Here is a 288358-nt window from a genome sequence, read left to right on the forward strand (position 1 = left end):
GACTCGAAGTTAATGGCGGTTAAATGCAAACCGGGTAGGATGTGAAATGACAATGACGCTCCTCCTGTCATGTCACTTGGGGAGGACCGAGGCACACTGGAGGATGCCTCCGTACAATCTAAACTTCTCAAAATGTACAGAAACAAGGCCGTTTATGAGGATATTGCTCGCGAAATGGTAGAGAATGGCTACACGCAGTCCTATCTGCAATGTCCTATGTGCAATGTCAGATTGTTGTTGGTTACCACGGTAACCAAGGCAGATATGTCGACACAGCCTCACACAGGGCGGCTTTGGGTTGAGTTGTTAAAATCAGTCTGAATGCACAGATCAGATCTGGTCACTTGAAAACGGTAGTGCCAAATCGGATTTGAGAAAAATATCGGATTTGAATCGGATTTGACTTGATGTGACAACAGCCTAAAGCCGGCCTTATTTAAACAAATCAGATTCCAATCTGCTTGTGGCACAGATCTGATTCAGGCTGGATTTGGCTGCCAATCTGAACACACAGATCGTATCTGGTCACTTCCAAACAGCAGTGTGAAAGGTCGGGCTAAATGTCATTTGAATCAGATTTGACTGGATGTGACTGCAGTCTAAATAAGGCCTTTAGATTAGAAGAACATTAAAACTAAAAATTCTGCAAACTTTCAAAAGCCTTGATAGCTTAATTGTTCACATCGTGTCATCTACTGCACTGGCTTTCTGTTATATCTCTGCAGCTGCTAGTGCACCATGTATTCTGAATACACATCATCCAATTCTGGTTGCCCATAGCCTGATGATTTTCAACATGCATTGTAGCCATAATAAAACAAGACTTGGGATAGTGCAGTCGCCAGTTGGGAAGCACTCCATGCCTTGTGGCTAGATAAAGGTCATTTAAAGAGATAATCCGCACATTGTAGGGGATTACGCCCCTTATCCCTTTTAGAATTGCTTTCTTGCCGGAACGCTGAAACCACTAAACAACAACAAAAGATTATTCTAGTCAAAGCGCCTTGCAACAGCCTATAGGCTACAGTGTCACACAGGAGGCTTTTCTTTTCGCCACTAAATCCATTTTGACATGTACTAGTGGCCCTTTCAAAAGCCATAATAGCCCTATTTTGTAAGGAGTACAGGTTTGAACATTAGCATTCCAATGCAAGTCTGCCTGGATCCATAAGCTGCAATATAAAGTCACAGACGCAGGTCATCATAAGGAGTTTTGCACTTGATATAGTGTGCACATACACACGCACATGCAGTGATCTTTAAGCTCAAATGGGATCACTCGCTTTCAGTCGATTTGATGAGAACTGATATTTAGGCTAAGTACCCTGGAAATTGCCTTGTGGGAGGAAATCGATAGCATGCTCACACATGGGGTCTGCCCAATGCCTGTGGGCTACAACAACCGCTAATCGTTGAATCATTCCTTAAAGGGGCCTGAGGTATTTCGAGGACAGGGCACTGTACAAAAAAACTGTAGCAGGCTGCAAAGACAGTTTGAGGTATATTTCCCGTCGTGGTGCTATTGATTATTTCAGGCAGTAGATGGCATGCTGGAATGTCAGAGAACTGTCATCAATATGTCCATATACGGACAACATCTTATTTTGATCATAATGCCCAATTACTGAATGTCATGTCTCCAGACTTTCTTCAGTCATCAACACTGATTTACTACGACACTACTGTATGTATGGCACATTAGGAGCACACTCAAACGTTTTATTTTCAAGGACCAGGAGTGTACCGGTACATTTGGTTCCATTTGTACGATGATGACTCCTGGAACTATTTATATACCTATGTATCTTTGTCTTAAGCATTGTGCACTATGTGCAATTTAAAATGTTATTTTTGTAAAACAACTGACATTACAGTCCTTCCTGTTACATCTTGCCTTATTCAACATAAATAAATAAATAATTATACGTACAGTATTTGAACAAAATGAAAACAAAAAGACGATGCCATTTTACAGGTAAATGTCCCTCCTCCTCATTCAAGGAATGAGGCAAATGGGAAAAAGATCATTTTGAAAGAGTTTCAGTTTCAGATTATTTCTGATTTCCGGCTATCAGTATGCAACTCGCACCACTATAGTAAGTGTGGGCTCAACCATCACCCGTGCTCAGGCGCACCTCAACAGGGTTCAAGGCCGGCCGCGCTTCTTCAGGTAAGCCTGCGTGTTTTTCTCGCACCAACACCCAGGCCCAGTTCTCCTGATGCCCCAAAGCTGTCTGCGAACACTTCATCAATAATGAATAAACCGTGTTGGGTTCACTGAGAGGGGAAATTTGACAGGTGTTCCAGGGGATGCACTTAAAGAGAACCATCTTCAGCTGCAGCAACACCGACAAACCTCCACACTGGCAGAGTGAAACCTATGCAGTATAGAGCAACAACAGGTCGGCCTTTTAAGAAAAGGCAGATGCGCCAACACAGTTTTTATCGGGATGCACAGAAACGCTTTCAAGGACAAGTCGTGAGCACTTTTGTGGAGAATGGGGTTAAGGAGGGAGCAGGGTTGAAGGTTATCCACTGCATGTTTTATTGAAGGCTGCTTCAGCAACATTCTAGATAAAGAAAAGGAGTTAAAGAAAGGCATGGACCATGACCTCAATGCGTAATAGATGTGGTTTAGTTTCCCCTGCTCCTCTCATGGCCCACGAGTACACCCATTCATTCTTTTCCTCAATATTTCCCAGGCAGTGAGTGTCTGGAAAATACTGTAGGCCTACATGGCAAAGTAACAAGAAAATAATTATTGTTTCTGTTGAATTAATATTGGCCTTTCAGCCTTTATGTGATAGTACAGTGGAGATTGATAGGAAACTGGGAAAGAGTTGGGGAGTGACATGCAGGAAAAGTCCAGCGGGCTCGGGAACAGGCTGCATCAGAGAGAGCCTACAGTATTATGGTACGTGCCTCAACTCGGCCATCAACGCCATGAGAAAATTAAAGCAATCCAGCAAGCATTGTCCTCAGAACTTATTCAAGATTCAATAATGTCACATACTGGGATAATGATTTGGTTTCGGCTCCTTGACATTGTAGTAACAATATAATTTTAAAAAATCACTCTCGTGTGAAGTGAGAGGTGCTGTTATCATCATACATCAGCCAATCAAATCATCACATCACATTCCGTGCTCAAACACACCTACACACAAAGCTGTGCATAGGAGGCCCTCAAAAATGGCTACATATACACGATAACCGCAGTACACTCTGAGGTGTATGGTGTTACATGGGTGGGTCCTATACTGGACCTATACCTATACTGGTCCTATACTTGGGTCCTGTTGTATTTCACCCATGTGAAATACAACACCGCTGGCTGGTTGCAGTTATAATTCTAGCAAAGATGGTCTATTTATGAAGATGGGCGAACTTCATTGGAGCCACTAGAGGCGCAATGGCCTACAAATCCTACAAATGGTATATATGGGTGACCTAAGTAGTAATGGTTTTCTCCTCCCCGACCTCCCCCCACTCTCCTAGGCTGACAACAAAACACTGACAACGTCATGTGGATGAGCATTGAGAGCATTATATGGCAAATGTCATGATTTCCCAAATCAGCCCCCATTATATTATTATGTATTGGAACACACATTTTATTTCACTTGTAATATGTCCATTCAGTTCATGTTACAATATTCACTTATTGTCATCTTAAATATGGGGCCAGAGCGCGCACACACACGCACACACACCTTGCCCTGCGGGTTCAGTGATTAGCATGTTTCCGTCTCACTCTCTCCACCATCTCACTCTCACTCTCAGCACTCCCCCCCCCCCCCCCTCTATCTTCGTCTCTCTCTCTCTCTCTCTCTCTCTCTCTCTCTCTCATAAAGCTCTATAGTAGACTATAGTCAGACATCACAAACAACAGATAAACCGCAACAACAGCGAGTTCAGCTGACATTGAGGATCTCAACAGAGCTCTGCACACACAGCAGGAAAAGAATGTCTAACAACAATTTCCACATATACACCACTGCACCAGCATGTCCATATTTGAACTTAATCCAGCCGGGCCCCAACTGTATTGTAACTACTGCCGCTTGTTTCTCTTGAGAAATTCAGGCACATTTCAGGTCAAAACCCCCCAATTTCATGTCTAAATTTTGTGTCAAACCCCCAAAACGTGCTGTTATGGTTAGGGTTAGGGGTCGGACTAATGAGGGGTCGGACTAATGAGCGGTCGGACCAGTGCCATGCTACCCAAAAAACCCAAAATGAAAACTGCATTTTGGCACAGTTGTTATTATTAATTACCTGCATGGATTAAAGCGACTGAAAAATTGTGTCCTAATGTGCGATTTGGGGAACAATGTGAAAGGTGCTGTTTCTTTCAGCAACACAATGTAAAATGATTATGTTTTCGTATTATTGATCCCACTGACTGTTCTATTATACTGCCAAAAAGGTGAAGAAATCAGATTTAGGCTTTAACATTTAAGCTTTTATGAAATATCCCAGACCATTAGGATTTCATGGAAGATGCTTCTGCACATATTGATAGATTGACCATTTCCAATACTTTATTAAAATAACTGAAAGTAGCCGATCTACAAGCTCTCAATGTGCTTGTGAGCGTGTAGATCGGCCACTTCCGCTGCGCAACATGCTTCCATAGAAGACATGCTGACTTCTATATGGAATCCAAATTACTGAATTCAGTCATGGCGAGAACTTTAATCCATGAACCTGTGCTTGCTGGTGGTGGTCCTCCTGTCACTTCTCATTGCAGGGTCTTATTTTCCCCCAATCAGACAGTTATATCCTACATATGACAGTCTTTAGTTTCTTCATTCAACTCGTGTTCTAGCAGTGTCGATCGCTGCATATTGTCATATGCTTTCAACATATGACAATTAAGTTTGTTGTGGCACTGGGTCGAAGTACAATACGTTGAATCTATTCGATCCCAATTCCCAGGGTCTTAACACCAAACAAATACGGAACGATCCCATTTTTTTACGGGACGGTTGGCAACCTTATGTGTGTGTGGCATCTTTCACATCTGGCTGTGTCACCTCACCTTATACTGCTGTGTCTGTCTCTGTATGTCTATGCATGAGTAAATCTAGAGGGGTGGATATTTTGGAAATGCAACTAAATGCTGTACCTTGTATAATGTCAAATGTTGGGGTTGTTGATAAGAAAGCAATACCAAACAACTACTGATATATGCGACCAAACAACCTGTAAAACCTTTCCAGCATAGAGCATTTTCAAGCGGGTTGCTACACCAAAGGCGCGCGTGCGTGTGTGTGTGTGTGTGTGTGTGTGTGTGTGTGTGTGTGTGTGTGTGTGTAGTAGTAGTAGGCCTACTACCTCAAAAACAGTGAGCGACTCCCACAGCCACAATAGGGAGCGAGAACAACGATCTGGTACCAAACACTTTAAAAAGAATATGGGTAAATTCTTATACAGCACGGCCTCCCAGGTGTGGAATGCCCTGACCCCCATCCCCCCATCCCGAAGGAGCATTGGTCCGAGGTGCGCTGGGGGTCGGGAGAGGGTTGGGGTTAGGTTTAGGTGTCTGCCCCGGGGGAGGTTAGGGTTAGGGTGAGGGTTTGAGGTAGGTTGTCGATCGGACCAATGGACCGTCGGCATATTGTCACGGACCCGCTATCCACATCCCTAAGTGTTGTACTGTACTGAATTTTACATTGAAACTATTCAATTAATCAATCAATCAATCAATCAATCAATCAATCCCTACTAGTAGTAGTGGTGGTGGTGGTGGTAGTAGTATTAGTAGTAGGCAGACAGGCACTCGGTACCCAGGCTTTTATTTTCGTTCGCTATGGCTCACAAAATGAAAGCCTGGGTGAATGTGAGACATTTCCTGGTCTAGGAATGGGAGTGAACTACAGTACAGAGGGGCTTCACTCTCAATATAGTGACGCCAGTTTCTTCCGCTGTTTTCTGTCAAGGAGGGAAGGGGCAGAGGGGGGCAGGGGAGGGGGGAATTGATTGGTGAACCAATCAATGTGCCATGCGCGCCCGCCCCTCTGGACCAGAAAGCACCCTGGCCGGGCCAGGCTAGGCATCAAGTATCTAGTGTCTAGAATTCATAAAGTAGCCGGCGTGGAGCCTTTTCTGGTCCAGGCCTCGAGGCTGTGGTACCACAGATGGTAGAGACTGCATATCGTCGCTTTTAGGTGGAAACCTTGTATGTCCAAAAACGTCTCTTTTCCTTAAAGGACAACTTTTGTTTTTTTCAACCAAGGTTCATGTTTTAGGTTGTTATTAGATAAACTAAAAGATGAGTGTTAATCTTTTTTTCATTTGCTGCTTTCTTTCGTTTTAGGGATTTTAGCTGTTTTTGACAGGGGGGGCGGGGGCATTCGAGCATGGGGCTAAATATGCATTTTTTAACACAATTTTATGGTGATTTATTTTTTTATGGTTTACTATAGTCCTAATAAACGCCAGGAAATTACATCTGGCCACAGAAGATCACAGGATCTACTGAATGTGAAGGTAGCCTACTGGGGGGAAGGCTTATACTGTGTGTATAGGCTCAATATGTCAGTTTGTCACATTCAATAGATCCCGTGATCTTTTGTGGCCAGATGTAATTTCCTGGCGTTTATTAGGACTATAGTAAACCATAAAAAAATAAATCACCAAAAAATTGTGTTAAAAAATACATATTTAGCCCCATGCTCGAATGCCCCCGCCCCCCTGTCAAAAACTGCTAAAATCCCTAAAACGAAAGAAAGCAGCAAATGAAAGAAAATGAACACTCACCTTTTAGTTTCTCTAATAACAACCTAAAACATGAACCTTGGTTGAAAAAAACTAAAGTTGTCCTTTAAATGGAAAAAAGAACTTCCACTTTTTCCACTTTTAAACATTTTCAAAAACGTCCAACATACAGATCAAGCTTAGCCTACTGCGTGTCACATACGATACGGATATTAGAAATGCAAAACAGTATATCCAAGTATATCCAACACAAGGAGATACGAGGTTTCTGCCCCGACGATATCTTGGATGGAAGGAAGCTCACAGCCACTGATGTGCTGGGCTGTCTGACTCTCTGTGGTGCTCCGTGTGTGAGGGCAGTAGCTCCCATGCCAGGCAGAGATGCTCCCAGTGCTGCCTCTGTGTGAGCCCGTAGGACCTTGGGCCCCCGCATGCCAAACTATTATAGAGCTATTATATCCTTGCTGGAAAAGCTTCAAATATGTTCTAGTCTCCGATGGGCGATTTTGTATCGCAGAAGTGGTATTTTGTGACTTTATGGCATCATTGATTTTTTTTCAACAGCCGTGAATATAAATGCTTCAGTCCAGTAGAATTGTAGAAACAATAAATAAACACATTTTTTTATTATTTATATATATACAAAAATTAAATTACTGACTTCCCGCCCCATCCCAGGTGTACATATACTTCCCATTTCCACTCATTCCTTTGTCATCTCAACATGGCACTGCTCTTACCTCCTACCAAAATCAAATTTGTCTCAGTAGAATGCAAATGGAATGGAATGATTCTGCATACAAAGAAGCCTTTTAGAGGAGCTATTATTTCCCTGGTAAACTGCTTTAGATGCAAGCCCAGACACTCTCAAATGCCAGCCAGCAAGTGAACGTCTATGCATGCATGTGTGCGCACGCAGGCATCTGTGCGTGTGCGGTGCACGTGCGTGTGTGTTTGGAACAGGAGGCAGCAGAGACACTCAGCCATGGCAGAAACTAATGAGACATGCATTGGTAATATGATTACAAAGTCATCCTGGCCATGTCAACAGACAGGGGGACGTCGGTAGAGACATCTGCACAAGTCAAAGTACAGACTTGTATTTCCTACTGTAATTCGTCCATCAGCATTACATTTAAACTGTACATAAGTGTGAATCTTCGTTGTAAGATGCACAGACTGGTATGAAGGGAAGTTGTACTTTCACCAACATGACATTTTAAATAGAGCTCACTGTGTGACAAACTATAAAAGTTAACCTTATACTGTTTATTTACCATTTTAGGCCTTTAGCAGACACAAACATCAGGGTAAATACCGTAGTAGTCACATAAGTAGAGTGTCGTCAATGGTCCATGTGACAAACGTGTCCATGGCACAACTTGACCACGTCCGCAGCAAAGCTTTGATTTAAAAAATAAAAACACTATAACCAGTGTCAAGAACAGTAGTATTTTACGATGCGATAAGCAATTTTGCTGCGGGATCGCCTGGAACCCCTCAGGGACCCCTGAGGGTCCTCAGACCCCATTTGAGAACCACTGGCCTGGGTGTCGTTCCATTAAAACAAATGTCTTCCATGCCAATGAATGACCTGATTTTAACATACCATGATGAGAGCTGGGTTTCCCAAATGCCAATTGACATTAACACTTCAATAAAGACACTGCCTGAGAGGTATCCAAACCTTGTGCAGGTGCAGTGGTGGATACAGAACATGCCTATGACTGCGCCTGGAAGAATCTCCCTGCAGCAGTGCAGTCTGTTTTTTAGATATTATAATGACCGGTGGATTACGTCAATATGACAATTCTTGCCACTGTCTCTGATTGTCTTTGTACAGAGATGGCCATGGAAATAGTAGCAACTAGAAAAAGTGCCCCTCGGGGCACAGGTCTCCAATCTCCACCAGGCCAGGTCAGGTTGTGGCCTCCTGGTGGCGCTATAATAGGCCAACGTGAAAAGGGTGCCATTTGTTCTTACACCATTGATGGCAATTGGATGATTTGAGGCATTTTGTTCCAAAAATGTGTTTTGCAAAAATCCACCTGTTGGTGGCGCTATAACAGGCCAATGTGAAAAGGGTGGGATATATTCCTCAGCCTAGGAAAGTCTGTGAAATATTTCATGTAAATTGCACACGGCGTTCATGATTTGATGATTTGATTTTGTTTCAAAAGGGCCAATCCTGCAAACTTTGAAAGACAATCTTAGCCAATTAGGATGGTATATGAAATATCGGACAGATCCATCTTGAACACATGACTATGGAGATAGTGTGATTTGGACAAAAGTCGGCCTCTTCGTGGTGCTACAACAGGCCATTCTGGAAATTTTGGGGCAGAGGTTCATCATTGGCATCCAGGGAGTGTGTGTGCAAAATTTGGGATCGACCAGGTTAACAGGAGATTAGCCTGAGCTAACGTGTTAGGTTTCTGGTCTAGAGGGGCGGGTCGCGGCTGAGATTTGCGCACGCCCTGATTGGATCTCATCGATCTGTCCGTCACCCCCGGCTCCTCCTCTCCCCCCTAGTGCAGCCCTACGTCACATCATTTGGAGCGACGCCCACCCGGAAGGGTTGACTCCCACTTTTAGACCAGAGCGGCCAATGCGTTCCTCCAGGCTTTCAATTTTTGCACCAAAAAAATGAAAGCCTGGTATCGAGGCTAACAGGAGATTAGCTGTTCACAGACGGATGGACAGACACACGGACGGACACACAGACAGACGGACGGAGTGCAAAACATACTCTCTCCCCATGCCTTCGGCCTGCTGGAGACAATAATACGACTTAATACGTCATTCGAAGTAATTTTGTGGGTTACAAATTGCTCCATCTACGCCTTCCCTCTCAGCTTTCCTATATCTTAATAAAGTGAAATAAAGTACCATGTGTTGAGAAAACCGCGACATGCTTTTTTCAAAACCATTTCACAAAAGTGTGAAGGTCAAACCACTCTCCCTCTTTAAGAAGTGCTATTTTCTTCATCGTGTCTACTGGACTAGTATGCATTTAGTATAATGGTAATATTATTGACCACTAATTTTGTAAGTGCATGGCAAACATTTTGTTTGAGGAAATGAGCCCTGGTAGAGTGCAAAGAGAACATTGCAGCTATAGTGCCTCAAAGAAACCAGGATACCAGGTAAGCATCAAACCTACCCTATACAGTATCTGTCCAAACAACATATTCTGTAGCTAAATTACATTCATACCATCTGTGGTCAACAAAAAACAAAAATCATAACAAACAACACTGAGAGGAGTGCTAGGGGGCCCTACGTTATATATTTATTTATCGTCTTGTCTTTACTGACCGAACTTCTGAAGCAAAATTAATTTCCTTTGTGCACAATAAAGGACATCTAATCTGATGTGATCTGATCTACTAACAATATAGCTCTTGAGGAAGGTTGCTTTGGCACAGTCTGGTCAAATTAAGTGGCCTGAGTTCCACCAAGTGATTACATTTAGACTGTTGCTAAAGGACTAGATAAGAGACATGTAGTAAGTGCTGCGTGGGGGGTGAATAATTCCATCCTTCCTTCCTGAGCCTTGGGCTGTGGCGAAGCATAATCTGTACACAAAACCTGTGACAGCGAACAAAAGAGGTCACTTAAAGATCTACTGTACACAATTTCTCACATTGAAAAATCATGTCTCTAATTATTTTATTTTTTTAGTTTGCCGAAGTTTGATCACCTGCCGTGATGCTCTTTGTAGCACATCGGAATATTGATTACATCAGTCTGATCTGTCACCTGTTTCAGTTTCAGTTCAGTTTATATTGATTACATCAGTCTGATCTTTTCAGTTTCAGTTCAGTTTATATTGATTACATCAGTCTGATCTGTCACCTGTTTCAGTTTCAGTTCAGTTTATATTGATTACATCAGTCTGATCTGATCTGCCACCTGTTTCAGTTTCAGTTCAGTTCAGTTTCAGAGCAGCAATAAAGCACAGACAAGTGTATAGTATGCTATAGTGGTGAAAAGTACGTAATTACGTTTACTCAAGTATGTACCAGTACTTTTACTTGAGTTTAGTATTTCAATGTTTTGATACTTTACTTCGACTCCACTACATCTCCACTAGATATTGTACTTTACTCTACTCTAGGCCTATGGCCTACTATAATTATTCGACAGCTTTAGTTACTATTTACTTGAGTATTTTTATATCATCATCATCATTTCTTTAACTCACGACCATGTTCACATGGACAGATTCATAAATAGACAGTATTATAAACAATACATAATATTCATACAGACGTAGCTAAAGGCATGTGATATTGGTACTTTTACTAAAATAAATCTGAGTACTAGTTTCAACCATTGCTATGCACGTGGCATCCTAAAGGTACTAACTGAGGCTCATGCCCAAATGAGAGTCTATTTGTTCATGTTGCAAGTTGCATCCGCAATAAAGATAATTAGTCTTTAGGTGGGCATTAGGCTCATGTAACACCAATATTTCACAAAGTATAACATTACGTTATGTTAGTGAGGAACAGCACAGGATATCAAACAGTTAAAGGGATTGTGACATAAAAAAAAAGGTTTTGGAATTGTTCTTATTTTTTTTAGGTTTTCTAATCTCAATTGCACCCAAAAAACATGAACTTTTAACATTCAGTAGATTTTCTGTGATCTGGGGTTTTCTGGCTCAAACAGGGCTCTGATTTGCCGGCAGATTGTGATGTAAGATCCTGCAAATCTCATATATGTCAATGGGATTTGCCAGCAGATGTCACTGTTTTCACTGTGTTGCCTGTTTTCATTGTAGCTCAAAAGGCTTCCAAACCCCAAAGAAAACTTCAGACCACAGAAAATCCACTGAATGTTCAAAGTTCAGGTTTATTGGGTGTAATTGAGGTCATAAAACCTAAAATAAAAAATAAAAATAAAAATAAATGAAAATGAATGTCATAAAACCTTTAACAAAGGAAAGAGATCCCCAATGTCAATTTTCAAAATAATTATTTTTCCATGAATTTGTTCCTGCAGTGTGCAACCCATGGTACACCACCATCCATGAATTATTCATGTTATGCCTTCATTAAAAACACCTCCATTTGCATAGCGCAAAGAGCAGTATAGAACGTAGGGCTTTTGATCCTGTTTTAGATGTCATATCATTTAACACAGAGCTGGACAGGCAAAGAAGGCACAGAGTGCAGGACATCAAAAGACTAAAATAAAACTGATAACCATACAATTAAAAAAATCACACCAGTGTGAACCGAGTGGTGCAACTCCCGTCTATTGGTTCTCTGTATCATTCCAATTTGTATCGTCCAATTTCTTCTCTGTATCGTTCCAATTTCTTCTCTGTACTCTGGTGCCCCCTACTGGTATAAATAAGTAACATACTCGTGCTCACATACAAACATACATACAGGTACCTACCTACCTACCTAGGTACACGGACGTTGCTGGATGTAGGAGTGGTTGCACCATTCAAAAATGGAAATGAAAACTCATGAGGAAATTAAAGTAGGTCAGAATGGACTCCTTTGGTGCAATAACCCACTTGAAGAAATGAATGCTGCATGCTAGAAAATGTACAGGTTGTGAATTTGGACACTCATAGGGTTTGGTATTGCTTTCTTATCAACAATCCCAACACTTGACATTATACAATGTACAGCATTTGGTTGCACTTTCAAAATATCCACCCCTCTTATATACCATGAAGTGCAGTCAGACAGCTCTCTCTGCAGTTCAGCCAGAAGGTGTGGCGCGTGCACACACACACACACGCACACACACACGCACACACACACACACAAATTGTATGATCAACTTACAATTGTGTTTCGTCATAGATGATGACATCTCACACACCTGCACTTCAAAGCTAAAACATTTCTCACTCAGACTAGGTGTCTTGCAAAATGGGAAGATGAGGTTAATCCAGTAAGGAAGCTTGGCGACCCTACTCTGCTAACCTACATTAATTGTTCCAGTGAGACTAATGCTCTGTAATTGTAAAACTCTTATGATGCAGGATGCAGGGCTCACTATATATGAGCTAGTTTGCCCATGATACCCATTATTCTTCCCCATGCTGCGCGTCTCTTCCCTGTTTACGCATCTTTACAATCCCAGCTAATCCCTGATGTGCTTTGTGTGACTCGCATTTCATCCCCCGCCTGCCCATTTTGTTGTCATTTTGATACCTCCATTTACAGTAATTGTTGTGGAAAAGCCAAGATAACCTCACAGATCTAAACGACTGCACGGTTCAAAATACATCATCTGTCCATGGATCATTTCCTTACGATGACACACACAGTCTAACCGATCCCGGCACAACACAAAAGGACACCTAATTTGGCCCTTTCGAGTTCACTTGCCACAAATTGAACAACCTAATTGTTTAGTCCTCTCTGCTACGACGTGCAAACATTGCCTCATCACCTCACACCAGGATATCATGTTTGTGATGTTCTTATTTTACATTTGTGTGATAAACAGTCCAAACAGTCCAACTATTTTGAAAATAGCAAATCTCACAAGATCACAATGCCTTTGCGTTTTTGAAAAGTTTTCACTAATATGTTTACGTATGCACATGCACACATACAGTACACACACGTAAACGCATGCATGAACGTGTTAGCCAGGTTCATAAACCAGACTAATATCACACGGACCGCAGGATATTAGTCTGGGGAGGCTCAGCTTGGATTTCATTTCCAGGAGAGCGGGTTGAAACATTTTCTCTTTGACGCAATTGGTCAGAGCTACTGTCAGTCAAAGGTCTCAAGCATTGAAAGTCACTGTACCAAAGCCCGCCCATATTGCATACCGTGTCCCGATTGGCCGCCCCATTTCTCTGGTGTAGGAAATTGAGCCTCTCCAGACCGTAATCCGCCGGCAGGCAATTTATTTTTGCCAACGGCTGATTCGGTCTGGTTTATTAACCAGGCTATGAACGTGTAGTGACTGGGGCAAGTAAGTGTGAAGTGAGTGGAACTTAACCTGACTCTGTCAGATGGGGGCGGTATTGGGTAACCATGTTCCCCAACACAGCAACCATCTGGGATCTCTCAGGGGATTGAGCTAACACCGAACCGCTCCGTGGTTCAAACCAATCAGCGGGATATGTGCGAAACCGGATGTGAAGCTATATAGACACGTCAATATGATTGGTTGTGTTTGCACGCCCACACAGTGATAGACAGACGGTCCCATCCAATCATCTACCAAGTATCTTGAAAAAAAGGAACAGCCCCGTCATCGAATTTGCTTCCGAGATCCCAGATCCCAATAAGCTGTGAAACAAATTTGTGTAGCAAGCTTCTTGGATCTGGCAGCGTCAGGTTAATGTCAAACTGTACTGGTCGTGCGATATGGGAATCAACATCACCTACCCACAGAATCTATTACTTTGAGTTTGATAAAATTCCAGTCAAAATATACGTTTCTTCTAAGTTACAACTCCAATGGTATAGGCCTAATTCGCACCTGCAGAGTCATGTCCTCACCCGAATCTCTCCATCTAAATCACCTCATTTCATTTTCTTCTATTATACTCCATCACGTCTTAACCCATTCTGGGCGGGAACCCCTTTAGGTGTTACATACATTGCGTTATAATTTAGCTATTGAAAAATAGCAGATCTACAAGCTCATAGCGTGCCACAGAGTGGCGCGCTACGAACTTGTAGGTCTGCTATTTTCAGAGTGAGTGTTTTTAACTCAAATCTTTGTTTCTGGGGGAGGTCCCCGGAACAACATATTTTTAGATGGGGGTCGGGTGGCCAAATACATATCATTTTTGGGGTCCTTGACATGAAATATTGAACACCACTGATATGGAAACATTTTTTAAGTCCTAAATGGGTTAATATCTCCCGCTTGACTACATGGAGCCTCATTTTGTCCCCATTGTCTCGGCTGGGGCGAGCAGCGAGACACAACAGGGGTGCCACTTCCTCAATTAATGGTCAATCATCCTGCACCAGGATTCATCACACCGTGCCTGCCTCGTTTTACCGTGCTCCGGCATCCTTCTTTCGTCCATTTTTTTTCCTCATGTGCGGTGAGAAATCTCCTCCGACATGCGTGATTACTAGAAAGCCTCTCACTGTCCTTTCCCATTATACTTACTCAGCTGTGATGGAAGCTCATTCTGCTACATAGAAGGCAGAGGGTGAAATCCACCCGTCTCTATATGCCACTTTGTATATATGTTAGGATTTGGCCAACATCCAAGTTATTTGGAGATGGTAATTTTCAGTCAGGCCTTTTTATTTGCCGCTTTAATCGACGGCGAGCGGACTGGACATTTGTTGTACAGAGAGAGAGTGTCTTGAATCAGAATTATGCATGTGTATTATAAACATTTAATGAGGATGGTGCTGTTATAGAACCACATACCCTCAGTATCCCCAATAGACTAAACCTATAAAGTATATAAAGCACTCTTTTTAGTCAAAATATACCTAATGCAAGACAGCATGGTGTCAAAATGAACAAAAAAAGCAGTGCACACATCGGTCAGTCCCTCTGGTCACCTTAGTTGAGCTTTAATTTTAATTTTACATCCGCTTGGTACAGTATAATAATTAATTTATGGAGATTCCTAGATGGTTGGAGCATGTCCAAGTTTCGGAATGGTGGAAAGACATCGGTTACTACTCTACGAGAGTGCACTCACAGGACAGCAGTTATGCATTCAGTAAAGTCAATGTGTGCACACATCAACTCTACACTGATAGCTTTTGCATAGAGATTACAGTTTGTCCTATATATTTTCTCTCTACTGTCTTCAGTTGAGTGTCATAGGAGAAAGAAAAACGCAACAATCTATTTGCGGTGACATTATTCCCACAAATAGAAGAGCTGCTCAATTAGCTATAATTATGTACAGATACATTTGATTTAGATTTTAGAAAAAGGACAGTACAGTATATATTACTAATAGAAGTGCCAGTTTTTAGTTCTTCAGAATTCTTACGTTTTGCAGAATTTTGTACAAAGTTAATCATAAGGTGTCGATTGTTTAACTCCTATGAAGAACTGAATTGAATAAGCATTAAGTGCCTTGAATAGAACCAGTGTACACACAGTGCCATGCCTCATTATTAAATGTAATGAATTAGCGGCTTCCTTGCATAACCAGACTTTTTAGCTGGAAGTGGTAGGCTTGTATAGGGTGCTGGCATGGCTCCCAGTGTCTTAGAGACGGTAATGAAGATGATGAATGAAGAGGGTAAATCTTATTGTCATTTATTTTATTAAAGGACCATGTGTTTCCCTCTCCCCAGACAGTAGGTAGCCAGTGGTATATATACTGTTTTTGGACAGTGTCCACTACTGATCAGAGTGTAATCAGAAAACAACACAGCGGGTCATAAAACCACAGCGCTGTCACAGGGGGGCATTTGTTTTGTATAGTGTAGCTGTTCTGCAGAGTAGAGGAAAAGTTTCCAGTGCACTCAAAACAATTACGGTTCTTAATCACTAGTCATGCCACTGGGGTGCCATATATAGTGTACATGATTGTAGAGACTATTGTGGAGTTTGAACAGCTGGCTAGGGGCAGGTTGGGTGGCATGGTTACAGTGGCCAACTGTGCAAAATATGAATTTGCCAGAAATCCTGTAATTAATGTGACAAATACGAATGCATGGAACTAATACACAAAAAACAGAGACAGAAGGAAGCCCAAGGCCCATGAGTTTATACTGTACCTGTGGCAGAATGCAGGTAGCGGTTGTATTTATAATGGCCACCCTTGGGCAAACAGGGAGGTCTGCTTGCAAACGGTATGAGCCATGTGTCTGAGGGAATGTACAAATTGTTGAGTTGATGAGCAATGAAGGGGATGTGCTTTGTGAAGTACTCCACTATTTCTTTTGACAGGAAGGTTTATTTCATACTGCAGCTACGATGCCGGCCACAGCACTATACACACAGTACTACACATACTATAAAGAGAAGGTTTATTTCATACTGCAGCTACGATGCTGGCCACAGCACTATACATGCAGTACTACACATACTATAAAGAGCTGATTGTCATATTCTTGTTGTAACAGAACGTAAGCCGCCTTGAACTATGATCTTGGCTTGCTTGACAAGATTTCTCGACTTAAGAAACCTTTCAAGTGTGTGTTTGGAAAGGAATTCATTATAATTAGATTATGAGCTTATCTGTAGTTTGCAAAGGATAGTGCTGGGAAATAAACGTATTCGTGTCGTGATGTCTGGAAAGTTAATTTTACTGGATAAATGTCTTTGAATCAGTAGAATGAGCACAATTTAAAGAAATACTGCTGGCTCCTTCAAAATAAATGTCACATTCAGTTATTTTTGTGTAATGCTATCGTTCATAAAAAAAAACGCTTAAGGGCTTTAGTTCCGACATTATTATTGGTCCGACAGTCATTGGCCCGACAACCTACCTCAAACCCTAACCTAACCATAACCGCAAGCACGGGAACGCATGATGTTCGACCGTTGTTCCCGCATGTCGGACTAATGCTCCGTTGGAATTCCACAAAAATCTAAATATGGCAGAAGGGTGGATCTGAGATTATGAATTACCGTTTCTGTCATGTACAGTAAGCCTTTTCTTTTGACTCTGCATCTATTTGTCTGTGAATTCTCTGGTTGATAAATGAGTAAACAAGGCAAATGTGGTTGGTTAAATAGAGCAGAAATACCCTGCAGTTAAGACCAGATGGCTTTAGGGTGTGCACTTATATCCTGAGACATGTGGTTATGTCAATGTTTTCCGAAACTGTCAGTTGACAGCCTCATAGAATTGCATCGGTATAGTTGGCCATTTCCCTCCCAGCAGGAACAGGAATGCGGGGGCCTTGTTTTCCTTTAAAGGTGACAATGCAGGATCTCTTATTGGCTAGTTGCCTGTGCCATGCCACATTTTAGGCAGAGGGAATTATGGGCTGTGATCAATTGTAGGAGGACACTCTGATACAACAGAGGCAACTATCAGAGAGACTGCAATTTTATCCATGCATTATTCAACAGCGCTGTAAGATGTGCGAATGTCCAAGGTTATTTATACTTGAGAAGCAGTGGCAGGGCAATCACAAGCCATGTCCTACAGGGCCCAAAGGTAATGCCTCAGCATTTGGAAGGAGACCAAACATTTTTAGAACATGCCGTATATTTTATACTCCATGACATTTCCAGTGCCATTAGCCTGAGACATTAACCATGAATAATAGACAAAATGTCTATAGCCTAACAATGAACTTTTATGACCGAAAGAGCAGTAGTATTAGTGAGACTTTTGGAGCAATTTTTTAAGTGCCTTCTCACTATACCCAGCTCGTGCTCGTGTTTATTTTGAGGACAGATAAAGGCAATGTTTTTGTGTTGTCCGAACTCAGATTGTGAGCAATTTTTTGCTGCAGAGTGTCTGCTTGTCTGCAGGGCCTCCCTTACATTCATTATGTTGATTACCTGTGGCAGCCAGCGATGATGACTGCACGCTGTGTCCACAAAGCTAGCAGCATCACAACATTGGCATGGCCCACACACTACAGCCATCACATCAACTCTGATGTTTTTGTGTGTGTATGTCTGCGCGTGCAATTGTGTGTGTCTATGTCCCTGCTAAAGGTGCTCGGTGCTCTCTGGAAAATATAACCAAGATATCTGTCCTATACTCTTTTTTTCTCCATCTTCTTTTTCTTTCCTCAATCCTTTTCTCGTGTTTGTGTTGTGTCTAGGGCGCTGCCAGGGTGAGCTCACAGCTACTCTGTAGCTGTGAGCGTAAACATCTCTCCATCTCCCCATGAAGACAAACAGGGGGGCATTATCAGACTCACGGATAGACCCTGTATCTAGCCTTCAACTATAAATAACCCCCTACCACTACCTCATTGACATGCATGAGGTGGAAATAGCAGCTTTGGAATAGAATTTTGGAATAAAAATTCTGTTTATGGATTGTTATTCAGTCTTGTGTTATATTCAGTTCAGCAGAGTGCACCCGAACGCAGAACATGTACAGACAAAGGAGATAAGATGAGGTTTAACCGTTTCAGTTCATACGACGAGTGAGGCTGTCATAAGGATTCCGGAAAATTAGTGCCTACGACGTCTGTGGACGTCCTAGTGACACGAGGCGAGATAAGAATATTCAGAAATTTTCCTATTTATTTTTTTGGCATTTCGCTTTTCGCTTTCCGTACGCTAACGCTCTGTGCAACTATTAGCTTGTCATTGACTCCCATGTTAGCGCGGCGGAAAGAATGACTCGTATCTCCTAATCCAGGGCACTCTCCGTGGTGATGAATGGATCGATATGCTGGCGCTTCATTTCTGCTACTCATCCGTCTCTCCCGCAAAATATGAACGCTTTTTGGAGCGTAAAAAAATTTATTAAGATGATTGGGGATGTGAGGTCACTTTGTAAAGTCAACTTTTTTAGGAAAGTGTTTCCGGTTCATGGCTTTCAGAGTAAAAGCGATCAGACAACTCTGGCACCCCGGAGCTTCTATTTTGATGCACTTCCGGCACTAAATGTGTTGAAGGTGGAGTTTATCACGTGGGAGCTGATTGAAGGCAGGTGTGCAGGAACCAGGTTGAGTGTATGGCACAGAAGGGTGAAATCAGCCCTCAACTGCTTCTGCTAGAAATATAGGGAAGGGGCAGGGCTTCCTTTTTACATAAGTTGGGCATTGTTATATTCTAATACAGCCTGAAAACCGATTCTGGCAGTCAGCTCGGTAGCATGGCTGGCTTTATATTAGACTCTCAATCCACACTCACGTCAGTGCGAGTATGGCTGGACAGAACATAGACATAGAAAGATAGACACCTGATCCGGCTCTCAGGCATGTGTATCGTATGGTGGCTGCCATTTTCGTTTCTGGCAACTGCCATATTGAGCTCCAATATGGCGTAGGCACAGCGCGCTGCCAGTGCCACTCAAAGTGACTATACTGGCCAATCACTTCCTCCTCAGTGACATCACTTCCAAGTCCCAGAAAAGACACGCTGTGATCTGGCGTCGACCTTTCTGTATCTACAGAAACCCTTGTGTGCCACCCTCCTTTTCTTTTCACTTATTCATCTGTGTATATACAATATAGATTCCCTATCTTTTAGCAATATTGTTCTTGAGAAGCAGTTGGTTTAAAATAAATAATTAAAATAATACATTAAGGAGATAAATAGGTAATTTAGCTCTACGCTGCTATTTTACATTACATTTGTGGCTTTCATGTGTGAATTGGCCTCCGTATTTTCTTCTTTTGGTGGATTTCTTCTTTCACCGTAGGAATACAAGGGAAAATTGTCCTTGGGTGAACTATTGCTTTAAAGGGCCATTCACCTCTTTTGCAACCAGATCTTATTTTTAATGATGTTTGGGAGACAAGAAACACTTTCCCTAGATATTTTCGTATTTCAAAGTGTCCATGGGCTCCATGATGTCATGGACACTGGGCTCACTTACTTCCTGGACTACATGTTGTCTCAGTAAGACAGCCCTCCCCCTATCCACAAGGACTAGCAGTACACCAAAGCATTATGTGAATTGTAGTCCAGGAAGGAAGTGAGCCTAGTGTCCATGACATCATGGAGCCCATGGAGACCTTGAAATACTGAAATATCTAAAAACACAAATTACCCTAACCCCAGGAAAGTGTTTCTTGTCTCCCAAACATCATTAAAATAAGATCTGGTTGCAAAAGTGGCCCTTTAAGTTTTGAACGAAAAACACCCTTAAAATGAGAGGCCTGTTTACCATGTGACGAGAGAGAAAAGCTCATTGGAAAAAATACTGTATGGAAATTATCATGTTTTCCCCATTCAGAATTGTGCCTTGGATTTGATTTGTGAAGCCACTCTGTGCTTATAAATGTGTTGGCTGTCTAGTTTGTGTAGTTTGCGTGCGGTTTGCACTTTGGAGTCAGAGAGATAGGCCTAGTTGATTGGCAAGAAGGAGGAGAGCCTGACAAGACAGTAACAAGGCAACCTGCAGGGCCTAATGAATATAGCCATGTGTGCACACGAGTGCCAACACAAACTCTAAATTTATAACTGGGTGAGGATCTTTGAATGTGATACCGATCTATATGTATATTTCTCTCTCTCTCTCATATAAGTGTGTGCGTGTGTGTGTGTGTGTGTGTGTGTGTGCGCGCGCACATGCGCGCGCGCGCGCACGCGTGTGTGTGTGTGTGTGTGTGTGAGAGAGAGAGAGTGTGTTATACTGCAGTGCAAGAGGAACCCTACATAAAGATCCTAACAGAAGGAAAAAATAAACCTGGGCGCAAATAAAGAGGAAAACACTCGCCAAAGTGAGGAACTTGAACTTCATGGAATGGCATCTTTTCAGCGCTTTATCGCATACTTTTCTGATATCTAAAAAAAAAGGTAAGCGGGAGGTTGCACAGTCAACTTACCGCTTTTATCATTTAGAATGAATGAATGAAGGATTAGTTTAGTAGCCTTTTTCTTCCTTCCTTCTTTTACATCTTACAAAAAATTTGACCATGAAACAGGTTGCCATGGAAACTGAGAATATCAGTGTGTGACTGAAGGACTGTCTTGCAGGCACAATGGCCCAAACAGCATTCCAGAATGCCATCTTATCACCCTTCTTGCTTGTTAAAAGTTTCTGGCTTCTTCACTGTCTGATCTCTGTTCTTCTCTCTCACTTCCAATCAACATGCTTGACATTTATTCTTTTTGCCATTTTTAATAGGCTAGCAGAAATGTGCATATCTATGTAATCTCCTCCGGGTCATGCCGGTACATTGCATGCATATTGGTAAGTGGTAAACAACCAAGCACAGTTACAGTGCAGATTGATTCTAAATCCGGTGTATAATTTGCTCTGCAGGCGAAATGAAGTTGTATAGACTTATTTTTGGTCACACACTCCCACACACGCATGCACACTTAAGCAGCAATACTGATACCTGATATATTTCATACTTAGCTGCACCACAATTTAATACACTGTGGGGTGACCTTTGGTTAATTAGCTTTGGCTATTACCAGCTTGTTGCTTGTATGCACGCACGATCGCACACACACACGGTCGCACACGCACACACACACACACACACACACACACACACACACACACACACACACACACACACACACACACACACACACACACACACACACACACACACACACACACACACCCAGTCTTCTCATCTGATATTTTTCTTTTTACAATATTTTCCATTATTTTAAGCTAGTTTACATCTGATTGAGCATGTTGAATCAGTGGACTGAGGAGTACACTGGGAGAATACCAAAACGCTCGTCCCAAAACACAATTGCCCCGGGCGCAAATCCACGACCTCGGAACAGTCTCTGCCATGGTATTCCTAAACGGAACCTCAGTAAACTGTGCCTAAATCTAAACCATTATCCTTCCAACCTTATCCTCAGTACAACAAATACAAGAATACAAGAACCGCCCCAGCGTGCGGTCGGCGTGAAAAATATGGGGGCGAGCATGTTTTTGGGTGAGCCTTCCGGATACCGACTGGGGTCACTTTGCTTTACCTTTGCATATCCGGTCTCTAGTAAATGAATACAGAAACGGTCTGTGTGTATGCATGTCGTATACTATACGTGTATAGTAGGTGGGATGTCGGCTGTTTAGACTGCTCTTTGGAATGGAATGGAAAATGTGTTTGTCACATGGGTACTGCATGCAGAAAGCCTGGCGACACAAGGTAAGCTGAGGAGAGAGCTGTTTTTTTAAACTCTGAGCACGAGCAGTGAGCAGCAGGCACAGGCACATTAGTGTGGTATAGGGGGTGCGATCTAGGTGCCTGCTGCAGGTGACAGGACTGGATACAGCGCATTGGGTAATTACGTCAGGTGCTGCTAAGACTTAATCCTTGTGCTCTCTGATGTAGTCATGCTGGGTCCAGTGCCAGATCGCTGTCATGCGTTTTAAACTTTGTTAGGGTCACACAGTGTTGATTGTTTTTTTTTCATGTGTTTGAAATCCTGTTAATGTCACTCGGTGGAGTGTTTGTTTTCTGGCTGTTTGCCATGGATTACTTAGCCTGAAAACAGGACGAATCTGCCAGAGCTAAAAAAAACTAAAACATCCCTGGGCAGTGCATATACAGTATATTAGTCTAAAGAACTAAAGAAGGCTAGCATGGGCCCCAAACTCCTAAGATCTTTCTACAGAGGTACAGCCGAGCGCGTCAGTGGATGTGACCTCCCTCCCAAAGCCCTATACAACGATCACTGCGTCAGCAAAGCCAGAGGAATCATCAAAGATCCAAGCCACCCCAACCATATGGACTGTTTGCATGATTCTGCATGGAACATGAATATGCAGACTCTGGGCCACTGGCAGCATGCAGGCTGCTAAAACCCTTCTTCCGTATATTATTATTATTAATATTAAATATTACATTATAAAAATAAATCTCTTAGGCACGGGACTGGACAGGCAGTGGAAAATCACCCCCCCACATCATCAACCCCTGGCAACAATAGACCCCACTCCCCTCCCCTCCCCCAGCCATCTCCCAGGGTCCCGAACAATGGATCTGCAGTTCACACCTCAGTGTTGGAATGTGATGGTAAGGATCTACAGACGTTGGATGTCCACTCGTCTCCCGCATCAACACACGCAAAGCTGCACGCCCTGATGGCATACCAGGACGAGTCTTCAAAGCATGTGCCACTCAACTAGCTGGTGTTTTCAAGGACATCTTCAAGCAATCACTCCGGGAGTGTAAAGTCCCAGCATGCTTCAAAACAGCGACCATTGTTCCGGTCCCAAAAAAGGGCAAAGTAACCGGATTAAATGACTTGAGGCCTGTAGCACCCATAGTGAGCAAATGCTTTGAGCAACTCGTCAGAGAGATGATCAACAACACATTGCCTCACACACTCGACCCTCTACAGTTTTCTTATCGCCAAAACAGATGGATACCACCCTCTCTCACCTGAGAGAGAAAAGTCATATGTGAGAATGCTATTCATAGCTCAGCATTTAATACCATAATTCCCCCCATAATAGACACCAAGCTAAAGAGTCTGGGTCTGAACACAAACCTCTGCAGCTGGATACTCAACTTCCTGACAGACAGATGTCAGGTGGTACACAACGACTTCTGCCCCTCAGACCCTCAGCAGAGGAGCCCCCCAGGGATGTGTTCTGAGCCCCCTTCTCTACTCCCTGTACACCCATGACTGCGTGGCTCTGTTCAGCTCCAACAAAGTGATCAAGTTTGCAGACGACACCATAGTCATAGGCTTAATCACAGACGATGATGAATCAGCCTACAGGAGAGAAGTGGAGAACCTGGCACAATGGTGCCAGGAGAACAACCTGGCTCTCAACGTTGACAAAACAAAAGAGCTAATCTTCGACTACAGGAGACCTCCCAGAGACCACTCTCCCATCCAGATTCGGGGTGCTGCAGTGGAAAGGGTCAGAGAGTTCTAATTCCTGGGGGTGCACATCACTGAGGATCTCACCTCGGCAGTACAGACAGAGTGGGTGGTGAAGAAAGCACAACAACGCCTCTACTTCCTGAGAAGACTCAAGAAAGCTGGCATGGGCCCCAAGGTCCTAAAAGCTTTCTACAGAGGCACCACAGAGAGCATCCTGACTGGCTGCTTCACGGCCTGATATGGCAGCTTCACCGACCTCAACCGCAAAGCAATGCAGAGGGTTGTGCGGACAGCCGAACGCATCAGCGGATGTGATCTCCCCCCAATCGAAGCCCTGTATGACGCACGTTGTGTCAGCAAAGCTCATGGAATTATGAAGGACCCAAGCCATCCCAACTGCAGGCTGTTTGAGATGCTGCCGCATTGAAAACGTTTTCGCAGTCTCAAAGCCACTGGAAACAGACTGCAAAAAAGCTTCATCCCCCGAACAATCAGACACATAAACAAACTGATAAGAACCAAAGCGAAACCGGGCAAAGGAAAACGCTAGCCCCCTCTTGCACTATCATGATCTGCATTTGCACCCTTCCAAACTAAATTAGCTGTATATATGGAACATAGCCTCAATTGCACCTTCTCAAACTAAATTGTATTGTATTATGGAACATAACCTACTGTGAAGCTGTCCACAAAAAATTACCTAACTTTGCTACTATACAGGGAAAACATGTACATATGTTACTATTATTTTTACACTTTGATTGCTCTTTCTTGCACTCTTTATTCTTGTTTGCTGTGCTTGCTGTGGTTTCGTTGTTTTTTAATGTTATGCTATCTATGCTGCTGCATTGTCTGTAAGGAAGCCAAAACAAAAATAAGTTACTTATGTACCTGTACACAAGATGTAACTTGGTACCACAGCACCTCAAAGGCCCTTAAAACAAGGCTCCAGACCTCCCAAAACAAACTGGTCAGGCTCCTACTTGGCCTCACCCCCCGAACCCACCTCACCCCTGCCCACTTTGACAGGCTGGGATGGCTTAGGGTCGACGACAGAGTACAGCATCTTGCAATGGGTCTGGTCCACAAGATTCGATACACCACCAAGATACCCTGTCTAAATACTTCCTTAATGTAAACGAAGTCCACACCCACAACACCAGAGGGAGTGCAACAAACCATGTACAACCCAGATTCGGCACAAACAAGGGACTAAATTATTTTCGCTCCTATGCCACCAAAATGTGGAACGCCCTACCAACAGTCATTAAGACATGTGAATCCCAGATTTGGATTTTGCGAAGTTTTTCTTAAATGGGTTAGTTTACTGTACTCATCTCCAATGTCTTCGGTTCATACTAATAACAACTACTCTGAGTACTTCCCCCAGAGGGACAAGACAAGGGTGTCCTCTCTCTCCCCTACACACTCGCTATTGAACCGCTTGCCATGACATTGCGGCAGAGCCCGCACTTGAGTGGTATAATTAGAGGTGGTGCCGAGCACAAGGTCTCATTATATGCTGATGATCTGCTTTTATATATCTCTGATCCAGCCACTTCTCTACCTTATGCCCTCTCTATTCTCGAGTCTTTTGGTGAAATCTCAGGTTATAAATTAAACTTTGATAAGAGCGAGCTCTTCCCGATAAATGACGCTGCCCGTGACTACCCATTAGAAACATTGCCTTTCAAAGTCTCCCGCCACGGTTTTTCTTATCTTGGGGTAATCGTTAAAGATAAATTTGAAAAACTTTTTAAACACAATTTCTCTCCACTTTTAACTCGTACCAAACAAGATCTTGAGCGCTGGTCTCTTCTGCCATTAACACTTGCAGGCCGTATTAATTCAGTTAAAATGAACATTCTTCCTAAATTTCTGTATCTCTTTCAATGTATACCAACCTTTATTACCAAATCATTTTTCAAAAAATTGGATACTATTATTTCGGGGTTTATTTGGAACAAAAAGATGGCGAGGCAGCGCAAGACCATCTTAGAGAAACCAAAACAACTTGGTGGAATGGCACTACCTAATTTTTTGTTCTACTACTGGGCTGCTAATTTTCAAGTTATATTGTATTGGCTGCATGACTACAACCTACAATCATCCCCTGCATGGTGGCTCATGGAATCCACTTCCTGTGCCCCGGCTTCTCTGACTGCCTTAGTATGTGCTCCCTCAATTGCGCCATTATCTAAATTCTCTTCCAATGTTTTAGTTAAGTCGACTCTTAAGATCTGGACTCAGTTTAGACGCCATTTTGATATTCAACTATTCCCATTACTAACCCCTCTGTGTGCAAATCCATTATTTCCTTCTTCCTTACAAGATCGGGCATTTAAAATGTGGTATGATCATGGCATTAATTAAGTCAGTCAAAGATTTGTTTGATGGTGGCACGTTCGTTTCGTTTGACCAGATTGTTCAAAAGTATAAGCTACCCAGAACCCACTTTTTCCGTTACTTGCAAGTCTGTGATTTTGTTCGCCAAAAATTTACTAGTTTCCCGACTATTCCACCTAATTCACCTATAGACATAATTATAGCGTCAGCTCCTCTTAGTCTTAAGGGAAAGATATCGTCACTCTATACCTCATTATTTGACCTTCATTTACCCTCAACCACTGCCTATAAGAATATTTGGGCCCAGGACCTGGAGGAAGACATTTCTGATGAAACCTGGGAGGCCATTGGGTCGTGTTCATTCTTCATCAATATGTGCTAAACATGGGGTGTTGCAATGTAAATTTCTCCACCGGGTGTACTGGACCAAGGTTCGGTTAGCCAGGATTTATGATAGTGTTGATCCAACGTGCGATAGATGCCACCAGGCTCCAGCTAATCTTCTTCATATGTTTTGGACCTGTCCAGCCTTACAGTCTTTTTGGTCAGCTATATTTGATACTATTTCAGATGTGTTACAGTTTCCCATAGAGCCATCCCCTATTATTTCCCTATTTGGCGTCCTTCCTGATACTATCCCCCTGCCTAAATATCAATCTGACCTTGTCGCTTTTGTGACGCTTCTGGCAAGACGTCTTATTCTCATGCATTGGAAAAAAACATACCCCCCTTCACATTCCCGTTGGATCTCTGACATACTGTATTTTTTAAAATTGGAAAAAATTAAATTTACATTGCATGACTCAATCTCCAAATTCAGTAAAATATGGCAGCCTTTTCTGTCTCATGTTGACCGCCTTACACTTGTGCCCCCGATTGAACCTGATTGAACCTGATTAACTGTCGCCTGACTGGCCAACCTGTCTTGTCTGGATGATGTTTGTGACCGTGATCTGCATGCTTTGTATATTGACTAAATTGTGCCTTTTCTATCTCATGTTGACCGCCTTACACTTGTGCCCCCGATTGAACCTGAATAACTGTCGCCTGACTGGCCAACCTGTCTTGTCTGGATAATGTTTGTGACCGTGATCTGCTATGTATATTGACTATATTGGAGTTTATTTTTTATTTTTTATATATATATTTTATATATTGTTTTTATTGTTTTGTTGTGTTTTGAATGTTCTTTGGTTGTCTTGATTTGGAGTTTGTGTTTTGTTATTGTGTGTGTTTTAGTTTTTAGTTTATTTGTCACTCTGTTTTTATTTCTCAATTTACTTCTATATTTGTAAAAAACAAAAAATGAATAAACAGAACATTAAAAAAAAGACATGTGAATCCCTTGACTCCTTCAAAACCGCTCTCAAAGGGCACCTACGGATGGCTGCAATTCAAACTGGCCTCTGTAAAATCTGAATACCCCCCCACCGCCCCCCCCCCCCTTTCCCCTCACTGTATATGTATCTTTTCCCTTTTTTGCTTCCTATATGATGAATTCCTGTTCTGTTCTTTAACTACATAGAAGTGTCTATTTGTATGTGTTTTGATTAATTGAACAATGTGGACCCTGTTGTAAACAAGTGTAATGCTTAATTGGGTCGTCCACTCACAGTTAACAGTCTTTGTATTGAGTTTGTGCTTGAAATGTACTGTAATGCTACAAACTGTTAATAAATATTTCAATCAATCAATCAATCAATAACAATAAAGTACAACCTTGAACCGGCTGACGGACTGTGATTGGCTCATTTGGCTGAGAAACAACCTTCCCTAGGATATTTCACACCAAAAGTCAAAAAAAAAAAAAAAGCCAGCTGGATTTTAAAGCTACTTGCTCATGGAGCCGAGGACAAGTTGGTCACAGTTTGTTAACTCAGAGCACATGTCTCCACCAGGGTCAGGTAGGTTATATTGTGGCCTCTTGGTGGCACTATAATAGGCCAATGTGAAATGTGTGCCTTTTGGATGCTGCGTTCATGACTTGAGGCAGTTTGTTAAAACAATATCTTAGCCAATCAGGATGGAATAATTATGATAAATTGGACAGATGTGTCTTGATCAAATGACTATAGAGATACTATGTACTGATTTGCGTGATGATTACACTAAATCTGTAGGAGCGATATAAAACATCGGCCTCCTGGTGGTGCTATAAATGAAACATTCAGGGCAGAGGTTATGCTCTGGCATCCAGGGAGTGTACGTGTGTCCACAGTTTTGCTGCTATTGGGCCAACGGTGCCGGAGATTAGTTGCTCTGACTTGCTCAGTGCTCACTGACAGACGGACACACACAGGGGCAGACGGACAGGGTGCGAAACATGGTCTCTGCCAAGCCTTCTGCCTGGCGGAGACAATAAGCCTCTCTGACCTACTTCACACTGTCTCTTGGCACCCTCCCAAAGTTTAAGCAGAGGTTTATCTTCATCTAAATGTATTTATTTGTCTCAATATGAGCCGCTATCACTGAGCACCACTTGGAGCATTTAAGATTGACACATAAATCTAAGATCTCTGTTCAGGGCCAACCTTGAGGGGGGGGGGGGATTATATATATATATATATATATATATATATATATATATTTATAGAGAGAGAGAGAGAGAGAGAGAGCAAACTATATGTGTGTGTATATATATATATATATATATATATATATATATATATATAGCCTATAATGTTAAAAATATTTCTAATACATAGCTAAAATGAGGAGAAAAATGTAAATTTTGTGGTGATCCCTATGCTGCTCACGTGCAGATCGGTTCAGATAGTCTGCAGGTGCAACCCATAGCCAAGCTTGACAGCATGGTAAATGGCATGTAACAGCAGAGATCGAGACAAATTTTGATAGCATGAGTCAGGAGCGATTTGAAAAGGCGAACCTGCTTGTGAACCTGCTTTTTCTGATGGAGAATCTGAGGACAATGACAGCCCTGACCTGTTCTCAGAGCTCTGGGTACTGCCGTGCAAGTCATGATCCCCGCAGAAACACAGCATCCTTCAATTTCTGAAGTCAAAAGTCTGGGTGGGCTTGATCATTCCCAAACACGGAAATTGCTGTAAGATTTGACTGACCCGTGATGATGGCTTCAGGAAAACCCACTCAACTCAATGAATGACTTTTACAATATTTTGATTCAACTGATTCAAAGAAGTGTGCCTATTCGACAGCATGTTCAGAATGCAGGCATACACTCCATACAGTATGCCAACCAGAGTATGCAGGTCAAATGGAGCAATATAGTTTCTGCCTCCTTTGGCGTTACTACGTTAGTAATGCAGTATGACTGATGGGTGGCTACTTTGACCAGCCATTTTTATTGTGTAGAGTACATGAATTAAGCTGAACAACTAACATTCTGTAAAAGTGGATGATTCGTTACACCCTAATTCACTATCTCATATATGCAGACGATTTTGGTATTTCTTTCTGCTATATTTCAGGTTAAAACTGCTGCTGAATACATGAATTAATTACATGGTCAAATAATACAATTTAAAGAGTGTCACGTGCTGTCATGAGCAGTCACAAACACACATGCACCGGAAAAACTAAATCAAGTCTAAGAATAAATACAATCTCTGGTTTAATAAAATTCTAGCTGATATAGTCAAGCAAGATATAAACAGTGCATATAGGCCCCCTGACCAAGAAGTTTAGAAGTGAAGTAGACTGGCACCCCCTCCTATGTCCAGCTTTGAGGGTTTGTGTAAACACAAACATTGTCCTAACTAACACAAACATTGAATGCCATTGACAATGAATGGCCAGTTTTGAGTGTCTGTCCAAACACAAACGTTAAATACCATTGACAATGAATGGCCAGTTTTGGGTGTTTACGTGTAAACACAAACATTGCGTAAACACAAACATTGAAGACGAAGGTGAGGACGCAAATTGTGATTGGCCGGAATGAGATGACACATTGATGATGTATGATGATAAGAGTGCCCCTCACTTCACATTGGTGTGATTTTTAGAAAGCTGAGGAACAGGCATACTACATCACAATCATAACATCCAAATCCAATTAGTATTACCTGGCACACCATTTTTGAAGACTGTTATCATTACAAAACAAGGACGTCTCTGGCACGATTCATACTCCTATTTTAGAGCTGAATAAAAGTCGGTTCGGCTCTGTAGAGCCTACAATGTGACGTCATTTGAGGTTCGAGGGGGCGGGTACCGTCCTAAAGTCGGCTACTGAACATTTCTGACGAGCCGAAATCATTTCGGCACTACAGCGTGGAAACAGCGGTAACATAGGAGTAACATCTGGAACCCTGAATCCCTCTACAGTTAGTGTCAGTTACACACTGGAAATATCCCCATTATTGACTAAACCGAGTTTTTAACCACCTCCCACCTATAACTCAAGGGAGAGGTGATGTGCTACATTGATTCCTGCTCCTCTCTCCATTTTCCAGCTTTGAACTTGATGCTTTATAGATCTGTTGGGTGCTTTATATGCATTTGACCCAAAACAAACCTGCCACTTCCGATGGACTCGATACATTCTTATTAAAAACTGGAACTTTTAATTTATCTGGGAAATATTACAGAATACAAGCACTGGTCACATCTACTTGGGCATACATATCCCACAATGCAATGCAAGCAAAGCAGATGGCAAACAATGACAAAAAGAGGTTTCGTCATTATCTGCCTTAGGGGCATGCAACCCAACCCTATAGGCAGATTTTATTGTTTTGTACTATACAGTAATGTTATTTTAGACACTCTTTCAGCCTATGAGTCTGTAAAATATAATTGTCATCCGCCTGGAGATACAGGCAACAATTACTGTTGTGCTTGACATGTGCTTTTTATGCGAATCACAAGATATTTGTTGTCTTACCTACTGTAGATATGTATGTAGGCCTGGTGTCCTCATGATGTGTTCATAAAAAAATAGTATCCTAACAGTTTACTCTGCTGATCAAAACATTGATATGAGGGTGGTCCGGGCACATAAGTAGCCCGACATGTCTTCCCCAGCAAACATTGATATGAGACAGAATTTTTAGGCTGTTCTGCTTCTGTAGTGTTACTGTGATCAACATAACAATTCTTTGGGTTTGGCTATAGTATAACAGCAGGGCCCTGCGTGGGTTTATCGCCCCCCAGGCCCCGCCCACCTCTTGAGACGGCGCAGTCTCTGTTGCTTAAAGTATTAACCTAAATTTACCCCATTTCCTGAGGAGCCTTTTTTTGCTTCACTTTGAAGCAAAAAAAACAAAACCAAGTTCTGCTTGGATAATGCAGACTGTGTATGGAATAATACTGAGCAAAGCAAGAGAGATGATCAAAGTGTTTTGACTCTTTGGTCAACAGGGTCTGACAATCAAGGTGAGAGCCACACTTAAATACAGGCTGTGTGTGGTATTCCAATTTAATTTAAAACATTAATTTCACACCTCATCACAATATGTTGAAAAATTGGCTGATGGGCAAGTTAGAATAGTATTGTATTTATCTATGTATTATCTAGTTATTGTTTTTGTTTACTGATCTATGGCGGTGTTGTTGTAATGTCATTATTATTGTGATTTTAGTCAACATATGTTCTTCCTACCATATGCTGTATCTATTTATTTGGATCACAATGGAATTAAGTCTTTGACTTTTTGTGCAATCCTGATAATTCTGTACTGCTCTTTTGTGAATTGTATCTTGAATATATCAAATGCAATCAAATCAAATCAGAGGATGTTGTATCTACAGCTGACGTCGGGAAAAATAAAATAAAAATAAATGAATGAATTCAAGTCTCCATGGGGTGAGCAATCGATAGAAAAAAGTTATATTGTGGGTGAACTATCCCTTTAAAGTCCTCTCCTCTGCCTCAGCCAGCAGACTCTTCACCATGAACCCCCCTATCAAATATACACCATCTACACCCAAACCCTGGTTGTTCTGGTGTGTTCTTTATGTTGTTTTCACTCAGAGCCGGGATCGTAACGCTTTGAGAAAACTAATCAAAATATTCTCTTTAATGTTCTTTGTTAGTCATAAAACCTGCATGAGAATACCGGAGGAATATTCTTTTTTGTTCTGTTCCGTCCCGAGTGCCTTGACTCTGTGCTTTGAGTCTGTGACTTTGCCTATTTGATTTTCTGAGCAGCAAGGTCAGAACGGCTGCCAGAGACTGCAGTCTCCTGTTCACATGCGTTTGTATTTCCGTCAGGTCTTTAAGAGTGGACGACAAACGACATGAAAGGATCGACGAGCCGCAGCCTCAAGCTGTGAGAGAGCTATGATTTATCCCTGTTATTAACCTGTGCCGGTTCCCTATGCACTTATTCAAATCCATGATTGAATTCATCTCTTTCCCTGTGTCATTTTTTCATCAGCACACTGTTTGCATTTTCTCTGCTCCTCTGCTCTGATCTATATGCCAGGATGAAGATTTGATTGTTTACACAATGGTGGCATTTAGATGGCAACCAGTAGTGTGGGAAGGGAATTGAAGCAAATCTCACAGAGCCGGCATATGCATTAGATCAAAAGAAGTACAGTATGGAATCTGCAATCTGTATTCCAGGATATACTCCTGTATATACCGCATATGCAAGTGATTCTACCTCATGTAGAGAACCGTATCCAAGCAAATCTTTAAACCACATGCTCATAAAAAAATTAATGTACTGTACAGTATATGCCATGATGTACAGCACTGTAATGTAAATTTGTTTCCTGATGAATTCAAGGTTTCTGATCACTATTTTCAATTTTGCATTAGAAAGCTAAACAGCATTGCATGACACTGGGTTAAGATTTATAGTAGCTTTCACAGGTTGGTGTACTCTATATCTCCACCTGTCTCCCACCCCCACAAATATACATATATATATGCTGTGATAAGTCTATGGACTTTTAATGTTTGTCTACCCCAAAAATCAGCAATTTAGGCATTTAGCAGATACTCTTAATGCAGTGCGACATGTTAAAGGCGCCCCTCACTTCACACAAGTATGATTTTTATTTATTATTATTTGCAATATTTCACTCCAGACAACACTGCCTTTTGGGAAGAATCATAAATCCAGCCACAAAACCAATGGTGTTGATATAAATAGTTGTTTTATGTTGTTGCAGAACTAACAACTCCATCTTTCATCCACCTCCTGGCAGTTGAGGCGTGTTTTCAGAGACCTATAACAGCCAGAGAAATCCATCGTGGCCATGACCTGAAATCCAAAGTAGCCACTGCAGCGCCACCCAAAAAGAAAAAGCAACTCTCGTTGGCTTTTATTCCTCAATAATTGTGTTTTCTATTTTCTACGGATTTTGCCAGCCTTAATCCTGTGGTTATCACCAAGTTTAGAAGAAAATGTCTTCACCTAAGAATAATTGTCATTTTCAACTATACAGAGAAATTTGTTTCACCTCTAATTAGTTGGCAGCCCAATGAGTCCATTGGGTACAAGTGCAGGGGTTAAATTGTCCAATTAGGGTGCTTGCATGCTGCATATTTATGAAAAACAAAGTAGAAAACAAAGTTGCCTACAAAGCAAAAATGTCCTTGACATAGTTTTATTTATAAATGATGGCATGCCGATGATGCCGCATGTCTCATAGAAGCGTTCAAAGAGGGGGTTTTAAGTTAGCTGGACGCAGATAAGTTAAATGCACACAAAAAATGTGGGAGTTTGGGGGTCTAGAAATGATGCTTCTTTTACTTGAATTTCTCATCAGTTGCAGAGCATTTGGGTAATTGCATTGCATGCTGTTTAATATGAGTGCCTAAGGACACAGCTGGACACCTCTGATGGAATTCCCCAAGTGAAGATTCACAGCAGGTGGATCTTCACAATGATATTCAGTTCACAGCAGTGGTTTCCTCGATACCCTCACACGCATACCAAAGTAGGAGACAAATCTACCAGCATAGGGCACTATGCCGGTGAGCTAATAAAGTATTGAATCCTCATGCTTCATTTGGTGTTTTCTCATTCACTGGGACCGAATTTAGATCTCAACAAACAGCAATCTATGCCAACAAACAGAATGCAAAATCAACACAAGCAAAGGATGATAAAAAAAAGGCTTACGTAGTTTAAGTTAAGACACAGTAGTTTGGGTTTCCAATGGTTTGGGTTTAATGTCAAATCACTCATTTGACACAATATCATTAAAAAGTTAACTTTTCGTAAATATTCTATATCTACGTGAATTGGCAATGACGTGAGGCTGTCCTGATTATTGTTTTACAGTTACACTATTAATGAAAAACATCTTCACATTTCCGAGATGAAGCTTTTTCATCTCAACAAGTCTTTCTTCTCATTTGCTTGAATACGGTATTATGTATGGAGTGCTTTGGCAGGCATGGAGTGATTGCTGGAGGGGGCTAATTGACTTGCGGCAGCTAATTAATTCAAAGGTTGCAAGGTTGTGATAACAGTGTAATGAGAGGAGGGAGTGTCAACACCAGTTGATATTACCCTTGCTAAATATAGATGAGATAATGTTCGACACTTTTCCTATGGGGGACTCGGGATCCAGATGCAGAAACAGATGGTGATGACACTGAGGTGCAGATAAACATTGTGTTGCCAAAGCATAGACAACAGAGGTCTTCATAGCCATAGAGCAGGTTACAGCATCATGTTAGAGGCAGACAACTACACCAGTTGTACAGTACACATTAATTTGTGTGGTGGCCTGTTTTTCAACTTCGGCTAGAAACTTAGAATAATAGCCCATCTGTCTCTTGATCCCATTCGTATCTATAAGAACAGATTTTGTGCTATACTTTCATGAGTCCAGATGGCCAAAGATGAGTTTTTAAAACACAAGTAAAGCTTTGAAGAGGTTTATTTACCTTTGTGAATAATGCCTTAAAGATTAAGCTTAACCTGAGTTTTTTAGTCTGAAAGTTGAAAAGAGATTGTGTTCTATCAAGATCTTCCCTTCAGGTGTATTGTGCACGCATGCACAATACACACACACACACACACACACACACACACACACACACACACACACACACACACACACACACACACACACACACACACACACACACACACACACACACACACACACACACACACACACACACACACACAAACACTCTTATGGACTACACCCACGCATGGTAATCCTGCTTGTCAAAACCCCTGCCGGCCCGAGTCACTGCACCCACAATCAATGTCAAGACAGCCATTTCTTTCCGAAAGGCCACTGGGCTTTACCGTAATAGCCCTCCTCCAATGAAATCTGTCTGCTCAAGCATTAGAAATGTTCAGTCACATGCACAGCCCAGTGGGTATGTGAGCAGCATGAAGAAAGTGTGGTAAAAAGGAAGGCTCCTTCAATTCTAGTTGGGAACTGAGTGTGATTTGTGTACTTCAGATTTAATTTATGAGAACATTCAGAGCAATGACTTGATGTTTGATACAGAAAATTATAGGCTTTGGGATATGAAACAAACGCAGTCTAAAAGGCTTCTAAAGAGAACTATACAAAAGTCAAGTGGATGGCAGAGTTTACTTCACATAGACTATAAAAGAGAAATTACCCTAAACATAGAGTATTAAAAGGATAGAGACTAAACTGGTGCGAAGCTCCGCCCCCTCCGCTATTCATGTCAGTGGAAGTTGCTCAGTGGCGTTTTGAAGCACCCGGAAGGCTGCCGGAAGTACCGTCTATTTCCGCATTTTTTCGCTGATTCAGCATTTGGGCACCAAATTTTGGTGCCCAAATGCGGAAGTGCAGCTGGGCTTTAACATTGAGCGCTCGGTTGCACGGGGTTTCCTCGTCAAGAATCCACGGGTCCGCCTGCAGTCCTTCCTCTTACCACTAGGGCCCAGCGCTTCAACATTGGAGTGCCTAGCTGGCCCCTTGACCCTAAACCTATACCTCACAGGAGGCCACGCCCACGGGTTAGTTTTAACCAGAGCCTTAGATATAGACAGAGTTACGCAAACTGGGGCCAGTCCAATGGTAGCCTGGGGTCCACCTATGCTTTCTATAGCATATAGGCACTAGCAGCTGCCGGCAGGATCCACCGGGAGAATAGACGCAGCTGCGCGACATGAGACTAATTAATTAGAGCGACAGAGAGAGAGGAGTGCTTGTGTGCGTCAATATAGCAAAGGTGTAGACGATCAGAAATCAGCAGAGAGTGATCGACATTTGCGCTACTCTATGCCGTATTGAAGTGGACTCGGACCCAGACTTTTTTTTTTCTCCCTGGAAATAAAAACGTCTGGATTTCCGAGGCTAGTCCAATGGTGGCTCTCCTACGTAGACTTTTATTGAGAATTGGGTCTCACGACTGGGACAAGTCCTGGACCGGAAGTAGGCATAGAAATGCATTGGACTCACCAGCAGCCCAGCTTTAATGATCTTAATCCCTTTATTTTAGATTGTTTTGTAGTAATAGTACAACATAAACATTAAAGAGACTTTAGTTGTTACTGTACAATGCTTTAAAACAGTTGTCATGTTGCACACATGCTTAAAACCGCCCTCGCTGAAAACAATGTATTTCCAACTCCAGCTTGGCTCAATTCAGGCTGCATGAACAGCGCTCAAGCGCTCGGTTTCTGCCCCCTCTATATCGTAACTCTTCTATTAGATGGCTCTGCATGGTTTTGACCTGCCATGGATTAGTTATAACCTGCACATGTGGCCGAAAGTGGTATTGCACTATGGGCCATATGGCACTATGCATGGCACTATTGGCCATACGTGAACGCGCTATATGCTCCATATGTGAATGTGCTCTATGCTATGAACGGCCCAGCACGTTCACGTATGGCCCATAACCAATCCCAGAATCCACTCTGTTCCAACCCGGAAGAACGCCTCATGCGCTAGGGTGAGCAACTCAATACAAGTGGATTTGAGGAGAAATCCGGTGACGTCTCTATATGCTTATCACTCTGGAAATACGAGCGCTGTCCATGGTGATCACCATCCATCCAAAGTTCGGATGTCATTTGTGATTTTGTCTCGCATCACTCCCGACATGTAAACATTTATGGCGAACATTTCTGTCACACCGTTTACAGATGAAGGGTTTTTCTCCACCTAAGTGACTGAAACTTTTGTCACATTGTTTACAGATGAAAGGTATTTATACAGTGTGGATACGCTGGTGGGACTTCAGTTGACATAATTGACTGAAGCTCTTGTCACACTGTTTACAGAGGAAAGGTTCTTCTCCAGTGTGTAGACGCTGGTGTCTCTCAAAGGAACCTAAGTGACTGAAACTCTTGTCACACTGTTTACAGATGAAAGGTTTTTCCACATTTTGTGCAGGTGACTCTGCAGCGAGAAAAACATTCATGTGGTTTTCAAAGAGGGTTGGGATCCATGTGTCCCCAGCAAAATGAGGAACAGTTTAAATACGTGCAAGCTTGTGGTTTGGTTATTTTTAAAAGTTTGGACAGATCTTGACCAAAATATCCTTGTAGCTTACAGTACCTGTATTTATTGATGACATGTATTGAAGTGTTACATTCCAGCCAGGACTGTATGTGTTATTCTCTGGGTCTGGTTTGTTGGAGCCAGTTTGGGTTTCAAAAATAATGAAAATAGCCGATCTACAAGCTGCACAATGCATCACAACACGACAATCTACAATTGACTATGTTCATTTTTTCATGAGGTTCTTTTTCATGATGTACCATTATATATTTTCATTCAAGTGACAGATGAGAATTTATTTTTATACTATACCCAAGCTATAGGATATAAGAAACATTAGCTTCTCCAGATAGATAAACTACCTATGGCATTTTCACTCATGACGGCCATCAAGATGGTAAGGGGCTGGCCTTACAGAACACACCAGTCCTTTAGAGGCACCGGCCATGGTAAAGACACTAATACGTAGCCTATACATAGCCTATAGCCTACACCTCAGGACACATCCGAGGACCGGAGGGAGTGAGAAGTCGGTTTGAACAACACATTTCCCCAAATACCGACACATCCGCAAATCCGAATACCCTGGTGTCATCAATATAGTGTCACATTGCTATTGACGTCATAGACTGGCCTTGATGCCATATTTGGGGGATGCCTGACACAGAACCAAAGTATGGGCATGAAACGGACAGACAGATGGATACAGAAATCTCCATATATGGGCATAAAAGGCACACAAGACAGCCGAGTATGACGGATACTGACAACGGGTAGGCCTACAACGGGTAGGCCTACAACGGGTATTGCATTACAGAGTGGGGCATGCATTTCCTTTTTTTCTATTTGGTGTATTTTGTGACCCATGCCTAATGTTGCGGAGTTAACTGTGAGTGGTGTAGAAGCATCAGCTGAGTGTTAATGTTGCTGAGTTATGATTGGCATAGGTTCATACAGACTATATAAAGGAAAATCACACTCGTGTCCATAGACTTGGCTGCCACATGACATCACAGGGGACACACACAAAGCCAGGCGTTGATATGAAATTATGAATGTGTAAATGGATTACGGGTCACACATTGTGGGGTCTTTCCACAGTGTGGTTCCATTTTGTGGTCTTTCTCCAGTGTGGATACGCTGGTGGGACTTCAAGTGAGCTAACTGACTGAAACTCTTGTCACATTGTTTACACTGGTATGGTCTTTCTCCAGTATGGATACGCTGGTGTATCTTCAGACTACCCATCACACGGAAACTCTTGTCACATTGTTTACAGTGGTATGGTCTTTCACCAGTGTGGAGACGTTGATGTTCTCTCAGACTACCCATCACACGGAAACTCTTTTCACACTGTTTACAGCAGAAAGGTTATTCTCCAGTGTGGACACGCTGGTGTCTCATCAAGGAACCTAACACACTGAAACTCTTGTCACACTCTTTACAGTGGTATGGTCTTTCTCCAGTGTGGTGACGTTGATGTGTATCCAAGGACCCCAACTGACTGAAACTCTTGTCACACTGTTTACAGATGAAAGGTTTTTCTCCAGTGTGGATACGCTGGTGTGTCTTCAAGTGACATAACTGACTGAATCTCTTGTCACATTGTTTAGAGCAGTATGGTGTTTCTCCAGTGTGTATATGCTGATGTCGCCTTAGACCGCACGAATTACTGAAATATTTGTCACACTGTTTACAGCAATAAGGTTTTTCTCCCGTATGGATACGCTGGTGTAGCTTCAGATTAGCCATCTGACTGAAACTCTTGTCACACTCTTTACAGTAATATGGCCTTTCTCCAGTGTGGATACGCTGGTGTCTCTTCAAGGAACCTAACTCACTGAAACTCTTGTCACACTGTTTACAGATAAAAGGTTTTTCTCCAGTGTGGATCCGCTGGTGGGCCATCAAGTGACATACATAACTGAAACTCTTGTCACATTGTTTACAGTGGTATGGTCTTTCTCCAGTGTGTATTCGCTGATGTCGACTTAGAGAATTGAAATGACTGAAACCCTTGTCGCACAGTTTACAGCGGTAAGGTTTTTCTCCAGTGTGGATACGCTGGTGTAACTTCAGCTGATCTAAGCGTCCGAAGCTCTTGCAACACAGTTTACAGAGGAAGGGTTTTTCTCCAGCGTGGATACGCTGGTGTCTCACCAAGGAACCTAAGTGACTGAAACTCTTGTCACACGGTTTACAGATGAAAGGTTTTTCTCCTGTGTGGATACGCTGGTGGGACTTCAAGTTACATAACTTACTGAAGATCTTGTCACATGGTTTACAGATGTGGATTTTGGTCACAGAGCTAGAGGGGATTTGTCCATTCATCAATTGATGTCCATCCATCATTTGACTGTAGATGTCACAGTGTTTGCTCTTCACGTTTTCATGGTGGAGGACCTGAGATATGAAGGCTTATGACCACTAAAGAACAGCAGACAAGAGCTGAAAGAGTTGGCCTTATATGATCTGTTCTTTCTCGGTTCTCTCTTCTCTGCCTCACTCTCTGTCTCTGACCTCTACGTTTTCCTAGCTCTCTCTGGATATGCGTCCCTAACCGTCGCTCTTTGCCGCAGTAACAGTAGATGAATTCATCTTTACTCTTCATATGCTGAGCATAGGTATGATCTAATATCACACACAAGACAAACCATTGCCATAGCAACCACAATTTGTGCAGGTGACACTGCAGCACACCTGAAGGGCTGAAGAGAAAGATTCATAATCTGTAAGGTTTTCAAAAATTGTTTAAACACTTGCGAGCTTGTGGTTTGGTTATTTTTTAAAGTTTGGACAGATCTTGACCAAAATATCCGTGCCCAAATACATATCAATTTGGGGGTCCTTGACAAGAAAATGTATTATAAATCAATAGATTATTGATATGTAACCTGATGAGAGAGGCCTGGCGCGATCAGTGAAGACTGCACTGTTGGACAGACCAGGATGAAATGACTAAGGGTGCAGTCGAAATGTTTCAGTTTCTGAGCTTGTAGATTGACCATGTAACATTTTTCATGAGGTTCTTTTTCATGATGTACTATTAAGTGACTTATGAGAACATTTTAAATGTTTAAGAAACATTGCCCGCTCCACATAGATAAACTGCCTATGGAGTCATGACGGCCGACAAGATGGTAATGGGGCTGGCCTATACAGAAGTGCAATGTACACCAGTTCTTTAGAGGTATCGGCCAACGGTAGAGAAGTCCGTTTGAACAACACATTTCCCAAAAATAAACAAATCCGAAAATGTCATCAATGTCATATTGCTACTGATTTCAAGGGAAAAGGCTCGCTCAACTCAGGCAGTCTTTTAAAGGTTCAGGCGTGTGCTGGGTGCTCTTTCTATATTGCTGTTGATGTCATAGACTGGCCTGAATGACATATTTGGGCATGCCTGACACAGAACCACATATATGGGCTTAAAAGGGACAGGCACAGACATGCACAGACAGATACAGATTTCTCCATAATATAAGGGTGGTGAAGCCTCGTTTAAAAATCAATATTCATAGTTACACATAATTCTCATGTTCAGTCATGTCCTGTTCTGCTATACTCAGAGTTGGCCTGGGGAAGCGTCACCTCAGAGATTCACATGAGGCACCCCGTTGTCTCAAAGTTCCTTTGAGGCTCATATAAGGTGTATAACATAATGTATAACATATCTTTTGTATATGTGTGAAGACAGTCTAGATTCGCTACACCACCAAGATACCCATGTACCTACCATGTGTCTAAAAAATACTTCCTAATGTCAACGAAGTTCACACCCACAACACCAGAGGGAGCTCAACAAACCATGTGCAACCCAGATTTGGCACAAACAATGGACTAAATAAATTTCGCTCATACTGTATGCCACCAAAATATGGAAGGGGCGGGTCATGGAAGGGGCGGGTCATGGAAGGGGCGGGTCATGGAAGGGGCGGGTCGTGAAGGGGCGGGTCATGAAGGGGCGGGTCATGAAGGGGCGGGTCATGGAAGGGGCGGGTCATGAAGGGGCGGGTCGTGGAAGGGGTGGGTCATGGAAGGGGCGGGTCATGAAGGGGCGGGTCGTGGAAGGGGCGGGTCATTAAGGGGCGGGTCATGGAAGGGGCGGGTCATGGAAGGGGTGGGTCATGAAGGGGCGGGTCATGAAGGGGCGGGTCATGGAAGGGGCGGGTCATGAAGGGGCGGGTCGTGGAAGGGGTGGGTCATGAAGGGGCGGGTCATGAAGGGGCGGGTCATGGAAGGGGCGGGTCGTGGCTGAGACTTGCGCTGGAGAATATTGGTTCACCGATCTGAGTTGCAAAACGATAAATCCATATATGGGCATAAAAGGCACACAGACAACCAAGTATGACGGGTACTCTGACAATGGGTAGGCCATTACCGGGTGGGGCATGCATTTCCTTGTTTTGGGGCGCTAGCCCCTCCTATGCCCAGCTTTGTGTGTCTATGTACCCCATAGTGATGATTTGATTGGCTGAACAATGTGTTTACCCCATAACGATGATTTGATTGGCTGAGCACGAAATGTGATGTATGATGATGTATGATGATAAGAGCGCCCTTCACTTCACACAAGTGTGATTTTTTTTGCTGAGGTGTACATGTGGCAGGATGAGATGTATACTGTGATCGGTGATTTGTAGCCTTAGGGACAGAGATGCAGATATACAGTACAGTACAGTGATACAAACAAACCATGTTCTAGACAGCTGGGCCCTTTGGCGCCATGCCGTGAAAAGAGAAATGCTTAATTGTTCTTTCAATTTCTGTACGCCCCCCCCCCCCCTTAGTCAGCCAAAACAGAAATCAATGTCTTTTAACAGAGATATTTGGATCCATTTGGCTGACCGTGCATTGAGGCTGTCTAATTGGCATGTCGATGCCTGTTACCAAGAAAAAACACTTTATTTCCTTTTTAACAGAAGCTAGTCTGCATGAATGTTGATACACCCTAACTGTTTAAAAGAATTAAGGTATAGGCTACAGTATGTTCCTGAAACATGACTTCATGAGTCAAGAAAATTGAAAACCTCGACTCAATTATGTTTTCCTGAGCTTGAACATATTTTCCAATTATGTCTTGTCCCCTTTAGCTGACGAAAATGTTTTGCAAGCAATAAAGTTTTGACATTTTGAAATGTGAGGACCCAGATAATTAAATGCCTATACGGTGGAGGATTACTTTCTCGTGTCCTGAACCTGCATGCTCAGTTCAACCCAGACACAACGATCGTAATTCCTACCTTCTTTTTTTGGCTGCCCAAATGTCACATCAGACGAGGGATTAGCTTTTTGGTCTGGTCCTATCAGAGTGCAAAGCTGTATGCTGCACAGCACGGGTGTATGGCTATTGACATCACTTTAACCCAAGGGGCTGACCACTAAATGTCATTCGCCAACTATCTTGGCCCTTTCAAAATGAACCTCAAATATGACAGCTGCAGCCAAACCTTGGCAAGCATGCCAACAACAGCAATATTGTGTGCGTGCGTGCGTGCGTGCGTCCTTTTTTGCCATTGTTGTTCACGTCCATCTGTAATGATTTTACAAAATCTATAATAAGCATTATGTTGTATGCTATGTACAGTAGGGGAAATAGTATATAGAAATATAGAAATTCAGTAAGCCAATCTTTTCCATCTGGAGTTGGTGTCGGAAAGCAACACTCCCCCGATGGCTCTCCCATAGCGGCCACATAAATAGCTGCTGAGAGTGCTGATTGATAATTACTCTTATCTCCCAGTGTCTCCTGTTACCAGGAAACAAACGAGGGAAGAAGGAAGCAGGAGCTGGCAGCCAGAGGTCAACGCGAGGCCTTCTACATTTCATCCGGCACGCCGCTGAAAGATGGAGGTGCCAGCGAGTGACAGTCTCCGACCCCTAGGTGAGATCTGAGAGGGATGATAAAGGCAAGTGACGGAGGGAAAATTGGCAGATAATTACAAGGGCTAGAGGGGCACATTCTCTCTCCCCTCTCTGTCTCTTTCCCTCTGTCACATGCCCAAACACGTGTTGTATGTACGTACTCACACAAACACACACATACATGCGCCTGCCTTTTCTGCACCCCACAGGTAAGTATTTGGCTCATGGTTATTTCACTTCTAAGCTACTAGGACTAGGTCCTATACACTAAGGCATTGGTTCTCAAACTTTTTCATGTCAAGGACCCCTAAAATGACATGTATTTTCCAGCGGACCCCCACCTGATAAAAGTTTGGGCCAATTAAGGACTCCCAGAAGAGAATATTTGTATTTAAAATGCAGCTCAGGGCCTGGGCCATGGCTCAGTGGTCCAGGCACCTTGGCTGGTAATTCAGTCTGGCAGTGTGCTGCGGGTTCAACTCCCGATCCCGACGGCCTTTAATGCATGTCTTCCCCCCATCTCTCTCCCCATTTCCTGTCAGCCTACTATCTGTCCCTCCATAAAAAATATTAAATAAAGGCGAAAGCCACCAAAAAAAAACATTTAAAAAATAGCCAGTGGTTAAAATGATCATGACGCTATAGAGCATCGCAGTCCCGCCCCCTAACATGACGATGCCAGGCCCAGGAAATAATTCCCAATGCATTTTCCCCATAGACATTTCAAAAAGTATTTATTTAAAGACCTTTTAAGTGTCGTACCAACTCGAAGTTGGCTTTGAAGTATTAAAAACAAAAACAAAATTGTAACCTGCCGTTTTTTTCTTCTTTCTAATTATTTGTTCGGCCCAAAACATTGTGTTTATTGTCATGATTTGTCACAACTCGAGTTGGCTTTGTTCGCAGCGTAAACGTCTTTAAATAAATGTATACTTTTTGAAAAGTCTATGAGAAAAATTTACGGGGAATTATTTTCCGGGTGTCTCGAGGAGGCAGGACTGCGACGCTCTATATTAACTCATTTTTCTGGGGACCCCCTGGTACCTCCAGAAGGACCCCTGGGGGTCCCCAGACGCCATTTTGAGAACCACTGCAGTAAGGCGTTTTATTTAAATTTTTTATGACTCGATGTTTATTACCTTTTAAAATTCTACACAGAAAAATAGGAGATGAATGCAGACATCTCCTACAGTAAATGACATGCCATCCTATTCTGGGCAATGGGCAGCATGTGAACATTCAGTGAACAATTAGTGAAAATAGTAGATTGTGCAACACGTTGTGAGCTTGTAGATCAGCCATTGTTAGCAAAGAGACTGTGGAGGGGGGGGAGGGGGCCACGCATGGACCCATGAAAGACGCCAGTCAACAAAATGTAGGCATATACATTTCTTATTTGAACATTCTTTGAAAATAGGGCTTATAAAGTGGTACTGAATGCATCAGCCTCATTCACAGTGTCGCCGCCTAGGTGCTTTAATGGCATTGTGTGGTTCTGTCCCTCCTGTGTGCCACCATCAGCCACCTCTTGCAGCCATTAATCATGTCGCGCGTTTCTCATTGGACAAACACCAGGGAGCACAGTGGGGATCAGAGGACTGAACTGTACATGAACTGGAAACGCGCGCACGCACACGCACGCACGCGCACGCACACGCACACGCACACACACACACACACACACACACACACACACACACACACACACACACACACACACACACACACAGCTGAGCCAAAGCATGTCATCATATGAGCATGAGCATCAGAGTAAGCAGCTACATTTGGAGGGGGGGGGGTTGCAGGCTCACTGCTGACTATACGTATGTTTGCCTTTTGGTAACGTCGGCTTTTTAGCTTGAACATCTATTGTTTTCGGCGAGCGAAAATGCCATGATGCCATGATGTAAAAATGTGGCCTTTTATATTCCTTGTGTACTTTTCTCCATTATGGTGACTACTAGTCTTATGTGATAGAGGCGAGGTACAGTAGGCGTAAATAAATATGTATAGGTATCTGGTGCTGCTCCAAAAGTGGCTGGGAAAGAGCACACAATGCCAGAAGACTGTTATAGTTAAAGTTAAATTATAGGCCTACTAGAATTTCGCGGCTGCTCATCCCAGAGTTACTTTGCCGCGCACTATGGGAAGAAGGAAATTGCGGGAGTTGACTCCACATGTAGTAACGGATTGGTTATTAGTTATTATTATGTGTCCTTATTAGTGTAGTGTAGTCAACACGTTATGGCTCATACACACTGCCTGGTATTTGCTCCGATTATGCTGTCGGGGAGCATTTTTGGCGCTGGCCGACAAAACCCCTGATCTGACGTTACTGGTACTGTAATGTGACTTTATGGGTCCCAGTCATAGACTGTAAAAAATATGGACAAAGCGTTCCTCGGGTCTAACATAGACGTAAAATGAAGCCTCTTATTCCTGCACTGTAAGTCGCCATCTTTCTAGATCCGTTTGGGCCCAGCTGGCCATTGGCTGGCTCCGTTTGGGCCCAGCTGGCCATTGGCTGCCCAGACAACGAGGCGGGACTTCCCCCCTTCTTCTCCGTTGGTTTTTATTTTGACTCGAGTGGGTGGGGACTCCCGATCATAGACTGTAACGGTAGCCACGCCCCTCAGAACATACGCGACTTTATGGTCATTTATTTTATAAATGGGACCATAATTTTCCAAAAAGAATATTATGACATTAGAAATGAGACATTAAACTAGTGACTGGAAGCAGAAAGTATTCATGACCATGTTTATTAAGGTAATACAGTCTAGGTGAAGTTGGGCCCAAATACTTCTATGGGGCGCTATGGGTTTTTTTGGGTCCAGTGACAGCGCCACAACAGGCCATTATATGAACTTTCAGGAGTTTCAGGCTTCACAAAATATCTGTCTGACTGCCCCCCTGGTCCCAGTCAAGATGCGTTGTCATGTCTTCTCAAGGCGTTGTGTCTCCTGTCGCCTTACAACAAAATGTTTCAGCCTTTTATGTAGTTTCTTGCAGTATTTTTGCAGAGGAATATTATGCTATACTTGTAAAACTGAGCAATTTGGTTTTATTGTCGAGCAAAGGGAAACTTGGGTCTTGGGTAATATTCAACCCATTTTCAGTAATACAACCCTGCCTGCTTGACTATTGGTATGGGATAGGTCCACCTGCGATCCAACACAACAAGACAGCGATTTGACACAGATCCGTCCCCTGATCAATAGCCTTGCTCAGAGGGAATTCAGATGAGCCAGCATTTTGCTCCAACAATACAGTTCTCCTTTGCTGGGAGAATACACCGAAGACCTGTGAGGGCAGGGCAGGTCCTAATTGTCTAAACGCCACACACCACATTCCTCATTTGATTCCACATTGACATCCAGCATATTGGATTCTATGGTGGAGCAATCAGGCTAGAACTGCAGCATTGTGGCGCTCCTGAGACGACCGAGAGCCTGCATTGGACAATTAACATTTATTGATACATGACTGCTGTAAGCCTGTTTGCCCAGTGAATTAAACCAGCTCATTACAGGCTTAATGGCGGGTAGGAGACATAAATAATAGATGCCAGTCCACTCACTGGCACTTTAGCATGCATCATGAGACCCCATCTTCCCCCGCACCCCCCCCCACCCACGCTCCCCCCCCCCCCACCCCATTCTGCACGATCAATTTGGCCCCCACAAAATCAAGACATCCTCCCTTGAAACCAAAACTGACATCACTGCTTCGATTCAATCAAGTGGTCTCCTGTGGGCTTAGTTGGAGATTTTAAAGATGGTTGTTGGTGGACATGGTTTGTGTTAGACCCTGAAGACAACATGTGCATTATACTTTAACACATGCATACTTCAGATTGTCATTTTTCTCAAAGTGTTTATTGACCAAAATAAAATATATCTATGTGCACATGCTCACATAACCTACGCACGCACACACGCACATGCATACAGCCACACACACACAATACACGCAGTTGGAATACAAATCAATGTTTTGGTTGTAACTCAAATAAAGCAGGCAATGCCGTTTATTGTACAAGTAGTTTTGGTTGTAGGATTGGTTGACACAAAAAGAAAGAGCAAGAAAAAGACCTCGCTGTCAACACAGAAAAATGATTATGTCCTTGTGCTCTTTCTTGCCCTCATGTCCCTATCCCCGTCCCCTGCAACTCCTTCGCCTTTTCACTGAAATCAAATAAAAAAAAACTGATAAAGTTCACCGGAGTGTTGCAGTGACGCATCGTGACAAACAGAGGATGTTTTTCTGTGCTTCTTATCGTGTGCTCCCTTTATTGTCCTTCCAATTGTTCTCTTACTTGAAAGCATAAGTTTCACGTGCATAATTCCCATCCTCTCTTCCCTGTACAGTTTCTAGAACCTCACATGGAATACCTGCTTTCATCTCCTGCACCAGCTTGAAATATTTTCTCAAAAGTGTCCGATGCTGAAGCTTGAAATTAGGCTACTACAGTGTAGTCAACATCTGGGCAAAGAGGATTTATTTTATTCATCATACAGCTGTAAAACAGCTCTCCACACACTTAAATCTATGCAGTATTTCACGTTATAGTTTGAGCCTTCTGCCTATCACACAAACAGAATTTTGGCGTTATTGTACAGCTGAATGTTCCCCCTTTTGGATTTTTGAATTCAGAATATGGTGTTGGCCGATCGGCAAAGCTATATTTTCATAACAGCCCATCGATCTTGGCCACAGAACTTAAAGATGGAGTGCCATGATTTTTTTCCACCCTAAAACATGATCATCAGGTCTTATTGTTATATTAGGAGGAAGAAGTTTTCCAAAAAAAGTGTACAGTATTTGTTAAAATATCGTTTTTATGTGGGCACCCCCACCAGTTCATTAAGTATGCCTGGTTTGCCTGGTGGGTGGTGATGGGTGGTGATCCACCTGAACTTAAGCCGCACCCACAGCTGTAGTTGTATGATAAAGGGGGAGGGGTTAGGGGAGGGGCTGATAATGTGATGTCACTATATCACTGTTTTTTTCATTGGCACGTTTGACTGTCAAGGGTTCAGCCTCCAGGAAGAAACCCTAAATACAAAGGGAATACATCATTGCACATAAAAACGACACCAGGGTGTCTAATGAAGTACTGTCACCTCATAGACACATGGGGAAAAATTGTTTAATTATTATTTTTTAAGATGAAAATGAAATGACAATTATGCTTGTTGGAAGGGTGTATGGCTTGGCTTGATTCACAACTTAAAAGTATACAATTGTTTTAAGAAGAAAGAAACAACCTGTGACTGCCCAGCATAGTGGCCCATGATTCAACATGATATAGGCTGTGTAGAGAAAAGCATGAGCGTAACTTGTTAAAATATGAAACATGATGATGACTCAGTTGTGTGTGTGTGTGTGTGTGTGTGTGTGTGTGTGTGTGTGTTAGACTAGAGAGAGAGAGAGCGGCGCCTCTCCTCATCTGAAGAATTACCAACACTCGGTTCTGTCAGACAAATATCACTACTTACGGTTGATGTGGTCTCATTATTACTCTATAAGGGCCTGGCTGTTGGAAGCATGCTCCATTCATCATACTCATTTAACGAGGTAGAAGGCTATGTTTTATTTTGTCATTTCCTTTCCATTTTGTACTTTTAGGTGACTTGTGAACTAATGTCAAAATATTTGAGAACACGGTGCATAAAACAAGATGGGAATTGCATGTGATTCTGACACATGAACTGGACTAATGTCAATGAATAGCAGAGAGTCCAAGTTAGTTTGTGTCCACACAGTTTGTACATTTGACTCATTGGAGGATGGCTGTGTTTGAGTTTAGTTAAAGGAGCATAATTGGCCCCCCCAAATGCTTATAATGAGATGGAACCATTTCTGTCTACTCTCTACTGTGGACAGTTATAACATAGTCATTAGTGGGCTAATTTCAAACAAGATTTAAATTTAAAATGTATTATTGCAAGAACAATTATATTTCATCATGCTAACTTTCCAGGAAGAGAAAGCATGTCCATTAGCTAGGAAATGCACACAAATTATGTCAATGTTAGGCACGATTCCAAACTGTCCACAGTAGACGGAAACTTTTCCATCTCATATTGAGCATGAAAGGTTTGAAACGGCTGTGGTACTTTTAATATGAAATGGGTTAAATCAGTACGGACATAGTGTTTGTTCCCCTGGATACACAGGACAACTACCACCAGGGACAGGGAGTGACATTTCATGAACAAGATGGCAAAGATGGCTCATAAGTATTGCAGTCTGTGGGAGAAGTGCTTCTCGCTGTCCTCATTATGTCACTTCTGACATTAGCAAGCTCTTTTGCCATTTGATTTGCTCTAGTCTGTGTGTGTGTGTGTGTGTGTGTGTGTGTGTGTGTGTGTGTGTGTGTGTGTGTGTGTGTGTGTGTGTGTGTGTGTGTGTGTGTGTGTGTGTGTGTGTGTGTGTGTGCGCGCGCGTGCGTGTGTGTGGTGGTGGTGGTCACCCATGAGGGCATATCAGTATCAAAGCTAAACATCAAAAACTCTGACATATCAAGAGGCTCTTTCCTAGCCTGCCAAGCAGCACTGGGACTACATTGAAGTACGGTATATGTGGAACTGTTTTGAACTATGTTGAATCATATTCTTTCACATACTGTACACTAAATGATGGGCTGAGGTTAAAACGTATGCCGTCATTGTTGGGTGCTCTTTATTCAGTGAGACACGCAGTCTGAATACACAAAGATCACAAAGATGTCTTGCCCACAGAGGTTTGCATGATGCAAAGCATTAATGTTTTACCATAATGTGACAACCAATACCAAAAACCACACAAACAACTATATTTTCTTATCCACCTGTCAAAACTGATACCCCTTAATTTAATTTCTTCAACGTCGTCACCACATCTGAACTCCGCTATACATTATCAACACAAATATATCATTACCATAACAGAGTTGTCATTCTTTCCACCCGTCAGCTCATTGGTATACACTACTGTACCATCCGTCAGCTTCTAAGAAGGGCTCACATAAAACCAGAAATGCTGCATCGCAGTTGTATGCCTCCACCAATCAGTTTACAGTTTACATCCATGTCTGTCCAGACTCATCTATCTATAAATTCCAGGGATCTGTATAAGGAATGGAAGGTTATTCAGGATAAACCCTCCCACTGCAGCATGCTCATGACATGCCAATAAGCATTCCATCATCGTGCTCTTGTCACCGGAGCGATGGGTAAATATAAAGCACAATTTATATTGGTTTGACAATGGTGGTTTTGAAGTCATACAGGTTTACAGAGGTTGAAATGCACTCGCACAAGTTAGAGAATGATAGATGACTGGCGTCCAAGTACTCAGTTAACAGGTACTGCACTAAATACCATGACGTCCTGTTGATGACAAGAAAGAATGTGAGCACAACTCAGTCACAATTCATTCATCATTTACGGATGCACGGTTAAGAAGAGCTCAATATCAACAGAAGAATGCATGAGGTACTTTTTAACACACAGGCACACGACAAATGTGTTCTCGCATCAGTGAAATAAGCTATTCTATTCTAGAATTGATTAGATAGTGATTAATAGACCTGAAGAATATACATTTCATAATGTAGGTGTAGGAGCTCGCTTACTCACAACCCGCCAACAACGTTTTTTAAGTGTTTTTGATGACCAATGACCAGTGTATGTCAGTCTACATCTATCCATCCACTGGACAGAGTACAGTACAGTATGAGTAGTACTGTACAGAGTACAGCAGAGTACAGTACAGAGCACTGTACAGAGTACCGTACAGTAGTGCAGTATGTACAGCACAGTATGAGTAGTACAGTACAGTACGAGTATTACAAAGTACAGTACAGTGCAGGACAGCACAGTATGAGTAGTACAGTACGAGTAGTACAGTACGAGTAGTACAGTAGTTATGATCTACTTTAAGTTACGATCTTTAACTTTAATTATTTGTGATTTTACTTTACGGTGAATTTTGGTGTGGGAAGATTTCACAAAATGGTGTGAGCACCAAAAGTAAAATGTCTATCACCGTGTCTGTTGATTATGCTTTCTCTAGTGAGTTTAGTATAGTATAGCCTACAGTAGAGGTTTCATATTTTTATTTACAAGCCGTTTTTGGCCACGGGCCATGGGAGAAAGGACCAAAAGCTTTCATCTAACTGAACAGAATGAATACGATATCTATCAATCTACTCTATCCATTTCTGCCCATTATAATTGCTCGTGGCTCTGGTTTCACCTGAACATGCTTGCGTCACCTCAATTTTGTTGATGCTAACATCCTCAATTATGTCTGTCAGGAAGGCAAACGTGAATTATGATGACATTTCATTTGGATCATGTGTGATGGCTTTTAAGTGCGTAACTGCACAGTCGGGAAATGACAGCCAAGTTGATTTGCTGTGCTGTAACAAAAACAGGCAATTTCCAAGAGAAATATTGGTCAGCCTTTTCTGAATGCCGAAACAAAATGTGTCCACGCGTTTCCAATTGGAAACTAATGTTCCCTTGGATTTTCTTTACATTTGAGACACCAGTAAATGACACCAAAACAGTCGATGGTAGCAGATGGTGACTTACTCTCAGCAGGTTATATGAAATAGTTTCAAACGAAAGAGGACGCACGCACGCACGCACAAGCGTAGGGTCCAATATACATGCATGCAAAAATATACCCACAGCACTCTCTGTGCCTCTCTGGGGAACATCTCACCTCACCACCACAACCTTCTCTAATGTTTCATTCATTCAGCCTTTGATGGTGTGTGTGTGTGTGTGTGTGTGTGTGTGTGTGTGTGTGTGTGTGTGTGTGTGTGTGTGTGTGTGTGTGTGTGTGTGTGTGTGTGTGCACGTGCGTGCGTGCGTGCGTGCATGCGTGCGTGTCCATCCACATTTCTTTCAGTGCAGGGTTTATGTCTTTCCATGGATAAACCATGCCATTTCAAGTACCCAGGTGCAGCCTCTTCAGAACAGAAAAAACACAACAGAGCCCTCCAATTACTGTGCCCCACCACCATCACAATCATATGCACCAAATTACCCTGCTTTTCATCGGCACCCTGAGAGTGAAAACAACAACATCAGGCTCTTTCTCCCCCTTGCTTCTGTTTATTCTCCGGCCACAAGAACAGAGTTGAAATGGACAAGCGAAACAATCTCTCCTCTTCTCTCGCCCCTGAAATCCTACTTTGTCCAAACCGCTGTCTGATGGGCGCTGTCAGAGAATTCGACACATGCACAATGAAAACATGTTATCGACACAATTGCCTATTCTTTTCAGTGTTTCTGTGAATGTCGGTTGGAAATCACAATCCCTCACCTGTTCATTATTATTATTGTTATTATTATCTGTACTTAATTTTAACGCATGTCAAATGTATATATGGTCTGAGGGCAGAGTCTATTGGCAGTTCAAGCTCGATCATTATGATTGGGGCTTGAACTGGGGCTTAAAGAGAGTATCTCAGCCCCAAGCTAGGATTATAGCTATTAGTTGAGTGAACCTCTCGAACTGAATGGGGTCAAACGCTGAGGTTATTGGAGTAAACACCAAATGAATGTCAACTGATAATTGTCCTTTTCTTCCAAGACTCGCACAACTCTGACTTTCTGCTCTACGTCCTCCACTATCCAGGTTATATGGCAGGTGCAAAATAAAGCTTCTGTGCATTACTTTATCTCACAGGATAACTATGATCCTCTTAATCATAGACAGCATCTCGCACGCACGCACGCACGCACGCACGCACACACACACACACACACACACACACACACACACACACACACACACACACACACACACACTTTTTCCCCGTCACGTACAGACTTCTCAACCAGCCTTTTCCATCTCAGTCTGGCAACCTAATCACACCCTCTACTTCAAGACATTCTTCTGCTCCATTGAGTATGGAGCATTCACGCCCCTGTCCCTCTCTACCCGAGTGGAATCATCAGTGGTGACAAACATCATTATAATGTTCTTCAATGACTGCTCCACCTTTAACTGTGCATGTAGCCTGCGGGTGTGTGCGTGCGGTTTGTGTGTGCGTCTGTGTGTGCGTGTGCGTGCGTGCTTGCGTGCGTGCGTGCATATACCCATATACAGCATCTTTCTGAGTGAGATCTATGACCCATGTTCACTGCCTGTCTAGGCAAGCGGTTCAGAAACCCTGCCAATGCCTGATGTCAGAGTTCCATGCGTTAACAGGAACACCTTTGGGGAATGAAATGATCACAGAGTATTCTCATTCAAGATGCAGCAATATGGTGTCTATCTTCCAAAATGAATATAATGAACAGTCAAATTGAATCAGTACTTATTTACTTTTGGCATGCTATGACAAGCTTTATGGCTATACGGTCATTTAAGCAAGGGATAATGTATGACGCGGTGGTTAGTTAGTTACTACGAGAGTGTGGTCAAGACTAGCCAACACCTCCTGGATCGCTGCAGACAGTGTTGTTAGCTAAACTTGTCCGCTGTGTTGACTGTCATTGCCTTTGATTCCTTGGCATTGAGCTCAAGCTCAATGCTTATCTTCCTGCACTCCATTTCTACTGCCAGTAGTAGTCCCCTTCCTTTCTCTACTGTATCTGAGATTAGGGCGATGTCATCTGCATAGTCGAGGTCAGTGACCATGATAGAGTGTATATGCGCCTCGTCTTCCTCGGGACCAGTACCCAGTGCCTCCTCCCTGCCATTGATTGCGAGTCTCAGTGCATTGGTCCATGATCGCTACAATGAACAGGAAGGGGGCCAGATTGTCACCCTGTAGGACGCTTGCTAGGATCTCAAATTCTTTGGTGTCACCGTCGCAGGTTTGGACCTTGGCTCGAGTCTGGCTGTATAGCTTGCCTCTATGACGCGGTGGTAGTTGTTGAGAAATAATGACCGACAGGATGTTTAAACATCGAGACGAAGTCAAGGTGTCATCCTGAAGGGCATTATTTCTAAACAACTACCGCCGCATCAAACATTATCCCGCTTATTACACGGCAACTTTCTTAATAAATAAATTGACCCAAAAGTAACAACAAGACGAGGTATTTCCTTGCTTCCGGTAATGAAAGTATTCCATAAGTGTCGCACTGGCCGTCACTGCCAAGCTGCATCACAGTTGCTGAAGCTGGTCTTGTTTTCCACAGTCGGAAAACAAGGAAGTGAATCAATTTTCAGTTACTGCATCGTCTGTTTCTCACTTGTTTTCAAACACATTCTTGAGAGCAAGGTTTAGCTGTAAATGACACTGTATGTTGGTTTACATGGCTGTCATATTGGATACAGAGTAAAATCCAAGCAGCGCAGCCAGGTGCTCTGAGGCTTTGAATAGACAGCTATCTGTTACAGAGCGGAGCGGTCATTATCAAGAAATAACACACCGCTGAATTCAGCGATTGACCAAACAGAATCAAGCATTCAACCAAGCCGTGTAATTAGCATAATAACGCATATTTTGTATTTTTGAGTGGTGCAACAACTCCAAGGAACAGCAATGTCCGTATTCACCTATGCCTGTGTTCACCTATGTGTGTCTGTGTTGGTTAATGAGCACCAGTATATGACTATGAGTACCAGTAGGGGCGCTGTTGTGCCAGAAACAGAGAGAGGGATAGTGCTGCACTGTTGCCTGCTAATGAGAGAGAGAGAGAGAGAGAGAGAGAGACAGAGAGAGAGAGAGAGAGGTGTGTGTGTGGGGGGGTTCACAGGTGTGATTTTCTATTAAGCAACGGAGAAATGGGTTGCATTTTAACGGGTAGACAACAGAACTATACCAGAGACGCGCTGCATTGGCTTTGATAAAAATGACTGCAAAAATAAATAGTGATGAATGGAGAAACGGCTGCTACAGTATCAGTGTGCCTCGTGTGGCATTTTGCCATTGATTCCATAGAGCTTGTTTGAAAGCCTGATTTATTGTTTGATGGAAAACAATGTTCAGTTAACAAAATATAGATCAATACCACAAGTGAACAACTCTTGGGAGAACTATTTTTGAATGTAACATTATGTCCAGGGAATGCTCAGTGGGCACTATACTCTCTGCACTACTCTCACATAATGTGGCACCATTGCCAGTGATAAAGACAGCCAGACACAGTGTTTAGCAAGTTCATCTCATTCTGATTTATTACTGTACGTGTCGTGTACAGGGGAAGAAGAACAACCATCAGCATCCCATTTTCCACAAATTTGTTTCAAAAAGAAAGAAAGAAAGAGGTAAATCTTTCAAATTGCAACTTTTGGCAAAAAGCAAATATCCTCATCTGTCATACACAGAGGGGAAGAAAGTGACAGATGGTGTCTATTTTACTTTGCACCAACTACAAAACAATCACAAAGTACCTTTATTTATTTATTATTTGTCGACCATTGGCCTATTTTTCTCTACGGAATTACAATGCGTTCATAATTTAGGCACCCTAATGTGCATGAAATATGAATCTGTGTCCTATTAAAAATAATGTCGCATAGTCTTTTGGGGCTAAAGTGTTTATATTGACAAAGCTGTGCTTGGAGAAATGTCTCCCGCAGACCGCGACTATTTCATGTACCACTGCTTTGGGTCCTCTGTGAATTTGTCATGAGACCGAGTTCCTCCTACGCACGGGTCACGCTTATCCTTGGGCAGACTTTGTTCTTGTTATGCTAAATCTAAGATGTTAATTTTTTTTAAACCAATATGAATAAACTATTTGAAGAAACTACTGCACTTGTTGTCTCACCCCTGTAATCTGTTACACATTTTATCAATTTAAGCCCTACAGTACATGATTCGTCACGCGATGAATAACAAATATCTTGTTTTATGTTTTGGTCATCTACAAAGCACAAGCTCTTTGTTAGTAAGTCTGACGTGGGCTTTTGGAAGCGTGACATGGCTCTGGTTAGCGAAGCATGTGGTGGCTTTGACCTTTGCATGCTAACCTTGGCACGTTCGTGCCCAGCCCGACTGTGAGGCAGGCTGTCTGTCTCTCACTGGGCCATTCCCTCTAAGTGACAAGGCCTAGGAGTGCTGCCAGCAATGTTGCATATTGTTTGAGCAAGCACAAGAGAAACCAACGGACAATGCCATGATGATTAATTGATCATGAAAGTATTAAGAGTTTACGTGGTTAAATATCTGAAAATACACATTAAACGTGAATCCATGAAAACATTATGTGAAAACAAACAAACTAAAAAACATAAATTTACACAACACATTGCTGATAGTGCTGCACAACAAGATGAAGGTACGAAATCTATGAAAACAGTTTGATCTGCAAACACACATTTATACAATGTGTAGGGGGTCCCTGCTTCTCTGAGCTATAGGTGCTTGGCCTTAAAAAACCCTGTTCTATATAGAGGCATAAGCTCTTTATGTTAATGATGTCACGGCTCCAAGAGAGTGAGCGGCACGATCGTGCCATTTAATACTGTATATGAAGATCCCATTTGAGGAAGAACAGATGTGGTATCAGAGATGGAGGACTTGCAGTATAATATTATCTCTATGCTCCGGCAGTCATCTGAAGCAGGGGTGGGCAACTTTGATGACAGAGAGGGCCACTAGATTTCCACACTCACTTCAGGGGACCACATTCCATTGGTGTCGGGCAGAAACCTCTTATCTCCATAATGATATTTAAACTTTTTTCAGTTCCAATGTATGATCTAAAAGTTTAGATGTGAAACACAACATCCGCCATTTCATTAAAAAGGGCCTGTTCTCTTACAAAGTGATTTATAGCATAAATTATAGAATCTCTCTATATTTCTCTATATTTAACAAATACTTTCCCCCAGAAAGGATAGTGTTTTCTTTAGTGATTTATAGCATAAATTATAGAATCACTTTTTTTTACAGAACATATAGACATGCATGTTAAATATTTGACTGAATGGATTCTCTCTATATTTAACAAATACTTTCCCCCAGAAAGGATAGTGTTTTCTTTATTATTTATACGTTACATTGCATTTTATGTTATAATTTACAACATGGACCATATGGTATTTTTGTCTTTTTTTTAGAGGTTCACAACTTTTACAACTCCAATTCTTTTAATATACAGCTCAATATATTGGGGGGAAAAGATGGGATATTTACTCCTCACCCATTAAAACTTGTCCGTGACACAAAATGGGTCCCGACCCTATATGTTTGGCGACAGGTGGATAGCCAGGTGTCTGTGTTGGACGCCAAGCTTTCAAGTGTTGCTGAAATGTCAAATCTTTGTAGGGGAATGCTCAAAGGATTGCAGATCTCCAGGCATCTATCTTCTTGGTCATAGAGAGAACAGGTTGCCATGTTGACTTTGTGAATCAAATGCTAGGCTATATACTGTATTGATGATCAATCACAGTTGGAGTTATTTGAGTCCTACAAAACACAATACACGAATGTTTGTATTTGCGTATTATTTCCCCTCGACAATAGGGAATACAGCTAAACTCTGGAAATAATTTAAGTGGATTTGCTGCTATGAATTTTTTCCATATACAGTACCCCACAGCGGTGTTACGCTCAAAAACATATGCTGATTAGTAAGGTGAAAACTTCCCCACAGAAAACTGGGACAAACTAAGTCGCATGCAAAGCAGAAAGGTGAACTGACTCCTGAAATTGAATGTGTCTCCGGGTGTGCATGCTTGTGTGTGAGTGCATTTATAGTGTGTAGGTGCGTGTGTGTCTAGTGATAGGAGGCAATACACCTGTAAGCTTGCGCTCACTGGAGCGAAGCCTATTAGAACAAGCACAAGTCATATCCCTCAGACTGTGGACACTCTCACGCCTACACATACACAATGGACTTATACATGTCCACGCACGCACGCACACACACACACGCACATGCACACACACACACACACACACACACACACACACACACACACACACACACGAAAAACAATGATTATCTTTGCGCATAAGTCGCTGCACAGTGTAGGCATGAATTACCATCTTGAGCATATAGCCACGGTAGCCAGCTATGTCTTGCAAACGTATTGCTCTCTGTCTTATACTAAGGTCACCTTCAACAAAACAGTAGAAAACATACTGCACCAGGTATGGTGTTACAAATTATACTGTCTACAACAGCAATGTTTTTCTAGGAGCAAACTTTACTTCCAATCCTCTGTAAATGCTTAGTCATCAATTGACAGCGAAGAGCCCTGTAACTGTCAAGATAACTTATTATTCTTATGCTAAGGTCACTGGCAACAACATGCCCAGCAGGAAGTATACTATATACTATAGTATATACTATAAGTATATATAGGTGTCATTCTAAATGACTGATTTTATGCAAGTGTGATGCCTCTCCAGCCTCAGTTTATTTCTAGTCCTTTCCGAATGCTTAGTCATCCACTGACAGCAAAGATCCCCTGCAACTGTCCAGCATTTAGTATCTCAGGATTATTATTTTTTGCGTTGTCCAATATTTGGTGCAGATTAAGTATCGATTTCTATATATTTCAGAACACAGTGAAAAATGTTCCTTTGAGGTGGATTATAGTGGGCAATTGCTGGGGGCCACTCATCATTTTCCTGATACTTATAGTTTGACATGAGAACTGAGACAATAGCATACTTTGCACACTTTGCACTTTGCTTTTTCAGTTATTATATATTGAGCAAGCTCCTCCCAAGTGACTTGCCCTCAGCAATGATGAAACTCCACTCTAAACGTACTCTCCAATGCATACTAGTCCTTAAAGCAATCAAGGATGAGGAGAAAATAGACAATTTCCAAGAGAGTACCTGAGTATTTGCTGATTTCACGACGCTTATCCAAATAGCCTTGCTCCTTATCAAATTGGATTGGTTTATTTGAATGGGAGTGAAGTCCCTTTTGGTTATTGCAGGTTTAATATTGATTTAATCTGAAATTGTTAAATATTGGAGAGATGGGCTGCAGCTTGTTGGAACTTGAATTTCGACAAAACAAACTATAATTATATACTGTGTGTGTATATCATTTATATACATATGCACACGCGCGCACACGCACACACACACACACACACACACACACACACACACACACACACACACACACACACACACACACACACACACACACACACACACACACACACACACACACACACACACACACACACACACACACACACACACTCTGCATACCATATATATATATATACAGTATGTATCTAACATATACAGTACACTATATACTGTATACATATACTCGTTCTTTGTTTCTGTGTATTGACAAAACGTACAGTTTTGTAGAGGGCTGAAGAAAATTACCATGACAGGCTTTTCAAGCCATTTGTACCCATTTGGTCTCACTGTATTACGAATAAGGCGTCTTTAGCTCCTGTGTTTGCTGCAACAGCACAACTTTGAAGATACCGGTAAACAAAAGTGTAAGAATACATTTTAAGCTATTACCACAAGTGACAGCCACTGAAAATTAATTCAAATAATGGTTAAAAGTTTAAAAATAAAATGTATCCCCCAGGGGATAAGTCTGGTAATGTAACATTTGTTTGGAATTCATGTTTGAGTAAATAAAATGCTGTTTCTCATTTTACAAGGTGCTGATAACTGGCAAATTAATAAACCACAGCTGCACTCTCTAAAGTCAGTAATATGACGGGTCTATGATTAAAATAGATGTTGCATATAATTAATTCTCTTGGGTGAGTGATGTTACCGATTGTGATAAATGTGAATTGGTTTCAAGTGTATAATAGAGGCTTGTTTTTGCCTATTTGTCTGCATCTTCAATAGAAAGGACTGTCTCTGTGCAGGGAGTTAATTTGGGTATACGGTCCAACCTTCTCTGTCAATTGAAATAAATAAAGCCCGCCTGGGGCGAATGTCAGTCAGTTACACAGCTCTTACACCTGGTGTTTTGAAGAACACCACAAAAAAGGTTACTTATTTGACATTAGAATTATTAATATTGCACACAAATCATGATGAAGTGCACTTCCCAGCTTTTCATCTCAGTGCTAGTTAGTAAACGCAAGCCCACAAGTGCACTCCCAGGGTGGGTGCTTTTGCTTTAATGTTGTTGTTTTAAGATTCACCTAACCCCAGATACAGTACAAGCAGCCTTTGAGCCTCTGCGGATGCTGGCGTGAGCCAGGAAATCAATGCACTCAAACCGGGATGAGAGCAGCTTGGTCTTGGATAACTCAGGGATGTCTTCATGTGCATTATTCATTAGACAGGAGAGACAGTGTCGCTATTGCTGCCGCTGTCGAGGTGTACTGGAGACAAGGAATATGAAAGCCTAACCTTATCTGTCCCCTAAATCTCAGAGCAGTAGTAATGCAATTCCTAGACTTTAGCCCGCTCATGCTCTCTCTCTTTCTTCATGTATCAGGGCTGGGCAGTTAAAATACAACACCTGAAGAATGTGGATTGTCCACGGCGAGAGAGAAGAGTTTAATAAATGGTGCATTTATATACAGTATAGCACGTTTATCCAAAGCACTGTACATGGATTGTGCATTACTTTCACAGACACACATTCATACACCGAAGGTGGAGGAAACCATGAAAGGCACCAACCTGCACATCCGGAGCAATTAGGGGATCAGTGTCTTGCTCAAGCACACTTAAACACTAACTCTGGGATCGAACTGGGAACCTCGCTTAGTGCCGAATCAACCCCTCCGAGGGCCCTGGTGATGCACCAAATCACGTGCGCGATTCACGTGCGCTTAACACAATCAAGAACAACACTTTTTACAAGAAACTGTTGGACAACTGTGTTGCGTTACATTGACCTATTGACCTATGAATACGGTTTCGACGGAAGCAACAGCTGTACCTTTTTGAAATAGTCTCACACACGGCCCTGCAAGCTGTGGGCCCTGGCGCATAAGCTCCAGTAAGTTCTATTGTTAATCCGGGCCTGACCTCGTAGTTGCCATCCGGCCGCTCTACCGGCCACTCTACCCCGGAGCCACTGCTGTGTTGTATGGCTTGAGGAGTTAACTGCTAGAGTTCGGGCCGGCTGTCACCGAGCTCCATTATGGAGCTGGGCGTATATCTACAATGCGAACGCCATTCATGGTTATGGTTAATTCATCCCGATTTTAATGTAGGATGAAAATTTTTAAAATAGCTGGCTGATTTCCAAGTTGACACAAGTGAGAAGACTTTTGCGATTTTTGGTATCTAAAAAGAAGTAGGGGTTCAGGGCTTCAGGTCTATTTTTGCAAATTGCATTCAACCACCTCTGAGCAGCTATACACTGTGGAAGAAGGTTACCATGACATGATGGTCTTCTTTCAACACATCACTTTTAATTATGGGTCGCGTAAATGTCCATCTTTATCAATTATAATATCATGACACCTTCAGTTGGAAACCGAACTGAACTTTTAAAGCTTGGTTTGTAAGCCGAGATGAGAGGGAAACATAATTAGAAGTACAGCATAACTGTTGCCAATTAAATACTGGTCATCATGACAGGAAGAGTGTTGAAGAGTGTTGTGACATTTCATTTTCAAATTACCTAAGCCCATTACAGTACGTGCAGAATAAATATACATAGCAATCACCCTGCAGCACAAAGGTGTTCTCACTGTGTGGTGATTCACGGCATGTGTACATAAGATGAGACCAAAAAAAAGTCTCTCACTATACAACATGTTCACAGCTGCATTGCATAATAAAGAATTCTGATTCTGATGAATGATGTTGTTATAGTTAGATGATTAACTAGTTTATTCATTCAGTCATTTTGTTTACAAAAACTACTGTACATAGAAATCAATAAAAGTTGATTGCTGGAATGAATCACTTTGGATCAGGTTATATTCTGAAATTATTTTAGCAATATGATTGCCAGGGCGAAAAACGTCCACAGTGGGTCAAATGCCACCAAATTTTATGATTTTGTCTTCTAATTTGTGTCGTTAATTCAAAGTCTGTGAATATAATTGCAATATGATGCTAATGGAGATAGCAAAGGTCTTGAGTGATTCGAAGTCAGTGACTTTGTGACATTTGGAATGGCAATAATTGATTAATCCTGAAAGACCCTGGGTTGTAACCTCCTTTTAAGGGACCGCTACCTCTATTTCATGGTTCAAGAACTCTGCTTTTTTTTTAAAGAGAGAAGACAGATTGGCTCAAGGTTAAATGCTTCGGCAAGATGGGTCATTAGTGTGCAGCAAGTGAACGCTAGTCTGGCAAAACGGTGAATCTCTCCAGATTCTTTCTGAGATATTTCCCACACAGACAATTGGGCCTGTGGGGGCCGGTATCAAAAGCTTCATGTTGCAGTGCTTTACAGTAGCACAATTAATTACAGGCGACAAAGGTACGCTCCTCTGAGCGAAGATCCCCTCCAGGGTGGCTTGCCTACAAAACGCTATGTCAGTCGTGGGTTTCAGTCATCAGGACACAAAGAAGCTGCGGGGGGGAAAGAGTTTGTGCAACTGTTTGCGTCTGTGGCAGAAGTGAAAGTGGTTTTGGAGTTGTGCTCTAGAGAGGCCTCTCAACATGCAATTCAAATTTGGCTATGATTTGATATTCATGATATATGGTTTTCCTGTCAAAGGCGTTCTGTTCACACTATAATGTTGTCATCATTTTATAAATCAATACAGTAGCAGGTGGAGTAGAGCAAAATTGATCTACCATTTGGAATGATTGGCTAAAAGAAAGCATGCGCACGCGCGCGCGCACACACACACACACGCACGCGGACGGACACACACACACACACACGCACAGATTCATGATCACAATGGGGGATTATAGGTTTTATATAATTGTTAAATTATACTTACTAGCCCTTACCCGTTGTGAGATATTTGCCTAGGGTTAATAAATTCATTATTAATAATGAATGTGTCAAATCGAAAAAAGGGCTTCGTTAAGACCTCCATATTCATATGCCTGTGTGAAAAGTGGGAGTGATTGGTGCAGGCAATGAGGAGATAATGCGGTGTTTCTGACAGACAGACAGAGATTGTTAGAATTATATGATTATAGTACGATTACAAAAATGCATGGGACGACTAAACCAGGGCTGACAGTGCTATAGCCCTGGATAGATGTCTGTCTGGTCGGGGGAAGGTATTAGTGCCCAATATGTGCCCTAACCATGAAAACGTGTGATGTTGAAGTTGTAAAGCCACCAGTGAGCAGGTTTAACGCTAAACCGAGAAATGACTGAAAAAGAATTGCCTAAATGCTACAGCTGTAGTGTGAAAGAGTTCAGTGGCTAACTCTAAAATTGTATAACTGTACTGAGTAAGCACAAAAGTGTGTTAACAAGGGTTATAGCTACAGCAGCACAGGCCATGTGTGAAATTACTTAATTGATCAATAAAAGATGAAGTATACTGTACAGTACACGTACCTACATTTTGTCCATGAAGAGCTGGACCCTCTTATCTGATCTCATACAGGCCCAGTAACGATCATCCTCCCGGAAGAGCCCCATGGCAAAACTATACCATTGCTGTATCATGTCTCCTCCACAATCAGTGGGTGGATATCAGACTTCTTGGCAGATAGAAGGTAGTTTCTATGGTTTACAGGTTTAGACCTGTCATATTTGTCAGACCCTCTTGCTGTGAGCACATTTGCACCACAGGGATCGCTCCCCCCCCCCACCCCCATTCTACTGAAATAACTGTGCCTCTACTTCGACGACTGCCTCTCGTTACACCAACAGTACATTATACTGGGCCTGTTCAACAACAATGTCCATGTATAGGAGAGAGGTGGACAGCCTCTTATCAGCTTCATACCAGCATGTGCCACAAGTGAACATACTCAGAGTCCCCATAACTGGGGAGAGCTGGACTGACATCCAAACAAACTCCCCTGGTTCAACTGTGGAGCTCGGCTGGCTTGTTGAAGTTTCAAATGGTCACCTAGGGGATGTTGTGCTGCTGACTTTTAAATTGACTCATATCAGATCAGCTCAGCTGACCAGCTACTTAAAGCAATGCCAAAAAAACATACCTTTGAATAATGATCAACATGTAGAATTATGCGACAGGGGAATATGGTGGAGCTTTAGGTGTCTGTCCTCTGCAGGGAGTCAGCTACACAGTGAGCTAGAGTTCTGGGTTTAAAACACCAAACTATTTGAGTGCCAACCCAATGCAATTATAGTCTAATCCACAGAGGGGTGCCCTGTGCGTGGCCATTACTGAGGTGCAGAGCCATAGAGTAAGACAGAGTTACACAAACTCCATTCACTTCATGGGGCCAGTCCAATGGTGGCTCTCCTACATAGACTTCTATTGGGAATGGGGACAACAAATAGGGACAAGTCCTGGACCGGAAGTAGGCAGAAATGCATTGGACCCAGGCAACAGCCCAGCTTTAATGATCTTAAATCCCTTTATTTTAGATTGTTTTGTAGTAATCGTACAACATAAACATTACAGAGACTTTAGTTGTTACTGTACAACACTTTAAAACAGTTGGCATGACAGACAGACTGGAGAGACAACACAGAGGCTGTCTACAAAAAGGGACAGAGCAGACTGTACCTCCTGAGGAGGCTCAAGTCCTTTGGGGTGTGTAGCAGACTACTGGTGATGTTCTACCAGTCTGTTGTGGCCAGCGTTCTTTTCTACGCAGTGGTATGCTGGGGAGGGGGCATCAAGGCCGGTGAGCTCAATAGGCTCAATAAAATTATAAAGAAGGCCAGCTCTGTTGTTGGCCTCCGAATGGAGAGCCTGCAGTCAGTCGCGGAGAGGAGGATCGGGGTTAAACTGGACTCCATGCGGGCAAATCCCTCCCACCCCTTCAATGAGGTGCTGCGGGATAGGACGAGCACCTTCAGCCGTAGGCTCACACTCCCCCTGATGCGCACGGAACGCTACAGACTCTCCTTCATGCCAACTGCCATCAGACTCTTTAATGCAAAGGCATAAGAACTGCCCCCCCCAAAATGACATATGGTCCTTGGTTGTCTGGTCTTGTGTGATATGTCTTTGTGTCTGCTCTGTGTTGCTCTGTCTGTCCAGTAGTTTTTTAGCTTTTTAGTTTTCTATGCACTTTATGCTGTTGTAACACTTCAATTTCCCCTCGGGGATTAATAAAGTATATCTCATCTCTCATCTCTCATGTTATACACATGCCTAAAATTGCTCTTATTTGCACCGCCCTCGTTGAAAACAATGTCCCAGTTCAGGCTGCATGAACAGCGCTCGAGTGCTCGGTTTCTGCCCCCTCAATATCGTCTTCTATTAGATGGCTCTGCTGAGGTGTAACATTAACTGATTATATACACCTGGCCTACAGGGCACTAATCCATGGAGCAGTGCCCTGTAGGCCAGGTGTAGCTAATCAGTTAATGGTACACCTCAGTAATGGCCGACCGTGCCCAAGCAGGACACCCCTCCGTGGATTCCTCTATAATCTATAATATGAACGAGGCCAAGGGAGTGGCGCTGGCCATGGTGCTGAACCCTAGCCTCACTGTGGCTGCCTGCCCTATAAAATAAGGACACACACACACACACACACACACACACACACAGTTGTGACGGGCAGTATGATGGAAAAACACAGATGACACAAATTACCATACATATTTTAGCAGATTTATACATATTATTCCCATAAATATGTAGTTCCCTTTGCCCTTCGTGAGCATAATTATACCACAGCAGATTGAATTGAGGGATGGGGAAAACTACTCATATTTTGGTTGTTTTTTACATTTTTGATATGTTGCCGATTGTGGCATCATCTTATATTTCAGGACATGCTTTATATGTATGCTTAAAAGTGACATCCTCAGAACAACAACACAATGATTAATGTGGGCCGTCAGAACACAGCATTTGTCTCTGTGGAAAGTTGAGGGAAATGAGTAACCTGTGTGAGATAAGTCAAAGAACGTGACAGAAACCATCATGACAAATGTGTCACGAGGACAGAAACATTCCATCCAGCCTTGAACAATAAATTAGTCATGCAATATTCAGATGTGTTTTCAATGCTGTAATACATTACCAAGTGTCACATGCGCGCACACACACACACACACACACACACACACACACACACACACACACACACACACACACACACACACACACACACACACACACACACACACACACACACACACACACACACACACACACACACACACACACACACACACAATGACAGCAATGACGAGATGTTAAATGTTTAGATCTGTCTTAATGTTATTATGTAGGTATGTCGTGTATAATAACACCCCAATTTGCCTACCGAACATACTCACTCACAGACAACACTGAAGAGGTTTGGTACGGTATACCTGACTGGCTCCATCACTGCTTGGTATAGGAAGGAACTTACACTGACCTCAACCGTAAAGCAATACCGACACGGCATCACGAGATGAGAGCTTCCCTCTATCCAGGACATAGATATACGGTACTATACTAACCCCCCACATACGCACACTGCCTGTCTGGGTTCAGAGGCAGCCTGGGTTCTAAATGATGCAAGAGACACTGGCACTGACAGATGTTTTTAACTTAGAACCTTGCACACTCACAGCATCTCCAACCACTAGGACCAACACTTTTAATACTGCTATTTATTATCATTACTTTCTTATGTACTAGTTGTTGTAAATGTGTGTTATTTGTATTGCGCCTACAATGTATGAGAAACCTAAATTAAATAATGTATAAAAATAAACAGAACCTTGGGGGAAAAAACTAAACAAAATAATCAAGGCTGTTGTGATCACCCAGTGCCAGACAATGTAAACCGCCATTGCTTTGATGTCTTATTATAGGCTGCTGCTTAGAATAATAGTAGAATAATTTAATAATGAAACAATAAACTATGAATTTGTTTTATCAACTCAAGTGATCGCCTCAACAGCCCACTCTGATCACCTTGTAGATCAAAAGGAGGCGGTTGCTCACCCAAGCTCTAAGCCATAATGATGACGAGATAATAGCCTACAAGCTTGAGTGTTTGAACTTCACACTTGGGCATACAGTGAGATCCCATGGAACCACCATGATGATGATCCTTCCCTTCACAAAATCACTAGCCCACAGGGGAAGTCCCTGGTGGGTATAGTAGTCGCATTCCCCTCAGAGGTAGGCTCATTATCTCCGCCAGGCTGGAAGGCCGGGAGGCAGAGAGCTTGTGTGTGTGTGTGTGTGTGTGTGTGTGTGTGTGCGTGCGTGCGTTCGTGCGAGTGAGTGAGTGAGTGAGTGAGTGAGTGAGTGAGTGCGTCCGTGCGTGCAAGTGTGAGAATATGGAGAAAGTTTGGGAAGGAAATAGTGTTTTTACAACATATGTCAAAACTATTTCCTTTGCAGCTTCCACAGGGCTCCAATGGCTATACAATCCCAAAGGCTTTCACATCTCTGGCTATAACGGGTTTAACTATACATTTTATCAGTGATACGATATGTATCACGATACATGGTTGACAATACGATACTGTACATGGACGATATTGGTTCATTATTGTGATACAATAAGATACAATGATTTTAAATCGATAGTAACTATTTAGCAAAGAAATTAAATCTGTGTGAAGCATGTGGATAATGCATGTAGACATGTACTGTACTTTACACACATGGACAAACCCGTACCTTGCAAACCCGTACATGCAAATACACACATTTATCAATAGACCAAGTATAGTGATATTGAATGGAAATAAATTTCTAAATACAACGCACAAGTATAATCGATTAATTGCACTGCAAAATTATTCGATGGCGATTATCTGCATTGCAAAACGATATGATACAAAGTATACAGTATGTTGCTGTTTTCATTTCGATATACTTCGATTCTTGAAATTAAAATGCAGTTGATGCAGTCGATGGAGTTACATCGTTACACCCCAGCCTATCCCCCCCCCCCCCCCCATGTTGATGATGTCTTGTAGCCTATTATTATTGTTTGTCTCTATGAATTACACAGGACCTCAATAGAAACAAGCGCTTAATTTGTGTTATCCTTTTAGCATCATTGTAAATTCGTCTCTGTATCCTACTATTTGCAAACTGTTCTAAAGTATTCTATCAATCTATCAATCAATCAATCAAAACATTTTAACTTGCGCGAATACTGACATTGACAGTATTGACAATATAGTTTATAAACTAACACCAGATTTGGAAGCTATACTGTTCTAGTCTGTGAAGTTTTACAGACCCATTTCACAACATCAGTCTCACCAGCAACAGCTGACTATAGTGCTGTTTCATGGTTTGATTTAGGCTACTTTTAATGCTGTTAAAATGCGCTGCCTTGCATAAAAAAAGACAGGACAGGCTACGATCGAGGACCAGCATCAGGAAGATATTATATAAACTACTTGAACTATTAACTATATGTAGGCTACAGCCAGGAACACATGGTGTGTCGACCTATCGGTCTGTGTATAGGCTAGCCTCAGTAGCCTGGGGTTGAACAGTTGCATAGAGAATTCAGTCACTCTGCGAACCCGCAGCGTGGGGAAAACAGCCACTTTAATTTTGTCCCAAGTGCCACTGCCGCCTTGCGCGCCAGCCAGATTCATTCTCTCCTCGATCGTATAGTATCTACTTGGACGCCCAGCCTCAGCCTGGATGAAGACGTTTGGTCGGGCCGACAGCGACCACTTAACGCGTTTATAAAATTATACGAAATTTGCTATGAAAATCAGAAAAGCCAAAGACAGGTTAATAAGCCACCGCGGATTTGGAGTGGTTTGTCGAAGTCTCGCTGCATATGTGGTGCGAACAGCGCTGCTTTTGCCCTAAATTGATTTGTCGAGGAGGCGAGTAGAGTAGACGAGTCAACCCGCATGCTTGCAAGCGCTCTGGAGAAGTGGGCAACTGCAGGGCAAAACGAAAGAGTAGCGTTTTTAGACTAACAAAGAAGGTTAAGTTATCAGTAAAGATGATGTAGTTTGCTATATTCTTCGACTTCTAGACTTCTTAGGAGACAGTCAACTATTGTAGCTAGATAGACTCGTTGGATGCTGGTGTGACTGACGAGTGAGAGATGCGCGGAGTAACATGGACATCCGAGAAGGGATAAACACAAACATCATTTTTTACAGAGGATACACTGAGGTAAGTTAAGTACAACGTACATTTTAGGCTACTGTAGAAGATGATAATTCTGTTACCCCTTTGTTATAATTCCCCCATAATGTTATTCTTATTTGCCTGATTCACCAGGCTTATCATTGGGTTGAAATATTTGGGTCGTATTATGGACACTCTGTCGTGACTGTTTCGATGTTTTGCCCCTCCACTGTTTTGGTTAAAAGAATTATAAAAATAAATAAATAAATACCTATATATATATATATATTACAGAGAGAGAGATCGAGAGATGCGCTGCACACATGCTATACTGAAGGCAAAGTGTCCAGCTGCTCTGAATGCATGAACATAGCTCTACTGCTGCCTTTGACAGTGCCTTGCATTTAAAGCCATGTGTCTTGTTTCCCATTGGGCTATATGGATTTTTTTATGAATAAATAAAAACAGAGGCTGTACTGTATGCTCGATGTTTCCATTTCCCAACCGATATGTAAAATAGGTATACACAACTCTACAGGTCCCCATTTTAATAGCCTGCACTTTGTCCTCCTAATTACCCAGGGCATTATTTCACTTGATTGTGGTTCTGATTGTCTGTGTGTGTGTGTGTGTGTGTGTGTGTGTGTGTGTGTGTGTGTGTGTGTGTGTGTGTGTGTGTGTGTGTGTGCGTGCGTGCGTGCGTGCGTGCGTGTGCGTGTGTGTGTGTGTGTGTGTGTGAAATCAAGTGCCAGAGTATACTTGTACCCTGCAAAAGCTACATAGATTGGAAATGTTTCAATATTCTTCCAATTTAATGTAGGCCTATACCCTCCCAGGATGTTACGAACCTCCTGTTGATACTCTTTTCACAAGACACATCTCAGCACTACCTTTTGAGTTAAGCCAAATTATGTTCGCAAATTGGTGCCTGTAACTGTAGACATAAAGGGAATCGTTTCTACCCAAAGCAGAGATGGAATTCCCGTTGCTGATTCCTGTGGAATGCAGTCACTCTGTGTAGCCAAATTGTAATGCTACTACTACTACTCTTCCCCTCTGGGAAGTATATGCTTATGGCTAAGCACGCCTCTGATGATGTCACAGTTGATCCAGACCACATCAGACAGAGAAGAACACGCATGAACTTCATTCCACCTCATTGGGCAATGGCACGTCACGTGTCGTGCACACTGGTGCCCTGCATGGGTCTGGGAAAGTCACAACATGGTATGTAGTTATATAGATGCATGAATATGCAACTTGACAAAGCATTATATCAAACAATTTGACTTTGTCACAAGACAAATAGCGAACGTATCCAATCTTTAAGCTCCTGTATGAGTTCTCTCTCTTGATTGGATAAAGTTGGTACCCAGACCTGAAAATGCATTAAAGATCTGGAGAGACAGGGGAGACAGCTGTTGTAGAGCTATTTAGGACTTATTAAAACAAGTATAATCACTTACTGCACCTTTAAGCATGAGCACACAGGAACACAATGGAAACAAGTCCACAGGACATTTTTGTGTTATCTTTAGCCTTTAGTATTCAATAAATCAAGCAAACAAACATTTTAAGATAACCTACCAGCCAAATCGATGTTTCCTAATTCACTTATATTCCAAAGTAATGAGATGAGTGTGTTGAACAATAATGATTGCCACCTACAGATTCCAAGCGCTTAATTGGTATACTGTATATTGTGGGGAAGGAGTGACTCATACACTGCTGAGTAGAACTTTTCAAATAGTTCATCTGAATCTTTAAGATGCACCTGTCAATCACTCACTGCTGCCATTAGCCCCATGTGACCTGCTTTTCATCTCCATCAGCATACTCTCTCTGGTTGGCTTAGTTAAAATAGAAACATCACTGATCAGTCAGAAAACAAGAAACAGACTAGCAACGTCTGTACTGGTTCCAGGCATGACTTTATCGACAGAATTCTAATTACACCAGTCAAAGTTTCTGACATGCGGTATCTTTATCATAAGCCTAGTATACAGTATGTAGGCAGCGAGTGAGGAAGCTTTCAGCGTATTCAGATGACTTACTCCTGTCACAGGGGACCCGAGGACGAGTGCATTCAGAAAGTGCCCCTGGTGGGGTCTGGAAAAATGAAGAAGCTGGCGTGTGTTATGTCATGCCTGTGGCTTGTGTGCTTAGATCAAAACACCATTAGTCTCTTTGTCTTGTGGCACTATATTTGAGGCAGCTTTATGGCAAGGGAATATTGTTGGCGCATCCTCCTCTCTCCCCGAGTTGTGTCATTGTGAGAAAAGTAAAAAATAAAATACACACTACTGTCCCACATTCAAAATGAGGATATCTTTCAGCATCACCGTGGTGGTTTGTGAATGTCATTTCTCGAAGAGCAAGATTTCTCAGAATTCTCAACCCTAATCTTGATATCTCCCGCATTTGCAGTCATTACAACCAGCAACACTGGAGTATTTAGGTAAAACATATTTATTACATTATCTTAATGAGTATTTTTTCAGGAATTTATAAAATTATTATTTCATAATGACAGTCAAAATAAACATTTCATGGTCACACAAATGGACTAAAAGACACCAATCCAATACCTACATGAGATCATCATACAATCATCAGCCTGCTTTACCATCAAATAGCAAAGTATTAGTCATCTCTGCATTTACATTAAGGTGAAGGACTGGGTCTTTAAATGAGACTGTATAATTATATCATCTAATTAGGACCATGCTGTCAATTTTGCTCCCACCGTTGCAGAGAGCTGCTTCGTAAATGTTTCATTCCTATGTGAGTTGAATCGACGTACACAGGATTCGAGGGAAATGTCACATTCCGTACCACCAATAGTCTCAACTCAAGGCAAGCCCCACCAGAAAATGAATTTTAATGACTCGATGCACTTAGAGGAGGAAGATGAGCTATACATGCAGGAAAACACCATGATTGAGTTGGTGTCTGCAGATCAAGTGAAGTTAAGGCTTGGGCGATTAAAGATGCAGCATGATTTTTTTTCCTCCTGAGTGGGAGTTTGGTCTCATTCATGATTCAGAGCTGGGGTGGGGGTGGAGTTGGAGGTGGGGATGCTCACACATTTTTGTGTGAATTTCATCCCCGCAACAGAAAGGACATGGCATACTCTTTCATTAATAGTTTTTTTTGTGGCCTGAAAAATTGATGGTGCCAGAGAGATTGGATGGAACGGAGAGGGTCAAATCAACTGCCATCGCCTGTCGGCTTCTGTGTCGGACTCAGCTGCTATCTATGGTTTATCTATTCCAGCTGGTGCGCTGTCAGAAGGGAGAAGGCAGAGGAGGTGTCTCTTAACAACACTGTACCTTGGATTTTTTTTTACCATTACTCCACCTGCCATAACATTGTATGCAAGGATGCCTAATAATTTCCCTCAAACGCTGCATCAGTGCTTAATCTAAGCTCCCTATTATAGGCATATCAAAATAGGCAAACCGCAAATATAGGTATACATTCACTGAGAATACAAGCTCAACAACTTATATAGATCAGCTTTTCTCTGCAAAGAGATTTGGGGCTCCAATTTCGTCTAATCTTTCTAAATACACTGTTTTGGGATTTAGCAGTGGGGAAGGGGTGTTCCCCCACTAAAGTTGGTATTTTGGTTACCTGTTTAAATCCCTAAAACACCTCCGTTACCCGTTATTATGCATAGGTGTGGTTCCCTCGTGCCGTTCTTTTTTTTCCTCCACCCCGCACAGAGCCAAGAACACTCGTCTTTTCATTGAATCACAGCTCACTCAAATCTCGCTAATGTTTTAAATTGTAAACTAGGAAATTAGGGCTTTCATTTGGTGGTGCGTGTAGGCCGTCTCTACGGAACGGTATGAAACAAAAAGGAAAGTTCGGATTTAGACAGATTAAACCCCATTTGCTGCTATGGGGTGATGAACTGAATGAGCAAATGGATTCACGCACACGGCACGCCTGGCACAAATAACTTATTTGACTATACAATTATATAAACACAATGGACACAAGGAAGTGGCAGGCACTCACTTCTGCTGATTATTGGAAAATTACAAAGAGATGCATAGGAGAATAAGGAGAGTAATAAGCCTGCCCTGCACTACGCGGACATCTCCATTGAGGCGCGGTGCGCGCGCCACTCTTTACCAAACTAATTTGGCATACGGTTTACGGGTGCTTTTAATGCATCGCTTTCCCAAATTGACCAAAATAGCAATTTAGGGGAAAGCGTGCCAGCACGCCCATGACCACACGTCTAGGCGACAAAAGATAGCGGGTGATGCTGGACGAAAATACCATTAAGGGACAGAGAAAGCTCCTATATTCGTAATTTTCGGGCAGCGGCTGAATTGCGGGCCGCGTTGCGGGTAAAGGCGGCGACGAAATTGGAGCCCTTGGTGTACAGGGCGGAAAAGGAGAGGATCCCTTCGAGTCTCTTCAAGTTGATATTCATTCTGTACAAAACACATCCTACACATTAATGGAATGCAATGATTCTTGGAAAATCTAACAGTATAGTATGAATATCGGTAGTATTCTTTACAAAAAGGTTGGCAGTAATGTGAGTTGTAGTCTGTGTGTGGACTAAACATGCCAGACAGTCTGGACCTGTAATGCATGTGCCTACTGTATCTTTTCAATTAATCCAGGATAGGAGTCTGCCTGCTTATTCTAATTTACAGTTCACCACAGTAGGGCCAGTGTGTCATATAGTGCATGGGCTGGGCACTATTCAATTTATAGCTATCACTTAGCTCCCATATATAGCCATCATATTGCAGACTCGATTAACATAAATACATCTTCATCACAGGAGAAATACTACACGTAAATTTGGGCATGGTTAAACTGTTGTTTTCATCAGCAGGCAATACGTTGGAAAACATTCCACATGGTTCATAGAATGACAGGAGACAACTCAGTGACACAGCTGAGCATTAGAGCTCGAGTCTATGGCTTGACAATGTAAGGAACTATAGAATCTTACAGGCGCGCTTGAGTCTTTGCTTCTCCGTGAATATAATTTGTCCGAGTGAGACACAAAAACAAAGTGTACATTTTTAACGAAGGCAGACAACTGTAGTCGCAGTTTGGCCGTAGTCTGAAAATCTGGCCGTAGTCTGAAAATTCACCTCTTCAGACTCCATCTTAACCTGTAGCACTTTCCGTAGAACTTGCACTAGTCCCGACAACCTTACAGGCGTATGCAAAAGCTAATCTTCTGTAATTTAGATAGCATTTTATATAGACATAGCACTCTAGTGTATACTCATAGTTTCATTGTACAGATATTCTACTGTTAGTCTGTGTTAGACAGATGTTAGGTTCTTAGCTTGCTTATGATCCTTGATGACCTTGATGTATTCTTGCTTACTGTAAATCGCTAAAGTGCTAAATGCCTAAATTGTAAATAGTTTCCGTGTTGTTCCATGGTGTTGTTTTTGAGGGGCGCTAGCTCCTCCTATATACAGGTTTAATGTTTGTGTTTAGTTCAATGTTTGTTTTAAAAACGCCATTGACAATGAAGAGAAATTAATGTTTATTTAGTCACCAACACAAACATTAAATCCCATTAACAATACATTGAATTTAATGTTTGTTTTGACACCGATGTAATCATCATTACATCACCTACCGTAACCATAGATAAGAGCGCCCCTCACTTCACACGGGTGTGATTTATTTCCTCTGTAAATAAGAGATACAGACAGACAGTCGGTAACAATGGAAGTTGAAGATCCATGCCCCACCCAGCTATGCAATACCCGTGTCAGAGTACCTGTTCCACCCATCTGTCCGTGTCCCTTTTATGCCCATATAGATTTCTGTATCTGTCTCTCTGTGTTCCTTTATTCCTATGGAGTTCTGTGTCAGGCATGCCCAAATATGGAGTGTTGTGATGTCAGAACAGGCCAGCTCCATATATTATGGAGCATGGGCAGTGGCCCTGTCCTGCAGAGCCCAGGCAGAGGCCTTTTGTGGCGGATCTGGACGACTCTGAGCGACTCTGACACCAGGCTCTGCACTCCCAGCAGGGGTGTGGATTGTGGAACGCGTGTGTTGAATTTGAAGTCGGTGGGTTAGGGTCATAGCAAGCGTTAATGTTTAACAACTTTAAAGGGTTCAGTTTTGATGGCTTGTACAAACAGTGAGGACCCAATGTCAGCCAACGAGGACGCGCATCAGGCACAGAACACTCTGTTTGATGCAGGACATAAGGCACCTTCCCCGGGTAATAGGAATAAGCCCATTAGAGTACATTAGCTTGCTCTAAGCCACCAGTAACAGCTTTTTCATGTCCACAGGTAGCCAGATCAAAAGGACCATCAACAAATACTGAGGGACACAGTTACTGCTGCGCTGTACAGGGGAGTAGGGAGTAGGCACTAACAGACAGATGTTTGCTGTCATCAGGAGAAAGAAAAGGGAAAAAAAGGATGGCATTTTCATTAGTATTCAAGTCCTATGTAAGGATTTGACATACCTGACAAGGATAATTCATTCACCACAGGTGGCGAGTACTAGATAATATATGAAGATCTTTTAGATTGTTTCATTGTTAACTTTCTTTGGAAACTGTAGATACGTTTGGAGAGATTGAGGAAGGAAAATAACCAATCAGTATCAAGTATTTCACCCTGTTTCTGAGAGAGGAAAGAGGACAGACCTTGAAAGGTAAAAATTCCGAAAGTCTCTCCTGCTATATTATTAACTTAACTCACTTGCAGCAAACAAATAAGTGAGTTCGTTTAGCCTGAAAATAATTCATAGGTCTTGTCGTCGGCTCGTCGCCACTTAGGTCACAAGGGTAATTCATTTGTAATGTGGAGACGGTCGGGCTGTACCATGGACACGCCACAACTCTCAGAGCCATCATCGGAGCACTCAAGCTTCTTTGGATCAAAAGGCTGTCTCTTTTATCCTCCTCGCTAACCCCAGATGTCAGATGTCTCATGTCTCTGGGCTTGCTCAGTAATAGAGATCAAGATATCCTTGTTATAGGTCTACTGACACTTGCATTTTAAAACGGGGGGAGCAACTGAACAATTCCCACCTCCTGGTCATCTTCGTTTTATACACTGTCATCATGGCCATGGGTAAATGCTAATTACCCGCACCAGGCCGGAACGGCTGTAGACAGGGATTACGTTTTCGCACCTGTCTGTCCGTGTGTCTGTCCATTCGTCACCAGCTAATCTCCGGCACTGTTGGACTTATCAGCATGACACATTGCAAGGAAGAACCTCTGCCCCATTTTTTAAATGCCGCTATTAAAGGGCACAACAGGGCACTTCACGTTTTGGCCTGTAACTCTTGAACCATAGATCGCACAATCCCCCCTAAAAAATGAGGGCCATTTCTGTCCAACAGGCCATTTTCTTCAAATATTTTGTTCATCCATCTCTGTGGTGACGTAATCAAATCTGTCAGCCTTTTCAGATTCTATTCTGATTGGCTTTCAAAGTTTGTGGAAGGGGTCCGTTTTTCACAAATGAAAATGTCACAAATCATGATGACAATGTGTAAAATGTGAAGCCTGCTTCACAATTTTTTGAGTGGTGCTGCCACTCCAATGCAAAGCAATGTGTGTGTCTTTCTGTTTAGGGTACCAACAGGTGACAAAGTGGCGCTGTTGAGCTTCACACCGTGCACAGGTGCATGACGGGAAGCTGAGTTTTTAACAACCATTACGTGGCGCGCACACACACGCGCACACACGCGCACATGCACACGTACACGTACACGCACATGCACACACCACCAGGGAGGAGGGCTTGTACAGTACAGTACAGTACAGTACAGTACAGTACAGTACAGTACAGTACAGTACAGTACAGTACAGTACAGTACAGTACAGTACAGTACAGTACAGTACAGTACAGTACAGTACAGTACAGTACCACTCAGTTCAGGCGGATCTGTTCTTTTTATACTACTCCAACAAATGTTGTCCAAAACACACAGATCGATACATATTATCTCTTAAGCCATGTGATAAAGATGTATCAGTGAGATTTGGCAGATTCCCCGAGGCTGGTGGGGGTCTGCACTCAGAGGAGCGTACCTTTCTAGTTGTCTCCACCAGCCGAAGGCATGGGGAGAGTATGTTTTGCACTCCGTCCGTCCGTCCGTGTGTCCGTGTGTCCGTCCGTCCGTCACCAGCTAATCTCAGCCACCGTTAACCCGGTCGATGCCAAATTTTGCACACACACTCCCTGGATGCCAACCATGAACCTCTGCCCCAAACTTTCCAGAACGGCCTGTTATAGCGCCACCAGGAGGCCGCTTTGTGCAAAACAAGTTTTTTCACAGTACACCTACAGATTTTGTCCAAACATCACGCAAATTAGTACACAGTCTCTCTAGAGCCATTCAACGAAACGGGTCTTTCAGATTTCTCAGACTCCATCCTGATTGGTTAAGATTGGCTTCCAAAGTTCACAGGAGTGCTCAGTTTCAAACAAAATGCTGCAAATCATGAACACATCGCGTGATTTCCCTGAAATTGTGCACGCACATTCCCACTAGGCCGAGGACGAAATGCCACATGAACAATTTCAACTCAGCCTCAAGGTGGCGCTATAACTGGCCCAAAAGTTGTTTTTACCTCTAACTGCACGGATCTGTGGATAACCTGGTGGAGACCTGTGCCCAGAAGGGCACTTTTTCTAGTTTTGTATGTTCTTGTGCAACAAATGCTGAAACACTTCCTGGAAACAGTTTTGTGGCTCTGCCAGTGGTACTGTGCTAAATAATATTGAATATTGGAATATGTATTGGCGATGCCTGTATTGTATGGTACAGTGTTTGATTGTTTTTTGTTTGTTTGTTTATGATAAAATGTCTGAATTTGTATTGCACTGAGCCATGCATACAAATCCCTCTGCAATGTAGAGGGAGAAATAAGTGAAAGGAGAGCAGAGAAGACATGCAAAATGACAGTAAAACTACATCTAGCCTCTATTAAATGTATTATAAGGTTTTGGGGGCTTCTTCATCTTTTATTTATTTATTTGGATAGTAGTAGTGGAGAGTGACAAGAAACAGGGAGAGAGGGAGTGACACGCAGCAAAGGTCACCAGGCTCGGGAATCGAACCTGTGACACACCGGACCAGAGCCTCAACCGCTAGGCCATCAGTGCCCCTTGGGGGCTTTACCCTGTAGAGACAGGTATTTTGTATCGGCAATCATATCGTGACTCCTGTGAAACGATGTACGTATCCTATCGTGAGTTACCTGCCGATACATAGCCCTATATATGTACCAGAGTTGCAGTACTGCAAATGTATTCATTAAGTTAAAAAGGTAAAGTTATTTCGTTGTTGAATTTCGGCTCCCCTTTTCCCTGTGTCAGAGGCATAATCGTGTGTAATTTATTCTGCGCTTTTCTCACAATTATTGTCACGAAGGAGGAGCACTCCAAAAATATCGGTGAGAGGAACATGAGAAAGGATTCAAAGTCTTTTTGTTTTGTTATTAAAAGCCAACATTTGCTCATGACATTAACATTAATAACGGCAAGATGATTTAGAACTAAGTTGACACTCTGTGTGTGTGTGTGTGTGTGTGTGTGTGTGTGTGTGTGTGTGTGTGTGTGTGTGTGTGTGTGTGTGTATGTGTGTGTGTGTGTGTGTGTGTGTGTGTGTGTGTGTGTGTGTGTGTGTGTGTGTGTGTGTGTGTGTGTGTGTGTGGTTGCAAGATGGCGGCAGGAGTGAACGCTGGTTCACCAGCCAAAATGCACTAATTCCACACTAAAGCACACCCGTCGTAACTACCGTCGTCAATGTAGGGAAGAAAGGTTATTATTATTATGGATATAACCAGATTGCTGCTCGCGATGTGCCTCATTGCGGTGATAAAGTCGGCCTTTAAAGCCGCTTTACCAACCGGTAGAATATATCAACAAAGGTGGAGGGTGTTCGACCCCACGCCAACAGCGGGGAGTCCAAGCACCTGGACAACATTTTCAGACTATGTCCGTCCACTCACACCAGAGGAGTGGATCCTCTTTCAAAACGAGGAAAGAAACTTCAGAAAAACTCTGGATGCAAAGCGACTCGAGGAGCGGCGAAACTTTGCCTTCTCAGGTGGAACGCTTACGCCTGTCAAATGGATTAAACTCATCAGCATTCTTAATGGATTGTACTACAAGAACGGGACTTTCACCACTCGCCATAAGAACGGAAGACCATTTGGACTACCGCTACTTAAGTACACACTGCGAGTATTAAAAAAGTTTCCGCTCTTCAGTCCGACCCTCCCACAAGAACTGTCTCGGGAGCCCCTGGGGGAATGGATCGAAGCGCAACTGGGCTACGTGAGAGACGTCATCCAGCCAGCGCTCGGGAGAACCAGCGAACACCAAAGGAGACCGAGAGAGGTGGGCAGAGATAAATTGGCTTACCTATGGCAACATAGGAGAACGAAAGCAACAGAAATCATATTGAATAACAGCACATATCCAAACCCCCCGCCCTCTGTTAATACTGTGGACCTTGTGCAGAATTACTACTCAGCCAAATGCAAACGAACTAATCACGCCCCTTTAGGTGACGCACCATGGCTACAAACGCTTGCACTCGACCCCCCGCAATATAACCCAGAGACCCGTAACTTTACAGCCAGTGAGGTGGAAGATGTGATCAATAGCCTGCCAAACAACAAGGCGAGTGGCGCTGACGGGGTCACATATGAAAACCTAAAAGCCACTAACTCATCTCAAACTCTGGTAAATATATTCAACACTTGCCTGCTGAATAGAAAAGTGCCGGACTCATGGGCAGGTGCATTAATACACAGAATCCCTAAAAAAGACAATATTCCTGACGACCCTTCTACGTGGAGGGACATTTCACTTTTACCGACAATATATAAAGTATTCATGAAATGCATATTGGCCCGTATTCTGCCCTGGCTCACAGACACTGGCATTCTGTCATCTGAACAAAAGGCGTATATTGCCCGTCAAGGAATGAATGAGCATGTTTTTTGTCTGAAGACAGGCATCGACAACTTTAAACATGACTCTGCAAAGTTCTATTCTGTTTTCTTAGATTTCCGTGATGCATTCGGCACATTGCCTCATAATGTTATGATTTATGCTCTCAGTGAAATCCAGCTGCCACAACTGTACATAGATATAGTGACGAATGTCTATGAAAAATCCTACATTCAGGTTATATGTGGGAATACTCTGACTGATCCAATCAAGCTTGGTATAGGTATTAAAACAGGGTGTCCCTGGAGTGCGGTGAATTTTATCCTTGCAATTAACCACTGGCTCAAATGGATGCGCCAGTGCGCACCTGAAGGAATAAGATCACCAAACCCAGTCCAGGGGTACGCCGATGATGTGCAAATTGCGTCACATCAAGAGAACGTAATTCTAGCTATGCTCTCCCGTACTGAGGAGTTTCTGCTGTGGTCAAGGTTGGAGGCTAAACAAACCAAATGTGCTGCGTTCTATGAAAGGCGCAGCGGTGGTAATCGGTGGTATAAATCTAAAACCGACAAGCCCCCATCCTTTTCACTAATGCAAAAACCCATCAGAGTGTATTCAAGACATGAAACTTATCAATACCTGGGGCATAAATTTAATGTTGCAGGCGACTGGGAAGAGCAAGTCAGAGAACTGTATGATGACTACTCTGTCAGACTGGACTTGATCGACTCCTCCCCCCTCCCTATCCGAATGAAATTGCAGGCGATCAGAGAATTGGCACTCGCCAAAATTCAACATCTATTCTCGAACATCCATTTGCCACAGAACACCCTTACAGAACTGAATAACAAGGCAGTGCGCTTGGTGAGGGGCTGGTTCTGTCTCAATACTCACTCCACCCGTGCCATACTGTTTCAACCCATCAGAGACGGTGGCCTGGGTGTACCGAATATTGAATGGGTTTACACCGCCACCAGAACCAGTCACCTTATAAATATGCTCAACAGCGACGACCCCACGGTCAGGGAAATGGCTCGTGAGTCACTCATTCAACACATGCAGCGACGTAAAGTACCACCCGCGCTGGAGAATGAGACGCAGTTCCTTGGATTCAAGACTAAGGCGAATGGTAAATTGGACATTAAAGCCGCTGGATTCGGTGTGCGGTCCGACTGGATGGATCTTAATGATCTATGCCAGCGATCAGGATTACAGTTAAAGTGGGTGGCGCCTGATACAACAACTGCTGCGCTGAACAACAGCATCATCATAGATCCGCGTGTCCGTGCATGTGCGACCTACGAGCAGGACGGTGCACACCATGAACTGTCAATCAAATCCGCGACCGCAAGAGCCACCATTCTAGGAATGAAGCGATCAGAAAGTGCACAACACTGGACCAGTCTGAGGCTGCAGGGAAAACTGGCTCTCCTCCCCTTTGCAAACCACTCATTATCACACTCTATACTGTCAAATAACACCATAGGTGAGGACATTCTCATTTTCACTATTAAAGCCCGTTTACAGGTGTTGCCGACCAAGTTTAACTTGGCAACCTGGTACCCATCAGCACATGACCCACACTGCATCCTACATCCAGTACCACATGACAAAGAAACAGTCGCACACATATTAAATGGTTGCAGCCACTATAAAGGACTGTACATTGCCAGACATGACCGTCTGTTGGACCTGGTCTCAGACAAGATCAGAGGAGTACAGGACAGGACAACAAGAATGTATAAACACAGCACTGTAAAAATAGACTGGTTTGATCACAATGACACGCATGCCAATTCACTACAAAATATTCCAAATACCCCAGATATTGTGTTCATCAATGAAATTAGAAAAACTGTTACTATATTTGAAATAGGCTGCCCATTTGATTTGTATATGGACACTTGCTTTACATCCAAACTTATGAAATATCAGCTTCTGGTGGAACGTATTATGGCCTTGGGATATAACTGTCAACTTATTGTCCTTGTATTTGGAAGTCTGGGCCATGTTCATAAACTTGTGCTCAGGGGTCTGCAATTGGGTGGATTGTTAAAAACAAATGCAAAAAAGCTGGCTAAATACTGTTCTGTCTCAGCTACTATGGGCAGTCTGTCTGTCTGGAGAAAAAAAAACATCCTGTCTAGTAGTGTCAAGTAATAGTATGTAAACAATGTGCTATATATATTTTTTTTTCTCTCTTCTTTTCCCTCTGTGTGTTAAGCATGTGCAGCAGCTATATCTGGTTGGACCATATAATGTATAATATAAATCTGATCATTGTTTGGGTCTATTGTATTACGCCTCTTGTGCAGATCCAAATAAAATAATTCAAATGTGTGTGTGTGTGTGTGTGTGTGTGTGTGTGTGTGTGTGTGTGTGTGTGTGTGTGTGCGCGCGCGCGCGTGCGTGCGTGCGTGATGTTTTGAGTAGTGGTTGAGTAGTGGTTCAGAGATAAGAGGCGTGTTGAGAACTAAGAAACTGTGAAAATACAACCCATGTGTTGTGGATGCCTTTTTGCCCTTGTGTCATGAAGGTACTAATTCTTTCATATTCTCATTTATCCAAGCGTGCCGATTGTGTCCAGTCAAAGGAACGGCTGACTAAAAACAAGACTAATTTAATTCCTTATTTTCGTCTGTCCACACTCCGAATCAAATTGCATGCCAGTCTGCCGAACCAATCTATGATGTAGAAACTTTGATCTGTTGATTTGCCAGAAAAGATTGTATCGACATATTAGGTAGGGTGATATAGTATGCAAAAATAAATGTGTCTCATAATTCTCATTATCATATCACAACTTTATTCGAGACTTCAATGGAGTCTAAGCATGGATGAATTACGCTTTAGTCCTTGAGAAAAATCAATAGGCTAAGTCTCCCCTGGGGAACTAAAATGGTTTTCGCACAGCATACAGTACAGTCAGCTCTTTATGTCAGAAATGCAAAATCCTACCAGCTCTGAAGAATTTAAGGTGCCAGGACAGAGCTTTATTACATGCTAGGGTAGAGGCTGACAACCAGCCTGCCTTTTGTTTTGTCTCAGCATGTTTCAGTACAATCCCTTTATGTTTCACTTGCAGCCATGATCCCTATTATGCAATGTTAAGCACACTTAAGCAAACTCTTTCTTACAAGTCTTTAGTAAGAGCTTTGCTAGGACAAATCAGTGTCTATGTTTGCACAAGGGGCCAAGGTTTAGTGCTCCCTCTCTACTGTATGTTCATTCATATCAAATATCTGGTTTTAAACAGTACCTGTAGAGGAGATCTTGAAAAAACAAGAAGGTGGCCGCACACGCCAATAGCCAGAGTGCCAATATTTTATTAGGACAGCAGGTAAGACAAAAATGAATCCAACGTTTCGGCGGTTAAGCCTTCATCAGGGAAAACAGTACCTGCACATAGATAAACCATTGTTGCTAGCACAGACACTGTGTACTAGTTAAAAGCTTGCCTAGTACTGTACATGTACATGTTTCTTCAAAGAGTAATGTACTGTTGGGGTGCAACAGGTAATCAAACTAATCAATTTACTTCATTATACAAATAAATATTCAAATGTAATAAAATATTGATTTAAAAAAAATGATTTTCAAAAAACACATCGTTGTGCGGTGCCTTGAGCTATTTTTATGCTACATTGTTGTACCACAAAGTACTGTATAAAATAGGGTTTAAGTGGTTTAATCTCAGACTATCGATTCAGTCGATTATAGAATCTTTGCACATTGATTCATTGATAGTTATTATTGCTATGTGTATTGGAGCTAACTAATGTTAGTTCAGTGTTTCCTGCATGGTTCTGGGCATAATGAATTAATTATATTAATTAATTAAGATTAATTTGTATTATTGCTCTTGTATTGCTACTTTATTATTGCATTATTATATTCAGCTATTAGTTTAGTATTAGTATATATTAGTATTTCTAGCCTGGCGCGGCCAGACTTCACCCGCCCCTATTGCATATGCATATGCCCCGAGGAGCAGCCCAGCGCAGTGGTATATTAACATTGCAACGCAAGGCTAGTAGTATATTTCCGTCCTACACAAACATTAAATTCTCATTGATAATGAATGGAGAATTTTAGGTCATAGTGTCTGAGCAAATCGGCTTAGTGCCTCTTTATGTCCTACACAAACATTACATTTCCATTGACAATGAATGGAGAATAGTGAGTAAATAGGCATTGCGCCTATTTTACGTTATGATGATGTACACTTCACACAGGTGTGATTTTTTTAGTTGTAGGTAGGGCCGGGACTAATTGCGATTAATTTAGATTACCGGTAATTAACTACAGAAAAATGAATCGCGATTAACTACAGATAAGTTAATCGCACCTTTTTTTTCACCGCGGAACGTTTCTCACTGGGCGCTTTTCTATAGTACTGAAAACTGGAAATAATAAAAAGTCACCCCATTTTGTGTTGCCTAGAACTGGAGGTCTGACAAAAAACAGTAACAATATGAAGTAAGTACAGCTTTGTGAGATGTACTGAGATGTACTTGTTACTGTTACTATTTTTTTTCAGACATCCAGTTCTAGGCAACACAGAATGGGGTGACTTTTTATTATTATTTCCACAACAGGTATATTAATGACAGTAAAATGTTGAAAATGAGTGGTATCCTGTAGTCACTATTCATTGATTCACTGGGATACCAAAAAACATTAAAAAAAAAGGTTTCTCGCTGTTCTCGGGTTGAATATTGATATGCGATTAAAATGCAATTAATCTAGATTAATTAATCGCAAAGCCTCTGATTAATTAGATTAATTTTTTTAATCGAGTCCCAGCTCTAGTTGTAGGATATGCTTCAAATTATAGAGCTGTCATACCATTACAATTGTTTGTTTTGTAATGTTACTACCACTGTAATGTTATAGTGTCGAAGTCCCACCCCCCCGGAAAATAAATCCCCGTTCATTTTCCTCATAGACTTTTCAGAAAGTATTTATTTAAAGACGTTTATGCCGCGGACAAAGCCAACTCTTGTCGTGACAAATCATGACAATAAACACAATGTTTTGGGCCAAACAAAGAATTAGAAAGTAGAAAAAACTACTTGAGTTGGCTTCGTACGGAGCTTAAAAGTTCTTTACATAAATACTTTTTGAAATGTCTATGGGAAAAATGCATTGGGATTCATTTCCTGGGCCTGGTGTCGTCATGAAAGGGGGCGGGACTGCGATGCTCTATTGTTTGTTGAGCAGAGCAACAGAGTTAGGTCTGAACTGAATACAGTTTTATTTTGCTATGAATTGATATTTACATCCACATGCATGCAGCTCCACTTCTCAGAGTATGTGTCTGCAGCAGCCTGTGTGTGCGTGCATGCGCGCGCATCTAACAGACTGCTTGCAAGTTTGCAACATGGCTCTTAAAAAGGAAACTCATACTGTCTCTAACAATGCTGCTGCTCACCCCTTCTCCCTCTCCCCCTCCTTTCTAATTGCACTTTGAGCACAGAGCACTTTATGAGCATGATACAATAAAAGAAAAAATATTTTCTTAAGTCTCAGTCTAAGGAGTTTTACTTCTATTTTCTATACGGTGAGCGAGTCTTTTTCTGTCAAAGTTTCCCTTATGTTTTTGAGACCACCGTAGTCAAGTTTGGGAAAAAAGGACGAAGAAAGGCGCGACAGTTTTCTCAGTGCTTCACCCTCTCCCCCTCCCCCACCTGTACCGCTGATGGCCCAAAGACGCTCTCTCCAGTTTTGGAATGCGGTCATTGATTGGTGATCGTTAACGTCTATTGAGACAAAGGTCAGATTCTCACCTAATACTTCGGTAGACTCAAATCCGTATGGGCGGGGAATTGGGATTCTTGCATATTTAATTGGCTGGGGTTTGCCTTCACACTGTCATTCGCAGCAATTGGAAACGCAGCAGGGGGGACCTTTATCAATGTGTTCCATTCATAAACTATAGCCTACACAGTGAAATCTATGGTGATAAAATTACACTCATAACGTGCATGTGTCGTGCCGTCTGGGACCCCCCCCCCCTCTCTCTCTCTCTCTCTACGCACGCAGCCGCCACACACTGTTCTTTTGGGCATGCAGCACAGCGCTGCGTGAACGCACTGATATAACTCCCCAGTCCCACACAGTGACAGCACTCCATGTTTACGGCACGCACAGACAGACAGACAGACAGACAGACAGACAGACAGAATATTATGTAGGCTATAATACACTGCAGTGTTTTTATGTGTTTTCTTAAGCAATTGATTAATGTACACGTCCTCATTTCGATCAGGGCTTCAGTCTCCTTATTCGACCACGTCTATCCACAGTAACGGGACATCTTTGCGCTGCGTAAAATATGCCTTCTCCGTCTCCAACTGTGTTCAGCTCCTCACCCGCCACATTATGTTTGCTTCATTTCCTTTATTTACTGCGGATTGCATTCACACCTGCACCAAATCGTAGTCAAGTGCGATTCGAAGCGAAGCGAAACCCACGTTTTTGGGCGGAGTAAAATGCGGTTATTTGCTTTGCATTAGGATTCGAATGAGCCTTCACACCTGCCAAACGAAGCGCACTTTCTGACAATGCGCAGCAGGATTCGTTTTAATCGCAGCAAAGCTCTCTGGTATGAATGTGACCTAAGCATACACTCAACTCACGATACGTATCACGATATGAGGTTCATGATACGATTTTTCACTTTATTTTAAACACAAATTTATTTTCCAGACAAATGACTAGGCCACTTATTTAAGTGTACAAAAAGCTTTCTTTGATGGCATCTTAGAATAGATGTAGACCTATTTGACAGTGCAGAAACATAATTGCCTTCCTTGATGTATTAATGAGCATCAATAACGACCATCACCTGGGTAGTGGGTACAGACACACACAGCTCCCCTCTGCAGGCCTCTACTACTGAAAGTGACTGCATGGAGCCTGTCTCGTTTCTCTCCAAAAGCACTTGAATATGATGGAATATGATTAAAGCTCACATTTCATATCCCCCCCCCACAAAAAAACAGGGAACAAGCTAGGGAACGCATTTTGTTACGATGATGTAATGTAATGTATGACCCGAATGGAAACAAGACCGCAATGTCTTTCTTCGGTGCTGTCCTTTTAGACCAATGCTGTGCTTGACTGTACCCTGTACTGTTTGCATCTTATTGTCTAATAAAATGATCAATCAATCAATTTTTTTCGCCAAAGCACATAGAAAGCCTCCGTCTTTAGCAACGGCCGCTGGCAGTGAGTGGGTGGATTATTGATGTATTTACTCTGGTCGTAAATGAGTTAATGGTTAATGATGGTTATCTAATTGTGCTGAGCAGGGAGAAACATGGAGCAGAGCCTGAACGCCAAGATAAAACATATCCACACTTGTATTCACATTCTATAATAAAAATTGGTTCTTCTATTCGTGAGTTATCTGACTGAACTTAAACGTACCGTTTTGATTGGCGCTGTGGGCCTTGGAAAAAACATGACAGGTGTTATACGTCATTGGCAGAAGGCAGTGTTTATGTTTATTCTTATGTTTATTAAAGGATCCCCATTATAGACACATGGAAGAGCCTCTAGTCTACCTGGGGTCCTGAACAAAGCAAATACAATACAGATGTACAACTAAAAATAAAAACCAACAATAAAACAAAATAACAAAATAATACAAAAAACTAATTTACATTATAAACTCTAAACTCTAAAGTCCAGACAAATTAAACAAATACAAAAATCACAGTTATGTACTTGTTGGCAAGGTATCTCTTGATATATTTTTTTAAGTAATCTTGTTATGTATTGTGTTTTTGGGCAGCACATTCCAGAGTATTATTGACCTATATATACAGTGAGTAGTGAATGAGTTAAGAGCAGGGAGATAGAAATACAATAACAACCCCCCATGGGAAACAGAACTAAGAGCCCACAGCGCATAACAACCAACCAGGACCAGTAGCGCATACGCAGAAGGAATGCAGAAAGAACACACTTAGGTGAGCTTAAATAACCCGCCCAATTGGTCAGTGACGTATGGGACTTGCAGAACACTATACAGTACACCCATATGGTAATGGACAAACATGTTAACCTCTCGAGTGTGTGCTGCCTGAACTAACTCAGGCTACGTGCTGTATCATTAGTTGTAGGGCTATGCTCCTTTAATGCATTACGGCCGGTTGTGGTTATACGATAAATCATCCCTCGTGTTCATATTTTGAACGAGAGACATGTTGGAAGTCAGAAATGAAGAGCTTAGTATATCCATCTGGTCAAAACCACGGAGAGCTCCCTAGATTAGGAGATACAAGGCATTCTTTCTGAGCCGGGGGGGGGGGGGGGGGGGGGGGCAGCGTTTGCCTGCGTGCACGGACGCACGCACACAAATAAGTGGTTTCCAGATATATACATCTACAGTACATACAGTACATTATATACGTATATATATATATATATATATATATATATATATACACATTTTTACGAGTTCACAATGTGTTGCAAAGCGCTTGTAGACGGGCTATTTTCACAGAATGATTTCCTCCAGAATAATGGTGCCTGCGTGCACGGACGCACGCACAGACGCACGCACGCACGCATGCACGCACACAAATAAGTGGTTTCCAGATATATACATCTACAGTACATACAGTACATTATATACGTATATATATATATATATATATATAGTATACACACACATTTTTACGAGTTCACAATGTGTTGCAAAGCGCTTGTAGACTAGACGGGCTATTTTCACAGAATGATTTCCTCCAGAATAATGGTGGGAATGTGGTTAAAAATCTAAATTACTTGTGGCTTTCAAGACAGGACATATTCTCATCATCCCCTGGACATTGCTTTTAGGGGGGTCAAAAGGTCAACAGTATGAATGATAGGCCTATACCCCAGTAGGGGTGTCAGGCGTAAGTAAGTAAGTAATGGATGATAGGTGCACCGTGTAAATGTAGCAAAAGGCCATGTGTAGACTGGGCCCTAGAAGTGGGTTGCCTAGGAAACGTGGACAATTACTATCCTTGTGAGTAACCTTTGTATTTAATTATTTGCGCAAGCAGAGCGCGCAATTAAAAATTTCGCCCGGTCTCTTCCGCCGTGACAGCTGTCCCCCCCATTCGATGGGACCAAACGACCACAAATGACCATATTTCTTACGTCATCATTTAGAGCTAGTCAAACGTATACTATATACATAATCAGTAAAAATAAAATAGCAAATTGTGCCTGATCTGCTGGGAACAGAGTACGTAGTGTGTATATGTATGACTAGCTCTTAATGATGACGTAGGAAATATGGTCATTTGTGGTCGTTTGGTCCCAGCAAACCAGGCACAGATTTGCTGTTTTCTTGCATAAACATCAAATGGCGGGACAGCTGTCACGGTTTTTGGCACAAAGTAACCACAGTATACCGCTAATCAACTTACAACTACACACTCTATATAGTATATGTATATGTATACGTATGTCTTACGTCATCATTTACAGCTAGTCATACGTATACTATATACATAATCAGTAAGAAATAAAATAGCAAATTGTGCCTGATCTGCTGGGACCAGAGTACGTGTTGTGTATATGTATGACTAGCTCTCAATGATGACGTAAGAAATATGGTCATTTGTGTAATCTGGTCCCAGCAAACCAGGCACAGATTTGCTGTTTTCTTGCATAAACATCAAATGGCGGGACGGCTGTCACGGTTTTTGGTGCAAAGTAACCACAGTATACCGCTAATCAACTTACAACTACATACTCTATATAGTATATATATATGTATACGTATATGTATACGTATGTCTTACGTCATCATTGAGAGCTAGTCATACGTATACTATATACATGTTCAGTAAAAATAAAATAGCAAATTGTGCCTGATCTGCTGGGACCAGAGTACGTGGTGTGTATATGTATGACTAGCTCTTAATGATGACGTAAGAAATATGGTCATTTGTGTAGTCTGGTCCCAGCAAACCAGGCACAGATTTGCTGTTTTCTTGCATAAACATCAAATGGCGGGACGGCTGTAACGGTTTTTGGCGCAAAGTAACCACAGTATACCGCTAATCAACTTACAACTACATACTCTATATAGTATATGTATATGTATACGTATGTCTTACGTCATCATTTAGAGCTAGTCATACGTATACTATATACATAATCAGTAAAAAATAAAATAGCAAATTGTGCCTAATCTGCTGGGACCAGAGTACGTGTTGTGTATATGTATGACTAGCTCTCAATGATGACGTAAGAAATATGGTCATTTGTGTAATCTGGTCCCAGCAAACCAGGCACAGATTTGCTGTTTTCTTGCATAAACATCAAATGGCGGGACGGCTGTCACGGTTTTTGGTGCAAAGTAACCACAGTATACCGCTAATCAATTTACAACTACATACTCTATATAGTATATGTATATGTATACGTATATGTATACGTATGTACATATACACACCACGTACTCTGGTCCCAGCAGATCAGGCACAAGTTGCTATTTTATTTTTACTGATTATGTATATAGTATACGTATGACTAGCTCTCAATGATGACGTAAGAAATATGGTCATTTGTGTAATCTGGTCCCAGCAAACCAGGCACAGATTAGCTGTTTTCTTGCATAAACATCAAATGGCGGAACGGCTGTCACGGTTTTTGGCGCAAAGTAACCACAGTATACCGCTAATCAACTTACAACTACATACTCTATATAGTATATATATATGTATACGTATGTCTTACGCTAGTCATATGTATACTACATACATAATCAGTAAAAAATAAAATAGCAAATTGTGCCTGATCTGCTGGGACCAGAGTACGTGGTGTGTATATGTATGACTAGCTCTCAATAATGACATAAGAAATATGGTCATTTGTGTAATCTGTCACGGTTTTTGGCGCAAAGTAACAACAGTATACCACTAATCAACTTACAACTACATACTCCATATAGTATATCAGACAGATCAGGCACAATTTGCTATTGTATAACTGCTCTCAATGATTACCTAAGTAATACAACATTATGTTTCTGGGGTGTATAAAAGTAACGAAAGTGTCAAAAGGTTAACCATAAATGTTAACGTTAGTGTAGTGTGCAAACAATTAAATACAAATCCAACTACAGATTACGGAAGTATTTTAGATCATGTATATTTTAACAAATGTGAAAGTATTATTACAGAAATTGAAGTTAGAGACACATATTACTCTGATCATGATTTAGTATTAATATCACTATAGTCCAACATGAAATACATTTAAAACAATTGACAATTTACAATAAGTAATACAATAATTATACTGTATAATATATTTTAATTCAGTTTATATACTTTTTTTTTCATCACATATCACACACACACACCTTAGACTATATGCACACACATTTATCTATACACATTTACAGACACCCACCCACCCACATATACTTACATTCACACACACACACCACAAGTTCTCAGACTTATACCTATTTACAAAAGTGTTGATAATTGTTTGACTATTTGGAATGTAAGGTCTGAGATGCAGAATTTCACCAGTGACTTGGGGAAGCTAAAAGACTAGAACATAATGTGCAGAAATGTGATACAGGCCAGTCCAGATGGTATGAGTCAAATCCTGCCCTATATGGCTAGAGTATTACAGGACCGAACAAGCACGCGCATACACGCACGCCACCCATCCCAGTGTTTATAGAATGCGCACTTACACACACACTGAGACAAGCACATATACGGACTCCTGGAGGGCCGTAATTGGTCAAGAAACTTCTTGAGAGTTTAGAAATGACATCATTGCATTAGGTGCACCTTCTTCATTGGCTACAGACCCAAAATATGGTATGGGCTCGTGCGTGCGAATAGACTCACTGTATTATGGTGATATATAACGTTTTGAAACAAAGAGAAAAGGCAATAGTAGTATTCCTTCTGTTCGGTACTCAACCTGTGTTTATCCTGTCCCCACTTTCCCCTCCCCCTCCTTTTTGAACATCATGTGAACCTTTTTATACTCAAGTAATAAATATATTCAATGTTACAACTTTACAACCCCTGCTCCGACTGACTCATTTGACTGGCAGCCTGTGACCTCCTGCGACGACTTTACTACAGTATCAACTAAATACAAATATATTGGACATAAAAAAAGACAATAACATTTTAATACTAATATAGACTGAAGTAATTAAAGCGGGGCATGTTTGCATGTTTGGAATTGTAACAGCTGAAATCAATAATATATCAGTATTCTGATATAAAGGTGGGGGCCGCATGTGGACCCCGGTCCGCCAGTTGCCCATGTATGGACTAGAGTAGACCATGAGACCAATAACCACTGGTTCTGAATGCCTAATGGCATATATTTCTTCCCCTCTGCATGTCTCTCTCTTTCTTTATTTCTATTACACTGACTTACTCTATTTTTCTTTTCCTTTGACAGAAGAACAGAGAAAGTGTCAGAAAGGACAAAGCCAAGATTCTGCACTCCTGTGATTGGATGTGAGCTTGTATTGACCTGAGACCATTAAAATGGAGTTGCTATGGAAACTTATACCGCTACTATCATTGGTGGAATGCCTGGCAGGTAAGCTTCCTGACATTCACATTCTTTGGTCCGCCATTAAAATATTTAATTGAATTTATTGTATTAAATGGAACATCACCTTTTGAACGGGCGCCAAGTGTAAGAAAGAGGGATTTGCTTCTAGGGCTGAGGATTTACAGTTTCTAAATCTCTAAATCTCCAAAACTTGTGTATAAATGGTATAAAGAATGCTCATGCTATATTCATTCTATTGGCAACTAAAGGCACCTAACCATCAGTCCTTCAAAAGATGAATAGGAACTATTCCCATTCATTACACTTTTTTAGTCATTGAATCATGTTTGGGAAGAATAAGTGAGGCTCTCACTCTTAAAGACAGCCGATATCTTATCGTAACGTACTATATGAATGTGAAAAGCGTTCAGTTTAAAGTGCACCTCAATTGTTACCCTAATTGAAGTTCCATCCGTAGCACGGAAATCTTGTCATTGATCTTGCTTTATATTAAATGCAGGACCTAATTTTCTCCCCTTACAAAATGTTCAGGGTCAAACGCTCCTAACAATGTCAGTATATGAAGCTGGGAACAAGATGAATACAGGACTTCATCATCACACGAGTAAGGCATCCAGAGGAATCAGTAATCTTTCAGAGCCACCCCTTCTCTCAGCTGGGGATCTAAAATAATTGTGCGTGCGTGCGTTCGTGTGTAGATGTTTTTTTTGTTCATGCAGTGTCTCCATTTAAGAGCGAGACCGCACGTGACGCCGGTGCCTAAATTTGCCTACACGGCAATTAGCACCACTTATCACTAGATCCAGTACGCATCGGTGGTTGTCTAATGAGCCTTTCCTCAGGGAACTGTGATTCACTTTGGGATTAGTAATTTCAAGATTAAGTGTAGATCACATTTTATGCCCTATTATACAGTAGGCATCATTTTAAATACACACACACGTCTGCCACATCAGTGGCAATCTTAGGCACAGATGCCACTGCCTGAAGGACCCCATCCAAGGACGCGATCTGTGTGAATAATGTACTACTGTTGCTTGCCAAAAATAGCCAATCTACTGTACACAACAACATCGGCAACAACATCAAATTAAAAATCTGCCTTTATTCCCCCGAGCCCTGCTTCGCAAACAGCTCTAGTTGTAATTAAGAGGTATGGGTACAACATTTAAAGTTACTCACTCAAAGCACATCAGTTCTTGACAAGGGGAGCAGGGGGCGAGACATTAAGATGAAGTGTATTGTGTTGCACAGCCCTTGCCTCACTTGCGGGGCTCACCCTCACAGTTGGGAGCTCAAGCTAACCAAGCATTAATATTCAGGACGGAGCATATTACATATGCTCAGTTTCGAAGACAAGCATGGTGCAATAGCATAACGATAGACTTCCAAAGCCCCTCCGCGTTCCGAGAAAGACACGATAAGCATTTCAGTATGCAGGCGCATATGTGCCATAGCGGGTGGAGGGAAGCACAGCGTGAGGATGGGAGATAGATAGGTAATGTTATGTAGGTTATTTATCCCGACTCCGAGATTTTACTTGTGTGTGTGTGACTGTGTGTGTGTGTGTGTGTGGGTGCGGGCGGGTGTGTGTGTTTGTTTTTACTTTGCATGGAGTTGTGTGGGAGTGTGGACGGGCCAAGGGGAGGCATTCCCATTGTGAGTTCATCTGAAGTTAACCAGAGCTCCCCTAGCTCTCCCTCAGGGCTCGAAATGCCCAAGGCAAGGGTGTGTGCGTGCGTGCGTGCGTGCGTGTGTGCGTGTGTGTGCACATGCGTGTGTGTGTGTGTATGTGTGTGTGTGTATGTGTGTGTGTGTGTGTGGTATATGGTGGGGTAGTTACAGACAGACAGACAGACAGACAGACAGACAGACAGACAGACAGACAGACGAGATTAAAATAAATGCAGGTTATCACCACACAATTATGAAGTTGGCAAATGATGGAAGTAGGAAGCTTCATCCAGAAAGTACATCTACACAGCTTACAAATGTGATTACAGAATTAGTATTGGACGTACTGTAGTGTAAAAAAAAAAAAAAAAAAAAAAGCACCTGCTATATTACATTCTCAGATGTGCACCGGCGTGTTCACTTTAGATACAGTAGTGTTGCCATAATGCAGTCCTGTTTTGTTATTCAATCTAACAAACACTCTTGGATTGTTATCACTATTGATTAATGGATGCATTGAATGCTGGTGGTAGTAGATCTGTTCAGTACTGGAAAATCCTGAGTGTTAATTTAAGTTTTGAGTCAAAGAATGGAGCTGTAAGTGTCCACATAACACTCTGTATTTCAGTGTTCAGTTGTGTTCTTAGTGTGGGATACCTGTACTGAGTAATGTGTATTGTGTATGTAATGTGTATTGTATGACTGCATGGCCCATCATACAATACTGCTCCTAAATCATATGTTGTTTACAGACTCCACAATGAAATCGTACATGTTTAGCCAACTACCCTATTAAAATAGCAGATCCACAAATCTTGCGATGCCGATGGAAAATTAAGGGCATATCTCTGGACTGCGCAGTATATCTTTTGCTAACTACCATATAGCTGCTGAGTGAATTCTGGGGCACATTGCCTGCATAGTACAGTATGTACTGATTTAACTCATTGATTCATCAAAAAGTGGCAGAGACTTTATGGCTCCTATTGCAAGGTTCTTCACTGTATCTTTGAAGTTTACTGTATATGTGAAGATGTACTGCAGAGTATTCTCCGGTGAAGGTTGCTCCTATAATTTATGTTGTATTTGCTCCATCCAGCAATGAAAATAGCGTATATGCAAAAGTCTGAATTTACATACAGTATACAGAGAGATAACCTAGAAATGCTTCCTGTATGCAACATTGTCAAATGGATAGTTGCGTTATTTCGTTTTGGTATGTCGTATGTTTGTTAACCTCTAATATGTGAACATTCTACTAAATACGTATATGATAATACTAATTATTATGCCATTTTAGGATTTCTTCTCACGAAGCAAAATATATAAAAATAACACATCCATATCACACTAATCAGCTACTTACACATACAGTGCAAATACTGTAGGCAGTGATAAAGACGTTAAGCTTGCCATCAGTAAACATACAGCAATACGTACTGTTATTTTGGCCTACTGTTGACTTTGTCTCATACTGCATTGTTAGTATTTACCAAGCAAAAGGATCCATATAATCACACTCTGCCCACTGTCAACCAGCCATATCGAATCCCCAAATGGTCAAATCATGCATTCTGGAAGTTAGTATGTTTGGATTACATTACTTCACTGTTGGAAACCATGATGAATGTTCCCATTACTATAGACGACGGCAGCTGGTAAGTGACAAATAACCTACTGAGCAATGTTGGAGAGGAAAAGGTGGGGATATTACTCCAATTAGATGACAAATGGCATTCTCAACAGCAATATGTTCTTGGGTTTATGTAGCCATTCAATAGAGGGAACAGCTAGAGAACAACCGCACAGAAAAAAATCTTTAATTTACTATTCCTTCACATGGAGTTGCGTTCAATCAATGCTCTTTGCCCAGTGAACATGATATTGAATGTGGGGAACACAGGGAATGGAACAGCTAGTGCTTGATATGTATACTAGTTTTGATTAAGTGTAAAAAAAATTGGATGTACAGTATGTAGTCAAATCCTCAGTGTTAATCTAACTCTGGCAGTGAACAAATAGAACAATATAACCCTATAACCCTTACAACTCCTGCAAATAATACCTTTATGGAAACCATTAAAGTTGGCCTCCTTTGTGCTGCTATTTATTATTCATATTTTTCCTTTCAATTACTTTGGTCCCAAACAACATACTGTAACACGAAATCTACCATGGCTGGATTTATATGGAATTTATTATGCACCTGCATTCTCCCTGGAGGATGGTCCCTAAGGATTTTACTGACGCCCATGAACTATTCTCTGGGTCAAAATAGGCCAAAATGTCCACCGCACATTGTTTTACTCTCAAACAAGGTGTCTTGTAAAATACTTGCTGAGAATTTGCTGTGCATCTTCATACTCCCTGGAGGATAAACCCTACTGCAGTTTGGTGACTATGGCATTTCCGCAAGTGTCACCCTTAGGCTATTCGATTGTGATTTAAAAATAATTAATGGTACTGGTATTTTGCTTTTAAAGGAGAATTCCAGGCTAACCGTTTTCTTAGCATAATCTGATGTTATTATATCCTAGAACTAGTGGTACAGGCAGTGTTGTCCATGAACACGTTCAATGAACGATCGTTCACAAACTCGTTCATATTTTGGGTGAACATGAGCTGAACATAGTGTATTTGAGTATTTCTGTGTGATGAACGGCATTGTGAACAAGTTCATTCTGGGCGTGTGTGAAAGACACTCTCTCATAGTTAATTCACTTCGTTCAACAGTGTGTCAGTTTTCCATAGAGCCTTCCAGGCGAAAACCCAGTTAAAATACACCCTAAACAGACCTTTATGTGTAGCGGAAAAAACACCAATTTGGCAATAAAGCATTATAAACCCAAATCCAAATGAACTGGAGGGCACAGCATAAAGCATTCTACTCGCGACGTGCTGATCCACCGTCCACGCATACAGGCAGACAGAAAACATGTCCCGACCGAAACACTAAGGTAAACTTGTTGTGTTTGATTAAACATAATATGCCACTGAAAAATAGCTATTTTGCGTCCAAGTGGTGCTGTGTGCAGGTTACATATCACCTCGGCCGACAGCCCGACACATCTCCCACAGTGAAGACCTGTGCCCCTCGGGGCCTCCACCAGGCCAGGTCAGGTTGTGGCCTCCTGGTGGCACTATAATAAGCCCATGTGAAAAGGATACCATTTCTTCTTACACCTTTGATGAATTGGATGATTTGAGATGAAAATTGCAAAATTTGACATTGACCGGGTTAACGGTGCCGGAGATTAGCTGTACACAGACGGACGGACGGACGCACGCACGCACGCACGTACACGGACATACAAAACATACTCTCTCCCATGCCTTCGGCCTGGTGGAGACAATGATACCTGCGTTTTGTTTCGAACGCAGGCGTATTTACGTGAGCGTGGTCCCTTAAAATTGTCGCACGCATGCTCGTTTTGTGCACACGCCCGCGACTGACTAGACCTGGATTCTGTGGAGATTTATTTTAATGCTTGCGTTGTCGTGCCACTAATGAGCAGACCTGGAGCAGACTTGTCGTTGATCCAGGCGACAACATCTGCGTTAATCGGTCTGTCTGAAAGTACATTTATTCTTCGTCGTACGACGTGTTGCGTGCTGAAAATAGTTGATCTACAAGCTAACAACGCGTCGCGTCCGTGACACGTTGTGAGCTTGTAGATCACCTATTTTTAGCACCTGTAAATATGCAGGTTTTGCCTTCAATAAAAACATATCAGCTTTCATGAGTTGGGGCTTCATTTTCACATATAAAGACAGAAGAAGTGGAAAGGGTTAAGGACTCATAATAATGTAATGGTCATCCCAATGTGATTTTTTTAAAGGTCTGGACTTTATTCCCAATAGAGCGTTGCAGTCCCGCCCCCTCGACTTTTCAGAAAGTATTTATTTAAAGATGTTTACGCCGCGGACAAAGCCAACTCTTGTCGTGACAAATCATGACAATAAACACAATGTTTTGGGCCAAACAAAGAATTAGAAAGTAGTTATGTTGCATTTATATAGAGACTTTATCGAAGGCGCTTTACATAGATTGTGCATTACATTCACCCATTCACACATACATTCATACACCGATTGCGGCGGAAGCCATGCAAGGGAGCATTTTGGAGTTCAGTGTCTTGCCCAAGGACACCTCGACAGGTGTCCTTGGGCAAGTGAACTATGAACTGAACTAGTTCATGTAGAAAGTGAACTTTCCCAACACTGGGTACAGGTGAACTTCCCGAAGTCTTTCATGAACTGTGTGTGTATGTATGTAATGTATAACGCTGTCTTTTGGTGCCCAAGAAATAAATTATCCTCTGAGACAATAAAGGCAAATTGAATTGAATTGAATTTCAAAACGAGATTTCATCCAAAGTCCCATTTGGGACACAACACTGTGGAGAGTATTTAGTCATTATGATGAAAGACAGATATATACAAAAGCAATCAAAATAAGCGATTTACTGCAAAACCCCAACCTGCACGCTTAGAGCTGCGGTGGACTTGGAGTTATACAATTTTTCACCTGTACCACTCGTTCTAGGATATAATAACATTAGATGTATAAGTATAAGAATTCTGAATTCTCCTTGAAGCTTTTGCTGTTCCTTACAATAGTTAATCTTTTAGTGAATATACAGTATATACCTCCTTCAATTTTGGCATTATAATATCAGTCTTACAGTAAAATTTTGATGAGTGTCTGGCTCTAAGGATGACTGTCTCGGTCGTAACAAACTATTTTTTGTCCACTTGGGTACAGTTAGCTGGTTTTTAGGCACTTAGTTTAATTTCATTACATTGCAACTGTTTTTTACAATCCATTAGGACGGGCTATTGAGTATAGTATGAGAATCTCACAGCGCTGAGATTTCTTATTGTTTTTCTTTCAAGACATGTTTAATACGGCATTTTAACAGTTCACTTGCTTAATTTCATCACTTGACTGTTGAAGGCCCTTTAAATATTTCCCTATCGATATTTGAAGCATTTAGACCAACCATGATCAAACCACGGTTCCACGATTCAGCTGCAACCCTCCTTGAAGCCCCTGAATGAGAGACCTTTAAGGTGCACCTTATCAGCCTGGACAGAAGGAAAAGATGCTTTAAAAAGCAAGATTGGCTTTTTTTATTTGATGCATAAAACCCTGAGCTGGAGCGAATGGATTTGGGACCTCACAAACGACCGATACCTCCCCCACAGCTGGCTCCCCATGTGCCTGTTTATACATGCTGAGGTAAGCTGGAGGAATTCATTTGCTGTCAGCTAGTATTGAATTTGAGATTAGTTTTTATTTCAGCTTCCAAAACAGGCTCCTTTTGCTTTCCACTCTGCGCTGCGATGCTGAGTCTTGTGTTGTCTGAGAAGCCTTCGAAGCCAGCCACACACATACATGTATCACTATTTGGCAGCAGGTGACAGATATAAGTGGAGGTGGTCTCTCTTTTTTCCACTTTTTCTTAAAAGAAAAAATTAAAATAAAGGCACTCTTATAATGACCTCCATCTCTGTCTGGTGGCATTGTGCAGTCAACTTCCCGTTAGCATTCTGAAGCAGTACCACCTCTCTCTGATAGAGAGATTTTCCACTCAGTGTGCAGGCTACCGGTCTGTTCCTACAGTACATGGGATGCTCCGGTTTGAGGCTGTGTGGGGTTTTGGCCACGGCAGCAGAAACACCACTCTGAATCCAACATGACTTCTGACTCCTCGCTCATATCTAATTTGAGACACCAGCTTACTCCTTTTAAGTGTCTGGAATTAGATATGAGCGAGGAGTCAGAAGTCATGTTGGATTCAGAGACCTTTAAAGTCCGGAGTGCTGGCCTAGCGGTCCGGGCACCTATAGGCTCCAATGCAGCCTGACAGCGCGTTGCGGGTCCGAGTCCCGATCCCGATTGCTTTTGCTGCATGTCACGAGTCTGCATATCTCTCTCCCCGTTTCCTGTCTACCTAAAAAGGCATAAAAAAGCCAAATTTAATTTAATAAGACCCATTCTATTGACATTCAGTTGTAATGTTAATTTTGTTTATTATGTTTGCTCAGAAGCATTTCCAACTCATAGAAGTTAAGCCTCAACTGTGCTGGTTAAATCAAATTAAATAATTCCAACAAAACAATACCGTTCCTCAAAATCCTCTCAAAGGCCTGGTGCATTTAAAACGGAATAATGCTGGAACCCTGTGTTGCACGTTGAATACCAGAGAGTAGGCCTGTAAATTATTCCACCTCTTCCCTGCAACATGCTACAGAGTACATGCGTTCCCGTTTGGGCAACGGAGGAGTTTCACAGAGTTTGCATCAGTTTGAACTGATCCCTCAGGCACAGCCCCCAGAGCTCTCAATCCCTTCTCATTATTCTAACACTTATTCACCGTAATAACAACAGTTGCCATGGTGTTGCCAAAAGATCAGGTTGGTTCGTGTGCTAGGGCCAAATATCAGTTAGGTTGATTAATTCCCCATTAAATGAGTATTGAGTTAACTTTGCACTCCACAAGGCACTTTGAAATTCATTAAAAGCATAATAGCGCATGCGCGCGCGCACGCACACCCACACACACCCCCTGGACAGTGTCCATTGGGTGAATGTTTACTTTTGCAGTATGGATAAGGGTAGGATTTGACTTAATTTAAGATTAGAGTGATCGCCCTGAGATTGGGAGGTCAGGGTTCAACCTATAGAGTTGAAAAGAACAAGAGTGGTAACCGGAAAGCCCCGCCCATTCACTTCTATGGAATTGCACGCCCAGTGAGTATACTCCCTTTTCTCCCCCTACTTCCGTGCTTGGGACGATGACGTCACATGGCTACTCCATGTCAGTCGAAAGACTCGAATTGGTCGAAGCTCATTGATGTATTTGGGCCCTGGCTGCACTTCCAGAGAGCGCCACCAGGCCGCTCGAGCTTTACATCTACCTCTCTCTGTTCTGGGGGGGTTCAATCTCCTTGCCGGGTTACACAAAAAACTATAAACATGGGACCCCAATGTCTCCCTGCTTGGCACAAGTCCTCCGACATACTAGCGTCATGTCCAGGGGGTGTACTTATTACAATATTACACGAGAGGGGGTGGTTTAACTTCTGCGTTGCTTTCGGAACTCGCCCTGCGGGTTCGTTCCTGCAGCATCGCAGGCGTGCATTAATGACGTTAAACCACGCCCTCTTGTGTAATATTGCAATTATACAACAGTTACCATTAAAACTAAGAAAATCGCTGATTCTTTTTTTTTTAATGACAGATGTAGTCTCTACGACCACAAATATCCCAATAAACTAGCTAGCCTAGCCACCGAGTTTGCTGCGCTCTAGAAGAACAGAGCAGCTGAATTATTTGTTTTGATTAGGTGTGGAGTGGTGCTCGTTTGAACCACGGCTAAAAGGCTGTTTCAACCAATCAGATTGCTTCCTTGAAACAACCTGTTTATAACCTGTTGTATAATTGTACATCATGTCCAGGGGGTGTACTTGTACATCATGTCCAGGGGGCGTACTTGTACATCATGTCCAGGGGGTGTACTTGTACATCATGTCCAGGGGGTGTACTTGTACATCATGTCCAGGGGGTGTACTTGTACATCATGTCCAGGGGGTGTACTTGTACATAATCGCACCCCAGCCTCACGCTATATAAACAGGAGGATAGGCTCCTGCCCTAGGTGTCACATAGCTCAGGCTACTTATATTGTGGTATAATTAGGTTTACACTAGTTATTTAATGTTCTATGTGTGGTAGTTAGGGTTCACATGGACGTCTAAAATAAATCAGTACCATGACATTTTGTATTAAAACGGTAGACTTCTCAAACAGTTTGGGAAAATTACACAAGGCTTATTCTGACAAAAAGAAAGACACTTTTCTTACCAGTGTAGTTATTAGAATTAATCCGAATTAAAGAGCTAATTCATAACTCAAGGGCCAGATTTGCAGTTGAGGCTGCCAAATGAATGAGCCATTTCAAAATATATTTGAATGTAGTTATGACTAATGCACACGTACTAAATGCACACGTATTGATTAGCGTCATTAATCACTGCACTCCAGGCTCACACTCATCTGTAGCGCAACATCAATTCATCACACATCATACCAGAGGCTTTACATGCTTGTAATGTTGGTGCACAGTGTGTGTGTCTGTGTGTTTGAGTAGCGACTACCCTACGAAAAGTGTCTTCTTCTGGTAATCATTCAACACTCACACACTGCTTCGAGGGACATGCTTCATCTAACAAAGACTACTATAATTAGGCAGCCTCTCATTTGTGTGTAACTCTCTGTGAGGTTTATCCTTGAGGAGAAGGGAACAATCAGTGAACAAGGTCCCTCGTCAAACAGCTCCACCCTTCTCCCCAAGTTATTTCTGAGTCCTGAGGATAAACCTGCACTCTGAGAGAAAACTTGAATAGCATATCTCTCCTCCATACAAATGAGCTACCACACTCCCTGCATCTCTGCCATTACAGGAGTGAAAAGGCATCCATTCCAGGAAGCTGAATGAATTCCCTGTTGGCTACCAAAATATGTTATTCCAAAGAAATGTTGACCACCCTGTGGGTCACTAGTTTATTTGCTCAAATATTGCAACATGAATCTGCTATTTTATCTTTATAATTAACTGGAAAGGGAGTGTGACAGAAGATGTGCTGCTGCTCTCAATAATTAGTCTGAATTTTGTTTGAAAGTGCTTGTTTTAAGAGAGACAATCTATCAACAATTTGAATACCATAAAGTAAATATTTCGGTTCATTGTTGTAAATGATGCATTTATCATTAAAATACATTTCAGCATTGCAAATATGTGATGCAATACTTCATGTACATGAAGTGGGGGGGGGGGGGGCAAAACAAATTACAATGAGCATTTTAGATTAGTGTTAATGTTTTAGTAATGTGTAAGCTTTGATTTCCCAACAACTCAGGGACTTTATTGAGAAACGAATTAATTGTATAAGGAGCACAGTACTATGTTTGCTTCAGACTGATTTCAGAAAGGAAATATGCGAGAGAGAGAGAGAGAGAGAGAGAGATTGAATTATTTTCCCTTTTTTTGTTGTCCAACACCGAAAGGGCACCATTTTGACAACTGAAATGAGCTGGGGACCCATTACTGTTGATATTTTTTGCCATTTTTAAGACTTTTTATTGGACGACATCCCATGGGAATGCTGTGATTAAAGACAGGCTACAGATGAAAATGTGCAGAAAAAGATGATGGTGCTACTGCTGCTGTGCCTGTTGACAATTTTATACTTTCAGACAGTTTATATTAAAGTCTTATATAGGTTACCATCTGATTATGCACTACTTCAGGGATCTAAAAACTCTTATGAATAATACTCCTGCGCTATGTTACCATGCCCTATGGGTCCAAGCCAAACTGAGACTTTAGACTGCTTCACACTGCTTTTTGTGCGAGCCATGCTCCCTTTTCTTCTCTGCATCCTCCACACAGCTTTCAAGTTACCTAGCAGGCGGTGAATCATTTATTTTTGTTTCCAGCCAAATGGAAACAAACATGTAGAAAACCTCACAAAGCCATATGCTTTCCTGGTTGTAGGAGTTGCGTCCTTACCAGGACATCAAAGCTAACGTGTTGGTGTTTCTCCCCTCAGGAAGCGGAGTCTTACTGAAGCCCGTATTCACCAAACAGCCTGGCAGCGTGGTGTTTCCCCTCCACCCCAGCGAGAGCCACAGGGAGGTGGTTTTCAGCTGCGAGGCCCAGGGACACCCACCACCTTTCTACAGGTACTGTAATCCCTGCTAGCGTCGTTTCTATTCATGTATTTATTTATTGTTTTGGTATCTTTGAACCCTAAGGTAATATAACCCACAGCTGTATAGTATAACATTTAGTATTATAGAAAGCAAGTGAGCCTTGATTTATTGCCATGGGAGAACTGGGGTGGGGGGGCCTTATTGCTCACTGCCCGCAGCACTTAGCTCCACTGTCAGGCGCAGTTAACTTGAGAATGATGAGTTAATTCTCCTCAATTGCCGTCCACTGGATATACGTCGGCATGGCGGACATTGATCTTCTGTTGGGTTCAGTGTGAGAGCTCTCTGTCACCAGTGTCACTGACCAGTTGAAAGATCCAAAGAAACTCAACAACCACAACACACACAAGAATCAGAGATCGAGTGACAAAACAGTAGTTCTTTTTTGGGACCAGTGCCAAACTCAGTAAGCCACAGGGATTTATGTCATAATAGTCGGTGACAATGCCATTGCACGCAAGGATGAGGTCACCTTTTTGGGTTGCATTTTGGATAGCAAACCTTCCCTTCGAAAACATTACATCAAAAGTGATTGTGAAAGTCAACCAAAGAACAAAGATATTTGGGCAGGATCTCCTCATTTGTCAACAAGGTTGCACTGAGGGCATACACCAGCCTCACTTTGCAAAGATGGAGTTTCTCAAGGTGGAAGACTGGCAATGGGCCTGGTCTTTAAGATACTCAGAGGAACAGTGTCCATGTACCTATAACTACTTCTCTAGAGTGAGCGATGCCCATGGGCACAACACTAGAGGGAGCTCCTGTGACCTAGTTTCCCCCACAGCTATTAAAGGTCGATTCACTATCCTCACTGGGATAGGGAATCGAGACAAGCCTAACAAACTACCCTAAAAACACATCTGTCCTCAAATTACATCCCTTAGTTACCAGCTTGCTCACAGAGAGCCAAACAACACCCTCCCTCAGCGAGGTCCACGGAAGGAGCCCCGTGGGAGTGGTATCCTCTGCCCCCAACCCCTTTTTTCTGGAAATATATATTTTGCTGCTATTGGTGTTGTACTGATTTGTTGTACTGAGCCGCCGAGACTTTTTTGTGTTATCCTTTGTTGACCTTTTAGCATAGCTTTTTTGACTGACTTTTGACCTACAAACTTGATAATAAAGCAATCAATCAATCAATCAATCAATCAATACCATGCCATAAACAAGAAGCTTTCTTCTCTATCGCTGATCCAAGTCCAGTACAATAAACCTACATCTAGTGCTTCTGTTAAAGGCTGCACAGACATATCGCCGTACACAGGGCATATCGTTTAGGGCTTATTGGCTTTTGATAAGCAAATCACTTGATGGATTGAGCTGAACTCAGGCATTTCCTGTTAGTTGATGTCCTTGTTTCGCGTTCAGGACCTCAATGTGAGTGGTCCCCTGGCGATCGCTTTGGAACCAAAGTGATGTAGTTCTGCTGCTTAAGTGTTGACGAATGAAAACAAATGACAAACGATGATTTGCTTTAAAGCACATCGGGCGTCTAATCTATTAATTCACAATCTATCAAATGGGGCCACATAGCTGTACTACTGTCAGTGTAATTAAATGCAAATTGCAAAGCCAAGCATTTAATGTGCAATAGGTTGAAACGATCCCTCATAACATCAGCATGTTCGAGTGTTAATGTAGCTTGAAGATCCTTGGTGTTATGCCTAATGGGCACAAATTGAAATGAATGTACAAGATCTCATCACTTGGATCGGCCAGAATATACTTATTAAGCAATCAGTCGCTATTTCACAGGCTATATATGCCCCCAACCACACACACGCACGCACACACACAAAGACTTTAAAAATGAGAGGCTATTTATGAGTATGAATCTGCAAGTCTCCTGAATTCAACTTCTGAGAGTGTACCCAGCTCCATATATAATAACATTTGGTTTTAATTAGCTCTTTAATTACAGCAAGTGCCGCCAACTGTGGCACTTACAGTACACACCATGCTACAAATGGTTTTCAGATTGATCGCAAGCTGTTACAATATCATATTTCCATGCATTGCTTATTAGTTCCTATAATATTGCTTATTAGACATCATCATGCTGCCAAAGCCAAACCAAATGTGCCACCTACTAAGGTCACCTGAACCAGTACTGGAAACAGGCTTGGAAAAGGTTTTGTGGTTATTTTGCAGCAGGGACAGACAGCAAGTGGCTCTTCTTCATTGCTGAGAGAGTGTCAGCTCTATTTCAGGTGAGCCAAGGGCAAATTAATTTATCTAAGACTAGACTACCCAATGGCTGGCACCACAGAGATCACCACAGAGAGCCCCCCCCCCTTCCCCCACTCCCGGTGTTGACACTGTGGCCCCCTTGATTTGTCTCATCTGGAATGCCTGGACCTGATCCAGCTGCAACAGCAAATCTCTAAATCAATCTAATCAGCCAATCTGCCGTTGAACACCGCTCCGCTGCATACTGTATGCACCCACCCAAAACATGTTTCCTTCCCTCCCTCTCTCATTTTCTCTCCCTCCAAATCTTCACCACTGATACTGTACTGTAGGAGGACAGAAATGGAAACCTCAAGCTTATAGTACTTTATCTCAAGCTGTTGTGAAAGTCCAATCAGTGCACAGGGGCTAATGTGTATTCATTCAACCAAATTGTACCTTTACCCTTGGTGCATGGAAAACTTCTCCTGTGCCTCCTCTCACAAACGTGTAATTTTTTTGTTTTTATACTAGTCTCTGTTCAGGGTTTCTTTCCCCTTTGGTGATGAATAATGAGCCATTGGCACAATATCTTTGCCTATGCAGACATTTTCAAGGACGTATTGAAGTGATGACACGTACTGTATCTGAATTGAGAACGTTTTTGAACTCAAGGATTTCATGGTTCACAGAACAATGTAACTCAAGCGAGCAATGTTACAAAACAAACAAACAATCCTTTACGGTTGCGCTAGCTAGTATCAAGTCACTAGGTTCTGCCTGGATGCCTTAAAGAAGAGAGTAGAGTACACCGCCCGAAAAGGCAGACAGACACATTGTAGTGTTGTTGTAGTCATCCCTGATTGCTAGCACTTAAGTCCTTCTGGTCTCGCTCCGGATCCCATGTTCTCAAAAGCATGACCTTTAATCAAAACCACTGTTATTCCTTGTCCTATGTGTAGCTATCTTGTTTGAGCAGACTGAGTGCCTGGTCCTTCTGTCTGATAATCACCATGATTGCGGGGAGGCTTATGATTCTTGTTGCAAGGGCCTCCCGCCACGCGGGATTTCGATTGAGCACGGCATGGATGGCTTCCTGCGAGGTGCTGCAAAATCGACTTTGTTGAAAGCAACGGAGAGGACAGGGGATGAAAGATTTTATAAACACATAAGCACACATTCGTGCACAGTAATATTCACTTATTTTGTCTCAACTTGAAATAAGAAATGAATGAAACATCATTGCAAGTGAACAATGCCTTGTTGATTATCTCCCTCTTAAATTATATTTGCTGTTTTGCTAGTACAAAGCACACAAGGATTTCTATTGGAGTTTGATGTTGATGAAAGCCTGTGACTATGCAGTCTGGCAGTACTCAGCAAAACCCAGAGTGTCAAATGAACTCGATGCATGCTCATATGCAGGTTTTTTCCCAAACAAAAACCTTTTTACCTTGAAACATCTTATGCAGGCAACATCTTTTCAGACTGGCTGACTTCTTATGAAACCCCTCCTACACACTGGTTCAGCTGTGTCGTGTTCTTGCTTTCACAGGTGGAAGCTGAACGATTCTTTCATCGTGCCCAAACCAGGGTCACGCTATTCTCTCGCCGGGGGCAACCTACACATCAGCCATCTGAACAAAGAGGAAGATGCCGGTATCTATCAGTGCCTGGCGTCCAATTCCTTTGGCACCATTGTCAGCAGAGAGGCCAGTCTGCACATTGCCCGTAAGTTCAGTTATTTAATATGAAGCTCACTTGAGAAGACATTTCTTCATGAAACATTATTTTGTAAACCTTGTTTTGTATATTATGTAAGGAAGCAAATGTGTCCTATTTTTATTTTCCTTACCTTAACTTTTTGCTTTCCTTTCAGCATTGGTCTTTAGTTTATGTCCAAGGGGAATTTCCCTAGAAAATTTGATTCAATGAAAGTAAATTAACCGAGAAGGATTCTTTGGAAGTAGTTTGTTTTGACAGGGCTGATCTTCTGTAACGAAAAAGATTGAGGCAACGCAACGTTAAGTAACTGTTACAGTTAGCCGATACTGTTCGATCCTTTAATGAGAAAACAGTAATTAACAGGCCATGCATATGTCACACCATGGATTTCATCCTTTTAAGCCATATCGAAGCTGCCAGTGTTGTTTACTCTGTGCGGTGATGCTGGAGCACTATCTCGCTGCATTCCTTATGATGAACACTGTGTGATTGCATGGGGGTGGGCCTTGACAGAGGCTGTGCAGCTGATGCTTTACAGCCTTCATCCATCACATTTTATAAGACCCAAGTCTAAGGCATCCTCTGAAGCCAAGGTGAACTTGAGGCCTCCACTGTTGATGGGCAGCCCATCTCGAATGACAGTGCTGATATCTGTGAACAGATGGCGCCTCCAGATTGAATTCTGACGTCTGTTTCTCTGCCGTGGCGGACCCAGAGATGATCCTTGGCGGGGTGAGTGCCAGGGGTATTCATCTGGCCACTATTTGGTGCTTCTGTGTCAAGAAGCGACAGTAAATCTTTGGCACATGGTACAAATCTCTGTCGGGAGCTGCCGGCAAGCACTGGATCATATTCACATTTGCTATCAATTTTCACGGCCCGACTTGAACTGTACGTCATTGTGATTGGTCTCATCTATTGCCCAGGCCTGACCCAGGACCTACGGCTTTTGTCAACGGATGAGGACAAGCATTGGTGCCGATGTGTCATCCATCTTATTTATTGCTCTTGGTTTAACTTAATTAAGCGTGTTGCGTGATTGAGCGGGTCTTGGGTCAGGGGAATAATTCACAGTGGGGTTGTCTGTTATGAGAGTCTGTATCATGTCATTTGTAACAGACTGTGTGACCACTGTTGCTCAATATGGCTTCTCAGGTTTAGCACCCTCCGAGGGTTGTAATAACGGCCAAAGACAAGATACTGTACAGGCTATTAATGAAGAAGAGATCACAAGATTTCAAATTATGTGATCTTATCGAGTCAATGCGTAAGGATGTTGGCATAGCAGAAAATGACTACAGCACAGTTCAATGTCAATTCTGACAATTTCCATCTTCCTTTGAAAAAAACATCCATACTCAGTCTCTCTCAGTCTGTGTAACAAAGACCAAGGTGGTATACTGATGCTTATTAATGACAAGAACCCTAGCATCCCTATACTGTCATAGTGAAAATAGGCAAACATTCGCAGACAATAGCAGATCTACAAGCGCTCAACACGTTGCGAACTTGCGACCCGTTGAGCTTGTAGATCTGTTACATTCAATGAAGAGTTTTGGTATGGAGAGGGAAGAAAGCAGGTAGGCAAGTACAGAACCATGGGGGACCGCAGTCAACAAAAATATAATGTATAAGGTTTTTGACTTCCCAGTCAAAAACTCAAAACTGATGCTCATGACAGTGTGATGCTGCATACACAATTTCCCCACATTTCTTCATCCAAAACAATGCAGCCTGGTTGTTGAACAACTGATACCATGGCCATAAGCCTCTAAAGACACCCTGTCGACAATACAGATGACTCAAATGTTTCAATGGTCCCACTTGCCCGTTGCGCGCGCCGGACAAAATAATCTAGTCGTTATAGGGCCAGATTGAGTTGCCTAATCTCTAAGGATTTCTTTTATTATTTTTTATCTAAAGGCTTACCCATTGCAGGATATACCTGCAAGAAGTGCATTACAGGCTATATTGGTAGATTTTTATGCATATTATGAAAAATGTGCATGTCCCAACACAAATGCTGCGTTGTGTTTGGAGCCACAAGGGGAGCACGGTGTTCAATGAAGGGTGAAATAACTGTATTTATGAACGTAACACAGGATGCTTAGGATTCCTCCTTTCCAGTTCACTGCTGTAATTGAGCATAATTAGCATTTTCTTTTTTTCTTATAGACTCCTGTCCTAACGTAACTGCCTTATTGGAGCAATTACTTTGCAAATATAGCCTATAGTTTTTTTTTTTTTTTTTTATCTCATGGCTCGTTTGCCACAGGTGAACTGTCAACCTGGCATCTCTATCTTGGGCATGTCATTATAGCTGAAACTTCAAAAAAATTAAATGATTAAAAAAAAAGTTAATCTACAAGATCACTTTGTAATTCGCTATTTGTGAAATAGAGCGTAAAGCAAAGTGACACTCTAGGTTTGGGTTGTGTAATATAGCTTTGCTATACCGTAACTCCAAATATTGGCAAGATATCTTTAATGGTTGCTCAACTTTCTTTTTTTATACATTTTGTTATACAACAATTAAAAAGAATAAAGCCAACTTCCTGTTGATTGTTCTATTGGAATAATATAAATAAACACAATGTTTTCTTTTTTTTTTCTTAGTAAATAAACTAGAGAAGTGTACGTGTTCCTACTAGGAGAGAAGGTCTCTGCCAGGCCAGGTTGCTTACCCAGGGCCCTAAAGTTTATAGCTTGGAATGGAATCTGAAAAATCTGATCAAACCCCAATTGCAATGCCTTTGCTTTGTCTCAGGTGAAAGGGGGAAAGCAGAGCCAATTAGCCTTTCTCATTGGCTCTGCGATGCTTAAGTACCCAACCTAGATTTCACAATCTGGCAAAAGGAAACTGGCAGACGCTCTCTGAACGCAGCACTTTTACTGTACACCGAGAATCATAATTGTCAGGAGGCACAACATCAACAGCGCTCTGTGAGCATTAGCCTCCCTTTGTTGTTTATCATGCCTCAAATGCCATGTGTCACTCACTCTTACGCGCTTAATGCACAATGCCTCTCATGTATAGGAATAGGGGAGAAGAGCGGAGGAGTCAAGACACGAGATAACAACACAAGAGAAGAGTATACTATATAGGACTGGTGAGAATGAGAGAAACAGAGAAATGCAAATAAGACATAATGGCTTTTATGGCTCCATATTTCGGCATGGTTTAACCACCACTGACTTACAGTACATCTAACTATAAATAACAGAAGCCCCTGCACGTGTGCGTGCATTTGAGTTAGTACCTGTCCTTCGCGTACCAAAATAAAATCACACCCGTGTGAACTGAGCGGTTCAGGCTGCTCAACAACACTGCTGGCTGGCTGCAGTTATATTTATACTGCTCAGTGTGAATGGCCCTTTAAGTCCTATTCATAGTCTGGATTTTCGGTGGTGAGGTGACCACCGCTCCGGTGGTGAGCTGACCACCGGAGCTGAAATAACGTTGAGCGCTGGTGAGTAAAAACAGAGAGAAGGGCTGGAGCGGTGGCGGTGGTTTGCTCTTCACCGCGGCTCGTGACGTCATGTTGTAGTTCGATGATCACCCCACCACCGTAAATCCAGACTATGTATGAGCCTTTAGGCTGCTCAACAGTGCCACTTTAGGTCACCCAGCGGTGTATAGACATACAAACATACACACGCGGCCAGTCATTAGAGCCGTTAGGCACCTCTCAAAAACCGGACAGATCCATCTTGATCACATGACTATAGATAATGTGTACAGATTTGCACGATGTTTGGACAGAATTTGTAGAAGCAATAAGGTATTGTAGCTGTTCGTACTCTAAACAAACTAAAAAATCACTTACTCTACCTTTAAAGTAATATAGTATACTTTACTATACTTTTGTAATTAGTTACCCCCAACACTAGTAATACATCATAGACATCATAGAGTACACAGGCTGGTCAGGCTGTTATAAACTTATTTTATCACATAATTCTATCAAAACGACATGAACAACCTGTCAACCACACAGCTGCAAATATTGAGTCTCCAAAAACCTCAAATGATGTTAGCTCAAGTAAGATTATACAGCTTACAGGCACTGATCTGGTAGTTTTCAAGAGAGAATGAGATAGAACACGAAAATGTTAAATGTAACCACATTGGAGCCAAGTCACAAGATTCGCTTTACCTGTGAAGTGTCAAGGCTGTGAAATATAATTTGCACCCATTTTTTTCATTATTCTGACCAAAACGCTCATTAACTAAACAAGATCTAATTATGCTAAACAACACTCAATTTTGGAACTTCAAAGAAGAGCCCCGAAGTGATAGAAAATTACAAAAAAAAAGTGTATTGTCTCATGGTTAGCTAATTCTGGGACAAGTGGCAGTGCCACCACGTCAAAATATTCCTCTTGCTAACACTGCAACAGAATGGCTCCAATTTTCCTTCTCTATAATCTCCTCTCATTCATTGCAATGGGTCACACACTGGGGGTAGCAAGCCCAAAAATGCAAATTCACATCCAATTTCATGGATCTGAAAGCACACAGAATAGGCTGAACCCTGCCATGGAGAGGCACATGGACGTGCAGGACCGTGATAGGCTTGATAAGGGGATCCATGGGGTAGTAGAACAGCTTGCCTTGTCAGGCATTGCTGACTTTTAGTGCGTCTAGCTCGCTTACGCCCCACCATACACTAAAGGAATATTGATCAGGGGAGATTCAGCCTCCAATGCGAGTTGAGCAAGTCTAAAATCTTCTACTGTGTTCATGTTAAGGCCTTTGGTACGCTAAGCCTGAACTGTGGTTATTATTCATGTTCCCATTACCCCCTGCACACTGGAGACCAAATGCAGTGCAAGGGAAACCTGCCTTGTTTTACTTGAGAGATCCTGTATGCAAAACTGTGGGTTCGTCCAATTATATTTATGCATATCAAAGTGGAAGACTGCCAGCAAAATGGCAAAGTCACTAATAAACCGTGTTGCCCCAGGGCGAGGTCGATGCATTACCAGTCACACACTTGTTCATGTTTGAGAATTAACCACAATAAAAAAATATACACCAGGAATCCTAATTGAACCTGCATTCCAAATAAATCATTAGTACTGTATGACTTTGCTTGTTATAATTGTACCAAATACACTTATTTTATCATATAATTCTATCAAAATGACATGGATAATGATGATGCAACCACACAGCTGCAAACATTTAGTCAAAGCTGAAATGATCGTTTGACCTTTCCTCAAAGACCACAAATAATTTTAACTCAAGATTATAGCCTATAGCGTACAGGCGCTGATAGTTTACAAGAGAGAATGACATGAAACATGAAAATGTTAAATGTAGCCAAATACCATTAATTAACTGCCAGGTATTAATTCATTAATTATTCCGGGAATTCCACTTTCTTTCAGTGAATACCCTTATTTTGAAGGCCCACGGGTCCCGAGGCGTGAACCAGAAGGAAACAAACGCTATATATAGTAACGAAAGATTGTCTTTTCTTTCACCCGGAAAATACATTTTGTAACCGGTTCTTTAGTTATGGGCCGTTGAATAAAGTTGTTTTGACCATGAAACACAATCTGGGAAAATAATCAGAGATAAATTGTAAATCTATTTACATTGAGGTGGATCATGGAGACAGTTTTCACTTCCAGTTCATTTCAGGTTTTATCCGTCGCCTAGCAACCTATAACCATTCATACATTGGCGAAGAGCACAACCTATCATAAGCCACTGAAAAGACCATTGGACGTCTTTGGTATAAGCATTGGATTTGATAGGACGCTTATATAGACGTAAACATAAACAAAATCAGCCTTAGGGTTTCATTCCCCTTTAAGCTGACAATTAAGACCATCAGAAAGCATTTCTATTAGGAAAAACAGTTTCCAGGCCTTGGAACAATCAAGGCCAATTATTTTAAATAGAGTTAAACTAATCGCCTAGAAGACCCTAGATAAGATATTCCCTGTATTTTCCATTTAAACAGCCTCCTGAAGCAGAACTAATCACATAGATATTAGACAAACAGAAATGAGAAGAACTGATGCTCAGTCAGAGGAAAGTAACTTTTTCTTCCAAACACACTCGCATGAGCACACAAATATGCCCAGACATAGGCATCACACACGTATGCATGCAGACATACGCACTCATTCCTAAATAAAACATTAAGGGTCCACCAAGTTTTGTGCAAATCTAATTGATGGGAGATGTCTGTTTCTTTGCAATAGGTTATGCCTGTAATCATGATGTTGGGAGGAGAAATACGGATGAATTCAAAAGCATTGAGTGGCCCCGTCTGTGTCTTACAGAAATTGCATTGAAGCCTGTATGATGAATGATGAATGTGTTCATAAAGTGTACGCCAAATTCGGAAGCGAAGTAAGCCTAAATCTGACCTCTTAGGCGAACAGAAAACCTTTCCTTATTCACTCTAATTTCCCTGTTTTAACACTGAAGCAAATAACTTGAACACTCATCTTTTAAATTGAGACATTAAATTGAGCGCATTAAATAACCATCCTTGAATTAAAGGACAAAGATGTGTTCTTATTTCCAGTATTTGGGTCCTAGATGTTGTATGTGGATTTATCCATGTGCAGTATACCTTGATTCCTGGATTCCATGCAAAGACTGGAATAAATACATTATTTCAGTGAAAATGGTACATCTATAATGCATCTTTGCTGAATAGAATAATTATTCACTTTCATGATACAGTCCAGGAAAATATAATAACAACAACAATAAGCATAGGATCTATTATAATGTCTTACATAACCTCTGGTAAAGTATTAGAAAAAGCTCATCTGGGGCCCCAAGTGTCTATTGAAATTGGATTAAAAAGAATTGTCACCCTCAACAGGGTTCTCTCTCTCTAATGGAGGCTATTTCTCCAGAGGAACAGTACACAATAAAACCCTGAGTGTTCATTCAACTCTGAGAGCGTACAAATGGAACCAAATGGTATGGGTATCCGTTCCCACTCCTGCAGAGAAAGATATTACCTGATAGTTTCCTGTGGATTAATCAACGTTTTAACAGAGGCCCCGGCAGCGTCCACACAAAACCTGTTAGTCAGATCTGGGAAGATGTTAATGATCTAGCTAATGAATGTTGTCGCTGTCTGACAAAAACCTTTTTATCTTCTCATTTCATCATTGTATGATTCTTTTCTTTCTTTCATAAATGAATGCCCTATTTCATACTTCACCTTATGACAGTGTAATGCACAATTGAGTAAACTAGAGGTTCAGGCCTATAATTGGCATGCCCATATGGGTAATACAAAATTAAAAAAAGATCAGTTGGATCACCAGTTCTGGACAACAGGATATGCACATTACCATATATGGGCATAGCGGTCAAATCTGTGGCCCTGGACAATCAGGTCTTCATACATGCCCAATATATGGGTGTATGGGGCTTGTATATGGTTATGTCTGAGTCATAGTGACATGTCTACTGTATATATGAGCGTATCAAGCGTGTTTATGGTTACTATGTCTGATGTCAGAGGTCAGCCAATTTTAATATAGCCTATTAGAGTGGTGCTGGTTGGGCACTGGCCTAGTTGGAACGATGCAAGTTATGTCTGTGTCCCTTTTATGCCAATATATGGAGTTCTTTGTCAGGCATGCCCAAATATGGAGCCTATGCAGATGTCAGAACATAATTGTGATGTCAGAACAGGCCAGCTCCATATATGGAGATCTCAGAAATTTCTCCACATTAAACTCGGAAATTTAAAGTCAGAAATGTGTGCGATTAATGTCAGAAAATTGCCCCGCCTCCACCAGCGTTTTATTTTTTCTCTCACCAAGATGGCAGTAATAAGCCTTCGTAGGGACACCAGGGAGAATGTGGTCTGTCTGTGAGCTGTATAAATATTTAATCAATGAAAAGTATTAACAAGAGCTTATGACTAATAACTCAATTGGATCTGCTGGAACACAGGTTATTTCCCCTCCCCCCATTTCCTGAAAAGTAACCAACCGTTTTGGGCATAAAAGGTTTCAGCTTGACAGCAACGAAATGATATGTGAAAACACACGGGGGCTCTCCAAAGAATCATTTGGGAACAAAAAAGCTTTCAATTACATTGTGTGTAATTATGTATGGTCCTGCCGGACACAATCTTACATTATCCCAGCAAAGGCAGCAAGTAAGACGTATTTATCAAGCCGACACACACATCTCACCCAATTTGTACGCAGAGGATGTCAGTTTTGAAGCACCTTCTCCCTCCTCCCAATAGTCGAATTCGGTTGATTATGCTATTGTCTGACAGCCGCATATTCAGCCGCAGCCTCTCAGACAGCTCTGAGAGACACAGCAGGTGGGGGGCATAGTATTCAAGGAATGTTGCCTTGTTGTATTTTCTTTCTCCCAGCAGGTTGTCAACGAGTAATCGGCCTCCATACAAATGATGTTTCAATCTCAGAGTCATTTAATTGTTGCCGGGCCGTGTGCAATGGATGAAACACAGAAAAGTGATAACAATACATAGCTCCAATTAAATTCACTCATGTGTGACTTATACTTCAGGAATTACTTTCTGCTCGCAGCCAGAGGTGCTCAGGATTTTACAGCATCACTACATTCATATATATGCATGCATCACGTCCATTTCTTGAACTCACTACGTGATTCTATTCTTCCCCTCTGATGTGAATTGACCAAGTAAGACGGAGACAATATGAACTTTTCATAAATAATTTTAGCTCTGCTGTTAGACAAGTAGACAACATGACCGGCATGCTTATGACTCAGTGGAGCGTGAATTGACTGATTTTACTTTATTGCTTTTGTATTGCGGTAAACAGACCTGGATAACTTCAAGACACAGAGAAGGAGTCCAGTGAGGGTCCGTGAGGGTCAAGGAGTGGTCCTACTGTGTGGCCCACCGCCCCACTCTGGAGGTAAGAGCGTCTCTTATGAGCTTCTCTATTCATTTGCTTCTTGTCAAGCATGTAGGAACACAGAAGTACAATACATAAATAATCAGAAATAACACGCTGATGAAGAGTGGGAACAGCTAGTGCTCTACCAAATTGAAACGTCGACACAGCACGCAATCATGCCTTTTCATTCTTCGCCTGCTCCGTATTTAGCTTCAACAAACAAGACACAACCTCAGCTAGCCCCCGTCCCCAGTCCTCCGCAGAACTCCTATACAGCCACTTGTTTTTGTTTGTTAAGGTCAGTGGAGTGAGTCATTTTACATTGGGACGCCCGGGCCTGTCAGTCTGATTTCCAATCGGGGTACAAAGAGAGGCTTTGGCATGCAGACTGGAGAGCCTGGGGCCCTGCCAAGCTGAGTAATGGAGCCCCTCTCTGAAGGTGTATTGTTTGCTTTCACATCATCCCTCTGCATGCATGACATTATCGATGGAAGTTAGTGTCCGCTGCCATTAACTTCCTGCACAGGGGGTACGTCTGGAGATGGCTTTTTCACTCATCCATGCAGCAGTGCTGAATGTTGATTTTTAAATCTACTGTGGAAAGGGAACGAGTTTAAGTGAATGCACATATGAAATGGATTCACGTCAAATTGTTATTTTTTGCTTGGATGCCTGGAAAGTAGGGGGTGATTAGTTTGCTATATTGAGTGATCAGACGTTGTAAACTGGAATAGACAATTTAGGCATTTAGCAGACGCTCTTAATCTAGAGCGATTTACAGTAAGCCAGGAAAATACGATGTAATGCATCAAATGTATAGGTGCCAATAAACAGTGACTAACCTGTGTGGGCTAAATTTTAAATTGCCTGTTCATGTCTATTAATGAGAGGAAGGGAACATTGGGAGAGTTATATTTTGATTGCACATTGACCTTATAATAATAAGTAACCTTTATAACCTTATAAAATGTAATGTAAAGGGTATTCATATTCATAGTGCTGCACTACATGAGTTTACTAGGAGACATCTCACCTCATGCAGAAAAAGAAAAGTAGCTGGAATAATGGTCCTCATGCTTAGCGTTGGCAGTTTAGTTTGGTATCATCCATCCCAGTGCAATGTCCAAATGCCAACACATACTCCAGCCAGTTAAAAATAAATGGCAGCAGTGTCACAATATGGAAGGAATGTCATGGCAGCAGTGAGCCCATCGTGCCCCCAAGTTCTGTCCAGATTCCTTCCTATTTCTGGATGCACTGCTGACTGCTCGGTTCTGGAACAGACCTGGGTGGTGTGTATCATTTTTAGTTGGCTGGTGGTAGGATTGCTTCCCTGGCTGAAGCAAGGGCACTTGACAAAGAGCAAGCCACCCTCCCTGGAGAGCAACTCTAGTTGTGCTACCCAGCACTGGAATATATGGGCACAGAAATGAGTCAGTATTGATTGGCTTCTCCTAGGATGGATTACATGTGCCACTCCCCCATGGGCATCTTGCATCACTTCTCTCAAACGGACAATATGCAGCATGTTTGCCAGCCAGCCAGTCAGACAAGAATCCTGACTACAAGACTAGTACACATCATATTATATGTTGTAACTTACAACATTTCCTGAAAACATTTTGTGGTTCATATTACACCTTTGTGTAGTTTCCTTCTCCCTCTCACTCTCTCTCTGACAGACGCACACACGTCACATGGACGGACGCACACTCACTGGAGTTAACGTCCATAACACACACACACACACACACACACACACCTAGGTGTAGGCATGGTGAGGTTAAGGTTAGGATTAGGCATATTGCAAAAGCATAAGGAAGAAGTTGAACACAAGGAAAAACAAGGAACAACTCTATCACAGTGACTACCTCTGGGTTACTTTAGTAACCTCAGTTTATCAAGCGAATCGAGCGAGAGAATCGCCTAAGGGTGGCGCCATTTCCATGGTGCCAACACAGAATAAATCCATATACTCACGAAACAATATTGATTGGTCGTGCAAACTGTCTGTCACGGCTGCAGCTGCCTTTAAAGCAGCGCACCAGCGGGAAAGACGTCATTCCTATCAAACAGTCCTTTTTCTGTGCTCTTTCTAAGCAAGAAGGGTAGTAAGGGGCTAAGGGCGATTCTCTCGCTCGATTCGCTTGATAAACTGAGGTTACTAAAGTAACCCAGAGTTTATCTAAGCTCATCTCGCTCAAGAATCGCCTAAGGGTGTACATAAACCCCCCGTATCACTACCACTAGTTGAAAAGGAGGCCCGCCCCGGGATCCCTCCCCCAGCAGTTCCCTGCCCGTGGGGAGAAGGAAGGCAAGGAGGCTATCTGGACCACAGGCCCAGTAGACAAGAACCTATCTAAGGAGCCAGCCAGTGAAAACTGTCTAAGCACTCAGACGCGGGCTGATGGTTCCCCATCTTATATGCCCTAGGATCTATCTCCTGAAGTGCGCATGTGTGACCGTTGTTCCCAACTGTCCCATCACCTAGCGGCAGCTCCCAGAACGGCGTGAGCAATTCCAAAAGATGCCACGTCCAAGTTATAGTACGTGGCGAAAGTCGAAGGGGACGACCAACTCGCCGCCGTACACACATCCTGAAGTGAGGCTTCCTTCGCAAGAGCCCAGGATGCAGACATGCCTCAAGTAGAGTGAGCCCGCAAACCCTCCAGGGGTTGTGTACCACTTTCGGCATAGGTCAACTGTATGGCTTCCACAACCCATTGTGAAAATCTCACCTTGGTTATGGGATTCCCTCTTCTCTGAGGGTCCCATGCGACAAACAACTGATTGCCCTTCCTAAAGGCAGCAGTCCTGTCTACATACAGTTTCAGTGCCCTGACCGGACAGAGACTGTTCAGACTGTGCCTCTCATCTTCCGCCGATGCGAAAGGAGGCGGGTGGAAAGCTGCCAAGTCTACCGGAGTACATCCGGAAGGAAAGTTCTTGGGCAGGAACGACAGGTTCGGCCTGAGCGAAACCCTGGTATCGTTCCCACTAAATCTCATGCAGCTTGGACTCACCGAGAGCGCATGCATGTCACTAGACCGCTTCGCTGTAGTCAAGGCGACCAGCAGGGCAGTCTTAAGTGAGAGAAACTTCAAACCCACTGTGTTCAGTGGTTCGAAGGGGGCTCTCGACAGAGCGTGCAGCACCAAGGTCAGATCCCAGGAGGGAACTAAGGATATAGATACCGGCCGAGCACGCTTGACACCCCTCATGAACTGTCGAATCAATAAGTTCTCACTTATTGGTCTGTTATCCATACACACATGGTAGGCCGATATGGCCGCCAGGTTGAGTTTCACTGAGGAGTTCCCCAAGTGTCTATCCAACAATTCTTGCAAGAAGGTTAGGATAAGAACCACCCGAGGCCTGAAAAGGAACGGCCCGTTCCGGCCTCGCCGCACACCAGCGCATAAACACGTTCCAAGCCGTGTTGTACCGCTGTCTAGTCGAAGGGGCCCTGGCTCCCAAGATCGTCTCAATGACTCTAGGGGGCAAGCCTGTGGCTATTAGAGTCGACCCCTCACCGGCCACACCCAGAGGTCTAAGTCCTGTGGGCGCGGATGGAATATCTCGTGACCCGCCTGGGTAAGCAGTTCCCTCCACAGAGGGAGCTGCCAAGGCTGGTCGTAGAGGAGGGGAAATATGTCCTGTCTCCAGGATCCTCGGGCTGGAGCCACTAGTAGCACGTTCGAGCCCTGAACCCTCACCCTGGCTAAGGTGAAGGGAATCAGCTCTAGTGGAGGGAAGGCATAGAGTAGGCCCCGAGGCCACCGATGTGCCATCGCGTCCAGTCCCAATGTTGGTGAGCCTGTCAGGGAGAAAAAGAGTGGACACTTCTTGTTCTCGTCTGTAGCGAACAGGTCTGCCACCGGTGTCCCGAACCTGTCCCAGATCTGTTCCACTACACCCGGGTGTAGGGACCAGTTGCCGTAACGGAGGGGACCTCTGGATAACAGGTCTGCACCCGCGTTCAGTAGTCCCGGGACGTGGCAGGCTGTCAGTGACAGAAGACGTCTGTCGCACCAAGTCAAAAGCCTGTATGCCAACGTGTGCAGGCGTAAGGACCTCAGTCCACCCTGCCTGTTGATGTAGCATATCGTTGTCGTGTTGTCGGTACGGACGAGGACATGACAACCCCGTATGAGCGGCTCGAACGCTTGCAGCGCGAGGAAGACCGCTAGGAGTTCCAGATAATTGATGTGGGCGGACCTCAAGGTTCCATCCCATATCCCTCTGGCCGACCTGCCTTCGTGGGTGGCCCCCCACCCACTCAGGCTCGCGTCCGTAGTGACGACCTTCCTGGCCAACGGTAGACCAAGGGGGACTCCCTCCGTCAGGATCCGTCTGTCCGACCACCATCTCAGGGCGAGCGTGCATTCCCCCGGGAATTGTCACTCGCCGCGAGAGGAATCTGGTGGGCACCCGTAGAGACCTCAACCAGCGCTGAAATGGTCTCATGTGGAGTCTGCCCAACCGCACCAGAGAGATGGCCGATGCCATCAGTCCCGCCATACGTAGGCAGATCCTGAGTGGCAGTCTGTGTCCTCTCTGGAACAGGGCCACGCACTTCAGGAAGGCGTCGATCCTCTCCGGGCTCAACCGAGCCGTGAAGGAGACTGAATCCAGTGCTATGCCTATGAAGTTGATCGACTGGGCGGGCAGCCGGGCACCATAACACTCTTCTCGTGATTTATGGTGAACCCTAGGGAGGACATATGGGACACCACCCGAGTGGTGTTCCACAGTGCCTCCTGTGGCGAGCCCGCGCTCAGAAGCCAGTCGTCGATGTAGCTTGCTACACGTAGACCTCGTCGCCGCAGAGGGGCCAGAGCCGTCTCGGTGCATTTGACGAACACCCTGGGGCTCAGGGACATCCCGAAGGGGAGAACCGTGTACTCGTACACCTTCCCCTTGAAACCGAACCTCAGGAACTTCCTGTGAGGTGGGTAGATAGGGATGTGAAAGTAGGCGTCTTTCAGGTCTATAGATGTGAACCAGTCGTTCAGGCGTATAGAGCGCACAAGAGACTTGGCTGTCAGCATCTTGAAGCGGAAGGACTTGAGGTACCGATTGAGAGCTCGTAGGTCCATGATTGGACGCAGCCCCCCCCCCTTCTTCTTGACCAGGAAGTAGCGTGAGTGAGACCCGCTGCGACTCTGGCTCAGGGGTACCTCTCTGACAGCCTTCTTCTCCAGCAGAGAGTTGATCTCCTGCTGGAGAACCTGACCCGCCTCGCCGCGTGCATCGGAGTAGAGGACTTCTCCGAATGCAGGGGGTCTCATAGCGAACTGGAGCCTGTAACCTCTCGCTATGGTGCGGAGAACCCAGTTCCCACTGTGTCAGGCGATGCGCAAGGGGGTTCTCCATCGCCAGGGGAGGGCTGGCGCCCCCTGGTGGACCAGAGAAAATTTCGGCATGACCCATCCTGCCAGTGGCGTTTAGGCCCGCCACAAGGCCAAGGTCCCGCCCCACTGTGTCGGAGAGCCCGGGGGCTACTCCTGGCAGTGGGTTCATGTCCCCCCGATGTTGATGTCGTTGTTTTAGTTTTAATGGCGTGAAGGCCTTCATTACAGGAAATAAAACAGGTACAACACTGGAAACAACAACATGTCGATGATCGGCCGCACCCGTGGTGACGCTCCGCATCGTGAGCCCCCGCCTCTTCCTGGGCGGCCTGAGTGTGAGAAGAACACTCAAATCCAGGCTCGGGGGGGGAGGGGAGACGTCTGCTCTGTGGCTCCCCACAGCCTCTGCCCTGGCCTCGTCTGGGGCCATGGGGCGGGCGGCCATGGCCACGCCCAGCCGGGCGTCTGTCACGGTTGGGGGTGTCGGCCGAGGCACCGGACGGTGCCAGCTGGCCTCCTGCCCTCTCCTGGCGGGGCTTGGAGCCAGAGCGGCCACCCCTACCACCGCTGGTGTGTTGGGGTTGGCGTGCGGAGGGAGCTCTTGGAGGAGCTCGCTGTCCGTCGTCCACCTTGAAAAGCAGCCTATCTAGAATGCTAAGCATGCTAGGGTGGCATCGGCCATCCAACGAGGTTGCTACTCCCGACCTCGAAAAAGTTAGCTAAACAGCTAAACAACCCTAGCTTCACAATGTACATACCTGTAATGTTGATGGAAGCAGTCGGTAGTCGAGGGTCGCTGGGGAACCACGTCGAGTGAGACTCGTGCCTTTGGCCGCTGCGTGAAGTAGTAGTAGCGGTAGTTGTCGGTGGAGGCCTTCCTGGCAGGGGAGGAGCCCAGGAAGGACTCGTCATGGTGTCTCTGAGACGCGTCAAGGTTGAGGGGTCTGGAAAGAGAGGACGAGGTGGTGGGCCTAGGCCTCAATGTTTGGGGCTGGTCGGGACAGCCGGGCTCGGAGGTGTCGACCAGGGACCTGTCTTGGTGACTCTTGACGCGTGAGATGCGTCAGCTTTTCTCCCCGTCTGCGAAGCAGAAGCAGCAGGGGTCTCGAGAGCCTGGCGAGCATGCTCTAGACCCAGGCAAACCATGCAGCGAGAGTGAGTGACTGTCCTCAGGGGACAGCAGGTTGCTGCAGTTGCATGAGAAATTCCCGGTGGCGTTCCTCCTCGGGAACCCGGGAGGGCTGTTGTCACCCCTGCTGAAGGTCCACCTGGGTCTGGTTGTGCTGTGTAGCGTCACCGCCAGTAGCCATGTTGCCTAGTGTAGTTTTCCAACTGTCCACTGAGGTGTAATAAGGCTAGAAAACTAACCAGGGTCTTCCGACACAGGGAAGAGTCTTGTAGGCACAGTTGTAAGCACACTGTAAGCACAGTTGTAGCTTAAAGAAGGAATCAGCAGTTCAAGACATTGTAGAAGCACTTCTCTTTTAAGTTATAATATAAAAATTATAAAAGAAGAAAAGTGGTGGTGGAGTAGAAGAGTAGGACTCGTGGTGCTCCACTGAAAATCAGCTGTCTAAACAGAGAGGACGACGTTGTGAAACTGTGGTGGCCAGAGAAGCTGTTTAGTTGTGTGAAAGAAAAGGCGCCGGACTACGGGAAGGCCGCAAAGCCTGGGGCTCGCGTAGCGCGGCCGTCGGGCTGGTGCTGTTTAGGTCTGACGACACAGAGCGATGCGGCGGTTCGTTGGGTAGTGCGGGTTGCATAGAGCAGGCCCGTGGCCTTCGATAGCAAAAACAACCGTGCCAAAAAGAAGCTAGAGAAGCTGTAGTTAACGCCTGACGGCTGGAAACTAGCTAGTGTCTAGCGGAGCTAAAAGGCTATAGCTGCGTTAGCGGGAGCTAGCTAACCTAGGAAGGCTAGTGAAGCTGCGGCTGGATAGCAAGCTAGCGTCGTAACCCGGCTACGGTGGTTGCTTGTTGTTGGTGACGCTAAAATCAACGCCTAGCGGCCGAGGATTAGCTAGAAACACCGGTAGCAAGCGAAACAGCGTTGCAGCTTGCTGCTTATGCGGGTTGTCTGTTGCCAGGGTTCTGTTGCAGTTGCGACTGAAACATAGGGTCTGGTCTGGTTGTGCTGTGTAGCGTCACCGCCAGTAGCCATGTTGCCTAGTTTAGTTTTCCAACTGTCCACTGAGGTGTAATAAAGGATAGAAAACTAACCAGGGTCTTCCGACACAAGGAAGAGTCTTGTAGGTCAAGCGCAGTGTAGACGCAGCTAGAAATATATATATACATATATAATATATATATATATATATAATAAACATATTTAATACATGTTAAATATATATCCAATATATTTTAAAAATAGCTACAGGACCACAAACAAACCATAGCTTGCAGCAGCTGGTATTCCCAGGCGGTCTCCCATCCAGGTACTAACCAGGCCGGACCCTGCTTAGCTTCCGAGATCAAACAGTAGCTAGAGGCAACAGGAGTAGCAACAGGAGTAGCCGCTAGAGGAGGCTAGAGGTAGCTAGAAGGGCTGCTAAAAGCAGCTAGCTAGTAGCTAGGGTCTTCCGACACGGAGCAACGTGCGCTACCAATCTAGCCGTGGGCCGTGAGGCCGTATGGAAGCCTGTGATCGCGTGGAGCGGGGGCTTCCGAGCCGACGGGGTCTTGCGACACAACGTAGTGAGAAAGAGCGTGGTTCAGCGTGGGCTGAGGGAGTCTGTAAAACTGCGTGGCAGCTAGTAGGGTCCCTAACAGTTTCCGAAGGCTTTAGCAGCAGAGAAAACCAGGGAAAACAGAGCTAACAAGCTGGGGTTGCAAAACGGAGGCTTAACAACTCACCGTAGCAGAGCAGCGCAGGTTGACTCCCGCAGATCGCTTCTTTCCGACGAGCGGCTGTCTCGTCCATTGTCGGCTGGCTCTTGTCCAAGGGCCAGGCAAGGCTTCGCGGCTAACGTGAGGTCTTCCGACGCTGGTTAGGCTAAGCCAGAGCTAAGCTAGCATAGTAGCTAAAGCTAAGCTAGCGTTTGTCAACGCTAATAGAGCTATGTTCAAGAGGCCTCTCGGCACTGCTAGAAAAAGCCCTAGAAACATACCTTGTTTCTTTTTCTGTGTTCGTGAGTGTAAGACCACCGGGTTTCCACCGCGAATTCCAGGGTACAAGTGAGGGCACTCGTCCAAGTCGAATAAATATTCTCAACGGAGTTATAGCAGTGGTAGTCTTAGAAATACATCTGTATCAGCGCAGAAAAAGGCAGGAATGACGTCTTTCCGGCTGGTGCGCTGCTTTAAAGGCTCCGGGCGGGGCCCGCAGCTGCAGCCGTGACAGACAGTTTGCACGACCAATCAATATTGTTTCGTGAGTATATGGATTTATTCTGTGTTGGCACCATGGAAATGGCGCCACCCTTAGGCGATTCTTGAGCGAGATGAGCTTAGATAAACAGTCAGCGGTCAAACACAATCACCTGTCAGAATGAGGGTGCAGAAAGGAATAACGCTTGCAAAAGGCCCCCCACTTCTTCTGTAGTGATGCTTTTTTTGCCTCATACTGTATGTAGCAGTTAATCAGTATTCACTGTAACTTTGAAACTGTTTTGGTCCAAAACAAATCCATAATTGTGCGGGATTTCCTCAGTCAAGGTAACCGCAGCAAAAGGTGGCCAGTCTTGAAAAGTAAATGTGCACGATGTGCAGCTTCCCAGCATGCCTACTGAGATTCAACAGCAAGTGTCCTTACACAATTATACAGTAAGCAGCGGTCCAATTCAAGCACCGTCTATAATAACTTTCTTCTGGCCTTGCATGCCAACATTAAGCACGTAATATAAGTACGTTAAGCACTTAAGCATTTAAGTCATCAAACTCTGCCCCTGGCTTCCCTTTCTCATTCATGAATTGTCCAATTTCCGCACGTGGCCTAATTGAAAGAAAGGTTTTCTCCAGTACTCCAATGTGATGGAGTAGGCCTCGGTTGGCCTTGGATTGCCAATGGTCCAGTGCCTTGGCTCTAATACAATTAACCATTGTGATTACAACACTGGCATTATCTATTTTCAAGCATAACGCCACGGCACCAGCTCTGCAAACTCCTCAATGACAATCAAAGATGAATCAAAATCAGTCATGTCAGTAACAGATAAGGCAATAATATGACTTAATTTTGTTTTTTTTGTTGTAATTATCCCCTGCAAGGTCCCAATGCAGTTTTAAGTGCATTGCTTGCGTGCAAGGGTGAGATGATGAAAATGGGGCTCTCGCACTACAGTAGGTGCTTATTAAGACACAGCAGGTGTTCACTTGCCGCCTCAATTGTTTTTGATGTACGGCAGTTTTCCCGGTATGGTAGTGTCATGGAGAGAGAGTGGAGAGGTAGGGTGTGTGTGTGTGTGTGTGTGTGTGTGTGTGTGCGTGCGTGCGTGCGTGTGTCTTTTCCCCCCAAATCCTTCGGGCTGGATTGGACCTCTCTTTTGTTTGGGAAATGTGTTCTATTTATAAAGTATCATGCAACCTACAGTATAAAATATCACACCCGTGTGAAGAGTGGGGCCCTAATATATTAAAGTCTAACTCATGTTGATTAGGTGATGTAATGATGATGCACAAACGGTGCAAACACAAACATTAAACGCCATTAACAATAAACAATATGACGTAAATGACACATGACGTAATTCTTTTTCCCTTCATTGTCAATGCGTTTACAAAACAAACACTAAAGACAAACATTAAACCTGTGTATAGGAGGGGCTAGCGCCCCTCAAATATGTTGATATATTTTTTTATTTATGATGGCTTATTTGAGTTAATAAAACTGCAAATGAGTCTTTTTTTTGTTAACAGCATGAAATAATTGTATTCTATTACTATTATAAATAAGGTTATAATGCTCTTTCCCAGAATACGTAACTGAATAATTCTTCAATCACCAACATTACGAGCAAATAATGGAAGCAAAAGTACAGTAAGAGCGGTTAGAGTGGACAATAGTCCTATGATACAAAACCATGTAAGTGAAAAGCACTGTGACCAGAAATAAGAAAGTAATACCAATACCTTTTCTCCAGGAAAATTACATTTAATCACTATGTCTCTGCTTTGTGTCTCCAGTATCATTTCAGATACTCAGCCTATCTTCTCTTTCCCCAAACCCAAATAATAGCCCAAGTCATGGGTGGAACTTCAAAATCAGAAAACATTGCCATGTGCAGGAAAACAGTAACAAAAGTAAGAAGAACATTGGCAAGAAATAGAGAGTGGTGTGCATGTGTGAGAGAGCTAGACAGAGGCAGACGCAGACACAGAAACACAGCTTGGTATTGAGCTCAGCGATTTGTATGGTACTACGACTAGGCCTACAAAGCCAGGAGAACCAGGAGATGATCAATCATATGATAGCATCAGATAGGGCAGATCAAAACTTTCCTCTTGCGTCAAAGTGTGTTACACCAGAGCTATAAATGTCTATTTTGCTTCTGCTCCTAAAAAATGTGTCATCACGAAGCCTTTGAGAGTCACCTCACGTAATCATGTGAGTCAGATATACATAGCACATCGCTGTCTTCCTCCCACTCGTGACATGTTTCTCTTACAATTGCACCATTGTCTTTTGTTCTTGCATGGGAGATGAGACATATATATTTTTTAATATATTGGCAGATCTCTATTGTCGTTGTCTTCTGTCATGAATAATACCCATAATAGGGAAAATAACGTTTGCATTCTTTCAAATTTAGAGAATTAAGCATCTCTCTCTTTATAAACTTTCAGGACATTTCCTTGATGTTTGATGTTGCACTTTTAAGAGCTAAAGCTGTTTTTTTTGTGACTGAAAATGTATTTCTCAACCATTTTTGCGGTGTACAATCAAATGGATTGAATTATTGGGTGATTATTATTATTATGTGATATCTCACACTCAATGTATGTCTGTCTTCAGAGAGATGCAAAAAAAGATCAATTCAAGAATTCATGTTCATCTCTACTTTGTAGATTGCAGGCCATTTTATTTTGAGTCTCAGATCCCATTGTCATAATAGATCTCAGTGTGACAGTGATCATTTGGGACAGTGCTATTGGAACTGGAACTTAAAGAATTACAGTGCACCAAGCACTCATCTGTCAGATCAATTCTGAAACAAAAGAAGAGAAGTACCTTAGATTTTAGCTGGGAGCTGCTTGCGATTTAGCTTTCATCACGTAATGAAAGGGAAAACACTGACTGGCTAAACCTGTGTTTAGATTGCAGATTGCAAATTATACTATCCTAAAAGGAATACATGGGAAATAATCAAATCTTAAACGTTTCTTCATCAGTTTTAGTTTTCATTTAGTTTTAGTCACATGTTAGTCACCTGGAATGTTGTCGACTAAATATCATAAGATTTTAGTCAACTAAATCTACAGTTGATTTAGTCGACTAAAACATATTTTGGCGGGCCTTGATGCTGAAAATAGCAACACGTTGCGATGCGCTTTACACTCTGGATGTCTTGTCCACTGGTCCCTTCCTAACATTTTAGTCTAGTTTTTATTTGTTGACGAAATTGTCAATATATTTAGTCTTAGTTTTAGTCATCATAGCATAGTTTTTATTTAGTTTCTATTTAGTTTTCATCAAACGTGGTATTTAGAATTAGACAGAAAGGAAGCCTGAATACGTGGAAGTAAAACAATGTGGCTGAAATAAATGCTTTAGCCTTGAAATACTTTAGTGCAACAAGCCAACAAATACTACAAAAATATAAATAAATCCTGTGAAACGATGTTAAAAGGCTAACAAATATGATTTCGCAATGTCTTGGCAATGTCCAACTTAAAATACACTGTTTGACTGCTGTCCTTCATTTAAACAGAAAGTTTTCTTTCATGCCATTTTCCTCCTATCAAAGCTATTACTACAGATGCAACCAGAGCCTATTTGTGTCGACCTCTAATGTACGGAATTGCTTTTATTTACCCAAACAGCCCATTCATCTCCATGTATTACAATGGATCATTGCTGTTCTCCGGAGACTCGATCTGCACAGGGCCTGTAATGATCCATTCTCTGGTCAGGTTTTCAGCAGCTGTCATCGTAGATTATGCCTATTGATGGGGATGCTGAGACGGCTCATATGTGCTAACGATGAATCATATCCCATTTTCTGGAACCTTTGGTCTGACCATGTCTGCCATGGTAATGATGCATCTCATTCCACTTTCAGTCACACATTCTCACACGTTTGCAATAGACACTACAACAAACGCCAGCTACTGCTCAGACATTGTGCACGCACCCACACACCCACCCCCACACCCACACCCACACACACACACACACACACACACACACACACACACACACACACACACCAAATGTTTGTCTATTTTTGACAGAAGAGGGATGCTATAGTCTTTCATGTGTTACATCATATCGTTCAGGATATTACTGAACACTGAGTTGATACACCATGCTGGCCTGTTATACCATGCTGGCCTTTTCTTATACATCCACTGCACTTCATGGAACAGTGTGAAAATAACAATCTGAGGTACACCAAGGAGCCAGCACAAGAGAAATGTCAGTAAAATCTTAAAATCAATTCCAAAACCTGTATAGCTAGTAGCCTCAGTGTGTGAAACAGGTAATATCATCCACTGATCCCGGTTTACAATAAAAAAAAACAGGATTCTGAGCGATGAGTTGCTGTGCTACGGCTTGTTGGGAAATAAGAACAGGGCATTAAAGGACAACACAATACTGATGTGATCTTAGAAATAAGTAGAAGAAGTGCACCTCGGGGCACAGCCTCCACCAGGATTGATATTTGGATCAAATCTGAAGGACTAATATAAAAAAGTGTTGCACATAAATGGGCCTCTTGGTGGCGCTCGAAGAGGCAGAAATTGCAGAATTGAAAAATGCAGGCCAGACGTTTTTCCTTGGGCTGTAGGGAGTGTGCAAACCAAGTTTTACACAGATCGGTGCAGTTACATGTAAAGACCCGATTCAGCCTAGTGGGACAGTTTCACCGCAATCGGACACTGCATTTTGTACAAAACGGGCCACTCTTGAAAACTTTGGAAGGCAATCTGGATGGAATATGAGAAATTAAACAAACCCGTCGTGATCACATGACTATAGTGTAATGTGTAAAGATTTGTGAAATTTGGATTAAAGCTGGTGGAGTAATATAAAATAATACGTTTTACATACGGTATGTCAGCCTCCTGGTGGCGCTATAAAGAGCAGATGTGAAAAATTCCAGGCAAAGGTTTTTCCTTTGTCTCTAGGGAGTGTGCATACAAGGTTTTACACAGATCAGTGCAGTTATAGGTCAAACACAAATGGGCCAGTTATAGCGCCACCATGAGGCTGAGTTGAACATTTTCAAGTTGAATTTCTTCCTCAGCCTAGTGGGAATGTGCGTGCAAACTTTCATGGAAATCACACAATGTGTTCATGGTTTGCGGCATTTTGTTGGAAACAGAGCAGTCCTGCGAATTTTAGAAGCCAATCTTAGCCAAGCAGGATGGAGTCTGAATATTCTGAAACACCTGTTTCATGTAATACATTGACACGAAGGTAGACAGGAACACCCACAAACGTCATATCTGGTTTTAGCCCGGGGTAAAGAAAATGGTCTTCCCCATAGATCCTTTGGATCACTTTCAGAGCGATTTGTTGGATGATAGAAATATTGACAGCCAAGAAAAATCCATCAGGACATCTGGAACACTCGCCAGGAAAGTTGACTTCTTATTACGTATACAAGACGATTTAGCCATGGTTCACATGGCGCTCGTCTGTCATGGCGGAACTTCAACCTGTTTTATGCACTTTTCCCATTTAGAACGTTAACGTCTACATACATGTTCAGATTTCAAATATAAAGTGCTCGCCCCAGAGCCACGGATGTTAAAACCCTCCTCGGGTGGGTAAAAGTACCCGTATCTTCCCCATTGTTCAATAAAAAGCCCTGGGGTGAGCACTTTATATTTGTAATCTGAATATTTGAACATCTGAACATTTGACTGTAAATGGAGAATGTCCAGGCCAGGGCTACCATGAGCTCATAGCGCTTTGCGATGCGTTGTGAATTTGTAGATGTTTTGTTTATGCTGGGGACCTGGGGTTCAAGTGGTTTATAGTCAGAGTATCCTTCTCTTTATACTTTATTGCATGCGTCAAGTTGCACAATCATAACCACCACTGAAATCGGACATGCCTCTCAATCTCCCTCTCCCTCCATGTTACAAAACATTGTGTTACCACGGCGCAGTGTTTACTCGCCTGGTAGAGACACTCTATAGATATGATCAATTAAACTTAACGTAATATCAAAAACCAACAGCCAATAAGTCATCAATAATGTTTATAGAACACATTGTAGTGAATTTGGCACGGCGCCATCGTTTGGCGGTCGAAACGAATGGTGTCGGTAGCCTACTTGGAAATCATTGATCATTAAGTCATCATTGATGACTTAATGGCTTTTTAAAATGTATATTATGATATGTTTCAGTGATCATATCATCATCAAGTGTCTCTTACCATGCGAATATAGCAGGCCATTGTGTTGTCTTGGATCATGTCCATGCAGTCAAGGAAAACATTCCAATCTTGTTTCATTTTCTAAAGTAGCGTTCCTTGTCGAGTGGCAACAAGGATCTATGCCTGTGATCTGGCAAGCCATGACGCCTACTTTTAAATTAGTAGTATTTAAAGCATCTGCGTTTGAAAATCCAAAACGCCACTGTTTATTCCGGTTGGGAGAACTCTGAACTCTCCCCCGGCTCCACCCCCCAGCTACAGTATATTGACGCCCCTGATGACAAAAGTCTGTGTGAATGTATGGCTAGAGAGACTGTACCAAGTTGCGTGAAGTTTGGACAAAATCTGTAGGTGTACTGTCAAAAAATGTATTTTGCAACTAGCGGCATCCTGGCGCTATAACAGGCCAATGTGAAAAATTTGGGGCAGAGGTTCAGCTCTGGCATCCAGGGAGTGTGTGTGCAGAGTGTGGCTGTGATCAAGGCAACGGTGCCGGAGATTAGCTGTCCACAGACTGATAGACATGAACGGACGGACGGAGTGCAAAACATACTCTCTTCCCATGCCTTCGGCCTTGTGGAGACAAGAAATACATAACTTTTAATTAATTTAATAATTCATAACTTTTATATTTTAAAGTAATTTTACCTGGGAACTGCAGCATCACTCCCAATCTTCCGCCGTAGTCTGAAAACCCACCTTTTCAGACTCCATCATGGCCCATAGCACTTACCCTACTCCCTTAGATAGTATTTCTGTAGACTTAGATAGCATTTGATACAGACTTATAGCATGTTATGTAGATAGCACTATAATTGCATTGTATATAGTCATAGCACGCCATAGTACATATGTATAACATAGTAGTATATATATATAGTTTCATAATATAGATATTCCACTGTTACTTTCTTAGCTTACGCATGTTTCATGATAAATGCTTTTTTGAGATGTATTCCCATGCTTTTTGTTCTTGCTTAATGTAAGTCGCTCTGGATTAAGAGCGTCTGCTAAATGCCTAAATTGTAAATTGTAATGAGAATAACCGCGGACACAGACAGAGAACACACAAATGCTCTTCTAGACGGCTCACCCCCTAGGTGCCATGCTGTAAAAATGCAATTAAAGACATGTTCTCTGACTCTTTCTGTCTTTCCACACAGAATCCCAAAAAACAAATACTCCACAACATTACATATTACTACTAGTGCAGTGCCTGTTCAAATATGTGCCTGTTCAGAACGAGCCAATAGCTTGGCCTCTGATATTGCTGCTTGCAGCGTTCTTGAGAATTGCTCACTCGATCGACTTCACACTCAACACTGCGCTCCCTTGGGTCCTCAGCAAATATACAGACCAAGTCGATCGGATGAGCAGTTCTCGAGATATGTGATGGATAGATAGACGACATATGCTGTACATACAGAAATTCCTTGAATTTATAGATATAAAACAACGACATGAAGTGTTTATGAATTAAAACATACGCGTATAGCTGGATTTTGATTTAAGCTAACTTACAGATTCAGCATAGCTGTTACCAGGCTGCAGTAAGCAGAATGCTCAAGAATGACAGAAAAACGATCTTGAACAGCCTGTGCCCTGTACAGTAATGTATGCATTAGACCGCTGTGAGAAGGCTGTGAATATGGTGCTCAGACAAATTGTGACACACTCCACTATACTATGATGGTGTTTTTCCGCCCTTGTAAAGGTGAAAACAATACCTGACTTACATTTGAATCGAGACTCACCTTGTGGGAATAGTGAGAAACATGGCATAATAAAATATGATAAGAAACGTGCATGGATTAAGAATAAACTGTGATGCAGCGTATGACATCACTCAGTCAACTACACAACACAACACAAGCACTACCTTACATAACATTACGCCTCGTCACCCCCTCTAAAGATGTCAATATCTAATACATAATGCAAGAGGCCATTATTTCATTTTAACAACGTCTCGCAGCCCTCAAGAAGGCAGCAGCAGGAAGTAGTTTGCTGTGGGGTAAAAATCGCTAACTTTCTAGAAGGATTCTTCATTATCAAGTATACAGAAGTTACAAAATAAAGCAGGATAATGAAACAAAATGAAATTGTGCAGACAAGAAGAAACGCAAGAGATAAGGTAAATGCATAAAAATACAAGTGAAAAAATTAACTGCTAGTAACAATTTTGGCTTACGAACAATGTAATAAAAATAAAAATATTAAAGCTAAAATAACGACAGCTGTGTGTGTGTGCTCGCAGATGACCGCAATGAGGTTGCAGATAACGGTATGATTTTTTCTTTTTTTAAAGTCCATGAGGGAATCACAATGGTTTTCTTCCAGAGTGCTGTGCTGAATGTGCATTAGGTGCCTGTGTGTCATTCCTCACTCTGAGTGGGTCTCTATGACTATGTTCAGAACAGAATCTAATGCACATGACCTCTTTTGACTAATGGAAGCAGGCCTTTTAGATTTACTCAAGGCTGAAATCACTTGTTCTCTCTCCCTGAAGCAAATGCGGCCCAGACAGAGGCCGCACCGCTGGTAACTGCACACGTAGCTCGGAGGCCTATTCTCATTATTTTTGTAGAATGAACTTATATAACGCCACGCACTCTGTGTTGTTGTTTCTCCGTGCCACACGTGTGTGTCGTGTCATCGTCAGCCTTACAGGTGTTGTTTGATGTGATGAAGAAAAGGACTGTTCTAGTTTCACTTTCAACACGGAGTTGATCTGCTGCTTGTAGTGAAGGCCCGCTGTGATTGGCCATGGCCCCACCATGAACACATTTCTCTGTGTCCACAAAAATGTGTGCTCTACTGCCACAGAGGAATGTGGGCTGTACTGCCACAGAGGAATGTGGGCTCTACTGCCACAGAGGCATGTGGGCTCTACTGCCACAGAGGAATGTGGGCTCTACTGCCACAGAGGAATGTGGGCTCTACTGCCAGTGCCACAGATGAATGTGTGCTCTACTGCCACAGAGGAATGTGGGCTCTACTGCCACAGAGGAATGTGGGCTCTACTGCCACAGAGGAATGTGGGCTCTACTGCCACAGAGGAATGTGTGCTCTACTGCCACAGAGGAATGTGTGCTCTACTGCCACAGAAGAATGTGCACTCTACTGCCACAGAGGAATGTGGGCGTGGAATTCTCTCAATTAACTATGAACACAGATACAAGGTAAGCCTGGTTAATGGCAATTATCTACAAAGAAAGAAACTGCATCAACGTTGCAGCCAGATTATCCACTTTTCTCTGACACATACAGTGGTTCCCAAACATGCAGAATGCAAACTGGTGTACCGTGTGACAATTAAGTCCAGGTGTTAAGTCCACTCCTTGAGATTTTGACTTACCCAATGGTGTACACAAAACGTTTGAAGACCACTGCATTACCCAAATGTATGAACTCACTTTTGGCTCAGTGTGTCCTTGGCCTGTTTGTCATGTTCTGTTTTTCCACCCTGCTCTCAAATCATTAGTGGGAAAATTGACGCTGCCTGTTCATTATGATGGCTAAGTGGAACCACAATGAAAACCTGCCAGTCACTGTCATTCCTGATTGCTTTATTCCATTACACCACTTCTGCAGAATGCTCTCGAGTCAAATCAACCAATCAAAGACCAGGCTAGGCCTTCCACTTCCTATTTCCCGCTTCCTGTTTTCGCACCATGAAACATTAACTAGTCAATTAGTAACCTCTTAGCTACTGTTGTTCCTGTGTGTCATGCCCCCTGCACCTTTGGAAGATATTGTTTCAAAAACAGACGTTAAATATTCATGGAGCTCATCAGGAAGAGATTCGGGATGTATTATTTATGGGACATGAAGATAATGCAGATGGTGTTTCTTCTTCCTCTCTCTGCATGGGATGGATGGAGGCAAGAACTTTAGGTTGATACCAAGTCAGACGCCAGGATGGTTTATAGCTCCTAGCAGGGGTACTAATATATACATAGCTATACTAAGTATAGCTATGCATTTTGATTCACATGCACTCCTCTGAGCCAGCCTATGAGTCATTAATACAGTCATCAACATATCTGTCAGTCTGTCAGTAGACATATGGAATCAACAGTGAGCCAGCAGTCGTTTTTGCAAGATTCAATGAATATTAATAGGGATGGCAGGATGTGAGTGCCTGATTGTGTAGGCTACATTAACATTTTTAAAACCACGTGGCTAATCAAAACCCACTCAAAACACTTACCCATGGACTTGGAAACAATGAGTAGCCTATCCAAAACAGTTTTTCAACATGCTCTTTCCCACTGTGATACTCAACCTCACTATCTGTGTCAAGATATAGATCCTCCTGGTCAAATGTCTCAAACTACAAGTGACAGTTTCTCAGTCAAATTTGTACTTGAGTTAAAGTACTGAGGAGGCCAACTTGGTTTTAACTGTTACACGGACGACACCCAGCTCTACATCTCCTCCAAACACTCTTCCACCTTCCCACCCTCCTCCCGCTGTACCTGTTTACAGGAAATTAAATCCTGGTTCACATCAAATTTCCTCAAACGTAACAGTGACAAAACCAAGGCAGTCCTCATTGGTTCCAAATCCACACACCAAGCAACCCAGTTTCACTCTCACCAAGACAACTCCTCGGTTTCCCCCTCCCCTCAGGTTAATAGTCTGGGTGTCGTCCTCGACAGTACCCTATCATTCCACACCCACATCAACAACACCATCCGGTCCACCTACTTCCACCTCAGAAATATCAACCGCCTCCGCCCCTCACTCACCCCCCATAGTGTCGCAATCCTGGTTCACTCTCTCGTCACCTCCCGCAATGGACTACTGTAATTCCATTATTTTTGGTCTCCCCCACAAACTCCAACTGGTCCAGAACGCTGCTGCCCGTATCATCACCAGAACCCCTGTCATCAGTCACTTAACCCCTGTTTTACACCAACTCCACTGGCTCCCAATTAAATACCATATCGACTACAAGATCCTCCTCCATACATTCAAGGCCATCCACAACCTCGCCCCCCTATATCTGTCTGACCTTGTCCACGTCAACATTCACATCCGGTCTCTTAGGTCTGCCTCCTCCATCACTCTGAAAGTCCTCCCAGCCCGTCTGTCCACCATGGGGTCAAGAGCCTTCAGACGCTCTGCCCCTCACCTCTGGAACTCCCTCTCCCCTGATATTAGAAACATGGACTCTATCACCATATTCCAAACTCACCTCAAAACCGACCTGTTTAGGCAGGCATATAGCTGACCACTGATGTCTTCTGCTGCAAGCTGTACCTTAGTTATGATTTTTGTTTTGTATTAACTGTTTTTAACCTGTTGTACGGCGACCTTAAGTGCCCTGAAAGGCACCTTATAAATAAAATGTATTATTATTATTATTATTATTAGTTAAAGTACTTGCCTGCCGGCCCAGGCCGTAGCGTAACGGTCTGGGCACCGGACTGGTAATCCAGTCGCAGTGTGCCGCGGGTTCGACTCCCGGACCCGACACGGCCTTTACTGCATGTCATCCCCCCATCTCTCTCCCGTTTCCTGTCAGCCTACTGTCTGTCCCTTCAAAAAAAAAAATCAATAAAAGGCGTAAGCCGCAAAAAAATATCTTAAAAAAAAAAAAAGGTACTTGCCTGCCAATGCCAATCATCGGTGGAAAGTTACCATGCTTAAATTGAAGCCATTGCATTATTAAAACTCTTGTGTTTTATTACCCGATATGTCACTGATAGGCAGGTTTCTGAACTGTCCCCAGCCCTCCACACAGAGTATACAGAACGGTGCATACTGTATAACAGTAATTAAAGAAAGTTAAGTACAGATACTCAAAAATGTGTACAGTACTAGAAATGTAGGCCTACTTTGTTACTGTGCACCGCTGGCAATACTGTAGGTCAGAGCCCACACATATGTTTTTGCCTCCAAAGACCAGGTTGTGAAGAACACTGACTCAGTAGACGAGTGTATGGCTCCACGTCTCAATTATTCCCCATACTGTAGTGCAGAGTCATCGCTTAGACAACTTCTTACCCACGGCTAAGATTGCTTTTGGGACGGGGATGCAATACGGTCCAGAGCAATCTATCCTGTGTCAATGTGTCAAAACATCATCATTCCTTTTTATAATGCTGCAGATAGTTAGGCCAAATCCTCAGACTGCACTCCATTTGGCTGATGCAGTACTAGGAGTCTGTTTCCAGAAACTTGTTTTTGTGGATGATGAATAGTGTAGACTAGTTGGTACTGTACCCTACTGAATAGTGTGATGCTGTGAATACATTTGGCATTACACTAGTTTTTCATGCTTCATCTGCAGTTTAGGGTTGATTTAAAGCCCTCCGCTACTGTGTGACAACCACAAACAGAGATGAACAGCACAATGTTGGTCCATATTTTTTATGTTCAACTGCCTCTCTGCATATCCTTAATAAATTCCAATAATAACCCCCCGGGGAAAGAAGAAGAAGAAAAAAACAATACCCAAAAACCTCCAAGGTTTCTGGGGTGAGACTGAACGCATCAAGCTTCATGACACCGTCATAAAATCCTCTGAGATTCACAGCCAGCTTTATCACTCCAATATAGTAAAGCTGCAGGACTTCAAGCATCTTAATGACATTAATTTCAGCCCAGCAAGCTACCAGGATAATTTACTCTTAATTCATCAAGCATTTTTTCTTTTTTATATCGTTAGTGGTACATTGATTGGGGGGGGGGGGGGTCATAAACATAATGTAGGGACATGATGTAGGTACGATGTGATTCAAGGTATATGATGTGATTCTCTGTGAGAGGGATGCCATCGACTATATGGGTCCTCCGACTTGGACCATCCACGAGATACACGAGATTTGATTACAAATATAAAAAAATATTATTGGTCCCTTTTTCACTTCCATTAGCTTCCGTTGCTAGCCTCCACAGGCCAGAAACAGCCTACATGATAATCCACAGTACACGTGCACACGCACAGGGTTATTAGTGTTTTTTCTGATCAAAATGGGACAAAGTACCATGTTTGGAACCTTATAAAACAATAATCTGTGCTTGCGTACCGAGTTGGTACACAGCCTAGAGTGAGGCTAGAGTGGACTGCAGATATGGAGGGCTATCACTTCCGGGTCGGGCGGATGTGGCCCTTCTTTGCTTACGTCGTGCATTTCACTAGCCTCACGAGCCCGTCTATGGTAATGGCATGGAATCGGTTAATCTATCTATTTGTGCATTTTGTTCGCAGAACTCACCTTCACGTGGATCTTCAACACATACCCATCATTTGTGATTCAGGACACCCGTCGCTTCGTGTCTCAGAAGACCGGAAACCTGTACATCGCCATGGTGGAGCCGTCCGACGTGGGAAACTACACCTGTGTGGTCACCAACACCGTCACCAAGACCAGCGTTCAAGGGCCCCCGACTCCTCTGGTCCTGCGGATTGACGGTACGATTGTGAATACTCCCAATACTCCCCCCCACAGTGGTGGACTGTAATCCACGTAACTCGACACACACGTTCCACACCTCACAGGGAGTGCAGTGCCCGATGTCGGACACATGGTCCACATAATAAACTGGGTGGACCATGCATTTCCAACTTGCATCGTTCCATGTCTATATATCTATAAATGCACCAAGTCTCTGTACGTACGTGTGTACGTCTGTAATCCACGTAACTCGAGAACGGTTTGCCGCACCGACTTCAAAATCGACTACACCAAATCAAAAGGCTCCATGCACGTGTGCTTCGCATGCGCGTAACACAATCAATAATGGCAATGTTTGCGTTTGCGTGCCCAGCGTGTGCGTTCAGCGTACCACCAGCACTATTGGCGCTGCTCCCATAGAGTTATAAAGACCTATTCATTGTCCAGTTTTTGGTGAAGAGGTGACCACCAAAATGGTGCTTAGTAAAAACAGAGAGATGTGTTGTGTGAGCGGTAACCACCGCGGCGTGACATCATGTTGTAGTTTTTGGTGGTCACCTCTTCACCGGAAACTATGAATAGGCCTTCAGGCTTCTCCCGACGCTGTATCTGCTATTTTAGAGTCTCCTCCCACCGAGTGGTGGACAACCAAAAACACTAGCTGAGGTTCCTGTGTTGCGTTACATTGAAATCTGTGACCTACAGTATGAATACGGTTTTGACAGAAGCAACAGCTGTACTTTTAAATAGTCTCTCGCACGGTCCCTGGAGCTCCACTAAATTTGTTAATTCGGGCCTGCAAACATAAACAACAAAAAATAACATGATATAGATGCAAAGGGACAAAATTAATATGAATCCAAATCTAATCTCTAATTTTATGCATAAATTGACAAGTAAAGGAAATAAATTGCAGATTGCTGATGCAGAAAATGAATCTAAATCTATTGGTGCATGTGTATGCGAGTAATACAACTAGGATCCCTCTCTTTAACCATAAATGACATGATCTAAATGTGTGTTTGTCTTTGGTGTCCAGTGACGGGAAAATCAAAGCTGGCACATTCAAATGTCAGGATTTGAGCGGAAAGATAGCTGATCAAACAACATTTGCATTAGTGATGCGTTTGATCCTGTAAGCCGATACATGATTGTATCTGATGATTCAGAGTATTTTGGTAGACTTTGTGATAACAAATATGTTTGATTGATTGATTTAAGTATTTATTAACAGTTTGCAGTACATTTCAAGTACAACTCAATACAAAAACTGTTAACTGTGAGTGGACGACACTATAAAGCATTACACTTGTTTACAATATGGCCCACCATTTTCAATTCATCAAAACATTTAGAGACGTACGAATATACACTTCTACAGTATATAGCCAGGTACATGAGTATCTTGGTGGTGTATCTAATCGTGTGGACCAGACCCATTGCAAGATGCTGCACTCTGTCGTCAACCCTAACCCATTCCAGCCTGTCAAAGTGGGCAGGGGTGAGGTGGGTTCGGGAGTGAGGCCAAGTAGTAGCCTGACCAGTTTGTTTACGCTTAAAATCCAATGATTTTCGCAATTAAGAACTTGAATTGTGTCAATCATTATTAATTGTGAAATGACACGACTAATTACAAGCCTAAAGTAACTTAATTTAATTGCCAGGTGTGATGGGTGAATATGAGCCCAAGATTGAAGTGCAGCTCCCTGATGTTGTTCCTGTTGCGAAGGGCTCCACGGTCAAGCTGGAATGTTTTGCACTTGGAAAGTAAGTCCCTCCATGTATTATTACCCCTGCACTCTTAACCACATTGATCTAAAGTAAGTCCCTCCATGTATTATTACCCCTGCACTCTTAACCACATTGATCTAAAGTAAGTCCCTCCATGTATTATTACCCCTGCACTCTTAACCACATTGATCTAAAGTAAGTCCCTCCATGTATTATTACCCCTGCACTCTTAACCACATTGATCTAAAGTAAGTCCCTCCATGTATTATTACCCCTGCACTCTTAACCACATTCATCTAAAGTAAGTCCCTCCATGTATTATTACCCCTGCACTCTTAACCACATTGATCTAAAGTAAGTCCCTCCATGTATTATTACCCCTGCACTCTTAACCACATCCATCTAAAGTAAGTCCCTCCATGTATTATTACCCCTGCACTCTTAACCACATTCATCTAAAGTAAGTCCCTCCATGTATTATTACCCCTGCACTCTTAACCACATTGATCTAAAGTAAGTCCCTCCATGTATTATTACCCCTGCACTCTTAACCACATCCATCTAAAGTAAGTCCCTCCATGTATTATTACCCCTGCACTCTTAACCACATCCATCTAAAGTAAGTCCCTCCATGTATTATTACCCCTGCACTCTTAACCACATTGATCTAAAGTAAGTCCCTCCATGTATTATTACCCCTGCACTCTTAACCACATTGATCTAAAGTAAGTCCCTCCATGTATTATTACCCCTGCACTCTTAACCACATTGATCTAAAGTAAGTCCCTCCATGTATTATTACCCCTGCACTCTTAACCACATTGATCTAAAGTAAGTCCCTCCATGTATTATTACCCCTGCACTCTTAACCACATCCATCTAAAGTAAGTCCCTCCATGTATTATTACCCCTGTACTCTTAACCACATTCATCTAAAGTAAGTCCCTCCATGTATTATTACCCTGCACTCTTAACCACATTCATCTAAAGTAAGTCCCTCCATGTATTATTACCCTGCACTCTTAACCACATTCATCTAAAGTAAGTCCCTCCATGTATTATTACCCCTGCACTCTTAACCACATTCATCTCAGTGACCCTTTTTGGTCAAAATCTGTCAACAATTTTCAAAATGTTTCCTTTTTTATTTTATTTTGTATTTATTTTCATTTTTTCACAATCACACAATAAAAAAAAACCTATGTTTCTATGTCAGTGTTTCTCAAGGTTTTCCAAAAACTATATGTAATTGGCTGCCGACATCCTATTATAAAAATATGTTGTTCCAGGGACCCCCCAAGAAGCAAAGATTTTAGTTAAAAATATTCGCAGAATATATATTCAAATATTTGTGCCACATTTTCACGATTTTTAAAAAATAGCGGAAAAATTGCAGCTCATAGCGCGGCACTATGTGCCGCGCTATGAGCTTGTAGATCTGCTATTTTCCAATAGCTATAAAGTATAACATAATGCTTAAAACACCAGGAACTAATGAATGCTTTTCATTGAAACAAAAATAAATAAGAATTGACTGGCCAAAATCCCTGACCATCAAACTGGTAGAGACATTTTTATTCATATTGTACCGTGCAGTGAATGTGCATTATGTTAACTTATTATTCATATTGTACCGTGCAGTGAATATGCATTATGTTATTATTCATATTGTACCGTGCAGTGAATGTGCATTATGTTTGCATTTCTTCAGCCCTGTGCCAAGCATCAGCTGGAGGAGAGCAGACGGAGCTACGTTTGGCAGGAAGGTGGACATGAACAAAGCCAGTGGAGTCCTAGAGATCCCATACTTTCAACAAGAGGATGCAGGGCTGTATGAATGTGTGGCTGAAAACTCTAGAGGAAGGAATTCCGTGAAAGGAAAGCTGTCTTTCTACGGTGGGTGGGAGGAGACTTTCAATGTGTTTGTTCTCCTGTGTAGAGCACATCACATCATCGGCTGTATCTAGGGAGGAAAGGACCTGCCAGTCTTCTTGTTATCGTTCAGAAGGAAAACCACATCCTCCGCCCACTGCACTCATTTATTTCAGGAAATGAACCAAAAGACCTCACCGCTACCAGGCAGGCACACAGTGATAACTTCACCTTACTTGGACTAGTTGGGGGGCCCCAAATGTCCCCCCCCCCCCCCCCCCCCCCCCGACAGAAGTTATATTTGTTGTCATGCATTCTGTGGCTTTTATTTGGACCATATATAACAGCATCATACAGTGGAATGAGGTAGTGAATTAGGCCATTACCAATAGTTCATTCTTGACAAGCTCTTTATTGGGCCAGGGGCTAACCTGGGGCTGTACAATGTGAAGATTTATGCCCCCCTTCAGGGAGAGGTGATTTTTTTTACCCCCACCAAGACTGGACTTATGGCCCATTTACTGAAAAAGCTTTTAATGGCCACCCGATGAAGGATTTTTACGGTTTCTCTGCCCCATTATTTGAATGTTTATGCATTGATGATGGCAGTCTATTGGGCCCTGTAGGGATGTGCCTGATTGAAATAGTCAAATCCACATTTTTCTTTCCTCCCAGGGAGATTCTTTGATATGATAATAAAGCCATTTCTTCCCAGTACCTGTGGGTAGGATGAAACGCTGAAGATACCAGTAGGTAGGCTGATGATTAAACATGCTCCATTTTAACGAGAAGCGCCCGTCCACAGGGAAATACGGCACGCACAGTAATGGGACTTCATCACCTACAGGCCCCAAAACAAAACAAACGTGTGACATTTCTGGACAATTATGCCTTATTAACTTTTCTTAAACTGCAACAAGCAATAACTATCACTGTCTTGTCACCCATGTGGCATGGCCTCAGTGCCTTCTCTTCCCCGTTGTCATGGGGAGTCGTGTCTGTCCTTGTACGCCTTAAGTCTCGTCTTTTCTCGAAGCCCAGCAGGCTGGCTGGACGCCAGGTGATAAAAATCTGTAATCTAATTTTAAACTCCCATAGACGAGAGGTTGTGGGACATCCATCATCTCCATAGAGGAATAGGGGAATCGATTTAGGGATCCAGTGTTCGCAACATATAACCAATGCTGGCACAAGAACAATAAGGTGGGCCTTCTCTTTCAATTTCCCACTTAATTGCCCTTTCCCTAGTTCCAAAGTGATTTATGAAATTTGATCGTGGCGCAGCAGTGCTTGAATGCATTTGAATAGGCCCACAGAAGACCGGATTGACTTGGAAAAAGTAGCCACTTGTGTCTCCATAATCTTATCTTCGGCAGTCTCATTCTTAATATCTTTGGCTGGGTGTCATATTGTATCCGTTTTTCTGTGGTAATGTATTTTCAATTCAGTATTGTTTACTCACTTCCTAGTACATTAATCTAACCATTTGTCAGCTTAAAGGGAATACAGAGAATTATACACAGATTTGTTTTATAGGGGATGGAGAACTTGTCTTTCTCTTGAAAGGCTTTTAATTGAACTAGAGCACGGCTACAGTAGGTCTCCGTCAGGGCGGAATAGCTGCTCACAGACACAATGACGGACACACTGAGAGACGGACAGGTTGGAAACATCTCTCAGGTTGAAAACACGGACAGGTTGAAAAACGAAAATTAACATTTTATGTACTGTGTGGTGCATATACAGTATACACACATACTGTATACACACGTGCATATATATATATATATATATATATATATATTATATCCCCGTCGGGAAGAAACCACCTAACTCCGAATGTTCATTTTTCAGGAAATTAAGAAAACCTTATATTTTTAAATCAAAGCAATACTGTCTCATCAAAATTGGTGTTGTGACTTTATATATCGTCAATTACTTGCATGAGAGGGGGAGAGGTGATGGAGTTATTTGCTTTAGCAGACAGTTTGAGGGTCCAATGAAGTTAAGAGGTTTTGTCCAAAGCATTTTTACTACTTTCCAGTGTTTCAATATTTTCAAAACAACACATAATGGGTGTTCAATAATAGGCTACTGATTTATGCAACAAAATAATAAAACTCAAAAATGGAGTTACGTGGTTTCCTCCCGTCAGCAACAATAGAGAGACGGAGAGCCTTCAGGAAGAGACAACAAAAATAATATAATTTCATAATGGTAATAACATTTTCTACATTTTGGGATTCATGGTTCATTGTATCCAACCTAAACATGAAAGAATCCCTGTAAAGCCTAGCTATGGCTATAACATATTTTCTAATCACAGGCAAAGCCAGACCCTCTGAACCACCCAGGTCTCCTTGACCCTGGGCAGGGCGGACGGTAGTTATATTGTGTCTCCAAAAGGCCATAAATCTCAGGCCCTTGTCGCCAGAGATAAGGCGCTAGTCATTTATGTGACGCCAGGACCACCATCATAAATACACAGGAATTTTCTCTTTGGGTTTTTTGGACTTTTTTTGAAAGACAAAAGGCCAGAACGTCCCTGCTATAAAATGTGCATCAAGAAATACTACCATTTGACACTAAATCGCCACCGGATGTATTTTATGCTCAAGTAAAACATTTTCCCATAAAATGTCTGTGTCAATATGAATTTATCTGATCCAATAACCTATCCGTCAGATATTAATTTAACTATAAATGGTTTCAAGAGATGGCTTATTGAATCAAGCTCATTTTAAGCTTTACGGGCATTTGTGTGTATATTCTTTTATGCAGAGGTCAGGTTTCTGTTGGAAGCAGACTGAGGAATGTTCTTCGTTAATGAACCAATGGCCTGCTTGGGTGGATCATTGATTTATTTGCAATAACTGCAACCTATTGATAATTCTTACCACTGGCCCAAACATCGGTATAATACTGAGTTGTTGATTAATGGATATAGTCATTCTGCTCCTTAATGTGTGGTCGAATCGTTTGGTCCTTTCCCAAGAGGATTTGCTTAGAAAATCACATTTTCTTCATCTTTTCTTTCTTCTTTTCTTCCCTTCTTTATCTCCATCTGCCTAAAGTAACAAGCAATGGTAACTAGTTGGCTGGCAATACATTTTTCTTATTTTTCGCCTAGATAACAGCAGGTGGTTTTATATAGGGCGGCTTACGAGGTACAAAGTCAGAGTATGTGCCAAGAACATGTATCAAACAACAAAGCCTCCCTAGAAAGTAGAAAGCTAAGAGAACATGGATATGCTACAAAGTAACTAGGGTAACAAGTAAGCAAAGTATTGCATACAGCGCTGATGCAGTATAAGGATGCATGATACTTGCAAGGAGCAGGTTATTTTAATCTTCATTTAACAAAATGGTTTGCTTATGGGGAGCAATCGTGCCTGGGAGACGACGCTCCCCATAAGCGAACCATTTTGCTCATTCGATTAAAGAACTGTAGTTATAGTAACGTTTACTTTACTGTAATGGCTGTCACAATAACTGTGTTTATAATGGTACCACTTTAAGTGACTGCAGCCTTTTACCCCACAGCTCCCCCACACCTGATTGAGAAGCCTCAGGATGCCCAGAAGCCCATTGACGACACCTTAGTGTGGGAGTGCAAGGCCAGTGCCAAGCCCAAGTCTTCTTACCGCTGGCTGAAGAATGGAGAGCCCCTGGACCCCATGGAGGTGAGATAAATAATAAGAACTAGACAATGTTCGGAATTCTGTCATTATAAGTGAGTGGGAGTGTAGTGTAGGCTACCGATTTGCGTGGTGTTTGGACAAAATGTGTAGGAGGGAAAAAAAGGTTTCAGCCAAGGTGAAATGGGTATCGCATTTCTTCCTCTGCATTTCACGGCAATTGGACACTGCCTTCATTATTTGAGGCATTTTGTTCAAAGCGAACCACTCCTGCAAAATTGAGTTGCCAATCTTAGCCAATCAGGGTGGAATATGAAAAATCTGTCACATCCATCTTAATCACATGACTATAGAGATAATGTGTAGCCTATACCGTTTAGCATGATGTTTGGACAAAATCTGTAGGAGTAATATAAATAATTCAGCCTGCTGGTGGTGCTATAATAGGGAAATTTGAAAAGGGTGGCAGTTCTTCCTCGGCCTACTGGGAATATGTGTGCAAACTGCAGATTCACAGCAATTGGATGCTGCGCTCATGATTTGAGGCATTTTGTTCAAAGCGAACCACTCCTGCAAACTTGAGATGTCAATCTTAGCCACCAGGATGGATTATGAAAAATCTGACATATATCTTGTCTTGATCACATGACTATAGAGATACTGCTGTGTGTATTGAGTGATGAAATCTGTAGACTAATATAAAAATATATATATTTGCAAAAATTGTCCTCCTGGTGGACAACGGTGCCAGAGATTAGCTGTTCACAGACAGATGGACAAGGGGCAAAACATTATAGTCTCGGTCACACCTTCGGCCTGGTTGAGACAATAATAATCAAAATATTGACTCCTGTAGAGCCCTGTAGTAGGATGATGAATACTGACTACAGATGACATGCTTCCATATAAAATAAAATAGAATATAAGTGAATAAAATGGGGAAAGAAAACTGTTGAAGTGCATGTGATGCTGCTGGCTCACTTACAGTATATAATACACAATAGCTTAGTTTTATTGCTTTTTGCTATTTTACAACAGCTCTGATATAGGCTCACCTATCTAGACCTTGCCTCAACAAAAATGCAATATGCACAGTGCAGGTTAATGTGAAACACTAACCTGGTATGATACAGTACAATATTAATGTCAGTACATGATACAGTACAATATTAATGTTAAGTCAGTGTAGGTAAGACTCAAAAGAAAAAGAAGAAAAAACACACAAACATTTCCATGATGAGTGGATACTACAGCTGAACGGCTGGCTGCGTCGTTATTGTTATAGGGGGATTTAAAAGGATTGAACGAAGAGCGTCTATAGCCTGATCTGATGAAGGCATGTCATGCTCAATCATGGATTGTTAGGCCTCTTCCGTTCCAATATAAAGAGCCCTGAGCTGGCTTTAGGCGATGTACTGTATGTCTGGTCCTAGAGAGTAAGGATTAAATCCAAGATACAGTAGACGAGTAGAGCTTAAAGAACGACTTCACCCATTTTCAACCTATCCTCGTATAATTGGTCCTCACTATTGCTCAAGAAGTACAAAAACTGTACTCTGTCCGTCTCAGGAGGGCTGTGGACACTTCAGAAACCCGCCTACCAGTGACATCAACATTAGCCAGGTTTTCTTTTTCTCAGGCATTTTTTATTAACGTAGTATACATAACTAGTATAGCCGAGTATGACCTATTGTCCCCTGCAGCTGCTGCTGATTGGGGTCAGGTAAAGGCTCATACATAGTCTGGATTTTCAGTGGTTAGGTGACCACCGAACTACAACATGACGTCACAAGCCGCGGTGAAGAGCAAACCACCGCCACCGCTCCAGCCCTTCTCTCTGTTTTTACTCACCACCGCTCAACGTTATTTCAGCTCCGGTGGTCAGCTCACCACCGGAGCGGTGGTCACCTCACCACCGAAAATCCAGACTATGAATAGGCCTTAACACACACACACACACACACACACACACACACACACACACACGCACGCACGTACGCACGCATACACACAGAAAGAGGGATCATTACAACCCTCGCGCTAAAGTCAACAACTGTGCTTGACTCCTGGTTTTTTATACATTTTAGATTTCTTTTTAAATGTTCACCTAAAATGACATTCCAGAAATAGGAATGCCGGGTTTAATGTGGTTAAAATGTAGTCTATCTGAATAGGAAATTGTGTAAAGCCCACAGATTATACAACACATCTTGATATGAGTTTAATGAGATGCCCAACTTAATTCTCATAATGCCCCAAACCTCTCATAATGCTGTCAGTCTCAAAATGCTGTCCAATTGGCCTGACTGTGATCTATGTGAGCAGATGGTATCTTGAAAACCAAGAGGTTGTTCCCAGTCATCATACTGTATTGACACGCAGAAAACATATTACATAGCTGGAGTCTATACATTTGGCTACATGGCTACTTGAGTGGTCATCCAAAAAATCCTAAAAACCATCTGCGGTGGGCTTACGAAGTGGCTTGGATTCAATGTACAAACATGCTGATTTCCTGAACTTTTACTTGAGATGTAGTGTTTGAGATTTCTATTGCCCAGAGACGCCGTTGTTCTGCCACTGTTAAAACGGCAGGATGCCAATTTTGACCACAGGCAAGTGTAGCCAATTCAAAGTCCTATTTTCTTGCCAGAAGTATCTGAATTAGAACCACTAATTCTCGAAGAAAAATAAATCCAACAAACCGTGTGGTTAACACTCGCATGAAAATGTGACAGAAGCTTTGCTGTGCTTAAATTCATATTTAGAAAATGTTTCAGATGTCAAAAAAATTCTGAGATGATGGAATGATGATGGAGGATGATGGTCATGGAAGGGGAACCTTCTGAAAGCTTCATGGGCAAAGATAATAAACTATTATAAATCTAAAAACAATAGGTCAAAATGACCTCTCAGTCAGACCAAAATTGGCATCCTGACAGTGCGTTTTAACAGTGGGATGACAACGGCGACTCTGGGCGATAGAAATCTCCTAGTGGGCGTTCCTACTCTCCCATGTCCTCGTATGGAGGGTAAACAAAGCAACACATGCATTTGATTGGCTATTGCCGGACAATGTTGTCCAAAGATAAAATATTTTCATGTTTTCTGGCTCCGTTTCTCCTATCGCCGAAAGTTGCCAGGTAGACAAATAACGCACTTCCTTAAAATACGCCAGGCTGTCGCCCGCTGTTAAAAGGGTCTGTCTGTCTGTCTGTCTGTCTGTCTGTCTGTCTGTCTGTGTGTGTGTGTCTGTGTGTAGGACTGGGAGTTGTTTTGCAAAAGAGCCAAAGCTATGACATTTTCTGGCAGCGATCATACAGGGGTTGTATTGGCAATCTAGCGCTCGATCTATCCTATCTGCAGCTCTCAAATTTACCATTAAGTCTCTTCTCTCTGGGGGGGACGGTGGAAACACGTCTTATCATCCAAAATACATTTCACATCCATTCAATTTGCCTTGTTGTTGTGTTGTTATTCCACCGCTGGAGCGAGTGTGCTCTTAGCCCGAAGGAAATGGCTCTAGTGAATCATAGTCACTGATAGTGTCAGTGTTGGGATTGGGTAATGAGCCCTAAACTGGGCTTATGTTGCTGTTGTTGGTGTTGGACATGCCTTTAAACGGGGCAGGTTGTGTTGGTTTCCCCTAACTTGGATTGAGTGCTGAGATAATCCGCAATAATCTGGGGCACCGTGATTAAGAATGGGAACGAAACGCAGACCCGAGCACAGAAGATAAACAAAAATGTGTCTCTCAAATGTGTGTTAATTGATTGACACAAAACAACTGTTGATACACTAATACTGGCTATATTCGCAACATTGTCGTGAACATTTTGGTCAATTTCTCAGTTCTGAAGGATCGATTGACCACATTCACACCACGACCAATTTGCTATTATGTCATACTCCAGAGGGATGTAAAAGCCCACCGACATCAGAGTGAATAATGGTCAATAGCCGTTACATCCTCAAAATGCCACTCATTCGTGACCACATGGAACCTTTATCCCTCCACCTGTGCATCGGCACCAATGGCTTGTAAATACCATTTTAAAAGGGATCCTTTGGTGGTGTGCCAAGGTAACATATTCTCTCTATATGTGGCTATATTAATGAGGCGGGGTGTTACCATTTTCAAAATGCCACCATCAACAGCGGCAACAGTAAATCAATTTCCAAACCCAAAGGTCAGCAGTGTAGCGAGAGAAGAGGGAAGAGAGTGAGGCCAAGGGTGCCATTTGTTATTCCTCATTAGAATGGATCAGTCCTCCTCCCTCTAGTTGCCTTTCTCCCTTTCTCTCTCTTTTATTCTCTTCCTCGTTTTGGGCCCCCTCCAAGGGAATTAAATGGCGTCGAGTAGGGCTGTCACTATAAAATGTCACCCTGGCGAAACAAGGACCCACTTGCACTTGTATTTTTCCATGCAGTCCAGTGCCAAGACCGCCTTGTGTCACACACACACACACACACGCGCTTGTTTCCCCCTTTTATTTTACAGGCGACCTTCTCCTCAGCCCCATGCTTGTGTGGTTTCAGGGACCAGCACAGCCACATACTGTCTGTCAGGAGTTGGATGGTCACATAACCGGCATGCAACGGAAGCTGTAAAGCTAGGTGTCAATACTGTAGATGTTTCATGGCAATCGGATGCCTCGTTCATGATGTTCAATCAGAATGAATCTGAAAAATGTGACCGATACAGTATATCTTGATCACGTTACCACACAGAGATAATATATACCGATTTGTGTGAGTTTTGGACAAAATCTGTAGGAGTAGTAGTAACAAAAAGTGTGTTTTGTAGAGAACTGGATCAATATATGGAATGTCAGAACAGGTCAGCTCCATATAAGGAGATCTAAGGGTTTGAGGTCAGGTGTAGTTCCTGGCCGGCTCCCTAGGTGATGATCCAGTCTTATATGTATCCAGGGTTAGATGAGGTCAGTGTCGTGATCTTCATGTATGGAGATAGCCATAATATTATGGTGGTGTCACGAGGTGTGACCATATATGGAGGAGTGATGTCACAAGGCATGATCAAATATGGAGGTGTGATGTCACGAGGGCCGAGGCGTGACCATAATTATATGGAGGCGTGGGGTGACTGATGGACGGACGGACGGACGGACGGACAGACGGGAGATGCAGGTTTTCATAGTAAATGCGACCTACAGTCGCAACAATTATAGTCACAAAATCGAAGAGCCTGAAGTGTTTATCCTTTCTCGACTTCAAATAATAATGCTGATGTCCTATGCGAGGCGAGCACAATTAATGAGCACCATAAAGCAGACGTATGCCGCCATTCGTCTCTGCTGCTGAAGAGATTATCACAGAGCTCCCACTGGGTCTCTCTGAGGCTAGCCGGCCACTGGGCACAGTGGAGCGTAGTGTGGGCACTAGCACTGCACTGCTCTCACATCACATCTCTTTTAACGTTTTCATCCCTCAGGGCCGTTGCACCGCGTAACCTAAGAAACGACCATCTATCATCTATTCAGTCGCTCTAATCCTCTCCCCCTCTCTCTCTCTTTCTCTCTCTACATTTCTTCTGTCCTTTTCTCAATTTCTGCCCGTCTCACCGATTCCTCTCTTCGTACAAAGACCTTCACTCATGCTGTCCTAGCCAAAACCCCGGGGACTTGCTCTTATTGAGCAAGTGTTTATTTTGACAGCAATCTTTTATTTTATTTTTAGTCATCATAGTCTCTTGAATAGTTTGTCACATTTTAGTCACCTGGAATGTTTTAGTGTTATGCTAGTTTTAGTAAATATCATAAGATTTTAGTCGACTAAATGTACAGTTGATTTAGTCGACTAAAATGTATTTTGCCGGGCCTTGCTGCCGTAATGCATGATTTTACACTTGCTGAAAATAGCCAATCTGCAGGCTCACTAATCCCTTCCTAATATTTTAGTCTAGTCTTTATTTGTTGACGAAATTGTCAATATATTTAGTCTTAGCTTTAGTCATCATAGCTTAGTTTTCATTTAGTTTCCATTTAGTTTTCGTCAGTGAAAAAAAGTTAGTCGACAAACATTATTTGTCATAGTATTAGTCGACGAAATCAACACTGCTTTGTGTGCCAGTTGCAAGATGCTGTATGCGCACCAGCGTCCCCCTGACCCCCCCTGACCCCGTCCCCTCAGTGCCCTGGCTTTAGCGGCGGGTCAGCCGCTGGCCTGTCACATGACTGGCACTAAGAAAGGACCCCGTTTGGAGTGCCTGGACAGGGTCAATCAGTGATGTTAAGGGACAGTCGTCTTTTCAAGAGGCAGTGCTGTAATGCTTTCAGACAACAGACAGGCTGGCGGCAGCACCCTCTGGACTACACTCTTGTCAATGACGTTAAAAGGACCAGCTGCACTGAATGGGGAAGGATCAAGGGCAAGGACAATGAGCACTGCAGTCCCACACTTTACAACTATAAAAAGGGTGCAGAAAGCAGTGCCAATCCACATGAATGCCAAATCCTGCAAAATATAAAGATATAAAGAGACGAGACGTGCATTCTTTTCTCTTTTGAAACATTCCACATCTGAAATGTTTTGTCCATGGAGACTATTGGGAGTTACATCTAGTCACTACAGGCCTATTAAGACTCAGAAAATGTGGAGTGTTTCAATTATCAACAGCCACCCACATGCGCACACACACACTCACACCATGTACTGTACACACACAAAAGCTTGAATTAGATTACGCTCTTTATCAGAACCAGCACAGTTGACATATTTCTACTTAAAATGTCCACATGTAGCCCTAATTACCCATCTCAGAGGTATTTTCAGCACAGCAATCTCAATACAGTATCAACTATTTGCCATTCGTACAAGGTGATAATTGGGACGTCTGTAACCCTACTATAATGGAAAAACATCAAAATGCTATCAGCATCTTATAAGATTTGAATCCAGTGGTCAGAGTTTCAGAAGGTTAGAGCGGGGGGGGGGGGGGGGGGGGTGTCCACGAAGAAAGCAATGCTTGATGCAGAGTTTGAATGAATAATAATTATGTCCAGGAGGAATTTTGCCTACAGATGTGAGGGAACATCATTTAATTGCCAATGTTTTTAAATATTTTATTTCAAAATAAAAATCCCTCTGTCTCATACTCTCTCTCACCAGTGATTACCCTCCCCTGTGCCAATGGTGGCACCCATGCCTATGGTTGCCTACCCCCGGGTTAGAGGACACACACGCACACACAATATACTATATCAATTGTTGTCAGTGACCCAGATTTTGGGTCACTGACCAGGGTTGTATTGGGGGCATACTGTGACATACTAACAACATGTCCAGGGGGTGTACTTATTACAATAAAGCAGCTTCACACTAGAGAAATGCCCTATGGGTCACATGGCTCAGCAAGGCTTACTTACGGTTTGGTTTCATAAAAGTACATTGCAATTTACAACTCAAGGCATTTAGCAGATACTCCTTATCCAGAGCAGAATAGTGGGAAGAGTGTATAGAGTAGTGGGAATAATATGCCCTGATATTTTTGGCCCTGGCCTTTCAAAGGGTGCTAGGTTCATTACATCCTTGGCTGATGAAGCAGAATGAAAAATGACTCTTAACAATGGAAACTGCATGGGTACCGATATGCAGCACGACAGCACGGTACCGGTCGAAAGAACAATATGGGGTCCAATAACGGCAGGGCTTCATGTTGGATCTCATACATCTTGTGGACAGTCTGTGACGTTAATTACCTATATGAGTGGTTTTCAACCAGTGGTCCGGGGTTCCAGGTGGTACCCGGCTAAATGATGGAGAGTTGGTAACCAAATGGACCCATACATGTTTAACCCTTATTATCTTTAACTCTTGAGTGTAAAATGAATACAAATGGACCCTTACGGGTTGATTTGGTTTCGCGCTCTCAAGAGTTAAACTATTGTTAAACAAGAAGTCTACACAATTAGAAAATGTAGAAGAATTGTCATTTTGATCGTTTGCCTGTCATCTCCTACAGTACCTAGAGCATGGAATTGTCAACAAAATATTCCCAATAAATAATCACACCTGTGTGAAGTGAGGGGCGCTCTTATCATCTTACGACATGATGTAAAACAAACATTAAATTATCTTTATTGTCAATGGCGTCTTTAAAACAAACATTGAACTAGAAACAAACCTAAAATAAACCTGTATATAGGAGGCGCTAGCGCCGCTCAAAAATTACCTACAGTATATGACGCTTACTATGGCATGTTTGAGCACGTTTTCTGACTGCCATCATAAAATGTTAATTTATTTTGTTCCTCGCTCCCTGCGCTCCCCCTGTGGTTCGTCCGTTTGGCTGTCGGCGTGACTGTCGGCGTGACGTCCATGCGGCCTTTGGCATCTCGCCACTATACGCTCTGCCGTGTTTCGCCTGTTTAATTGTGGCTGTCCGTCGGAAGCCTCGTGTCCCTTACTGCCCGTGCACGGTCGTGGTTCATCCGGTTGACTGTCAGCATCCATGCACAGACTCTGGTGTTTCTCTAAGCAGTGGTGGAAAGTACTTAAATACTGTACCATTTTGAGTTATTTTTTTGTTACTTTATTTGAGTATGTCCAATTCCCAATACTTGAGTACTCTTGTACTTGATTGTTATTACAAAACATACATTAACCACTTCAGCCCAATTATATACATTTTGGGCATTTGAAAATAGCCGATATACAAGCTCACAATGCGTCGCATCGTGACACAGTGTGTAGGCCTACTTGTAGATGGGCTATTTTCAAATGAACTGTATATACATTCGAAAACTTGAAATGGGACATTCTGCATGAAGTACTTTTACTTTTGGTACATGTACGTTAATTACATTTTGATACCAATAATTTTGTACTTTTACTCAAGTAGCAGACTTTTAACAGAGTACTTATACATTGCAGCATTGATACTTTTACTTAAGCAAAAATGTGAGTACTTTTTCCACCACTCAAAGCCATATAGCTGAATGGCTAGGGAGGCCGTCAGGGAATCAGAAGGTTCCTGGTTCTGCCCCCTCGCTGGCCCCGCTGTGTCTTAGTGTTCCTGACCACTTAACCCCTAACTGCTCCCCTGGCGCTGTAATAATAGCACCCATACTGCGCTTAACTGTTAGGATGGGTTAAATGCAGAGGACGCATTTTATGTACTGTATCTGCAAATGTACTACCACTTTCCCTTACCTTTCACTCACTGACTGACTAGTGGTTAGACTGTTGCTGGACAAGCTGTCCTGCTTTTCTGCTTGTCATCTATAATATACGGACTAGATTAAGCTGTTTGTGGGCAGGCATGCATGCAGAGATTCCATGCATTTTCAGACCAATAAAGTTGACGTCTGTCTCTATGTACTGTTTTTGTACACACCCCAGGTCTGATTGTGCTGAACTTTGAAATATTTACACATTTGCTTTGTTGCAGTGCTTAATTTTTAAAGGTTTTTTTAATGGCTTTTCTGCCTTTATTGATAGTATCAAGTGAAGATCGACAGGAAAGAGGGAGAGAGAGAGGGGGAGAGACATGCAGCAAGTTCGTCATGAACGGAACTGGAACATGCAACACGCTGTCAGGCCAAAGCTTACAGTATATGTGGCATGCGCCACATATTGCTTAAATTGTATAGGGCAATACAGTATACCAGACAGTGATACAACTGACAGGATGCTCCTGGGTGCCTCAGTAGAAGACGGATTTTGAGACGCGTTGCTGTGCCTTCTTCACCACGTGGCCGGTGTGCTCATTCCAGGAGAGAGTAGTCCATGATCAGATCTTGGTCTCATCAACGCTGAGAGGCTATTCTCTTGGTTACGATTGTTGTCAGGTTTTCAACGCATTTCCTCATCCTCTAGGCTGTCTCATCGTTGTGTCATCATGACTACCATCATTTTGGAGCCGTTTGTGGTCACGTCATGAGCGTGGAGGGAATAGAGGAGGGGGCTCAGTGTTGAGGGTCAGTGGGGCAAAGGTGTTGGAGCCCATGCTCACTACCGGCCAGTTGATCCAATGGTCATGCGCTGGAAGTGTTTTGGTTGGTGTTTTGGCTCGGTTGAAATCCCCAAACATGATGAAAGCAGCTACTGGGTGTTTATTCTCTGCATTGCCAATAGCCTTCATGTGTAGCTCTTTGTTAGTCTGCTCGGTGTGTTTGCCTGAGGCAGAATATAAACAGTGAACAATGGTTGTGAACTCCCTTGGGAGCCGGAATAGCCTATACAGTATAGTGAGATAACAGAAAGACTGGAGGGAATGCACATTTGTTTGATCACACCATGATTGTATTGATTATAACGCAAGCCACACACACATGACGTTGCAGTCCTTAGATTCCTGGTGAAAGACAACCCTTTCTCTCTGTTGTTGTCCAACAAATTCAAGGTTGGCTGGTATAGGATACTATAGGGAGGGAGGGAGTGGTGGTCAATTTGATCTCCAACTTAATTGCACCAGTAACAATGGCTCTCCTCCCCCTTCAAGTTGTCTGTGGTTCATGCGAGTAGCGGATCCCAATCCAAATTCTGCAGGTTAGTGTTAAAGAAAGTAGGTGGGGAATGGCTTATTGTCGGTATCAACCGGTAACACTCAGGAGTCTGTCCCCGTTACAATGCGCTATAGACCCCTGGGAGATGGGTTGCTGAGGTGGAGCGCCACACCTACCATCAGCTCCCAGTACTTCCCGCACCAAAGCCGTGCTACTTATACGCTGGGTTGGCGGTGCTGTGATCGAATCCATGCACTTATGGTCCAACTAACTATACTGTAGGTGTACAAAATACACAAGAAGAATCATAAAATAAGTAAAAAGCCATAATGACAGCGAGGTTATCAAAATGAGACATGCACCTTGTTGTGGTGTCATCTCGTTTTGGTGTGATAGTAAGAATATTATACAATGCACATTGTATACCTCACATTGTAACCTTAAACCTTGCGTCACTGATTTATATACAACTGAATGTTATAATACCAAACTATTTCTACAATATCTGATTATACCTTGCATCGCCGGTCAATCGTGTGTAACAATATAAAATGTGTTTTAGTTTCGGTGCCTACACCTAGTGTGGTGCGACACTCGCTAATTAAGATCCTACACACGAGAGAGAGAGAGAGAGAGAGAGAGAGAGAGAGAGAGAGAGAGAGAGAGAGAGAGAGAGTGGGGGGGGGGGACGACCAGGTGATTTATTGTTATTGCCCATCTTATTGAATTAAAATGTAATTTAATTAAATAGTACGGTAATTAATTATGGGTTAAAACTGCAATGCATGAATTTTGCGACAGCGTTGCTGTCCGTGGTGCTGAAGGGCACATAGCCGTCTACCAGATCAAATGGTGCGTTCACCCATGCAGAAATGCATCACAGCATATTTGCGTCAGCGTCACACGTCATAGCTGCTTCCATTGGATTCCATTGACAATGAATGGTAGCGTGCATGTAGACAGGGTGCTGTTTTTCCTTTATTTGTTGACGATGTGTTATCAGTGTTATCAGATTGACTAGATCTATACACTGCTATTTATACTATGATTATAGTGTTTACTGTGTCAAAATAATGCATAGTGCTCCAAATGGCAAAGGCTGCCACTGTGTAGATAGATAGATAGATAGATAGATAGATAGATAGATAGATAGATAGATAGATAGATAGATAGATAGATAGATAGATAGATAGATAGATAGATAGATAGATAGATAGATAGATAGATAGATAGATATGTCCAAAACAAAAGGAGTAAGTAATTGTGTACATGTAGTGAGCAATGAAGGTGCTGTTTTCAGTAGTGGGTATGATTGATGCGAGTTGAGCATTTGGTATATACTGTATGCAGAAGGGTATTTGGTGGATGGAAATGAGATAGCATTTGTTGTTAGATACACGGTTGATTACATGTCAATGTAATAGAGAACCGTATAAGTACATTTGGCAGCAATCTGTAGCACGTAGCAGCATAGAAGCGTCGGTAAAAAGAGAAATGTTTGTAGCAACATATATACTAATATAAGAAAGGTGTACAGTAAGTAGTAAAATTAAATGGCTTACATTATGACAGTGAAGTAGTCAGCAGCAGTAGGCCTAATTAGAAGCAATTCTATGTTGCATCAGGGGGACAATCTATTCAAAGGCAATGATATGTTCAAGAATTAACGTAAGTTGTGCTCACGCATTGTCATTAAAATGCATTGAGCAGACGTCCCGCTGTGGCCACGTTTGGTGAGAACAGTCGCACACAATAAAGTGCCTGTGCAAACGCTTGGTGGGTGCGAAGCGAGACACGCGCACACACAACCTGCTTTATTACTGCCTGGCAGAACAGAGACATGGGGGAGGAGTAGTCACTTTGCAAGGCTCTTTCATAAACACACACACACACACACACACACACACACACACACACACACACACACACACACACACACACACACACACACACACACACACACGTGTGCATGGTTGAAGTCCAAGCTGGAGTAATCAAATAAGCAGTGCAATTTCCAAATTAAATAATTTGCTGCTGCTGCTGCTTGAACCTAGTGTTGTTTGATGTGATAATGATGAAGTGGTCCCATGCCTTTAATACAGTCCGTTTGGACAAAAGACCTTTGTGCAGTCTGTTGCTGTCTGTATCTGTACTGTACCTTACTTACACTGGATATTATATCTTCATAACATATAGTATTTGTGTGTTTTTTCCAGGACAGAGTTCAAGTAAATAATGGGGTGCTGACCATCAGTAGCCTAAAGCTGGCTGACATTGGTATGTACCAGTGTGTGGCAGAGAACAAGCATGGGCGAGTCTTCACCAACACTGAGCTCAGAGTCATAGGTAAGACTGGCACTCATTTTTCCAAATAACTGAAACAGTTCTTAAATAATAACAATATTATAACTAACTCATACAAAACGGTGCTGTTCTAGCAGTGCTACAGGCTTGTCCTAGGCTTTGTCATTTATCATTCCAGCGTGACATTGAACATTGACGTACGCCACGCCTAAAATTCACATCAGGTTGGGATCTGCCTGGGTGACAGCAGACTTGGGGGTCAGATCAACATGTGGAATTAATTCTGTACTGGCCATATATGTGTACAGGGTTTGATGTTGTCAGATCAACATATGGACTGTCAGAACAGGAAGGACGGGTGGCGAGGGATCAACATATGGAATGTCAGAACACGTTAGCTCCATATATGGAGATCTAAGGGTTTGAGATCAGATCTAGAGTTGCTGGCCGGCTCCATATATGTAGATCTAATCCAGTCTTCTCCATGTATGGTTATCCAGGGTTAGATGAGATCAGTGTCGTGATCTTCATATATGGAGATGGCCATATATGGTGACGTGACATGTCACAAGGCATGATGACACAAGGTGTGACCATATATGGAGGCGTGATGTCACGAGGCGTGACCATATATGTGACCGACTCTGACAGAAAGGCCCTCATCTCGACCAGAGTAATTTTTCAGTTTTTTACAGATTATTAAAGTACAGAATGTAAGCTTTCATGTATCATTCAATGAAATTGTACAAGCTTCAGTTAAGTCTCCCAACATGGGTACTGTAACCTACAGGAGGCCAATGTCTTTCTGGAGTTATGTGCAATCTGCTCGTCTCGTCCTCGTTTAAGGATAAACCCGACACAACACTCTTAATGTCAACTCTGCCGACCGGGAGACCGCAACGGGAGATATAGGTTACCAGCACACCAGTTTACTCATATAATACTCAGTCACTCCATAAACGTTCATATAATTGACAGCCATCATGCACTGGCTATCTATAATCTATCTGTCATAAACCTTGTGTCACGGACAACAGTAACAGTGACAGAGGAGCTTGCAAAACAGCAGCATGTGCGTGTGGCTGTGCCAGGGCTGTGCGCATCCAAATGTATTCAATAATGACGATGTAATGAAACAGGTAGATGGGAAACAGACAACGTGTAGGCCTACAGCTAATATATATATCTTTATTTATTTAATATACAACACACAGTTGTACTTGCAAGTTGTGTGTGCGTGTGTGTGTGCGTGTGCGCGCGCGTGTGTGTGACTGTGTGGGGAGCGGGGGGAGCATGACAGGCAGCGAGGCGAGAGGTGTTTGGAATTTTTTTCTTATTGGCTTCCCATACAAACTTGGTCGTATTCCAGTTATGCAAGGCATTTCAAGAAATATTAAAGGGCGTGTTATTTAAATGGTCGGTTTCAGCCATGACATTTATCAAAGCTCCGACCAAAAATACGCAAGGATCAGCTGTTTACGATCACTTCATAAATGCTGTGCCGACGTGAGCGTACGCCAAAACCCACACTCGAATTTAAGGCAGACTTTACACTCCATTGATAAATGAGGGCCTAAGTGCTTGTTATCATGTGGGATACATGCTGCTGTTTTTACCAGGTTGCGCTGAGCGCAAGTCTGCAATGAGTCTGCAATGCCTTCCCATACAAGCATAAGAGTTGTCACCCAGGGGCGTAAGTAGCGTGACGCAGACAACGCAATTGCGTTGGGGCCCAGAGGCATTTGGGGCCCACGGCCGCCCACCCGTGCCGTCGGTAAAATAAAATTATAAATACATGGTGGCTGCTGCTAACACACACGTGCCCGCCCTCTATCAGCTCTGGTGGAGTGTAGGGTAGGCTAATAACGTGGTTGTTCAAAAGACTAAAGGTCATTACACACTGGCGAATTAGCGACGCGATGCGAATAAGCGATCTGAAAATGCGAAATATTGCATGTTGCAGTTCGCCTGCGAATCTCTGCAAAATACGACACCAGAGCGAACAAATAAAAGCGAAAACGGTCGCATTTTCGCACATTTGCCTCTGATGTGGAAGCTTGCATGGACTTCAATTGTTTTTTTTTAAATGCGAATTATTCGCACGAATATATCGCGTCGCCAATTCGCCGGTGTGTAATGACCTTAAGACTAAACCAAAATCTGCTGAAAAATTAACACTGCTATGAGTATATGTACAGTTATGACAAAGCTACCCCCAACAGACAGTGGTGTAACTGTACCACAATCCAGGAGTGGTGTTAGTAGGCCTATCCCTAGGCTTTTGATTGTTTAATGGAATATTTTATCAACATGTTTTTTAATAAAAACAGTAGAAACTAAAAATGAAGGGTTACCAATTATTCTTGGTTTGATTTTTTGTAGCCAGGAGGATATCCCAGTCTGTCATCAATTTAAAACACCCTCTTATAAACTGCATGTTTTCATTACGCCAACAAAAACAACATCAATAGGTTCAGGGAATTGACAAGTAAGATATTTTTTCTCCGTCAATGATCGTAGTAAGAGTTTATTTCTCTGGTGGCCAGCTCGGGATGTTATACCTCAGGCTAGGGGTTTAAATGGCAATATCTGTTGTGCTGTTGGAATTAGAAAAAGATGTGGCACTTCACACTCTGTGTCAAGAAATAATTGTCAGGTGTGTGCGTGTGTTGTGTGTGCATGAGTGTGTGTCTGTGGCTATGGCTGTGCATAGAAAATGTGCATCTGCAGGTGCTCTGTGCTGTCACTAGCACCAGGGCGCCTCGTTGGCTTTGAAGAGTATTCTGCTGAGTCAATTCGCATACAAAGCAGCTCCAGACGACGGTGCCTCAGTAATTAAGGCCTAAAGAAATGGCAACAAAGCCTCTCTTTTGTTTTACATCTACACAATGAAATCCTCAGTGTTAATTTAACTTATACGGGTCCATTTGCTACCAAATGTACAGTTAAAAACGGATAAATGAACACGGAGGACTCTACAGTGGGTTTTTTTTTCCTTTCTTTTTTTTGCTGTGGAAAGCCCATCAAGGAAAATGGCAAGGAATTGGAAGAGTAACTCTTTGAATTAATGTTTTTAAAGGAAGATTGCTCTGTGTCTGCTGTCTCCAGCCATATGAATGTGCAATGCGTGTGTGTGTGTGTGTGTGTGTGTGTGTGTGTGTGTGTGTGTGTGTGTGTGTGTGTGTGTGTGTGTGTGTGTGTGTGTGTGTGGACAAGGATATAATGACCTGACCTTCCTAATGGACAGTGAACTGCATGTCTTTCGATTCTACTTTACTCCTGTGTGTGTCCTCTCTCTCTCTCTGTGTGTGTCCTCTCTGTGTGTGTGTGTGTGTGTGTGTGTGTGTGTGCGTCTCTCTCTCTCTCTGAGGAAATTGAGATTTCTCTGTGCCCTCCCCCCCTGAATATAACACTGAATGCTTTGTGTCCATCTCCTCTGCCTCTCTATTAGCCATTGCTCCAGATTTCTCCCAAAATCTGCTGAAGGCCCAAACTCTGGCCCGTCAGGGTGGCGATGTGCTGATCGAATGCAGGCCCAAGATGTCTCCTCGGGGCATGATTTCCTGGAGGAAGGGGAAGGAAGCCCTGAGAGAAAACCACAGGTATATGGTTTTACTTGCTCTGCAGGAAGCAGTGTGGAGCCATGGAGTGCAGTTGATTGTCACAGATTCCTGGCTCCATGGTTTTTGAAGTCTGACTTTTTTTTGTTTTACTGTGAGCTTGATGTACTACTGCTGTGCTTTCGTTCCATATCAAAGAGTTTTATGCCAAAGTTTTCCCTCAGACTGAAGCTCTGGAAACCGCAAAGAATGTTCTAGTAACTAACCGAGAGTTAATTTGATATTTCTGTTATATACAGTAGTGTAATGGTCAAGACAATTTTGTGGGCACCTACAGGCTCCTGTAGGTGCGTTGCAGGTTCGAGTGTCGTTCCTTTGGTGCGTGTCTCTCTCAGTCTCTTGAAGCTGACAATGCGTAGCCGTAGATCGGCTATTTTCAGCATAGGAGTCCTTCAAACGAGAACGAATGAATATAGAAATGACGTGGGGGAACGCAGGAAAGGGGACTTCCACCATGGGTATAACTGTGAACTGTGAACGCTTTATTTGCAGTTTGATATTTGACCAGCTTTTACCACTGTAAAAAACGGTTTAGGTCGAGTGCTTTATTTGCTTTATCTGCTATTTCAGCAGTTTGATATATTCCAGCATTCCACACTTGATATTCATAGTGACCCACTGTGAAGAACAGAACCACAGCACGACACAATACAATTTGAATTGCATAATGCATTCGACACTCCACCACTCTTGCCCAGCCATGTACATTTCTCCCCCCGCTGCTAAGCTGTACCCTCCCTCTCTCTTGGCTGCATGCGGAGCTGCTTTTCTCCACTGTTTACTTAAGGTAATTGGCCGTTCCTGGTCCAAGGCACATGGATCGATGCGCTGATCCATCCGTTCATTAGCAGGGTGTAAGGCCCAGAGGGTTGCTACAGCACTCTATACAGGCTAGGATCCAGATATGGAAGACACTGGTGAATACCTCCGTAAAGCAAATAATCAATTCCTGGCTCCATGATTAGCATATCCTCCCCGTACCTCTTCTGCCTTAGTGGTGGCATGCAGTGCCACTAGGGAACCTAGACGAACATCGTGTTTCATTACAAACCAGGTTAATTGTGGAATAATTCATTACTCTTTGTAACAGACTGAACAAGGCAAAGGGACAGGTCAGGCTGAACAAGAAAGGAGGAGGTGTAAAACGTTTTAATGAAGCAGGGAAAATGCATTCTCCTGTGCAGGGGTGACGCTGGTCAAGACAGCAGTGGGTTGTCATAGTTAAATGGTACAGTAAAAGGCCTGGACTACTGTTCTTACTGTAGATGTGCTTTTAAGATATTCAGGGGGAAAAAAATGGAAGCAATGTGTGATAAGAGATGACTCGCACGCATCAAGACACACACACACGCGCGCGCGCGCACGCGCACACACACGCACACGCACACGCACGCACACGCACACGCACACACACACACACACACAGCAAGTGATGCCAATTTTAGTCACAGGCAAGTGCAGCCATTTCAAGGTCCTATTTTCTTGCCAGAAGCATCTGAACACGCAATCAACTCAACTTCAGTTTATTTTCACACTCACATCACACGTTTAGCCTACAGATAAGTGGGTGAAATTATATTTTGTGCAAGCAAGCCACAGATTGCAGTTACATTTTAAACAAAATCTTTTTTGTTTTTTTGGAAATGTTTTTTTTTTTATGTTTAAAAATAATAATAATGAAAAACAAAATGTTGGAAACAAAATATAAAGGGACACACAAAAATTACTCCGTGACCCACAATTGGGTCCCGACCCACTGTTAGGGAGAGCGTGCCTTAGTCTGTCCGTTGGGCCTTGGATGCTGCTGCATTGGCTGCCTGATGGTAGCAGCGTGAACAGATTGTGGCTGGGGTGGAAAGTGTCTTTGATGATGACGACGTGCTGGGCCATCCACACCACCTCTGTAGTGCACTGCGGTCATTATAGGGCGGTGCTGTTCGCATACCAGGCAGGCAGCTTATCAGTTTCCATTTCCATTTCCGTGGGTCGCAAGTGAATATCCCCATATTTTTTGGTTTCATAATATTGCCATTATTATTATGTAACAAATCGAAGGATTTGTGCGTGCGTGCGCTTTTAACTCCAATGCGGCCCCAATTAGATGACTGTTCAGTGTGAATGACCCCAATGATCTGCAGGGGTCAATATGTCAAAAACCACTGCTCTAGAACTCTAGGTGCTGATGTAGAACGCTAAACCTCTTCAGCCACCTGAAGCTGGACAGGCATCGTCAGGCTCTTTTCTCCACGTGCACGGTGCGCACGCTTGGCCCATGTGAGGTCCGACCTTGGAGATGTGTGTACTGTATGTTCGCAGAGGAACTTGGAAGTCGCTGCACGTCCTCTCCACACTGTGACACCATTGATGGAGATGGGCAGAGCCACTGAATTACGACAGAGGTGCGACATCTCCGTTCACTTCATGGGGCCAGTCTAATGGTGGCCCCTGGCAGCTATGGGGAGCATGGAGTGTGACAAAGCCCTGGACCGGAAGTTGACGGAATGCACTGGAATATTTGGGAGTTGAGTAGACAAGGCATGAACAAACATAATTGTCTGATGACCGTGACCAATGCAGAATCGATGCAGACAAATGAAAGATACCTTGTTAACAGTTGCCATGTTGCATACATGTTGCGTACAAACCTAATGCCGATTGCTCGATGAAAACAATGTATTCAAAACCACTTGTCACACGTCCTCCAGCTCTGCTTGACTAGCGCTCGAGCATTCAGTTTCTGCCCCCTCAATGACGCAACTCTCTCATCTAAACGGCGCTGGAGATGGGGAGTGCGTGCGGTCTGCTCCGCATCCTGTGTAGTTGACGATCAGCTCCTGGGTCTTCTTGACATTCAGGGCAAGGTTGGGCAAGGTTGTTCTAATGATGCCACACTGTTTCAGTGCTCTGACCTTGTCCCTGCAGGCTGTCTTCTTCTTCTTCTGGGTGATGATTGGACCCATCACTATCTGTCATGCGCTCAGCACACTTGACTTGATGACGTCCTAACTGTGCATTAACCACAAAGTCATGGTTGTGTTGGGGAGTGGAGGAAAGGGCTTGGCATGCAGTCATTGCAGTGCAGGAAAAAAGTACTCACATTTGTTTGCTTGAGTAAAAGTATCAATACTGCAAAGTAGAATTCAAATGTATTGGCATAAAAAAGTTCTTGAAGTACCAAAAGTACCAAAAGTACCAAAAGTAAAAGAAAATAGCCAATCTACAATGCGTTGCGATGTCCATTCTGAGGACATGGCCAATCCAGATCCACCTACGTTTATCGATTATACTGTGCATGTTGGGTGATGTTGAGGAGGATATTGTTTCAAATGTCTTGGGCCAGAATATACCGTACGCAGGATTATGTGCAGGCATGATGTATGGAAAGTGGATAATTTATGGATGTCGTTTTCTGTGGTTTTCCAGCATTCTGCACCGTATAGCAGTGTTAATCATACGCAGCTTTGGTTTTGGTGCTGTATTGATTTGATTTCCAGATTTGCTAAAGTCTTATGAAGGTTGTGTATGCTTTGTTGATCTTTGAATGTCATCACTAGAATTGTGAATTGCATCACTAGATCTAAGATATGCAAATCGCCATGGGTCCAGCATGGCAGGTAAAATGGAACAAATTACGTTCCAACTGTTAATTGAGGTGTAGGCGACAGGACTCTGGCGAGGTCGCTCATATGTCATAAACCACCCACTGTTCAGGTTAAATGTTTTCTGGATGTGGATGTTCAACAGACTCTTTGTCCAGCCACTCATTCAAGTTGTCCCTGACATACTGTAACTAACAGACTTGTAGTGTTCACGTGTGTCACTCTAACAATCTGGAAGTCACAAGATAGCACAAGACAGCAGCACACAGAGACACGTGCAATACATGCCACCCTGGGGGAGTTGAAAAACAATCTTTAAGCCCACGGGAACAATACCCTGGGAGAGGAAGAGGTTGAAATGATCAGCAGCTCAGAACACTCCCACCAGCTGGTCTGGACATGCTCTGGGGACACGGCCAGCGATGCCATCATCAGGGCCTGCAGACTTATGGTCGTTCACATGCTTGAAGCCTCTGTGCACGTCAGTCACTGAGATATTTACTGGGCTGGCCTCCTCGGGCGGGGCCATCTCCGGCTGGTTGTGTCTGTTTACATCGAGCCGAGCAAAAGGGGTCGTCATCTAACAAGCGAGGGAGGTAGAGGGGCTTTCTACACGGTTGGTTCTCCCTCTGAAGTCTGTTATTGTATTTAACCCCCAGCCACATACTGTGCACACCTTTCTTGCGGTTCTCTGGATATCAATACATCCATCTGCCATAATCCCAGAGCCGTAGGCAATATTGCGCACGAAGTGCTGCAACAAAAGTCACCGTTAATCCATGGTTTCTTTGGGATATATTAGAACTGACTTCATTCATCACAATGAAACCTATGTTCTTCCTGATAAATCCTGTGACTATGTAGGCTACTTGTTGACATAATTCTCAGAGAAGCATGCCATAACAGTTATTTGACCACAATGTCAGGCATCAAGTTAAAACCTAGAACTGCCGCTGAACAAAATAACATCAATACCAATCTATAAAGCATGACAGTGGTAGTATTAATATACCGGTAGGTTCCGATTGCTCTACTGCTTCATAATCTGGTCATCTTGCTGCCTAGGGCAGATCCATGAATTCTTCACTCCAACAGAGAATACTTGAGATAAATGTAGGGGCATTTGTCAAAACCCTGAAGCATACCTTGACCTTTCAATGTGACAATGCCCTAAACCTAAACCTTAACAAGAGAATCCACAAAGGATTGGCTGAAAAAGAAAGGAATGTAGAAGCTTATAGAATTTCCTGCGAGTAAAACCCTAGACCCTATAGGTTGAAGGAGTTCTGTACTGAAGAGTGAAAAAAAATCCCAAGCAGTTGATATAAGAGATTGAAGAACTTCTCTGAGGCCTTATAGGTGCGCTTTCATTTTCCATAATGTGTGGATACTGTATTTCTCTTAATTCCGGTTACACACACACACACACACACACACACACACACACACACACACAACTTGCTGTATATTTGCACAGAGACGAGGCGATACCACATGTCTGCTTTCGCTTCCACAGGACTGTGAAACAAACTGGAGAAAACAGTGCAGTGTGGTTATGCACCAGTGGTGGAGTCATTCAGATACAGTATGATCCATATCAGCTCTAATTGTAGCCAGAACTGTGCATATGCTACACAGAAATGTACCTGATGCAACAGTTTCCACCATTCTGTTGGATAACATCTTTATTTGTGCAGGCGAAAATCTAAGCAGGAGGCAAGGCACACCTGCTGGTACATGCAGTGAGTTAGCGGGGTTCCAAATTTCTCATTTGATCTGGGATTAATTGTTCAACGTGCTCAGCAGCTTTTGCAGTGCCTTGCCTCACGGATATCCATCTTCACCACAGTGGGGGAGCAGGAAACTTAGACGACCCCCCCACTCCCACCACCGCACACGCACGCATGCACACCTCCCTCCACCTATACATTAGAGAAGCTAAATAATAGTGGGGCTAGCAAAACTCATTCTTGATACAGCACTAAGGCTGTGACATCATGGTTAACAGGAGGGGATACATTCTGTGGTCCCAGCACAGAGAGTATTTGTTGCAAATGCAGTAAATAGAGTAAATGTGAGATCTCGGTAGCAAATATAGGCAATCCCAAACCAACTTCACATGCTAAAATCATATAAATAAATAAAGTCTGGGAGTCGATCTCCAACCAAACAGCCATACAGTAATGTGCATCATCAATGGTACACGTGGGAGAGAGAGAGAGAGAGAGAAAAAGAAACCTTGTTCGAGATTTGATTTAACAGCCCTGCCCCGAAGAGGCTGAGCTGAATATAAGATGTTGGGGGTTTAGCATTATTGCAGCATCTCTCACAAACCAATTCCCCTGTTCCTGGCTCTTTAGCATTACTTTTCCTCCACATGGAGATGGGCGATGCTGCTACCCACTGCTATTACAGGAGTGGCACAGCACTAATCCATCCCACTGGTTCTACTGAAATACCCATAATTCCTTCTAATCTTCCTGGGATAATGTTTTCGAGGATCTGCAGGAGAGGAGAACAAATCAACTAAGTACAAGGCGGGATCTGATTAGTTAATCAAATCATGTGGTGGTCCTAGTTACAGTGCAACAGTTCATATCCCAGGCAACAGGATAGCCTTATAACAGGATTGCTGTGCACTTAAACTGGGAGTGGCAAGGTTAACAATAATATGCTTACAATAATTTAATTTTTGGCACGGACCGCTGCCAGCTCCTAACAGATATAGGATGTGGCACAATATTGGCAATTACGTTGAAATAGGAAGTGGCACAATATTGGCAATTACACTGAGATATAGTGACCAAGTTCAGTGTTATACTCAAGTCCTTTGATACCAGGAGAAGACCAAGACTTTTGGTGGTTAAATACAAAACAAAGAGCGCCTAACAAAATTGTGTCCAGACTAAAAGGAGATCAGGACATATTTGTCTCAAGACCAGACCAAACTACAACCCTGACTGTTTATTTATTTATGCATACGTCATACATGTATCACCTCGCAACTAAAATCAGTCAAATGTGTTATACAACCGGTTCATTCAGAGAATATGCAATGCCAAACATGATCAGATGGATGAGCAATAAGACTGCATGCTTCAATCTGTATTCTTTTGAATATTGCAGTGCTTGTGTGAATATTTCCAAGTCTTTCTATTTTGCCTTTATTGCACAATCTATCCTCTTCATTTTACGGCCACTTAGTTCTTTGTTGTACCATGGAGAGACCAACCATGGTGTGAGATTACAGCCTGTAGCTCACTTTAACACCAGCCAATAAGGTCGGTATAAGGAAGTGCTTGTTTACTTTATCTCACTGCAAGGGTTTTATGTACCCCACAAATTTCTACCAACACCTTAATTGCCACAGCACACCCCCAGAGAGAGAGAGAGAGAGAGAGAGAGAGAGAGAGAGAGAGAGAGAGAGAGATACAAGGCATTTCTAAAGAACAATCCCTCTATCTCCCTTCATCTCCCACCATTCCCTTCTACCTTTGATAAGGAGGAAGCCAGGCACTGTTGGCCGCATGGTTTAATGCCAAGTCTAATCCATGTGACATCTCATATCCATAACTCTTTATTATGGTCCATTACAAAAGGAAGCCCCTTGGCTCGGTTAGGAGAATATACTTCCTGCTCCCCTGGGGATGGCCGCTGTAGCAAAGGGCTAATGTATTTTAATTATTTCTGCCTTGTAGGCTTTAGCAGACCATTCTGTTCATCTTGGAAGGTCTAGGCTGCCTCCTAGGGATCTTTTTAGAGGAGGGGTGTTGTAAGATCTTTCTGAAAAGCGTGTTACTGTGTGTCTGAAACATTGGCTCAACCCCATCACACCCTCCTGAGCAGTTTAGATTAGAAGATGAGAGGGGAGCTTAGAGTCAGGATTTGCTGGTATATGCATTTTCAGTGGACTAATTAATTTCGAAGGATGTTAAGTAGAGTCAGGAAATTCTGATAAAAATACAGTTGATGGGCAATATCAGAGAATGATAATCGAGACAGTGCATTCTTTCCCTGGGAGGAAAAAAAACACTTGTGTGAAGTACTGTACGTTGTTATTTACCGTCCTAAACAACCATTAAAGTCCATAGACTTGGATTGTGACCAGTAATTTGAATTAGGCTCCAAACAGTCATCACCGAACAGTTGCAGCAACTGTTCTCTACAAGATGCACACTCCGGGCTGTCCAGTGGACCTCAAAGCACTACTACCCCAAGCTCACGCCTCAGGTCGATTCACCCGGAGGGTATTACCAAGCCACGCCCTGGAAACCCCCAAGTCAAACACCAAATGCCTTAATAGCAGCTTTCTCCACTCTGCTATAGAGCGTCGCAGTCCCTCCCCCTTTCAGAACAACGAGTGGCCCAGGAAATGGTTCTCCATTCATTTTCACCATAGGCGATTCCTAAATTATTTATTTAAAGACGGTTACGCCGCGGACAAAGCCAACTCGGATCGTGACAAATCATGACAATGAACACAATGTTTTGGGCCGATCAAATAATTTATAAGAAGAAAAACAACAAAAAAAGTGTTGTAACCTGCCGTTTTTTTTCTACTTTCTAATTATTTGTTTGGCCCAAAACATTGTGTTCATTGTCATGATTTGTCACGATCCGAGTTGGCTTTGTCCGCGGCGTAACAGTCTTTAAATAAATAATTTAGGAATCGCCTATGGTGAAAATGAATGGAGAACCATTTCCTGGGCCACTCGTTGTTCTGAAAGGGGGAGGGACTGCGACGCTATAAGGACATGGAACAGCCTTCACCCTGCGGTTGTTGGAGATATTACATCTAGCAGTGTTCACGCCTTCAAGAAAAGGCTGAACAAACACCTCCTCAGTATGTGACTGTAATCCCACAAAGGACTGTCATTCATCCAACATTCAGTTTACACATATGCCTGACTGAGTAGCTGCAGATCATTGATAGGCTCTTTGAATGTGTTTTTCTCATAGCCTGCATCTGCCTGCTTAATTAAAAAAAAAACCCAAAACATCAAAAGTCCATAGACTTGTTTGCCTCATGTATGACGTAATTTCAGAAAGCCATGCATTGGAGGGGCTAGCGCCCCACAAAAACCTGCTTTGCTTTTACCTCTGCTATTATTCAACATTTAGAGTCCAGAATTTGAAAGTCTATCATTTCCTTTCTTGTGGCAACCGTTAGTTCTTCGAGATGAAAGGAATCACAAGACATGTTCCCATGGCAACCATCATGAATACTGTATATAAATCTTCTTGTTTACACATGTGAATGCCAATGATTCTACGCCATTAGTATGCCTTTCTATCAATTATCTCACGCCATCATTTGGTAAGGCACCATCTGTATTCATGAATAAGAAATGTTAGCAGTTATTGTTTGGCATAGGCCAAATTAATTAGCAGCACAGCAAATGTCCTAGTTAAGGGCTTGAAGGGTGGTTGATAGCTGTTTTAGGCAGTCACCTGAGTCAAATTAATTCTGTCTGTCTCTGTAGACTTTTTCCAGAATATGTCACATGTATCATCAAGATATATCCTCATCCCATATGGTCATCAACTGAGTTCTAGTTTTATTTCTCCACTTTCATTGCATTTCGATAACTAAGGGGCCTAACTAATCTGCACACAGAGCACGTTTTTCGGATTTTTAGCTCCGTTTCTCCATCGGTTTTCCAAAAAAACGCGTCCAGTGTGCAACCACCTTAAGTATAGAATTATAACATCAATTCACCATTGATTTGATCAAATCAAACAGATAATAGAAATTCTGTACCAAGCGTGATCTTTAATGCTCCTTATATTATTCACCACATGAGACTACAAAGATTAAGGCAGATTGGAAATGGAAAATGTTTTCTGATGATAAGAAAGAAAATACATGAATACATGAGTGAATGGATCATATGAATCATAATTATAGTTGCATGGCCTTTAGAGATGCTTGATGTTTTATCTATTAGACAACATCTTTGAGCATTGCGTGTGCTCCATCAAACCTAACATTAAACAAATTGCTTCAAACAACCTTCTGCAACAAGATCCCAGATTTGTAACGTTACTGTACATCTCATCTCAGAATATTTATATTGTTAACTAATTAACTAAATAATTAATTAATGAATTAACTCATTCGGTGACAAGGTCGCCTTTGGACACCTATTTTAATATCAATTGATTACGGTGATCAACTGTGTCCTATATGCGTTCATAATACTCCGGTAGTGGTTCGTTGAAAGAAAACGGGAAAAAGAAATCCTGCTGGCTTATGCAGTTTTTAGAACGCAAATATCTCGGATTCTTCTTTTTAGACCAAAAACAAGCTTTATTTGCGGCTCATTTCTCTAAACGATATGATCCTAGCTTACAAAAAGTATGTCTTGGGTGGATTAAATGACATTCGTGGCCGTGGGACATGTCACAAACTCGCCAAACTCTAGAGTGTCTGTGAGGTCTTGAAGTTCATTATCTATACCTGTGAAGCTCTCAGAAGGTTCCCCTTTGATGACTTTTCCTAAATATTCGATTCAAATCATCTATTTTTTTCATCTGAAACATTTTCTAAATATGATTTTAGGCATACTACCTATATACTATACCATCCCTGCCGTTGTTATGAGCATCGTGGCTGTCACAGACATGCGCAGAAAAAGTTCAGTCAGAAAACCTCAGTGCAGTTGCTGCCGGCCCGTTAATTGGGCCGCCTCAGCATCACGTTCACATGATTCACTTCATCCAATCACACACTCATTCCATCTTTATACCGGCTATTTAAACTGGAAGTTTGCACAGCTCAATCTCCTTGCTTGTTTGCTGCTGCACACTGATGCTGCTGCACACTGACACTGCTGCACACCGACACTGTTGTGCTGCTGTCTGCCTAAACCTTTGCTGCTCACCCTCCTCCACCCCAGCTACCACCTGTCGTTTTGGATCTGCTGTTTAGGTACGGGGGATTCGGAGTCCCTATGGTTGGGACTGATGCGCTTGATCTTAGTACCTAAAAAGCAGATCCAATTAATCGCCAAACCATAATAAATATATTGCTCATTTTATATTCAAATATATATTCCATCCATTCTTGAGTTGTCCTGACTGAACCTACTTTGGAATATTCCCCATCTATCTACTTTACATGTAGGCCTACATTAACAGTGTGCATAATGTTAGGGGGGGGGGTTTCCAAAGTTCTTTATTGTTATTCCTATTCTGGTCATTCCTAAATCTTATTATCTGTTGGAAGTGGCCATGTCTCAGCCTACTGCCAGTGGCTTTGTGGCTGAGAAGCAATTTGACAACAAGCAGACTCTGAGAGAGGATCCGTGGTTGGGATACCCAGAATCTTTGATAAGCCTGTTGTTGACATAATGTCTATACAGTACATCCTGGATGGATGGAAACTCACTTCCTCTTGATTGATTGAATACTATATTAGACAGTAATGCATCATAAATTGAATTAAAGCTGCAAGCAGCGATGGCCGGGGGCCTTGCATCCCTGTCCAAGTTAGGGGCAAATATTGACCAATCAGAGGAGAGAGCAGAGATAATTAATTCTAACGAGGGACGAGGGTTTTCAACCGAGTTCAGTGAGGCGACTCATGACTCTGTATGACAAACCGTTTTAGAAAAATCACACTTGTGTGAAGTGAGGGGCGCCTATGTTTGCTTTTGTACAGTATGTTACACGGGGGGGGGGGCTGCTTAACTCTTTGACTAGCAACGTTGTCGCTTCCTTACCCGGCAAGCCGGAAGCTAAATTGTCTAAAGCTAATGTGGCGATCGTAACATTAAAAGTCATCATATTTAATTATTGTAACCGCAAGGTAGCGACGATTTTTTAATGAGCTCCTAACAGCGATGTTCTGTTCTATGACCTCAATCTGACCCTCAATTTCCGAGAAAAATGTGGCCAAAGATCGCGCTTATAGCGGAAGTGGACGGCAGGGAAACATTTCATTGACAGACCAAAAAATGAAAACATAACACAGGGTCTAACTCCTTTAGCGCCATCTAGTGTTAGCATGTGCACACCTAAGGAATGCCGCCCGTCCGCTCTCACTCTACGGAACTTGTTTCCCTTCCGGGTTATTCAGGAAGGTGGGGGCCTTTGTTAGGAGCACATCACCACTCGCATTAGCTCATAGCCCTTAGCATTACAACCAGTTACATTTGCTCAGCGATGCGGTACAAACTCACAAATGATTTACAATCGTCAGCGCTTTGAAAATCCTGTTATAATGGAGGCTCAACGGAGCTGGATTTAAAAATCCCATAGCCTGTGGGGCTCTTCATACTAACCGGAGGAATGATAAATGGTAAACAGTCGGCGCTTTCATATATGGAGTATACGGTTGTCTACGAACATACGCATAGATAGCAACAGTAGTATACCATTAGCCTCTGCGTAAATTACAGAGAAAAAGCTAACGGCGTGGTCCAAATGTGGAGGGGCAGCCTGCGCACATCAGTGTAGTCAAGCATGCACGGCAAGTGGTTTTGTTGTGAGTGAGGTCAGATCAGAGCTCTGCTCAGTATTATATCTGTCTTTTTTTTCTGTCCGGGGGGGGGGGGGGGGGGGGGGGTGCTCCAGTCGCCCCAGCACCCTTACTTCCCTCAGCCATGTCTCCACTGTGGTGCTGTCTGCGAAAATGGGGGTGTGCCTTCTGTATTATATAGGACGGTCTTCTTAAATTGTAGTCCACGATCAGCTCTTTGGTCTCGTCGATGCTGAGAGACAGGACATTCCCGTGACACCATTGTGTGCGGTTCCTCATCTCTCAGTCGTCTCATCTGGCAACTTGGCAACTATGTAGGAGCTGTGCATGGGTGGTTTGGTCCAACGTACCAACAGTCCTACAGTCATGAGTCCAACACCCTATACCCAAAACCCAACCCTAAACCTAACCTCACAGGAAGCCACGGGTTAGTTTTAACCTGCCAAGGGTTAGTTGTAACCTGCCACGCATGTCGGGAGCCACGGGTGAGTTTTAACCTTCCACTGGTTAGTTTTAACCTGCCGCGCATGTCGGGAACCACGGGTGAGTTTTAATCCGGCCATAGGGTAGTTTTAACCTGCCGCGCATGTCGCGGCCATGGGGTAGTTGTAACTGTTAGCATGTCTAACAAACGCACCCCCACTGTGCAAGTGTGCATGACCACGCAGTCGTGGGTGTACAGAGGGTAGGAGATTTACTCAGAATGCAGGGGGGGGGGGAAGAGGTGTTGGATCCCATCCTCACTAGTGCCGCAAAGCCAGAATCCAAGTGGGTACGCAAACATAGTGTCACTCCCTGTGAGAATGTGCGTGAGACAAGCCCAATCTCCCCTGTGTATCACTACTAGGCCTCTCAGATTTCCTGCACCTCCTGCTTGCCTCTCATTGAAAATGAATTACTAGACGTGTCAGTCCCTTTCTGTGTAAGAAATCCCTTAATTGAAGCAACAATCTGTTGTTTAATCACTGTCTGATCAGCCTTTTAAGCTTGATGTTGATGTTGAAAGTACGTTGTGAAAAAGTGGTGGCAGATGCTTTACTTGAAGGACCACTTCACCACTTTTCAACCGATCTTCACATAATTGGTCCTCACTAATGTGATAAAATGCCACAATTTTTTCCTACTCTGTCTGTGTCTCATAGGAGGGCTGTGGGCAGTTCAGAAACCCGTCCACCAGTGATTTGTTTTTAAATATATTTAGATTTTTACGATGCCTTCCATTTTTGCATTGCAACTTTTCAGGAATAGAAAGCTTGACATTTCTAATAACTTGGATTCAACATTGATGATGTCACTGATGGACGCATTTCTGAACTGCCCAGCCCTCCTATGAGACACAGACCGAGTAGGAAAAAAATAGTGCCATTTTATCATGATCATTAGTGAGGACCAATTACAGACAGGTTGAAAAGTATTGAAGTGGTCCTTTAAGTTTAAGGAAAGGCGACCAGTAATAAAATAGGCATGGTCTGTAAGCTGTACTGAATTAGGCTAGATCACAATTATTTAATTCAATATGACAACAATTATCATACCACCTTTAAGCACATCAGCTGGTTCTAATGAAACTCAATTGTCAAATGTAATCATTGATTAATTAAAGAACAGATATGTAACAGGGGGAGGCAATACAATTTCAATTTAGTATGGCATAATTTATGATTATTTCCCGTCAGTGTGTTGGGCACCATCAGTGTGTTGGTCGAGCACCATATGGTGCCCAGGTCTCGTGACATGTGACATCATCAGGGATGGAGATGTGTAGACCCTGATGTCAGTAAATGCGACCTGCTGTCGCAGTTAAGCCCATATATGGAGATCCCTAATGTCATCAATATTGGCCGCAGCAACTCTACATCTGACCTCACACCCTTAGATCTGGATATAATTATGTCAGAACCTGTCTCTAGACGGGCCTGCCCCAATGTTTAGTGCAGCCGTGCCCGGCAGCCAGCAAAACCTAGTTCTCAACAGGCCCGAAAATTAAGGCCCGGCCCTACCTGGGCCCTCATCAAACCCTGTAGACTCAAGAGAATGTCCCTGCTACCACCCTTAGATCTCCATATGGAGCTGAACGGTTCTGACATTCCATATGTTGATCTGACCTCATCAAACCCTGTACACTCAAGACATGCTCCTTATATAGCCAGTACAGAATTCATTCCATGTTGATCTGACCCCCCATGATAAAGCGCCATCAAATGATATTGTGGTAGCCTACTGTGCCCAAAATACTTTTAACTAGACCTGTTTGGATGTTGAATAAAGAATAAAAATCACACCCGTGTGAACCAAGTGGTGCAACTCCCCTCTCTCTCCACCCCCCCTCCTCTCTCTCTCTCTCATTAGCAGGCAACAGTCTGTCAGCACTGTCTCTCTCTCTCTGTTTCTGCATGGCACAACAGCGCCCCTACTGGTACTCTGGTATTATATGATGCTCATAATCACATAGGTGAACACAATCATGATCACATAGGTGAACACGGACATTGCTGGTTGTAGGAGTGGTTGCACCACTCAAAAATGGCAAATGAAATGAAGTGTACATTTTGTAGTGAGCATAGACTTTACAGTGTAACACATTGCACTGTAAATACCACGCACAGCACAATACATCAATCAGGTTGTTTTGGCAATGCAAGAAATTAGCATCTTGGCAATGTTGACATTACTAGAATTACTAGAAAGTGCGGGAGTTGACTCCACATGTAGTAACGGATGGGTTATTAGTTATTATTATGTGTCCTTATTAGTGTAGTGTAGTGTAGTCAACACGTTATGGCTCATACACACTGCCCGGTATTTGCTCCGATTATGCTGTCGGGGAGCATTTTTGGCGCTGACCGACAAAACGGCTGATCTGACGTTAAGCGGTGCCTAAAAGGTAGATCAGGATCTACCAGTATAGATCACAAAGGCTTTGCAGGTATAGACCACATGACATGGCCCTAAAAATATATATAATTTTAATATAAAAAACGATTTTTGCATCTGCCGCTTGAGATGACCTGAGATGACTTGATTGATTGACATCAAAAAGGGCCTGTCAGCTCAAACACACAATGCAATACTTGTTGTTGCGTACAATCATCAGTAGCAAAGTCAAATACCAAAAATAAAAACCAATGGGATGATAGTTTTATTTGGTGGGTATATCATATGAGCTGGTCGTTTTGAAAGTAGCTCTGAAGTAAAGAAAAGTGTGGGCAGCCCTGGTATAGATGATTATATATATATATTCATTCCGTGGGTAAATCCCTGTAGGCTACCCACATATTGGTTACCTATTACCTATATTAGCCCAATATTGGCGTTACGCATTTCACTTGAATAATGTTGTGTGTGCGCGTGCGGAGAAAGACAGTTATTTAATGAAACTCAAGATTATAACGTCCTGTCTCGCTGCCTCCGTGTATAGGCTGCATGGCTATTCCTGTGTGTGTGTGTGTGTGTGTGTGTGTGTGTGTGTGTGTGTGTGTGTGTGTGTGTGTGTGCGTGTGTGCGTGTGTGTGCGTGTGTGTGTGCGCAATGAAAAGTACTCGGCAGGCGAAATGGCAAATTCGAACGGTGTAATTGTAATAGTTTGGCACAAACCAAGTACTGTGGAAGAACAATGTTGATGTAACTAAGAGATTCGCTGAGTAAGCGATATTTTATATACAGAGATTTAGAAGGAATAAGCAAAATCGTGAGGCGAGAATTCCTCCGCGAGTTTTTCTCCTGCGGACAGGACTGTCAGGGAGACTCGGAGATCAGAGCAGCACAGGGGAGTGGCTTAAAAGACGGGGTAGTAGTTGCCAGGTTGGCGAATTGTAAGCGAGTCGTAGTGTGTGTTGAATGGCATTTGTGGGCTTGTGAATGAATTTTCTCACATGTAATTTGTGCTCACTTGCATAGACCTGGCGAATTTAGCGTGGTGAAAGGGCAACAGTGTTCCGGGGGTGTGGGTGCTTGGGGCGATAATGTTTGTAGTAAACAAATGCATTGCCGCCGTGAGTGTGGACGGGAGGCATCTTTGGTGGCACTGCAATGACCAGTGTTTGGCGGGTGGTGTCGAGTGTTGGCGTTGGGCACGATAGGAGGAGATAGGTCCCGAACACTGCGAAGGTAAGTGTGTGACGTCACTGCCGTGTGAGTGTGTGTGGGTGTAGTGTGTAAGATGGTGTTGTGGGTGTTGCAATAACGACGTAGCTGTTGTGGCTTTGGGTTTCTTGCCATGTGTTGGGTACAAGTTCTCACTTGTTAATATAGATATAGATGGTACATACAGTATACTGCCACACAGCCAGGGTGGTGGAATTAATTTCAGTACAGAATTACTCTGACATTGAAAACAATGCATTGAGATAATTGTAACCACTTAGTGCACATCACGTATTTGCCATGTCCGGGGTTCAAATAAACTGAAGACCCCTGTCACATTATCCCTGCTCTTTGCCATAGCTGGTTCCCGTCATTTGACACATTAAGATAATGGTTTAAAAACAGAAAATTGTGAGCTCTACGCAGGGGCCGTAATCAAAATGAATTGCCAAAGCCTGTTGTGCATGCATGCCTGCATGGTCTCCCTATGCAGTACTTAAGCAATAATGACACTGTTAAGTCATAATGCATGAACATAATGCACTATAAATACAACAGTTTCAATATTGCCACATATTTATGAGTTATTTCATTACGGTAAAGTAGTCATACTGTACTTGTTACATTTCTACAGCTCTCAGCATAATTTATAGGGATCTTATTCGAGGAATGAGATGTCAAAAACAACATCATATATTACTGCTTGCACTGAAGTGATCAAATTAAAATGATTAGTCTGTAGTCCATGCAGCCTAGCCTAGGAGACAGTCAACTCATAAGGCTAAATAATAAATAAACCATGTTCTTATTCCATTCTATCCTTCAATAGTTTCCATATTTCAACTCTAAAATTGGGAACCCTATGAGGGAGTGCATAAGTCTCTTAAGAATACATTTTAGCAATAGCATCATCAAGTTCCGATCAAGGAAAAAAGAAGTTAAAACAGAAAAGTTAAATTAACGTTTACAGCAAAACATTAACATTGGACAGGCTTATAGTGAATTGGAAGAGGGAGAATATCTTCCTACAGCCACATTATATTCTACATCTGGATCCTCAAAGTATGGATACAGTGTTTGGTCAGGACCCAAAACTAGGATGTGAGATGGGTCACAGACAAAGAATAATTTCAGGGCTCAAAGGACAGCCGTCAGTCGGTCGGTCCATTCACCACTTTGACCCCAAACAATACTGTAGTACTAGATTGACTACTGGCAGGATTGAAATTGGCATTCTCTTTGTGGACCCCAGGCGATGGCTTCTACTGATCTAGTGCTACCGTTATGCCATATGTTTGACATGCTCATGCTTTTTGAACAGAAAAAACTTTTTGAGCTATAAGCTGCTGTGCATACTTTTTCTGCTCCAGCGACAAATGGATGTGTAATTGTGTATAACTTTTTCTTTTACATTTTCAACTTGCACACAAATTTTCTCAAAATCTAATTAAATGGGCAGATTACCATGAGGCTCAGTGAATGCATCTGCATTCATGCCACCTGTCCTAGAAGATGGCCCCTACTGATTTGGTGACCCAATGGCAAATTTTCCTAGTGCCACCCACAGGCCAACATTTCAAATTGCGTACATACACGATATCTCAAGTCAAAATATAAGCATCAGTTTACCATACAATTACACTTAATGCGGTCAGCAACTTTTTAGGGCTTTTTAGGGGATTTTAGGGCCTAGCTAGGCTGCTTGCAGGGTTTATACTCATTGTATAGTTTAATTTATTGGTGCCTTGGCTAATGGTTAGGGTGAAACCATTTAGGAAGCACCAGTGGTAAATGGGCTGTGGTACAGTTTCTTGTGTCAGTGTGCTTTTATTAATATAAAATATTCCCCCAACTTTGTGTGTAAAGGTGTGCATTCATTCCTATTGCTATGCATCATTTAAACATGAGATGCCCAAAAAGTGCTGAACAAAGGGATCGGGAGAACACTCTCCCCTCTGTAGAGTGATCTTGCAGTATAGCGCTATCAAGTGAAGTGCTGAGAAATCAAAATACAACTCTTCACACCAACGCTCTACTCAAGTCTCATTGAAGCACAGGGAGCCAATTCACTGAGATAAACTTTGCGCTAAACTTTTAAATGCTTTAGCACATTTTTTTGTTATATGGGTGTCGATCCATTGGTAGCTGGCCTTTATATGGTGGTTACCCGGTTGTAATTTCCTTTAATTGTAATTCTTATGTGCACTGTCAGCTAACTTAATATGGTGATACATTCCTACTCTCTTTTTTAACTCCAGAGTTTCAGTCTTGGATAATGGAAGTCTACGGATTTCCAATGTTAGTAAAATGGATGCAGGCCTCTACACATGCGTGGCCAGAAACCAATTTGGAGTGGCGAGCAGTGCCGGCAGCCTGTTGGTTAAAGGTGAGCAGTTCTTCTGAATCCAATTTAGGCACGGTTGCTTTCTTTAGTATGTAGAAACTGCTTTTGATTCTGTATTATGGTTATTTATTAAGGATTTTCGTGTTAATCTGATGGATTAGTGATACCAGTGTAGGTTTAGCTATTCATTCTGCCTTTTATTATGAACACATAAATAACTGCTGCATTTTAAGTCAGACATAGAGCAGTGCATGTACTGCTACAGTATAAATGCTACTTTTCATTTACATTACATAGATACTACACACAATTAGTTGATTTGCCTTAATGCCACAGACGAAAAACAGTCTAAGTCCACACTATTGATCCATAATGTATAAATGATAGATAAGGGTTCAGGACAACGAGGCCTTTTCGTGGAGGGGTCAGAATGAAATTTGGACTTAGACTGTTTTTCGTCTGTGGTACTCTGTATGTATAACTGTTAAACCCCAGTTCCCGGTGCCAGCATACGCGTTCACTTTAAAAAACACACCCCCACACACCCCCCCACACACACACACACACACACACACACACACACACACACCCCACACACACACACACACACACACACACACACACACACACACACACACACACACACACACACACACACACACACACACACACACACACACACGTTACATAGCCTACACTCGCTACACATTAGAACAAGCACACACTGTTTACCTTTCGTCAGAAGCTTTTACGTGGCGGCAGCGTCGCGGTACAAAGGCACAAATTAAATCCGAAATGTGGATGGCAGAAAATCCACCAAGGACAGCGATCCTGGAGTCGGACTTATGGAGGTTTGAAAATCCTCCTTTCAACTGGTTTACACTATGATTATATTTGAACCGGACCAATGTTAAAAGCTTCCGTAGGTCTCAACCATTATATAGACGTATACGTTGGGGTACGTATATACGGACCTGGGATATGACGCCACCTAGCGTCGACGTCCGTATACGTACCTGGGAAAAAAGGTTAAGAGTAGCCATGGCTTCAGACTCATTGCATTTCTATGAGTTAATGTTTAATTCATACTTTTTGCCCATGTGGCTAAAAGTCATCCTCAGTTTGTTTAAAAAAATGCTTCTGCAAGGTAATGAATTTCCAGGACCTTTCTAAAGAGCAGAGTCAACAACAGTGCTCTATTAACAGAATGCCTTGCTAATTCCATCTCACAAATTTTGAATTGCAAATTGGTTCGTATACTGTAGAAACCCATCTCCACTTTTTTCCCAAGGCTCTTTGGCATGCAACAAGAGCCTTAGCTATACAGTACATGTGTACATTTATAGCCAGTATTGGTCAACGATATTCAGGAAATTTCTCCAGTACCAAATCCAAGGTTCAAATACTGTATTTAGCAGTCTCCATTTCATCCCAGGGATGAAATACCAAGCATAACAGAAATACAAATGTAATCAATTTATTGAACAGTAGAAACCCAGAATTCTCATACATTGTCAACAATTATTATTCTTAAAAAAAGTCAGCAGCAACATAATCTGACTTTACAAAAAGTGAGTTACCCGTATCATAATTAATGATGAAAATAAAGACATAAATATACGAAACATTTGCCGCCACTCCAAGACAAGAAAACACGTATTGTATTATACCAAAAATGTTACCTCCCCATATTTACGCATAGGCTACTGCATGTTATCACGCCACAAAGGAAAACACCATAGGGACCAAATTTGCTGTCAATCTTAACAATAAATTAGTGCAACAACTGTGAGATGAGATGGGCAAAGCTTTAGCAAAAGCCCATCTCTTGTTTCACAGCATTGTGCCAAGCTTTCCTGTGGCTCACCTGAAATGTGCCACTTCAACCACGTCAGTTCCCCTGAAAGGGGAAGCAGATATACAAGCCAGCTTGTTTTGACAGAGCCGAATATAGACCTTTACTCCCCCTGACATGCTGCGTTGGCTTGCCTGTCCATTAGATGCTTATGACATGCATGCATAATTCACAATGGGCCCGCCGTATGGCCCTCTCAGCCCATTCTATACTCCCTGCACCGTGCTGCTGCTAAATGAGACACCCAGTGGAGACGGACCAAAGATTATGTTGATGTTCTTTGTCTGGCCACACACGGAAGCAAATTATAGACTCTGCTCTGACCTGTGGAAATGGTAGATCCCTCCTCTTATTTTCTTTTTTTTGCTCCTCGCTTGCTCATTCTTATCTCTCTCCCTCTCTCTCGCTCTCTCTCCACCCCATGGGTCTTCGGTGACGCATCCAACCGTGCTTCAATTGATGAAAATTGCAATGCAATTTAAATAACTGGCGGAAATGAAATTAATATATCCTGAGATCTGTCATTATGTTGTGCTTATACAGTAGCATTCGGCACCAGACACTTTCACAAAAGCATGTTCATGACAGTGGCGCTTTTTTTTAAGAAGTTGAAATAACAAGGAAACTATGTGTGGAACCATGGGCAGCCTGCGGAGGAACCTATATAATGCCTTCCTGGCCTGCTGTGTGCATTATGGCTGCCCTCATCATAACCCTGTCCTGTGTATGACCATGTGTTCCTAGAGCCGACGGTGATCACCAGTCCAGCGGGGCACCTCGATGTCACAGTGGGCGAGAGCATCGTCCTGCCCTGCCAGGTGTCTCATGACCCCACGCTGGAGCTCAAGTTCACCTGGTTTTTCAACGAGCAGCTCATCCACTTCGGAGCTCACGGAGGCTATTTTGAGAAAGTCGGCGGAGTAAGTGCTTTCATGCAATCTCTGTAGTCGCTTTTTCTATGGTTATTCTCTCAGAGGGAATGAGAGGGGGATATATGTAACACAGCTCATGGATCATGATGACATGGTCTGCGCCTACGTACAGTTGTAGTGCATCAATGCTTTAATATGATTTAAACGTCTCATCTAGTGCTTTTTCTTTTTAGCCATTAGTTGACCATTTATTTTGGCTAAAGTGTGTTGGCTGTTTAGACTATAGTAAAGCATGTAAGCCTTATAAATGGATGGCCCTACCAGACCAGGTCCATCTTTTAAAGAGTTCCAGATGAGCTATTTAAATGGTGATTAACACATGTGGCTTCCGTATCTTCCAGGAAGTACAGTATTGAATTATTGTTCATTATGAATAATATCAAATTCGTTTTTTTTGTTGTCTATTGACAAAAGCACCAGCCAAGGGATCCAAGATTCAATGCTCAGTCATGCGCTGGATTTGATCATCATAGCCAAATATATTTCTCTTTTAATTATGAAAAGCAATTATAAGGTCCTGGCTTCTCATCACCTCAGCTTGATTCTGCTTTCACTCAGGATCACGAGCAGCAGCAAGTGCTTCATAATTGTGTTTACCGCCACAGTTCAGTTGAGCACTTGACTTGTGCGCCATACACTTGACATGATGTTGACATGTTGTGGTTGGGAAGCTAGTTACTCATGACTCGTGATCAGAAAAACAGTTTAAATTGACTTTCATTATCTGTTTGGCAGAGGCTAAGACAGAGATAAAGAGCACCGTAATTATTTTGTTTGTGAGCAGTGACATTTTTCCTTTTCGTTTTTTGCCTCTCTCGTAGAGCAAATTTAGAGGAAGCTTTTCAGTGTACACCAATGAGCAGATACTGTAGTTAATTGTTACATGTCATTGCTAAATAAATTTAAATACGGTGGCACAGCACAGCCACAAGTCAAGTACTGCCCACACTCATATCAATTCTACACACTTGGGAATTTTAGTAATAAAACCTACTGTTATGCTTGCAATATTGCTAGCCCTTAATCTGCATGAGGGGTGGGTGGGCTTCACTCAGTCGAAAATCTTTGATGTATCAAAATAACACAGGCTTTAACAGCACCTGGAGAAGATAAGAAGTGACTATGATACCATCTGGGTGGCCACGATGCTTAATATAGACAAGTATGTTCCTTTGGAGTATAAGAAACTAGCATTACACACGCAATATAGGAAAAACTGAAACCGCACCATTAATGTAAAGCTGCTGCGAATTACAGTAAGTCCCAGTTTGCTGGGGCAGAGGTAGTATAAAGTATATAAAGTATAAAGAGTTTTTCAGATCCGTCTTGCTAAATGAATCGCTCCCACTCTTACTTCCAACTTTGTTACAGTGAAATAAAAATGGCTGTGTTGGAGCCCCTTTATGAGAGTCACACAAGTTTACATCTGGCTTCCTGAAGGACACAAAATAAAATAAAATTAAACTGGCGAAGACGGATACCACTCTACCTGTTCAACTACAAGTCCTTCACCCCACAATTGATTAACTCTCTTAAACTGTCAATTTAGAATAAAAAGAAACAAAATACAGATGTAAAAATGTGTAATTAATTTTCTATTTGTTGCCATTGTGTTGAGGTTCTCATATTAAATGTCATCGTAGTTTTGTGCAGCTGTACAATCTAAAGGGGCCAAACCGTTATTTAAAAACTGATTTAAAAACTGTTTCGCCAAACAACAACATGAACAGCTCCTGCCCTCTGGGAATCTCTCTCCATGGAGATTGGACAGACGTCAAAATATTGGACTCTTTCATGTCCGCCCCGAAGATACACTTTCACACTAACTATTTGCTTTGGCAAATAGTTTGTTTATTTTTGTCAATTTAAAGCGATTTTTTTTTTTGAGCAAAAGCTTAAATGTCAGTTCATTGATAATCATAACCTTGCATTTCGTCACTGTCGGGTGGAAACCTTGTATGTCCAATGGATCCACTGTAGTTATTATTTAGTTATTTAGTCACAAGCTCTTGTAAATCCCTTTAATTGGTTACATATTTAAAAAAAATCCACACTAACTTTTTTCAAAAATAGCAAGCAAAAATCACAGATCTGGCCAACTAACAATGTGTGTCACATTGTGAGCTTGTAGATCGGCTAGTTTTGCTACTTTCGAGTGACGCTATACAGTAGGATAAAGTAGGGCATTCATTTACTGAGGGGAAAAAATTGAGATAAAATGGTTTTTGCCTGATAGTAACGTTATGCAGATACGGTACTGTACTTGCAGTGTTTTAGCCATCCACCCAGGCAGGCACCCATCACTTATCCACCTAAAGTTCCTTATTGATAAGACACTTTGAGGGTCGACCCCTCCTCCCTCTGCTGGTCCCCCGCGCTGAGTGGTTGGAGAATAAAAACAGCTAGGTTTGCTGAGGTGACAACCTCACCACTTATCATTCACCGCTGCTCAATGACGTCATGTTGTAGTAATCCACCCACCGGGGAGGGTGGGTGGATAGCTAAAATTGGAGCATCGAGGGGCCTTTAGCTCTGAAAGGAAGTGCTTTAATGATTTATGGCACTCGTCAGCTTTGGCCTCATCAGATACAGTAGTAGTACAGTTTGTGAAATTTAACATTAAAGAGACTGCCGACTGAGTCACTGAGTGATGGAACTACAGCAATTACCTGAAAGAACCTGAACTAACTTTAACCACATTTATATCTGGTATTGAGGAACACACAGAAAATAACTCCAACAATAAGACGTCTTTATCCTGTGTGGATGGAAATCACTAATGTCAATCATTACAATATTCTGGATGTTATCCCGTTATGTCCGTCCACACCTGGTTTTGCAACCATATCCGTATATTAAGTTGCAGCTCATTGTGAGGTTTTGATATATTATATTTTCTTAGTCCATATGTGTGTATACATGTGTGTATATATATGCTTGTGGCATTTAAAGTTGTCAAAACATAGTGCATCTACCAGGTGCTTCAGACAATATAGGCAAAGAAACACATCTGCATCATATGCCTGATGAAAACATCTGCATCATATGCCTGATGAAAACATCTGCATCATATGCCTGATGAAAACATCTGCATCATTAGCTGATGGTCCAGGTGATTTGATTAATCCCTCTTATACCTTGCAGCGTCTTGATTTAGAATTAGAACACACACGCGCGCACACAGTAAAATCTGTCTCAAATTGCTATAGGGTGACAAAAAAAAAATCAGCATTGGAATAAAAAACAGCATAAGACCCAACTATGGAAAGAAAAGTAGTTAGAAAAAGGCTGACATGATGGAAACAATTAGGGACAATTGGGTCCCACGTTGGAAAATAAATCATCCTTTCTCAGTCCATTGTTTTTAAATGATACAATGCTCAAGGGGATATTTGCAACAACATTGTCAATGTAGCACCTTCCTGTCAATCAGTCAAGTCAAAAAGTCAGCCAGGCAGTCCTGTCAAGCATTCCTCACATTTTATCGCATGGATGCATTGCCGCAGAGACTTTCACAGTGGTCTACACTACAGTATGCACAAACCTACTCTGTGCCTGTGCTGAACAGATAATGAAAACAGTATGTGAAAGGAAATGTTATTCTATATATCCAAGTGCCACACTCCTTATACTGCAAGTATGAGGATTTGTAAAACTTTTTCAGGTTGGTTTAAGAAACCAATCTTGCCAGGAAATCATTCCATCCACCATTAAGACATTTTAAGGCTGTCATACAATTCTGAAGATAATCTCTCAAAAATCTCCCTGGCGTTACATCACAGTCATTATTGAATCTTACAGCCTGTTTCACAGTAGCCAACTATTCTAGATGAGACATAAAATGTAACACCAGCTGTAGTCCAAGGATAATCAAAATGGGATGAGATGGAATAAAAGGATCTGGCTGAAAGGAGCCTTTAAATTCTACACAAAGAAAGTCCTCATAATTCACCAGGAACACCTGAACCTGCACCTGCACTTGTCGAGTCCTTGGGTTCTCGTCATAACCTTTTCTTTTATTATTTAAAGCAGACAAATGCCAAAAGAAATCACGATGGCATTGTGATCATACTTTGCTGTGTTTTCATTTCATTTTTGCAATTATTGAATAGCAAGGTTGTGATTGTGACAGGTTGTATATTTGAACCACCAGTCCACCACACTATCCACCCTTATGTGGACTACTTTTCCTTTGTGGATCTACCATGTGGATTGTTGCCTCAGTTGCCGTTGTCTTGCTATGTTTTGCACCTTATGTCTAACCTCACGTCTGCCACTATGTGCACAACGTACTGATTCGTTGCCACTCTTTTACAACTTAATATTTATATTTATACTTTTATTATGTCTAACCTAATGTATACCTGCTGCTTATTTATGCTACGTGCATACAGTATAATTAGATTTTCCTTTCCACCCGTAAACCTGTGATGTGACAATACAACCGATTGGAATTCTTCTGATTCTGTGTTGACAGCGCTCAGCGGGTGACATCATGATCCGCAACATTCAGCTACGGCATGCTGGGAAGTATACATGCGCCGTTCAGACCAAGGTGGACAGTGTCTCCATCGCTACTGATGTGGTGGTCAGAGGTAGGTCAACTCTACTACTGATGAACTAACTACTGATGTGGTGGTCAGAGGTAGGTCAACTCTACTACTGATGAACTAACTACTGATGTGGTGGTCAGAGGTAGGTCAACTCTACTACTGATGAACTAACTACTGATGTGGTGGTCACAGGTAGGTCAACTCTACTACTGATGAACTAACTACTGATGTGGTGGTCAGAGGTAGGTCAACTCTACTACTGATGAACTAACTACTGATGTGGTGGTCAGAGGTAGGTCAACTCTACTACTGATGAACTAACTACTGATGTGGTGGTCAGAGGTAGGTCAACTCTACTACTGATGAACTAACTACTGATGTGGTGGTCAGAGGTAGGTCAACTCTACTACTGATGAACTAACTACTGATGTGGTGGTCACAGGTAGGTCAACTCTACTACTGATGAACTAACTACTGATGTGGTGGTCACAGGTAGGTCAACTCTACTACTGATGAACTAACTACTGATGTGGTGGTCAGAGGTAGGTCAACTCTACTACTGATGAACTAACTACTGATGTGGTGGTCAGAGGTAGGTCAACTCTACTACTGATGAACTAACTGCTGATGTGGTGGTCAGAGGTAGGTCAACTCTACTACTGATGAACTAACTACTGATGTGGTGGTCAGAGGTAGGTCAACTCTACTACTGATGAACTTACTACTGATGTGGTGGTCAAAGGTAGGTCAACTCTACTACTGATGAACTAACTGCTGATGTGGTGGTCAGAGGTAGGTCAACTCTACTACTGATGAACTAACTACTGATGTGGTGGTCAGAGGTAGGTCAACTCTACTACTGATGAACTAACTGCTGATGTGGTGGTCAGAGGTAGGTCATCTCTACTACTGATGTGGTGGTCAGAGGTAGGTCAACTCGGCTAACTAAAGTAAACACCTTACAGATCTAGTGTGTACATTAAGAGATGACATTGTCACACACACACACACACACACACACACACACACACACACACACACATTTACATCCTTGAGATATAGCCTAGCTAATCATTCTATTACAGCAGCTGTAAGCATGAGCAAATTATACTCCCATTATGCGTCTCTTTATTACTCATCCGTGCATTTATATGTTGTGCATGCACCGTAGCTGACACTTTGATCACATTTTAACAATTACAACAATGCGGACAAGAGCAGTCACAGCAATATTGGTAATGTCAATTTAAAGTGTAAAACAACTTTCTTATGTCCATGTAGGTCCCCCGGGCCCCCCTGTGGAGTTTCAGGTGACGGAGATGACAGAGTCTACTGCCGCTCTGTCCTGGGGACCTGGTCTGGACAACCACAGCCCCGTCCTCAGTCACACTATCCAGGCCAGAACGCCATTCTCCCTGGGCTGGCAAGCCGTCACTACAGGTAAGAACAGCCTTGAATGGCGTTCATCTACTGGACTACTGCAGTAGCCGAACCAGCTCAGTGGCCTTGTGGTTAGAGTGGTGTCCGCCCTGGGACTGGGAGCTCGGGGTTTGGTATGACCCCGGCCGGGTCATACCAAAGACTAAAAAGCACTCAGCATAAAGGGTTGGATTGGGGGTAAGTCCCTGCGACATACTATAGCGTCATGTCCAGGGGGTGTACTTGTACATCATGTCCAGGGAGTGTACCCGTACATCAAGCTGCCTCACGCTACAGAAACGGGAGATAGGCTCCTGCTTCATGGCTCGACAAGGCTTATTTACTTACTCACTGCAGTAGCCATTGTGAGAATTTGCCATTGTGCACAGAGTACACACGCACGTGTATTCTACATCTATCTTGCAATACAACAGCAGAACAATATATTCTTGAAATCAAATTTGTGTATTGCAATTGTCTTCTAAATTATTGTGTAACTTTCAGCGTCAGAATAGTGAGGAAAAAGTTAATCCTGTCTATGCGGCAAAAACACATTAGCTCTTGAGGCATGTAGTGGAAAAATGGGACTTCTTCAGTTGTTACAGGGGATGCCTGGGTGAGATGCCGCCGATGAAATAATATCCTAGCATATTTTTCATAACATAACATGAATTAGGTGAAAGAACACATCGCCTACTCGGTTGAATTACAGTGGCAGAGCCATGCACACGGTAAAATCCTCAGTGTTCATTTATCCAGTTGCAACACTTGAGATTGTCCAAATTTGATTCTGCTTGTACACTCTTGAGTTAAATGAATACACAGAGGATACTGTGCACTCTTTTGATGAGGTTATTTGTGTGTGGTGTGTGTGTCTCAGTGCCAGAGATGCTGTGGGGGAAGCAGCTGTCAGCCAGCGTCATTGACCTTAGTCCCTGGGTGGAGTACGAGTTCAGAGTCCTGGCCACCAACGCCATAGGGACAGGAGAGCCCAGCAAACCGTCCAAGAAAGCCAGAACCAAAGAAATGCGTACGTGTACAATTCTGCTTACACTTTTAGCCACTTAAGCCCTATTTTCCACGTATATAAACCGATATACGGCCTCTCACAACACGTCCAAAAACGAATACAAAATGCACATACTGTACTGGTACAATTTTCAACTTTGTATAACTTTTTATTTGAGAATGGGACGATATTGAGGCCGATTCTGATGATTTTGGTGATCACCATATCATCGTGATCGATATATTCATCAAAATCATACTCATAATTGGAATGAGATATGATTTGATATGATTATTGCGTTTGTGATATTGATGAAGTAAAAACCATACCTCCCAAAACGATGCTTGATCTCTCAGCTCCAAGGGCGACTCCTGCCAGAGTGAATGGAGGTGGTGGAGGTCGATCTGAACTGGTCATCACTTGGGAGGTAAACTTTTCTTTCTGTGGAATAACAAAATAATGCATTTTATTTATAATGCACTTTATATTTGGACAAATGTCAAAGTGATACGATAAACATTTGCATAAAAACTAGCTCTGTTCCATAGCGTTAGTTCTCCTTAACGCGATTTGGCCACTCTTTCTATTAAATGGAATTGGAATGACATTTTTCTATTGACAAGATCTGCAGATGGAAGCACAGCAGTAACAATTATTATTTTCCGTCCTGTGCAATATTTCATTTTCTGTCCAAAGTGTATTTTAGAAGGTGGGGGTTGAGAGTCTCATTGAGTGGTGCAACCACTCCAAGGAACAGCAATGTCCGTGTTGTTAACCTATGTGACTATGTTTGTGACTATGAGTACCCGTAGGGGCAAAAGTGGCGCTGTTGTGCCAGAAACACAGAGAGAGAGAGATAGTGCTGCACTGTTGCCTGCTAATGAGAGAGAGAGAGAGGTCGCATAGTGTTACGGAGAACTCCTAACACTACGGAGCAGAGCTACATAAAATTCACTACACCACTGTAAGAAATGTAATTGCAATTTGCAAATATCCACACACACAGCTGGGAGCTGAACTGGGAAGAATAGTGTGTTATGTCCTCCCGGTAAGGCTCCTCACTGCCAGGTGAGAAGAAGTGAACTGTTGGCGACACGTGAATCGGAGGAGACACATGCTTGCCTACACCCTCCCTAATTAACCAAATATGGGGCTGCAGTGAATCAGGCAGTAGAGCGGCCGTCTTGAAATCTCCAAAGGTTTCAGGTTAGATTCCCGGCTCCTCCTGACAAAGTGTCGAAATGTCCTTGAGCAAGCCACAGCAAAACCCCTGAGCAGGCCATCGGTGTGTGAATGGGTGAATGTGAAATACATTGTAATGTAAAGTGCTTTGGAGAAAAGCGCTATATAAATAGTCCATTTATTTACCATTTACCAACCCGTAGCGGTCAGCAGCGACAAGGGACTACAGTGGGAATTGGCATAATGACTACATTTGGATAGAAAAAAAAGGAGAAAAAAAAAAAACGTTTACACTAGACGTCCTGAGTCATTGCTCTGAGTCATTTCACACCTTCCTACAGCCGGTTCCCGAGGAACAACAGAGTGGCCCTGGCTTTGGATATGTGGTGGCGTTCCGCCCGCATGGAGCCCAGGGCTGGATGCAGGCCGCCGTCACATCCCCGGAGGCATCCAGATATGTCTTCAAGAACGAGAGTATTCCTCCCTTCTCTCCGTACCAGGTCAAAGTAGGGGTGTACAACAACAAGGGAGAAGGTCCCTTTGGGCCCGTGACAACCATCTACTCAGCTGAGGAAGGTACAGTATATCAGTATGCTTCAGTCATAGTTTCTATTTTGCATAAGAAAATCTTCAAGGATTTTGCTGTGTGATGCTACTTCAATATTAGGTTAGTTGTGAATGAGGCATTAAAATGCGTCATGATTGTATTATAACTTAGCACATATAAGCATATTATAGCCTGCACAGTTTCATCACAAATGCACCATGAAGGCCTTATAAGGACGCACTTCTACAGCATGCAGAGGGTTGGATGTTCCACTAGTTAAACTAAACTACAGTGTGATGTACTGTAGGCCAGTGATTCCCAAATTGGGGTCCGGGGACCCCCAGTGGTCCTTGAGAAAGTTCCAGGGGGTCCCCAGCTGAATGATAGATTAGGACCAAACGGTTCCATTTGGTTCCATTTGTACACACTCAGAGTTAAATTAAGTTTGATTTTGCAATATACATTGGGGTCCCAGAGATAGGAATGCCATTAAAGGGGGGTCCGTAGATGCATGTCAAACTGCGGGTTTGCAATTAAACAGGTTGAGAATCTCTGCTAGAGCCGTAAACATCTTCTCTTATGGGGGGTCCCTGGCATATCTTTTCAAATGGGGGTCCACGGGCTAATTAGTTTCATTTTGGGGGTCCTTGACATGAAACTATTTGAGAACCACTGAACTGATGTAGGCAATATGAAATATTGCACGATAAAAAAGAACCTCAAAGTGAGGTTGAAATGTTGTACTGTACAATTAAATCATTTTGGGAGCAATTGCACAGATATAATAATCTCTTCTAGCTCGATATTCTAATTTGGTTCAAGTGTGAAACATTATGCAATTCTTCTAAACACATTTGCAGTGCAGTAAAATATCAAACACATTTTAAATTAGCAATCGCCTATTTAAGTTTGCCACTAGCTAAAACGATTGAAATGGTAAACGTGTGTCTATTGTAATTGTCCTAACTTAGTCATATATAAACATTATAAATTAATAAATATATATATATAAAAGCCAGATACAGTTCGTAGTGTATGAGTTTAACAGCATTCAGGCACATGCAGGTTTTACTCAGAGCCTTTAGCCATTAACAAAAGAACAAAAGAGCTTCAAGATATGATTAATTTACAATGTGATTTGCTGGTGTTGATGGCTAGTTATGTCTTGTGAAAATAAAGTATAAATTGTCTTAAAGTACAGTATTAAAGACATTTTATGATGCATGTGAAGCTTGCACACTTATAACGCAGCCATGAAACCTTGCCTTATGCACAGCTGTCGTTTTTCAAGTGTTTGATTCCTTGTTGTATTCCTTGTATGTGTGAATGCACGTGGGCCAACAAACAGATTCAGAGGAGTGTGAAACAAATGCTCTGCCAATATCCACACCTTCAGAATTAACTCAATACTGAAACCATTAGGCCAACAAGCTGTGAAACCAACATAATTACACTGTACTCCGTTTCTACATCCCTATCCCTGTTCTCCTCCTCCATGCTTCTCAGAGCCCAGCAGAGCTCCAGTACGACTGAAGGCGAAGAGTGTGTCAGCTTCCGAGGTGGAGGTCACCTGGAAGCCCCTCACCTGGAGCAACAACCGCAGACGTATCCTGGGATATGAGGTCAGGACAGCATATGCCCACACACATGCCAACAGTTGTATTCACGCTACATGCAGCGTTAACTGATGCAGGTCTAACAGTCGAAACGTTTCATCTCTAATAAAGTGTATAATACGAGTTTGAGAACAGTGTGCGGGAGTTCTCTCTTTTTCGGCCTATCGATATTTCCTCCTACACACCCGTCTATGCAGAACTGAAGGTGTGCATGAGCCTTTACAGTCAAGAAAGGCAACATACTGTAGAAATGGACACAGCTAACATTTCTGCGATATTTAGACTTTCCTCACTGCAATACCAGTTGACCTTTTGAGACATTGTCTTTGTCTTGTATACGAGTATACATGGGAGCCACTAATCAATGCGAGCACTTTCAAGCCCCCACAGGACTCCCAATGCACAAGTCTAGAGTTGGTGTGTTATGTGATAACAGTATGCTTCCAGTAATATTTACCGATGCAGCCAACCAGCCATTTCAGAATTACCATTTTATACTTGCCTCCAGGAGGCAAGCATATCTCTCCCTTTTTAACTGCCAAAAGTAAAAAAAATTGTACTATTCGGTCGTGACTCACTGGAGCTGCAATGCACTAATGTAACGCTGCTGTATTACATTAAAGAAATAATTTAAAGTAGATATAGAGGCAGCATAAATGTTTAAAGAGTGGACATGTACAATGGCTGTCATTGTGCGTGTGCCAAGGAAGGATAACCTGTATTTTCGGTGCTGTATTACAGCTGCGGTACTCGAACGAAAGAGATAAGCAGGACACAGCCAGTGTGATCAGAACGGTGGGGAACAGGACGGCGGTGCTCGTCAGGGACCTGGAGGGCAGCACTACCTACTACGTCTCTCTGCGAGCCTATAACAGTGCCGGGGTGGGCCCACAGAGTGCCATCGTCAATGTCACAACCAAGAAACCACGTAAGCAAGGGTCACCATCACCAACGTACACAGACAAATGTGTCTGTGGCAAAGACTTGGGGCTCCATCTTGCGCCACCCTTATCCCTTATCCCTAAACATATTTTCCCTTTTTTTACTATTTTGAAAAACATTTTAAAATAGTTCAACTAGCCGATCTACATCGAGACATTGTGAGCTTGCAGATCGGCTATTTGAACTATTTTAAAATGTTTGTTTAAATAGTAAAGAATTGCAAATTAGTTTAGGGATAAGGGTTAAGGGCCCTTGGTCTTGTCCATGGACAATTTTAGATTTTCTGTTTTACACACCATTTCAATGGTCTAATTTATCATAACACCCACTTACTGAATGTAGAGTCTCCAGGTTTTCTCCAGAATAAGTATGGCAATTATGTATTATGCCACTGTGGCACATTAGGTGTCCACTAGTACTAGAGGTTCTCAAATGTTTTATTTGCAAAGACCCCCTTTAACTCTGTTCAAATGCTGTTGTTCCATTTGAACACAGTTCCAGATCTGTTAGTCATTCAGGGCTATCAATTTGTGTTTCTGGTAATATTATTGTACACTCATTTTGTATGTCCGTGGCAAAAATGGAATGTTGACAAAAATGTCCACCACAAGCCAACATGGTGATGGCCTCTGCACGTAAGGAAGGACTGCTGCTTAGACATTGTGATCACGAAGCAACACGCACACACTAGCCGTCTCCCTTATTTTGTACTTATTGAATAATAGAATAGCTAGTCATGTCTTTGGATATAGTGGTTGCTGATGTTTATGAGAGGTGTCACAGGAGATGTCTCTTCCCGGTGAGCTATATGATTTTGCAGCACCACATAAATGTGTGCATGTTTTGCTTTTATACCATGATACCCCTTCCTTCATGAAAGAAAGAGACAGGGAAACGCACCATTAGTTCACCTGCAATTTGTTGCCACTTTTCAACACTCTAGTCACATTCTATGACATGAATATGATAGACTATATTGCCACTTTGCAGCCACTTTGCAGCCAATGAGGGCACCATTACATGTACTACATTTCTTTATTATGACACCAAGGTAACTTTAGCTGTAAAAACAAATATGGACTATTAACAGGAATTGTTCCCCATCTCGTCCTCTCCAGTACCCAGCACAAGTGCTAGGAACCAAGCTCTTACACCCACTCATTCAGTAACTTCAGACTGTTGCTGCCAGCTCCCTACCGTGGGGATGATAAGCTGATAATGAGAAAGCTCCTTCACGCCGAGTCAGTTCTGGATGTTACTCCATATTGATCGTTGGTTGTTTTTCTGACTCGGCTCTATCCCCCCCTTTCCCCCCCTGCAGCTCCCAGCCAGGCCCCAGTCAAGATCATGTGGAACACATCCAATTCCAAGGTTATCCTGAAATGGGACCAAGTTCATGCCCTGGAGAATGAATCCGAGGTCACGGGATATAAGGTACAGTAAAGGAAGGGAGTTTTGCACAGCTTTAGGGGATTGCCTGCTGCGTGTGCTCCATTGAAGATATGGCTGCAGCTCTGTGACGAGTGAATGGGACTATGGATTAGACCGTAATGGGGAATGACCCATAGGAGCCTCACAGCCATGGCAGCCTGTCAAGTGATCCAATGCCTTGACTGGGTCAAAACCTAGTAGGCTGTATGGTTAGACTGCTGGAGAGTTTTAACATGAAATGACATTGAACAAACAGTTGGCTAACTGGTAGCCCTCACCAACTTACTAGCAGTTGCCGGTAGTGTACGTGACTCGCCGGTCGGAGACAATGGAGGACGTCCTTGTGTTGTCATCATTTCATCATTTTTGGGACCACGGTCGAGATCATGGATTTCACAATGCCACGCCAGACTTCCCGGTCCTTCATTGCCATCCCCAGTTCCTGCTTACTGATGCATGTGTCCCTAGCGATGACATCAGGGAACGACAGTTTCCTTCCTCTGGTCTGCTTTGAGGCAGGATTCCAAAGAAGGGAAGATATAACCTCATTGTCAGCTCTGTAACAGTGGCCGGCATTTTTGTTTTGTAATGATGCAGGGTTTTTTGCTCTCAAAAACAAGTGTTGTATGATCTCTGCAAGCAAAGAAAACCACCAATGAGAAATATGCACAGCAGTATAGCCAAAGGAAATAATCTCAGCAACAGTCAATGACTAATTATCACATGGATAAAAATAAATTAAAACTTACTCCTGTTATCACACAGAGGCAAATAAACTAAATTATTACCATCTTCAAGCTATTAAAATACCCCTCACTGGGGCAATGTGCTTGTAGGAAATGCTCAAGGCAATCAAACAATCACCTTGTTCTCTATACAGCGCTACAGCACATTCCCAAATCAACCCATATTTACCAACACAGACACACAAACTTAGTAACACAAATTGAAATTGTTGCACAGGTTACTCACATTGTTATTCACGCTGTGCACAACACTTGAAATTACTCTGTTGGGTTGCAGGCCCTTTCGACCACAAAGGCACCAACTCATGCAACAGTGCCAATGAGCCGTTAGGCTGGCCAAGTTAGCTGCTGGAAATGAGTACAAACAAAAGGTGTGTTTAACTGTTTATTCACAAAGATGGCAGAAAATGGTGCCAAAAAGACAGGCACTACAAAACAACTGACATAATGAGTGCTGTCCACTGGCAGCCTTTTATACTCAGCTGGAGGCAATGAGTCTGGACTCCACCATGTCAAGGGGTAGGCCTATATACACAACAAACATACAAACACACAACACCTTTAACTCAAATTATATTGAACATCTCCATGAACTACACAGATATGGTATTCCTTCTTTAATGATTCATTTTTCACACTAGTAAACAATAAGCAACATACAACATAAACAATGAATGACAAAAGCACATCACGGTACATCAAAACCCCCCTCTGCCATTCTAATATGGTCCAGCCCAATCACACTGGAAGAGAGAGAGAGAGAGAGAGAGAGAGAGAGAGAGACAGAGTGCAGGCACACTGTAGCGTCACAAAGATGCCAAAAGCCGTTTCTGGGAATCTGGCCGACGTGGAATTCTGCCGTGTTGGTGGAGCTTAATTTCCATCCACCAGCTGTCTAAAAACCAGGAAGAGATGCCTGCCACGAGCGGCTTTTTGACGCTCAAGTGTGCTTACACCCAGAGAGAGACTTGTAATTAAGCTTTAGCACAGCTTAAAGCAGGGGTTCTCAAAGTTTTTGGCTGGGGACCCCCGAAAATGCTTTGGCCATGTCTCGCAAACCCCTCCCCGCCCCCCTCCCCACCACCAATACAAATTGACTGATACAATATAACTTAATAATAGAGAAAATACGATCATAAATAAATACTGAAACCAGATATAACAAGTAAGACGCGCAAACGCGGGAAGCGAACGCAGCTCGTGTGTGTGTGGTTGTGTGTGTGTGTGTGTGTGTGTGTGTGCTACAGCTGCGCCCTGTGTGTGTGTGTGTGTGTGTGTGTGTGTGCTACAGCTGCGCCCTCTGGTGGCGGGCGGGTGGTGTAACAGCGTGACACACACACACACACACACACACACACACACAGACATTCAGCCCTTGCTGTCATAGTAAGTGGCTCACTGCGTTCGCAATCATTAAGGAAAGTTTATGCATGCACTGTGTACTATGACTAAGCACTTTGGATAATAACATCATATCCTGTGTTTGTAAAACTGTAAACTCTAAATTTCCATTTTCCAGTTCCAGTTTTCTTTCTTTTTTTTATAATTTGGGGACCCCCCAAAATAATTTGGCGACCCCCAGGTTCAGAACCCCTGGCTTAAAGGTCCACTTCACCACTTTTCAACCTACCTTCATATAATCGGTCCTCCTCACTAATGTTCATGATAAAATGCCACCATTTTTATCTACTCAGTCTGTGTCTTGATTAATTGACTACAGAGGGTATGTGCGTGACATCATCATTAAACCCGGAATGTATGCAGGAGGGCCTACTGAGTGACAAAAAGTACTTTCTGGCCTTGACAGCCCATACATACAAACAAAATATCTGATCTGATTGCATTAAACAACGTTAAACAATGTTAAACTCACTTTGCCACTTGATTTGCCATTCACTTTATGCATGCGCATACCCTTTATTCACAGTTTGTAGAATGGGTACAGTTCAACGAAAGTACAGGTTTATACAAAATCTGCTACAAGGATAAAACCAGAAAAAGCACTAAGACTTGTTTACATCAGGGTCCTCCATTTCAATTCATTAGAACATTTAAAGACGTACAAATATACACTTCTGGGCAAAAAAATAAATCATGGGTTGGGTTTTGGCTGCATTATCTTTGTATTGTAAATGACAGTGGAAGCAAGGGTTGATACCTTCACATGTTAACAATTGCATGTATAGAGTGCATCAATGTGGCTCTTGGCCTATACACACCAGACTACTACTAGTGTAATCTGGTGATGTCTCATGTATCATAATTGATGCAACAGTTCCCCTTTAGGTGTTTTACGTCACAAATTAGTGAGTCATGTATCATTAGTCATGTACTGTATGTAATTGGAAATTACATACATGATTGAACACAGATGAAGCATTGGCAATACCCCATACCTTTGATCTACAACATGATGAAACCACATCCAGTAATTCAAGTTACTACAAAAACTGACTACAGTACATACACAATGTAATCCTCAACTAACATTTTTGACTACTGGAGCAGTTATTTTCGCATTCTTCCAGTTGACTGTTTTTTTATCTGGGACTGAGTGACGTTCAGCAATCCCAGTAAATACAATTGCCGTCCCTTTCTAAGCAGATTATGCTAGATTGGACAAGACAGTGGATCAACAAAGTTGAATCACAAGACAGCCAAAAAGAAAAAAATTGGATTGATGCTAAATTGAATTGACATTTTTCTCCTCTGTCCTTCACCCTGTCCTCGGGAGATTTAACGCAATCATGTTAAAGCTGAGATTCAGCTTTGTCCGTTACAGAAAGCAGTACAGTACACGCAAGCCTCATCATGCATCACAGCCTTGTCTGAAGGTGACAGGACTTAGAGCTTTTCATGACGCATCAACAGGATCGCACTAGTTCTGCCCACATCACACAGACAGAGGCGTTATAGCAGTCACAGTGTTTACTATGTGCTAGCTGAATTTATATATTTTTTTAAACAAGTGGAGCTGAGTATTATTAACCAGTGTTGCGGACTCTATTTCTTTCTCCCTGTATTACCGTTTGTCCAGCACCTTGGCTAGAGTGGATGTGCATGTATTATCACCTCTGAGATGTTTTACTCTGCCCCCAACTGGACTTTGTTTAGAGGATGGAGGATCATCTGAAATGACAAGTATTTGACTATTTGGTTAGAGTATATGTGGTTAGAGTTATAAGATCTGGCACTGTTGGCGCCCGCTGGCCTAGTGGTCCAGGCGCATGCTACATATAAGCTCTGGCCTAACAGCGCGCCGCATGTTCGAGTCCCGTTCATGACGACCTTTGCTGCATGTCTCCCCCATCTCTCTCTCCCTCTTTCCTGTCATTCTTCACTTGTATCTATCAATAAAAGCAGAAAAGCCTAAAACAAATCCAAAACAAGATCTGGCACTGTCAAAACATCTCGAGGGCACGGAAATTACATCCAACCACATACCGTACACACTGTACGTGTACCATTTTCCTTTTTTTAACAGTGTATGATGATTTATTTTTTGCATAGTGTATATTTGTCTTTAAATGTTTTGATGAATTGAAAATGAAGGACACTTTTTACTGTATGTAAACAATCTTAGTGCTTTTTCTGGTTTTATCCTCTTTAAGATTTTGTACTGACCTGTACCTTCCTTGAACTGTACCCATTCTGCAAACTGAAATCAATCAATCAATCAATCGATCAATCAATCAATCAATCAATCAATCAATCAATCAATCAGCATATTGTTTGCTGTGTCTTCCTCCCACTGCACGCTATTGCTATGTTCTCATAGTCTCTCTCTCTCTCTCTCTCTCTCTCTCTCTCTCTCTCTCTCTCTCTCTCTCTCTCTCTCTCTCTCTCTCTCTCTCATATACTGTAGGTGATGTACAGGCAAGACAAACACAGCCGTCCCAGCGTGGTGGAGACCAACACCACCTCCCTGGAGTTGTCTCTGCCAGTCAACCAGGACTTTGTAATCCAGATCAAGCCCTTCAGTGAGGGAGGGGAGGGCAGCAACAGTCGCCAAATCACCATCCCTAGAGGTGCAGGTGCGTACTGGGTAGCACACCACGGATCATCGAAAGAAATAGTAATCTTGGGAGCTTAAATTGTTGTGAAACCCTGCATGCACACTTCACCACACTGGTTTGGTCATTTTAGTGTCAAGAATAAGAAGCATTCAATTGTCAAGACAGCACAGTTGCTCTTTGTATTCCTATACAGCCTGAAAACGGTGCTCATTACAGAATACTCTCACTCTGAATGACTTCCAGTTTTCACATATTTTTGTCCCCTTCTTGCACTAATAATAATGGTCTGTTTCTTGAAGGTTTTCTACTAGTCCACTATTCTATTTCTTGGCTTAACACATTTTTGTCGACCTTGGTCAATTCATTGTCTATCAATGATTCAATATCATTTTACATAATTGTAAAAAATTATGTTCTTTAAAAACGAAACAAAATGAAAACAAACAAAACAGTGCAGGGTGTGTATTGCAGTAGCTTCAAGTTGAAATCCATTCAGGGTGAAAGTAGATTGCAGTAAGACAGTGCCACCTACTGATACAGCTGTGTATCGCCAGATACCATTGTGAGCTTATTGTCCGAGCAATTTTTGACCCCCGATATGCATGGCCCCAAATAGGCCGGGCGCCGTCCTAATACTGTATCATTAACACAGACCGTTTTGTATGATCAACCTATTTTCACAAATTACAATCTTTAAAATGTACTTTAACCCATTTTGGGCGGGAACCCCTTTTGGTGTTAGCATTATGTTATGCTTTAGCTATTGAAAAATAGCAGATCTACAAGCTCATAGCGCGGCACCGAGCGCAGCACTACGAGCTTGTAGATCTGCTATTTTTGAAAAACGACTGACATAGAAACATAGCTTTTTTAGAAAACTGTCATTTTCAAACAGACATTTTTAGAATCTGATCTTAGGTCAAAATGGGGTGTACACTATTAGGTTATTATTTACCACAAAAAGAGGCTCGACCAATTGGCCCCAATGGCCTAACATACTGGGTACATATCTGGCCTAACATACTGGGTACACATCTGGCCTAACATACTGGGTACACATCTGGCCTAACATACTGGGTACACATCTGGCCTAACATACTGGGTACATATCTGGGTACATACTGGGTACACATCTGGGTACTGTACATACTGGGTACACATCTGGGTACATACTGGGTACACATCTGGGTACATACTGGGTACACATCTGGCTCAGAATCGTCTTCTCTGTTCTCCAACATACACCAGTGGTGGAAAGTAACTACCAAGTACATTTAAGTACGTTTAGGGGAGAGCCGCCAAAGGATGTAACATTTTGCACGTTTCATTTTTTTACTCAGAGATCCGTTTATCTACACATGTAATATTTTCAGGCAACGGACCTACACATGTCTGCTACCATAAACCACTTCAAGTTATTTTTTTTATAAAACAGGTCGGGAGTTATTAAACCGAACGTGGACGCTGTTCCAGTGTTACAATTGCTGCTCATGTCGGATTAATTGTAACGGCATGCATGATAAATGTAACAACGCTAAAAAACATCATTAAACATATCGTTTTCAGCTTAAAGCAATTATATTTCATTGAAGCAACTCCTTAGCATTGTTTTCATACCATGGATGTGATAAGAAAATGTATCAAAAATAAGGGAAATATTAAATAGTATCGGGTGTACCAGTTTGGGCTTCTTTTTTTTTTTTGGTCAGTTCAGTGGGGAAATACATTGATTAAACAAACGTTTGATTGATTGAGATGTACAATGTTATACAACCCTACAATAATTTTAGAATACACTACACAATACAATACAAATTTAGAACATATACTATTGGCCAATATGTCAACTGTGTAAATATGACCTATAATGGTATTGAATGGAGCCGGCGTGTGTTACAATTGATAGATGTCCCTTAAATGTCCCGTATCAAAATTTTAATTTTTTATACATTTTTGGTACTTTAATTTTCGATACCAATACATTTGTACTTTTGAATAGTGGACTTTCACTTGTAACAAGTAGCCTACTTCTACATTACCGTATTGATACTTTTAAAGTAAAAAAAAAAATCCACCATTGACATTCACACAGGGAATAGAAACTCTAATGAGTTGCTCTTCGATGTCTCAATGTCCATTCCAGGTGCCGTCGCCATAGCCGCAGCTGCAGGCCCGCCGGTCTCATCCCTGGTCCACCTTTTGCCCCTCATCCTCACAGCCAGGACTATACTATGACCGCCGCCTCTGGGGGCCAGTCAGTGCTAGAGCTGCACACCAAGAGGGAAAGACAAACTGTCCCACAAAGACAAGACCACCTGCTCCCTTCCTCTCTCTCCATCTCGCTCTCTCCCTCCTCTTCTGCCTACAAAAGCCTCTTTGTGTAGGAGATCTTTTCTTTTTCCCTTTATTTATAAAAAGGAAATATTGAAAAGAACCGCCTCTTTCAGAGGCTGCTTTTATGGAGCTGAAAAGACGTCGTGACTTGACTACAGTCTCTTTGAAACAGCTCCCCCCCATACCACTACCACTCTCTTAGTACCAATGGATTTTCTTGCAAGGTTTTTTTCCCCTCCCTTTGAGGCAAAGCGATGTTGTGACACAACAGGAGGTGTATGTTTCCTATCCTATGGGAGGATGTGTGAATTCTGTCAGATGGATATGTAACTATAATGACAATTCTTGGATGACTATCAACAGTGATGCTAACTGAGGAATAACGTTACATGGACTATAAACAGAGGACATACAGTACATAACTCATACAAGTTAGATCACATTTCGATCTGAACTTCATTCCAGACATCATTCCTTATTCTTCTTGGACATTGGGAGGCTCATACTGCACTGGGTTACTGTAAGAAACCAGAGCTACCCTGACATGGGCCTCATCGCTGTATGACTATAACATATTTTGGGACCTTCATACATTTACCTGGAATTCATCTCTTACTTTTATGAGACACCCACAGCTCATATTAGAACTTCAACAATGTGGGGAAATGTGACTGGAGTCTGGAACCAAATGACTTTATTTTTCTTCGTTATTATAATTTTTGTTTTTACAAATGGTTCTGCCTCACCTGTTGGGACATTATAAGAAACTCACATCTAATGGCTTCCATCGAGAACAAAGAGTTGTGTTGATTGATTGATGTCTTTAATATCTAATGATGTCTGACAAGCCAATTGGAAGTCATGGTGGGTGACTGGTGCCACCTTACAGTATTAGTGTACACTGTATGTATGGAATCCTCAGGTCCCAAATGAGCCTTAAGTCTTTGATTCTTTTCCATGTTATAATTTAATTAGCTTTTGTCTTTGAACATGTATTAAATATGAATCATTCTATAATTTAAGAATATATGGCCATGTGTTTGGATACATTTAGGGTTGGGGTTATTCATATTGGGCCTTTTGGGCTCAGCAATGCCTTTTTCCTGTCCATCTCCCATGATCAGCATTGTATAATGGTACAGATGATGGATAGATTTTTGAGGTGGCGTTTTACTGTCAACTGCTGTTTGGCATGAGAATGGTCAATGTATCTACGTTGCTTAGGATGTCTGAATGGATCAACCTGCTTTTAATAAACATAATGCCATTTTTCACATCTCCTCCTTTGACGTGGACATACGGCTGAGGCTTAATGCACATACCATAGCATAGCGATCAGCTAACCATTTCCTTGTTTCCTTTTCTTTGTGAGCATTTTTGCTGGGATGTTCACCTGATTTTATGTGAATATCTGCACAAGTTTAATCGGTAAATAGGTTGAACGTTCAAACCTGGTATAATTGAAATTGTTTGTTTTCCCGCCAAAAGTTGATTTGTCACCATAATGGCATTTCTTTGGTTTGTCGATGAATGTTGCTTGAAAATACCATCATGCACATAGTTAGCCAATCCATTAAGACCTGGAACGCATCTGTGTCGCTTTAGCGTTTAACCACTTTAACCATTATTTTATACTTTGTATTATAGGTAAGCTTGTAGATCTGCTATTTTTGAAAAATCGTGGAAATGTGTAACCTTTGAATATACAGTATATTCTTTCACAGGGAACGTTTTTTAACTCTTATCTTTGCTTCAGGGGGGTCCCTGGAACAACACATTTTCAGATGGCGGTCTGTGGCCAATTACATATCATTTTGGGGGTCCTTGACATGAAAAGATTTGAGCACCACTGATAGGTTTTTCAGAAAACTGTCATGATTTAGAAGACATTTGTAGAATCTGGTCTCAGGTCTTAATTAATCAATGGGGTAATTCAAGCTAAAGGTCAAGCTTCAAATAACTAATACAACAAATGATTCTGACCTTCAAGCTACTGACGGTACCGTTCCAGAAGTCCCTTTGTCTTCTACTGTAACTTATGTTCTAAATTGGCATTGGTGGGAGACCAGTGACAATCAAGTCTTATGCTGCACCGTACGCACCTGAAAATGTATTCTACATTTTATCAGTCAACATTGATCAAATATATTCCAGAAGCGTTCTGGTCCTGTCGTCCTGACTTCCTGTTACTCAGAGATCACCTTAGACCCTTTTACAGTTGCCATGTCGATCATGGGTAAAGATCTGCTCGATCTTACTCAAACACGGATTGGCAATTCCGTACATACACACCTAGAAAACCCCCAAATCCGTAAAAATACAGCAGAAGCGGGTAATAATGTTAATGGTTTCATTTCCCACAACTAACATTACCTTCAGCCAGAGGTGTGGGATTGCATGCTAATGTTTTTTAAATTAAGTATCTTGGCTGGAGTGAAAAGTCCCCATTAATATGCAAAACGAAAACCTTCACACTAGGCTTTGAAATCATTACAAACAAAATATTCAGTGTGAACTCACTTGAGTAAGAAATTAATAATAAAACTAATACCATCAGATATAAAACAAAACAGGCTTTGTTTGGGGATTCAGCCATTACAGGTTATCTATTTTACAAGGTACAACTATTCACTAATCACTATACAGGGAGACAGGTGCACTGCCAAGGCAAAATGTTAGGCTTCTTGTTTCCCCTTTTTTTTAAAGGAAGGAATTACAAGGCATCTTGAACCATCTAGGAATTTGTTCCTAATCCCTAACCCTAACCATGGTAGCAGTGATTTCACTTTAGAAGATTGTTACATATTTTAACACAGTATGCACACAGTAGGCTATGCCACTCTTTTCTTACATTTAAGAAACGGTTAGTAGGGCCCGGGGATAGCAAAGAGGATCCCCCTCTCACCTCATGTATTTTCACTTATTTATTCATGTAGAAGGAAGTACACTGTACAGCAAAGACACAGCACCAAGCAATGGGAGCATCGCACAGCTAAAGAGGAAGAGACTGCAGAGGAGAAAGCAGGTCTCTGTACAGACAAGAGCGGGCTAGGGGGTTCAGCTAGGTTCATGGGGGTCAGGCAGTGGTCATCCAATCAGGATTTGGCACCGAAAATCTCTGCCCCACAGCCAAGTGTCTATGATGTAATATCACAGTCTGGTTGATTAGTTGTCAGGCTTCTTCTGGCTAGATTTGCCCTTTAAATGTTGATCCAAGGTTAATTTTAGAATTCACCATTTATTTTCCCTCCTCGGTGACAGATGGTAATGGAAGGAATTGGACTTACACAGTTATGCATGTTGCTGAACACACTGGCTCTCTTCTCTTGGGTATCTGGCACCCCCTAGTGTACAACAGTACCTTTGCCACTAGTCTGAAATTACATTATTCACAAGAATGCACCATACCATACAGCACCATTTTTGCACTCCGCAGTTTGCTTGGCTACTGACCGGTTTCTGGTTGACACCCCAATATCTTTTGAGTTAGTCACATTTGAAAGGATTTTAAAAAGAACATATGGCTGTCCACACTCCACAGATAAGACAACATACACACACATCTGCACTTTGACTTTAAAAGGTTTGGTTAAGTGACTGAAAGCCAATGTTTTCATAAACCAGACAGCAGTTTCTTTAAACAGACATTTTTCTCCATAAATTAGCTGAAAATTAGAAATGTTGAAGCTTTTTTAGCCAGGGTGGCAGATATTTGGCAAGTAATGTAATGCTAGGATCCTTGAATTAAAGGGTAACTTTACCATGTCATACTTATGCCAATAACTTAATAACCCATCAGTCATGAAAAGTATGTTCTTAATATAAAGTTGTTGGAAGGTTGATACAAAAAAACTGTACAATGTGACTGCTACTTACATTGGCACATTACAAAGTCTATGGCATCCTTCTAACATTCATGTACTGTACCAAAACACACCAGTCTGAAGATAATGACATATCCTGCTCCCAGATATTACTTGTAAAAATGTTGGTTGGGGGAGAATTATTTAATGGGCTGTAATTCATAATGTGCCAGACATGTTTAATTCATAGTGTGAAAGGTTTGATATCAGAACAAAGATTAATGAAAACAGGCACATAAGAGTCTAACCAATGTTATTTTATACTGTATGTGTGTATATATATATATATATATATATATATATATATATATATATATATATAATATATATATAATATATATATATATAATTAGTATTATTAATATTATACACACTGGAACATCAACAGTAACATGAGTACGATAAAGGATGTAATTGTCCTATTTTGACATTTGGATTAACAAAACGGAATCTGTTGTGTGCCCACTTTCTGTGATGAATACGCTGCATTAATGATTTCAGTTTCCTGTTTGGGAGGCTTAATTTCCTGATTCCTTATTATGAGTTTTCTCATTCTCCATATTTTGTACCTTCTTCCCTTTTTTGTCATTTCTTTTTTCATGTTTTCACTGGACGTTATCAGTCTACCATATTCATCCAAGAAGTTCCGATATCATTTCTTGTTCCACCATTGTTATGAGTTAATATTAATATCACTCAAATCTAATAATGCAAGACATTATCATGCAAACATTATGTCAGATAGTAGTTTATGTGATGCAGAAGCGCATTTGGCAACTTGAACAAGGGGCGTGAGCCTACTCTATGTGTTTGCTACACAAAGTTCCCATACTGCATTCACCTGAATCTGAAAAGCATAACTTAATAATACTAAGGGATAAGGGAGGAAACCTGGACTCATTCTGGAACAGCAACACGCACATACTGTAGAACTACATGATTAAAGTTTATGAAGAACACAGCATGTGCCTGTATTGCCCTTTAACCACACACCATTTGTAGAAATTCCTCAAAGTGACATTCCCCACTCGCATCACATTAGATTTTCAAAACCATCAAGGGAGGTGAAAGGGAAGTTTGGTCATAAATGGTAGACCTGGCGTTGAACTGTTGTTCAGGCTCCCCTCACTATAACATAACGTATAGTAATATCCCCAGGTAGTACTGTAATGGGTTAAACATGAAGCAAATGTATGGAGTTTGCTGGCTGCATAAGTATGAAAACTAAGGGTAGGTTTTGTTGTTCTACCATCACTAAAACCCTGCTTCACCGCATGCATTTCAACAGTACTGGAGCTAAAGTCTAACGGATACTAGTGTCTTTACAAAGAAAGGTCTTTATATGTTATCGAGCACAGACGGCTGCTGTGGTGTGAGGCGTTTGAGTTCTACGGTCGGGGCTGGCGGGGTGAGTGAGGTCGACGTTACTCACAGCAGGACATGCTAGAGCAGTTGAAGTTGCAGTTGAAGTAGTTTGGCCAATCGATTTTGTCTGACTGTTTGATCTTCCAGTTGGTATTGTCAACGCGGGACGGGTGCAAGCCGTAGCCTCCGAGTGTTTTACATTGACACAAGAGCACAGATAATTAAAAAACAAACAAAAAACAAACAAAAAAAGGTTCCCAACCATCTCCTCTCCAAGATAATTACACTGAGACAAGTGGGTTTAAATAACGCCACACTGTATAGGTGTGGGGGAGTATTTAGTAGGCTTATCCCTTAAGCTGCTCCCGACATTAGGGATTCTTCTCGATCCACATTGTCAGCTAATCAAGGATCACGAAAGGTTGTTCAGGGTAATCCCTTCAGCTGCGGCATGTCCATCATGCTGATCAGCATCCTGTCATCTCTCATCACCGGAGCGACAGGGACATATAAATAAAGCACAATTTATGTTGGTTTGACAATGGTGGTTTTGAAGGCGTCCAGTTAAAGAGGTTGAGAGAAGACGAGGATTTTGGGGTGTGTGTGCGTGCGTGCGTGTGTGTGGGCATGTGTGTGTGTGTGTGTGTGTGTGTCCAGTCTCCATCACTTGGGCAGTTATCTGTTGATGGGCAATGTGTGGCAATCTCAGATCGGGCACTGAGACATGTTCCTAAAGGGGGCAATCTCACTCTTGACAGTAGAAAATCAGGACTGCAGAAAAAAAGGAAAAGAGAGAGAGAGAGAACATCAACCTTAATAATTATTTAGAAATTCAGTCAAGCTTTAACAGTGGTTCTCAAACCTTTTGTTGATGTCAAGGACCCCCAAAAAATTATTACAAATTATTAAATTTCTTTCAAGACTTTTTGAAAATAGATCTACAAGCTAAGCTCACAATACATTGCATCACGCACACTGTGAGCTTGTATGGCTATTTTCAAATAGTCAATATTATATTTAAAGTGGTTAAACCGATTTTGTCACTGTATTAACACATTTTACCTGGAGACCCTCTGGAACCCTCTCAATGACCCCTGGGGGTCCCCCCGGAACCCACTTTGAGAACCACAGGGCTGCAACAGAGCCAGCTATTGTTGTTTGAAGTTGAGCCAGCTCCTGTACCTCAGTTGTTCCATGTGGGTCCTCAGTGGATGATTCCGTTTCCCTGACAACCACAGCCTTGGTGACCAGCATGTCTGGATGCTGTTGCTTGGCTTCCTGTATTGCAATAGCCAGGGCCTGCAACGGAGTGAAATAGTTATTATTTGTTATGGTAGGAGTCAATGTACATTTTCTGTTGAATGTGGTGATTTTTCTACAACTACAAATGACATTTGCCTCTCTCTTGTGTTTCTGGAGAACATTTCTATTTCTATGTGTATATCTTCATCCAATTAGTCTTGCGTAGCTAGACGATCGGAGATCTATGCCTATCGATGCATCTTGTGACGTCTACATTCAATATAGTTGCTAAAACAGTGTGTAAACAATTTGGAGATTTAAACATCACTCCCAGCGTGCAGTAAGCGGTGCCTTTGATCAGTTTACTCCATTGAGTTATAGTACAGTATATGAAGTAGAATTACAATGTTAAATGTCTGTTTGTTCATTTCAATAGCGCGACTTGAAGCAAATCACACCTACTGTAGGTGTGGCAAATACTGCTAATTAAAGATCAACATGGCAGGTTATAGCATAGACAGAGAGATCAACATGGCAGGTTATAGCATAGACAGAGAGATCAACATGGCAGGTTATAGCATAGACAGAGAGATCAACATGGCAGGTTATAGCATAGACATAGATGGGTAGACGCCTCCTTGGGTTCTGGGGCGTCTATATCTCAGGTGCCATTTCAGGGAAGGCAAGCGTCTGCGTGCGTCACAGAAGGGTCAAGGGGACCTTTTGGTATAGGCCAATCAGAGGAAGGCTTTAAATCCAAACTCCTGGTATCGAATCCTGCTGCCACCACCATCTTTCCAATAACCGCAGATTATTTTTATTTTTTTACCGTGTCGGAGGCACGCCGTCTCAAGCGAACTTGAGCCACGAGAGGCACCGGCGAGCGACCAAAAGGGAGCGAGTCGCCATGCCGAACGTTGCGAAGTTTGCTCTAGCGACTTGAGTTATGTACCGATAGGCACTGTCGTAAAATATGTTTATGGGGAGTGACAGCAGACACGCAGAGTCGAGCCTGCAACACACTGTCAAGCTTAAGGATAAGCAGCCTATAGGTGCCCGGACTGCTAGGCCAGCCCGGGCCATAAATCATGTTTTGGGGTGAGCGTTTGCCCCAACTGTCACTCAAAGTGGCTCAAAGTGCACTTAACTACTGGCCGATCACAGCGTGTCTCTTCCGGGACTTCAGAAACCAACCCATTAGTAGAATCACGCATCTCTCTGTGTGCCGTGTATGTGTGTCTTTTTAAGTGCTGCTGGTCCTGTTTGTGTAGTAATCAGTTGCTATAACCAGTGTCTGTGCTAGACAGACAGACAGACAGGTATATGATCACACCAATGACATTTTACTCTGCAACATTCTACATCGGTTTGATCTCACCACAGATCCGTCATCTGAATCTGAACTAGCCTTTACAGAATGAAACAATTGATGGATATCATCTTGCAGCTGTCTTCATACTGTAGCAATCCCTCCTCCATCTAAACCCACCTGTTCCTGGTCCACGTCATCATCTCCTGTGATTATGATCCTCTTCTCAATCCTGGTTTCTGAATACCCCCCTTTCACCGTCTGCAACACACAACAGCATTTAGACTTAAAGGGATATTTCACCGCTGGAAGAAACTGCAGTCACTCAACGTTAATAGTATTTGTAGTACCCAGTTACCGTGTGTGGCCACGAGGAGGCACTGCAGAAGTCTTTCATTAAAAGCGTAACTTTACCTCTTCATAATAGTTTTCATTATTAAAATATTTATATAACCTAAGGAAAGTGAAACAAGCTTACAACACGTACATAGCATTGCGATGCATTGTGAGCTTGTAGATCGGCCAGTTTCACTACATAATTATGTGTGACACCCTTGTACAATGAAATGGGGAATAAATGCATGATATGCAGTTTTTAATGAGGGGTTCCTACCTTTGTGACCTGAGTGGTTGCCGAGGTGACGTTTTCAGCGAGGAGAATAGGCGACCTGGTCGACTCTCTTCCCAGACTACCCATATGAATCTGAGCAGTTAAGACAAGTACATTAGATACAACACACATGCACGCACACTTCAAAATCAACAACACTTGTATGCTAGTTATACTAGTACACTATATGGAGAAACACCACAGGAATACAAGTTGTATTGTTTTAATGATGCAGGCAAATTAAATACCGGTATTTATTTGACAAAAGATCTTTAGAGACTGATTCCTATTCTAATTGTTGCAACATTCAGTCGATCACTTTTGACTTCCAATGGGAATATTTTCGATAGCAGTGAAAATTACTTCTACAGATTTTTCACAATATAATACCCTGTTTTCCTGTTCCCTTGAAATGTTGCTATCTATCTACATTGAGGGGCGACTGTGGCTCAAGAGGTAGAGCAGGTCGTCCAATGATCCATGGGTCGGCGGTTCGAATCCCGGCTCCTCCTGTCTACATGTCGAAGTGTCCTTGGGCAAGACACTGAACCCCAAATTGCTCCCGATGTGCTGGTTGGTACCTTGCATGGCTTCCGCCGCAATCGGTGTATGAATGTGTGTGTGAATGGGTGAATGTAATGCACAATCTATGTAAAGCGCCTTGGATAAAAGCGCTATATAAATGCACCATTTACCATTTACCATTTAGGGGTGTCCCGTCAGCCATTCAGGTCTTTGGATAAGAGTCTTATATTTTAACATTGCGGGAGAACATCTCTCGAGAACTAAAGAGAGTTAGTAACAGCTATCCCGGGTCATTTTAAAATCGGAAAGGTCAAGCAGTTTTTACTCACGGGAGAGACACTCTCTCTTGTAGAATAAGGAACTTCTCCTAAGCCAACGATTCCATGATCCTGAAACATACAGATTGTCATCAAGTGCCTTGTCCTATACAGTATAGTGGTTATTCCAATCCGTATCAATTTACTTTGTATTAAAATATAAATGTATAAAGAAATTATAATTATAAAGTTAAATATTTCATATTAACATTTTTGTACTACCTACCCTTTGTCCACCGCATGTTATCCAACATCATGATCAATAGTGTGATTTTTTATCTTGATCATAAACACGATTGCGTTTTTCCATTACCTGATTTGTGAACTCCACGATAGTAGTGGTGACCTCTGAGCCATTGGGCTGCGTCTCGGTCCTCACGTCAGTCTTCCTCACCACTGGAACGGCCATGACATCGCCATCGGTCCTCCTCGCGGTGGGCGGGGCCATGACATCGCCATCGGTCCTCCTCGCGGTGGGCGGGGCCATGACATCACCATCGGTCCTCCTCGCGGTGGGCGGGGCCATGACATCGCCATCGGTCCTCCTCGCGGTGGGCGGGGCCATGACATCGCCATCGGTCCTCCTCGCGGTGGGCGGGGCCATGACATCACCATCGGTCCTCCTCGCGGTGGGCGGGGCCATAACATCGTCATCGGTCCTCCTCGCGGTGGGCGGGGCCATGACATCACTGGCCTCTCTGCTCAGCGCTGTGTAGGAGGTGACACTGACACGACTGTGTGTGTCTCTGTGTGACTGCTGATCTCTGTCCACCGACGACGACACGGGCACTGACCTCTTTGGTTTTTTCGGCACAACAGGCTTGAGGGAAGGAAGCAGAGCGAGCCGAGCCATGTTTTAATGATTGCACCGAGGACTTTTGAAAAGCACTGCCCTTTGAAATCAGCCGTCCAATTATTCACCTTCAACATCTAAGGGAAAATCTGAAATTACCGGTAGACAGAACATTGACCATTGATACATGTCACGTCAGTCATAACTTCGCGCGTGACATCATCGTACCCAGAAGTTAAGCGGGAACGCCTATTGAGTGGCCTTGACAGCCCATACATCCGGGAAGAAATGTTGAATCTGACGTTAAACTAACCCAACGATGCAGGTGTATGGAAAGCTTTAAATATCCTCTTTCTACGTATGTGCAAATTCCATGCAAGTGATTATTTTTCAAGTGTCAGTTTGGAAGCAGTCTTCTTCACGCAACATCCTGCTGCCTCCTGCATTACGTGACATTTAGAAACAGGTGATACACAGGACTGTTGTGTGATTTCCAACAAGCGTTTCCAAACTCCAATGCTCAATGTTTTTCCACTCAGTCTAGATGAGGGGGGCGTAATGCATGCGCATACTCTCTATTGACCATATGCAGACCGTGTCCATCTTGCCAGCAAGGTGGTAACTAGGTGCAATTTCCCAATTTCCAAAGTTAAACAACGTCAAACTCACTCACCAACATTGCAGCTGAACGAAAAGCTTGAATTATCCTGTTTCTATGTGCAAAGTGTTTGTTTCATAAAACAGACTACTTCCTGTCAAGAAATTCCTTGCAGGTGATTATTTTTCTAAGTGTCAGAGTTTGGAAGCACTCGGTATCAGTAAAGCAACATCCTGCTGCCTTCTGCAGGTGGTACGCAGGGCCGTTAGTGATATCCACTGAGCACTTCCAAACTCAAACACTTTGCAGATAGAAAGAGGATAATTCAAGCTTTTCGTACACCTACAATGTTGGTTAGTTGAAGTTGTTTAATACAATCAGATAGGACTTTTCGGTTTGGATGAATGAATGTCAATGGGAAATTGCACCTAGTTACCACCTTGCTGGCAAGATGGACGGCGCGGCCTGCCTGCATATAGTCAATAGCCTAAAGAAAGAAAAGAAGACAATGTCGGTGTACCTGACCATCGTGCCGTTTGGCCTCTGGCCTTTGGCCCTCATCTGCCTGGACGAGCTTGGCTGGAGGGCTGCTACTTGCTCCTCTGGCGAGAGGTGCTGACACTAGGGGAGGTGGCAGCTCGGGGGCGACCTGCTGCTGCTGGAGCAGGTCAATGCTGAAGCGAAGACCCCCGTCTGGTGACAAATCCCTCCCGCCGAGCTCCGTCATGCCCTTGGAGAACTCCTCCATGCCCGTGTGGAGGTCCATGAGGACGGTGAAGTCCACCTCGGCCTCCAGGCTGGACGTGGAGCTGACCGTGATGCTGGAGCACTTGCGCTCGATGCCCAGGTGGGTCTCCTTCAGGTACAGCATGTCGTGGTCCTGGTCGTCCTCCGAAACAGACCCCAGGCGTCTCTCCCATGGCTCCCTCTGCACGACAGATATTAGGAGAAGGTTGTGCAATGAATGAGTCTTTTCTCACAATGTGCTGCTTTAAACTAAATAAATGCTTTGGGACGTTTATTATGGGACTAATTTGGTCATTGCATGCAGAGTCAGGACGATGACAAAAATGTAAAAATGTGGCTGCAATGGTGTGCTTCTCCCCACAAACCAGTTATGCAGTTGCCTCAAAACCTTTTTCAATCAAACCCAGGTCAATTCCTGTGTTTTTTAATACATTTTGAAATACTGAAAATAACCAATCTACTGTACAAGCTCAAGCTCACACTGTGTAAATCGTCTATTTCCACTATTTTAAATGTATTTAAAAAAAATGCCAAAAAAGATTATGCATAAGGCATATGGCGCTGCGGCCCAGAGTTAGCAAGGGCCTAAATAATTTGGTTACATACACTCTCAGAGTTATATGAACACTCAGGATTTTACAATAGCTAGCTTTGAAGTTTGTTGTCTTATTTCTACTAATAAGTAGAAAAAAGAAATAAGCAGAGATGAGAGCTGACTCACTGAGGCTTCGCTGAGAAACTCCTCGTGAATGGCAGGTGTAGAGGGTGTCTCCTATAGACAGCATAGAGAGAAAATAACAGTCTGCAATAAATCCATAATCAACCCGAGAGCCATTTTTGGCTTACTTTGCAGTGGTGTGATAGGCTATAAACTTTTTAGGAGTTCAAGAACAACAGAATGAAATGGTCATCTCCGTCACTGTATTGACAAATACATTATGGTATGCTGTTTGCAGCACAACACAAGGTTGAAGAGTGCATTCATTTTATATTGCGTGAAAGCTCATTCATCTGTGTGTGTGTGTGTGTGTGTGTGTGTGTGTGTGTGTGTGTGTGTGTGTGTGTGTGTGTGTGTGTGTGTGTGTGTGTGTGTGTGTGTGTGTGTGTGTGTGTACGTGTGTACATAAAGCTTTTAAGCTAATTGCATTTGCTAATGCGTACAGTACCTAACTTTACTGCATTGCCATTAATTTAAAAAAATGAAAATACCTGACAGGTCTGACAACTGCTGCGCTTATGCCAAACTTGAGATATGACCCGCCCACTTCCCCCCAGAGATTCTAAAAGCTTCAGGCTATTTTAAGTAGCATGCACATCGGATGTATTCTCAAGCTTGAATTGACATCATTAAAATGGCTGGAAGTGCAATGGTGATGCCATGCACAGTTGAGGTTAGGTTCTAAAATATCCCAGGATTCAGATCATATAATTACAGATAGGGCACAGAGATACGTATGTAGCCATTGTAAAAGTCTCACTTTTTTGGCAGCATTGTTGCTGGAAAAATCAAGTTCTGCTCTTTGTAGGTACTGAAACTAATTGGTTTTGAATTGTTAGACATTCAAATAATGCTTTAAAAATATATACAAATGAAGTGTTACTGTTTAGTATACAAAAAGGTGTTCTGTGGTGTGGGACTGAGGGATAGATGAACACAACGAAGAGGGACTTTTACAGTGGCAGCTGCTGTATGTGGATGCCGAAGCCCTGAAGCTTTTTGGCATCTCTGCAGCCCAACGGTTCCACCTAATGGGTTTTCCATTGATCACTACTGCTACAGAGGTGCCAAGTCTGAACATCTGATAGAAATAAATGTCCATCTCAGCCATTTAGGGGGGGAAAAAAAGAACATTTACATTTAAGGAAAAAGCTTCAGACAAAGATGGTCGGAAGGTCTTGCGCTCCTTGCAACAGCAACCACCTTTAGTCGGGGAGGGAAAAGGGTGATGTTGGAAGGAGAGACCACCGGGGTGTTAACGTGACAAGTTAAGGCGGGGCTATACGAGGGCCAACAACTGTTTAAGCAATGAAGGCTTTGCTTAAAAGGCCTGTAGGGTTCTAGGATGGCCAAGCAGATGTTAAGCTTTGCGGAGGGAAACCAGAGAGAGTTTAATAAGCTCCTGGGGCCATGGACGTGAATTAAGTCGGGCAATGATGCGATGCGAGGGCCCGTGAGCGTTTTTACCCTCTCATACATAGCCACATGGTGTTCTGAAGTATGTGTACATTTTGTAAATGGTTAAAACAAGGTTTGAACAATATCGCCTGAAGCTGCATGCAATGTTTTAGTTTCCGATGATGGGCAAGCACGGGTAGCGGGACAGATGGTTTACCGCTTGCTTCCTCTTGGTTGCTTCTTGGCTGGAGTTCCTGTAGTGGATGTGGCTGGTGTCTATGTTGCTGTGCCTGTTGCGAATGCCAGTCTCTCTGGACCACTGGGTTTTCAGAGGGAGTGTTCGTGGGGGAGTTGTGTGGCTGCCCGAAAACATGGTGCTACAGAGGAGGCTGTCTCTAAAGTCTGGGTAGTTTTGAAGATGTTCTTCGTGTATGAGCATGCCTCCCCCTGCCCACTGACTCAGTCCTGTGATATCCCTCACGTCCATCAGGTCCAGCTGAGCTAGCAAGTCAATATTCTGCAATTGAAGAGGTTGGAACTGCTGCTGAAGTGACACTGCTGTGCCAGCTGTGTCCTGTTTGGTACCTGGTGTGTCTTGCCTCACACTGTACGTGGTAGACTGCACGGCAGTCGTTTCAGAAGGTCCCTCTATTGATTTCATCATTTGTGTATCACCAACTTTGTTGGTTTGAGTTTGAGTCCGAGAGTTGTCAGCATCTTTGTTCCCCTTATTCAAAGACTTTTTTGATCTCCGTGGCTTGAGAGGAACTATTCTGGGCACCTCAGAGTGCGAGTCTTTTGCTCTCTCAGGATTTGGGCCTTTTGTGTCGGATTGCTTGCTGTCAGTTTCAAGCGTGCCGCCGCCGACACCGCCGCCGCCCTTTGGTATAGAATCCGCTGCTACCGGAACATCAAAGTGCTTTATTCTGTCTTGAAAGTCGCACTGATACTGAGGCTGCCGCAACTCTGTGTTTTTCCCTTCAGTTCTTTGTTCGCTGCATATGTTTCCTGGAATGGCATAGCCATTCTCTTGAACCCCATTCTTTGTGTGAAGGCTGTCATGCACATGGCCATTAGTTGCTACAGCTACATTTTCCAGGCAGCTTATATCCTTCAGTCTCGTGGCAGTCAGATCAGTTTCATAGTTTGGGGACACCGATCCACCTGTTCTGGATCTCATAGATTCCCATGGTGCTAAATTGGCATTCACATCTGTTACTTTTCCATTCACACCATCCACAGACTCCTTATGATTCCAAGGGCTGACCACAAACATGTCTCTACTAACGGTAGAGTGCTGAGGGTAAGGAGAAGTCTTATTTCTTTCCACCTTAGAGAAAACATCCATGGCTCCTTCATAAACATCTTGTTTGTCAATCAATTTGGCATCATCAGTGGCCTATGTTGACATAGAGTAAACAGTTGCATTAGCCTAGCCTCAAACATTACGCTGCTCCTGCTACTACTACTACTATTACTACTATAATACCACACAAATCATTCATTCACAAGGTAACTCAAAAAGACAGTCTATAACCAATATCTGAAGGACAAATTGGCATGCAAACTTGCCAAAACCTTAGATTTAGGGAATGTGTAAATAAAATAAAGTGACCGAGATCCAATCCAATATAACAATTACACAACATTTTGGTATGTAAATAGGAAAAGAATAGGGTAATACGGTATTCACTATCAGCACTGAAGCACACCTAGACATAAATACTTTGCCAAACATTCAACAAACGTTACAAACATGACTGTGGTTAGCTTCCTAGAGATGTACTGTATATGTTACATGGTTTCTATGTCTCAAACTCTTACCGATTTCTTCTCGGGGGTGCCTCCAGGAGGGGTGGTGGAAGAAAGCCGTTTCTCCCTCTGGGCCAGTTTGCTGTTGGGCTGCCTTAGAGCCCTCTTCAGCTCATTGATGCTGGCCTGGTGCTTTTGCAGGACGTCGTCTGGCTTGTCCAAGAACTGCTACTCATGTGGAGTGAGCAGAGCACAAATGTGGACACAGATAGATGCATAGAGTCAGTCTATATAAATGCAGACCATAGATGCATTGGGTTAGAACAGCCACTTTCGGTGGCATTGCACAGGTCATATCCAGAATTAAACAACACTGGGATTAAACTTGAAAAAAAGGAACGTGTCTTTGTGGGTGAGTTTTTAAGAGGTCGTTTCATCTTTAAATGCCATGTAAAATTACATTCTGGTATGGTGTGGTGGTGCATGTTACAAAACAAAATGTCCAATCCTGTTTCTGTAGAACGAGACAAATAACTGCACTTCACGCTGCACAGATGGAGGACTGGATGATGACCAGCTCCAGATAGAAACCTCATTATGCTCCACTGAACATGTGAGCACTTTCAACTTTCCCTTCTGCTCTTGGCCTGAGATGTCTCTAATGAAAAGCAATCCAGAGGACCTCTCCAGCTGACTAAAGCCCATTGGCTATATAAGACAACGTTCCCTTCAACTGATGCTATCATTGAAGATTAAAGATCCCGCAGTGATCATCACAGTGACAAAATGTTAATGGAGTCTTAATATTTCCCCCTAAGAGCTTTGATGTCCCTACACGCTGTTTTACTAAAGTGCTGTACAGCAGCCTGGCATTGTGATAAATTAGCTTTACACACTGCCGTGGTGTACGTGTCACAGCAGTCTGCTAATCTTTGCTGTTATGAAGACAGAACTTGATGCAATATTCTCATTTGCATTTGGCATTGTTTGCCGAGACAGAAGCCATCCCATTGATTCCAGAGATTTAAATATTCAGATAGAATGGCAGAGGGTGCATGCATGCACACTACAGTCCCAGCTTTGCTTCAAAGTGAATAATGTTCACAGTGTTCAAGTTGGAATAAGAAGACAACCTGAATGATTGAACGAGCTGTGGCAAGCAATCACTCTAACGGCCGTTTCTATTCATTCTAACAATACATCAGGGTCACAATGATAGATAGGACAACGGGACATGGCGGCACACACTGGTGGTGAGGGTCACATAAAGTACAGCACACGGCAGAGAGAGAGAGCAGGGACGAGTAGTACCTCCTGTTTGGGCCGAGGGGTGGCTACTAGATCCTGGTCCAACAGATGGGGGAGGAGACCAAGGCAGGGTGGTTAAGATGAGGCGGGACGGGGAGGGTGGGGGTGGGGGGGGTGATGTGTAGTAAGCAAAGCAGGAAGTTGAGGATTGCAGTTAGGATTGGGGGGGGGGGGGTGTGCAGAGACAAAGAGGCAAAAGTGCTGCAGGTGAGTGGAGAAGGCAGGCAATCGGATGGACAGACAAAGAGACCAAACGGTTTACTGCATTGGAAACTTCATCTACGGTCCCTATACATATTGTAGTCGCGCTAGATTTTCCAGTAATGCTGAGACATTAATGGCTGGCTGGACGTACACGTTTGCTGGAGAAGATAATGACAGTCTCGTGCTTCTACAGTACATCCAAACCTTCCATGTGGAGCGATTACAAAGCCGTGAGTGATCAACCCTCTCAGTGACCTCAACAAAACACCCTCTGTAGTTCAATGCTTGAACTACACTGTAGTGTGGTAATAGTACACTGATAACAGCAATATACTGTACTGTACACTAGTAGTACGGTAGTAGTACATTGATGAACAATATCTTTGTAGAATTTATAATATAATAATCAACTGATTTTAAGGTGTCTCATCTAGTGTGCTATAATATTCATCAGCGTGAAAACAGAAGATTTCACTATTAATCAGCGTTTAAGCACAACGCACCTGCTTATCTCACTAATAACAGTTAATCCCCCTGATTACAACGTACGTACAAACGGCATTGCTGTAATACATACATAGTACAAGCTATTAAACAAGTGCTGACATTTCATTTCACACATATTCTACTCTTCCTGTTGTTCAGAGCTGAATGCCAGAATATAACCTTGAGAGAATGATTTCACGTTAGCTCCCGAAATACCACGACGATCAGAAAAGACTATTGTGTGTTTCATCGTTTATCCAACTACAGTAAGACAGTGGTTTTCAACAAGTGGTCCTTGATGGGGTTCCAGGTGGTCCCCAGCTAAATAATGGAGAGTTGGAAACCAAATGGACCCTTATAGATTTTTTACTCTTCAGAGTGTAAAATTTATTGGATTTGGTTTGGATTTTGATTTTACGCTCTCAAGAGTTAAATTATTGTTAAACTTAATTTGTTTTCTAGAATTGTTATTTTGAGAAACATTTGCCCGTTATCTCTCCTATGGTACCACCCCGATAAAGCTTGGAATTCTCTAGATTTGGGTCCAAGAGGCTAAATCTCATCAAATGGTGGACCGTGGCTCAAATGCCTAATAATGAATGGGCCTTAATATGAAAAGGGTTGAAAACCACTGAACTAAGATGAGATCCATTAAAAATGCTGGTGTGCTGTTCATCAAATAGAAATTCCCATAGCCCTGCATACAATTGAATCTAACAAAACATGGCATACAAGATGGCGGTTAACATTCCCTGAAGAGGCAAACTAATCAACCATAAAACAGCGACAGGCCATGCTGAACAAATACAGTGTACCGTGCATGACCGACAGAGAGACACACACAGACACACAGACACACACAGACACACACACACACACACACACACACACACACACACACACACACACACACACACACACACACACACACACACTCTAGCGTCCATAACTAAAATACCTCTGGCTTTGAGTCAACAGGTGAGCCTGCCTCCTCCCCCTGCAACACAGGAGGAGGTTGGTGAGGGAGATGGTGAAAAAGGCAAGAGGGAGAGAGAGCGAGAGAGAGCGAGAGGAAAAGGAGAGAAGCAGAATTAGCCAGGCTTGTTAACGTCACAGCGGGGATAAGGAGAGAAGGACCGTTAGAGGAGAGAACTACACTTGTTAAAAAATAAGAGGAAAAAAAGCAAGTCAGGAGGAAAGAGGTCATGTTAGATTTGAGTAGCAGATTAAAGGAACGGCGAGGAAAGGAGAGGGAGCCTTGAATTCCATACAGAGCCGTCTTACAGAGAGAGGGAGGAGACGGCGACTGGGGGAGGACAGAAATCAGGCCGAGGAATGAGGAAGAGATAGTGGGGGGGATAGGGATTAGGTTCAAACATTAAAAATAAAGGACTGGAGAGAGGGATGTGGACTTGTGTTAGTTGTAGCAGTTTGTGAGGGACTAGCGCAATTGTTGGTTGCAGAATTGTTTACATTCACCTTAAGACTGCTCAGTATTGTGTTTTACAGTTGTAGGTTTGCAAGCTCAATAACTGCTCACTGATTGGCTCGGCTAGACACATGGTGTTATCTTGACTGACTTCATGTACAGTAGGCATTGCATGGACACATCACTATACACCTTTGAGGGCTCTTTCAGCCATGACAAATTAAGGAGATGGGAAAAGAGAAAGTGAGTACTTGTTGTGTGTTGACCTGGCTAATATCCTATAACCACCCGTCTTGTACCTTAATCTCCATGGTCCTGGTGGGAGTTGGGATGGTGTCCTGGTCTTGATCCAGATCGTGACCGTAGTGACGATCCAGCTCCTGGTCTTCGTACTGGTCCTGGTCTTGGTCCTGGTCCTGAAAGTTGTACTGGTCGTGGTCCAGGTCCAAGCTGCCCTCTTGGTCCAGGTCTTCCCTGGACATGAACTGGGTGCGCGAGCTGGAGCTTCGCTGGGACAGTTGGTCTGTGCTGTCTCCTAAAGCCGAGGCTGCGGGAGGAGAACAGAGCAGTGCACCAGTCAACCGTCAGAGTTCTAATGTCTACTCCTGCTGGCATACATCCTTGAACTGATTCTGAAGCAAGCAAGAACGTTGAGAGAGAGAGAGAGAGAGAGACAGACAGACAGACAGAGAGAGAGAGAGAGAGAGAGAATAATGGGAGGCACAACTCATCCTCACAAAACAAAAGTATTGTGGAAGTTGAGGAATGAGACGAGCAGACGGAGAATGTGAGTCTCTGAACTTTACTTCCAACAAACAACAACCATACACAGGTACATCACTTCCCTATATCACTTCCTACATCCTCCCGTTACCACCCAGTGCAATGGTGCTCAATCTGAGGTGAGGTCCCCATTCAGTGTCCACCACACAGGCCCCCCCTGAACCTTCAGAAATGACATGCAGTGCAAAACATCATTGTACAACGCCCCAAACACAGTGTCTCTAGTGTCTTTCAGGAGGTCTGACCATGCGGCCATACCGGCTGTATTTCGCCGTCCCAGGGAATGTGGAAAGGGCAGGGGTAGTGGCATGGGCAGGCGGTCGTCCACGCCGCCGACGACGGCGGAACAGCAGGCGTAGCCACGGATGGGGGGGGGGGGGGGGGGTGGCGGGACAGGGGCAGACTTTGGTGGACGACCCCGGCGTGGGGGCTGCGCCAGCTCCACATGAGCAGGTTTAAGACGATCCACTGAAATCTGCTCTTTATTGCCCCCCATGTCTACCACAAAGTACTTGGCCCCCGCCTCGAGGACTTGGAAGGGCCCGTCATAAGGAGCCTGCACTGGAGAACGGTGGGCATCGTGACGGATGAACACATACCGGGCCACCATCAGGTCCTTTGGGATGTAGGAGCGAGAGGGAGCGGAGAGCGGGAAGCGGAGGGAAGGCAGTGATGTGCGGGAACAGGGGCAAAAGCTCTTGCAGCGTCCCGACCGGCAGAATGATGAGCTGCAGCGGACCAAGGGGCAAAAGGCTCAGCGAGGAACTCTCCAGGGACCCTCAGCGGCTGATGAGGACTGCAGGTCTTCTTTGGGGGCCGAACGCAGGCCCAACATGACCCATGGCAACCGGTCGATCCAGTTGCTGTCTTTGAGCGTGGCCCGGAGAGAAGCCTTCATGGAACGGTGAAACCGCTCACACATCCCGTTGGCTGAGGTGGGGCCCTAGTCATACAAATGTTTGAGAACCACTGCTGTAACAAACGGACTCTCCACTTCCATTACGACCACTGTGCACCTGTACACGGTTCGGCACGCCAAACCGTGTCACCCAGCCAGAGATGAACGCCCGGGCAACCTCTGCAGATGTGCTAGCCTTCAGGAGAACCGCCTCCGGCCACCTGGTGGTCCTGTCCACCATGGTGAGAAGATATGTGAACCCTTGGGACGGGGGAAGTGGGCCCACCAGGTCCACGTTGACGTGGTCAAACCGCCTCTCTGGAATGAGAAACGGCTCCAGGGGGGCCTTAGTGTGACGGTGTACCTTGGATCACTGGCATGCCACACAGGATGCTGCCCACCCCTTTAGACACCCCTTACAGATTATACAGAAAACTCATCCAATGACCAGAAAAACTAAAATAAGGTGCACAGTGGTCGTAATGGAAGTGGAGAGTCCGTTTGTTACAGCAGTGGTTCTCAAACATTTGTATGACTAGGGCCCCATGTATTTAGCGGTGGGATAAGATTAATAAAAATGTGTTTCAGATGTTATCTCCGCATTTAATGTCTGTAATCAGCCGTTATCAACACCATTCAATGCATTTCCACAGTATGGACATTTCCACATACTGACGTTGTTGCCAGCCATTGTCTGACCATTGTCAGCCATCTAATCTAACCCTGACTCTAACCCTAACCTCAGTCTTAACCAGCCACGTAATTCCCTTTTCTTCTTCTTTTTTTTTTAATACAAAAAAGAAAAGGAAAAAACAAAAACAAAAAAAGGCTGCATTTTTATTACAGGGTACATTCATTGAAATCCTCATCCATTATCGCTATAGGCTGAAAGAAGAGATCCCACTTTTCCCCACTTTTTATAGAACTTATCATCTTGTAGTCTTGTAGTAAAGTATGAATGTTAGTTTTTCCATAACATACAGTTCCTCAGTAATGTCCATCCAATGTTCTTTCGTTGGTGGGTCCTGTTGGTACCAGTGTCGTGTGATCGTGCCAGTATTTCTGAATTTTAGTCCATTTTAGTCCATACAGTATATGAGCGTGGCCCGCCTCCTTGTGGCCATATTGTCTCCAGCATGGCTGTTCTGTTTTCAATAGAGCGTTGCAGTCCCACCCCATTTCAGAACGACGAGTGGCCCAGAAAATGAATCCCAATGCATTTTGCCCATAGGCTTTTCTTAAAGTATTTATTTAAAGACGGTTACGCCGCGGACAAAGCCAACTCGAATCGTGAGAATTCATGACAATGAACACAATGGGCCGATTCTTTTTCTTTTTCTTAAAAAAAAATATATATATTTTTTTTTTCATCTATATTTTGAAGATTCCTCTAATCTGGTGTACAGGTGATGACATGCACATTACATGCATAATAGAATTACAAATTATTTCTTTCTTTATAATGGGAGAATTGGCACTCAGAGCCTAAACTGGTGACTACCAGGTGGCGCTGAAGGAGTTTTAAAGGTCTTAATTGTGACGCATAATAGTAATCCCTCAGATTAGGAAGGGATAGTCCCCCTCTTTCTTTAGGGAGTTGTAAAGTTTGGAATCTGATTCTCGGTTTTTTTCTCCATTCCAGATAAATCTAGATATCATTTTGTCCCATTCACAACTGTTTGACAGGCACCTCCACTGGTAGAGACTGAAAGAAATATAATATCGGTACAACATTCATCTTGACTGCTTCTATTCTAGAACTTAAGTCCAAGGGTGACAGAGACCATCTCTCTATATCTTGCTTCATAGAGTTTAGACAGGTCCTTAGTCAACCGTATTCCCAGATATTTAATTAAACCTCATATCAGTCTTAATGCCATCTGTCATTTGCCCTCACCCAGACGGATGCATGCACGTCTTACTGGTGATTATAGGTTGATGACATTCTAAGCGGGTGCAAATGGGTCAGACCCATAGAGTATATATCTATAGAGAAGACACCCGAGTTCTCCTCCCATCCACTTGCATTGAGTTGCTCAAAAGTGCATGAGGCGGATTCACTCCTCCTTCCTGGTAGGAACAGAGTGCATTCTGGGACGGATTGCAATGGTGAGTGGCCCCAAACACATGAACGCGCTGCCGTTGAATGCGCACGAGCGTCGTCCGTCGTGAACGTGTACAATGATAGTCAACGGACAGCGCGTTCATGTGTTTGGGGCCAGGCTGCAATACCTTCATTCGGCCACTATGTCCATTTCGCCTCAAGATTTCCTCTGGGTGCCTTCTCTATAAATATATATACTCTAAGGTCAGACCAGTGTTTGGGAAACGGTGCGGCTCGGAGTTCTCAGTGCACTCACCTCCATCCACACTGCGGGGCAGCAGGTACCTCTTGCTGACAGAGCGTTCAAACTGCGGGGCAGGCCTGTCGATCAGGGCACTGGCCTGTCGGGTCTGGGCCTGGGTCCGCCCGCTGTAGCGGAACTTGGAGCCAATAACCAGGAAGCCCTTGGGAGGTGGTTCTGGGGAAACCAACCTATAGGGGATCATTCAGTTTGAGGTAAAATACAATAAAAGAACAGAGGTCAAATGTATATATTCGATAACTTCTACACTCCACTAACTGATACACACGGCGTCAGCCCACAATTATTTGTGGCCTACAATAACTGATGAGGAATTTCAATTGGGGGGAGATTATTGATTCATTCCCATGGGACCGTTGCTTCATTGACAAATCTACTGTACCAAACAAGGTTTGCTGTGCAATGGAGCTGGATCATGCAGTGTGCAAAACAAATCACCCTATGCATGTGTGTGCTTGTGTTTCTTTTTGTCAACATGTGTAGTGTGAATGCATTTAAAAAAAACACACAACATTGGAGGATCTGCTAATTCACAATCAAAACCAAAATGAAACCTTCTCTTTTCATATTCAGTCGAACACAGCACAAGTGTGTAGAGGTGTGCATTGTCACTGCCCTCACAATTCAATTTGATTACGATTCACTCGGAAACAATTTGATTTGATTCAATTCTACCATGCATTGCAATGCATGATCACACTTTTCTATATTACTGCACAACAACATGGCACATTTTTCATCAGTATTATTTATTTAGAATTATATACAGTATATATATATATATATATATATATATATATATATATATATATATATAGTACACTGCATATACACACTGCATTGCTGAATTGATTATTTTTTTATACCACTACAAGTATGTGCGTGCATGCGTGTGTGCACGTGTGTACGACTGTGCATGCCATGTCCTACCTGAAGAAGGTGTGATGTTCAATGCAGACCTTCCACAGGCGCTTAGAGGCCCGGTGGTTGGGGAGCTTGAAGCCTATGGTGCTCTCAAACTGTTCATACTAGCAAGGGGGTGTGTGGGGGGGGATGGTGGAGAGGAGTGCAGGTGATGAAGAGGGAGAAGAAGTGGGTGACGAAAAAAACAGGCGAGTGAGAGGAGGTAGTGCGGACGGAGGTGGGGAGGGGGGTTTGTTGGGGGGGACCAGTGGGGTGAATCGTGTTTACTCTCAGATGACGGGAAAAATCAATTTACAGTATATTCTCGTGTTCCCCGCGGCCGTTTTATTGCTATGTCAGGTACATTTTAATTCCTGAATGACCCTAAAAACGAACAATTCATGCTCAGGATTTCACTGTTCTGAATGGATTACAGAAGGTTTCTCTAATCAATACGTTATTATCAAAGTGGTAAGTCTAGCAGTTTTCAAAGAGAAATAATTCATCATAAGTTACAAGTTAAAACTTTTGCCTCGTATGAAAATACAATTTCTTCGAAACACTACTGCTGGGCTGTTTAAAACTTACCACTGGCCTATGAAGACAAATACATCTTTGGTGGTCTCATGGCGGACACTCTAACCACAAGGCCACGAGTTGGCCTTGCAGTGGTGGATAGTAAGTACATTTACTTGAATACTGTACTAAATCTTTTGTTTAGTTGTTTGCAAGCACATTACTTTCACTCTGATGTTACAAACAAACTACTAGAAATAAATGCCTATAGGAGAGGGCATAGTGCCGCGTTCGGTAGGATTTTGGCCATCTTTCTGCCTACATGTACAGGTACCTTTCAAAACCTCTATCAGGGGGGACTGGTGTTGATTTTGATGATGCTATGTAGGCCTATCAATACATATTTATAGCAAACAACAAAAGGCAACCAACCAACCAACCAACACAACATGAGGGTTCCAGTTCCACTGCTCCAGTGAATGTTGTATACTGTGCAGATAGGCTGAGATAGCTCATAGCATTGGTGGTGGTGGCAATACTCATTTGAGTCTGGATTTATAAACAAAGTAAGACCAAAACCAGAATTAATATTTGATTATCAAACACACACACGTGCAAAGTCTCTTTCAATATCTGTCTGTCTCTCTCTCGCTCAAAAGTAGCTATAGCTACACACACTGTCTCACACACACACACACGAACGCAGACCAAGACCAAAACCAGAATTAATATTTGATTATCAAACACACACGAGCAAAGTCTCTTTCAGTATCTGTCTGTCTCTCTCTCACTCAAAATAGCTAGGCTAAGGCTACACACGCTGTCTCACACACACACACACACACACACACGAACGCACGTGTGTCTGTCTATATCTCTCTCTCTCTCTCTTTCTCTCGCTCGCTCGCTCGCTCACACACACACACACACACACACACACACACACACACACACACACATAATCTGCTCAACAATTTACTGTTCTTTGTGCTGGATTGGAGCAGTTGAAGGAAATAAGGAGGAATATATCCATTTGAAAGGCGATATGGGCGCCGCCATGACACTAGTCAGACAGTAAACAAACTTGCGCATCACCACGTGTAGTACACCCACACACACACACACACACACACACACACACACTCCTCCTCCCCCCCCTTCTCTCCCGCAAGGCAAGCATGACAGATCTTCTCATTCTCCCCCGATCGAGACTACATGAAAAATAACGGAAGAGTAACGGAATAACACACCATGTAGTAACGGTAACAAGTTACTGAATTTAAAAAAATAACGCGTTACAGCAACCGTTACTGCCGAACGTAACGGCGTTACTGTAACACGTTATTTACGTTACGTTACGTCCCAACACTGCTTGTCACTGACAAGCAGTGTTGGGACGTAACGTAACTAGCTTAGTTGTCAGTGACGCTGGTATGCACACTGTCACTGCAGTACACCATCTTTCATCTCTCTACTATCTTTGTGTCACAACTCTTCTACTCTATGGCTCTGGATCGACGGAAATATTATTATTATTCGCAAATATGTTCGGGTGTTCTTATCTGATCCCCTCACGTCAAAACAGTACTCAATGTTTACATCTTACTTGACGAGAAGACATGTGGACATATATTACGGAACCAGGGAGAGGGGGAAAAACACCACGAGAGTGACGAGTGATCAGTCAAACGTGTTCTCTCCGCAGTAAATAAATAATCTGTCTGTATGCGATCTGACCATTATTATTTTGCTCATGCTCATTTGAAGACAGGTAGAGAGCAGAGCATACATGTGTTTGGGAATGTTGCTGAAGGTTATGTTATTTTCTCAGCTGACACCCAAATCAAAGAAACCATACAGCGTGTATTTAATTATTTGATATCGCCGACAGTAAACATACTGCAAGGCTAGCCCCTCTCGGAACCCTCCATAAAGCTTTTCTGAAATTTGGATGTCACTTTATGTAGGGTCCCTGGGCGTATCTATATTTTCGTATGGGAATGTTGGAACGCGGACATAAATATGCTCGGTAACATCGTATCTGCGGCGTTTGACGGCCTTTTTTTGTTTGAGTTATTCTGAATTTGTGAACTATAAGTACCTATACATACCGCTGCGAATATCTCCTGTGGCGCGGAAGCCGTTAAGTATTTTTGTTTGACCGATTTGGTCGCTTTGATTCTTCTTGTTCATTTACCGTTTATTGTACCGCCTCCCGGTGTGCGGTTGGCTTGTGACGGCTACGTTCCTGCCTCTGATCTGCTCTGTCATAGCTATAGCGTCACTAGCTAGCCAGATAGGCGGTACAATGAGGTGTCAATAAACAAGGAAGGAAGAGAAGAATCAAAGCGGTCAAACAAAGATTTATTTTTTCTTTCTTTTTTAAATTAAAAATACTTAACGGCTTCCGCGCCACAGGAGATATTCGCAGCGGTATGTATAGGTACTTATACTTCACACATTCAGAAGCCCTCACACGAAAAAAAGTCCTCAAACAGCGCAGACAGGCCGTATTCACGGTGTTTATGTTTTATTTATGTCCGCGTACCAGGTGGCATGGTAGAGCTGGAATAGGACCCCATGCTATCTGGGTCGTCAAAAATGTCAGAAACTTCAGTAGCATTGGGTTCTGCTTGTAGGGCTACTGCAAGGCTACAATGGAAGCATAACCAGCACCAGCACCTGTAGAAATCCCAGTGGGACTACAAATGCTATTTTCTCGTCTATCTGAATAAATATGGCTATGTGATGAAATAAAAAGGATCACTCAGCATTTGTAATTTCCCTTGTTACAGTATCAAACCTTGGGCACAACTGCACAAGTCGGCTCGGTTGGATAATAAAGGCAATGACGGATGCCCGGGTGATATATACTATATATATATATACTATATATATAATCACTGCAGGAATAGAAACCCAAAATGAGCATAATGAATACAAAACTGAATACAAAAGTTTACACAAAGGGAGACAGCATATTTTCTCTAGAAGCACAAAACACACTAAAATTTAAGAATAGTACAGCATCTCCAAAAGCCATATAAATCATACTTGGTAAGACACGCTTGTATATTCTCTTATCTGTTAATATTCCGACTCGGCTTGTCTTACTCTTACCGTTTACATTTAAAGTAGACCAAGATGAAGCTCAGACGTATTACTTTCATCTAACCATGAAATGAATTGTCATTGCTGCTTGGAACGGGTCATGACAGCCAATCATCTAATTTCAGCTAATGTGTATTCATGAAATCACGGAAACGTGAAGTTGGCTCTTATTAATAATGTCATGCTTTATTCCACCTCTCTCTGCTTTGTTGGGAAGGCTGTCGTGAGTAGTGTAGTAGTGCCACTGTGCTTACAAGAGATCTGTGCGGTAAAGTGCTGCAGTACTAATTCCAGCACGACAACATTGAGAACAGTAGCTTATACCTCTCCCGGTCGGATCTTGATGTAAAAGTTGCTCCTCTTGTAGGAGATCTTCAGGATCTTTGGCCAGGCAAATCGGTTGATCCTCAGCCGGTCTCGATAGACGAGTAGCCCATTGGCACTCACCCCCAGCATGATGTCAATTCCCTCTGAATCCTGACAAGGAAGACACAGAAAGACACAAAGACTAAAGGCGCTCTAGAGTGCCAAGCAGATGAGGGAGATTTTACTCCCCCGTCTTTCATTTCCCCCTTAAACCGGGAGGTGAAATCTTCCTTTACTACATCGCCGTCGTAAAACTGATCTCTCTTTAGAAGCGTTAATAATATTCTATATGAGATGCATAATGAAGTCAGAAATTAGGAGGGTTCAAGCGGATAAACAGAGTGACGGAGGGAATAATTGCAATGCACAATAACGTTAATTCCATTTCTACGCACCTTGGCATGATGCAGGTCCACGCCATACATGGAGAGCTTCTTGGCATTTTCTAGAAAGTTCACCTCTGCCTCCGCTGGAGTCATGCCCCTATATGGCACAAATGTCAGACATTAGAATAGTCCCAACTCCTTTGGGGTGTTTTTTTGTCACATTATATGTATACATAGAATATATGCACATACCGTACCTGTACCGGGGGGGGGGGGGGGGGAGGGGGGGTACTACATGTCAGTGGGGAGTGTTGGCTGATGGAGGAATATCAACATCCTAATACATCCTACTAATGGGGGGTCAACATCTTAAAACCAAAATGTTGAATTGTGGGTTTGAGCTCACATGCCCTTTTGATGTAAATCAAAAGGGGAGGGGGGGGGGGGTAACTAAGTAGGTGAAATTCATCCTCTGCTTTTTACCCATCCTATAACAATGGGTGAGCAGCCATTCTGGCACTCGGGGAGCAATTCGCAGTTAAGAGTCTGTCTTGACACACATTGACACATTGCTGGCCTGGAGTCGTACCAGGACAATCAGGGGCTCTGGCTCACCAGGCGGCGCTTACTAACCACTCAGCTATGGCCACTCACTCAATCACCTCTCTACCGTATTCATGAGGAAATAATTCTACAGTATCTTGCCAATAGGATCCTGACATTCAGTTCACAGCCTCACTACCCAGGACCATGAGGATCGACCTCTTTGTCTGGCCCCAAAGACATTAAATTCAATTCAATTAAACGCCTCATTATTTTGAATCACATCAACAATCCTTCCAGTTAGCTCTGCACTGCTGACCTGTAGTTGTGGTGCAGTTCCATCACCCTCTCCTCCAGCTCACGGGTCTGGTTGGGAGCAAAGCGGAAGTCGCAGACGTAGTCGGGGCCGTGTTCCTCGGCCTCGTAGTCTCCCAGCTCCGCTTGGACCGTGTAAGAGCCCAGGAGAGCGTGGGTGACGAAGGAGCAGGGCAGGCGGCCTGACAGCATGTCGTCCCTCAGCTGGAGGCACAAGTAGTATCTGGGAAAGGATTGGAGGCAGGGGTCATCAACATACACAGACTAAATGTGTCCATGGCAAAGCCTTGCTCCTGTCCGTGGCAAATTTGAGATTTTCTGCTTTACACACCATTATAAGGTTTTTATTTTGGTCATAAGACCCAATTACTGAATGCCAAGACTATACTGTACTGTATGACACTGATTTACTACGACACTATGGCAATAATGGCACATTATGAGTCCAACTAGTACAAGTGGTTCTCAAATGTTTTATTTGTAAGGACCCCCTAAACTCTGAGAGGGTACAAATGGAACTAAATGGACCCATAAGATCATATATGTCAAACTCAAGGCCCGGGGGCCAAATCAGGCCCGTGAATGAATAATCTTTGGCCCGCGGGATGATATTTAATTTGTCACGTATCGAGGGCAAGCATGTGTCTTCTCTTCACTATTGATCAGCAGTGAAAGTATATCACTTGTGGTCAACTTTCAGCTACCCCTCTCCACAAAAATGCCCTGTGTGTTGAATCACAGTCCGGCCCTCGACTTGTACCAATTTCTTTATTTTGGCACACTGTGTATTTGAGTTTGACATCCCTGCATAAGATAGATACTTTATTGATCCCCGAGGGGAAATTCAGATGATCCCACAGCTCATACAGGCATACATAGTAGGACTTTGACTTTTGCTTTGATACATGGCCCAAATACAGCACTTCCACTTGGGTCTTAAAAAAAAGAAAGCAGATCTACAAGCTCGTAAAGTGCTGTGAGCTTTTATATCTGCTACTTTTGAATAGACAACCAATGTAATTCTTAGAACTGCTTGCAATGGTGAGGGTAAATAAATACACTATTGTCAAAGCAGAATTACGTAAGTTGGCCTCGTATCGTATGTGAGAAATTGGAATCCAACTGATGAGTGTAAAGTTCAAGTTAACGTTAAAAAGGAGGAGCATTCCCGATAGGTGAACAACAGTATGTTTTAGTTTTTATCTGTTTATTGATAAGCATACTCATTCATACAGTTGTACAGAACTGTGAGGAGAGTGAACATAAACATTTTCTTTTCATACATTAACTCTCCCCACTCAGTGTTCCATTTCAATTATTTTTTCACAGTAAATCATGTGCCATTTCCCCCCCCCATTTTTCAACAGTATGTGGTTGATTAAAGGTTTACCTAGTGATGTCTTCGATGAGTATAGAGGGGTCTGGGGGATAGAACTTGACAGAAAATCCAAAGCTCCAGGAACCAACTGTGGAAAAATAACAAAAACTTTAATGGTGGTAATGCTTTGATGTGCCTTTGTTTATGGGACAGTTTATGAACGGCTGCGTGCACATGTGTGTGCCTTAAAGAGACAAAGAGAGAGACAGACAGACAGAAAGAGAGAGAGAGAAATCTTGCATACAGTATTTGTATGCAAAAATGTGTTTATTTGTATACGCTACAGTATATTGGTGTGTGCATATGGCAGCTATACACGCACTTACCTCGAATTTGCTTCTTAATCTCCTTGGAAGGATCCAACCAATTCTGATAAGAAGAAGAGAAAATCCCGCTTGAGAAAATATTCCGCATAAAAACCATCCCTTAGACTCTTTCTCAAGCACCCCTGTCTAACCACACACAAAGTCAAATGTATTCACTGCAAAAATGAAATTCTAAGTAAATTCCTCTGCTAATTGACCCATTTGTAACTCAAAGGCATTACAGAGAATTTTACAGTGACTGAAGATGATTCTATGAATGAGGATATAGATGTCAGTTGTCAGCAGATGGTCTGATGCCACAGAGGCCCTCTGAGGGGCACTGTCATGGTGCTCTGTACAATCCCTCTGAGGGGCACTGTCATGGTGCTCTGAGGCCCTCTGAGGGGCACTGTCATGGTGCTCTAAGGCCCTCTGAGGGGCACTGTCATGGTGCTCTGAGGCCCTCTGAGGGGCACTGTCATGGTGCTCTGAGGCCCTCTGAGGGGCACTGTCATGGTGCTCTGAGGCCCTCTGAGGGGCACTGTCATGGTGCTCTGTACAATCCCTCTGAGGGGCACTGTCATGGTGCTCTGAGGCCCTCTGAGGGGCACTGTCATGGTGCTCTGAGGCCCTCTGAGGGGCACTGTCATGGTGCTCTGTACAATCCCTCTGAGGGGCACTGTCATGGTGCTCTGAGGCCCTCTGAGGGGCACTGTCATGGGGCTCTGAGGCCCTCTGAGGGGCACTGTCATGGTGCTCTGAGGCCCTCTGAGGGGCACTGTCATGGTGCTCTGAGGCCCTCTGAGGGGCACTGTCATGGTGCTCTGAGGCCCTCTGAGGGGCACTGTCATGGTGCTCTGAGGCCCTCTGAGGGGCACTGTCATGGTGCTCTGAGGCCCTCTGAGGGGCACTGTCATGGTGCTCTGAGGCCCTCTGAGGGGCACTGTCATGGTGCTCTGAGGCCCTCTGAGGGGCACTGTCATGGTGCTCTGAGGCCCTCTGAGGGGCACTGTCATGGTGCTCTGTACAATCCGCAATGCATGCCACTTTGAAAAGGACATCTAATGCTTGCCTGCTTCTAATCACGCTGAAGGGGTAAAGGTCAACTCATGTTGTTACCCTGGGTCACACCACACAAGACTGTGAAAAGGTCAGTGATTTACTACTACTACTACTATTAGAGATTTTTTCTTTTTATAGTCAAACTGAATAAATCAGTATGATAACAGTTTGACCTTGGAGTTCACAAGTTTTGCACCTACATATCGTTGTAGAAACCTTTAACCTCCATATTCTAACTACTTGATCATACTACAGCGTCACACAAAAGCATCAAGAGAAGCGGATCTGCAAGCTCTAAACGTGGCACGAACCAACTGGGTTTTAATAATATGTGTGACATCCGTCTGTCTGTGTGTGTGTGTGTGTGTGTGTGTGTGTGTGTGTGTGTGTGTGTGTGTGTGTGTGTGTGTGTGTGTGTGACCTTGGTGTTGTCCGTGTCGTGGAAAGACAGGCCAAAGTAATCCCTCTCCAGCAGGTTCAGATGGCCGCACACCATGTCCAGAAGAGTTTGGCCCTTGGCAAATTTCTGTTTGCGCGCGCACACACACACAAACACACACACACACACACACACGATTACAATAGGCAGGTACACATGCACAGACACTTAATGTATGTGAATCTAGACAGTGTCAGTGAACAGAAAAGACAAAATATTGTACCAGTACCTTATGAGGAACATTGCATACGCATCTACTCCACAGTCATTGATTTCTCACTAAATATGGAATTGGGTGTTTGTTTGGTGATTAACTGATATGTCGACTCGTTATGTATGTTTCTCCTAATTAAAATTCCTGATCGTTTCCATTATGAAAGGGAGCGGATGGGATCTAAAGAGGGAGAAAGATACCAGCAACATTAGAGCCCAGACCTGTTAGGATGAAAACCCTTTAGGGCTCAATGACTCTCCACTCCTGTTGAGTGGGAGGAACCATGGCTAGATTATGCCCATATAAGGGGAGGAATCGCATGCTCCATAAGGCCACACCTATTTCCTATCTGGACCTGCAGGGCAGAAAACCAGGGCTCTGTGGGTTCCACATGCGGCCTTGGCAAATGTCTCTCTCTCTCTCTCTCTCTCTCTCTCTCTCTCTCTCTCTCTTCTCTCTCTCTCTCTCTCTCTCTCTCTTCTCTCTCTCTCTCTCTCTCTCTTCTCTCTTCCCCCCCCCCCCCCCCCCCCCTGGGGAAACCGGCTCCTATGGCGACAAAGCAACCAAGCAGCTGTTACCATGGAAACAGAAGTAATAGGTCCCTTCTGTCTTTGCATGCCCTCTCCGTCTCCCTCTCTTCTGCTCATTCTTACATCTCTCCCCCTTGCTGACTCTGTCGCTCTCTTTATCGCCCCCTCTCTCTGATGACAACCAACGAGGCCACATTATCTTTGTTCCTCCTCTGTAATAGAAATCCAGCAGTTTAATTGCCACAGATTTTAAACATTCATGAAAGGGTAATTAATTAACCATTAAAGCACAACCCATGCCCTAATCAAATAGATAGCAGTCTAGACACCACTGTCTTGTCTTGATGTTTCTCTGGGTGGGAGCACAATGCTGATTAATAAGCAGAGACAGCTGAGTATAGGGTCGTCAAGAACATATATTCGATTTTCTAACAAAATTGCGACTCACCGTTCAGGTGGTCCCCCAAGCGTGCCGAGCGAATCAGGGGCTGTCGATGTGAGTCTGCCATCACTCCAATTGGCCCCAATCACATTTCTAGCCCCTTGTTCTACGAGCATGATTTTATTAGCAGCCATTTGCCGTAAGCCTACTGTAGAAATCCATTTTGCTGATTGCCCCTCAGCCATGCAAACCAGATGGAGAGACACAGCACTTGTGTGGACAGGTTAAAAGACAGACCAAGGAGGAAACAGATCTATCAACCAGAGCTACTTTAAGTAATGTAAGAGAGAGTGAGTACGGTATAGCAGCATGGAATCCAGCAGTTGGAACATGAACAGGAGAGACACCAATGTAATGCAGCAGTGGTTCCCAAACCTTTTAACTCGTGACCCAAACTAGTGACAATAGCAGATCTACAAGCTCACAAGCTTGTAGATCAAGTTCACAAGCTTGTGAGCTTGTAGATCAGCTATTTTCACTACTTCTTCATTATTATTATTTATGTAATTTACATTACATTTACTGTATTTACTGTACGGCACAACGTGTTAACTGAAACTTGACTACTTATCTTTATATTTTTTTATTGGTCAGGTATAATCTAAGGTGAGGATTGAAATAAGCATGGTGAACAATTATTTAGCTCAAAAAAGTATTAGTCTAATGAACCCGGAAATGAACCGTGAAACATGTGGCTGACTGAAACCAGGCTAAGACAATCGTGTGGACACAAATTATCCTCAGGATTATAGAAGAATATCAAACTATAACTAGATAAAGTGCCCATCGGCACAGGTCTCCACCAGGGCAGGTTGTGGCCTCCTGGTGGCGCTATAATAGGTCAATGTGAAAAGGATGCCATTTCTTCTTGCCTTGGATGGCAATTGGATGATTTGAGGCTTTTTGTTCAAAACGGGCCAATCCTGCAAACGTTGAAAGCCAATGTTAGCCAATTGGGATGGAAAATGATATATCGGACAGATCCGTCTTGAACACATGACTATAGAGATAGTGTGTAAGCCAATCAGTGTAGAATCTGAGAAATCCAACAGACTCGTCTTGATCACATGACTACAGAGATCATGTGGACCGATTTGCATGAGATTTGGATGAAATCTGTGTTTTACAGAAATCGGCCTCATGGTGGCGCTATAACCGGCAGATGTGGAGGGATGCAGGGACAATGGTTTTCCATGGACTCTAGGGAGTGCGCATACATATCGTCAACCATGTATCGTGATACGTATCGCAACATTACAACATTTATATTTTAATTTATTTATTAATCAAGTAAGTTTTTTAAGTAAGTTTTTTTTTTTTTGCAATGCCATTGGTCATGATGTTTCTATATAAAGAGGGAGAAATTCAGACAACTTCAAAATCTCTGGACAATTTTTTACAATTTTAACCCTGAAAAAAGTAAGTAAAATGCCTGTAATATATATTTTTGTGATCATTAGAATGTCTAGAACATGTACATTTATTATTGTGAAAGATATCCCCCAAATGTAAATGAAATTATTATTATTATTTTAATAATTATTATAAATGTGCATAACATTTGCTTTTTTTACTTAAAAAAAAAAAACATAATTTCCTCTGCAAAGTCCTAGTAGTACAAAGTAGTAGTAAGGTTGACATCTCTTTTTTGCAAGTAGAAATATATCCGGGTCTTAAAGGGTTAAAATGTATCGTTACACCCTATACATTAAAGGCATTTATGAAATAAATAATAGCTATGCGCTCTCTCTATTTCAGACATTGCTTTCTTTTCAAAGATAATTACGTAATTAATTATGGATAAAAAACAATCAATATTCATAGTCTCTTAAAGCAAAGAGTCTTTGCTTTAACTTGATAGAGTGGATCTCTCTCTTAGGCTAGGGCATTGAATGAATAAGCTTCATGAGTGGTATTATCAATTTAACAACGTAATGTGTAATGTGTGTGTGTGTGTGTGTGTGTGTGTGTGTGTGTGTGTGTGTGTGTGTGTGTGTGTGTGTGTGTGTGTGTGTGTGTGTGTGTGTGTGTGTGTGTGTGTGTGTGTGTGTGTGTGCGTGCGACCCGTGTGTGCGTGCGTGTATATAATATATGCGTATGTGTGCAGTGTGCACGTAGTGTCCGTGATTGACCGTGTGCATGCATATGCGTGGTGAATGACAGAGCGTATGGACACGTAACCTCAGGGTGAAGCAACGAGGTGAGCACGTGTGGGAGTTGTTCCATTAACGCCCATGCTGGAGGTTAAGGATTGGGCCATGTAAATGCACTGTGCTCAGTCAATATCCAGAGCACTGTGTGTGAGCCACAGATCAATGTGGGAGAGGCTTCCCTCTGTTTAGATCATCACCGCTGGCCCAGTATACATTGTTCATCGAACATCAGTACTGTAATCACAATAATAGACGCTGGCTGGATTTCACCGTATTCATCAACCTGCCTATTTTCCACAGGACCATAATATGCTGAATGCACACATGGTATACACAAATACATATACACACGCACACACAAACCCTCTGCACCGCTGCTACTCCACTCTCTGCTAACGGTATACCTTCCTCTTCTCCATCTTTCTCCCATTCCCTCCCCCCACTCACTCCATCTCTCTCTCTCTTCCTTCTGCTCTTTCCCTCTCTCATTCTATTTTCTCCCTGGACGCACATAAGAGCAGCCATACGTCAACCATATGGATTTCCCATCAAAGGCCAATACCTCTGAAGTCACTGCCTAGGTTGAAGGAGTTAGTATTCGCGCAGTGTGTGTGTGTGTGTGTGTGTGTCTGTGTCTGTGTGTGTGTGTGTGCCAGCCAGCAACAACAAATAAGATTGAGGGTTAGGTTAGAGGTGGTAGGTGATTGTAAACGTTGGCTGTGGGGGCGGGGGGCATTTCACGTATGCGTGGGGTTGCCTGGGTGACAGTCAGACCATAAAGAGCATGCGGCTGACATGAATACGGCCCAGGCAGCCAACAACAAGAGCATTCACATCAGACATCACACTCCATCATCAGCGGCATACAGTGGCGGTTACAGCGCTGACATAACGCCATGATCCACTACTGTGCCCGGAAGACCCGCCCAGCATCACCGTGGTGGAACGGTGGTCCGGCTCAACATCCGCCCCGGAAATAACATCTGACCGAGAGGTTCGCGCCAATGGTCTGCAAACTGTTTGAGAAGGTGGTTGCTGTAAAAATCCTCAAAAAGGCGGGGTGCACACATTGCGCTGTGCTGTGCTGAGTCAAGGACTCTGTGGGAAGGATCTATAATAACACATGCTTCTGAAAATGGTTGCTCTCTTGTGAGATGTGAATTACAACAAGCATCAAGATTTGATGACAGTGCAAAAGACAAAAGAAACACCTTTCTGCTTTCCACCACAAATCAATTCCATCACCATTTGCACATATCACTAATGAAGAAGAACACTTCCCATATAACCTTTCAGAAAGGGAACATTGTGCAGAATCTGACACTAATTGAATGCTTGCTAGACGATAATTGGCTCTTGAATTGACTGTCTGTAAGATACAGACAATGTCATGTCAGACATAGGTCCATTAGTGTAGCATGGTTTAATTGGTGGACCGCCGGTGAGGCACTTTCCTCTCATGTTCTTGTCCAACGAATAAATGTGAGAATTAAATAACATACTGTACTGTACTGCAGTGGTTCCCAAACCATTCAGCCCGTGACCAAAAACAGAAATTAGATATTCCCATTCCGATATACCTGTATACCCAAACTAGTGAAAATAGCAGATCAGTCATTTTCACTACTTCTTAAATATTGGTTCTAATTTATGGAACTTCTTAGATTTTCATGACATTACTGTAGAAAACAAATCATTGGTTTTGCTTTTTTGGGACTGTTTTTTGAAGATGTTTTGAAACAATAATAATTAAAAACTAAATGTAGGAAACAAAAACTAAGGGCACCCATAACAATGTGTCTGCGACCCACAAATGGGTTCCGACCCAGTGTCTGGGGAAACGGTGCTGTACTGTACTCCGCTGCTGTGTGGGAAACACTGCTGTACTTTACTCCACTGCTGTGTGGGAAACAGTGCTATACTGTACCTCCACTCCGGTGTCATAGTCAGAGCCGTCCAGCAGAGTGACTTTGACAGGGACAGTCTTGGGCCGCTTGGAGCTTTTCTGTGGGGACTTGGAGGCCTTACTGGGAGTCTTCTCCGAGCTATCATCCATGTCTCCTCCATTGTCCTCTGGCACCTGCAAGACGATAATACTAAACATAAGGCTAAAGGCTAAAGTACAAGTACAAAAGCATTGGCATCAAAATGTACTTGAAGTACCAAAAGTAAATGTAGTCATTGTGCAGAACATCTCAGAAGAAAGTATAAAAAAATATTTTGAAAATATCTACAAGCTCACAGATCTGCTATTTTCAAATAGCCGAAATATATATTGTGCTGAAGTGGTTAGTGTGTTTTGTAATACCAGAATATACAAATTAACTAGTAACTATAGTCTACAAATAATTGTAGTGGAGTAAAAGTACAATATTTGCCTCTGAGATGTAGTGGAGTAGAAGTAAAAGTATTGAAAATTGTAAATACTCAAGTAAAGTATAAATAAGTACAGTACTTAGTTACTTCACAGTTCACACCACTGCCTGCAAGACAATAATACTAAATATAAGGCTAAAGGCTTTGTTTAGACGGCAGGCAAATTTGTTTCTCAAATGTGATCTTCAGGTAATCAGATGGCATTTGTGTAATCAGGCATCGCTGACAATAGCAGATCTGCAACCACGTTGTGAGCTTGTAGATCGGACACTCTGCAGAATGACACTGTATGCACGGCAAAGTATATACTGTACATCAGGCCTACAGTAAGTGTCCAGACTGCACGCAGTCTGATTCCAATCTGGATAGGCAAAAAATCCTAATTTGGGATGCAAGCCTGAACATAGCCTAAGGCAGCAGCTACCCCCGTCTCTCCTCTGTCTTCAATGGAAATTGATTTTTCTTTATTTTTTATATCGAGCCTCAAGTGACATGCGTAATTGTGTCGGGCCATGAATTGAAAGCCAAAATGATGTCTCTAATCATCTCATAGCGCCTATCAAAGGCACACTGTGTGTGTGTGTGTGTGTGTGTGTGTGTGTGTGTGTGTGTGTGTGTGTGTGTGTGTGTGTGTGTGTGTGTGTGTGTGTGTGTGTGTGTTTGTGCGCGTGCGTGCGTGCGTGCGCGTGCAAGTGAGTGAGATGTTAAGTTACTGGCATGGCCGGTGAGGTTTGCAGTCTTGCATATCAAACAGCGAAGCGGAAGGAAGACACCGTCCCCCCCTCGAGTGATTGAGGGAGGCGGTGCAAAATGATCTACAGCTGCTGCCGGTTCGACATCGCTCCCACCTGATTGGTCTTCCTGGCGTCACCCTCCATCGCGCTCTTCATTTCCCCAGCCGGAGCCTCCGCCTCCGTTGTCATAGAGATGGCTTGTGATCCTGCAACCGTACACAAACACACACAGTCAGACGCAGTGTTGATTTTGACCGCACATTTTTGTCTCCACCAGGCCGAAGGCATGGGGAGAGAGTATGTTTTGCACTCCGTCCGTCCGTCCGTCCGTCCGTCCGTGTGTGTGTGTGTCCGTCCGTGACCAGCTAATCTCGGCCACCGTTAACCCGCTCGATGCCAAATTTTGCACACACACTCCCTGGATGCCAACGATGAACCTCTGCCCCAAACATTCCAGAACGGCCTGTTATAGCGCCACCAGGAGGCCGCTTTGTGCAAAACAGTTTTTTGCACAGCACACCTACAGATTTTGTCCAAACATCACGCAAATTGGTACACAGTCTCTCTAGAGCCATTCAACCAAACCTGTCTTTCAGATTTCTCACACTCCATCCTGATTGGTTAAGATTGGCTTCCAAAGTTCACAGGAGTGCTCAGTTTCAAACAAAATGCTGCAAATCATGAACACATCGCGTGATTTCCGTGAAATTGTGCACCCACATTCCCACTAGGCCGAGGACAAAATGCCACATGAACAATTTCAACTCAGCCTCAAGGTGGCGCTATAACTGGCCGAAAAGTGTTTTTACCTCTAACTGCACGGATCTGTGGATAACCTGGTGGAGACCTGTGCCCAGAAGGGCACTTTTTCTAGTCTATTTTTGTTTTGGCCATAGTCTTTTGAAAATGTTCATTTAGTTTAGTCATCCAAGTAAATTTTAGTCATCTGAAATATGTTAGTGTTCGTCTAGTTTTAGTCGACTAAATGTCATACGATTTTAGTCGACTTTAGTCGACTCTACAGTTGATTTTGTCGACTAAAATGTGTTTTGGCAGGCCTTGATGGCACCTTACTCTTAATGCCTGAATTTACACTTGAAAATACTCTGAAATAGCAGATCTACAGGCTCACAACGCGTCTCAGCGCAATGCGTTGTGATCTTGTAGATTTCAGAGTGCAACCAAACATAAAATGTTCTCTTGTCCACTAGTCCCTCCCTAACATTTTACTCTAGTTTTTATTTGTTGACAAACATTTTTGTCATAGTTTTAGTCGATGAATTCAACACTAGTCAGTCGCCATCGAAACATTCTCGAAATTCTGAACGCCACATCCTGTCCACCTTTTCTACCGACAGGCATGACGTGGTGCTTTCAGTTCGTTTATAGCTTCATTTACAGCAGTGATTCTCAAACTTTTTTAATTCCAACGAACCCCAGTTTGATATGCCACAGGAACCCCCATTTGATACACATTTTCATCTTTGTGACCCCAATCTACACTGTAAAATCACCTACCACCTCTAACCTAACCCTCTGTGTTAATTCAATTCTGAGAGTTACAGTCCTGCAAGGGTCCTTTTGGACCCCTGGTGGACACTGAGTGAAACAGTGATTTACGCTATGGGGCTGGGCTATATATTATATTTTATATTTGGCCGGGGTATTGTGCATATGGGACAAAGATAGTGCGAGGAGAGAGAGAGAGAGCGCGAGAGAGAGAGAGAGAGAATAAGCGAGGGAGAGACAGCCAGTCAGTTCTGGCTCACAGCCTCCCACAGGAGTACTCTGCATGAAGAGCGTTGGCTTCAGGAGCCTCTCTCACACTAGCAGAGGAGATAGCATGAATTACATCAGCCAGCGAGCCCTGCAGCAAAACACAACACAGCAGACACAGAGACACAGAGACAGAGAGAGAAAGAAAGAAAGACAGATGGGGAGGTTTTTTTGGGGAAAAGAGAGGGCATAGGGAAACGTGACAATATTCTGACCGGAGGAAGAGAGACACATGGTTAGAGAGACAGAGGTCAGTGTGGGAAGTGACACGAGGATTGGGAGGAGAGGAGTCACGCAGGGGAGAGTGAGACAAAGGGCGATAGATACCACGCCTAGCTAAGACGAGCAAGCAAAGCGATGGAGACAGATGAGGCTTGTCGTTTGAAGGTGACCACAGCTCAGATAAGAGCCTGAGCTAACATTGTGGACTCTTGCGCAATGCGTTCTTCCACTGGCGATAAACCGTAAAATATATCAGATATTCCGATTAGGCTGTACAGTCAAGAAAAAATGAACTCTGTTTGTCCAAGATTTAAAAGAAACAGCAGCTTCTACTAATGCTGTATTTCTCAAGATAAATCTGAGAACTCGTTCTCGCAGTCCACAGGTGTATCAATCAAGTCTTAAATTATTCCTTTGAGCTTTGAGCTAGCAAATTGCTGTAAATGGAATTATCAAATGTGTCTATCGTGGCCAGTAACTGATGCCACACATTCAACAAGACTATTATAAATACAAACCGTGAACAAACCACAAAGCAGAATGGCCTGTGGTCCACAACCTGTTCAACCTGGCCTAATTCTAACATCTGTAGATTTGTATTTAGCGCACACACACACTACACTCCCAATTCTGCAACAATACACTGTAGTAACTGCCTCACAGCAAGTATATCAGGTTCCCACATTCATATAGTGGCACCTTTCAGAGTGTTCTCAACTATCTCTGGAGGAATCTGTGATGTGCTAAGTGCTATCATCACCATTTCCTCTCAGGACACAAACCATTCAGCCAGAAGCATTCTCTGAAAATGGTTTCCTCTGTGTGAGATGGTTTTGTGTTTAAGCAAGGCTAAATGGAATTCCGACTATATTCAATCTTTTTTCCAGCCTATAGTCTGTATGACTGCACTATACAGCAGTATATATCTGCCTTTTTCCAGTTCATTAAACTGCCATCATAATAGTTAGCTGTTGAATGGAAACTTAAAAGCCTCTAATACTACATAAACATCACAAAATAAGGTATGCCGCTAATGAGAAGAAAGGGATAAAAGAAAAAGAGAAACACTTTCACAGAAAGCCTTCATTAGGGAAGAGTGGAGCATTGCATTAATTTGGCCTAATAAATGGCAGGCTGTGCATTTATAAATAAGCGATGTGGATATTGTGGTATTAGACACCAAAGAAGAAGCCCTCATGATTCGCATGTTCTCCTCAGCCAGCTGTCTTTCATTGCACATCAGCTCAGGAGGCTGGGACATTTAACTTCTTAGCTTTTAAGATGAGTGAACCTTACACTGTATAACCAGTTTGATCAAAGAGTAGTAAACAGATGTCTCACACACACACACACACACACACACACACACACACACACACACACACACACACACACACACACACACACACTACTAATTAGTGTGGTTGCCAGACTATGATAATTGCCTGACTTAATTTTTTTATTTATTCCGTATCAACTTTTTAAGGTGTGATGTGGGTCAATACTGCATCATCATACTGTACTAGTTTACAATTCCTCTACAGCAGAACTGTGATCTTCACTGAAAGTGACTAATTGTCAACCAAAAATTGTGACATTTGTCACATGCATTCCACCAGGCATCATTCATTTTGTAATCACACATACAATAGAGACTTTACCACACCAGACTGAGCACTGTGCCTAAAATTCAACTTTTTGCCTAATTTAACTCATGTTTTATGCAATGACAAAATGTCAAACTCTGACAAGCGAAGCAGACCATTTACATGAACGCATACACAGACGGTTAAAAAAAAAGAAGCTTTACTGTCAAACATACTCAAAATGTGTGTTCTACCCGTGTAGGATGTATGAATACTGATAAGGCTGCCTATTTTGGTGCATAAATACCTCCTTAATGGCATCTTCAACCCAGTCCTCCAAGGAACCCTCGTAGAGCCGCAGGAGCTCAAGTGATTTAGTATAGTGACAATCAAAGTTAATGTGCTCTCTGTTCAAGAACACAGGAGAGACCAAATAATTTTTTTAAATCTTCTAATCAACCCCAATCCCTACTCATCCTGCTGATAAATAGCAAGCGTGTGTTAATTGCTCTATAATGTGGCATAATTCCCAAAGAAAGCCTACTTGCTTTAGGGACATCTTTCAATTTGAAAAATATTGAAATTGGTTTTTTTCCCCCGTATATATCTTTCTTCCTTGCAGACACACACATACCATCCTAAGAATATGCATGTATTCAAAGAGTTAAGATGAGGAAGAATGACCTTTGGTGTAGCCCAACCACTTACCTTACCACAGCTCTTTTCTCACTCAGTTTGTTTCCTTGCTCAAAGTCACCTCTTTCCATGGCAGGATTTCACTCTACTGTGAACGCAAAAATAGAAAATCTCTGCTATTTTGTGTATTGTTGTGTATGTTATGTAAAACTGTATTCCTTTTTCGATTAAATCTATTAAAGTTTGATTAGCTGTTGCACCTCTCCCTCCAGGCCAACCTCTCACCTGTGAATGTCAAGCCCGAGCAGCTGTCATGATTACTATAGGTGCTTTAATGTTTTCATGTTATTTGATATCTTGTTGCTTTTTACTCCCTTTTTCTCCCCAATTGTAGTCGTTATGTCAACTGATTCCTCCCCACACACATTTCTGTGTCGTCTCTGCTGTTGTATCCTACCGACTCACCTGCCAGTGAGTCAGTACCCCCCCACCAGGAGAACATAGAAGAGCCTTCGTCCTACTCCCTACGCAACAACACTCCCTGCTGACCGGTTATTTGAATTCTGTTGAAACTTTTTGTATTGCTGCTTTTGGACAGGGTTCACTGTAATTATTATTATATGATATAATACTTTATTGTCAGCTCTCAATGAAATTTGTCTTTAGACCCAGCACTGCAGCCTTGTATGCAAACACATACACACATTTGACATAACACATACCAATAGTATATCCCAACGGGATTTGCTTGCATATAAATAACGGTCTAATAATAAATTAAATCTCTCCCTCCATGCCATCCTACATGTGAATATCAACCCTGGCAGCTGCCATCAGAGATTGCAGCAGTATATCCCCAGGCAACCTGAAGAAAATCCTAATATTAGGGTGTCAAATACTTACTGTATAGTGTACATCATATACTTCAAGACTGCCAGGAAATCAATTCTTTAACTCAGGTGCACGAGTTCTCCAATCACTCCCGTTTAACTTGTGTTCTGGTCACTGCCCACGAAATCATCTGTCTGCGAGATGAGGAGGAGTGAGGAGTGTGAGGTTCAGGACAGGTCTCCTCTGAGAGATGAGGAGGAGAGAGGTACAGATCTCCTCTGAGAGAAGAAAGGTGTTGTTTACTGTCTCCTCTTCTCCTCTCCATCTTCGAAACCCCTAGAGTGTACCCCTGGTACTAGAAATATGGCTGTACCACAGTTAACATTTGTTTATATGATTTGTACTTTTATTATATATTTAATTAATCATTAGTATTAATGTCATCACCTGGGCGGATGAGCGGTGTACTTTCCCTGACGGCTGACGTTAAGCTGTGTGTGTGCGTGCGTGCGTGCGTGCGACCCGTGCGTGCGTGCATGCGAATGACAACACAGCCACAGCCTGCATTTGTCAGTGCAGTTTTGAGTTGGGTAAAGTAATGTACTAATGAACAATGCCCCCTCCACACCTGGAACCACTGTTCCAGGTCCACCAGCAGCAATGTTTCATAATAGTGTTCACTTCACATTGATTTCTGTTCTGTGCTAATAATGGGAGCATTGTCCGAGAGTCTATAACGTTTGCCAAGCTCAAATGGCTATTGGGGGGTGGAGCTTAGTGAACTGTCCATTATTCAACCAGCAGACTGACAGCTGATTAGAGCCGGGGTGTGTGACTCCTGTCCTGCATGAACTAACGCAATGCTTCATTTCTTCACAAGATTAAGACCCTTTTGCTGAGCATACACCAAGAAACATTAAGCGTGACACACACACACACACACACACACGCACACACACACACAGTGACAGCATGTATGTGTGTGTGTGTGTGTGTGTGTGTGTGTGTGTGTGTGTGTGTGTGTGTGTGTGTGTGTGTGTGTGTGTGTGTGTGTGTGTGTGTGTGTGTGTGTGTGTGTGTGTATGCGGATGGGTTGGTGGGTGTGGGAGGAGTTAGTGTTATGTCCCACAACAACTGAATCAATATACTGAATCTGAGTCAGTGAAAAGATTTCATCGTATTGTACCATTAACTCTGTTAGAATAGGTGCCAGCCTGCCACTCTTTCATGGCAGAGTAATGTTTTCCAGTTGAGGTGTTTGGGTGGTGTGGAGCTATAAAACACCCGCGCCCACCTCCGCTGAAGCCAGGGTTTGCAATTGCATCCCAGCAGCCGTGCTTCTGGCTTCGACAGGAGCTCCAACGAACACATTTGGCAGTGTTCATTTGGCAGGCGATTGTGTCCTTGCTGCACTAAGCGACCGGTTGGGCAGGGTGCCTGTTCAGTGGGGAGGGAAACTGGGAGAGACAGACTGAACCTCTGCATGTGTTATGCTGTATAGAGCCCAGTGAAAGTCCTCACTGTCAGGTGGAAAGTTGAGGCCGAAGCATGTGGTGGTCGTCTGCTCTACTCTATCCACACTATTCCACAGACCAGCAGTAGGTGTTGGCAGCAACAGGGAACTGGGGGTGAAAATAGGAAAGAATAATAAAGATAAAAAGTTGGGGGCACCCTGGTGACTCACCGAGTAAGAGCGCATAGCATATAAACATAAGGCTATCTTGCACCTGTCCCGGGTCCAAATCTGACCCGAGGCGCTTTCCTTCATGTTGAAATAAAGCATAAAAATAAATAGAAATATAATCTTAAAAAAATGCACACACACACACACATCCACACACACACACACACACACACCTTACCCCTAAACTTATTTGCCATTTTAAAATAGTACAAATAGCCGATCTACAAGCTAACAACGTGGCTAGTTGAACTGTTTTAAAATGTTTTAAAATAGTAAAAAATGGCAAATAAGTTTAGGGGTAAGAGCCTATAATGAATGTTCTTTCAGAGCAGAAACAGCTGGCTAATTTATCACTGCATTGTATTTTGAGGATCAAATTTTACTCAAGTCTTACTATTGAGGACTAATAAAATCATAGTTTGCAGCACAACATGTTGATTTCAAACATTTTCAAACACATGTCTAAATTATTCATTAAGAGCTCTAGATAAAATAATTGTTTATAGATACGGAGCATGCATCGAATTAAAATCAGACACTGACTGGTCTGATACTACAACTTCTGATTTGGCAACTTCTCCATAATTCATAGCCAACCAGAATGTTGCCTGCAGGCAGCCTGGCAGTCTATGAATGTGCGGATTGTTCTGCATTTTATGATTATGAGTTTAAAATGAAAGCAGTTCATTTACAAAATCTTATCCAGACCCAAAAGATAGATACGTTTATAGAGATGTATATCAAACAACAGATAAGAGATAGATATACCACCATGAACGCATGGTGTTGTGTGCAGGCACACTAGACTTTGTCTTCTTTTATCTGTATTGTATTGTGTTTTTGTGGACGTAGTGTTGGGTGCTTGCACATACAGTATGCACACATGGCATCAACGCATGGTGTTGTGTGCAGGCACACTACACTTTGTCCTTTTTTATCATTCATTTTTTAAGAGCCTGCCCAGGGACTACAGATGAAATTTAGCTTCGGCTAACTCTGGCCCATTTACATTGATGTGAAAACTGACATGTTGATTAATGAGCTTTGTCCCTGTCAAATAAATAAATAGTTCCACTTCCACCCTTAAAGCTAGATGTTGTACACCACCCTACATCACACAAAGTAACCAATGTACACTCCCAGAGTTAAATGAACACAGTGAATTTAAAATCACCAGTGATAGAATGACCTACCGGTCTTCTTGGCGCTCTCTGATAAGGAGAGGTGGTCTACATTGGTTCTGTATCAGTATACATTCTGGTACCTTCATGAAGCTAAGCTAAAGCTAGCTCTGACCTGGGATGTGCCTTTGCTATTGTGCATCACAGGCGAGGCCATGTAATGAACTGCACACAACACTTACACATTGATCGTTGCTGAAGCACTTCACTTTAACAAATGTGTCTTTTGAATGCGTTTCTCTGGCCTGGTGACAGCACGGTAAACAACTAAAAAGGTGGCATTGAGCCCAAAGTCTATCGAATGACTAATTGTATTAGACAACAGAGACTGGGGTCAATGCAATATCGATGGATAAACTTGGGAGGCTCTGCAGAGCTGTTCTCATTGTTTACACGTCCCCCGTTTAGTCTACTGATTGAATAGAATTTGAGTCAAGCTGCATTAAGTGAGCAACTGGTCCTGCACTGCAGCTTTTATGCATGCACCAACACCAAGACATTCTAAATGCTCACTAATATTATTAGGAACTCTATAAAATCGGTGCATTCTGTACTCTTTATAATATACCTACCTCATACACTCAAAGCTGGTGTAGGCCATTTAAACTCACTTTTAATTATAGAAGATTGCTTGTGAGAAACAGATTTATGCACACACACACACACACACACACACACACACACACACACACACACACACACACACACACACACACACACACAATCATCAGCCTTGCCTTGTCTATATGACAAGGCCTCTCGCCACTTTCAGTTTCGGACTCGGCCCTCATATAAGAGCACCAAACCCTACTGGTGGCCAGGTGTACTGCACGCCTGCACCAACAGGGCTACTTTGAATCCTTATTCACTGAAGTGGAACAAAGTCAGATTGCAGAACATCAACTCATTCCCAAGCAAAACAGAGAGGGAAGAGGCAAACATATACGCGTAGCGCGTTGCACTTTGAAAAGCCTCAACAACAGCAGCAGCATAGGGCTGCTTATAAGATATATTGCCAGATTACAACAGAAATGATGGGGAATCATTTTGAGGCAGAATGATGACTATGACGGACCATTTGTCTTTGTGCCATCCGTCCAAACATCAGACTCTGCCATTTTAAGGGGACAAAAAATGGCAGGCCAACATGTTGTTGGGGTGGGTCTCACTTGCCAACAGACCTATCCTTCATCGGCTGGACAGGGAGGCAGGAGGAATTCATCAAATGTGACATCTCCAAATCACGCCATAGTAGAGCAGAGCAGATGAAAGGAAAACCTCCAGCATCTGATTCTGGACCCAGGTTGTCAGATTAGGTGCTAAACATCACATGCTTTAATATATTTTTGTTTTTATCAGTATTTGAAAGGTCTGCAAAGTTTGTTATGTATTACTGCAATAAAACAAATTAATAATATCATCTACATCTTTATGAGTAATCTCAGGTTTTAGCGATATTCACAGCTCTGAGTCTGGCCTCCACTTGAACCCTAGCATCCCTATTTTAGGAACATTAGTCAAAAACAGCGATCTACATTAAGCTCAGCTACAATGCTATTTTCAGCAAAGAAATTGTGTAAAGAGCAGAACAAGTTGTTTGCTCTAGACTGTATGATGGAAGCATTTGCAAATTGGGAGAGACAACAGTCTGGCCACGCAGGACTACATTCTCCCCAACGTATCTATGCAGCTGGCCCTCCTATTTTCAACCTAACTTGATATCTATCCATTCCCACATTCCCCATTAAATCCATTGATACAGCAGAGTTCGTCTGAAAAGGGTAGAATTAAAAGTTTATGAAAAACCCAAGTTTAATTTAATCCCCCCCCCCCCCCCCCCCAACACTAGTTTGAGAGGCCAAAACTTGAGTGTGTGTGTGTGTGTCCGTGCATACTGTATCGATTATGTAATCGATAACATGCCACTCTCTACGCGCTTGCTCCTTTTTTACACCAAGGGTAAAACTGTACCCAAATATATGATACCTGTATGAGTCCATTTGGGTTATACTTTAGGAGTTGAATCAATACTATGGCTTTTTGGTGTGCTCTTATTTCACGCTATACACAAATCAATTCACCAAAAATAGCAGATCTACAAGATCAGTGTTGTGAGTGAACTTATCGCGATAATATCTTTAATCACAATTATATTTGCCAATTATCGTGACATGTCATTCTCATATCGTCCTACTTATGACTAGCAGAAACAGAACTGGGTTCCCCACAGTATAGGGAAACTACAGAGATTTTCATGGCAACGTGCCAGCCTCTGATGACAGAAGCAATGTGGAGCAAATAGTGAAACTTTCATTTCACATTCTGTGCCCTTCTAAGTCAAATGTAATTATTAAAATTAGAAAACGGAACAATGTTATGGCAGGTACAGTATAGGGTAATAAGTTAGAAAATTTGGTTTAACTTCAACAGTGACATTTTCAGTGCTAAGTGGGCTCAGTGCTAAACGCAAAATCCAGTAAACTTACAGTAGGCCTATTCTATAACAGTGGTTCCCAAACTTTTTCATGTCAAGGACCCCCAAATTGACACCAATTAGCTCACGGACCTCCATAAGACAAGATTTTTACGGCTCTAGCAGTGATTCTCAACCCATTTAATTTCAAGGACCCCAGTTTGACATGCATTAGTCTACGGACCCTTATTTAATGGCATTTCTATCTCTGATTGAGACCCCCCAATTGATATGGTAAAATCTATGTTAATTTAACTAACCTATAATGGTCCATTTGGTTCCAAACTATCATATACCTGGGATTTAGCTGGTCCTTGATGGGACTCCATCAAGGACCCCTGGGGGTCCCTGGACCCCACTTTGGGAACCACTGTTTTATAATACTATAACAAGTAAGACGCGCAAACGCGGGAAGCGAACGCAGCTCGTGTGTGTGTGGTTGTGTGTGTGTGTGTGTGTGTGTGTGCTACAGCTGCGCCCTGTGTGTGTGTGTGTGTGTGTGTGTGTGTGTGCTACAGCTGCGCCCTCTGGTGGCGGGCGGGTGGTGTAACAGCGGGACAGACAGACAGACACACACACAGACATTCAGCCCTTGCTGTCATAGTAAGTGGCTCACTGCGTTCGCAATAAAGGAATCACATCTCAAACTGCAAGTCAAAGAGGACAAAATACTCACATTTCCACAGACGTATTTGGCTCACAGCACAAAAAAACGCTTAAGGGCAGAGTTAACATCAAGCTGAGATCAGGACCTAATCACCAGGGACCAATCCATTGTTGTATTACATGATATCACAAACACAGATATAATTAGATTAACGCCCCCATTACAAACTATATTAGGTTGCACATGTACTGTATCTCTGAATCACTGTTGACTACACATCCAAATGATACAGTAACAGTATACTGCACATCACGGACAGTATTAAACCTAAAAAACATTTTGAAGTTCTAGTCATAGGTCTGTCCTTGTAGGTGTCATAATGCTAAGTGTGTACCTCAAATTCCTGGGTCAGTTTCTACAACATTTCCTTTAATAAGAATCATGACTTTCTCAACCCCACAGAATCTTAGTGAAGACTTAAGAGGGTCAAACATGATTTGCTTCACATAATCTATATTACGTGAATGACTGTGAGCCAAAAATAAGTAAAAACGTAAGTATATTGTCCCCTTAAACTTGAAGTTTAAGAGGGGCTACCTCTTTCATATTTTGTAATAAGTATGATATAAATTACTTAGCAGTGTCTTCACATCTCCAGGGTCTATCCTGTTGGTATATTAGCCAGTCATTGAACATGCCTCAATGACCCTAAGCCTTATATAATATCATATAGCTCCATCCACGTCAGGGCAACTGTATATTAACTTTTATTCTAATCGAGTTAATAGCCAGTCCATCAATCTATGCCGCAGCAAGCCTGGCTCTCACCTCATTACTAACTGGTAGTACGGGGTGGGGGTTGGGGTTTTGGCGGGCTGGAGAGAGCAGGGGGTGGGGTGGGGTTGTCTGTGAAGAAGCGGGCATGGCGGGATGTCCTTGTCGAGGGAAAACCGCATACATATATCCTGCAAACCTTTGGCACTCAGCAGTCTTGGACGCAGAGCCCCGTAGCACAACTGCTACGTCTGCTGCAGCGTGTGTCACGACACAACAGAGATAAATGATGGGACGGCCTAGCCAATGAGCCTGCAAGCTCATCCCCCTCCAGTGAGGGAGAGCAGGCCCGAAGGGGGTTGCTGCACTAGGTTACATGGGCCCACTGAGTACAAGCGTGCTCCCATGGGATGGGTTTACACTGTGGAGGAGGGAAATGACAATGCTTACGTACAGTTAGAGCCTGACCGATGCCAGATTTCTGGACCTTGACCTACGCCGATCCCGACTTTGCAGAGTCATAGGCCAAAGGTTAACAGGTTTTGACCGATTGCAAAACCTTGATCGATTTGAAAAATCACACCTGTGTGAAGTGAGGGGTGCTAATATATAACTCATGTTGATTAGGTGATGTAATGGTGATGTAAAACAAATGGTGCCAACACAAACATTAAACGCCATAGACAGTATGACGTAATGAGATACAATATGCCGTAAAATTTCCTTTCATTGTCAATAGCGTTTACAAAACAAACATTGAACTAAAGACAAGCATTAAACCTGTATATAGGAGGGGCATTTGACTTACACACTTATTTATAGTGCAACATCACCCCAATGGGTCTCTGTCCACTCTGTACAATTATATACGAGGGAAAACACAATGAGTAAAGAATAAACAGTGCACATACTGTATGTAACAATCAACATGTGTAGGTGCACAACCGTAAATAAATCATACATCATCTCATTCTGGCCAATCACAATTTGTGTCCTCACTTTTCCGTCTTTGCATTTCTGCCCTGTATATTATGCAAATAATTATAATAATAATATATTATAATATGCAAATATGTCTTCCTGGTGTATAGACGAATCCACAGAGGCATGCCTTGGTCGCGGCCATTACTGAGGTGTACCATTAACCGCCACAGCATTGATTAGCTACACCTGGCCTACAGGTCACTGTTCCATGGATTACACCCCAGTAATGGCCACGCCCAGGGCACCCCTCTGTGGATTCATCCATTCCCAGCTTCTTCCTGAAAGCTGAAAGCCTTCGAGTCAAAAAGCCAATGAAGGGAAAATTTACGTCATATTGTCCCTCATTACGTCATATTGTCTCTTTATTGTTAATGGCATTTAATGTTTGGGTTGGCACCGTTTGTTTTACTGTCCATCACCATTACATCGTCTAATCAACATGAGTTAGACTTTAATATATTAGCGCCCCTCACTTTTTATCATACAACAGCAGCCACGGACATAGCTTAAGAGGTCCAAGTATTGTACAGTATCTCTCGAGTATTGCACAATGTCTGACATCTCTCTATCAGCCACATAAACGGGTATCTCCCTTGGCACAATCTTTATGCGATGCTCAATCACATCTCCCACCCAATCACACCGGCCAATCACAATTTCTGTCCTCACTTTTGTCTTCAACGTTTGTGTTTACACAAACCCGGAAAGCTGAGCATAGTAGGGGCTAGCGCCCCTCAAAAATCTCAACAAAGTCGGTTTCTATAACAGTTGAAAAAAAGAGCATTCCAGAGACGGAGCAATGGCACGATACGTGCCCCGCGGCTCTGCACCCAACAGTTTTTTTTCTTCTTAAACCATGTAACTGTGAGGTAACCAGCACCTTGGGAGCATACTGACGGTCCAGGAATGTATGTAATCTAATGGTATTAGAGACAGCAGGATGCTGCAAGTCCGTTCAAGGCTTTATAGGTCAGAAGCAGCACCTTGAAATTGCCTCTGGCCTGTATGGGCAGCCAGTGAAATGGGTGTGATGTGGTTAGTACTAAGCAACCAAACACATGAATAAAATGCTAGATATTTTATAATTATTTAGTATTATGTAGACGGGACGGGCGAGGTCCCGTGCACGCATCCGCCTGGGTGATGGCAGACGGCGGACTGCTGGGTACTTTGGGTAGATAAACATATGGAATTAATTCTGTACTGGCCATATATGGAGCGTGTCTTGAGTGTACAGGGTTTGATGAGGTCAGAACAAAAGAGTTGCTGGCCGGCTCCATATATGCAGATCTAGGATCATCCAGTCTTCTCCATGTATGGTTATCCAGGGTTAGATGAGGTCAGTGTCGTGATCTTTATATATGAAGATGGCCATATATGATGGCGTGACGTATCACGAGGCGTGATGTCATGAGACGTGACCATATATGGAGGCATTAAGGGTCTCCATGATGTCACGTGATGTCATGAGGTCAGATCCATATATGGAGATCTAAGGGTCTCCATGACGTCACATGATGTCACAAGGCATGATGGATTGGCAACCATACTGTACTGTATATGGTGGTGTGACGTATGCAGGATTTCATAGTAAATGCAACCTTCGGTTGCAACACGCTTCAGGCTTTTTTTTATATTACAAAAATTGGGACAAATGTGTTGCATAATTGCCGATACTGATGTAACTGTTGTTGAAGAAAGTCAAATAATAAACTCATACTGTATGTGTGTGTATATATATATATATATATATATATATAGGCCCTACATATACTGTAGCCTAGCTGATTGGTGCGTTTCCTAGCGGTTCTGTTTTTCTCTACATATTGTTTTCTGTTTTTCTAAGCCACACTGTTGTTTTGCAAGTGTCAAGCAAATCTTCAATCTGATCAAACAACCCAGATAATGGAATCTCCCAAAATGTGCAGTGAGTGTATCCGTGGTTTGATTTACGAGCTGAATCTCTAGATCATTCATCATTTTAACTAATGGTGGAATTAACCTTTGCCGTTTTACCCTGCCATATAACTTTCAATTTCCATCTAGCGAGGCAGTGACGTTAGGATGTGTAACTAAGCATTTGATTATGAAACTGAGGACAGTGGCCGCTCCAAGCTGGGAATTAGCTGAATTCAAGGACAAAATACAGAGGACAAGCCTACGCATTAAGTCTTTGCAACAAGTTCCAAATTACTTCAAAGTACATCCTTTCTGAACCAATGTCGTTATGTGACATTGGTTCAGAAACACATTGACAATTGAAATTATATTCATACAGTACAGTACACCTTGTCCTCATACAGGCCTATATAGTGCATTGGCCGCAAAGAATAACATTGTGTTGTGCATTCAAGCAGTGTACAGTAGCATACAGAATGCTCACAGCTGTACTAGGGTGTAGTGTAGTGGATGAGCAATGCATTAGCCTGACACATTGGTCCAGTCAGTGTAACACGATGAAATTAACTGAATACAATGAGATGTATTCCGTCACAGTTCACCTTAGCATTTACAGTAGGAATATTGATGTAAATTATTTGTTAAATTAATTTGAAAAATAAATACATTTGTACAGATCCATTTAGTTTCCATTTATTCTCTCAAGAGTTAAATTAACGCTGAAGATTTTACTGTGTAGGCCATACGATCGCATTACCACAGATGCTAGTCACATTTCATTAAAGATGGAGTGCCACAATTTTTGTATTTTTCCAGCTTTTCATGTGTCTATGGGGTGACAGTACTTCATTAGACACCCTGGAGTCGTTTTTATGTCCAATGGTGTAATAACTTTGTATTTAGGGTTTCTTCCTGGAGGCTGAACCCTTGACGGTCAAACGGGCCAATGAAGTAAACACGGATAGTGTGACGTAAAAATATTGCACGCACACACGCACCTCCCCCTCTATACATATTTTTTAAATACGACAACCTCTGTGGGCGGAGCTGCCTGCCACATACACACGTGTGAACTGAACAGCGCAGCCAGTTTGCTTTTGCTGCTCTGTGTGTGTCTAACTGTGTGGCAGATTTTCAAACAGTCATTTCACACATTACCAGTTCACAGCAGAGCAGACTGTTTTTCGTTAGATTGGAAGCAAGTAAATGTTCACGTCGGGTCCTCAGGAAGGAAACCACAACAAACCAGTCTTATAGCCTACCTGCTCTGCTGTATAGTTGCTCTTGTTGTTCTCAAGGAGTAGGTTGTTTCTTTTATAATCACAGTGGTCGGGCTTTGATACAGAGTGTAGTGTCACAGTGTGCATTCTTGTTGGCTGTTGTAGTCAATACTGTGTATGTAGGTCCTAATACTTATACGAGGCTGTAAAGTCAAGAATTAGAAGTATGTTGTGTCGCGCTGGATGTCATGTTGCCATGTCTGACTATTAAAAGCGACTTGGGCTTGTTTTCATATAAGTAACTTTCAGGGGAGATGTGGTTGACTTGACCAATGATTCATGTGAAGGACCCTCAGATTAATATGTTGTTAAAAGGATTGGTGTTGTTGAAACGTTTTCATAAATATTCACGGCAATTTCTGTGACTTATTTTTGTGGACCTGGCCGCTTGTTTCTTTAAATCTGGCGACTTTTGCTGAAACTCAACGCAGTCAGATAAAGGACAGTTTTAATGCCAGGGTGCTTAGCTGGAGGAAATCAATAGCCTACAATATATTGTAGGCTAAATGATCTATCAAACTAATTGTTTCTGCTGTTAAACTATGATCGAATTGGATGATGAGCTGAGCTGATTGCGACAATAGGGTCAATATAATTGGAGGAAATAAATAAATGATTATAAAAAATCTGAAAAAACAGATCTGATATGGTATGGATGCATGGATTATATGCCTATACATGGATGGTGGCAGTATAAGTGCATAATGGTGCCTATACGATATCTCAGAAATATTGGAAGTGTTCACTTCTAACATTCACAAAAACATGAGTTTTTGTTACATTACAGACACCAATTTGCCATTTTGTAAACAAAAGGGCAGAGCCATGGGCTGTCCTTTTATAAGGAGGGGGAGGGACTAGGACAAGTGGGTGGTCTTAAAGGAGGAGGCGGAGGGACTGGATTAGGTGGGTGGTGCTATGGTTAAACTCACGCATACCTAATGAACTGGTGGGTGTGTCCACATAAAACCATAATTTTAACAAATACTGTACACTTTTTTGAAAAATTTATACCTCATATACACCTAAATACACCTGATGATCATGTTTAAGTGTGGAAAAAAATCACGGCACTCCATCTTTAAGCTGATGACAGGCTAACACCCTGCAACTGCAATACAGTCCATTCACTGTCATTCTCTTGTCGCTCTCTGAGCAAAAGTATAAAAAACTGTAAAAATAATGTGAGATTCAACATGGAAAACGGCGTGGCTCCATTGTGGATTGTGGACTTCATGTGGTGCAGGCTAGTCAGCCTATGATGTGATGTCAGTGGTCTATGATATATGCCTTCAATTTTGGGCAAGGTTTCAGCTGATTAGAATAATGATGAAAGTTAAATTCAAAATGATGTTGTGGCACACTAGCCCCATTAGGCGGTTTGCGAGATTAGCTCTGGCCACACAGACAGGTCACACAAACACAAAGAGAGTTACCAGGCCTTCACTAGCCATAGTAGACACATGTTAAAAAATAAATTACAGTACTTACAATAGTAACAAGAAAATGACAGACACTGCAGTTCCTTTTGGGCCAATGGCGGAGGCGTCACCCAAAACAATAGTTAACACAAAGCCATCAGGCATGCCTTTTTAAGATACAGTTACTATGGGAACCACAGTACATCATCTGTCGAGTGCATTAAAAAATACCAAACTTCTTGACAACTTGTCACCGTAGCCTCAAGTGTACTCTTCGATCAAACTTTCCATGTTGCCTTGCCTATTTGTATCACTATTCATGATTTTAATTCATCATTTGAATGCCAATAGAAAAATCTGCGATATACACAACATCTCTCATTTTAAGGCGGCAAGTATATAGTATTAGACACCCAGTCCTGATGGTGGCGGTAACTTCACCATTATGCCGGTTTTGACCGAATTCCGAATCTGACCATGACCATTTCCGGTTCAACGGGTGTCAACATCCGATAGCTTTCTTCACTGTGTGTTGACAGTGATCTGTCCCAGATTCCGTGCGATTGTTGTTTTTGTCATATCCAAGTCAAATTAAGCTCTAATCAAGCCCTGAATGTCGCATTTTGAGCAGCTATACACATATAAGACTGCGTGCGTGCTTTGCTGCATGTCTCCCCCCCCCCCCATCTCTCTTCTCATTTCCTGTCAATGTCAACCTACTGTACAGCTATCAATAAAGGCAAAAATCCCCCAAAATATCTTAAAAACTTTGGTCCCAATTAACAACGATTAATTAACAACGATTAGTTGATTTGTCATGGCATTTTCTGTGCATCGTCATGCTTCCCAGGGAATGAACCCAACTGATTTTGGTGACCCCATGGCCTTTCCTCTAGCTAGCACAACCCAGAAAGTAGGCTACACTTCCTCCATGGTGTGGTGACCCACTGAGGTGACGCATCATTTTTTTGTTTTCCAAATCTGTCAAAGAGCAAACCAGCGGGGTCTACTACTGTATTTATGGAGCCTTCCACATTTGCTTTATACAGAAACATGACTTTTTTTCCTTTAAAAAAGAAATTTTACTGTCCATTTTATGTGTAACCCTGGTGGGTGTGTGCCAGATGAGGAATGAGAATGCAATAGTCAGTACAAGAATAATGATGATAATAGAGTCTGCACAATGTTTTTAGCTCTCACTGTTTACTGTAGAGGTCAGATCAATGTTTCGATCAGGATCAATAGATGGCGCCTCGAGGATTTTATCATCGCAAGTATGCGGCCGACAGCCATAGCTTAATAGTGGGTAGAGAGGCAGTCTTGTAGTCAGGTCACCAGTTTGCCTCCTTTCCCCTGTCTATGTGTCTGTATCCCTGAGCAACAATAGAATGCACTCATCATAACCATCTGAGTAGTCATCAACTGGGTGAAGCGGGATTATAATTATGGTAGAAAGAAAGAAAGAAAGAAAGAAAGAAAGAAAGAAAGAAAGAAAGAAAGAAAGAAAGAAAGAAAGAAAGAAAGAAAGAAAGAAAGAAAGAAAGAAAGAAAGAAAGAAAGAAAGAAAGAATTAGGCTAGTACAAATTCAAGAAATTCTGTAATTTGCACAATATACCTTATTTCCCCACAAAAGGTCTGGCAAATGGATTTGAAGACGTCCTGAAACCCTGGCCACTTTCACATATACAGTAGCAAATCACTGTGGAATGAATTTCAGCTCAAACATTTTAGCGGGAAAAGAAGTAAACCGCTAAAACTATTTTTATCTTAATTTTACTGTATCTAAAACTCTAGATTGCCAAGGCATGAAACTTGCTCAGAGCCTTCATGTTCCCTGGAGAATGAACCTTAACCTTAAGTGGCGTGGGAGTTATGGTACTTTATTTTCATTAACCTAGAGCTTTTAATGTTGTTTAATATGTGTTAGTATCCTTCAGTGTATATACTGTGGGGCTCCAAGGATGTGTTAGTATCCTTCAGTGTATACTGTGGGGCTCCAAGGATGTGTTAGTATCCTTCAGTGTATACTGTGGGGCTCCAAGGATGTGTTATTATCCTTCAGTATATACTGTGGGGCTCCAAGGATGGCGATGTCAGCATAGGGGGGTGAATACTTAGTTTAGACTAGTCATTGGTCACTTTGGTCCAGCTGGGTGTCTTGCTTATGCATGTTCTCTCTATTAGACTTGTTTGCCAGTATTGGAGTGCGTAACTGTATAGGTCCAAACTGTATACTATAGATCTACCATATGTTGGCCTTATTAAGTACAGTATCGTGTTGTTTAATATATCATGATTCATGAGTCATGACTGATTGAAAGTGCAACAGAAAAGATCACGACATTATGCAGATTATAAAGAGAAATACAATGTCAACACAAGTCTGCTTTACTTACAGAAATTACTCGAAATAACGAAGCATTCATATCATATCTTGCACTTGGTGCATTTTTTCAAAGCGGTGCATTTATCCCAAGCACTTTACATATTAGTTACATAATTAGATTGTGAATTCACACACACGGCAGAGGAAACCACGCAAGGCACCAACCTGTACATCGGAAGAAATTAGGGGTTCAGTTTCTTGCTCAAGGACACTTTGACACTAAGGGCCGATTCATACTCCTATTTTACCGCTGTTTCGGCGCTGTAGTGCCGAAATGATTTCGGCTCGTCAGAAATTTTCAGTAGCACCGAAGAGCCGACTTTAGAACGGTACCCGCTCCCCCGAACCGCAAATGACGTCAAATTGTAGGCTTTACAGCGCCGAACCGACTTTTATTAGGCTCTAAAATAGGAGTATGAATCGGCCCTAACTCTGGGGGAGCCCGGAATCGAACTGGGAACCTTAGGGTTCCAATCTGGCAGCTTTACCGGCCACTCTACCCCTCAGCTACAGCTGCCAAGCGTTTGCCAGAGAATGCAATGTCTTGCTGAGTTAGAAAGCAATAAATAAATTCTGTTGATAATGCAAAAACGGACTATTATATTCCCTACCTTCATTCATAATGTAACTTTGAATGGCCTTACTTAAAAGTGTGTGACGTTATATGGAAGAGAATCCAATTTGGCTGTGAACAGACAACTGGCCAAATTTCAATAAAGTACAAATCGATCATACTGTAGGATGACTTGGAATAGGACTCTAGCGAGGCATTAGGTGCATTACCCAGAGAGACATGGACGCAAATGTAGATGCATGTGTACTCACTTACTGTAGGTATTCGCACCCATAAGGCAGAGGTAACTATAAAGTTCTACTGTAATGTTTTTACAGTGTCACAGATACATAAAGTAACACACAAAGATACATTCAAGCACCCATATCCCCAAGCAAGCAAGCACGCACGCACACACACACACAGACTATCAACAGTGAGTCTTGCGGTTGCACATGTGACCATTACCTTTACCCTTAGGTCAAGTCCTGTCTAGTGACAGATTGCACAGAGGTTACACATCGACTGAAAGCTAATGGAGTTCGTTCTGGAAACACCACTTCAATGTCCACCATAACCCTTGCTAAGCCCTCTCCATTTTTAACAAAAGCACAGGTTGGATGTCTGAAACATCAACTGTCACAGATAAGGGGACATTGCTCTGTGGGAAATGTGGCATGTAATTCCATTATATTCACTCTCACTGAGGAAAACCTTGAACCACCTTGACAAGAGCCTATAGCCAATACAGTAGATATTGCATAATAACCCTGTAGATCAGGGGTGTCAAACTGGTGATCCGCGGGCCGCATGCCGTCTTCTGTGGCCCGCCTGCCTCAGGCTATTTTTCTTTTAATAGCTAAAATATAGGCTAATAAGTAAGACTGCATGATATATCGAACATGTACCTTCATCAGAGTGGAGAATATAAGTATAAATCAAGTTGAGCAAAGCCACTCTTCTCTGCCCCTATCTCTAACAGACACAGTTAACGATCGCTTTTTAAGTGCCTGCCAGACAGACAATCAGATGAAATGAAGGCAGGTGTAGAGTAGAGTGAAGACTAGTGAACTGAACTGAACTATCTCTTTATATCAAGTACTTCATACCAGCCCCTTATGAAACTACTTCTCCCCAAATCCAAATGGATTTCATTTTCCATCCTGAATGGCAGTAACTAGCATACAATGAGAACTGAGAAGATCTTCACAAAGGTTTACTCATCAAAACTGATAAATAAAACTGTAACCATCAAAGCATGCACTCAACATATAATGGTTATGTGACATGTGGTCATGTGCATAATATAAAATCTTATACGTTTTATCTGATATTGATTAATATGGGGGGTGGGTTCAATTAATCGATTATTAATCGGAAGAGCTGTCGACTATTGTCAACATATTCCCCAATTCCCACTGAGATTATGGGGTGAATGAATGTGGCCAGACCCATCTTCTCTTTCTGTCATAGTGACATAATATTGTCCTGCATCAGATCATGTCCAAATCAGGTTCTCCAATCTCCAGTAGCCTCTTCAGTTTTTTGAAGATTTTTTGAGTGGTGCAACCACTCCCTTACGGAGCTATGTGTGTGGCTGGCTGGGTCTGAGCACTATGTGTGTGGCTTGCTGGCTGGCTGGGTCTGAGCACTATGTGTGTGGCTGGCTGGCTGGCTGGGTCTGAGCACTATGTGTGTGGCTTGCTGGCTGGGTCTGAGCATGCATAGATAGATAGATAGATAGATAGATAGATAGATAGATAGATAGATAGATAGATAGATAGATAGATAGATAGATAGATAGATAGATAGATAGATAGATAGATAGATAGATAGATAGATAGATAGATAGATAGATAGATAGATAGATAGATAGATAGATAGATAGATAGATAGATAGATAGATAGATAGATAGATAGATAGATAAATAGATATTATAGCAGTGACTGACTGAGACATCGAGCGTGCGTCCGCAACTGGTTGTGGCCCCCATCAAGTGACCTTTTGACCAATGCGGCCCTCGCCCCAAGTTGAGTTCGACACCCCTGCTGTAGATGTTGCATTCACAACTTCAAGATGCAAAAAAACGCAAACCATATAGTTGCCCTTTAATGATAAAAGTGAGGGGGTGTAACAGAGGAGAGCAGACAGCTTTTGAGTGCAGTAATAGAACACCATTATACAATGCACACACTAGGGAGTCTGAAATGGGAGCATAAGAAAGTGAGGAGAATAAGACATGGATGGATGGATGGATGGATGGATGGATGGATGGATGGATGGATGGATGGATGGATGGCTCGACGGCTCCAGGATGAAATGATTGAGAGTGCAGTTGAAAATGGCGAGGCGACACACATCATTTTATATAGTAAAACAATATGTTCCTGAAACTTAAACTGAGGGTGCAGAATTTGCAACTGAGGGTGCTAGGCCCACACTGGCATCCCCGTGGAGATGTCATCTCTCCACCTTCATCCACAAATTTAAGAACACATGCAAAAATACATATGCACACACTAATAAATACACACTATACAAACGTACTATACAAAAAAAACACAACACACACACACACACACACACACACACACACACACACACATACACACACACAAAACTAAATGTGTAAAGCCAATCTTTGGGTTAGCCTATATGGCATTGGCTCAGCTGGATTGGATCTATAACAGGAGTGAAGGTGTGTGTGCATAGGAAGAAAGCTACTACAACAGATGGATGTATTACTGATAATGGAGAGATTTACAAATTGAAATTCGGTCTGGGTGGGATTAAATTGATATGACAAATAATATTCGTATGGCAGATGATCATAAAGTAGACGCAATTAACAACCCAACCATAACCTCCTCTTCCTAAACCCATAGCATTTCAAAATTGCAATAAACAATTCTAGCAATCTTATCCTGTATCTGAAACTGAGTTTTAGGTGGCTGTTGTGGTGGTAATTCCAATGTTCACTTCCATTTATCCATCATGGTTTTGGAGGATTCAAGGTTATGAAAAATGCTTAGACTATATAGGCTACTTTCTTGTAGACCTATTACATAAACATTTAGATTGGAATACTGTAAGTCAAAATGTAGGCTAGGTAAGCCTACAGGAAACTTATTTTAATCCACATGCCTATGCCTACCGTAACTTAAAACTCATTGAACAAGAAGAGTTGGTCACTTTCAAAGTATGGCTGTCTATTCTATCAATCACACTTGAAGTTAAATTCCATGAAATGTCAGTTAAAATATTTCACTTGACACAGCATGACACACACACACACACACACACACACACACACACACACACACACACACACACACTTGGCGACTCTCCCCTTTGCCACACCCGCGACTTCAATTAGCTTTATTCTCCATCTGGTCTAGCCCTTGGTGTTGCCGCTGGGGAACATTCCTTACAGATCCTTTCATCCTTATTATGTTCGACCAAACATGTAAACTGTTTCACAAGGTTTCTTCTTTGTCAGAAAGAACAGAACGGAAATTGCTACTAGAAGACAGTCCTGTTCTCCAACATAGCCTGCTGTGCAGTGTGCACCTGCTCACTGTAACTGCCTACTGGGCCTAGACATGCATGAACAGGAAGCCCTGATTCCATGTATAGTTTATTAAAACGGCTTATCGAACATATTGCTTGGATTAAAAAGCAAAAGGCAACACCCTCTCCGTCCGTCCATGACACTCGAGGCACAAAGCGGTATGGCCGGCTATCGTCGCAGAGCAATGACAGTAGCCTACGCGGTTTTGTTTATACAAATCATAATGGCAGCATTAAGATGCTTAAATAGTTCCTTGTCGGCTACAATGTCATTGTGTCGTACTGGGATCTGCAAGAGCATTGTACTGTAGGCTACAGCAGCGAGCGCCCGGCAAACACAGTTTACACCTGTGCCACTGACTGTCATTCACTAGACTAGACTATCGAGTGTCAAAATACAGGACGAATTGTTAGCGCCTTACCTGATCTGACTGTCAGGTCCGGGTGTCAAGCTTTAAATCCGCGGATTCTGACCATTGAGATAACGGGCACACGGACGCCGCCACCGCCCCGGAGCGCCGCTTCTCTCTCAGTCACGGGAGATAAAGCCAGATAAAGCCGGAGCATCAGAGAGCCACAACACCGGCAAGGATGGCTGTCCTGTCTGGAAGGGCGAGGATCGAGGAGGAGGAGAGTGGAGGGGCGTTTTCGCGGTGCAAGGGAACTCCTAAACGCCGTGCGTGATGCGTAGACAGCTCCCCCGCACATGACGCCCCAGCATGCCATGCACACTATACTCGCTGAACGACATTTTCGTCATCTTTCTTTGGGGTATGGTATGGCCCTACAGCAGCGGTAGCCCTGGTCCACGAGCGTCAGCGAGTCTAGCTGACGCACTGGACCAGAGCTACAGCAGTTGGTCACTAACTTTTTGATGATTTCGGACCCCCCAAATATGTATTTGCATCTTTCAAAGATATTCCAAATTGTTCAATTAAAAAATATATATATATAACTTTAAACCTATGTAATAGAGTTAAAGACAAAAAAGTGGTTAAACTGCAGTGATATGACTATTATGAGTTTATCATTATTACCAATACAGAATTAATTCCATATGTTGATCTGACCTAATCAAACCCTGTGCACTCGCTCCATATATGGCCAGTACAGAATTAATTCTGTATGTTGATCTGACCTCATCAAACCATATGGAGCTGGCCTCAGTTGATCTGACCTCATCAAACCCTTACACTCAAGACACACGCTCAATATGGAGATCACAACACTGATCTCATCAAACCCTGGATGGATACATGGAGAAGACTGAATCACCTAGATCTGCATATATGGAGCCGGCCAGCAACTCTACATCTGACCTCACGGACACCAGATTAATAGTTTAACTCCTGCTTCTTAACTGTGCCGTATTAAGAAGCTCTGTTGTTTCAGCGCGACCTCGCCCTCAGGGCGTCTTACTGGTAGGCTAGTATAGAATATATTATTATCAACTATCCAAACTAATCGGGAGTAGCCTGGGATCAATACCATTTTCAGGTTTCTGATCCGGTCTGGAGCGGAAATAACCTATAGGTGAAAACTAAAGTCTGGTGGTGAAGCGTACAGTAGCCTACGGTTAAAGCGGTTAAATGGGAGTGTGGAATATACAGGTGAAGAAGAGAGTGCAGATAAGGTGGAACGGATGGGGGGAAGTGTCACAAAGAGTTATTTGTGACAGAATAATAAAAGAGAGGGAAGATGTAAGACGATATAGTGAAACCAGCCATTCTGTATATGGTTTGGAAACAGTGACACCGACGGAAAGACAGGAGGCGGAGACGGATGTGACAGAATTATGGTTGCTATGATTCTCATTAGGAGTGACAAAGCAGGACATGATCAGAAATGACTACTGTACATTAGAGGATCAGCCCCTTAGAGTATATATATGAATAGAGAAGGCACCCAGAGGAAATCTTGAGGCGAAATGGACATAGTGGCCGAATGAAGGTATTGCAGCCTGGCCCCAAACACATGAACGCGCTGTCCGTTGACTAACATTGTACACGTTCACGACGGACGACGCTCGTGCGCGTTCAACGGCAGCGCGTTCATGTGTTTGGGGCCACTCACCATTGCAATCCGTCCCAGAATGCACTCTGTTCCTACCAGGGGGGCAGTCAGCCAGATATTTCGTGAAGCCTCATTTGAAATCGATAGTTCATATAATGGCCTGTTTTGGCGCTGGGCTGGACCCAAAAAGCCCCATAGCTCCATAGAGGCCCATGTATTTTGGCCCAACTTCACCTAGACTGTATTACCTTAATAAACATGGTCATGAATACTTTCTTCTTCCAGTCACTAGTTTAAAGTCTCATTTCTAATGTCATAATATTTTTTTTGGAAAATGATGGTCCCATTAATTAAAAAAATGACCATAAAGAAAAAAAACCATCGCGTATGTTCTGAGGGGCGTGGCTACCGTTACAGTCTATGATCGGGATTCCCCTCCCACTCGAGTCAAAATAAAAACCAACGGAGAAGAAGGGGGGAAGTCCCGCCTCGTTGTCTGGGCAGCCAATGGCCAGCTGGTCCAAAACGGAGCCAGCCAATGGCCAGCTGGTACCAAACGGATCTAGAAAGATGGCGATTTACAATGAAGCGATTTCAGGCTTCATTTTACGTTCATGTTAGACCCGGAGAACGCTTTGTCCATATTTTTTACAGTCTATGGTTCCTACCAGGAAGGAGGAGTGAATCCGCCTCATGCGCTTTTGAGCAACTTAATGCAAGTGGATGGGAGGAGAACTCGGGTGTCTTCTCTATAGATATATAACTCTATGATCAGCCCAGGCTAGAAGAAGGTTTAAGGATAAAGCGAGAGACATGTTGACGTGTGAAAAGGAGGGAGACATTGGGAGAAGAATGCTGAAGATGGAACTGCCAGGAAAATAGAGATGAAAGTGCACAAACCATCAAACCAATCATGCACAATTCCTCCACTGTGCTGAGCGTGGGCCACCTAATGACTCGCTCTGCTCTGCCTTAGTGGTTTATAAGCTTGGCCCAGGCGTTCAATCAAGGCAGTAAAGAACAATACTGTGGTCTACCATGTCAATGCCCTGTGCCTGTGCAAATTCACATGCAGTTTTGATGCATGCATAGGCACCTGGCATCATTAATGGCAAATCGATGCTCACTTGCTTTGCATAAATCTAATAGTTACTCTTTACTGACACTCGCTGAGGCTTGGATAGATTTGTTCTGCCAATATGAAATGTGATGGATTAGGATGGAAGGTTTAAGGTTTTACAAGCTGCATGTATACTGTAGCCTAAGATTTAGACTCTCGTAGATGTATTTATCGATTCTGACGACATCCACTCTGTCTCGGAAGTTAGAAATCTGTCATCCATCTTGGATCTGTCCTCCATTGTAACTGCGCAACAGCGACCGTGGCGGGCAGGGTTGCGCAGTTGCACTCATTGGGGGAGATGAGGAGAGATCCAAAATGGATGACAGATTCCGAGACAGAGTGGATCAAAACACTTTCTTTAATTGAAAACAACGCATCTACAGATTTTAAACGCAGATCGGAAGTCAACCTGAGAATTGGGGCAGCAATGTAAGCACCTTAAAATTTGCATTTGTACATGTTAAGAGTAATTCTAGGTCTGCGAGCAAAACATTTAACACCCATGGGTAATGAAGGCTTAGACTCTCGTAGATTCAAAATGTCAGAATCTCTCAATGGGGAAATAAATACATGGTAGAAAAGATTCTATTGCCATGTACAATTGAAGGTTATTCAACTCTTACATGATAGTACTTCATCCTGCTATATGGAAAGAAAATTAGGCTACTGCCACAGTGCCATTACAACCTTGGACATTAAACATTTATGATCTTGATGATGATCATCTATGAATATGATTTAATATATAATATTCAGTACTGTATACTTAGTTTCATTTAATTACATGCCCTCCTGGACCTTTGCACTCTCTGAAATCAGCCATAATCATACCAGTGCCCAAACATTCAACCTCAGCTTTCTGACTCTGAATGACTAAAGGCCAGTGGTGCTCACACCCATCATATTGTAGTAAAGATTGCTTTTAAATCACAATTCACTCTCCTCCACCAGCAACAGTATGCCAACAGAGCAAATACTGTAGATCCATGGATGCCATTGCCACAGCCCTCCACACAGCCTAGACCCACATTGAACAGAAGGGGACATGTGAAGATGTTTCTTATAGACTACTTACCTATAGCTTTACATTTTCTATTGGCACTAGCAGGTTAGTCATGTCTTGACACACCCTGGGCAAGACCTAAGCTGAAAAGACTATCAGCGGAAGTTGCGGGATTTTAGTGGAAGTGAAATCGTTGATGCTTTACAAATCAGTTTACATTCTCCGCAAATGAAACAAGTGTTGTGATTCGTCTGGAAAATATCGTATCCGGGGGAAATACATTTGACGGCTGTTCCGGAGGATACAACCGCCGATAGCTTCTCTGCCTTAGGTTGTGACCAGGCTTTTCTTTTCGCAGATAAGTAAGCCTGGGACCGAGGCTAGTCTTGACCTGGGTTTCAGGTCCTCCTTGTGCATGTGCATCAAGGGCTTCTGATCCAGTCAGGGCTGGACTGGGACCAAAATTCGTCCCGGTCATTTTCGTGCGAATTTGGTCCAGAGCAGCCCACCACAACCAGCGCGCAGATAGCAGAAACTCTACCGCCCGCTCCATCGAGGCTCACACAAACAAACAAGCCCTAATACCACCACTTTTAGAACAACATAAATGATACAAACCAACAGACAACTACAGAACCCTTGCTCTCACAAGAATGATGCTGGCAAAAGGATTCAAGATACGTAGAAGAGGGTTTATTTGTCACTCACTAATACAGGTACAGTGAAATTATCATGATGGCACTGGCAGAATGGCAGCACGCCCGGACCTTTCCCGGTGGCCTGCCGACTATTGGCCTGCCTGCCTGTTTTTTCTTTTTTCTTTTTTATAATGGCGGCCCCCTACGGTCGCGGCCCACCGGGAATATGCCTGGTACGTCCTATGGCCAGTCCAGCCCTGGATCCAGTCATGCACAGACAGTCAGCTCTCCCCAAGCTTTACCTTCAGCACTGGGGAAACACAAGGCTGCAGCTTGCTGAGTTCTCTCTTCTGTTCACTTTAAATGACTGTCCCCACACACCTCTCAAACATAACAATTCAATTTGCAGATGACACAACAGTGGTGGGGAATTATATCAAACAGTGACAGCTTAGAGAGAGGAAGCAAGGATGATGTACAGAAAACAATTATCATTGGAAAATCAAGACTGGGTCAAACCGAGAGTTGCTTCCTCTGACATGAAGATGATGCCATATTGATTTTTGAATAACATTGTTGTTATAGAGTATAGACAGTGCTTGAATTGCACTGGTACTCACTGGTATCAGTTCCGCTGACTTTTGAGCTGACTTATCTATCTATCAATTTCTGTATTTATATATACAGTATATACAGTAATATCTATTAATTCACAAAACCTGTGACACTCAACCGAATGGCCTCAAACCTGGGGTGTGAGTACTTATATTGCCTTAGTCATCAACTTTATTGCAATCTTGATTAATGTCAATCATATTTAGCCTATTTATATTCATCGAGGGCCATACTTTGGAGTTCTAGGGGCATTTTGTTTTTAGATATTAATAATGTGTTGTGTGCTGAATGTGCGTGTGCGTCCTCGCACAGATGTGAGACTTCTTCAATACACAGTGGGGACTAATAGGTCTTCTTCGTTTGAATAATATAGCCTAGAGAATTACAGACTTCAAAGTAGATTGTATTACAAATGAAATCAGATGCTACTCACCTCAGTCACCTGGTAGCACGACCAATTCATAATTCCTGTAATACAACCCTCAATCCACTTGTTTGTTTTTGATCTCCATATCGGATGAACACCGATATGGGAATTATTACATTGAAATGAATCCCCTCTCTCTCTCTTTCTCTCTTTCTCTCTCTCTCTCTCTCTCTCTCTCTCTCTCTCTCTCTCACACAATCCTGTGACTCCTAATCCCATCGCAAACCCTGTCCATTGCAACTTCGGACAGAAACGGACACAACCTGTCCGTGCAGATGCTCATGTTCTTTTATCACTGACTCCATTGAGAGTGTATACTGACACTGCTGTACAGCATGGCGTGTTAACTGCGATAGCACAGCAGACATAGGAGAGCATGCCAGAGAGTCATGAACACAGCCCAGAAAATAATTAGATTCTGCCCTCACTGTCTGGAACACACCTTCAGGTATCATGCTACAGTGCCAGAAATATTCCGAAGGATGCAACTCACCCCTGTCATCATCTCTTTTCTCTGCTGCCATCTGGAAGGCACTACGGGGCCAAGTATGTCCCAAAACAAACATTTAGTGTCAGACCCTACTCAACAGGTCCCAGCTGGCACCAACCTCCAAAAGAGACACTGGTAAACACCCAATAGATTCAGGACCGGCCACGGCCCCTGCTTGGCCAGCCTTCACAACTGGGGCTGCAGCCCAAACCCACTGTGTGTTTGTAAAGAGGAGAAAACAATGAAACACTTCACTGAACTTGCCCTCACTCCATACATCTCACCATTATGTAACTGCTTTAGCTTGACTTTGCATTTGCTAGACGATGGCCTTACAGTACATACTAGCACTACCACCAGGCTCACAATCTGCAGCCCATGCAGAGCCAGCACTGAAATCGGTCTCTATAGAGACATTTATGGCACTACTTGCGGATGCATTAAGGACTGCACCTGCTTTGTGTAGCCTTACACCCTCTTATGAGTTAAAAAAACTATATTGGCCTGGGCTGTGACCATGTACTCAAGACGTCCTTGAAAAAGAAAGCTTGCTGCAATGGTCTTCCCTGAATAAATAAAGGTCAATATAAGAATAGGAAAAACTGAACTCCATAAACCACTGCCGCCACCACCATCACCCATTCATAATAACACTTAATAAGTAACACACCACAAAACTAACAACTGAAATAGTATTGTTCCATACAATGACAGAATGAGCATAATATGCAATAATGGTGTGTGTGTGTGTGTGTGTGTGTGTGTGCGTGCGTGCGTGCGTGCGTGCGTGCGTGCGTGCGTGCGTGCGTGTGTGTGTGTGTGTGTGTGCGTGTGTGCGTGCGTGTGTGCGTGTGGAATGCTGGAAGAACCATTCTAGGGGCTGAACAGCAAATGTTATGCATTTACAATAAAACAAATTGAATTAAATTGCAGAGGCAGCAATGTAATGAGTGGAATAAAGTGGATGATGTATTAGGCTGGTATATACAATTTATTTTACAAATGTAAATAGGGAAATTATTTCCATGCTTACCTCAGTGGCTTATAGAACCCGCAAAACTGAGAGCTGCATCATCACTTAATTACCATATAGATAATAGCTTGCAGACTGCATGGCTCTGTTTGAAATGATGTTGTGTGCAATATAAATCACACAAATAACCGATGGAAGACTACAGGATTTTATTCTTACAACAGTTACGTGGATACTATCTGCCATTATTCACTTCTCCTGTCAAATTGAGCTTGAGCAAGGCACAATGTCAGATGTAGATTAACCATTTATTGCAACAAATGGCATACAGTTAAACTTGGCTTTAAAGGAGGGAGATGATCCCATTTTGTCGAAGCAGGCATGCTAAGCAAAATCAATCAGGTAGCAAAACCACCTGCTGGGGTGGAGGAGGTGGAGGCTGGGGTGGAGGAGGTGCTAAGCATCAGCAGATGCGAGGCAGCAGCAAGACAATTAAGCAGGTGTGAAGTGAATGCATGTATTTAACCCATTCTGGGCAGGAACCCCTTTTGGTGTTTTAATGTTATACTTTAGCTATTGAAAAATAGCACCAGCTCAGTGGCCTTGTGGTTCAATCCCCGGCCGGGTCATACCAAAGACTCTAAAAATGGGACCCAGTGCCTCCCTGCTTGACACTTAGCATCAAGGGTTGGATTGGAAGTAAGTCCCTGTGAAATACTAGCGTCATGTCCAGGGGGTGTACTTGTACATCAAGCTGCCTCACGCTACAGAAACAGGATATAGACTCCTAAAAATAGCAGATCTACAAGCTCATAACACGGCATCGACGTCAGGCCTAAATGGTTTAAATGGACCGCTATGCTTGAGCGTTAGTTCAGTTCAGAAACCCATCCACCAGTGACATCACTGTTAGGCAGATTTTCTTTTAAGATTATTTTAAATAGGCCTAAATAGGCCTATATAGTATTATACTTATCGTGAGAACAATGTATGGCTTCCATTATTGCATTGCAACTTTTCAGGAATAGAAAGCCTGCAGATTAGCTTGGATTCCCCATCGATGATGTCACTGGTGGACGGGTTTCTGAACTGCCCACAGCCCTCCCATGAGACGAAATAATTATCATGAACATTGAGTGAGGACCAATTATATGAAGATAGGTTGAACTTGAAATGTGATGAAGTGGTCCTTTTTCAAGGCAGTGGTTTTCAACCAGTGGTCCGGGGACCACCAGTGGGCTTTGAGGTGGTCCCCAGCTAAATGATGGAGTTGGTAACCAATAGCACCCTTATAGGGCTTTAACTCTTGAGAGGGTAAAATGAAGGTCCATTACGCAACTTTTGGGAAATCGAATCCCTTGGAATCCACATGAAAGAAATGCATTTTGAGAAGAAAGACATGGCAGTGTATCCCAAGCCGTGCATATCCACGGCTTCAATCCCAAGCCGTGCATATCCACGATATCCGCGATCGTCAACCGCGCTGCCTGTGTCTGCTTGCAGTAACAGCAGCACAGCCTGCCTGTCACTCAAGGCCTACATGTGCACTTGCATCAACTTCAGTGTTAAGTTAAGGTGTAACAGTCCAAACTTCCAAAGTATGCCCCCGGCCAAACTACACATGGGTGAATGTGGGCTAGCCCCCTGTGTATTTAATTAATTAAGTTTAGATCATCATTATTTTAGTAAAGCATCATTAAGTAATTAACCTCGCTCTAATCAAGATGCTCCACCAGAACCCCCTTGCGTTTTTCAAAAATAAATCTGTATTTCAAATTCCAGAAAGAGGTGCAGGTGGGGCAGACACATTCCAGTGATATAAAAGCAGAATCTGAGGCTGGTTTGTGTGACTTGAATCAAGTAGGCCTACTACAGGCAAACATCATAACAAAGACTAATTGCTTCCCCAAGGTGCTATGGGAGTCCACAGGCATTCAAGTCAATAAAATAATTGGTTGTTTGGCCAATGTTTTGCATTAGTGAACATGTTGCACTCTGCCTATATATGTCCCGCCTCCCTCTCTGGCTTTCTTCACCACATTCTACTCTGTCCTGTCTACCACAGAGTCCTTATCTTGGGTTTTTTCCTATGGTCCCCCCCCCCCCCCCCCCATTATGTAGTCACTGGTTTTTGAGGTAGTCAGGGTTTCCCCCCATTATGTAGTCACTGGTTTTTGAGGTAGTCAGGGTTTCTCCCCATTATGTAGTCACTGGTTTTTGAGGTAGTCACTGTCCATGGTGCTGATTGAGTAATTGTAAACTTTTCCGAGACATGAGACTAACTTCTACAGTATATGGACCTGGAAAAGCAGAATGGTTCTCTCCGTCTTTTCCACACATCCGGAGGAGTAGTGAGTGTTTGCTTTATATGACAGAAAGGAAATGGATGGTTCCCATGCATCCATGCTCAAACAATATGGAGTCCTGGTCCTGGAGTCCCCCTTGTGCTCTTATGCCATCCCCAGGAGTTTAATTCCTTTCAGCCCAAATGCTGAATGTATAGATGTACTTTAATGCAAAATGCATTTCTGCTCAAACATTACCCCCCCGTTATAAGAATGACATTCCTCACTGCTGCTAAGGTTTCTTTTAGTTTTTAGCTGAAAGTTTATTTTACTGAAGGATTAGCGTGTGTTTTTTCCCCTGTGCTTTTTAACCTTTTCTTTCTAGCTTGTTCTTTTTGAGTGGTGCTAGCCACTCAAAACGTACGTGTGCAGTACAGTACAGTACAGTTCTTTAGACACTATTGCATATTTCCATTCTCACATTTGGTCCATAGGGGCATGCGTGTTTTCAAATACAAATTTCAATGCTCAACGATCAAGACATGCATCTCAAAAGCCTTGACCCAATTAGTCATATGAACAAGGAGAACGTTTAATTTGAAAGTCATATTAGATTAGTGTTGTGTACTGGAGATATTTGCTTGTTTTGTGACTCTTTGAAAGTTGCTAAATACATGTAGCCTGTCTTGGTGGCTATACTGGTGGCATTTCCTGTGATGATGACACTGAGTAATCCCGACACTGCTGGGCTGACACCGCTGGATCTCAGTGCTGGGCTGACACCGCTGGATCTCACTGCTGGGCTGACACCGCTGGATCTCACTGCTGGGCTGACACCACTGGATCTCACTGCTGGGCTGACACCGCTGGATCTCACTGCTGGGCTGACACCACTGGATCTCACTGCTGGGCTGACACCACTGGATCTCACTGCTGGGCTGACACCGCTGGATCTCACTGCTGGGCTGACACCACTGGATCTCACTGCTGGGCTGACACCGCTGGATCTCACTGCTGGGCTGACACCACTGGATCTCACTGCTGGGCTGACACCGCTGGATCTCACTGCTGGGCTGACACCACTGGATCTCACTGCTGGGCTGACACCGCTGGATCTCACTGCTGGGCTGACACCACTGGATCTCACTGCTGGGCTGACACCACTGGATCTCACTGCTGGGCTGACACCGCTGGATCTCACTGCTGGGCTGACACCGCTGGATCTCACTGCTGGGCTGACACCACTGGATCTTTATGCCCTCTTCTAAGCCATTGCACCTTGCAACAGGATCAATTAAATGGTCCAATGGATATATGAGCTTAGAACAAGGTTTTCTTTATTCCACTCCCCCTTGCGTGATGGCTGATATCCATCACTCTGTTATCCTGTGTGCATCAATTGCAGTGTGTGTGTAGTCACACCCAGGCCAGGTGTGACTGATTTGGGTGGCGCTACAGGGGTAAAGCGCCTGCCCCCCCACTGCCCCCCACCTGCCCCCCACTGCAAAGTCTGGGTTCAAATCCATTGCGGTACATTCGGTTTGGGCGAACGTCTAAACACAATTCCCTCCCACGTGTTCTGGGGAGGGAAGCCGGCCGGGCAGAGAGGGTGATCGTCGACTGCATGTACTACTCCTACAGGCTGGGGTGTGGGAAGGGTTGAACAGGAGCAATAGGGTGGAGGCGCAACATCCTATATTGATTGATTGATTGATTGATTGATTGATTGATTGAAACAAAGTTAAAAAAAAAAGAATGGATAAACAAGTAGGCCTAGTGCCTACGGTATGGCAAGAGCAGTGGCAACACAGAAATGTCTGAGGAGGAATTCATTGCCATTAATGACAAAAATGAGGAAACAATTTAGCTACTCTAAATTTTAAGAAAAGGTTTCCCGAAAAACCATTCAAATCGGAAAATCAGCCACTGCTATATGGACAGTGTACTGGGTTACAGTATAACAGCATTGTATCATTTTATCCCTGCTCTACAGAGAGCGTACTGACATACTGTATACTGTGTACGTGCATGGTATGCGGATGTTTGATACATTTGTAGAGCTTGTAGATATAGATATTTTCGGTAGGCAACACAGTTCATTCATACGACGAAATATAAATCATGCTTAACTGTTCAGCAGCAGACAGGGTAGCTCTCCAGAGTGATAAACACAGCCCAGAAAATAATTGGATTCTCACTGGAAGACACCTTCAGATCTGCCTCTGCAGAGCTCACTCCCGTCACCATCACTTTCTCTCGTCTGGATTGGAAGGAAGTACAGGGCCTTAACCACTGCATCGTGCTGCAGTGAGATGTCGTGAGCTTGTAGATCAGCTATTTTTGTTGTTGTTGTTTGTCATACGACAAAATGAACTCAGTCAATTTTATTTAAGCAATCATACATTTGACATTAACATCATGACAGTTTATAGATATGCTGTAAACATAGGAAACAGAAAAATAGCATGTAGCCTAGGCATGAGACCAACACCTCCATGGTTCATGTTCATGTATGTTTTCTTATGTCGCAATACCATTTGTTACATTGGGTATAACAACCTGTCAGCCAATAATCTTTATAGCGTGCAATAGCATTGGTTCGGTGTAGAATATTGGCTTTTGATATGCCACTATTTGAGATGCCATGGCACTTGATGGGTATTTTTCCACCATATACTGGATAAGACTAAGGACTGTATAAATTAATAACTATATAATAGGATCGATAGCTTGAGAGCTAGAGCTAGAGAGAGCTCCGGAACACCGGAACTGAATAAATACTTTAGAAAGTAATCTAAGTACCATAAATACTCTTTACCAGAATAGAAGCAGAGGGCTTGTAACTTTACAGAAATTGATGTAAAAACCTTTTAGGCTATAATGAGTAAAAGTCAGAGTATAACAGAGTTAACCAAAATACCTTAGAATGAATTGACGGACACAAGAAGAGAACTCAGACAAGCAGAACTTAGAGGGAGGTTCAATCAGATATATTCACCATTGTTTCAGGAGAGAAGAAGACATGCCATCCGGACAGTGTTTCACAACGATTCTCACCATGTTCAATTGAACATGGTTGATATAACATACCGTAATCAATACACCGGAAAATTTGTCGAACAACAAAGTAAAAAAACATATTTGTTTAGAAATGGACAGATAATGCAAGACGTCACTGAATAGTGCATACAGAAAATATCTCACGGGGCAGAGATATGAATATCAGTTAGTGTAACCGGGTGACAGGGCATAACGTCATTGAGTGCAGTTTACCAGACTGTTAGAGCGAATCCTAACTTCAAGGACAAAAACACAGAGGCTGGGTGTTATGGCCAACGGAAACAAAACAATTCTTATCTAACAACGCTGGCTAGGGGAGAAGTTTTACTATCTAAACTCAGAACCATACTATTTTAAAGTCAGTGGGACAGCCTGACATCAAATGTCAGTCACAGGGCAATTCATAATCCATGATTCTGCAAGACCATAGGGGACACTGAGTCATAGATCACATGAAAACCGTCATCCACCAAAATAACAGATCTACAAAAGAAAAATACCTATCAGCACTATTGTTATGTTTTGTGTGTGTGTGTGTGTGTGTGTGTGTGTGTGTGTGTGTGTGTGTGTGTGTGTGTGTGTGTGTGTAAAAAGGTGTGTGTGTGTGTGTGTGTGTGTGTGTGTGTGTGTGTGTGTGTGTGTGTGTGTGTGTGTGTGTGTGTGTGTGTGTGTGTGTGTGTGTGTGTGTGTAAAAAAGTGTGTGTGTGTGTGTGTGTGTGTGTGTGTGTGTGTGTGTGTGTGTGTGTGTGTGTGTGTGTGTGTGTGTGTGTGTGTGTGTGTGTGTGTAAAAAAGTGGGTGACGTATTGGGCTGGTGTACAGTATGTAACTATATACTACCATGCTTATGGAATGCTTATCTATGGGTTGTAGAATCCACAGAACTGAGCTGCACCTTAGAGATGATGGTTTGCAGACTGCAAGCATAACGGCATAAGGATCTGTTTGAAACATATATTGAGACTTAGAGCACAAATGAAAGATTATAGGGTTGATCCTTATAGCGGTTAAGTGTGTCTGTCATCAGCCAATTGTCCTGTCACGTTGATCTTGAGCAACGAATTTCAGATTAAATCAACTAAAAGCCTCGGAGTGCACAGTAAAGCCGAAGCGCATAAGCCTGACTTTGCCTCTTAGCCCCCAAGGACACAAAGCATGTCGTTAACTTTGTCTAGTGGTCAATTTATTTCTGATCCAAATTATGTTGAAGAGAGAAGGTTGTCCACATGATGGCAGTATCATCACAAGTCTGTCTGTGGATCAACTACACCTTATCCCTGCATGCCATCCACTCCACTCATAATGGTACATTGTCAGTGTTATAGAAGCAGGGAAGCTTTCCCCATTTGGCTTTGTAGAGTCAGTTACTCTGAAAGTCACTAATTTGCTCTGAAGATGCATGTTAACTGTGTAATTACGTGATATTACTTACTTATGCTGCAATTACACAAAAATTGCAATGTTTATTCTAAGGACAAATCACTGAGGAACAAGAGTGACCACAGCTTTACTGCTTGAAATGCTCTGATGAAAGCTGCAGTCTTACATAAATAAAATGTTATTTGGTACAGTTAATATTTCCATGTTTTGGGAGAGGGCTGTACCATAAATATCTGCACTGTACTGTTAACAGACTTATTTAACATATACTCCCACGACACAGACATATCCCCTGGAGGCAGGCAGAGAGCACAATGTTTCCCTGAGAATGAGAGGAATGTAATTACAAAATCGTGTTATCATCAGGTCCCTTTACAATTGATTTATGCTTGCAGCATTCTGTGAGAAAATGTGACACTAATGTTGAGGCTTTTTGGGTCTGGGCAAATTAGTAAACCTAAAAAATGTATGAACTTTTTTTCCCCCCATGGGTGTATGAGAACTCGAAATGCCAATTTATACTTCATCGTCCATCAGTGTTGCGCGCAGAGGCATGCTTGACTGTTTTCCCTCTATCATGGCATACAGGGAGGGCACAAGAGGGGGAATTCCCCTCAGATATAAGGTATCCCCCTAACTTCTCTCTGATCTCAGGTTAATTTCTACTATTAATCATGATTCATGATATAATTGCATAATACATTTTGATGTTTCATCATGTGTTTGAGTATTATTTTAGATGCCCAAGCAATGCAAAAAATAAATAAAACAAATGTACTCAGGAGATGCACAGTAAAGACATCAAGATGAAGATTTGACCAAAAGGGCCTCCGACTCTCATTTGCTGACCAGACCATATTGTTCAGACATATCCGGGTTGTAGAGCTTGTATGCTTACTGTATCTGGTCATTTCTACGGCCACACTGACATGGATGCACAAATAGCATTTCTGTATCCGCTCTAGACTGGAATATGCAAACTGCAGAGCAAAATACTTGTGGCCTGATGGAGTGAACAAAGATGGCACAACAAGGGCTAGATTGCCAAAGGCATGGAACCACCTACCCACCTCTGGATAATAGTCTGCTAAATGCTTAAATTGTGACTCTATCTCAATGTTGCAGCGAGCCAATGGTGTAAATAGACAGGAGTGGGCGAAGAGTGAGTGGGGCGAGGACTCCGGGGAGCCCTATAGTGGCCAAAAAACAAATATTAACGTAAACAATTTAAAATAAAAGTTGTTGGCCAATAAAGATTTGCCAACTCTGGAGCTTTTTTTTCTACCACTGGGTAGAGAGGCTGTCATCACTTACATCTTTCACTGCGTCAAATTGCTCACAGTGGTGAGGTTATTCTAACCTTTGGCAATTCTTTGACCAGTGCCTGTTATTCTACCTCTTCCAAGTCAGGGTGACACAGCAGGATGGGGGATATCATGGGATGGTAAGGACTCAGTGGACCATGAAACCTAAGACACAACACAACACCAGTGTTTATACCCCTCAAAATATATGCTGTCCTGGCTCTCTTGTCTATTCCCTCCAAACGATCTGTAGTGTTGCATGTCAGCCTTGCTCTCATTGTCCTGTGTTTCATAATTTTACATAATAAAGAATGCACAGTCCACATAACTTCAAAATAATTAAATTATATTAAAAAGAACCGGTCCAGCGAAAGTATCAGGGATTTGGGTCTGTGAACAGCCTTAGCCTTAGGCAATGTTCCTGATGAGGGCAACTGAATTATGTTCTGTTTATTCGCTGCAAGTTGATCTCTGCGAGTCTAAAAATCTGTGTTTTTAGTTTTGGACGAATGGATGTTTTTGAGTAAAAATGTCTGACAGAAATGGAAGGATAACCATTAGGCCTACCTATTCTTATAGGGACAAGTTTTCTTATTTCAAGACAGCTGGCCTGCCAATTGATCTCTGAACGTTTCGCAGAAGCCAAAAACTTACAAAGCACCGTTATTTTCCATAGCCACACCCTATGAGCTACGCTGTGTTAGCCTTTACCATCTGGACCTGGTCCTACATCCCACATGTGCTCCCTCAGAAATACACACGTTGATGCAAGTTTGTGAAATGTGAAATGTTAAATGTGACTGATCATCAGCTTCCATTAATTTGAATCTGTGACACTCTGTGGGATTGATTTGAAATTCCATCATTTATTTTTTTATCCTCAAACTAAACTTGGCATCAAATCTCATGGCCTATAGGTGTCTGCACAATGTTGTTTAGCCAATATTGATTAAATTATTCAGGCATTTTGTTAATGTGTTAATGACTTTGGAGAAAATCCAAACAAATGAAATCTAAAAATAAAGCATTTGTCTGTATGATATGCCTCAAGCTGTGAGAGTGGAAGGCATTGATTTAGGTGGATTCCAACAAGTTTTTGATGATTCAAAGTTGTATTGCTTTTTCACAAACAGTCAACACAACAAATGGAAAAAAAGATAATACAATACAATACAATACAATACAATAAAATACAGTACAATACAATACAAAATAAATAAATAAATGAATAAAATAAAAAACATTCATTTACACTGTATCCAAGGAAAAAGGATGTTGCGCTCACACCACAATGGGATCTCTGACAGCAGGCATTATGTATCCTCCCCACTTAGGACCTCTGTCGGACCTCCTATATGCCATTTCTTCGTATGCTGCAACCCTGCCTATCTCCACAAACCAGTGATGAAATGAGGGACTGCCCGAGTCCCGACGCTTTCCAACCCCTCATCAATACCTGTCTACCAATCATGATAGCCGTGAGGATGAAATCTACATAAGCCACCTGCTTTGGGTCACCCAGTATATAAAGCCTAGGGCAGAAGGGAAAATCAACCTTTGTCATTTCTAAGATACAATTATGAATTTGCTTCCAATAACTCTCAATTACAGGACAGTCCCACAGAGCGTGAACCAGGGTGCCCACCGATGATGGATCCTTGCACTTCCAGCACTCAGCTGTGTCCTTAAGACCCAGTCTGTGCAACCGTGAGGGTGTCCAATAGAAGTGGTTGATAATTTGAAATTGAATAAATTTGATTCTGGTATCTTTAGACATTTTTGCTGAATTTATGCAGATTTCATCCCACTCCTCAAATCTCTCTCCCATGAAGTTTTTGACACACCAGGTACCCTGGCGTTTTCAATGAAGATGTTAGAATAGTAGAATGAGGCCTCGTGTCCTGTACCAAACACCATGGTGATGCCATGCAACAACTCAGAATGCTGAGGCGGAGTTCTGGGTGAACCAAATGTTCCACATATTAAGTGCCTGAATTGCAAGTATTGCCAGAATCTAGATCTGGGAAGGCCAAATTCTATAACAAGATCGACCCCATTGTCTTGCCTGATTTGACTAAAGATAGTCACAGCATCCAGTTTCCTGCTCTGTCCAGCCTATGGAAAATGCAGATATATACATTATACCTTTTGTAATGCCTCCATTGAACTTGTGATTTCCAAATAAAGTAGGTGATGTTTTTAGCCTTTGACTCTCAAGCAGGTCTGCTGTCCCTCAATCGTTCCCTAAATACCATAAGTAGTGGAACATAATGGACCCTAAATCTACTGCTCCAAAATGCAATGAAGAGATGCAGCAACACAAAGGTCTTAAGTCTGCAGCAGGGGTCTGTCCTCAAACTAAAGCAAAATTGAGTGATCTCCATTGAGCAGATGGATTACAATCTGGCAAGGTGTGCTGAAGCAGTAATCACAAAATAAAAGCTTCAGCCTGACGTTTCTCTGGAACATGATTTATTATCTTAATCATTGAAGAGGTTGCCAAACCTCTGACACACCCCAAGGCTGAGACGTACGTGTGATAGGAATATTTTGTGCTCATTATGGATTAAACAGTGTAATAATGTGGTTTGTTAACTTAATTCCAGTCTATATATTTCCTCAAATATAGGCTATAATTAGCATTTGTCAGTATAATTATACTGTATGTACCTTTTCCCCACATTTATCACAAGAGAACATCTGAGTTTTGACAAGCTATTCAATGATTAAGAGAAATCATTAATCATGTTTTTGTATACAGTGGAAGAAAAGCATGTGTCACGTTGCAATGTGGATGTTTTGTGATCTTGTAGGTTGCCAAATGTTTGCCTCAGAATTGGAATGCCTGCGTTCAAGTGGTTTACTAATTTACCTTAACTGACTCTCTGCTATTCAACTAGTTGCCCAATAGTCCAGCACGTCTAGCCTCTGATATTCAGAAGATCTCCCGGACCTGAAGTGTAATCCAATGCAATTGGATCCTAACATCCTATGCACAATTTATAGTTGGATGTGTCCACTGTGGTTTTGGGTGTAGCACAGTAATGTGTTCCAGGTATTATCCGAGGTATTATCTGAGCAGCATTCTTGTCAACTACCTATCAAGTTTTTCCTTCAGGCATTTCAGACTGGAGGATTGACAATGAAGCATTCGCAACCATAACACCATGCAGAAGCAGTCTTCTGGGGCAAACAGAAGTTAAATTCACTTGGAATGCATGAAAAAAAATCTAATCAAGACTGCTATCCTGTTGCTTAGCAGAAATTGGCAATAACACAGGGCTCTAGTCTGTTGGCACACAGTGGCACAGAACATTGCGTAAACCAGAACGTTTCCTCTTCTCTTTCAAAATAAATAAGCAAGCATTCAACAGTGTATAGTTCCACATCCACAACTGTAGTATACTCATTTTGTATTTTCATTCATTTATTTATATTATTGTTTAATCTATTATTCAAAATTCATTCTTTACTTCAGAATTTGGTGTCCAAACTAATAATGCATAAGGCACCGATGGGATTTGATTTCCTCTACATGAAGTTGTTGACATTCAATCACAGCTCAAATGTAATGTCTATAAGAGCAGTAGATGTCTGGATTCACAAAATAATGGTACTCTTCAGAGTTGAACATCAGTTCAAATCCTCGCCAGGAGTTCCAGAACCCTAGTGTCCCTCACATACAGTAAGAAATCCTGGCCCACAACAATCTCACTAAAAGGTCACAGTACTCTAGGCTTCTATTACAGATGATAGCAAAACAAGATGTATTTTTCTCTCGAGGACATGCTACATTAATCTGCTACATTTAACAGGAACCAAATATTTTTGGGACTTCATTAAAGTAAGATGAAATTGTGGGTTTAAAAAGAATGTATGAGTACTTTCTCAATGTGGGTAGGCCTATTGAGAAATTTTAATTATAATTGCACTGTCATAGCCAGGCAAGTCTGTATTAAAGCCCAAAGGTTGAGTTATCTATACATTTCCTGAAGTGTGCTCAGTATCTCCACAAAATCTCCACAAAATCCCTCATCTTCCCCCGTTCCGGAAAGAATGTCTGGGTTCATTTTTCGGAAGTGAAAGGCTGAAGTCTGTTGACACATTAATGATAGAAACCCAAATAAGAGTACAGATTACATTGACAGGAAGAGGAAATAGTTGGCGACCGCATGATCCAGATCTGTCAGAATCATTACTGTGTGGTCACGAAAAACAAGGATCACAAAAAGTGATCCTGACAGGTGTGAACTTTGTACCACTGCACAGCGGCCATTTTGCTCTCACGTCATATTTGCGGGTTGGAAAGAAACTTCTCCCAAACGCACAAAGGTTTGTTGCATCCCCATACACAGACCCATGGCCAGATACAGATATGGTTTTTCGGTTCTCGGTAAGCATTGATCTAATCGAATTGCAAGTTTTGCCACTGGGCACTGCACACCCCAGCTCATATGGGACACGACACACACCAGCTCATATGGGACACTGCACACACCAGCTCATATGGGACACTGCACACCCCAGCTCATATGGGACACTGCACACCCCAGCTCATATGGGACACTGCACACCCCAGCTCATATGGGACACTGCACACCCCAGCTCATATGGGACACGACACACACCAGCTCATATGGGACACGACACACCCCAGCTCATATGGGACACTGCACACCCCAGCTCATATGGGACACGACACACACCAGCTCATATGGGACACGACACACCCCAGCTCATATGGGACACGACACACCCCAGCTCATATGGGACACGACACACCCCAGCTCATATGGGACACGACACACCCCAGCTCATATGGGACACGACACACCCCAGCTCATATGGGACACGACACACCCCAGCTCATATGGGACACTGCACACCCCAGCTCATATGGGACACGACACACCCCAGCTCATATGGGACACTGCACACCCCAGCTCATATGGGACACGACACACCCCAGCTCATATGGGACACTGCACACCCCAGCTCATATGGGACACGACACACCCCAGCTCATATGGGACACTGCACACCCCAGCTCATATGGGACACGACACACCCCAGCTCATATGGGACACTGCACACCCCAGCTCATATGGGACACGACACACCCCAGCTCATATGGGACACTGCACACACCAGCTCATATGGGACACTGCACACACCAGCTCATATGGGACACGACACACCCCAGCTCATATGGGACACTGCACACCCCAGCTCATATGGGACACTGCACACCCCAGCTCATATGGGACACGACACACCCCAGCTCATATGGGACACTGCACACCCCAGCTCATATGGGACACTGCACACCCCAGCTCATATGGGACACGACACACCCCAGCTCATATGGGACACTGCACACCCCAGCTCATATGGGACACGACACACCCCAGCTCATATGGGACACTGCACACCCCAGCTCATATGGGACACTGCACACCCCAGCTCATATGGGACACGACACACCCCAGCTCATATGGGACACTGCACACACCAGCTCATATGGGACACTGCACACACCAGCTCATATGGGACACGACACACCCCAGCTCATATGGGACACTGCACACCCCAGCTCATATGGGACACTGCACACCCCAGCTCATATGGGACACGACACACCCCAGCTCATATGGGACACTGCACACCCCAGCTCATATGGGACACTGCACACCCCAGCTCATATGGGACACTGCACACCCCAGCTCATATGGGGCACTGCACACCCCAGCTCATATGGGACACTGCACACCCCAGCTCATATGGGACACTGCACACCCCAGCTCATATGGGACACTGCACACCCCAGCTCATATGGGACACGGCACACCCCAGCTCATATGGGACACGACACACCCCAGCTCATATGGGACACTGCACACCCCAGCTCATATGGGACACTGCACACCCCAGCTCATATGGGACACTGCACACCCCAGCTCATATGGGGCACTGCACACCCCAGCTCATATGGGACACGACACACCCCAGGTTTGAGGCCGTTCGGTGGGACGGAGCCTGAGTTATGCCCAGGACATACATACACATACCGTACACATACCTCCAGTAGTAACAATACTACACACACACACACACACACACACACACACACACACACACACACACACACACACACACACACACACACACACACACACACACACACACACACACACACACACACACACACACACACACACACACACACATCTCTTTTTCATGATGTCATACTTCT

General features: G+C 42.8%; 2 protein-coding genes across 3 annotated transcripts; one reads left to right on the top strand and one right to left on the bottom strand.

Annotated features, from left to right (window-relative positions):
* Positions 1 to 69300: 69300 nt before the first annotated feature.
* On the top strand, positions 69301 to 205715 carry cntn3a.1 (contactin 3a, tandem duplicate 1). Of its 2 annotated transcripts, none has more exons than XM_083769096.1 (23): positions 69301 to 69768; positions 93114 to 93257; positions 104526 to 104658; positions 108413 to 108588; positions 117397 to 117492; positions 139597 to 139800; positions 141448 to 141550; positions 143226 to 143410; positions 146930 to 147069; positions 159710 to 159839; positions 163249 to 163399; positions 181840 to 181967; positions 184525 to 184700; positions 189190 to 189307; positions 190547 to 190705; positions 191565 to 191714; positions 192050 to 192120; positions 193217 to 193451; positions 194929 to 195044; positions 195780 to 195966; positions 197302 to 197414; positions 202023 to 202191; positions 204317 to 205715. In XM_083769096.1, exons 2-23 carry the CDS (start codon positions 93203 to 93205, stop codon positions 204406 to 204408), a joined length of 3087 nt encoding a protein of 1028 aa, XP_083625222.1. In that variant the 5' UTR covers positions 69301 to 69768; positions 93114 to 93202; the 3' UTR covers positions 204409 to 205715. The 2 variants fall into 2 exon arrangements, with proteins under 2 accessions (XP_083625222.1, XP_083625223.1); XM_083769097.1 differs by having other exon boundaries at positions 202023 to 202185.
* Positions 205716 to 210348: 4633 nt separating this feature from the next.
* Positions 210349 to 267361, bottom strand: LOC310861316 (band 4.1-like protein 1). Its single transcript, XM_083768727.1, has 24 exons — positions 267219 to 267361; positions 243046 to 243137; positions 241749 to 241901; positions 236465 to 236569; positions 235003 to 235045; positions 234689 to 234764; positions 233303 to 233521; positions 232510 to 232597; positions 232073 to 232225; positions 228149 to 228246; positions 227213 to 227388; positions 223471 to 223718; positions 222701 to 222739; positions 221056 to 221088; positions 219817 to 219972; positions 216598 to 216648; positions 215650 to 216057; positions 214397 to 214558; positions 214052 to 214123; positions 213751 to 213810; positions 212900 to 212989; positions 212467 to 212547; positions 210918 to 211034; positions 210349 to 210506 (listed from the first exon to the last, which is right to left on the bottom strand). The coding sequence occupies exons 2-24, from the start codon at positions 243118 to 243120 to the stop codon at positions 210501 to 210503; spliced, it is 2709 nt and encodes a 902-aa protein (XP_083624853.1). The 5' UTR covers positions 243121 to 243137; positions 267219 to 267361; the 3' UTR covers positions 210349 to 210500.
* Between the last annotated feature and the right edge of the window lie 20997 nt (positions 267362 to 288358).

This window comes from Protomyctophum parallelum (genome assembly GCF_964188405.1).
Source record: "Protomyctophum parallelum genome assembly, chromosome: 7".
NCBI classification, from domain to species: Eukaryota; Metazoa; Chordata; class Actinopteri; order Myctophiformes; family Myctophidae; genus Protomyctophum; species Protomyctophum parallelum.

Coding starts and splice junctions, on each gene's coding strand:
- LOC310861316 (XM_083768727.1), bottom strand. CDS start 243,120: ATGACAACGGAGGCGGAGGCTCCGGCTGGGGAAATGAAGAGCGCGATG. Junction 236,570..241,748: donor ACTATGACACCGGAGTGGAG/GTACAGTATAGC, acceptor GCGCGCAAACAG/AAATTTGCCAAGGGCCAAAC. Junction 232,598..233,302: donor GAACTGCACCACAACTACAG/GTCAGCAGTGCA, acceptor TGTGCCATATAG/GGGCATGACTCCAGCGGAGG.
- cntn3a.1 (XM_083769096.1), top strand. CDS start 93,203: ATGGAGTTGCTATGGAAACTTATACCGCTACTATCATTGGTGGAATGC. Junction 141,551..143,225: donor GAATGTTTTGCACTTGGAAA/GTAAGTCCCTCC, acceptor GCATTTCTTCAG/CCCTGTGCCAAGCATCAGCT. Junction 197,415..202,022: donor CCGAGGTCACGGGATATAAG/GTACAGTAAAGG, acceptor CATATACTGTAG/GTGATGTACAGGCAAGACAA.